Source organism: Pteropus medius, unplaced genomic scaffold (assembly GCF_902729225.1).
Source record: "Pteropus medius unplaced genomic scaffold, Ma_sr-lr_union100, whole genome shotgun sequence".
Taxonomy (NCBI): domain Eukaryota; kingdom Metazoa; phylum Chordata; class Mammalia; order Chiroptera; family Pteropodidae; genus Pteropus; species Pteropus medius.
In genome coordinates, this window is record NW_024346062.1 from 1,052,054 (window position 1) to 1,340,411 (window position 288,358).

Genomic DNA, 288,358 nt, shown 5'->3' on the forward strand with positions numbered 1-288,358 from the left:
GATTACATGTTTATATGTTATAAGCTTATGAACACAATTTTATAATTATCGCTTTATGTAACTGTCTTTTAATCCAGATAGGAGAAAAAGAGTTACAAACAAAAATACACTTATATGATTTTAAGATATTTATCTATAGCTACCTTTACTGGTGCTCTTTATTTTTTCAGGTGACTTCAAGTTATTGTCTAGAGCCTTTTGCTTTCAGCATGGACTCCCTTTAATATTTCTTGTAGGGTAAGCCTACTAATGAGAAATTTGCCATTTGTTTTTTTTTTTTTTTAAATTGGTAATGTCTGAATTTCTTCTTGTTTTTGAATACCAGTTTTATTGAAAACAGAATTCTTGGTTGACAGTCTTTTTCTTTCAGCACTTTGAATATGTTATCTCACTGCCTCTGGTCTTCATAGTTTCCAATGAGAAGTCAGTTGTAAATTTTACTGAGTAGTCCTTATACTTGTAAGTCATATTTTCTGCTGCTTTCAGGATTCTCTCATTGTCTTTGGCTTTCAACAGTTTGCCTATGATGCGTCTAAGTTTGGATCCCTTTGCGTTCATCCTTCGTTGCGCATCTTGGATGTGTAGATTGTCTTTCATCAAAATTGGTTAGTTCAGGGGCATTATTTCTTTCTGCCTTCTTCATTCTTTCTTTTCCTTCTGAGACTTTCATTATACATATGTTGGTATGCTTTATGATGTCCTGAAGTTCTCTTAAAATCTGTTCATTTTTCTTCAGTCTTTTTTCTTTCTATTCTTCAGGCTGGATAATCTCAATTGACTAATTCATTCTTCACAATTTACTGATTCATTCTTCTGCCAGCTCAAGTTTGCTTTTGAACCCCTTGAGCATGATTAATAAACTTTATTTTATTAAAAATATTAATATATATACCATATAAGCAGTAAATACTCACTTTTTTTTTTACATTGCCATGAAATATTTACAAAAAATGGATCATATTTTAGGCCAGAAAAATATTGCAAAGGGTATAATTTATATTGGCTACATCCTTAGATCACAAAATCCAGTAAAAACTAACCACTTTGAAATTTAAAAACACTCTCCTAAATAACTATTGTGCCCAAAAAATAAAATGGGGAAAAAAGATCATTTGGACATTAATAATAATGAGAATATCACACTTAAAACACCTGGGAGTAGTTTCTATATTTAGAAGACAAATTGTAGGCATAAATAATTTTATCACTGAAAAAAATTTAAATAAAAACTAAGCATCCACCTCAAGAATCTGGAACATAATTGTAAAATAAACTTAAAGAAATATGATTAATAAAAATCATAGACATTAGTGAACTAGGAAAAAAGGAAAACAATGTATAAATCCCAAAATACAGTTTTTAAATAGTTATATTATATTTTACATTTTTGGTTTTCAAGATGGTCCTTTAAAAAGATTTAAAAAATAGGTGTATTTTGGTCAAAACAGGTCTTTCATAGACAAACTAGGCCACATCTGAGGCCTTACATTAGCTATAGTATTATAATTTCTTTTTTAATATTCATCAGTTTCTACTTTATAATATTCTCATTTTATTCTCACATATGTTGTTTGAATAATTCATACAATATCAACGTGCCTGTATTTTCAGCCATTTCTAAAGTGTAGATATGTTTACAAGCATTTCTATAGCACAATAAATGAAATATTGTTGGGAAATAAGTACCGTTTGAAATAGAAAAACATAAACAAGTTTCTCACCACAGCTTGGGTTTCTGGACTTCGGACTCTGTATAAACTAATTGACCTCTGGACAACTAAATCACTAGAGAATTCAACCAGGCAAGACTCAGATGGGCTATTTACACACCAGTGTAATTGGTGCCTCAGGGAAACTGTTGAAACTAAAAAATCATTTGGGATAGTGGTGAGCTGTTTCTTCTCTCGGACACTAGAATTTGTCCTTGAACCTGGAACCTGCCTTCTCTTTGTTCTGATGTGGCTACTTTGGTGAAGTTTTAAAATCATTTTGTTGCAAACAAGTACCTGACCGCTGTTCTTATAGACACATTGAACCAAATGTAGATGTTTCTGATTGAGATTTTAAATTTTGTTTAGCAATCTAAATTATCAGTCTTTCTAGAATGAGGCCACTACAGAGTTAAGAGGAGGGAAAATTCTTTCTACTAATACAAGAAGAATTGTTTTTGAGAGACAAGTGACTTTTTATTCAGATATTTCTTTACAGGAAATCATGAGACTAGGACCTTGCCAGGAGGGACACAAAGGTCTAATTTCTTCTTTTCTGCATACTGAAAGAGAAACTATGATGTGGAGCTGCACTGGATTGTTGCAACCTACCATGTACTGGATAGTTAATGCCTCACATGTGATGCCATTTGTAACTAAATGAGCCAGAGTTTGGGAACTGTACTGTCAACTACTTGTTTATTTGCTTAGGCTGGAGGGGCCAAAGAATCTCTGAGGGTGAGAGTGGGGAAATGTCTCCTGAAGAAAATGGTAGCCCCATTGTCAGTTTCCTGGAGAAAGAAGAATAAAAGTGGCTTTGGATTAGAGGACGGGAGGACTTCATTCCCTTTCTCGGTTGGTAGTAGTGGAACCTGACTTTGGTTAAGGAGGACATGATAAAGATACATAACCATGAATAATAAGATGACATTGACTACTCATGACATACTGAGGGCTAAAGAGGGAAATGGCTGCAGAGGATGCTTAATGCAAGGTAATGGCTGATTGACTCTAGAACCAATATCTAAATTTCCATTTTATATTTTTTCTTTTGTGTGTTCTAATTCTCCTTTAATATTTTCAAGTCTTCAGTAAAATTTTAAGTGCTATAGTCCAGTGTTATCCATGTTGTGGGAAATTAGGAATGGGCCTGTGTTTATAGCTGAAATAGAGTATTGTGGGAATGTGAATTTTGCCCCATTCTGCCCTCTCGCCTGAAGTCAGGTTGGTGGTAGTTGTCCAAAAACTGAATAGACACCCTGGCTGAGTAGAGTATTTGTCACATGCCAGTGGATGCTATTACCAATGTGAGACAACTTCCCCACCAACATTCCTAAGGGAGGAAATTGGTTAGTGGATGGGACATAGTCTGATATTATATAGATAGGACTGACTATCTAGCAAGTAGATATTTTAGTTATAGTTGGTCATATAGAAAGAGTTGTTCATGCCAGCTAGATTAACTTAGCAATTAAGTTGTAGCAGCTTGTGGAGTTTTATAACTACCAAAGAAAATTTGATTGAAGAAATAAATTATCCATGGTTAATAGTTAATTATAAAATAGTGCGATCATCACCTTCTCAAAAATGCCTATTATTGAGCAGAATATAAGAACAGAAAATTAAGTTTATATCTAATGAAAATCAGATTTAAAATGAATGCAATCTGTTTCCCATATGATTTTTCACCCCCGTAATCTCTTTGACAGAATTAGAGAGACATGTTAACCATCAAGACATGGAGACAAAGGTTTATATGTGTTTTTTTAAAAATTTTCAATTACAGTTGACATTCTATAATATTATATTAGCTTCAGGTATATAGCACAGTGGTTAGATATTTATATGACTTATGAACTTAGCCCCCTGATAAGTCTAGTACCTACCTGACACCATACATAGTTAGAAATGTTTATATGTTAAAAACAGATGTTGTTTGGCATGTCTTTATTTATGGCCAAAGATACAAATTCCTTTTGTTTTCTATGAAAATTCTAGAGCATTCAAGATTGTTGATAACCCAGTGTTTTCCATGATTTTTTTTTTTTGTCATGTCAGGATTCCTATTATTTATCTTAAACACATGCTGAGGGGATTACTCGCTTACTACATAGCACTGTGGAAAACTTAGATTGATTTACAAAGTCCTGTAGTGCTTTAAAATCACAAACATTAAAAAATATCTAACTGAAGATGGGCAATAAAGAGAGACGTGCACATACCATAATATATACATATGTGTGTGTGTGTATATATATATACATACATGTATATGTTCGTGTTCAGCTTTTTGTCACAAAAATGCTGCAGTTCAGTTTTTCTCTCTCTATATAAAATTTATATATATAAAAATATATATAAATTTTGATAATTAAAGATTCTATTTTGATTGGTAGAATATTACAGCTTGTTTAGACATAATCGTAAATTGTACATGCATCCATCCAACCATCTCTCCATCCATAAAATCATTTAGCTTCTACCTTGTGTCAGATTCTGTGCTATGTATCAAAGATGTGAAAATAATCAAGGTCTGCCCCTGAAGGTCTGCCCCTGAGGGATATATAGTCGAGAGGGGGACAGAGATGTGTTACTAGGTGTGATAGATGCCATTGGTGCCTCAAGTTACATTTCTTTGGGCACTCTTGGCTTGACCTGTGGTAGACAGTAACTCTCTGTGTGTGTGTGTGTGTGTGTGTGTGTTTATAATTAATATCACACAACCAATGGGGGACAGGAATTGGTAGATAAATGCCTCTGGCTCCCCTTTCCGCGAATAACAATTATAAGGAACATTTTACATTGTTCATCAGAGGATCCCCACTGGGATTTGAGCCCTAATTACTCACAATTGTAAACTGCTTAAAATTCCTTCTTTATTGGCTTTCTCTATTTACCTGTCTGTCCGTTTTTCCCTTTCTCTCACTCTGGCTTCCTAGGAACACCATCCAAATACACTGCTTTGTATTTGTATCCAAGTTCCTTGTCACTTTCGCACAATGTTCTGCTTTGAGCAGAACCCAGTTTTTGTATTACCAATACAATTTCTATAGTTGATAAAGATATAGGCAGAGTTTTCTTGTTGTACAGAGGATGGAGCAATTAATTTCTTGGGTTAGAGTTGCCAGGAAAGACTATAGGTATTGCAGGAGCCAAAGAAATGGAGAAATTTGAAATTGATAGCTGAAAGATAAGTTTCTTCAATTTCTTTAACAATAGCTCTATGTGGGAATATTTAGTCCTGGGATGATATAATAGAGGCTAATTTCTCCTGTTATCTGAGTGAGTTCATATGCCCGAGCTCTTATGGTTTTTTGGGAGGGGTCAATGATGAGATGAATTGGAGCAAATGTCCAGTCCTCTGACTAAGCAGTTTTTAGAACAAAGAATAGGAACTGAGTCTATGCTTTGATCTTTGAAACTATCCCTTGATCAAGAGGATGCTTTGAGGTAGGAGAATGTCGACATTCTCCTACAATGTCGACATTCCAGGCTTGGTCCAGGAATAACGGTTGGGATGAAAGGACAGTTTGCTTGCAACACTGCATGGTGGCTTTCTACTGTATTGTAACCAAGCTCCCAGGGGAAGGTGTGCCAGGTTCTATGAGAGAGGGGCTGTTTAAAATTTAAAAGAGGTAAAAAGGAAAAGTTGTGATTCATCAAAGCATTATAAAAAACTAAAACCATGAGAACCTCCCTGTGGAAGGCCCGTACCCCAGCAGAATCCATTGCCTTGGCTAAGATTCCAGGAGAGTATGAGGTTTGAGCAGGTCCATAATGGTGTTAATGGGAGGTACAATGTCCTCCCTCAGCTTCAGAGCCTAAAAGCATGCCAAGAGGCAGACAGAATCATCAAAGTTCCTGAGGTCACAAATGGAGGGAAACCAACAGTGGCGGCTGCCCCATGGACTGGTAAGATAAGAGGAAGTTATGCAGTAGGGATGGGCGAGAGGTCTGGTTCTCAGACCCAGAGACTATGGATATAGTTATCCACATCCTTGTCACTGTTTCTTCCCAGTCATTTGGTAGTTGGACACTGGGTTACAATGGCATACTTAATCAACAAGATTATAGCACTTCTCTTTAAAAAAAAAAAACCATGAAATTCTCTCCTTGGGCAATATAGTAAAGCCTAATGTAGAACACAATGACAAACAATACAAAACTCCAGATATGAAGCCTTTATTTCTCATAATAATTCTTAAAACAACTTTCAGATTCTTATCTCCCAAAAGTATGTCATATATGAGAACATGTCTGTTGAGCCTCCAGCATCTCAGTACCTGACATATGCCAGACATTCACGACATTTTAGCTATCTCTCTTCTTTCCTGTAAGGAAGCGAATAGCCATTCTGAATAAATCTGACTTCTTCTTAAAAATTCTCAGCATTAAAAAGGAAAAATTTGAAAGTAAACCTTTTTTTCTTTAAAATAATCAGGTTTGGGGTATTTCCTTGGGGAGATCAGAAAATGGGTTAGATTGCTGATTATCTCTTCTCTTACAAGAGTCCCCTGAAGATTCATGCATAATTTGCAATTTAAGAATCGTAAACTGTTCTTACTTTGAAGACTTTTGTGAAATTACATAGATGTTGGGTAATATCAAGTATGATTATATAATTTATGGTTCATGAAAAAAATCAGTTTTCTGAAATTGTACCTAGATAAAAATAACAGTATTCTGCCTTCTGTCTCTTCACACATAGCATCCAATATAGTCATAGGAATGTAATACTTATTTTACTACACTTATATATTACTGTATATTATATATTTATATATTTTACTGTTACTATATAATTTACTTTGTATATTACACTATATATGTATATATAATATAGTATGTTATATTCTATGTAATTTACTATATAATTTATATGTTTTACTATAATACTATTTTACTTTTTTATTTGTATAGTATTTTAAATATTATCACTGACAAATGCTTCTTTTATAGTTAGGTATACATACATATGTATATGTATATAATGTACATGTGTGTGCCATAATGTTTTTGTTTTGCAAAATAAAGGTAATTTCACAATAATGTTCTTATGCAGACTCTTCTGGAAAATAAAATGAGCTCTACAGTTAGTTCTTGCATCTCACTGGCCCATACTATTTGAAATTCTTCCATGGTCTTTCTATGAAGTCAATGTTTAGAATTCAGAATTTCAGTCCAGAAGATTTTATCATAGTAGCTGGACAATTCTGTTTGTATTGACTAATGAATTGGTTTCTCTTAATCTCATATTTGGGCTTACTCTGGCTAAAGATGTTATGTGGCAATTCCTTTTATATGCAAAGAAATCTTAATAGTAAACACAATTATTTCTTGAGTGCCTTCTTTAAGCAGAATGCTGTGCTAAGCTCTGTAAATAATATAAAGATGAAATTTCTCCCTGCCTTCAGAAGCTCATGCCATGGAGAGACAGATACATTCATTCATTCCTAATACTGTGTATTGCCATGTAACTTTATACCCATAGGAAATGGTATATCATGAATTCTATAACAAAGATTCAAATTATTTTAGATACTATGGGAGAGACAAATTTGGATTGGAGATAGCCAGTAAGGGTTTATTCAGGACATGTTATTTGAAATTGGCAATGAAAGATCGATTGGACTTTGACAAGTAGAAATTGAGTGGGAGAAGGACATTCTGGTAGAAAGGTCTATATATGTGTATCTAAAGTCACAGGTAAACTGAGATTCAAAATATATATTTATTTATGTTATGTTTGTTGTGTTCCTGTACTATAGAATACTTTAACCCAATGAATCATAAAAGAATGCTACTATGATGCAATTATTTGAATGCCGCGCAGACCATTCAGTCTCTTCACTAGCATATAATCACATGGGAAAAGGTGATTAATTTAGATAGTTGGTTGGGCTGGAGTTGGCTTAGGTGGTGAGCTTGGAAGATAGCTGAATAGTGGATGGTGGTGTGGATCTGTCTTACAGTTCTGTATGTCAGATGTCCAGCGTGATTCTCATTAAGCTAAAATCAAGGCATCAGCAGGGCTGGGTACCTTTTTGGAGGCTCTAGGGGAGAATCATTTCCTTGGTCATTTAGGTTGTTAGCAGAATTCAGTTCCTCACAGCTGTAAAATTGATGTCTCCATTTCCTTGCTGGCTGTGAGCTGAGGGCTGTTTTCAGCTTCTAGAAGCAACTCATATGCATTGGCCCATGAATCCCCTTCCTCCATCTTAAAAGCTAGAATCTCTTCTGCTATCTACTATTAAGAACTCATGTGATTCCATTGGGTCCACCTGGATAATCTAGATTAATCTTTCTGTCTCAAAATCCTCAACCTTAATCATATTTGCAAAGTCCCTTTTGTCAAGTAAGGTAACATATTCACAAGTCTCAGGATTAGAGTGTGGACAGTCTGGGGGGACCATTATTTGGCCTTCCACACAGTGCCCTCATTTTCTCTGATACCTCCTGAAGGTGTAGCCAGTGGCAGAATAGAGGCCACATATGCTCCAATTGAGGTGTCATGGGTATCAGTAGCAACAGTCACAGCAGCAAACCTGGACTCTTGGTCCACTGAGAGAGATGATGGATTTCAATTCTAGCTCATCGTGAATCTAGAGTCCAATGAACCTTTTGAGGTAAGAAATGTAAATTTCTAGACATTTTCTCAATATTTACTAGCTCTGTGCTAGCCAGTATGGAAAACATGGAATTCAGTCTACAGTCCCTGCCCAGTAAATTCACAAACTGAATTTGTCAAAATGAGAGAGAAGCAGCATGATAACAGTTTGAGGCATGCCCTGGGTGGAAGGCAGCAAAGAGAGTTAGGGAAAGATGAGCTACTACCAAAAATGAATAGATGTTAGAGCTGTCCAAAGAACCTGAGATATCACTTATTCATGTTCTAGACCTTTTAGGAAGTTTCTTAGGAATAGACCCTACCCTTATATCTAGTTCCCTGCTTTCTCCCTGACATCTGAAACATTGTTTACCACTCAGTGGGTGTTCGATAAATACTTGTTGACTATGTAGAAACTCCGGTCAGAGAGGTGAATTGATGTGATCAAGGTGACACAGATGGTTTATAGTAGAGCTAGAGCTAGAAGCCAGTTTTGATTCTTCATTCTATCAAATTTGGGAGGGAGCTCCTGGGAAATGAACCACTTCAACAAACGAAGCCTCCTGCATGCTTTCTTTCCACCTTGCACATTGCTTTTCTTTTTCTTATATGAAATGTTACTAACCAAATCTATCAATTTAATGTCTGAAACTTGAGTCAAGAGACCTGAGTTCTGAGAGCCAGAGGAGAGAAAGAGCAATTAGGGAAATCATTTTATAAACTATATAAATGTCTAACCAATGTACTGTATACTTGAAACTAATAAGAGACCTGAGTTCTGTTCTTAGTTCCTCCATTCATTTTCTTCATGATTGAGGCAAATTACTTATACCTGTCCAAACTCAATTTTTAATCTGTCATGAGAGAGGCTAAGGTTCCTTTCAGCTCTTATGTCTTGATTTTACATTTCATGAAAGCTAATGAATTAATAAGTTTACCCATGAACCTTATGTCTGAATATCTTTATATCAGTGTTCAAGTATGGTCAGAACATCACCTCTATCAGAATCACCTGGGGTCCTTTAAGTATGCTGATTTTGCACGTGTTAAAAACAATGAATTAGATGCATAGTTGTTGATTTGAAGGGATCTCTATCAGGCCATGTTTCCCAACCCTTTTCACCTCTATAGTTATGGTACCCATAAAAAGTAATTACATTTATGTGGTTTACTGGGGCAAGAAACCTTAGACAGTCTCTTTGCCAATGCACATCTCACAGAGAAACTCTGCCATAGGTATCACTGAATGAGAAAAACAAATTGCAGAAAAATATATTCATGATCCCATTTTTCTCAACACAATGCCAAGAATCTGTACAACCGTATGTCTTCATGAATATGTATTGTACATTTATATATGATTATGTGAGCATTATGCGAGTGTAGACTTACAATATAAGAACATTGAAAGGAACATACCAGGTTGTTAATGTAGGGGAAGTGAAAAGGGAAGACAAAGGCTAAAATTTTTTTTAAAAGTGAAAATACCATATATATGCTATGAATCTACTTATGCATTTATGTAAAAGAATGTATTCGTATATAGACATTAAAAAATAAAATATAAAATGCAGACTCAGGGCCTCTATCTTAGATCCCTTAAAGCGGAATCTCAGGGATAGGAAATGTGGAGAGGTGGGTACTTGCATTATTAACGAGTATTCCAAGTGATTCTGAAACAATGAAATCTGTAAATTTTTGCATTAAGTGCTAACGTCATTATCTATAAACTCAGCATATTTGGAAATTTCCTTGCTGCAATGCAGGCTCAGCTGATCCTCATTGTCTTGGAACATAGTAGATGCATAATAAATAGCTGCTGATTATATGGGTCATTTGGAAGGCAGGTGGAGGGAGTGAGGGCCAAAGTGGTGAGACAAACAGATCTGCTGGGCAAGTTCAAATCAAGCAGAGATGAGGAAAAAGCACTTAAGAACAATGGGCAGGGCCCTCTTGCCATTTTCAGAGAGTCAACAAATGTTAGGCACTGAATACGTGCAGGACATTTTTCTATATTATTTACTTCTTAAATAACCCTTTAAAGACCCAGAGAGGTAAAGTGAATACCATATGTAGTATAATTGGGATTTGAACCCTACACATTTTGAGCACTAAGCAATTAACCAGACGCCAGGCAGCTGCTGAGGATAAGGATGATGAGCACAATAGATTTTTTTTTTTATTTATAATCTTGCAGCTCTGCCAAGACCATCCACGTTTGTTGTCACTTATTAGTTTACACTCCTAGTTGGCTGCCCAGAAGTAGCTTTTGTCATATACCCTAACCTGGATCCTGCGAAATAGAGATTACAGCAAAATCTTATTTTTATTCATCATCTCTAGCTAGTGTTTTCAGAGCAGGGAGAAAACATTTCCCAGCTGACTGCATAGTACAAGCCTCCAAAAGGCCAAGGCGACTAACTCGAGTTCCTTCCAATTCTTAGCCACCTACCAAGTGAAAATACTTCTGGTTCTTTGTAGCGTCATCTGCTGAGTGCTTTTTTCTTAGAGCAGAAGGAAGGTGAAAATGGAAAAGAGATGCCCTCAGTTCAGGGGTGAGGCAACGAATGGTACAATAAATTCCTTATGCATACCCATTTTTCAGTAATCTCATCCCTGGCGTTGGGGAGTGAATTGGAAAAAATCAGAGGTATATATTTTGCACCCAAATGCTGGAAAGTAAACAAAAACGGAATCTTTTCGTAGTGCACTAACATTAACTTAATCTCTGGACTTGTGCCCACCATCGTTTCCGGAGAAGTAGCCATTTTGCAGATTCCGGAGGATGGATCAGGGGCCGGACCCTGGTACTGAATCTTATCTCTTTCCCGAACCTCCGCGGAGCGAGTCACGATCGGTAGCTAAGGCTGGTTTCCGTGATTTGGCAGCAACCTAGAGTCGGAGGGACGGGAAGACGAGAGCCTGGGATTCCCAGGTAGGGGTCAAAGGTGAGCAAAATTTCTCAGCAAGGGCTGGGCCCCTCTAGACTTTATCTTGGGCTACTCGAGCGGAATATCTTGGTTCTCCGCCCCATCCCCGTTTCCCCCTCTGGTGCCGGAAGCGTGGTTAAATAGCCACTCCCTCCCCAGGTGTGCAGCCTGCATTCCAGGCTGCCTTCCAAACCTGGAGCAGTGGTGGTAGTGGGGTTCTTTCTTGCCCACAAAATACCACCTCTTCCGCAAGTCACGTTCGTCCACAGCAGCGAATTTTAAATCGCTGGTAATACCATTAAGTCTACACTGACGCGCTCCTGGTCAAGATGCGGAATCTCAGTTTGCCTCACAGGACGTAGGACGAATCACGCCGTTCTCCGCTCCCGGCTCCCTCCGCCCTTAGTCCCTGTTCGGTCGTAGTCAAAGCCCGGAGTGCTGGATCCAGGCCCAGAGGAACGAACGGAAAACGGGAGCAGCGCGGCCGGCCGGCAGCCCGTCGCACCGGGCATGCTCAGTGGCGCGGCCGGCTGGGTGGCCCGGCGAGCTGCACCCGGATCTGCTCGGCGGCAGCGGCGGCGGCGACGTGAGCGCGCAGGGGGGCGGCGGCCTCGCCTCGTCTCCCTTTCTGCGCCTGGGTCGGCTGAGTGACGCCAAGCGCAACAGAGATGTCGGATTTCGACAGTAACCCGTTTGCCGACCCGGATCTCAACAACCCTTTCAAGGTGAGCGTTGTCCCCAGCATCCTCCGCCGCCGCGACGCGTCGTTGTTTATGAAAACAGACAAGTTCCTTTGCGCCCACTGTGCCTGCCCCTTGGCTTCTCTCGGTCGCCTCGACGGGGGCTCGGTGCCGCAGCACCCCTTCTGCCGGTCGCGCTCCAGGCCCCGCGTCACTCGCTTGGGGGTCGGAGCGGAACCTCTACGGCTGTGTCCCGCCGCCCCTCCCCACATCCCCGACTGACGAGGGTCTGACGAGGGAGTGGGCCCGCGCGCCAGGAGGGTTCCTGGCCCGCCTCTCGGGAACGGGGAGAGTGAGAGTCCTGGGCAGATGGAGTTGTCACCTGCCAAGCAAGTGTAGCCGGCCTGGCCGGGACCAGGAGGTGGTGATGGGGGCTCGCCCTCGGGAGGGGTTGTCATGGGGACCTGAGGCGGCGGCGAAGGGCCGCATGGGGTGATGGCAGAGGTGTGGAGAGGCGAGGGCACCGAGTACGCTCCAATTAAAGAAAAGATTGTTTTTATTTGTAAAACTTGTGTTGCGCCCAAATGCCACCAGTGACACTGCCATCCCCCTCCCTACCATAAAGCTAAGGTTGAGGGTCTGAGACCAAAGTTGAAAGTAAGCACACCTGGAAAAGAACAATGCACCTTCCTACTTAACTGCTCTTAGTGGGTAAACGACGGGATATTTTCCAAGCTCCTGTTGGGTCGCTGGTTCTCTGGGCTGTATGAGGATACCATTTCCTACCTGAGCTTTTTTCCTTTTCGGAGTCTGCCTTATCAACCCCAGCTTCGGAAGGGCTTGGCATAGGAAGGAGCGGGCATGGGAAGGAGACTAAGAAGTTCATTATCTGCGCTTAAATTAGCTCAACATCTAAATAAATATCTCTTTAAAAGTACTCCATGCTTCTTAATGAGCGCAGCTGCTTAGCACGTGAAAGTTGTTTCAAAATGGTTGAAGTTAGTTGTTTGTCAATTTCTCCTGGTTATGTGCATAGTAACTTTAATTTGTAGTCACAAAATAGCAACTTTAATTTGTCACACAAGTATCACTTCTGGCTTGTTGAGTTTACATCTCTTTTTACTCCTGGTTTGATCTCTTATTAATCCTGGAAGAGGAAAATTATCCCTGTTCTAATTATTCGCCTAATAATTTCACGGAAGATTATGTTAAATAATCCTGGTTATTATTGACAACTTTATAAATGTGGAATAGACCCAATCACTATTCTTTTGCCTCTGATGTCACTTAGGAAAATTCTATATAACTGGCCTGGAACATTCAGGTTTTTACAGATGATATGGTGGCACTTAAAGGAGAGTCCCGCCCACCCCCCCCCAGAAGTTTAGTATTTAGAATTCTATCATTTCATGTTATGGAAAATCAGATTATTCTTAAATTATACTTGATAACTTGCCAAATGGGTGTTACTTTAAAATATTTTAAATGTATAACATTGGGAACCTATTAGCTTTCTCTAGTTCAGATAATTGATTCTGTTTATTTAGCATCTGACAGTTTGGCTATTCTATTTGGTCATTCCATTTCGTGGCTCATTTTATATAGCTGGTTCTCTTGTTAGTGCATGACATTGTTTTCTTAGCCCAGACTGCTCTTTTGTGACATTTGATGTTGCCATGACACTTTTCTCTTCTGCCATACATAAGGTTGCTGAAGTAATTCTAAACCCAAAAGTAATTTTAAACATTCATTCATTGTGGCATAAAATTATAAACCTTTGTTCTTCATAAGTGGATGTACTCAGAGGATAATGATTATTCAAGTTCATAAAATATTTCAAGGGATAAGTAATTTAGGCCTAAAGAAGACTTGGTTGTACACATGTTTCTGTTTATGGTCTTTACCTGTTTTTGGTGACAATCACAGCACTGTGTATCTGACCCTTTATCTTTCCATTCGTGTCCAGCTGCCCTTCCTCTTCTCAAAGTAAAGCTTTACATTTATAGCATATTCTTCCTTTCTTTTTACTTTAGCCTTCTCTGTAAATGCAATTTTTGGAATAGCATTTCCGGCCCTCTCTACTTAAATGTAAAAAGTTCCTAGATTCATCTTTGAGTTATGATCATTTTTCCTTTCAAATATGTTTTTATTTTTAATATTAGAAAATAAAGTTTATATTTTCAAAATATATGATATTTCACAATTTGGCAACCACCTAATTTCTTCTTGATTAAAAACTATTTGATTTGCTTTTTCAGCTTTTTAACGTTTCACTTTTAGGAACATTTTTGCTAACATCTTCATTTGAGTCATGTCATGAAAATGATTTCTGAGGATAAAATCTTTAGATAATGTGACTACAATGGTTTACTTGATTTTATTAGCTGTTATAAAGTTATTTGCTGGATTCAATTCATTTTTTGAGCTCCTGTTGTATTCTAGTGGTTCTGGTAAGGTCAGTGAATGAGTTTATGGCATTTGAATAGTTTTCATTGTGCATTAAAAAACTTGGAATAACTGAAAATGTGTAGTAATCTGAAAGAAAATAGATTATTATACAGACGTTTGATAATCCACTCTTGACTTGTTATAAAGTAGTTTTAAAGCTAGAGAGGAAAACATTTTCTACATAGTCAACATGTATTCATTGAATAATTGCTCTGTGTCCCCTGTTCTTCTGTTCAGTTATTCATTCAACAGATATTGAAGAAAAAGCTATCCTTAAGGATATTAGCTTAATATGGAGATAAGCATGCTTGGAAAGTGAAGTAAAAGAGAGTTTAATATCGAGCAGAAATAAGTAATAAAGGCTCTGTAAGTCACTGTAAGAGTGTGGAATGAATACAGCGTGTTCAAAAGGGAATAATAAGTGGTCAGAAAATCTTCATGCCTTCTAATTTGCTAATCAAGTGGGTTAGAAAATTCATTTTGGAAATGACATTTAATGTAATTTTTAAAATAGAATCAAATTTTCAAAGCTGGAAAAGGAAAATCTTAAAATGTATTTAGTTATATCTCATTCTATGGATGAAAAAAGCCCAGAGATATATTTTACATTTGACAACCATCCTAATTTCTTCTTGATTAAAAACTGTTTGACTTCTATTGCTAACTTGCTCATTGATTGTCTTAGATCTAGGTGAAGGTAGTGCAGAATTGGCATTAGAACTTAGATCTGATTCCTAGTCCACTGCTTGTGGCACTGTGTTTGGTTGTATTTTTGACACCAAAATTCTTGTTTTATATTTGAAACTTGGACTTGAGGCTTTCGTGAGGAACAGCAGAGGGTGGTATTTAAAAATTTTAACTCAAGAGTTTTTTTTAAAAAAAAACCCAAACGAACCCTGCATTTAATCCTGGCTTTGTCACTAACCAGTCGTGAGACCTGGGAGAGTTACGTACCCTCTCTAAACCTCGGTTTGCTATTCTGTAAAATAGGATAATGGTGCCTTCTCCATAGGATTATTAATAGGGTTAGATGAACATACATTTAGCATGTAACAAGTGCTCAATGCATGGTGGCTTTAACTAGTTTTTAAAAAGTAGTATTAATAGTAATTCAAGAAATTGTATTTAATTATAGCTGCATTATTAGCTTTACCATTTATTAGCTTACTAATTTGGTAAAGTTCATGTTCCTTTTGAATCTTCTAGAGTGCTAGTAGTAGCTTTTTGGCAGGTCATGGTTGAGGAATCCTGGCCAAAAATGATTAAGTGGTTTGCCGTAAGTCAGTCTACTAGACTAGATCCAGGTTGTCTGAATTATAATGCTTGCACAATGTCCATTTTGTTTTGGCCTCAAAAATTAATTCTCTAAATCATCTTTTAAAAATGGCCTACAACTCAGCATTTTCATTGTGTTATCCTTTAAGTTACAGTAATTTTGGTGGTATCCTAGGAGTTTAGTTGAAGTTGAAAATTGAAAATATTGTCATTAAAAAGTGACCCATAATTTAAGGATGTTACCCGTTTTGTTTTCACGTAGTTAGTTGATGTCGCTCTTTCCTTATCCATTTAAAATTTAAGATTGGACATTGAATAGTACTAGGAAAGAATTTTGAGGATTTCTTCTGTGATAGTTTAACGTTTCAGACTTTATCTTGCAACATTAATCTGGACATAGCGATAGTAGTTTATGGTCTATGGTGTTTTGCATGCATGTCGACTACATGAGTTCCCACTCTTTTTTACTCAGACTGATATTTTGAAAAAGCATGTATTGAGCTGCTGATTATATTTCATCAAATTAAAATACATCATTATTTACCACTGTCTCAGTTATCTGTTGCTGTATAACAATCACAAAATGTAGTGGCTTAAGACAGTAATTATTTGCTTACCGTTCTGTTATTTGACTGAGACTTAGCTGGACAGTTTGGTTTTGAATGCTATTGCTGAAGTCACTCATGTGACTTCAATCAGCTGGCAGCTTGACTGGGGCTGCATGGTTTAAGATGTCACTCAGGTATCTGGCAATTACCTGGGGCTGTTGGTGGGGGCAGCAATGGGTTCTCTTTCATGTGCTCCCTCTACTAGTAATATCCTAGGCATTTTATATAGCGGCAGCAGTGTTCCAAGAGGGCAAGAGCAAAGCTGCAAGCTTTCTTGATTCATTTTACTTCTGCTACATTGTTAGTCAAAACTAGCCACAAAGCCAGCTCAGATTCAAAAAAAGGAGTGGAAAGGATTAGATTCTACTTTTTGATGGGAGGAAATGTGTCTCTTGATAAAGACCTTGGAACTGAAAAGATACACCTAGCATCAAATGGTGAGACTGGTACAGGATAACCTCAATACATGCTCCCATTCAAATAGAGGAGAAACGGAAGTCATGTAGCAATTGTTGGTCCATAGCAAGTCTGAAATCCAGCCAGGCTTATATTGTCAGGGTCCCCTACTTTGGGAGCAATGTGTGTTCCTTGATTAGGTTCCAGTTCTACCTGGAAATCTTTCCCTAATCTATTACTTTCTTCTGCTTTTGTCTTCATCCTCTGAGAAGTCCTTTTTCTCTGTAAGAAAGGACCCCTGTTTACTGCCAAGTAGCATTTTCGGTCTGCTTCCTACCCATTCAAAGTTGGGAGCCCAGAGCCTCTTTTCATTTTGAAGTGTCTCTGTTCCTTTTAGTTCAAGCTGGTATAACACTCATAACAGTTTCTTGTTTGTTTTGTCAGGGTTCAAACTATACCTTAAAACACATCCATAATTTTTTTTTTTTCTTGAGATAGTATTCTTTATGTAGGGTAGAGTGTCAGGTGGTATGCATCAACACTTAAGATATTTAGAAAACCTTTTGTCCTTTGGCTAATGAAAGCTCTCAGGCAGGTACACAGGGAGGCTGCTAGTGTGGGTGGGGTACCTCTTGCAAGAGCTACATGACAGCTAGTATTTGAACATGGTTTTATTTTTGGTCCCATGATTTTAACAATAATCATAATTGACATGATGGTGATCATGAGAAACTTTGGAAGTTTTTTTGCTGATAGTACCCCCCAAAAAGGTTTTTTGGAATACAATTAATATTTAGTAGTGCTGAATGTAGATTCAGGTAACTTATTGGATATGTTTTTAATATGAATCACCAGTGTGACATAGTTCCTGAAAAATATATATTGGATTAATGAAATTAGTGACCAGTTGCTAAAAATGAATCTACAATATTCTGTTCTTATCTACCTCATGGGTATTGTCTTCAGTTCTAAGTTCATATTTAAAGAGTGATTTGAACAAAGTAGGATGTGTCCAGAGGAGAAGTCAGAATAGTCATGGGTCTGGAATCAAGTCTTAAGAAGAATAAGTTTAAATTACTCTGGGTTTTGTCTACTGAAGCCTAAACGGAAGTATGAGATACTCAGATATTTTAAGGGTTTTTAGTTGGTTGAGTGAATAAAACTATTACGGCTTCAAAGAAGAAAACATTTAAGGATAATTGGCATTTTACATGAAGATAGATTTTTTTTCCTAACAAAGATTTAAAGATATTTATTAGAATAGCTTGACAATGCTTTTTTGGTATGGAGTTGCCCAGCACTTGAAGGAATTTAAGTAGAATTTGGATGACCTGTTAGAGATGCCGAGGTAGAGATTTTTGTGTCTCAATTTTTTCTACTTTGAAACTCTGTAATTGTTATATTTTTGTACCTCTATGAACCTTATTGTCTGCATAAACTCTCATCTTTCGACCTATTGGATATTGTCATTGAGTCTGATCATCTCAGCTAGCGAGGCAGCTTTGTGTTCTAGGGGCTTGCTATGCTCTGAGCCTCAGCTTCTGCTGAGGGAGCAGCCCTAAGTGCTTGCTTACACAGAGGTGATTGTGTCCTTCGTTGTGTGACCCTTGTCACCCTGGCCTCAGCTGACTGATTTTACCAAAGGTACCTGGCCCAAGAGAGCCAGTTTCTGAGCTGAGCAGGAGCACATATGATTGCTTAGTCCAAAAATTTTGCTCTAACAGGAACAGATAGTTAATGCACCATCTTTCTCGGGAAAGTGAACAAAAAGCACAGAGAACGTCAGGTAGTTGTAGTGCGAATAACCATGGAAAGACATGAGGACAGCCAGATGATCTTAATCACAAAACATCGAGTTGGAATTATCTGGCCTGGGCTTCACAGGTTTATTTTCTAGAATTCCTGTCTGTTGTCAGAGCTGCTGTTGAACTACAAGAGATGTTGCCATTTCTTAATTCCAATCTCTGAAACCTGACATCTGTATTTGTGTATATCTTTGAAATACCCTTTCCCAACATTTGAGGTGATCCGAGTCTTTTCTTTCAACCAGAATTGTCAAAAGGTAAATAAGAAGTAACATTTCTTGCCAAAACCATAACGGAATTAAACCTGTATTTAGTTTTTGCTGACAGAGTAATGCAAATACAAACACTATGGAATGTTTTTAAATCACAAGGGAGAAAATTTCTCATTTCCGATAGGTATGGGAAATTAAAGACGATGTGGAGATTGGATGGATTTGACTTTGTACCAAGCCTTAACCACATTTATTCCGTTTTATTTGTTCCTACTGAGGCAGCCTGTACTGTCCTATAGCTTCTGACTTTACTTGGTAGACCATTGTGGAGCCCCTGTTCCCTTTCTCTGTGCAAGAACTGCCACAAGAAGTCTTTGTGACCTGTACACAGAGAGCAGTCCAATAATCTCAATATTTGGCTTGGAGTGCTTTTAAGAATTAGTAATGCTAGGTCATCAATTGATGGACATTTGGGTTGTTTCTACCTTTTGACTATTATGAATAATGCTGCTATATACAGTTGTGCACAGGTTTTTATTTGAACACTTATTTTAAGTTCTCTTGGGTATATACGTAGGAGTGGAATTGCTAGGTCATATGGTAACTCTGTTGAGTCATTTGAGGAGCTGTTAGACTTTTCCAAAGTGGCTGTACCGCTTTATATTCTTGCCTATGGTATATGAGGGTTCTACTTCCTCTACAGCCTTGTTAACACTTGTTATTATCTGTTTTTGATTCTAGCCATAGTAGTGGGTGCAAAGTATCTCATTGGGTTTTGATTTGCATTCTCTTGATGGCTATCTGATATAGAATATATTTTTATGTGCTTATTGCCTTTTTGCATATCTTCTTTGGAGAAGTGTCTACTCAGATCCTTTGACTATTTTTAAATTGTTTTTTTTTTTTTTATTGCGTTGTAAGAGATTTTTATATATTCTAAGTACAAGTCCTTTATCCAGGTATATGATTTACAAATATTTTCTTCTATTCATCAGTTGTCTTTTTACTTTCCATTAATGTCCTTTGAAACACAAAAGTTTTCATTTTGATTAAGTCCAAATTATCTACATTTGTGGCTTATATTTTTATATTATATCTAAGAATTCTTTGCCAAATCCGAGATAATGAAGATTTAGTCCTATGTTTTTGCCTAAGAGTTTTATAGTTTTAGCACTTACACTTAGGTTTATGATTAATTTTAAGTTAATTTTTGTTTATGGTGTGAAGGTTGTACTTCATTTTTTTTAATTTCAATATAAGCTTTATTCTTAGTGAAATAAAATTTCCCCCTTATATTGAAACACAAGGAAATATCTAATGCATTTTAGAATAGCATATTCATGTGTTATTTACAGGGGTCATGCAGGATGGTGGGAGGTTGCTAGGTTGCTCCTTCTGAGTTAATGAGGCACTTTAGCATTCTCCATTTACAGGAGATGTTTTTAATTGTTGGAAAGTTCATGTTTTAATATAAGGCAAATTAAAAAGATCATATTTCCAAAATTAAAATACAAATTATACCTCCCAAAATAAAATTAAAACAGATTAACCAATCAGTTTTTATAACTTTTGGAAACATTTTGCCTGAGACTTTCATAGTCTTTTCTTGATGAGCTGTTAGGAACCAGAAATGAATATGCTTGTCGATGCCTTAACTCTCATGCTTTTAATATATTGATGTATCTTACTCTACTTCTCTAAGAAGGGTGTCTAAGTAACACAGTCTTGATGTCGCTTCTTCTGTATATCCTTAATTATAGGATTTCTGTTAGCTAGACTTCAGCTGATTCTCAGTGTTGGCTGTTCTGTTAGTTGTAGTTTTGATGTAGTTGTGAGAGGTAGCAAGCACAGCATTTACCTACTCTGCCATCTTGACTGGAACCCTGAACTTCATCTTTTTGTATGCAGATATCCAGTTGTTCCAACACCATTTGTTGAACAAACCGTTCTTTCCCCTTGAATGATCTTGGCACCCTTGTCGAAAATCTCTGTACTCTTTCTTAATCTATTTCTTGAAAAATAAATGGATATTTTATCTAAAAAGCCCTTTGTATTTCATGCAGAATGACTCCAAATACCTGATGATTATCCCTAGAGTATATATTAGCTTGCCCAGCTTTCAAAATTGCCAGAGCTAGTATTGCATCTACTTCTAAATCTCTGCTTGCTTCAAGACTTTTTTAAGCAGGATAATAATGGGATTTACACTTATTTTTAGAGTGTAATTTTGAACACACTCTGAATATTACCAACTTAATTCTTTTCCTTAAAAGAAACAGTTTCATTTATTTTCAAAAATATAAATGACTTACTGAATATTTTTTGCATATACACAAAAATGTTGGAACTTCTTAAACTAATAAAGGAAGGAAATAAGTGTATATTATAAAGTGTGCATTTTGAGTATTGCGAGATCAAACATTGAGTATTGGTGACATCAAACTAGGAGGAAGGGATTTGTGATCGTTATACACTGATACATTGTTATACACTGTGATACATAGTTATACACTGATACACTGATAGTTATACATTTTAATTTGTTAATGGAAGAAAAATCAGACTTGAATGCAGGCGACTTAGTATATGTAGCTATTAAAGGTTTTTTTTAAATCACAGTAAAAATGTTTCATATTGTAGAAAAATTATGTATACAAATACTAGAAGTTTCCACTTTAACCAAGAGATATAAGTAATGCTAGAGTTGTATACATGCTGTTGGCAGCCATTTTACCTGTGGGAATCCTATAATGGTGGTTAGAATCCTCACATGGTGATTTAGAATATAAATGGAAAGTGGTGGGAAATGAAAGTGGGAAGTGATAGGGAAAAAGCAGTTAGGAATATTGGCCAGTCATGACCAGGGGCTGGTATACTAATGTAATTTTACCACCATTTAGCAATTTTCCTAGAACTGCTGATGCTTGTTTTAGGTTGACTTAGTCTTGTGGTTTTGTTTATGACCTAGCCATAAATAAAATGGCATCTCAGTCATAAATTTAAGTGAATTGCTTGGAAATACGTAGCATATTGTAAAAATGCATTAATGTAATCCCCGAACTAAAAAGAAATATATTACATGCTTTTTCTATTTAATTAAAAGGTTTTGTTTGTTTGTTTGTTTGTTTGTTTTTTAAATAGAAATGTTTATATTTAAATCTCAGGGGAACTTCACCAGAGTTGAGTTCACCAAGAAAATGTTCTGTGAATTGTATATATTGTTGACAAACATTTCTGTGTTCTTAGCCTGGTGGTAAGGGGATTAGAGGAAGGAATATTTGAAATTTGCAGAGGTTTGTCTTCCGTCAGTACAGGGTAGTAGATTAAAGGAACCAGGCCACTTAGGTTTGCTTCTCCACCTCCTAGCTAGGTGACCTTAGGCAGATTACTTAATTTTTCTGCCTTCAGTATTTAGTTGTGTGTTTTTTGTTTTTGTTTTTTACATTTCTTTTAGTTCCAGGAGTTTTTCTTTTGAATCAAGACAAAGATGGAAGCTCTTAAAATAACAGATAAAGGAAATAAATAATGGTGCAAGATTCTTTGGTTGCAACATGTGATTATTTATTCTCTTCCTTTATTTCATCCCTCAATTGCCTATATTTCCTAAGGCAGACTCTAATTTTTATTAACTTTTAAACTTTTGGTATTAACAGAAATAGTAACAAAAACAAAACACACAAATTACTGGTTGTCTTACAAAGCTTAAGATTTCGAAGCTGTTATATATCACAACTTGCACTGAGGGTAATAATGAGAGCTCATTTTATTTTTATGACAAATCACCTTGTGGTATAAGTTTTATTTAAATGTTGGAAAGTTGTACACTGGATTTTTTAATGTTGGTGATTTTTGAAAAAGACGTAGTGTTTTTTTAAATTATATTTGAGTTTAACAGTTTTTAAAGTTAGGATTACTTTTCAAAATCATGGGATGGTAGCAGGAGATGAATCTGTGGACTTAAAACTGGAATTCTGAACATTTCCCCTCCATGGATGTGGCGTTGTAGAAAGTGCTCGGATTTGGTGGTGCTGTGATTTAAGCACTGGCCTGGGGAGCCTAACCACCAAGTTAACAAGAGGAGGTTATTTAGCCATAATTCTTTTCATAAGAAAATGTTCTATGAACTATACGTTTATTCTCAAGTGGAAAAACTACATTTAAACATTGAGTGCCTGTACTATGAACAAAACATTAAGACCTTTTAAAATTTCACAAATCTGCCACATTTAGTGGTAATTGTTATGGTATTTCAGTATTTAATACATTAAAGAAGAATGACAAAACCCATTAATTTTGATGGTGAACGACTAGGTATGATAAAACAATTTTTTTTTTTTTGCAAAAATCTCTTGACCATTTACTAAAAATAAGAGAGATTTATGTGAGCAGACCCTGCTGTTCTCTCATCTCTAGGATGTCATTTCAGTGGCTCATTAGTGGTCAGATGTGATTGAACTCATGGGTCAGGTGAACGGACATATGACCAAATATTTTCCTGTTCTACATGGTCAACCTTTTTTATGTCTGTAGACTTAAGTGCATTAATATTGGGGCACCTAGTTCTGTTACCTAGTTTCTCAAATTTTCAGAAGAAATTTTGGTGATTTAGTATTATAGGATGTTAAAGTATCCAATTTGCAGGTATTCATACTCAAGTGTCAATGTAGTTCCGGATTGCTAATCTCCCTACCTCATCCCTCCTTACTTTTTTCCTAGTGAGCATTTCTCTTTATTTAATGAGGGCAGTGAGTGATTCGGTATTTAGATTTTGAAGATGTGGATTTATAGCTGATTGGCAACATTTATACCAAGAAATATTACACCTGATTATCTTTTCTTTAAATAATTTTGAGATGTAATTCATATACCATACAGTTCACCCATTTAAAGGTTATGATTAAGTGGGTTATAGTATGTGTATCCACAGTCTTATAATCATCACTACTATCAATTTCAGAACATTTTCATCACTCCAAAAAGAAACTTCATATCCTTTAGCAGTCATTCTCCATTTCCTTCTAACTCCTCCAGCCCTAGGTAGCCACTAACATCCTTTTTGGACATTTCATATAAATAGAATTACACAGTATGTGGTCTTTTATGATTGGCAGCTTTCATGTAGCATAATGTATTCAAGGTTCATCCATATTGTAACATGTATCAGGACTACATTTCTTTTTATTGCCAAATAATATTCCATTGCATGGAAATACTACATTTTATTTTTCCATTCATCAGTTGATATAAATTTGGGTTATTTCCACTTTTTTGGCTGTTAGGAATAATGTTACTATGTATGTTAGTATATAAGTTTTTGTGTGAACATATGCCTTTTTCTCTTGGCTGTATACCTAGGAGTGGAATTGCCAGGTCATATGGTAACTGCCAAACTGTTTTTCCAAAAATGGCTGTACCATTTTACATTCCCATCAGCACAGTATGAGAATTCTAGTTTTTTCACATCCTTGCCAATACTTGTTTGATTTTTTGATTATAGCTACTCTAGTAGGTGTGAGGTGGTATCTCATTATAGTTTTGATTTGCATTTCCCTGATGGCTAATGATGTTCAGCATCTTTTCATGTATGTCTTACTGGCTGTTTGTATATTTTCTTTCGAGAAATGTCTTTTCAAATCCTTTGCCCATTTTTAAATTTGTAAAAATTTGCAAAAATTTTCTCCAATTCTGTGGGTTGTCGTTAATTTCTTGATGGCGTACTTATAGCAGGAAAGTTTAATTTTGATGAAATCCAATTATTTTTTTCTTGTGCTTTTACTGTCATATCTAAGAAGCTGTTGCCTAATCCAAGGTCATGAAGATTTACTGTTTTCTTTTAAGAGTTTTAATAGTTTTAGTGCATACATTTAGAGCTTTGATTCATTTTGAATTAATTTTTGTATATGGTCATAGATACTGGTTGTTTGTATAAAGTTACTTTATTTTTAAAATATTAGAATTTACTATAGATGCAAGACATTTTGGTACTATCTAAATGTTCAATTCTTTATCCTATTGATTGCTTTAAGAAGTAATTTGGTTTCTTGCCACTGCTCTACCTTTATGCATGTTATCTTTTTTTGACTGACTTTTGTGTAGTTCATGTAGCTCAAATATGGTGCCACGTAGTACAATGTGCAATTTGGAATAGCAGGACCATCTAATTCTTTTGCCAATGAGCTAATTTCTATTGTTTTGGTTAGATGATTAATATGACTTTGGATCTAATGGAATAATTTGAAAAATAAGCAAAGCATATTCTCGGTCTTTATCAACCATTATTTTTAAACTGGACAGTTTGCCAGTTAAATAAAGTCTTTGTACTTACTTAAAATTTTTTTTTTTTTTTTACTTTTTATTTTTATTTTTTTTATTCTCTTTTTTCCCCCTATCTCCTCCTTCCCCCTCTTCACCCTCTGGTAACCACTAGTCCATTGTCCATGTCCGTGAGTCTCTGTTTGTTTGTCCTGTTCATTTGTTGCTTTTAGTTTTATATCCTACATATGAAATTTTTTGTGTAATTGCTGTGATTGTATTAGAGCTTAAAGAGCTTCAGACTCAGTTGTCTTCAAGAGATTACCATTGAAGATGGAACAATAGTGTATTATTTATTTAGCTAAATTATGGAGCTCTGAAAGTGAATTAGACACTGATAGTCACTAGGAATACAAAGATAAAGAAGAGAAGTCCTTGATGTCAAAGAATCCACATTTCATTTGGGAGACATAATGTGCATAAAGTGCTTTGATGCTAAAGAAACAGAACAGCATATTTTTCAGATTGCCAGAGAAAAACTTCCTGAGAAGGTGATGCCTGAGTTGTCTTAAAGGAAAAAGAGGAATTGGTCAGTATTGTGGTCTCATTTCCCCTAAATGCAGAGTCTGAGATGCAGAAAGCTTATGTATTATTATAGTTCACCTCCCTCATTTTGTAGCTGGGGAAATTCGGACACAGAGGTTAATATTTCCAAGTTTACTCAGGAACTACAGAACTTTGGACTAAACCATTCCATGCAATGGTTTTAATAAGGATAATGTGGGATGATTTCTCATAGCTGCTAAAAGTGCTACTGACAATATAAAATAAAAGAACAAAGAAAGTACTGGACCTCTTAATTTCGTTTTTATGTGGTCTAAGAAACTAGAATTTCTTGCTTTCAATATGATTTAAGTCCCTTACATAGATCATTAACTATTTGGAGTAAATTTTCCCCAAATTATATTGAGAAATTTTGCTTTGTTTCCAAAGAATTCTTTAGAATGTAGAGTGTAATAGATAATGAAATAATTATTTTTTGGCACTTATTGTTAGTGTTAACATGGACAAATAGTGTAACTTAAAGTATGTTTTGTTAGCTTTTAAGTTGCACTTGTAAGATAAATCTGCCTGGGTGTGATTGCTTCAGTTTCTAATTTACTAAGGACATATTTGGGTCCATCAAAATTAGTTTGTGAGCCTCTTAGGTTTGAGTAAGATGTTCATGATGCTTGCAATAAAAATGAATATCAATTTTTCAAAATTATGATTTAATGAGTAATTCTTAATTATTAAGCACTGTTATAATGAGTTATAAAGGTTTTGTTAAAATACATGTTTTAGAGTTGCTGAGGTTTTTAATGGCTTCTCAAAGTTCCTTTTTTTTTTTTTTTAATAATTGGGGCATTTGGAAAATGTTCTTCTCCAGGTAAGTGAAATTCTCAGCATTTATTAAATTCTTATGATTTTAGTAGCCCTGAGAAGTATAGAGTAGGACAGAATTTTAACTGTTTGAAACCAGAGCCTCTCGTAGCCCTTAGCTTGGGTCTTCTCTTGTTTAATCAAGTTACCTGGTCTAGTGTATAAAATTGATTGGATTGAGCAGAGCTATTGAGGATATTTTGTTTTGTGGAGGGGTGCAGTGTTTAATTCAGCCTTTTTTTTTTCTTTTTGAGGAAATACTGTTTTAAACATAGATTTGTATTCTTTACTACATTTTCTTCTAACAGCTTGGTCTGTGGGGTCAGATTTTAATTTTGATCATGTCACTTGGGCAAATTACTTAAATTTCTCTGAAGTTTAAAGCAGTGGAAGAAAAGATCTAAGTCAGAATCTAAGTAAAGAATCTAAGTCATAGGGCTGTTCTGAGGATTACACGAGATAAAGATTCTTGTATAGTGCTAAACTAGGTGAATTCTTTCTCTTTGAATCTGTCTTTGTTTCTGCCTTCTTCAATTTCCCATAGGCATCCTTGAGAAAATTGTAAATATGCATTTTCTTCTGAATGTTTTAATATTCAAATTATTGTCTTCAGGTATCTCATGTGAAAAAGTGTTAGGAAGGTGAAAAAGTATGGTGAAAGTCTGCTGCTGTGCTGTATGAACACATTGGATTGGGAAGCTTCTGGTCAGGTCTCTTGTTATCTTTTGTACTTTTGAAAAACTTAGGGGACATTTAGCTTAGTCTGAGTTTTTTGTTTTTTGCTAACACAATTGAATTTGCCCAAGTGGTTGAAAGTGAAATTAGAAGCCAGTCTTGAAAAAAATCGTAATGCCTAGGTCAGCAATGTCCAGTGGAAATATACTTTGTGCCATATATATAATTAAAGATTTTCTAGTAGCCATATGAAAAAACCCCCGGTGAAATTAAATTTAATAATGTATTTTATTTTACTCCCCAAGTGAAAATATCTTGTTAACACATAATCAACATAAAACTTGAGATACTTTACATTGTTTTGTGCTAGATCTTTGAAATCAGAAACATGGTGTGTTTTGCACTTTCAGCACATTTCAGTTTTGACTAGTTGCATTTCAAGAGCTACATGTGGCTAGCTGCCACCATATTATATAGACAGGTCTAGATGAAGACATTGTGTTATAACAGTAGATAACTTTTGCACTGTAAGCTGTGTGTGATAAAAGAATGTCAATACTTACTGCTGGTTTAAAGTTTGTCTTTATTCCTTAGCAGTCACTTATGTAGACGGTGAGACTTTACCCGTCTTTGCAATCCCTATCCCATAAATCTCACCAGTTATTCATCATCCATTCCCTAATTTTTGTAACATTTCAAAGGCCTAAAATATGTTCTTTGATTATTGAGAGCATAAAACAAACAATATACACTCGTTCTTCTCAATTAAATCTGTAGGTGTGACATGAGTAGTTTCGTATTTTGAGAAGCTCATTCTGGTTCATCGTGAATAGATTGCGGGGAAAGGGTCAGAAGATGGGAAGGAGACCAGTAAGAAGGCTATTGCAGTTTACATGTGAGACATACTAGCAGCTTGATCTGGAGTGGTGGAGGGGAGGGGAAGGTGGAAAAGTGGACAGAAAGAAGGGCGAGAGAGGGGGTTGGTAGTAGCTTGAGCGTGATGTATGGTTGAAGGAATGTTTTCGTTTTTCTTTGTGTGCATTTTAAAGATAACAGACTTGTAATGTAGGTGTGAGGTATCCTGTTGAGAAGAAGCAGTTGAAAAGAGAGAAGAATAACCGATAGGGTAATCCTGAGAAAATACAGGAAGAGATGAAATTTAGATATGGATAAAGGTTTTTTCCCAACTAGGTTTTATTAAGTTGGCTTACACTTTGAACTGTAGGGACTGTCTAACACTAAGAAAAATAAAGGATAAATTAAAGACAAGTTATATTTGTATTATCCTCCCTCATTTTTTAAATCAGAATGGGAAGAAAACGAAGTTGAAACTAGAGTTTAATTAAGCAGTGATTTAACAGTTTTGGATCAGTAAGTGTGTTGGGGATCAGTATGTATACTAGGGAGCAGTAAATGTTCATATTTACTAAAATCTTTCTTACAGCAGATTTTATTTAAATGTGGTTAATGGCGGTTAACTTTGGCAAAGAATATCGGTTTCACCTGTTTTGGTTTTAGGCATGAAGAGTGCTCAGGTTACCTCAGGTGATGGAGGTTTATTGTAAGGATTCTTGTGGGAGGAAAGGAAGCCCATCACCGTTGGGCTCTGCAATTGTCATGCAACAGTCTCTGGGAGCTAACAAATTGTCCCCTCAATTGTCACCCTCCTGCCTTTCATCTCCCTTGTGCCAAGCAGTGGAAGCTGTTTTCATGTGAAATCAATACGTATAAAACAGATAAAAATTGATTCAAGTGAAGATTAGGGGGTTGATCTCTGACACCCTCTTTTCCCTTTTCTGCCCACTCACACTTCCTCCTTTTTGCTTCACACTGAGGCTCTTCTGAGGATCTGCAGAACAGTGTGAGAACTCATACACCAAGTCATTCCTCACTAACTAGAATAGCAGTAACTCTGTGGGCCCTGTTTTCACTTTGGTGACTTATTGGCAATTATAATTACTATTCTCCTCAGATGCTGTACCTACTGCTCCCTTTTCTGGTCACTTTCTTATGACTTAGCGTCTGTCTTTCTGCTATGTCTAGTGTCAGGTTCTGCTGCTGCTATCAGTCTTTGTCTCATATTCAAGCACTTCAAGAAATGGGATCTAATTGGATTGATTAGTCATTATCCAATATAGAGTCACTTCTATTGGGGTCTGCCAGGCTTTTTTGTGTCCACTTCTAAAAATGGCTGCATTTGGCACAGATACCAATTGCTCATTTTTTCACATGCAGCTAAGGTAATAGGGTCACATGACACAAAGGTTGTGTAAAAAACTGCCTCTGGTTGCTTTCCTCAGAAGGTGGCTCTGGGTGTTGATTGGCTTTTTCATTCTGTGAGATGTCCTATACTTACTTAATATCTCAGTTAATCATAAATGGAGAGGTTATTGGTGGTAATGATAACAGCCTCAGCTATCACTGAGTATTTTCCATATACAGGAACTTTATTAAGTATCTTGCATGTAGTAGTTCATGAGCTGTATGATACATTTTATTGATGAAGATACTGAGTCATGTCGAAATATGAAGTACTTTGTTCAGCTTACAGCTATTCATTAGTGGAACTGGGATTTGGATACAAGTAGTCAGCTTTCCAAACAGTAAAGGCTTACAATGAATGTATAGCATAACATTTTAGAGCTGCAAGTGATTGGGGCCATCATTTATCACGTTTCCCCTATTTTAGAGATGAGAAAATTAAGAGTTTGGGTGATTTGCCTAAGGTCACAGACTAGACATTTTCAGGAACCCAGAGTTCCTAATTCCTAGACCATACTCTTTCTACTACTCAACAAATACCTAAGGCCTAAGACATACAAGGTTTTGAGTCTAAATCTCGAAATTCCAACCCATTGTTAGCAGATATAGTAAGTTAGTAGGATATAAAGTTGTACACAATCATCCATGTGGGCTTTGTGTTATTAGATTACTGTTTGCCTCGAAGATGGTATATATACAGAGAATAAGAAGCAAGAGACTGAGGTTGATTTCCCACCAGAATTGTTTATTGAATTAATCTCATCATGTCTAACTGAAGGTGACAGTACTTTCTACCAGTTGGAATCTTCCTGTGAGGTTATATGTGGTAGCAATTGAGTAATGTCCAATTTAATGCATGGTGGAGGAAATCAGTTGACATACAGTGAAAGTGCACTATGGTAGAGGGTTTGGTAAAGAAACTTGGATTAAAGATATAAAAAAGCTGATTATGCTAGATATAAAATTTTTACTTATTCTCTTTTTTAAAAAAAAAACATTTTTGTAATGCATCTTGGCTTTTAATGAACTAGGACTGTGAAGTTAAGTGGCTTACTAAAGCCTTTGCAGAATAGCCTTGGATTAACTAAATAACATGAAGATAGAACTTTGTGCACAAACTAATCCAAATAGGATATTTAAATTCTAAAGAATGTCTTTACTTGCTTCTTGAATGTTAATAATATACAGGAGCCTAGCATATTCCTCTAAGTCAATAAAATAAGACTTTCTCAGAATGTTTTCCTTGTTAAAAATGCAAATTCTCAGGCACCATCCCAGACATCAGGGTACATTTACAGTGGTGCTCAGCAGTCTGGGTTTTAACCAGGTGCTTCAGGTGATTCCAGTGTGTGCTAAGTTTGAGAACCGCTGCCATAGGAGCAACCAAGTTATCAGTTAAAACAATTTCATCTTGATTATGTTGAGCAGGAAGCACAATATTTTCCTGTCAAAGTTTTGGAATCATTAGTAAACATTCAGCTCAACCACTGTTTTCTTGGTAAAGTTGTGATTGTGGTAAACTTTAGTATATTTTATGGGAAGAGTATATATAGGCATTGCAAAATCATGGCTTCATATTTTGTTTCAGAAATATACTGACTGACCTTGAGGAACTTTCTTGACCTTCTTAAAGCCATAGCTTTTTTCTCTGAAAAATGAAACAATACTGTCCACCAGGGAGGATTGGAAATAATATAAATAAGTGCTGGATACTTAATAGGAATTAAAAGATCATTATTAATATTCGGCTTTCTTGTTTTCTCCGTTTAGATACTACAGCTTCCTTAACTCTATATTTATTAAAACTGATTTGAAAAGTTAATTATGTGGTAATTCAGAGATCATTTCTTTATCTACCTAAACCATTCTTGACATATCTCGTACATATTGTGTTGCTTCATCACCTAATAGTACATTAGAAGAAATTCCAGACCAACTAGATACAGACTTATTTCACTTGAGACAATGATTTTGTCAAAGTGCCAGTTAACTGTCAGCCTGGATTAAACTTTTCTAAAATCTGGAAGGAAACAAGTGTGTTTTAGTTATTGTAGTCAAAAGTAGAAAATTGAAAGGATGATTTCATTCTGGGTCTCTTCGGAATTAAGTTAGACCTTACATAGGATTTATTTTAATTTTATTTTATATAGGATTTTTAAAAAAGAGAATGTAATGTGAATTTTAGGACACTTGGTGATTGAATATGCATATTTATAAAATGAGAGTTGGACTCATTGGACTCAGTGTACTTCCGTAGCATTGAGAGAATAATGATGGCATGTTGGCTAAGCGGGATTCATCCTTCTGCATCTACATTTTGCTCCTCCTTTTTTTCTTTTTGAATTAATTTTCTTCTATAATTATGAAAAAACATTTTCATGGTTCCAATGAAGTACTATAAAACAAGGTACATTTAGAGGTCTAGCTTCCAAGTCTATGCTCTCTTCTCCCTGTTCTCTTCCTCTCCCTATGGTAATCATTAGTCTTTGTTTAATTTTTCCTTTTTTAAAATATAAGTAAACACAAACACTTTGATTTTTATTTTCCTTCGTGGATAAAAGGTAACAGCTTATTTACACTGTTCTTTTTCACTCCATGGCAGTGTATACACCTCCTTTACAACTGCGTAATACTCAGCTGCATAGTACTTCATCGTGTAAATGTACTGTTTATTCAGACATCTTCTATAGATAGACATTTAGTTTGCTTCCATTCTTTTGCTATTACAAATAGTATTTTGCCAGTATATCTTTTGGAATATATTTCTGGAAGTGAGATTGTGGGCAGAGTATTAATGCAGACACAGTTTTGCTAGCTATTGCCAACTTTCCCTCCATGGACGTTGTAACAATTTCTGTTCTCGTTAGTACTGTATGAGAATCCTTGTTTCCTTACAACTTTGTCAATAGAGTATGTCAGACTTTTGGATTTTTGCTGATTTGATAGTCAAGAAATAATTATATTGGTGTAGTCTTAACTAGTAGTTTTCTTGTGAGATTAAACATCTTTTCACTTCCATGTTTTGAATTACCATATTTATGCTCATTTCTTAAGGAGGATTTCTTGGTTATTACTGCTGCTACTATCTAAAGAATTACTCTCTGCTTTTTTCCCCCCAGCCCCAGGGGTTGTATTAATCACTCAAGAAACAGCATAACCAGGCATGCACGATTAAATTAAAAGGACCTATTTACCTATTTCTTGTATTCAAAGAAGTCACAATTCAATTTGTGAAAAAGGTTTTCATGAAGATCATCATGGTTCAGTGAAATAAATGCTAATGAGATAAATGCCAAGCTCTGGGAGGACTGATCCTGGGATGGAGTGACTTGAGTACCTGGAAGATACAGAGATCCTTGGTTAGCATATGAGGTAGGCTTTGGATTAAGTCTTTAAGGAAGAGGGAGGAGATTGCTAGGCTGACCCTGCCTGGAAGAGTATTCCTGCTAGAGGAAGGAATGCCACATATGGTGTGTGAGGACTCACAGGTCACCCAGCTTGGTGAGCATTGATTTTGCAGCTGGACCATCTAGACTTGCTTAGTCTCCATTTGTTGACCCTAAACCCACTTCTAAAGTAAGTTAACCATAGCAATGCCAGATGAAAAATTTTATTAAAACATTCATATTTCTATTTTCTTAATTTTCCTCTTGTGACACACATTCCCTCATGATCATATTTCTGCTCCTTATATTTTCAGTAAACTTGGGAGAGAACCCTGGGAAATAGTGATTTCATTCCTTCTCATTTTATTGTTGAGCAAGCCTAGAGCCTTTATTTTTTGTCTGTGCGGACTTTTATCCTTACTACTTGCTTTTTGCTGAGTTCGAGGTTCTTTATGCAGTAGCTTGTTTCATTTGGCTAAGGCAGAAGAAGGATCTGGCAAGGTGAAGGTGGTTGTGAGAAAGTTAATGAGGTTAGAAAGGTAGGCAGGCACTAGGCTAGATGGTCAGAGCCTTTTATTTCGAAGAATTTGCACTTTATCTTCTATTTAGTGGAGAGCCTCTAAGAAGTCCGGAATGGGTAGGGATAGATGATAGGAGTTAGAGGAGGGAAATGACAAAGTTAGTTATTCATTTTTGAAAGATACCTTTGATGACTATTGAGGAAGATGGATTGGAGAAGGTACTGAATAGACAGAGAGCATTGGTCCCCAGACTAGCAGCAGCAGCATCACCTGAGAACTTGTTAGAAATACAGATTCCCAGGCCTTACCCGAAACCTATTGAATCAGAAACTTTGGGGATGAGGCACAGCAATCTGTGTTTTATTTGATTCTGATGCATGTCAAAGTTTGAAACTAGGGATATCAGGGCCAAAAAGGTTACATTACAATTTGCAAATACTTTTCACATTATGTTGTTGATTTTTGTCGAGATGTTTATTAAGTTTTTTTTATATTCACAAGAGAGATTGAATACGTATCTAGGATTTTGTGATTTAGTTATTTATATGAAAGCCTAATATTAACAGATTGGAAAAGCTGAGATAGTGTGATGACATACTTGGGAAAGGGGAGACAGTCTAAGATCATGTGGAAAAATATTGGAGTAGAATAAAACAAGTAAGAGGTACTTAATCTTGAATGCTCTAAATGTTGCTTTTGCATGACATTAATTTGTAATGTGGTACTTAAATCTGCAGTAAGGAAAACTGAAGATATTAAAAAGGTGAACATGAACTCTTTGTGGAGCCTAAAGGAAAGGATGGTGGGTTTACCCAAGATTTGCTAAGATGCTCTTGTGCAATCAGTTCCACAGCTATTAAGAGGTGGTCTGCTTTCTCTACTTTCAGTCTTTATATAGCAACTGATTTGCATCTAACCCAGTTTTCATTTGTTTTTCTTTGAGGATGTTAGGGCTGTGGGTTTAAATTTCAACTTTGTTGGAATGAGACTGAGTAAATCTAATAATCTTCATTTTCCTCCGTTAGCTTTGCTGGGTGACCAAAAGTACAGATAAAGCAAACACTTTGTAAATAGAGGATAAGTAATCTTTTTTCTCTTTTGAATTCTATTCCAGGACCCATCAGTTACACAAGTGACAAGAACTGCCCCACCAGGACTCGATGAATATAACCCATTCTCAGATTCTAGAACAGTAAGGCCTTTTGAAATCGGACTATTTTTAAATGTTAACAGTAAAATTAAATAAGAATTGTATATCAATTATGGTTTCTTTTAGTTGGTTAAACTTATGTAAAATGAACTGTTAGTGTTTTATTTGGAATTTAGCAAATTAATTTTTTTAAAATAGGAAGGAATATCAGTAGTAATTGAAAATTACCTTGATGGTCCTACTGTAATACTGCAAATTTTCTTTTATACCACACAAATTAAATTGCTAATAATTCCTCTAATATGTAAATCTTACTTTGTTAATTTACATAGGAGAGAGAAGTGTTTTTTGGTGTGTATGTTGTCTTCATGGTAATATGGGGTGATATTTTCTTACTCTGAGAGACCTATGTATAGAACTGTACGTGAATATTTGTGTGATTGTCATTTGGATTAGGTTATATTCTGAATAGTACCAGCATTCTGCTTTAATAGACTAGAACCTCTAGAACTTTACCTAGCGTGGGAACATATTCTTCTCTTCAAAATTTAGTCTTGAATTATAAACATAGGAGTATGAGGAAAAAAAAATCCTTGTAAATAGGGGTTCTCTATCTTAGATGTGTATTAGAAGCACCAGGGGAGCTTTATTACACTATCCACTAGGACCCTAATCTCTTATAGTTGGGTACTTTTTTGTTTGTTTTTGTTTTAGCTCTTGTGATGGTTTTACTGTGAACCAGTTTTGAGAACTGTTGAGGTAGGTTCTGTTGAGAAATTTCTCTGGCAAATGATTTTGTCTCCTGTGTTTGAGTCTTTAGCTTATGTATCATACTCATGAGGTCCCTAATTTTAAACATCGTTTGCTCCTGAAATGTTAGTCATCGTCTTAAAGATATTGAAGTTCTTCAACTATATGCTCGGATGGTATATATCAGTGTAATAATCTTTACTTGAACACCTCTTCCTGTTGTATGTTTTTCATAGTATGTTTTTCATAGTCTAGGAAATATTCGAAAAGGTTATGTAGCTTTTTGCTTGGAAATTTCTTCAAGGTGTATTAAATTAACTTTATTTTCGGAAGAGCTTTGTACGAAGTAAAAGCATACAGCCGTGAGAAAAGATGAAATACTGCCATGTGCGAAAACATGAATCTTGAGATTATCAGGCTACACAAAATAAGTCAGACAGAAAAAGTTGAGAACCATGTGATTTCATTTATGTGCGGGATATAAAACTGAAAGCAACAAACAAGGCAAGCAGAAACTCAGGCACAGACAACAGTTTAGTGACTACCAGAGGGAAAAGGGAGAGGTAGGAAAGGGTGAAGAGTGTTAAATATATGGTGATGGAAGGAGATTTGATTCTGAGTGGTAAATATCCAATGCAATATACAAATGATGTGTTATAGAATTGTCCACTTGAAACCTATATAATTTTATTAACCAGTGTCACCCCAATAAATTTTAAAAAGTGGAAAAAAAGGAGAATGAACTATTGTGGTTCAAAAAAATAAGAATGAACTTTTAAATTTCACTTTGTTATTTCAAAGCCCTCATTTAGCACCCTTTACTTGTGTGTAGCAACGGCAGCCCAGGCTGGGATCACTAAAGTATTTATTGAAAAAGTAAATTTCAGATTGGATCATGTGAAATAAATGGACTAATTTTGACATTTAAAATGGCAGTTTCATCTGGGGAGGGAGTGGAAATGGGAACAAGACTTTAAAGTTTGCTGGTAAAGAATAGAAGAGGTTTTCATATAACTTCTAAAAAGATTTTACTATCAACAAACATGTTTAACCTTTTGACAGGAGCAGCTTTAGATTATTTTTATCAGTGATAGCAGTATTTTTTTTATCAAGTTGTCTATGCCATGTACTTGTATTATAATAACATTCAAAACGGATATTTTAAATTTTCATTTTACTGATAAAGAATCTGAGACAAAGGTCATCCAGCTTGGAAGTGGCAAACTGGTTCACTAACACATCTGTTTTCTGTCGAAGTTTTGCCTTTTTCCATTTTGCTAGTCTTATCTTTAGAGATAGATGCCTAAGTAATAGAGGATATAGTCCTTGTATATGAAAAATTTCTTACCTAATTGAGATTTTAAGAAAACAAATAAGATATACCCAAGAAAAATAAAATGTAAAAATAGAAATTATGGTCCTTAATGTTGAGATTCTATAATCAAGGAAAGTTTTCCAAAAGAGTAGTGTTAAGTAAGTAGTTAGGCAATAAACAGAGAGAAGCCACTTTACGATGGAACAGTGATACGCATCAGAACCAGAAAAACTGCGAGAGCACTTACGCATTTTCCACTGAACTTTTTACATGATGAAAAGCACAGTTGAACTAATAAAAAATTAAAAATTCCATTGTTCTTTATATGTATGGTTTGAGAAATTTGTCCTTTTTGTAATGACTGTGAATATTGTCTAAAACAGATTAGGTGTACTTGGATAATTGATTTAAGTAGTATGTTAGAACTTGGTTTAAATATTATTTTAGTTGATTGGTGGTATTCATATTTGTCTTAGAAAAGTTTTTGTGAAAATGAACATTCTGGATTGTTGCATAAGGGTGTGGTGAACTACTTGAGGTCAAATAAGATCCTTCTGCAAAATGAATGTATAAAACTTTGCTAAGATGTCTTGTTCTTTTTTTAAACTAGGTTTCTTTTTATATTTAGTTTTGTTCAAACGGATACTGTAGGGTATTAAGAAAGGCAACAATTAAATATTTGAATAATTTTAATAATTTACATATTAATTCACTCTGTATTATAAATTCAGAGAAAAGAGTTGTCACAGGACACCTTATAGTATAGATTAAGTCGGTCTGTTGGCAGTATAATGGAAGACTATCAAACACTTGAGATGTGGCTGGTCTGAATTGAGATATACTATACAAATGGAAGGTAGTCTTGAGTTATGAAATAATTTTTTTGTTTGAACTCAAAATGCATTTCCCCACTGAAATTATGTTGAGCATAGTAGGCAGGTTCCCAAGCCTACCCTTTAAAATTGAATGCATTAATTACTAGGATTATTTTATCTCTGAGAATTGGGTATGTATCAGTGGAGACTTTTAAAGTAGGTAATAGTTGAAAATGCCTATTGCAATTTGATTTTCACTAGTTTCAGCCACTAGTGATGGCATTCATGGCTGCGGGTAGGATTTCTTCTGCTGGGTATTGAAGTATAGGGATGGGGACACCTATGTGTGTGGAGGAAGTGTGGCACTGCTGGTATAAATCCGCAGTGATATTTCTCAGGGCTTTAGTTTACTGTCCTTCTTTTTCCTTCAGAAATAGGCTGCCTGGTTCCTTTTCTGTTCTGCTAGTTGTTGCCATATATGATTTCTATCATATATACAGAAGAACCATTTCTTCATATGTACAATAGGATCTGTACCTCCTGACAGAAAGAACCAACAGAAGACAATTTGAAGTACTGGTATGCCCACGTGGTCATTTCTGGCCATAAGGGACATAGATAAGTGATTTATGTAAGAACTGCCTCTAAGATGATTCAGAACATGAAGTAGACTGAGAGTCATAGGCTTGTATTCTAATCTGGGCCCTGCCACTAATTAGTTGGTAACTTTAAGCAAACCATCTAATCTCTTTGGACTTTTTTTTTTTTTAATGTGTAACAGTGGAGGCGGAGAGGCTAATGTTGGGTGAAATAATTTCTAACATCAGTTTTTCTTTTGAAAATGGGTAAAACTTTTAGCTCTAGGGGCTGACTGGATATAAATGTATTTAGTAGTTTATCTCTTATACTGTAAAAGCATTTTCTGTACTGTAATGCTGTGTGTCTTTTTTATTGCTGTGAATTTTTTTTTTTCTTTCCCCTTTGTGTCTTACTGTCTTGGCTTTCTTGGAGCTCATTATCTGTCCTTTCTGGAATCAATCTTCTTCATTTCTGTTCTCATTTAATGGTAACTAGCGCCTTCTGCCCTCCTAGTGTCATTGGCTAGAAATACCCAAGTCCTCTTTGGCTCAGACAGCGTCCCTTTTTTTTTTTTTTATCTAATCAGTTGCCACATCCTGTCATTTATACTACAGGAGATATTACCTGTCCTTTTCATTCCTGTTAACCTGTCTTAATCCAGGTACTTCGGTGAAATAATACAATGGCCTATTTACTTACCTTTTTTGCACTGCGCCTAGAATTTTCCTAAAGCAGAGGTCAGATTAGGTCAGCTCTCCTTAGAAATGTGTACATTGATTATGCATTGCCTATTTAGTAGTGTGGCATGTGAGGCCCTCCATGATTTGACATCAGACTGTCTTTTTTTTTTTTTTTTTTTAATTTTTTTATGGTGACATTGGTTAACATAATCCAGTAAGTTTCAGCTGTACATTTTAACAGTAAGGCATATATATATATATTTATATTATGTGCTTAGACTGTTTTTTTTTTTAAATTAATAGACTTTATTTTTTAGAGTAGTGTAGGTTTGCAGAAAAACTGAGAGAGCCCCCATATACTATCCCCTTAGATTATCTTTTAAGTTTTGTCCTCTAACGTGCCATTTGCTCTAGCCAAAGTCATCTACTGACTTCGCGGTCATAATGCCTGGCTCCCCTTACTTATCCTGACGTCCTTCAGTGGGTCACGATGAACTTTTCATGCGAGATATATTCATTTTCTCTTGCTGTGTAACAAATCACTATGAATTCAGCATCTTGAAAAACACACATTTATTATTTCACTTTCTGTAGTTCAGGAGTCTGGGCACAGCTTAACTAGGTCATTAAGGTTTCACAAGGCTGTGATCGAGGTGTTATTTGAACTGCATTTTCATCTAGAGGCTGGATTGGGGAAGAATCTGCTTCCAAGCTCATTCAGGTTATTGTCAGAATTAATGTTCTTGTGATTGTATGACTGAGGGCCCTGGCTTTTTGTGGGCATTTAGCTGGAGACTACCCTAAGGTTATAGATGCCATCCAGTTCCTAAAATCACATAGTTCCTTGCCACGTGACCTCCTCCAACATTGCCACTTATTTCATCAAGTCTGCAGAATGTCTCTCTACTCTGCTCAGATGAAATCTTATATTATGTAACACGATCAAGGGAATGACATGCCATCACTTAAACTATATTTCGTTGGTTAGAAACATGTCGTGGGCCTGCATTCACTTGAGAGAGTATTCTATAAGGATGTGAACGCCAGGAGGGGGAGAATCACTGAAGTTCACCTTAGAACTTCACTGGAATAGACAGCACATTAGGATTAAGAATGCGTTATTTTATATCTCTGTACACCCCACTGGAATAGATGGCACATTAGGATTAAGAATGTGTTATTTCATATCTCTTCACACTCAAAAGAGTCAAAGTGGAGCCCCAGAACACCTATCTCTTCCTACCCTCAACACTTGTCAAAGTTTGTCAGGATTAATTTGATTATGTCCTTGATTCCTGTTTATTTCAGTCTCCATAAGAAGCCCCAGACTCCCAGGGCACTTCTTATCTGGATTTTAATCCTCATGGTGTTCTGCACATTCCTTATTCTGTACTCTTCTATTTCCTTAATTTCTGAATCCTTCCAATGTGCTGTCTGGAAGTCACAGTCCATTTTTATTAAAATCTCCTATATCTTTATCCTTTTTTAATGAATATTTTGTCTTTTGCTCTGTAGAAACTGTCCTTTCTGCAGGGATACTTTCCCTTACAACCGTCTCAAAAACTACTTTTTCTCTCACAGTTCTTAGACAACTGGGCATAAAGGCAGGGTAGATGTCCTATTTGTTATTGCTGCTTCCAGACATTCTTCCTCCCTCCTGTCTTAAAAATATTTTTTGAATCTCATGTCATCAGATTATATTTGGGTACCAGCACTCTTTGTGGCTGTGATCCCTGAATTACTACTGCTTATTTCTCCTTTTAAAATTTTCCTAATTGTGATTGTTGGTTCACCATTACTTTCTAACACTACTCCTACTTTGAAATCTTAGTGGTGGTCTTGCCTCTTAGTGCCTTGACCTCATTTCTTCCATTGATTTTTGCCTTCCATGTCATCTCAAGTCAGTCACTTCCCTGGTCATATCCTAGACGCATTATAGTTGCTTACTTAACTCTTCCATAATCTTAATGTCACATATTTTTTTAGTCATTCCTCTAGTTCCTCAATTTCAACACATCTTTAAACTCTACCAGGACCTCTGTTTGTCAATCTTACCAACCACTGCCCTTTATCCACCTCTTATCTTCTTTCAGCTTAAATTCCACATTCAGTCATTGTAATCACTCCCTTGAATGTACCCTCAACTCCCTTGCCTTCCCCTCTCCCCTTTACTTTGACATAATTCCTTGGCTAAAACCCAAGTGCTGGTTAAATAGAACTCTGTCTAGTCTCTGCCCATACCCTAGCAGCTAAATATGGCTAGAGAAACCACGCTGAAGGGTCTCACTTTCAGTTCATGACCAGCTCTGAATTGTACAGAATAGTCTAGTCATTTAGTTGACCACTCTCTTCTTCCTCTCTCATCTTTAAAATCTCTTCCCCTAATCTCACTCTCAGCTGATGACCTTGCGTATTTCATTAAGAAAATTAAATCAATCAATAGAGAACATCCACAGACTCCCATCAGCACATCCGCCTACATACCAGCATTTATATTGTAACCATATACTCTGCTTTTTTGCCTGCTATTTATAGATGAACTATCTGTGCTCGTGTCTAAAGCCGTTCCCTCTATTTGTGCACTAGATGCTGAACCCTCTCACTCTAAGAACTTTGCTAAATCGCCCCCTCCTACATCATTAGTTTTTTCACTTTCTACAGGATCATTCATATTATAAAAACATGTTTTCTCTCATATTAGAAAAAGATTACAAAAATTTATTCATGTATTTTAGCTTTATTTAGATATAGTTAATATACCATACACTCATTCGACGTGTACAATTCAGTGGTATTAGTGTAGTCATAGTTATATAACCATTACCAAGTTCTAATTTTAGAATATTTTCGTTCCTCCCACTCCCAAATAAAACTCTGCACCCTTTAGCAGTCACTTCACATTTCCCCTCCCTCTCCAGCCCCAGGCAGCTATTAATTTACTTTTTGTCTCTATAGATTTGCTTATTCTGGAAATTTCATATAAATGGAATCATACGATACGTGATCTTTTGTGTCTGCTTTCTTTCACTTAGCATAATGTTCAAGGTTCATCTGTATTGTGGCATGTATCAATACCTCATTCCTTTTTATTGATTTTTATACCACATTTTATCCATTCATCAGTTGATGGGCATTTAGGTTGTTTCCAGGGTTTGGTTGCTATGATCATTTGCATACTATTTTTTGTGTGTGGATGTATGTTTTCATTTCTTTTGGATATATATCCAGGACTGGAATTTCAGGGATATATGGTAACTGAGTTTAATATTTTGAGGTGCTACCAGACTGTTTTCGAAGAGGCTGCACCATTTTACATTCCCATCAGCAGTGTGTAAGGGTTCTAGTTTCTCCACATTTGTTATTGTCTTATAGCTGTCCTAGAGAATGTGAAGCTCCTTGTGTTTTTGATTTGCATTTCCCTAATGGCTAATGATGTTGAACATTTTTTTCATGTTGTTATTGCTCATTTGTGCATCATCTTTGGAGAAATGTTCAGATCCTTTAACCATTTTTAAATTGGGCTGTTTTTAAAATAGGGAATTGTAATGGTTTGTTGTATATTCTAGATATAGGTCTCTTACCAAGTATGTGATTTGAAAATATTTTCTCCCATTCCGTGGGATGTCTTTTCCCTTCTTGGTGGTGGTCTTTGATGCACGTAAGTTTCAAATTTTGATGTAAAATTTATCTATTTTTTCTTTGGTTTTCTATGTTTTGTCTTAGTGTCATGTCTAAGAAATCATTTCCCAACTTCAGGCTATAAAGACTTACCTGTTTTCTTCTATGAGATGTATAGTTTTAGTGCGTACATTTAGGTTTATGATCCATTTTGAGTTAATTTTGGTATAATGTTTGAGATAAATGTTCATTCCTTTGCATGTGGATATCCACTTGTTCCGGCACTGTTTGTCGAAAAGACTGTTCTTTCCCATTGGATTATATTGACACTTGTTGAAAATCAATTGATGATAAATATAAGGGTTTATTTTGGGACTCTAAATTCTGTCGTGTTGGTCTGTATGACTATCCTCATGCCAGTACCACACTGTCTTGATTACTGTAACTGTAACAAAACTTTATCTTAACCTCGTTTCCCTTCTAGTGCATTTCTGGAATACCCTTCCTGGAAAAACTTTCTCTGCTTCCTGTTGCTGCAGACTTCCTCTGAAGAGTTGTCTACTTTTTTTTCCCCTTTAGTCCTTTCTCCTAAAAGAAACTTCAATAAGGGTTTTGCTTTCAACACTTTACCAAAATGCACTCATAAAGGTAGTCAGTGACTTCCGCATTGCTAAATCCAATGATAAATTTTCAGTCTTAGCCGTACTCCATCATCAGCACTGACACTTGATCACTGTCTCATTTTTAGAACACATTGTTCATTTGGCTTTCAGAGAACTTGAATTTTTTCTTCTCAGTTTCTTTTGCTGTTTCTCCTATCCCTTTACCCCCAGAGTTGGAGTGCACCAGGAGCTAGGCTTTGCTTCTCTTCTCTATGCTCACTCAAATGGTGATTACATCCAGTTTTATAGCTTTAAATACCATGTACATACTGATGACTCCCAAATTTACATCTTCAGCACAGACTTCTGCTCTGAACCCTGAACTGATATAGTCAACTGCCTACTAGGCATATCTACCTGGCTGTCTTAGAAATTGCAAATTCAACATGTTGAAAACAATTGAGTCCCCTACTCATAAACCTGCTCATTTTCAGTTTTTCTTATCTCTGTCCTACTGGTTGCTTAGGCCAAAATCTTGGTGGTGTTTCACTATTTCCATTTCCTTATATCTCTCATCATTTTGTCAGGAAATCCTGTTGGCTCTGCCTTAAAAATACATGCGGAACAGACCCCTTATCTACATAGCCACCATTGGCTTGAGCTGTGATCATTCCTTGCCTGGATTACTGCAGTGGTGGTTTCCTAACTACTCTCCCTCCTTCTACCTTTTTCAGTCTATTTTTGACTTGGCAGCCAGGGTGAGCTCTTAAAAAGAAAAGTCGAGCATTTTAGTGTTCTGCCTAGAACTCTTCATTAGCTTTTAATTTTCTTCAGACTAAAACCAAGAGTCCTTAAAATAGCCTATAGTCTGGTCCCTAATAGCTCTCTGATCTTTATCTCCTTACACTCTTTCCCTCATGTATTCCTATCCAGCACTGGTCTTCTTCATATATGCCAGGCATTCTTACTTTGCACTGGCTATTCCCTCTGCCTAAGATGATCCTTATATCTGCAAGATACCCCAAATATCTGCAAGGCTGACTTCTTCACTTCTGTAAAGTCTTTGTTTAAATATTGGCTTCCTTAACCACCTCCGTAAAACGATCCCCACTCCACTTTTTCTCAGGACCCCTTCACCCTGTTCTTGTTATTCCATAAAAATTACAGCTTTCTAAGATACTCTATAGTGTATTTGTTATATGTATTTTCTTCCATTGTTAGAATGTAAGCTCTGTGAAGGTAGGGATGTTTACCTGTTTTGTACATTAATGTATCCCAAGTGTCTGTAACTGTTTGTGTTATATTGTGGTTGATCAATAAATGCTTGAGGAATGTATGAATAAATATGTATGGTTTTGCTTCTGTTCCTTTATGTGCCTTTCTCTACTTGGAAACTCCCATCCTCGCATATCCCTTCTTTTTTCCTATTATGCACTGCCTCCCCCAATTATTCTAATCTTTAAAAAAAGTCTTGTTTAAAAATGGTTATCTATTCTGATAAAATTATTTCTATTTGTCCTGATTCTAACATTAGTGTATTTAATTTTCACCACCCTTTGTGACAAAGGAATCTGTGTTAGGCAGAGCCACAGTCAGTTCTTGTTTGCTCAGAGACTTCGTTGATGAAAGCTGCAGAAAGTTTTAGGTTTCTTTTGGCAGTGTCACCATTAGGATAGGACAGTGGTTTATAGAAGCTCTGAACTTGGTTGCCGTAGAGGGGAGTTCTCAAATTTCAAGGTGTTTAAGAATCACCCTGGGGAGCACACTAAAAATTAGAGCTTGTTCAAAATGCAAATCCTTTCTCTTCAGTCCCTAAGTTTTTGAATCAGTGTGTCCACAGTCAGAGTCAGCATTTTCAATAAACACTAGCAGTTCCTGAGGTAGGCGATCTAAGAACATGTTAGGAAAATTGCTTTTAGACTCTGACTATACTTAAGAACTTTATTGGTTCACAGATGGAAAAGAAGGGGTAGGAAGAAACAAGGAGAAATTTTCTTAAATAGGAATTTAGAATATGGAAGGAGAACATATATTTGTTTATACATGGGAAAGACAACTTGCAGACATCCCATGCCTTGAAAGGATCTTTATTTTATTTTATTTTTATTATGGTGACATTGGTTAATGAAATCCAGTAAGTTTTAGGTGTACAATTCAACAGTAAGACACACACACACACACACTGCATTGTGTGTTCACCTCTCATAGTTAGATTTCTTTCTGTCACTACATATTTGACCTCTTTTATCCCATCTACCTCCCTCCTGACCCCTACCCTTTGGTAACCACTAGTTTGTCGTCCCATGTCCATGAGTCTCTGCTTGTTTGTCCTGTTCGTTTAGGGATCTTAAATATTCAATCATTTATTTAATAATGAAACATCTTTGGAATTTCCAGTGCATAGTTCACTATGTTATAAAATAGTCCATCCACTGTTTTATTACCATGATTGTTATGATGTTCTTAATTCTGCTGAGCCAAAATATGTATCTTCCTATAATTTTTATTTAGTAGTTCTAGTTGAGTGCTCCAGAGCCACACAGAATAAGCAAACATAGTAAGGTAATTTGTGTTATAATATAAAAGAACTAGAAACAACCTAAATGTCCATTGATGGATGAATGGATAAAGAAAATGTGTGTGTGTATATATCTACGCATATATACACACACACACACACACACACACACACACATATAAGTATACACACAGTGGAATATTATTCAGCCATAAAAAAGAAGGAAATGTTGCTATTTGTGAGAACATGGATGGCATTATGCTAAGGGAAATAAGTCAGACAGAAAGACAAATTCCTTATCTCACTTATATGTGGAATCTTAAGCAAACAAAAAAACAATCCAGCTCATAGATAAATGAAGATTGGTGGTTGCCAGAGGCAGAGAGTGGAAGACGGGGGCGGGGGCGTGTCAAAAGATACAAACATCCAATTATAAAATAAGGGGATATAATATATAGCATGGTGCCTATAGTTAATAATATCGTATATTTAAAAGTTGCTAAAAGAGTAGATCTTAAAAGTTCTTGTCACAAGAAAAATTTTGTATCTATGTATGGGTAATGGATGTTAAGTAGACTTACTGTGGTGATCATTTTGCAATATATACAGATATTGAAGTCATTATATGGCACACCTGAAACTAATATAATATGTCAATTATACTTCAATAAAAAGTTAATAAAAGGAATTATAACTCCTTTACTTTCAGAGATATATTTTAAAATAGTCTTTTTCTAACTTGTGAAATTTTATCCACCATGGGAGCAAGATATACAGCCTTGCTGTGCTAGACTTTTTTATTCTGCCCCCAAGGTCGCTTTACTACTATTCTCCTGCCTTGTCTCAGTATTTTTCTGTAATCATCTCTGCACCTTCTGCCTTTCTTAATACTTAAGGTTTTCCCCAGGGTCTGTCAGTGCAGACACAGTTTCAAGGTTGTCAGAAGGAAAAGAACATATCTTACTTTGATACATCCATTGCCCTAGAGTGTCTTCCTTTTTCTACAGATAAGTTGACTTTCCTTTTATATCTGGAGTTTTGATGAAAGTGAAATGAAGATGTTATACTCAGAGTATACAGTGAGGCAGAAAGATATTTCTTCTTGCATCTCAGATTTTCCTTCTTTTATCATTTTTCTTATTCCTGAAGTAGAAATTCCTTTAGTGGGGGTCTGTTGGTAGTAACTCTTTCAATATTTTTCATTCTTTATCACTTTGGTTCTCAGAAGGTAGCCTCATTGGACTTGAGTTCCACGTTGACAGTCACTTTCATCAGTTGGGCTTCCACTGTTGCTGTTGAGAAGTTAGCTCTTAGTCTTACTGACATTTCCTTTTTTCTTGCTGTTTTTAAGATCTCTTGTTCTTAGCGTTTGCTCTTTCACTGTGACATGTCTAGGTGTTACTTTATTTTAATTTGGTGGGTTTTAGAGTTTTGAACCGGAGGATTCGTGTCCTCACATTCTGTTTAAATATTGTCTTCCTCATTCTCTCTGTTCTCTCCCTCTGGGACTCTTAGTTTTTTAGACCTTCTCACTCTATTGTCATCTCTCTCAACCTCTCATTTTCCTTTTTGTTCTCTCTTCCACATTCTGTGCAGTTTCTTCAGACCTACTTCTATTTTTCGTAATTATCTTTTCCTCTTTATGTAGTCTTCTCTTTGACTTGTCTATTAAATTTAAAATTTTGATTATTACAGTTTTCATTTCTAGAAGTTCTGTTTTAAGATGATGTTTGGTCAGTTCTGATAGTCTCTAGTTGTTGAGTCATACTTTTATTACCCTCTTTTATTTCTTTATTAAACATTTTATTATTTTTTTGGAAATATCCATTTTTATATTTTGTATCTGATAATTACAATATTGTGAGTCTTATTTTGTAGTTTGTATGTCTGTGGGCTTGCTCTTATAGTGGCTTGTTTCCTTCTGTTTAAATCATGAACCAAAGTTTCTTGGAGCTTTATCTGTGAAAATTCTCTGAAGCCTGGTTTTAAGTTTGTTCCTCTACTTTTGCCTGGTACCTAAGGTCACTACCAACTTGGGATCCATTGAAATGAAAATTTCAGCTTGGATTATTTTGTCTATATATGGGTAATATGAAAGTATGCAAGTTTGGTAAGTTTTTGATTAGGAATTCTCAGGGAAGATTTCTGTTTTTTTTTTTATTTTGCTTCTTTATCCAAAGTTAAGAGGAGGACAAACAAGTATTCCTACTGTTTCTTTCTGCGAAGCTGTTTTTTCCTTATCCACTGAGAATGTTGCTTTTTAGGGAGACCTGGCTTTGTGGAGGGATCTCAGATTGATTTTACCTTGCATTGTTTCCCAAGTTTTGTCTCTGGTTTATTAAGCCCCAGTGATTTTGTGAATGGCATGGCATCAGGGTTCTTCTTTGTTTGGATTTGCAGTTTTTCCTACATCTGGCATCCCAGGATTTCGTCCTCTTAGTTATGTATTTAAAATATTATATAACTAAAATTTGATCTGACATTTTTAGGTGCCGTGTATGGGGAGAGGGTTCTCTACATATATGTGGTCTGCTGTGTTGCCTGAAACGGGAATCTTGAGTGGATTGTTGTATTAATTTTCTTTTTACTCATATGTGCAGAAGTGAAAAGTTGGAAAAGAATTAGGGGTCATCATCAGAATAGGTCTTTAATAATTTTGGCAAGAGCTGTACTTGTCTTGAGGTGGCGAATTACATATGTTGTGGTTGAAGAAAATACTGGGCCACAGAGCCGACAGGGATCCAGTGAATGTCTACAAATTTGAAGAAATTATCAGGATAACAGCTATCAGTGCTCTTAGAGATTTGTACTTAAATACTTCCTGTTACTGCTATACCACAGGCAACTGTGACCTCAGATATATCAAATTACTAGTTCTAACCCAGCCTTCATCCTTACCTACTAATTTATTGTAGTTAATACCTCATTTGTTACTTAAAACAGTAAACAGTAAAGAATTTATAGTAAGGTTTCAGCTGGGTGAATACTTGGGTAATTTCTTCTATGCTTTTCCTGAAGTATGCTGCCAAACTAACTTTGGCAGGCATTTTATTTGGTCATTGTTTTGTCATCACTACATATTAAACCAAGAGATTGAGACTTTAGGACTGTGCTTTTTTAGTTGGAGAATAGTTAGGACTGATTAGCTTCAGTGTTTCTGCCTATTCATATGATATATTGGGGTGGAACAGAGAATTTATAATTCTTTGGGTAACAAAAGATTATAGTGGAGATAGAAAAATACAAGAAAAAGCGTTTAACCCCACTATCCAGAAATAATCCCTATTAACATTTTGATATATTTTAATTATATTTTAAATAAAAAATTGGGATTACTGTATATATACAGTTTTGTTTTATAGCTGGCTTTTGTCATTTATTGGTACAAGCATTCTCCATTTCATTAAATATTTTTCAGAACTTTTAAATAGGTGCATGCTATGTTCTACGGATGTGTCATAATTTAAACATTTTCCTATTGGGCAATTGAGTTATTTCTAACTTTTTGCTTTTATAAATAATGCTAGCGAACATTCTTAGCATACACACATTTGTGCATCTCTTGGATTATTTCCTTTTGATATTTTAAAAGGCTGTTTATGGGTCAGAGGGTTTAAATACTTTTGTGGCTTTTACATGTAATGCCAAATTGTATTCCAGGATTATTATATGAACTAGGCTATATTATATGAACTAGGTCTCACTCTCAGTGTATGAGAATACCCATTTTACCACAACTTTTCCAAAATGTGATGATGATTTTATGGTAATAATCATTTAAAAATGATTAGGTGAAATGTGCATTTTTTTTTATTATTATTAATGAGGTTGACTTTTTTATGCGTTTATTTTCCTTTTGTGTTTCTTTTATAAGTTGCCTGTTAAATTTTTTAAAATGTGTTTTCCCCCAGTAACATGTTCATCTATTTCTTATTGAAATGTACATATGAAATGTATTAAATAATTGTTTTATATATTGCTAATTATTATTTGGATTGTTGCCTTTAAGTCTTGCTTATGAAATATTTTATTATCAAAGTGTAGCATTAGAAGTAGCACCCAGATTGAAGAATAGAGAAATTAATGAGCTTGAGAAAACAGGGATAGAGAGCTTAAGCAGGTTTTGCCACACATTTGACTGTGAGAAGGTAGGAGAGGAAGAGAGGCAGTTCTCGGCATTTTGCTTTGTGTTAATATTATGCCTTTTGAAAGAAGTTAAAGTTGGATCTCTATGTTGTGTAATTTGCCCTTTTCTTAATCTTTGTAGCCTCCACCAGGCAATGTGAAAATGCCTAATGTACCCAGTACCCAACCAGCAATAATGAAGCCAACAGAGGAACATCCAGCTTATACACAGATTGCAAAGGTTAGTTCTGTTACGTGTGTAAATTAATATTGGAAATTACTATATCAGTATCATTTACAATACTAATATCATTTCAGATGAAAATAATTCTTTATATGTTACATTCCTTATTTAATTTTTAACTTACTTTTGAATCTGGATTAGCTTCCTTGTCAACTCTATAGTGCTCATTCTTCTTTTGCGGCTTATAACATTTACTTTATTCCGTTATTAGCAGTTACTGAATTCATATATTATCTTGGCGTACAATTTGTATAGAGAAATTTTTATTGCCTTTGGTCTCACTTTTTAAAGCATGATACCATTACAGTAGCAATGATTGAATAATATTACTGGAAGAGTTATAATGGGTAAGCAAGGGACAGTGATAGGAAAAGAAGGTGGACAAAATATGAGAAAGGGAGATGAATGGGATGCCTAGTATCACATAAAGATAGATGGAGTTATAAACCAGAATTTCTTAGCCATATCCTTCTTTCACTTCATAATTTTATAAAATACAAGATATTATATATTCTTGCATTGGAAACCTTATGTACCATTTAACCCAATTCATAAGAGCCAATTCAGTTCCCCTTTTCTTTTTCTGTTTTCTTCAACTCTTCCTTTTGTCTCTGTTCACTCATTTAGGCACTGAGGTCACCTTAATTTTATTTTCCCAATTACCTTAAGACTCTGACTACTCTTAGAATTTGTTTTAGCCCTAATGTGCCCAACATTCCCACTGAGGGTTTTCATAACCAAAAAACCAAAATGGGAGCAAGTATCTCCATAATATTTTCTGAAACTGTAATTTTTAGTGAATTCCTGTATTTTGGAAGAACATTTGAAATAGGTTTCCAACATAGTAGAGAGAGAAGCAGGATATAGTGTATCAATGTTATAATACTTTATACTTATGACAACCTAGTCACTTATTATTTTTTGTTCAGGAACATGCCTTGGCCCAAGCTGAACTTCTCAAGCGCCAGGAGGAACTAGAAAGAAAAGCAGCAGAACTAGATCGTCGAGAACGAGAAATGCAAAACCTCAGTCAACATGGTAGTATCCAAAGAAGTTTGAAATGAAAATAACTTAAACACTTTAAGTTATACCTGCACTAGCTTTAGGTCATTTGATTTGTGGATAAAACTCTGTCCTGTTTTCCTATTCTAGCAAGGAGTTCAGACACAGCAGATTTCCTAGTTGATACTGTATAGCTCTTTGATCTTTGTGATTTGCATAGTCTTTTGATAGATTAGAACAGCGTTAGCCTTATCACACAGAAAGTGAATGTGACTATGATAATTTTGGTTTATTCTAAGGCCAGGAGCCTTTGATTATGCACTTGAGCAGTCTTTGGGTCTAATGAGGCTTGATGAGTAAATGGGAGTGTGCCCTACATTTTACTGACTCTTCTGGTTTATTCAGCGCTGTTTTAAGTTATCTTCCTCTGTTCTAACAAGTATATTGTATCTGTCAAAGCATGTTAAAAAAAATGTCTGTGGTCACTCTAGGAAGCCTGGGGTATTTTGATGATGCCAAAGAAAGAGAGAAATGCTGAATTCATTATTTGCTATGAAATCTATTCAGGCTATGACTTCCAGAGGCCACTTCAAGGGAGTATTTTAAGGAAAGCTATGAGTCTCTGGGTAAAAAGTCATTGTTAATATGTCTGGATGTTGATGGATGACAGGTCTAAGACAACAATAATAAATGATCTGTTTCTTGCATATCTTAGAATGTGTAAGCTGGGGGCCTCCTGAGGATACGTTTATCCTGGGCCATTTTCTTGTTTGCGACATCAGAGACAGCATCTCTAAAAGAAACTAAAGGTTTAATTGAGATCAGTGTTTCCGAAATACCTGTATCTAAAATCTGTCCTATTTCCTTAGTGTTGACTCATACAGGTTATTTCTATGAGACATACTTGAATGAAGGTTGTAACGAAGAGTGGGAAATTAAGAATTAGATTTGCTATATGTTATACAGTGAATCCTCAGTACAATTATTTGAAGGGTGATATAGTTATTATTTTCACTTTTCACATGTAGAAACAAAGTCTTCAGGAGGTTAAGTAAGTTGCCCAAAGCCTCTAGACAATAATTGGCTAGGCATTTCTGTTTCAGAGCCTTGCTTTTTACTGTTGTGCTCTGCTGCTTGTCAAATGAGCATGAGACGTATGAGAAATGCATGAACTACATACAATTTGAAAAGAATGATAAACAGTGGAGATATGTTGGGGAGAATCAGAAATAGGTCATGCTTCTTTCTTTCCACTATGAAAAATTTCCTGGTGTATAAAATGTATGTAAAATCTGATGTTTAAAAGTTGTGGGATTGTAATATCTAAAATGAGAAAATGGCCTTTAGTTGCTATTTTTACCCTCAGTTTTTAATGTTTGATTAATTTTAGTTTTTTATTTACCTCTCACCCCATAACCCTGGTCTCTTCCCCAAGCCCTATTTTCAGTCTTATTTCTTTAGACATATTTTTTTTCTCTCATAGTTTAAATTTGTTTTTCCTCTAGGTTTTTGAAGGCAGTTTAAGTCCTTAGCTCCTTTTCATGATTCTTTTATGTCTTCTTATAGTTTTTTATAGTTTTCTTACATGTGTCTTTTGGGTATTATTTTTTTGAGACTTTGAGATTGCCAAATCTGATACTTTGGTGTTGGTTAATCGTGTTTACTTCATGGAGTTAACAGTAGAAAACTCGAAAGATTCAGAAGCTGGGTCTTCCCTTGCCAAATGGGTTAGGAAATAGATTTAACTTGTTTGAGGAAGAAATCGTAGAGATTTAAAAACTGCATGGCCTTCATGTGAGAGCCAGACTCTTGAGACTTTGAAATAAATTTGTTTTTAGGGCAGAGTCACAGGGTAAGTTCTTGTGTTCTTTTTTTTTTTCCTTGTTTTAATTGTATATAATTATAATTGGCTCCTGCTAAAATTACATGATATGCCACTGGAAAATTATTTTACCAACTAATGTTTTCTAAAGTGATTCTGGGAAAAATTTTGAAAGACATAAAGCTTGGCTTTCAAAGTTTTCAAGAAATGTAGAGATATAGTGTTATATTTGTAAGACACCTATTAAAAGAATAGATGTTTTTATTTATTATGAAACTAAAAAAAAAAAAGCACATATTTGTTCTAATATAAATAACCTTTTTTTTTTCTTTTTAATTTGCAGGCAGAAAAAATAATTGGCCACCTCTTCCTGGCAGTTTTCCTGTGGGACCTTGTTTCTATCAGGATTTTTCTGTAGACATTCCTGTAGAATTCCAAAAGACAGTAAAGATTATGTACTACTTGTGGATGTGTGAGTATAGAATAAATTATATATTTGTTTAACAAAATTTGTATTTTATTGTTAATCTACCTTGCATTGGAACTCATGTTAAGGATAGTATTGTTAACTGGTCTTTTCCTATAGATCTTTTAATTTTCGGAGTGAAACATATCCTATTTTGGTACTTCAAAATTGTATTATATATGACATTCTAAGTTCTTAGCTATGGAAAACCAGTATATTGAGAATTGGCATTCTTTAGAGGAAAGGACTTCTCTGTCACAGAAGTAGAATTTTGCAACAATTCTTTTTCCTCGAAAAATCTTATCTAGGCAATATTTGCTCTGAAAAAATTATGTATACCATTTTATGCAAATGAAGGTCATTAAAATTTTTATTAAAGCATTATGACTATTTAAAAGGAACATGAAATATTGTAATAATATAAACTAATTTTTTTACAGCTTTGAGCACAATTTACACTTCATTTTCAAGTGGGCATGAATAGTTTTATTATTGAAAGTAATATAAGATGTTTTATTGAATAGGACGTTAGGACATACATTTTAGGCTGTGATGCTCACATTGCTTTGAGTATAATTACAACTCATGGAATACTAAAAATGTCAAGCTGTTAACAGTTTGCTGTATTTACACAAATTCCAATTTATTCTCTATTTCATTTTTATTCCAAACAGGAATCTCAGCCCCTTTTAATATCACTATGTCAGTAAGAGAGGTAGCTGTCACAACTTCTCACCTGCACAACCTCTGAGTTAATGAACAGTTTGTAGAGTGCATTGTTGATGAAAGAAATTGTGTGTGTTTTTACTGTGAGATTAGGGAGCCTTTTTTCCCGCCTCTAAATATATAAGATAATTTTCTTCAAAATCTTTTGGAAGCATTCTTTACACATGTGAAGTTGTTCTGGAATGTGAGAAGTGATTTCTTATGGATAATACATTTTAACTTTTAGTTTCTTCTTGAGATTTTATCGTTGATTTCATACCTTTTGCTGAATCCCCAGTGTCAGTAGTATATATTTTTTCTATTAAAGGATTTGATTCCATCCATGTGTGTACTTGCTAATCAACTCATATTTTATTTAATATAATATATGCATATATATATAATAATTTTTAATGGGCAGAAATTGGCTTAGCATTTTAGGTTTAATTTCTTTGACTTAGTGAAAAACATATTTTTGATGGGGGAAATAGGGGTTGGAAGAAAATTCAATAAGGAATTTAGTAAAAAGAGATTGAATTGGGAAGATGATTAATTTCAACTGAGTGATTAACAGCTTTACCAATGCTGATTGTTTTAAAATAGATCTGTTTTGTCGTAAAAATGTAAAGCCTTCCGAGGTTTTTGGAAATAACATAGTTGGCTATAGTTTTTCTTAATCCTGTTCAGTTGGCAGAATCTGTTAAGTGTATTCAAAGAAGGCTCAAGATTCTAGTTACGGTTTTGATTTAAGAAGCATTTCCTGGAACAAATGCTTCTTCAAAAATTATTTCTCATTAATGTTGAAATTTGAGTTAAAATGTTCTGAACATTTAAATCTTTAGGCAGAGTATTAATTTTCTCTCTCTCAATCTTTTGAATTCTGTTTTTAACAGAACTACTTTTATTTTGAGGCAATAGATTTTGAGTAAATTTATTAATAAGCTAGCTTTTATGAGAGTTAGAAATACTAATGGAGAGGTCTAGTACCAGTAATGTCTCTAAATTTCATAGAATATAAATTATTTAAATAGGGTATTTTCAGGAATTGTCAACCTGTTAAATTTGGAGTTGACTAATGCTTTCACACTGTAATGATAATTATGATAGAGAACATTTATTGCGAATTTACTTTGTGCAAGGCACAGTGCTAATCACTTTATATACATTGTATTATTAGATTGTAACCACAGTGTGAAATAGGTACTACACTATCTAGTTTTATAGAGAAACTAAAGCTGAGAGAATTTGAGTAATTTATCCAAGATTACACAGCAAGTAAGGTTGGAGTTGGATAGCTTGACTCCAGAGCTCAGAGTCTAGACTTCCATGTCATACTATCACAGAGTACCAAAATGAGGAAGTAGTTTACATTTTTAAACTCAAATATGATGAAGATAAACTTTTAAAGATACCTTACTCGAAACAGATAATTTACTCGATAAAGGAACTGAAGCAATTAGAAATAGCACTGTGAAGTAAATCTTAACCTCTTTGAGTGTACTTTAGAATTTAAACAAAGAATGAAAGCAAGCTAGTTACGTTAAAGACCATTTAGTGAAGAAGATAATATACTATTATAAAGCTGTTTGTTAGGTGTCTGTATAGTAATGCAGAGCTTACCAAGAAGAGTATTGTAGTGAAAGTTGCAAATTTAGGTATACTAATACCAGATTTGAGTGCTTAATAACACAAATTAAAAATTTTATATGAAGAGGAGTCATTCATCTTTCAAATCAGGTTAACAAAATGGCTTAAATATTTCATTAGTGTCATGCCTGTACTTGGAATCCAGCAAGTAGATTGGAATTGGACTGAAGTTAGCAATATAGAATCATGCATTAGTGTCATGCCTGTACTTGGAATCCAGCAAGTAGATTGGAATTGGACTGAAGTTAGCAATATAGAATCATGCATTTTATATTATCTTGCTTTTCTGTGTGTTTTGGTCCCAGTATAAGTGGATTGATTGTTTAGTAAGTAGGCCTAAACATTTTACTCTTCATTGGGGTACAAATAAATGACTATTGGTTACTGTGAAAACATTAAAAAAAACTTTTAATAGATTACACGAAATTAAATTGATATTTTTATCTATACCTAGAAGAATTATTGTGAACTTTAATATACACATATATTCTCTTTCTTTCCTTAAGCAGGTTAGTAGATTAAGCTTTTAAAATGATCTCTTAAAGCTGAAATTTGAGTTAGAATGTTCTGAACATTTAAATTTTGTTTAGTTAGATGCCATTTAATATTACAGAGTAATACTTTTCTGTCTTACAACCTTTTGAATTCTGTTTTTAAGTCTGTACCAGAACTACTTTTATTTCGGGGCAATAGATTTTGAGTTAATTTATTAGTAAGCTAGTTTTTATGAGAGTTAGAAATCCTAATGGAAATAAAGTAGTAAGAGTCATTCTTGTGTAATAGAATGGAATGGAATTTTAAAGCTGGAAGAGTTCCTGCTGACAAATTGAAACATACAGAGGCTGATTAGCTTAGTAGTATTATATCACGATAACCTAGGTGTTTTCCTCTGTAGCTTTTTCCCATATTCTAAAGATTGTGTATTTATCTAGTTGTTAATGAGAGCAAAGTAGATGAGGCATCCTAGAATGTGTGTTTTTGACCTGTTTCATTATTTTATTTGATTAATAATTTAAAGAGATTTTTAAAGTTTATTTTAATATATGTTGAGGTTTTTTAAAATTCAGATTCACTAGGTTTTCCATTTGTTTTTTTGTTTTTAGGCAAAGCACAGAAACAATTTTTATTAGTGTTTTTCACTCAACATTATATTTTAAGCATTTTTATATTTCTACATTTATTTTTAATTGAAGTAGTAGTTGGTATATTTTTATTGTATTGATAATTTACATTGAAAATTATTTTAATTTTTGAAAGAATTTATTTCCTATAATAAATTTGGCCTGCGAATAAATTTTCGAAAGCCCTTTTAAAAGTAATTATAATGGATAAATGTGGTTCTTTAGGATCATAATGTAGTTAGATGTTACTCTGACTTTCATTTTTGGTCTGTTAGGGAAAGTAATTATTAATAACATATAAAGAGTTTGCCAAGATCTGTTTGTGTTAACTAAAGAAAGGTCTGCCATAGGAGCTGAAATGCATCATAGTAGTGTACTTTTTTTTTTTTTTAAATAAGTTTAATCTTCTATCAAAATCCCAGGACTTTAAAAAATTGGACAACTCAAGATGAATTAATAATCCTCATAGATTGAGTATATAGTCAGTGGAAATTTCTGCTGTACTAATATTTTAGTCTATTTTAATTAATTTTATTGCTTAAAAATGTTGTAATGAAACTGTACAGGGCACTTCTCTGGTTTTCTCTTCTGTGTGTAGTCTGCTCTGGGAGAAGTCTTCAGCCCCACTCTGTAAAAGTATGGTTCTGAGTGTAGGATCTTTTTCCTCCCAAGTCCTGGTTCTTCTTTTCCTGGCAGGCACTACTTCTCTTCTTGGGCCTTGGATCCAGAGACATATCACATGTTTCTTTCTCAGGGAAGACCTTAAGGTAGTGCTTCTCTGGTTGAGCTGTGTAATTACTCATTAGAAGAGGGCCAAAAGAATTTTTGCCAGTGTATGTATTAGGACTCCTTTTCCTGTTATTACTGTTTTCAAATCAACTGTGTAAGAAACAGGAATGTTTTGAAAAATGGGTAGAATACATTTGCTCTTATGAAGTAATTTTTCATTTATAATTTTTGTTGAATTAACTTATAAATTGAATGTAAATGTTTCTTTTTCTATTTTGTTTTTTGATTCCACAGTCCACGCTGTAACACTGTTTCTAAATATCTTCGGATGCTTGGCTTGGTTTTGTGTTGATCCTACACGAGGGGTTGATTTTGGATTGAGTATCCTGTGGTTCTTGCTTTTTACTCCTTGTTCATTTGTCTGTTGGTACAGACCACTTTACGGAGCTTTCAGGTAAAATGTGTGTACATTAAAATATGCTCTTTAAACTCTGTAAATAATTTGTGGTACATCTTAAAGGGAAAATTGATGCATTTTCATTTTCAAACTTTTTTCTTGTATAACATACCTTCACAAAAGGACATGTATAACATGCCCGTGTATTTATTAGGTTTTGTAAATCATAAAATCTCATTCATTTCTCCTACTTGAGAAAATGAATGAAAAATGAAAAGTCTTAAGTCTTAATATTTGTAAAAGATTTTATTCCATATGATACAATTGACTTTAAGGAAAATTTTATTCATTGCCCCTTTCAAAAAAAGTCATAAGTGATGATTATAACCTAAATCTTAAATGAACCTAGGTAAGGTAAATTTACATGTGATGTTTAAAATGAATCACTTTCACCTAGCAATTTGGCAGTTATTTTCTCTGTGTGTTCATTTTTGGTTTTTCAAAAGATGGCAATATTTAAACTATTTAGACAATAAGATTAAATATAATACCTTGCATGGTATATTTTAATCAGTAGTTAAGATTAACATTTTCTAAATGCATGTTCTATGGGATATTAATAGCTGTTGTGGAAAAAGAGGTTTATATGCTTAAGTTTGGGAATAGCTGGATAATAAAATTAAGCAAGCTTCTTCATTTTAGAATTTCTTAGACTCTTTAAGAGCCTAGTATGCTTTGCGATTTGACCATGAAACCATTATTTTTTTGTGTGCGCAGAATACCTTTTTGGACTATTGCTTTAAGAAATAAACATTGGGAAATGTTGATTTAGAAGATAGCCTTGTTTGAGTCCATGTCTTCAATCATTTATCAACTCATTTTTATTTGAGTAAACTAATTTATGAATAATAAAACTTGTTCAGCTCTCATGAACGAGAAGCGGCATTACTAGGAAATAGTTTCTTTCATTAGCTGGAATGTGTATCACTCCTTTCTCCCCCCCCCCCAATGGGATTAGTAACCCAGATATGTAAACAGATGGAGAGAAAAAAAAAGGGGGGGGAGAAGAGTAGCATATTTGGAGAGAAAAAGTATTCAACAGAAAGCTAAATTGGGTAGAAATAGAATGAAGAGTAGAAAATCGATGGGAAGAGAGAGAATGAGGAAAGAACCTTTGGATACACTGGAATATGGAAGATTGGTTATCAAGGAATGGAATGAAGTTGCCCTGTAGATGTGGGTTGGGGAGGAATTAAAAGGACCTATTTACCCCTTGCATGATCCAGGGAGAGAGTTACAGCTGTTCTTTCTCTTGTTATCTAAGCCTGGCTCACAAGGTTTTTCAATTTTTAATCTTTTGGCATCTGGCCTCTGCTTGCCTACTTTCATCACATTACCAGTATATCTGGAATGATGGTGGTGGATATGGGGATGTCTGTGAGAGTTTAAAAGTGACCTGCGACAAGAGACTTTGGATTTTAAACCTTCTATGACTAATGTAGCTAAAACAAATTATTAAAAGCCAGCTTTTTGCCTTTTATTACTTGAAGTCACTCCTTTTATTCCCTTTCTTTGCGATGAAAATAAAAATGATTTGTGGAGCATTTTTACTTTTGGCATTATTAATCTGTGGGCTAAGTTCTTAGCTGCATCTCAGCCTTTTAGAGTATATCATAAATATGTTAATTATCTGGGTTTCACTGTTTAGAGCAGAATGGAGAGGAAAAATTATGGGGAAAATTGAAATTAAAATATTTGAAATCATTGATGTACCTTCTCAGTGTGCAACTTCGGGATTTTCTTCATCCAGATTGCTATGTGTTTGAGTCTGTTAACTCTCTTTGAAAGTAAAGTTTGTTAGCCATTTATTGACACATTTTGCTCTTAAATATGAAACACTCAAACCAGATACGTTGGATATGATTATATTAAGTATAGAGTTTTAAATAGACTTATTCATTTAAGTGCTTTATATGAGATCAATTTTGACAGATTACTGCCTTTGAGAAAGGGCAGAGTCAGGATATGCAAGTGTTTTATATTCTGTTTTAAGACTGATGACGAAATGAAACACAAGCATCTGCACATAGCTTTGTAAGTCAGTAGAAAATGGGTAATTAAAATTTTTTAGGCTAGGCTCACATATTTTTGAAAAGAAATTGTTATTGAAAACATTTAATTTCTATTAATCAGACCCTTGAGTGAAGCTAAAGTGCTTTTTAAAAGTTTTTCAAGTTTTGTTTTTCTCTGGCTAATGATGTATTTGCCTCTTCTGACATAAAATTATGTGAACAGCTACTGCAAATATTATTTCCAGGTTTCCCTATAAGTGAGGAAGAGAGTAGTTAGCAATAAGAACAACATGGCAGGGATTGCTTTTAGAATAAAGCAGTCATTGCAAACATATAAGCTAGAGGGGACATTAGATTTGAGAATGTGATCAGTTTTTTTTTTTTTAGTTTCCCAGAGAATTTTTTCCTTGTAGATGTGTAATAATTCCAAGTTTCTAGATTAGCTGTTAGCTTCCTGCTAAAAATAACTAAAGGGCATATCAGGAAGTCTTTATTCTAGAATGATCCATTCTTTGTTGTCCCTTAGTTAGAGTTGCATTTTTAATTGACATATGTAGTTTATCTGGGTTTTTTTTTACTCATAGTCTAAAAGTCAATACATTTAGTATCTTAAAAAATTCCTTTTTAAAGGTTAACAATTAACCTTGTTATCAAGAACTTGTAATTTGCTTAGTAAATAAAATGATGGCCAAGTAAGCCATTTTTTACATTAACTCTAACCTGAGAAGAAAAATATAATTGTTTTAACTGAATTATAAAATACATTTAGATTGAGTTAAAGAATTTGATAATAGCCTTAAAACTCATTGAAAAATTTAAATCTACATTTAACTGATTATATTCAATAATTGTATATAAGTCATACTGATAATTACATATAATGATTTTTAAATGTGGTAAAGGTAGACTCTATTTAGGCATAATCATTTTTAAATTAGTTATTATATGCATGAGAAGTTGGTTTTCTATTGTCATCTGAGTTTCTGTTTTATTTCATTTGCAAGTTCATTATTGAATTCACTTGATTCTTTTAGAGAGAGATTATTATTAGAAAAATTATGATTGCAAAGCAGTTGAAAATATGAAGTACCCTAATGCTAAATTAATTGAACTCATTGAACACTTGGTAGTATACTAGGCTGGAGATAAAATGAAAACATGGGATTTGCCCTCTAGAAATGTGTAATATAAATTATTTAAATGTAGGCATTTCTGAAACTTTGGCTAGTAGAATTCTTATATAACAATTGGATGATATTCAAACACTTCAAAAATGTTTGAATTCCAAAGGAATTTAATGTTGGTATCATACTTAGTAATATGTCTCTAAATATAAGATCAGTTATTTTCAAGTTAGTCTCATCTTTGATTTACCTTTTTGAAGATTTAAGCTTTTAATATTTTTTCTCCAAAATCAGAGGAAAAAAAATAGCTTTTACTGGGACCATCAGAACATCAGAATGTTCATGGAAAAGATGGTTTTCAAACTGTATAAGATACTGTTATATATGAATATGATGTCTTCTTTAGTTTTCAACCAAGAGCGTTCTTTACTGATATATTTAAAGGATACTGCCCTCCATAAGGTAGTTCCATTGCCTGAATCTGAAGGAGAATTATGTAGAGAAGTTTCAAGTGTATATGCTTTTAAAAGTTTATTAGATATCAGAATTAAGCTTGGAGTTATCACTTTGTTATTTACATGTTTTTAAAAATGGTAACTGTGTTCTTAATTTTATGCTTCCACAAATCATTAAGCATTATGTAAATACTCTAAAATGTTAGGTAATTATTAGTAAGGAAATGTGTTGTTGAATAAATATAACTATTAAAAACATACTGAGAAAGGGTTAGAATTCTGGCATCCCCACTTAAGAGTTGTGTGCTCCTAAGAAAATGCAGTAAAACCTCTCAATGCCTCAGTTTGTTGAGTGTAAACTAGGGATAATATTTGCAGAGTTGGTAAGAGGATTAGAGATAATATATGCAAAATATTTGGCTTTATAGGTAGCCAACAGATGGCAGCTGGAATTAATGTTCTACTTTTTTTGTTAGGTTTTATTATTTACTTTGGATGATCTATAAAACTGTTATTTGTTATATTATTTTTTGCTGCTTTTAGTTCACTGTCCTTGGTGCCCCAATCTGAACTAGAGGAAATTATAATTTATACTAAAGCATATGTAGGTCCTACGTATTGCCAGGTACAAATAAACTTTAAAAATCTAGTCTTCTAATAGGATTTTTTGGGGAATCTATGTTTAATTACTGCTATATATAGATTTATGTCTACTGTCTTTCTGTCTATATTTACTACTTACTATATAAAATATATCTGTTATATACTTTTTCTCTTTGCCTTCTTTAGATTAATAAAGTATTATATTTTTTATATATTTTACTGTTTTCTCTTTATTTTAGTATAAGTCTGCTTGGCAATGAATTCTCTCAGATTTTATTTTACTGAAAACATTTTCATTTCACCTTCATTTTTTTTCAACTTGAGGAATAACTGACAAATAATATTGTAATACATTTAAAGTATACAACATGATGACTTGATACATGTATACATTGTGAGAAGATTCCCACAATCAGATTAATTAACACATGCATCACCTCACATATTTACCTTTGTTATTAAGAATGCAAGATCTACTCTCTTAGCAAATTTCAGTTATGCTATATGATATTATCAACTATAGCCACTATGCTCTATATAAGATTCTTAGAAATTATATCTTATAACTGAAAGTTTGTATCCTCTTACCGGCTTCTCTCCATTTCCCCCAACTGCCACCCAGTCCCTTGGTTTGAGGAAGCTCTCTTATATTTTCAATTTGTTGCAAGTTTTTATTGTGAATGATGTTGGACTTCTTCAGATGCTTTTTCTGTATTTATTGAGATAATTATGTGGTTTTGCCCCTTTATTAATAAAGTAAGTTATATTGATTGATTTTCAGATATTGAATCAACTGTTGATGTAAGAAATGTCCAACCCTGTAGAGAATTTTTGTAAATTTATTTGAGCCAAACTGACGACATTTGCAAGGGAGCAAGATCTCAAATGCAGCTTATTTTATACATTAGAATCAAAGGAGAAGAGGTTAAAAGGTGCTTGAAATCTATTGGTGATAGATTAAGGAGGGCGAGAGAAAGCATTGCAGGGAAATCTCTAGGATTGGATAAAAGGCAAAATGTAGAAACACATACTTTTTATACGTTGGTGGGTACAAGATAGTTAATAATTAACATTGATAGCACCTTAGGATATTCAGGGAACAAGATAACAATTCTGTGGTCTCATGCTCTGGTGGTCTTGTGCTCTGGTGCCAGCAGTTTTGCCTTCAAGAAATAGGAAAATTACTCTGACATTTCCAAGGTATGTTATCGTAGACGCATGAGAAAAATGGACAGATTGACCTTTGTGAAGGAAGCTATAGGCCTGGAATGTGCCTACCTACCATGACCTGCCTAATTAGAAATTATGATCAGACCATCCTATGTGGTTACTTTCAGCCACTGAGCTTGCCAGGTCCGCCAGGTCGCCCCCCTGAACTTGTCAGATTTATTTCATAGCTCCCTTTTCATTCACACAGCCTTGCATTTGTGAGATGAATCCCATTTGGTCACGTAAGTCTCCTCTAAGAGCTGCAGTGAAGGTGCTGATTTTCATGGCGTATTACACTGGCTAAAATGTCTTGCCAAGAGAGTTATGGGGAAGGGAGCAGTTCCAGGTGAGAATGCTAACAGACTCATGTCGTTCTTATCCAAAGTTCAGTAGTTTTCATGAATAAATGTTTCACAGTTTGTTTATGCATTTGGTCAGAGCATTGAAATGGTTTATTTTGAATTTTGTCCAGCTATCGCGCGCACACGCGCGCGTGTGTGTGTGTATGTGTGTGGAGAGTGTTTGTTGACTTCACTCTCATGCTGGAAGTAAATTTCGATTTCTTGATTTTTAAGTTACAGGTGTTTTCCACTGATTTCTTGCTAGGCTTGATGAAGTTTCAACCTTTCTATAGCATGTGTGGTCCTCCTTTTACCTCAACGCATAAACCCTTTGTCCCTCCAGTCTTTCCATTACATGTAACAATTTTAGGTTAATAACCAGTGTTCCTTGTTACTACTCTGTAAATAGTATTTATATCTGGACTTTTTAGCATACTGTTTACATTTTGTTTTTTATACAACTACAGTTACTACAGTAAATAGTTGCTGTGTTTTGGTCTCTTCATTTTACAAACACACATGAACACACACTCTCCTGATTCTTTCTATATTCTCTGTCATAATTGAAAAACTATCGTTAAATATGTTAGGCGATCTGGTTTGTGTTTTTTTTTTTCCATTGAGCCATCTCTATTAGAGTCCTCAGTCATCCCTCATTGAACTGTTTGGTTTCTATGTTATTGTGACATTTTCTTCCTCTTCTGTGTTAAATTCCTATACCAGAATCTCATTTCTTCTTCCTTTTTTGTTTTATTTACTCTATCCTTTTTGGTATAGCACATTTTCTAGTAGATTGCTGAGAAACCAATGTAAAAGAGGTTTCTCTTTTTCTAGAGTCTTAGCACATCTGGAAATGCTTATTTTTTTACCACACATTTAACTTACAGGTCGGAAATTATAGCCCTCAATATTTTGAAAGCATCATTCTCTTGGCTTTTAGCTTCAAGTATTAATGTTGAGAAATCTGATGCCATTCTGATTCTTAATCTTTAATGGGGGTCATTTTTTTCCTTTTCTGGGAACATTTTAAGACTGTCTATCCTTGGTGTTTGAAAATTAATGAAAATGGGTCCTGGTGAAGGTAAAGTTTTCATTTATTACAAGCTGATTACTCTGAACATTTTTAATCTGGAGACTTAGGTCCTTAAATTCTAGGAAAATATATTGTATTGTTTCTGTGATTACTTCTTCCTTTCTGTTCTCTTTGTGTTTTTAGTAAAACTCTTTATTAGATATTGGAACAGTTGAGAAAATCTAATATTTTTCTCATATTTTCTATCCTTTTGTTTTATTCTGCTTTCTAGGAAATTTCCAGAACTTATTTTCTGAGAATCAGGATGACATTAGTCTTTTGAGGAGCAACACTGAAAGCTAGAAGACAATCAAGTAGTGCTTCAATTGAAAGGAAATATACCTTCTAATTTAGAATTCTGTAGTCAAGCTATCAAATAGTCATAGTAGAGACATTATAGACAACAGAATTTCAAAAAATATGCCTTTTCTGTATTTCTCAGGACTCTACTAGAATAGATGATGAGTTGTGCTGAAATGAGGGAGTAAACCAAGAATAAGGAAAACATGGGATCCAGAAAACAGGAACTCGATAACACAAGAGAGAGGTCCAGCTTATTCCCAGGATAATATTGAAGTGAGAGCTCAAGATAAGTAGGTAGCCACCCCCAGAGCTCTATCAGTTTAAATGTGAGCAAGTTAGAGGATTTTAAGAGAAACAGCTTCACAGGAAGATAAAATTGTTAATATTCTTAATTAGTTTGAATATGTTAAGAACAGATTTATACCAGTTAAGGAGAGGTTAGTGATCAGTTACTGATGAGCACATGTAAAGAATAACAATAAAAGACAGTTGCTAACTCCAAGGAAATCTAAAATGGCTGTGCAGGATGGGAAACCTAACTATAGTGTACTTCATATGTCTCAGCTGTTAGTAACATTTACATAGTCACTTACATAATAAGTGAGCAGTACTACTAATCTAACCAAAATTATAACTCATTTGGAAGATGGGGGAAATAAAGTATCCATGTACAAGGTGGGGGTGGAAGTGGAGAAGAATTTAAAGGAAACTAAATCCTTATTTCTAGAATAGTAAGTCACTAATGTTCAAATGAAGAATCAAGAATTAGCAGTGTAAGCATGCTACTCAAGGTTATGGTGAAAAGTACCCAAATACGTAATCAGTTAAGAGTTAAAAATAGTTATGTCTGGGGAATGATGGTGGTGGAAGAGTTGGAGTGTTGGAAAATGACTTTTTCAAGACAACTATGTAGAACTACTTGACTCTTTAAATTATTACACATATAACTATATAAAAAGTAAAACTTAAAATATATATTATGAAGCAAATAGGAGGTTCTTTGAGTGCAAGCAGGACTTCTGACCAGCCTTCATAAGATAGGATGATGTGGCAGGACCATTCCATTGGTGGGCTCTTTGTGTCAGTAGGTTTTTTTCTCCTGGGATGGTTTATTTCCCTCAGAAACAAATGTTTCAGAGTAATGTCTTTTACTCTCCCACATGGGATTAATCTGGCTGCTGGTGTTCTCAAGAGTTGAGTGAAGACAGGAGACTGAGCATCATCTTATCATTTAGACAACGAATGTTCACTTAATTTCCTATTTTCAGTATGATTATGCTTGTCTAGTTCTAGCATCCTGGTTTTGGAATTCCTTTGTTCAGTTTCTCCAGAAAGTATGTGTCCAGTTTTCTGCCTAGCTTATAAAATGACATTTTCTCTATAGGAATGGGGACCAAGGATTTGGGGGTAAAATTACTTATATAGACTTTCAACCAGTCTGTTTTCACCCCGGCCTGCATGTGTTTCTTTATAATTTTTGCAGAAGTAGCTGTGTTTCTTTATAATTTTTGACCTTTTCTAAAGTTTTGCAGAAGTAGCTGTGTTTCTTTATAATTTTTGACCTTTTCTAAAGTTTAGTCAGTTTGAAACAATTTGCTTAATTTTCTTTGTGATTTCAATTTTCTTTGTTGAATCACTTACTACTTGCTCATCTCCTTTTTAGCTTACAAAATTTTGTTACCATCATCTCTCTGTTTTTGTTCCTGTAGTTTCATATGTAAAAAAAAGATTGTCATTTTAGTGGTATTTTGGGAGGTAGTAGAGGTAAACTTCTATGTTAAACCCATTAGGTTGAACTGGACAGCCAGGTATATTTTATTTATTTTTACTTTTTGTTAATAAATTTTACTTTTTATAGCAGTTTTAGGTTCACAACAAAATTGAGAAGGTATAAAGATTTCCTATATGCCCCTTGCCCCTACACATGTATTGCTTCCTCTTTTATAAGCATCCCCACTAGAGTGGTAACTTTTGTTCCAATTAATGAAACTACATTGACACCTTATTATCACCCAAAGACCATATTTTATATTAGGGTTCACTCTTGTTTTACATTTTAGAGGTTTGGACAAATATAATGACATGTATCCACTACCATTATAATTTCATAGAGTGGTTTCACTGCCTTAAAAATCATCTGTGCTCTGCCTGTTCATCCTTCTCTCGCCCTAACCTCTGGCAACTACTGATCTTTTTATAGTCTCCATAGTTTAGCCTTTTCCACAATTTCATATAGTTGGAATCATACATTAAATAGCCTTTTCAAATTGCCTTTTTTCACTTAGTAATGTATGTTTGTTTCCTCTGTGCCATTTCATGGCTTGATAACTCATTTCTTTTTAGTATTACATAATCCATTGGCTGGATGTAACAGTTTATTCATTCATTCAGCTACTGAGAACATCTTGGTTGCTTCTGTGTTTTTGGCAATTATGAATAAAGCTGCTATCAGCATCTGTGTGCAGGTTTTTGCATGGACATAAGTTTTTAGCTTTTTTGAGTAAAGAAATCTATCAAGCTGGGAAGAACTGACATCTTGACAATATTGACTCCTATCCATAAACATGAAATATCACTCCATTTATTTCCTTGAGTTATATCATTAGTTTTGTTATGTGCTACTGAATCAGTCCAACTCCTGGTGGCCCTATGAATGAGTGATGTTCACAGTGTCTTGTCCCCAGCAGCCCTGCTCAGCTCCTGTAGACTCATGCCCATGTCTTCTTTTACGAAGTTGATTCATCACATATTTGATCTTCCTCTTTTCTTGCAGTCTTGTTTCCCGGTAATATTGTCTTTTCCAAAGAACCTTGCCTTCTCATAATGTGCCTGAAGTAGAAGAGTTTTGTTGATTGCTTCATGTTGATCTTGTACATATTTTGTTAAGATGTGCCTAAGTGTTTTTTCATTTTTGGGGTGGTATTGTGCTTTTAATTTCAAATTCCACTTGTTCATTGCTGCTGTATAGCAAAGCAATTGATTTTTTTAAACATTAACTTTGTACCCTGCAACTTTGTTATATTCGCTTGCTAGTTCCAGGAGGTTTTGTTTTTTTTTGTTTTGATTTTGTTTTTTGGCCAAGTCTTTTGGATTTTCTACATAGACAATCATGTCATCTGTGAACAAAGACAGTTTTATTACTGCTTTTCCTATCTTTATACTTTTTATTTCCTTTTCTTGTCTTACTGCATTAGCTTGGACTTATAGTACGATGTTGAAAAGCTGTGGTGTAAGGGATTGTACTTGCCTTGTTCCTGATCTTAGACGGAAAGCTTCTAGTTTCTCACCCTTAAATACGATGCTAGTTATAGAATTTTTAAATATTCATTATCAACTTGAGGAAGTTTTCCTTCTATTCTTAGTTTACTGAGAGTTTATATCATGAATGGGCTATGGATTTTGTCAAATGCTTTTTCTGCATCTGTTAATTCCTAGAGATTACAATACAAATTTACAACTAATCCACATCCACTTCTAAATAACATGATACCACATCTTGGGTAGCATGAGTACCTTCTAATGTAAAATAAGCCTAATTCCTCCCTCTTTTCATTTTCATCATTGTTGCCATTTACTTCACATATATGTAAGCTTATACACACACATATACACACACATAAGCATATATAATCAAATACAGTGTTGATAATTTGAACAGACTTAGATTTAGAATAAAAAATAGTTTGTATTACTTTTGTTTATTCCTTCTTTGATTCTCTTCCTTTCTTTACGTAGATCCAAGTTTATGACCTGTATTTTCCTTTTCTCTAAAGAACTTCTTTTAACATTTCTTGTAAGGCAGATCTACTGGCAACAAATTCTTCTCAATTTTTGTTTGAGAAAGTCTTTTTTTTCTCCTTCACTATTGAAGAATAATTGTGCTGGGTTCAGAATTCTAGGTTGGTGGTGTTCCCCTGAGCAATAAATATTCTACTATACTCTCTGCTTGCATGATTTCTGAAGAAATGTCAGATGTAATTTTTATCTTTGCTCCTCTATAGTTAAAGGTCCCCCCCACCACTGCTGTTCTGTCTTCTTTCTGGATTTTTTCTTTTATCTTTGATTTTCTGTGGTTCGAATATGATTTGCCTAGGTATAGTCCTGTTTGGTGTTTTCTGACCTTCCTGGATCTGTTTTTTGGTATCTGACATTAATTTGGGGGGAGAATCTTGTCATTATTGTTTCTAACATTTCTTCTGTTCCTTTCTCTCATTCTTCTTCTGCTAGTCTTGCTATGCAAATATTACACCTTTTGTATTTGTCCTACAGTCCTTGGATATTTTTTTCCAGTTTTTTTCTCTTTGCTTTTAAGTTTTGAAGGTTGCTGTTGAGATATCCTCAAGCTCAAGAGTCTTTCGTCACCATGTCCAATCTACTAACAAGCCCATCAAAGACAGTCTTCATTTACAGTGTTTTTAATCTCTAGCATTGGTTTGGTTCTTTCTTAGAATTTCCATACCTCCGCTTATATTACTGATCTGTTTTTGCATGCTATTTATATAGCCCTTAGCATATTAATCAGTCATAGTTGTAAATCTCTAGTTTGATAGTCCCAACATTCCAGCTATATTTGACTCTGGTTCTTATGCTTGCTCTGTCTCTTCACACTGTTTTGTTTTGTTTTGCATTTTAGTATGCCTTGTAGTTTTTACTTGTGCCTGTGACTTTGGACTGTGAAATTCAGTGCTTCTCAGTCCCTGCTCTTCCTTAGATAGGGCAGGAGAGCTAGAGTGAGAGTTTGGTATTTCCCTTTCCCCATGTAGCTGTTAACCTAAGAATAGAAGGCCAGAGTGAGGCAACAAGCATTTGAGATGAAAAAAGAATAGATTCAGGAAGCACTGATTCAGGCGGAAGTCCAATAAGTGTTCTGATTAGTAGACAAAATCAAGGGGTACTTATGAGAAAGGGAAGAGGAACAATTACATCAATTGAAGGAAGGCATTTCTATTGGTGCAGGTAGGCTAACACAGTGACACTAATTCTAAACAATGTTTACAATTTTCAGTCTGGTAGTCATAATATCTTTTCTTGTTATCTTTGCAAATAGTTCTTTGGGACACAGTGTTGTTTTGGGCCTAGTCCACAGGTTAGTTTGTCCTGTTTTAACATTTCAAAGGTTTGATGCATATATGTGCAAGGAGGTTTCTCTGGATGGCAGCTCTAACTTCATTTTAAAGTGACTCCGTTTATATTATTTTTTACATCTAACCCCAGCATACTAGGCTTTTGCTAATTAGTTTCTCCTGATGGCAGACCTTGTTAAGAATAGAGTGGTCTTCATTTCCAAGTAGTTCTTTTTTCCCTCTTCCTGCTGGAAGCATGAGGGAATTTCTCTCCAATATTCACTGTAAGAACTAGGTGGAGCTGTTGGTGGTAAAACTCACAAATGTGTGGGGCTTCCCCTCTGCGTAGGTCTCCTTGGCGTTTTTAACTCAGAGTTGTCCACTCTGAGCCTCTAGCAATTCGTCAATTATAGTTCAGATTTTTCTACTGTGGCACTGGTTTCTAGGAGGTTTCTGCTCATGAGTTTTTGTTCTGGTAAGTTTTAATTATGTATTCACCTGTCTGTCTCTCCAGTTTTGGTGGGAGGGTAGGGGCCAGGTTGAAGAGAGGATATTTTTGTTGTTCTCGTTCTACCTCTTTCTCAGGCAGGCTGTGTCTCTGGGATGGGGTGGTCCAGCCTTGGTGATCCTGCCCCTCCCTCTCTGTAAAGTTTCTGTAGTACTCTGGGCCAAGACATACTCTTGACCCTCCTCTACTGTTAGAAGGTTTTTTACTGCACCCTTTCCCCAGCACTGGCTCTTTACCTGTCCCTGAGGAAGATAATGTTTGCCTATCCTCCCTTCCCATCTACTTCAGGCTTTTGTTTTGAGGGAAGTTCGGAAAATTTACAGGTACTGCTGCTCCCTTCCTTCAGTTTTGTACCTAGAGTGAGGCCTGCCTCCAGGCTTTCTTCTGAGCACATGGTGAGGTTTTTGGAGCAGAGCCTGTGAGTGAGTGTGAATTCCCCTTGTGCTTTTGGCTCTTAAGAGTTCTGTACTCACACTCTAACCAGCTTTCAGCCTTCACTAATAAGCTTTTGCTGAATTCTTCTTTCCTGCTTGTATGTCATTCAGTGTCTGTTCCAGGTAAACAAGTGATGGTCTATTGTCTGTCCTTGAGTTTTTGGGTTGGTTGGTTGCCATTTGATAGTTTGAAGTACAGTTATGATTTTGCTGTTTTGTTCTTAGGGTTGAGAGTAGTGTGCTCTTTCCAGTTTTCGGTATCCTAAGCAAAAGCCTTTCCCCAACTACCTTTTTGTTTTAATTTGAGAGAGAGGGGAAAGTTCCTTAGACATGAGACTTATTCCTTTGGTCTTTCTCTTTTTTTATGCAAAGAAGTTATAAGGCTCCTCAGTTTTTCTTTTCACCATTTATAAATGTTTTTTCTTGCATTTCATTGTTACTTTTAATAAGCTATTATTTTTAAGGCAGACTTTTTTTTTTGGAAGATATCCTGTTGTGCTATTTGGCACAATTTGCACTTCCGAATAAATCAGTACTGTCTTAAAGACTAGCTGAGATGTAGAGGAGACATTGGCTTTGGGGTTTAAAAATTTCTAGCACTTAACAATATTCGAGATTTGCAGTAAATACAGAAAAAATATAAGGTACATGAGACAAATGTTTTAAAAATATTTTTTGATGAGTGAGTTCTAGATTCTTTGTGTATTCCCTTGGCTTGTTATTTTGCACACACCTGACGTTAAAAGGAAATACAAATAAACTGAGTAGCCTTGTCCCTAGAACAGCAAAAGTAGGTATGTAAGAAACATTTGTATATGGTGTAGCTATGAGTATTTTGGGTGTAGAACAGAGCAGAATGATACACATTTATGGAAATACAAGTAAATATAAGTAATGTAGAGATTATAAATATTTAGGATAAATATTTTCAGTATGCGTATGTATATACACTATTGATGGAAATAATTATAAATGTCTTATGATTATTTCTCTTATCATTAGCATGCTCTTTAGCTATTAACCAAATAAAAACAAGTTCTGAGTTTAGCTTTTGAACAGCAAACAAGAAGAAACTGTATATTGCACGTGGTAAGATGATGATGCAAGGAAAGAGTTCTCTATTTTTTTCTGCAAGTCACAATCTAAGGTGGAAGCAAAGTGATTTAAACTAATATAATTTAGAGGATCATAACCTTTTAGTAAGAAATTCAAGATGAATTAGTATTGGTGATAAAGTCAAAGTTTTTAGTTTATTAAATAAAAGTTGTTTTGGGTAATACTCCATGAAATAATACTGTCTTTTCCTATGGCATTTTACTATAAGAAAGAAGTAGGACATACTTATTGACTTGACCTACAATATGAAGTTAAGATGGTTGATTTAGAATTTAAGTATATAGATGAAGATTTAAAATCTCCCTTATATAAGAAACATTATATTGAGCATTCAGGATTAATTTAATTTAGATAGTGGTAATTCTTGGACAAGATAGAATTGAAAATAATATCCTAGAGATAGTTTTATCACATGGTTAAAAACATTAGCTTTACAGATACACAGATAAGTCTCAACATTTTTGTTACCAACTCTGTATATTTAGATCACTTAACTTCTCTGAATCTGTTTATTCATCAGTAAAATGGAGTTAATATTAGTGCCTACCTCATGAGAGTATTGTAAGCATTAAATGGATAATGCATGTGTTTGTCATGGTCCCTGGCACATATGTTTAACAAATGTTAGCTATTATTATAAAACATAGAGTCAGTTAAGTATAGAGGACCCAGAGCTTGAATCTAGGTTGTGGTATATTTTTTGAATTGTCCAAGTTTAAAATTACATTGCATGCAAACTTATGCTCTTCTGCTTTTGGCAAAACATAGATGGGAATGAGTAGAAGACAAGTCTAGGGTCTCTTCCATCCCAGTCCTATGTTTTTTCATTTACACTAGTCTAGTGAGTGGTTCTTAATAGTTTTTACATTATAATTTGAATCTAAAATTTTTGAGTCCTCTTCCAAAGAAAAATACACATGTGCAAAATTTTATGCACATAGGTGGATTCATGGTGCTGCCTTTTAAAGCCTATCTATGGAGCCCGTGTTCTTGGAGAAAGAATTTATTTCAGCACAAAATTTATTAGAAGGAAAATGGGATAGGTTTAAATAATCTTGCATCCTGAATTAACTAAGTCAAGGAAAACAGCCATACTTCATAGATCCCTTTTTATTCTAATGCCTTTACATCATCAAGAATTTTATGTATCACTTGGTTCTAGCAGTAGTAATGAAGTTACCAGCCATGTCCCAGAAATTTTCAAGATCTTATCAAAAGCCAGATATCATCTCTGTAGGCAGAGTATTAATTCTGTGAGCAAAATAGTTACCAACAAGTAACATTTATTGTTTGCTTACTGTGTGCCTGCACATCTCCTGCTGAGCACTTTATATGTATTATTTCATTCATATAAAAGCAGATTCCACTGTTGTTCCCATTTCGCAAATAGGAAATCTCAGATTTAGGCTTAGATTTTGCTTGAAGTTATACAACTTTATGTGGGAGAATCTAGATTCAAACTCAAGTCTGTCTCTAAAGCTACATGCTCTGAACTACTACACTGAGTTACCAAAGGTAAAATGTTTATTAGTATTTTAGTGAAGTCGTGCTTCCTTATGTCTTGTTAAAAGTAAAGTTTCTGTTAGCTCTTTTGAAATAACGAAATACCTTCTTTTCTTTGCTTCCCTAAACTGTAATTGTAGTAATATCTCTGATAGTGATATGTTATGTGAAAATAAACTTTATAAGATTATACAAGTTTATTTTCTGAGATTTATTATGATAGTTTGGTGGATTTTTTTTTTTTAAATTAAAGATCTACTGTAACTTAGCAGTATATTATTTGAAGACATAAAACCAAAAACAACTGGCTTATTTGAGATCCTGTTTTCCAGTTAGGCTTTGATCTGGAAGAGCTAAGATGTTATTCATTCATTCATTCAGGGAAAACAGATTACTTAGGTAGAGTTTTTATGAATAAATATTCAATTTCATAAATACTTCATTTGAAACCGAGGTAGGTTACAATTTAAAAAGACATAGTTTAAATCAGTTGAGAGTGTTTTTCTAACAATATTGCTACTCTTCTTTGACTTAAAAATGGCTGTGTACAAGCCAGGTTATATAAACGATCTACTTCCTAATCTGTTCCTGTATGTAAGACTCACCATCTTTGGTTCTGGATGCCAGTGGAAATTCTTTTATATCTCCTGATGATGTTTTTTTCTCCTGGACCTTTTTTGATTTTGGCTCAGCCTACAGCCTGGCACCTGGGAGTCTTCTGGCCCTTTCAGAGCTCCTCAGCTTTTCCTTGATCCCCCTCAAGCATCTTAAATGAACTTGATATTTATGCGATGATCGTATTGCTCGTTTAATTTACACTTTACAGGGTTTTCCACTATTTGATATATGGGAACTTATTTATACTTAATATGCTTTTTAGCACTGTGACTAGCTCAGTTTTTTGCATTTAAATTCTTAATAAATTTTAGGATTTTGGCAGAGAATGCAACCCCATAGTGTAAAATTGTTTTCACAAGAGAGTTAGATTTTACTTTTAAAATCATTTTGATATAAATAACTCTGTTCACTGACTACTTCTATAGTTAAAAATGAGACAACCTTTTTAAAATTTGAATTTGACTGATTTTGCATTTGTACAGATTAGATAATCCAGATAGTTAAGTAAATGCTGGTATATGGAGTTTATATCTCAGATAGATTTGAAGTGTTTTAAAACAGTTATTTATATTAGCATGGTAAGTGTACAATGAAATGAATTTTACCATCTCCTTGTCCGGAAACAGAAAAGGTCTATTGAGAAAGATATTTAGCTTGCTTATAGAGTAAAGTTTGACAAAGTGTGTTTCAAAGACTTTGAGGTTTCCATTTGATCAATTTATAATCTAACTGTACAATTATGCATACTAACAATGCATATAGAAGAGAAAGGCAGTTCTTCCCTTTGTATTTGAAAGCAATATTTCAGAAATATTTTCTTTTAAGTAGGACTGCTTAATTTTTAAAAACATATTCTGTACCTTCTAATAGATTTCTCAGCTGGAAGTTGTTTTTAGGCAGTTTCGGTTTCTAGACTGTATCTGTGAGTTTGGAACTAAGTAGAAAGGTCCTTCGTAGGTAGTAGCTGTTGTGAAGCCTCTAGACATTATGTATGAGGTCCTTATTCAGAGTGTAACACATAAAGTTTTAATGATGTTGATATTCTATTTTCTCTGTACACAAATAATAAAGTAAAAACTTTAGCAAGTAAAAAGAATATTAAGTTTAGTCTTTCTTCTCCACCAAAGGGACAGGGAAATAGAAATGTAATTTAGAAGTATCTACTTCAAAACAATAAGAAAATTGAGTATTAAAAGTGATGTTCTTTTACCTAGTGAGCCTGGAGAGAGGAAGCAGACATGAGGTTTCTATTAATAAAAATAGCATTTTAGATTGTGGACTTTGTTGTCATTGATTATTTTTTATGATAATTTTTCTAAATTTGATGGTCGTTAAGTAATACCAATTTTGTTGTAATATGTTACTGTTAGAATTACTATATAAGGTGATACCATTTGATCTAAATCTGACCAATTTAGAGAACATTATTTATGAACCATTAAAATCTGCTTTTTTGAGTTTCGGAGAAATGGCTGATTCTAGAGCTGGGACAGGGAAACTATGAGATGAATGTACAACAAGTGCTTAAGTAAACAAGTTCTAAAAGGCTAAAGCTGAACAAATTTGAGCAACAAAATAATTATAGTGTTTAATTTTAACCCAGAGAGTAAAATAATTATCCATGAATCTATACTGCTGAAAAACAAATAATAAATGGAGCTGAAGAGACAAATCTTCCTTACAGGAGACTTCCAAATAGTAAATGTGGATTCTACTCTTTCTAGGAGGTAGAACTTAATTGTTCTCTGTTTGAGTGTGAGGTGGACCTAGTGACTCATCTTACAAGCTGAGTATATGTTTGCCAGGCAGAGAAGAGGACTGTGTTAGGCATTCTAGGCAGAGTATAAATAAAGGCATTGAGATAGCAAGACACGTTCCTCCAGTTTAGAGTAGCTGTAGCAGGGGTTGTACGTATATATCATGATGAGGTTTATATGTTGTGTTACATTATTTGGACTTCTTCCTATGGTCAGTGGTTTTCAAACATTAAAAGATAAAAGAATCATCTAGGGAGTGTTCCAGTAGAAAAAGTTTTACAATATGACGTAAAGGAGGCGGATCTCGAATTAAGAGACTGAGAATCAGTTTATAGCAGAGAAGTGACAAGTGAGCAGTATTGCGGAAGCCAAAGCCAAAGAGTGTCTAAGAAAGATATTCAGTGTCAAATGCCACAAGAAGAAGTAAAGAGAGGCTTGAGAAATTTGGTTTGGAAATTGATTGCCTGTGACTTTGATGTACCTCTGGAGGGGAATATGTGAGGAGAAGTCAAGTTACAGTGGATGAGTGAATGAGAAGAGGGAAGTAGAGGAAATCAGTATTATAACTTCAAAACTTGTATTATTGATGGGAAGGAAGGAGATAGAGGAAGTAGAAGTTTTAGCAGTGGAGACAGGGTTAAAGGAGGGCTCTTTGAAGATGAGAAAGATTTGTATGTGTTTATACGCTGAAGAGTAGAACCTAGTGAAAGAGGTGAAGACAAGGGGAGAAGATCAGTAACAACTGAAGTATGATGCTCCAGAGGACCTAGAACAATGGAGTAAAAATTTCTTATGCAAATGTTTTGAAAAGAGAGATGCTGCCTCTTCACAGATAAGCAGTAAGGAGGGTTCATGGTATATATAAACTTAGTCATTGTAGGGAGTAGGTAGTTGAAGAGGTCTATTTATATGGCTTCCATTTTTATCCCTGATGAAGGAAATAGTTTTATGCTGAGATTGAGTAAGTTAAAATGTTAAGGGCCTTGAAAAATGTGTTTTGGAGGTTGGAATAGTCACTGTGATGAACAGAAAATGGAGTAAAATGGAGTAAAATCTTGCCAAACAGATCAAATCCAACAATATGTTAAAATGATACTATGTCATAATCAAGTGGGTAGAGCTTATCCCAGGAATTCAAGGTTGGTTTAACATTAGAAAATTAGTGTAATTTACCATATTACAAACTAAAATAGAAAAACTGTATGGTCATCTTAATTGGTGTAGAAAAAGCATTTGACAGAATCCCACAATCACTTTTCATGATAAAAACACTCAGTAAACTTGGAATAAAAGAAGCCTTTGTCAACTTGATAATAGGCATCTTTGACAAACTATAACAGCTGACTACATACTTAATGGTGAAGGACAAAGCTTTCTGCCTGTGATCAAGAAAAGATAAGGATCTTCATTCTTACCTCTTCTCTTCAATATTGTAGTGGAAGTCCTGGCCAGTATAAACAGGCAAGAAAAAGAAATAAAAGTCTTCTACAATAGAAAGGAAGAAGTTAAACTTTACTTACAAATCACATGATAACTGTGTAGAAAATATAAATGGAGAGAGCCTTCCATCCACCTCTCCATCTCTCAAATGCATCTGTAGATGTAATGCAATTCAAATAAAAATCCCAGCAGGTGGTTTTATAGAAATATCAAGGTGATTCTAAGGAAATATGTGTTCATATGAAGACTCATACATGAATGCTTATAGCAGCTTTATAATAGTAAAAAAACTAGAAACATTTTAAATGTCTGTCATAGGTGAATGAATAAGACTGGTGTGTATACAATAGAATACTACCCAGCAAAGAAAAGGAATGAACTTTTTGATGCTTGCAACAATGAGTGCATCTCGAAATAATTGTGTCGTGTGGAAGAAAGCAGACAAGAAAAAATATATACTGTATGATTCTATTTATATAAAACTCAAATATTGAAACTAGTGACAGAAAGCAGTGGTTGGGGAGGGGAGGGAGGGATTACTCACATGGACAAGGAAACTCGGGATATAGTTCTTCTTTTCATTGGAAAAGGTTCATGGGTATATGTCAAACTATAAAATTGTATATTTTAAATATTTTCAGTTAATTGTAAATTATAACTCAGTGAAGCTATTTAATAAAAAATAAATAAAAGGAAAACAAGTTTTTTGCCAAGATGTTTTGTGATGCAGTTGGAAATTGAAAGGACAGAGTGAAGTTGGAATAATAACTATCATGTAGCATTTGGATAAAGGGTCCACATACATTATTATGTTAGTATTGTAATTTCAAGCTTCAGGTAGTGGGCACTGGTATTTTAAAAAATATTTTTATTTTTTTATTGCTTGAGTGTCAGTCTTCATGTGAATGTAAAGATATTTGAGAAAAATGACATTTTCCCTTTCTTCCCCTCCCCGCTTTATTTTTTAAAAGGAGTGACAGTTCATTCAGATTTTTTGTATTCTTCTTCGTCTATATTTGTCAGTTTGCTGTACATGTACTACAGGCTGCAGGATTTCACAACTGGGGCAACTGGTAAGTTATTTACTCTAGTTAATCTATTCATCTAGTATCTATATAATTTTTGGCTTCCTAAAACTAGTTAACAGAAAAGTCAGATTAGCAAAAGTAAACAAAAGTAAAAATTGCATTTTTTACTATTTAAACATTTTTAAGGCATAAATAACTTTTGGACAAACCATTCTGTTTGAAAATTGTTCCCATTTTTAACAGCACATTATATCTAGTTTAAATAAGGTGTGTCTGTAATGAGCACTAAGAGGAAGAGTAAAAGAGGAGACTGAGGAGTGATCAGATAGTAGGAGGGCCAAGGATCATGGAAGGGAGAGACCAAAATTCAAAGATTTTAAGGAAAAGGGCGCCTATTGTGTGTAAAGCACTATTTTAGGTATCCAAACATGTTTTCATATACACACGCAGGTACAGGGACATATGTCTTTGAAAAGCGAAATCACTGTATACACATATATACATGTATCTTTAAATAATAGAATCATTCTCAGATGGCAGAATGGTCACTCAGTTGGGGGTCTTCAGAAACGGAGACTATTTGAATCCAGGCTAGCAGGTAATTGCAGATTTATATTTCGCTTTATACATTCTGGAGCAAACATTCCTTGAATGAAATGGCAGGTGGAAGAGTACATATCTCTAAAATTATTCCTCTCTTCCTCTTATAACTGAGTGGCATACAGTTGAATTCTTGTAAGCTAAAAGCACATACAAGGCAACTTTGCCTCACTGTGTATATAAACTAAAATGAGCCCGTAATTGGAGTGTATTAAGGACTTAACATTTAGTATGCTACCACTGAATTGGCAATCAGACAACTGTCGGTAGCTTTGCAGATCTAATGGACATATAGACATGCAGAGCATTTACATAGACGTTTCAAATCAGTTATCGAAAAAAGTAGCTTTTGTTATCTTTTTAAATAGTGTTTAGTCTTTGGCATTTGAGGGAAAGGAAGTGTTTTAAATGTTTAGTTAAAAAATTACACTGCTTATGTTACAGCACAAGTTTTTTATTCATATGAAATTGAAGTAATTTCTTTTGCTTTTTAGTGCAAACGTAAAAAAAAGTGTTAAAAATTGAACTTAACAGTGTATGTAGTGATGAAATAGCACAGGAGTCTGCTAGTGAGGGGTGTATACCGGACAACCTGTTTTAAGGTAGACCTCATGTAAATGAGCAGATTTTTAAAAAGTGGTTACCAGAGGGAAGGAGTGGGGAGTGAGGAGGTCAATAGGGATAAAGCGGGTCAAATATTTGGTAGTGGAAGGAAATTTAATTTTGGATGGTGAACACACAATGCAATATACACATGATGTATTATTGAATTGTACACAAAACCTATTTGATTTTATTAACCAATGTCACCCCAAAATTTTAGTGATAAAAATATCTAATAAAATAAAATCTAATAAATAAAAAATAGCCATAAAGAAATTAAACTGTTTCAGATAATTGTAGATTTACATACCATTATAAGAAATAATGCAGAGACATCCCAGGTACCCTTTACCCAGTGTTTCCCATTGGTAACATTTTGCAAAACTATGCTATAATATCAAAACCAAGATCTTGACATTGATACAGTGAAGATGAGGAACATTTCCATTACTAAAGCATCCCTCATGTTGCTCTTTTATAGCCACATTCACTTCCATCCTGCCCTCATTCTCTCCTCAGCTCCAGCAATCACTAATCTGTCATCATCTGTTATTTTGTGGTTTCAAGAATACTATAAAAATGGAATCATATAGTGTGTAACTTTTGGCTTTTTTCATTCAGCGTAGTTCTCCGGAGATTCATCCAGGTTGTCTTGTGTATTAGTAGTTTGTTCCTTTTTATTCCTGAGCAGTGTTTCATAGTATGGATGTACCACAATTTGTTTAACCACTTACCAGTTAAAGGACTCTGGAGTTTCTGGTTTGGGGCTATTATGAATAAAGCTGAACATTTGTGAACAAGCTTTTGTGTGAACATGAGTTTTCATTTCTCTGTGATAAATAGCCAAGATTATAATTGCTGGTTCTTATGGAAGTTGTTTGTTTATTGTTTTTTTAAAGAAACTGACAGCCAGCCTGTTTTTTAAAATGGCTGTACCATTTTTACATTCTCACCAACAATATATTAGTGATTCAGCCTCCACATCCTCATCGTCATTTGGTGGTGTCACTCTTTTTATTTTAGCCATCCTGATAGGTGTGTAGTCATATCTAATTGAGGTTTTAATTTGTATTTTCCTAAAGACTCATGATGTTGAACATCTTTTCATGTGCTTATTTGCCATCCTTCTATCCTGTTGGTGAAATGTCTCTTCATGTCTTTTGCCCGTTTTCTAATTGAAAAGTTTTTTTTAACTGTTGAGCTTTGAAAGTTTTTTATATGTTCTGGATTCTAACTGTTGGCTCTATGGTTTTCTTCCACAATTAAGCAGAGGTTAAAATAAACTTTAAGAGAAAGTGATAATGAACTCATAGGCTTAAAAAATACAAAATCTGTTGGTACACACTTAAGGCTGGAGTTTGGTGTTTGAGTTTGAATTCAGATTGTGCCATTTATTAGCTCCGTGACCTTGGGCAAGTACTGAATATTACTGTGACTCAGTTCCTCATCTGTACAATAGAGATTAAAAACAGCATTATCTTATGGGACAGTGAGAATTAAATGAGTTAACACATAAAGAACTTGAACTCTTAAGAGCTGAATATGTGTTACTCGTTATGTTATTTTTTAAAAGTGTGCGTTGATTTATTTACCTAATTATACTTTCCTTTTATTACTTTCTAGTGGTTGGATTTCATCCCTTACTGGCCTCAACAAAAGTATTCCTGTTGGAATCATGATGATAATCATAGCAGCACTTTTCACAGCATCAGCGGTCATCTCACTAGTTATGTTTAAAAAGGTAAGTGACATTTTGTCTGTAAATGATTATAGTGAAACTCATGCTCAATTCTCATTTTCCCATTTTGCTCTTACTTCAGTGTAACCTCAAGCCATTTTGATACTCTTCTTGTGCAAGTTTGCTCTCCAAGGATTACTTTTTACAATTAAAAGTTATAATAGACAAATTTTTGAAAATTGCATCACATTTTTAAATTCCTGTAAAAAGGAATTATTTTAAAATCCTGTTAAATGAAGGCTTTTTTCATGAATTGAAGAATCAGCCTCATTTTAAAAATTTAGATTATTTTTATACAGTGCGATTTCTTTTTTTAATTATTAAACATATTAACCCGATTAATAAATAGAAGTAAAACTGTTGTGTGGTATGTGCATTTTATTTGTATTTAAAATTTAAAGACTAAATTATTTATCGAACAATGTAAAGTGAGCTGGTGTCAGGGTCAGGCTGGGTTATGACATGAATTTTGTTTTTAGTGACTACCTAATTATCTATACTTTTTCCTAGAGAATTCCCATGGCTGTTTTCTCAACCTTAAAAGAAAATCATTACATAGAGTGGAAGAGAAAGCAGTGCTTTTATTTGTTTATATAAAGTTTAACTGTGGCTTGGATATATATTTTTGATATTCTGTATGTGCTTAAACATGACATAGAAACCCTGGGAATAACACCTATGTTTTAAAACGATAAAGACTTTTTGGTGGGTCTCACTTTAAAGAAAATAAGTCCTTACAACATTTTTTTCTTTATTTTTTTCTGTCTTATAGCTTGAGAATATGTACAAGGAATACGTAGAAATAACTGTACCGTATATTTAAGGACACTTCACGCTCTTGAAATATTTTACTTGTACATTTGCCTTTTGTTCTCAACTTTGTAGGCTAAACTGTTTTTCTGTCCCAATTTTGCTACTCATTTTCCCTTATAAACACTTTTACTTTTCTGAACTACACACACATACAATTGAAATCAGCTTTCTAAAGTTACTAAATCCTGTGGTCTTTTCAGTCTTCCTACTCCTCAAACTCTACAACCTTCTACACTACAGGTGGCTCCTTCTGTTCCTCAGTCTTCGTAATTGTGTTGATTCTCCTGCCTCTGAAGCTATTCTTTCTCTTTCATTTCTTTGTCCAGCTTATAAGTAAAGGTCATCTTAAATGCAGTCAGCTCTTTGCTTTTTGTGCTGTGCAGTCTTTTTCCTTGGGAATTTCAACCTCCCTCATTGTTTCAGCTTTTTCTACCTGCATGACCTAGAATCTTGGAGTTAGAAGATATAATGCTTTGCATAAACATTTGGTTGCATCTTCAGGTGACTGTTTACATCTCCAGTTGATTGGTATCATCAGCTCACAGTAATGCATCATAAACTCTTCATTTTCTTCTCAACTAGCCCTCCTTCCAGAAGTTCTGAATCAGATTCAAAAGCATTTATTAAGACTACATATTGTATGATTCCATTTACATGAAATGTCCAAAATAGGCAAACCTACTGAGACAGAAAATAGATTAGTGGTTGTCTATGGCTGGGGTAGGGTGGAGAGGGGCTGCCAGTGGGTTCAGAATTTCTTTTTTGGGGTGTTGAAAATGTTCTGAAAATCAGTTGTATGGATGATATATTCACAACACTATTAATATACTAAAAACCATTGAATTGTACACTTTAAAAGGGTAAATTGTACAGTATACAAATGTTAAGCTTTTTTTTTAGAGGAACATTTGTTAAGTACCTACTATAAATGACGTGGTACTAAGTACTTCCTCAAATGAGTCCATTTAACATTTGTGTCAGCACTTTCACTACTTCTGTAAGTACTTTCATTACTTTTTTAGTCACTTTCCTAGATACTTTTTTTTTAAACTATCTTTCCATCCTTCTCTTCCTTTTCATTCCCAACCTCAGCTAATCCAGAATCTTTTTACAAGTCAGTCACACCCTGACCCCACTTTCTTCACTCCATTTTATGTGTTGTTACTGTATTGATCTGAAAAAAAACCATACAAACCCAGCGCTGAAGATTTTTGAAGTGGACATGGGGTGGGGAATGGGATCGTGGTGATTGTGGGAAATAGGGCTAGTTCCTTTCACATCCTGGACCCACACTTTCTGCTCTAGTCAAACTGTACTACTCATTTTCTTTACGTCATGTACATTCCTTTGTCCCAGTTTTTGTTCATGCTGTGCCTCTTCTAGGTTGCTTTATCTTCTCTGCCAGTTGAAGACCTACTAGTGTTCTTTTAGGACCTTGCTCAAATCTTCCTACCTCTTACCCCATGTCTTAGGTATTATGTCATCCTTTATTTTCTTGGGAAACTTGCTGTCTATATTATTCACTGTGGGACTTGAGCATAAACCAATTTATATACTGTGTAGTGCACATATTCTGGGTACCCAGTTTAAGCTCTCCAGTATAAACATGTCTCTTAGTATTGGAATTCAATGAGAAGAGCAAGAGCTTTGGAACCATATAACTCATGGTGAAATTCGGGCACCTTCACATACAGCTGTGTGAACTGAGACAGGCTCTGTAACCACTCAGGTTCAGTGTCTTCACCTGTACTCCAAGGTCCGTGAGAGCAGGGACCTAGTCTGTGTGCTTTCAAGTTGTATTCCTCACTTCTAAAACAGTAACTGGCAGTGATTGGCATGTGATAGGCACTCAGATATATGTTGAATGAATAAAGGAATGAGAATAACTACTTTCATAGGATTGATGTGAGGATTAAATGAAACAATGAATGTAAATTGCATAGCACAGGGCCTCAGTTAACATTAATTTTCTTTTCTGGTCTTTTTAGTTTCTTTATAATTTTATATTCAGGGTCTGGTTTGGTGTATACTTTTGTTTAGTAAGTGCCTGTATTAGTGTTCCATCAGAGAAACAGAATGGAATGAAGAGATTTATTGAAAAGAATTGGCTTATGTGGGTGCGGGGGCTGGCTAGGTTAGTCTGAAACCCATAAGGCAAGCGATCAGGAAGCATTGGAAACTCTCAAGCAGAAGCTGAACTGCAGTCCGCAGATGGGATTTCTTCTTCCTCAGAGAAACCTGAGTTCTGTTATTAAGGCCTTTTAACTAATTGGATCAGGCCTACCCAGATCATTCAGGATACTTCTTAAAATGAACTAGTTATAGATGCTAATCACATATATAAAATATCTTCACAGCAAGACCTAGATTAGCGTTTGATTGCTAACTGGAGACTGTAGCCTAGCCAAATAAACCTGACCATTATAATATCTCTTCAGAAATTCCTTTATTATTCCAGATGGATCACTGAGGGCGCTTTATAAAACTAGAAATGTAATAAGTTTAGAGTACAGTAGACAGTTTTGTGGTATATCGCAGATTCCATTCTTTTGTTAAACAACCATCGAAGAGCATGTATTACATGCCAGGTACTGCACTATAAGCTCAAGGAGCTAACATTTTGTTGTGGAAGGAGAAACAAATGAATGGGCATCACAGTCCATTGCTTTAGTAGCTATTATAGGGGCAAGTATAGGGAGCACACAGGAGGGACAGCTAACCAAGTTTTGGAGATCTTTTTTAGTAGTAAGGTCATTTTGCATTGTCTTGGGGTGAGGTATGATGAACAGGAGTTGACTAAGTAAGGGAATGAGGGTGAAGGGAGAAGATAAGTAGTACCAGGCAGCAGGGTTGCCACGTTCATGTCTAGTTGCTGGGAATAACATGGCATATTCGAGGAATTGAAAGTAACTCAGAATGCATGGGAAATAAACTTGGTGCTTGAGTCTCACAGGGAGAAAGTGGGCTGTTGGTGGTGGTAGACAGGTGAAGATGAGACTGAACACCTTAGTGTAGTATATCCTGTAGGGTCTTATAAACTAGGAAACCTTGTTAAGAAGTTGGGATCTTCTCCACAGAGTGGTAGTGAGCCATAGAAGAGGTTCAAAGAGGAGAGTAGCTGAATTGATCCAATTTGAACTTTAGAAAGACTTCCATAAAAGATCTGAGATATGTGGGGCAGGAGTGTGGTACTTGGAGAAATTAAGACTGAGAGATAAGCAAGAAGCTGCTTAGTAACTGTAGTAGTCTAAACTAAGAAAGTGACAGTATAAAGTAACTGTAGTAAGGGAAAATGAGCAGGTAGCAATTGATTCGACTTGGTCCTGAGAGTGGGGGATGAGGAAATCTCAAGGATGACACCCAGGTTTTTAGATGGTGGGTCATTCAGGAAGAGAGTACAGGAAGAAGAACAGATTTGGGCATCAGGATGTTTTGAACTTTGAATGTGGAGAGTTTAAAATACTGGTGGGACATTAAGGTATAAACATTTGGTAGGCTTTTGGATATATAAGTTGGGAACAAAGAAAAGAGCTTTAGGCTGGAGTTTTAGACGTGGGAAGTATTGAGTTCTTGATGAAAATGAAGCCCAGAAAGTGGATATGGAGTGAGAAGAGGGCCTAGGGTCAAACACTCCTAACATTTAAGAATCTACTGAGGGAAGAAAGAGGAAGGAGTTTTAACCAGCAGCGGTGGTGGTGGGGAATATGTGGCACAGATGATTAATAGAGTCAGGGTGTGGAGGGAGTGTCTGTTCCACAGCTGCTATGTGACTGGCTGCTGTGTGCAGCACTCTAAAGTCTTTGACATGCAGGCCCTTGCCCCCTCTGGGTGCACAGTCCTTCAGGATCCCGTCCATGAAAGGAAAAATTTAGAGTTGTGCTTGTTGTGTGCCAGGCATTCAAAAGAAACATGACTGCTTCCCAAATAAAAGCACTGATAGGAAAATTGTGCAGCGTACTCTATTTTGGTTGACTTTTTTTTTTTTACTTCATAGTTAAAGATTTACCAGTTACCTCTTTCTATATGTGTTCATTGTCTGTCAGTGCTGTACAAGTTCTTAAACTTTTCAGAATCTCATATTCTTTATCTGTGAAATAGGAATTTAGATGAGATGTTTTTCTGTACGATTTTATGAAGTACAATAAATGGGGATAATATAAGCTAAAATGCAATTTGAGTCAGCTTTTCTATTGTAATGGCATTGATTTCTCTTTGATAGAAATTGAGATTCAATAAAAACATCTGACTTTTCTTTTTTTTCCCCACACTTGCTCAAAACTGGATTTATTTTTATTTTTATTTTTTTATTTTTAATCCTTTGGGAGTCTGTAGCCATAGTTTATAACCGCTAGGGGTCAGGCTCTTCATAAACAGTTATGCCCTCTAAAAGTTATCTGTGCACATTATTTTGACTGTAAAATTGTGACTTTTTAGGCTATTCTGTGTCTCCATCCCCAGCTAAACGTGCTCCATGGCATATGTTTATTTCAATTACAGTAAATACAATTTTGAGGATTTTGTTGGGATTCTGAAGTCTTGCATAATTGGAATAGGTAATCCTTGGTGTGTACAGCTCCCAGTAGGAGCTCTATGGTAATTTAACTTTGTTCCCACCACTCCCCCAGCCTCATCTTAAAATCCAAATTTAAAATAATTAAAATGCAATAATATATTTTTCTTAAAACTCTTAATAGTTCAATTCTTTCTTTTCACAGATTTCTTAAATTTTCTCTCAGATTATTTCTAAATGGTGTTTTTATAAAAAGATATTTCTATAGTAAACTATTTGAATTGAATAATAGTTTGGGGCTGAAGGGGAAGTAGTATAAATGGTTCAAATAATAATAAATAAATGAATCACAGGAGGCTGTATCTGAGGGGAATCCAAGATTTCCCCCTTTTTTTAGCTAGTATAAGAGCTAGAATAACTTAGTATGGAAGGGATAAATAGATAATTTGTATTCCTTTTGGGACCTAGTTTTGAATGATTATTCCATGAAATTTAAAAATTGTTCTTAGACTTTTGTCTATGGGTTTGTAAAATAATTATTAATAGTTGGCATTTTGGAAGAATTTTAGAAAAAGATTATTTCACCTCTTAAAAAAGTTTCCTTAAGTATTTAAAAAAATTTTTTTGTATTCCAAGATAGTTATTCTGTAAATACTCTTGTGTGTGGGTGTAGAATTTGACTGTTCAATCCAAAGTAATGATAAGTCTCATTTATTAAATCAGTATATTACAGTAAATGCTTTGTGACAATATTCTATTATTATGTAAAGGGATCATCTTCTTAGATTAAAAGTGACTTTCACTTTCTTTGAAAGCATTGTTATTGTTCACCCCTCCCCCTGCCCAGCTTTATTTTGGATCTGAGATAGAATGCTGATGATTTTACTCTACCGGCTTTCTGTAGTCACAAATAGGCATGCCGTATCCCTCTGAGCAGGTCGTTTACATCCTGTCCTTAGCTGGTACTCTTAGTATGTTCATTTTTTTTTGATTGCTCCATATTTTTATTTTGTTATCCTTTTCTATAAGTACTAGGCTAGTTACTTAATACATTCCAAATCTAGGTTAATATAACTAAACTATTATATATTTACCTAGGCATCTTCAAATTTGGCAGGTCTGCTTGTATTTATAATGCTGTACATATGATATTTTCATCTAAATCATCTTTATGTGTGTATTTTTAACAGCTTCACCGAGATAATTCATATATGCAATTTATTCATTTAAAGTATACAAGTCAGTGGTTTTTGATATATTTCATTATTAATCTTTTAAAATTATGGCAAATATACATATAACATAAAATTTGCATTTTAATCATTTTAGGTGTACGATTCAGTGGCATTAATTGTATTCACAGTGTTGTGTAACTGTCAACACTGTCTATTTCCACAACTTCATCACCCCAAGTAGAAACTCTGCAGTCAATAGTAGTTACTCTCCATTCCCCTTCTCCAGCCCCTGGTGGTCTCTAATCTACTTTCTGTCTCAGTGAGTCTGCTAATTCTGGAATCATACAGTATTTTTCTTTTGTGTCTGACTTATTTCACTTAGCATAAAGTTTTCAAGGTTCATCCATGTTGTGGTATGAATCGGAATTTCCTTTTTATGGCTGAATAATATTACACTGCATGTATAGACTACATTGTGTTATTAGTCTTTTGAATAGACACTTGGGTTGTTTCCTCCTTTTGGCTAGTGTGAATAATGCCACTATGATGAATACTGGTAGACAAGTATTTGTTGGAGCCTCTGCTTTCAATCTTTTGGGTATATACATAGGAGTGGAATTGCTTGGTGGTCATATGGTAATTGTATGTTTAGCTTTTTGAAGAACCACCAAACTGTTGTCCGCAGTGGCTGCGCTGTTTTACGTTTCCTCCAATAATGTACAAGGGTTCCAGTTTCTCCACATTTTTGTCAACACTTGTTATTTACCATTTTTCTGATCATAGCTATCCTAGTAGGTCTGAAGTAGTAACTTCACTTTTTAAAAAATTAACCTCAGATAATTGCAACCTAAACATTTTACTTTGTAACAGATATAGTTTGCTAGAGCAGTATTGTACTTATTTGGTAACTTTAAAAAAAATAATGAGGATAATTTGGGGCCATTTGTTTAATTCCTAGCAGACAAAGAAACAATTTTTCAGTGGCTTCTACCACAGGTTACTATGTCTTTTAGGGAATGTAACAATGAGTGGATATTAGCTTATCTTCTCAAGGAACTAAAAACCTTTGGGGTATAAGACTGGTAGGTAAACCTTTCAGAAGAAGCAGGACAATATGCATCCCTAAAAGATGTACAAAGATTTGGAGGTGCTCTCAACAGAAAGAGCCACAGTTAGTTCAGGCAGAAAGAGGACAGCAGTATTTGAGATAAACCTTAAAGGATGAGTGGGATTTCAATAGTGTGAAACTAGAGTGGTAATTTAAGAGGTTACAGAAGGGGTATCTGACCCAGATCTATGGGCAGGAGAGTACATAGAGGGTTTCTAGGAAATGATTAATTGAAAAATTTAGGCTTAGGGATTCACAAGTTTATTGAAATCTCAAAACAAGAATAAAAATGTCAAAAACTCACTTGTTTGTATTTCTTCAACTTTTAAAAAAAGTTAAAATAATTTTGGTAAGACAGGGATCGTCTATTAATAAAAGCATGAATTCTTGACATGGTATCTGTAAGCTTTAATGGAACTGTATGTGTGGATTATTTTGATTAAGCAAAGTACCATAGTTCTTTGCTTCCTATAGTATACAATTGTGTGTCATGTGTCACCCCAGTGTACGCTAAGATCATTTTGAAGATACGTTAAGGAAACAGGATTCCCTTCTGGGGTGGCATCTTGGCTGTGATAATTCTGCAGAGATTTAAACATTAATTTTAATCTTTTTTAGTGTAACACATGTACGTAATTATCATTTGATTCTTAGGAGAACTCCTAAGAATTAGAACTCCTGATTCTTAGGAGACAGGGCAACAAATATTCTTGTTTTATGGGAAATAAACTTGAGTGGCGACCAGCCAGCTGGAGAGTAGTAGAATCAGTAGATAACAAACCTAGTGATCTTTCTGCGATACGCCTAGAACTAAATATTTAGGTTAATGCAGTTCTCATAAGTAGAAGAGATAACAAGTATTTAAGTTGTTTCTTTAAATTACAGTAATTTATCTTAAAACTTTGTTCCTGATTTCATAAGGAATATGAATTATCAATAGATACCACTGTGAAACATAGCAGGGAAATGATAAGCTTTTTGCATTGTTGATTCATATAATTAGCCTATCATTTTGCTGGAGCACTGAAATAATCACCCATTTCACATGGATGCAGTGGGTTTAATACAGTATTTGAGCACTGGGCACTGAATATTATGTAGTCTTTTCCCTCTAGGTGGCTCTCTGAGTCTATGTAGATGTAAACTGTTGAGAAGTGTGTGCTATTCCTACCTTATTTTGTCTCTGCTCTGCTGGGATGTGAATTTCATTTTAAGTAATTAAACTATGAAGCCCATAAATATAACACAACAGGCACTCAATACAAATTAGAAAAGGAAATAAAGCAAATTATAACAGATATTTATTTATTACATGCCCATAAACATGGGAAAGGGGAAGAGAGAGACAAGTGGACCTGTAATTACATTGCTCTGATGGTCTAGTAAGTAAAGGAGGCTTATTAGATTTTTAGAATGCACTTCATTTTCTAGAATCTAATCGTATGTACTCATTGTGGGATAATTTTCTTGAACGTAAGAGAAGTGATTTATCTGTATCTTTAATGTTCCATAGAAAATTTGGTTTTGAAAAGGGAATAAATATAATTACTTTTATACTTATGATAGAGCTATGGTTAGTAGAAGAAAAAAAACTTTTAGAGTTTGCCAGTTTATGTGCTTATCAGTTCTCTCTTTTTCTCCCTAACTCTTTTACACTTGGATCCATGGTAATATGGCATTTGCTCACACCATTGTATCAGAAGAACTCAGAACTGTCTGGCTATTTTTATCTTTTACCCTGACAGCTCTTCATTCCTTAGCATGCTTTCTTCCCTTGACATCTGAGAAGGTCCCTGTTTTTTCCCATTCCTTTCCTAATCATTTCTTCTTGTGGGTACCTCTTAAATATTAGTGTTTTAAATAGGCTTTGGTATTTGATTCTCTTTCTAATTTGTGCGGTCTCCATGGACAGTTTCATTTATATCAGAGTTGCAGGTACCATTTATGTGTCAGTGGTTTCCAAGTCTATGTCTCTGGCCCATTCCTTTCCTGAGTTGCAAACCATATCTTCACCTGCCTGCTGTCGCAGGCCTAGAGTAGGTATTTAGTAAACATTTGTGGAATGTATGAATATTTAGAACTTAACCCAGCATCTCTTTTCCCTGCTAAACTAGCCTATCCTCCCTATCTTTGAAATGACTTTCCAGTATCCAAGCTTGACTTGAATGTCTTTGATTCATTCTGCATTCTACTTTTCCTTATTCCTCGTTTACTCCATAATTACCAGTTTCTACCAGGTTTGGGAAAAGGACTGACTTGGGTGCACTGCCCTCATTCTGCAAACCTGCTCTGATTGCATGCCAGTCAGGCTTCTAATTTAGACCTAATCATAGTGCAGTGTCTTCCCTCCCCCCAAGTTTGTAGGCATATAATAAATATTTGTTCTAATTTGCTTTATTTTCTTCCTCAAATTTGTATTGAGTGGCCAATGTTATATATATAGATGCACTTCATAGTTTATGCATCTTAATACATATACTAATAGAGTATTTTTGAACCTTACTCATGAAAATGCAGTATGGACAGACAGTTTACAGAAGTGTTTCTTTGTAGATCCTTTATAAGTGACCATACACAAAAGGTTAAATGGTATACAGAGTGGATAGCAGAAGGAATAGTGCTTTGTACATTAAATAATAAGATCATTTGATTATAATTATGATCGGTGCTATATATGTAGCTAACACAAAAATAGATAAGATATTTAATTTGTCTAGGGTAGTAAATGTATTAACATTAGAATGTCTCTTGTTAAATCACTTTCTTATAATGCAGTAATATCTTAATTAACTAATTAGGTACAGCAGAAAACATAGCTTTTTACATTTGGTTAAATTCTTTAAATTATTTTTCATTTGGCATAGGCATAATTATCTCTTCTGCATTGGGGATGAAAAGGATAAACCTGTGTTAAGAAAACATTTAAATATAGTATGTGCCAGTGTGGTACCTAATGTTCTCGATCTTGGGACTCATGCTTAGAATTTTAGTCATTTTGTCTCTGGGTAATGTTGAGGTTGATTGAAGAGCTGCTGAAAAAGTGTCAGTGACCACTTATCTTCTCCCACTTTATTATGCCTCTGTAGGTACATGGACTATATCGCACAACAGGTGCTAGTTTTGAGAAGGCCCAACAGGAGTTTGCAACAGGTGTGATGTCCAACAAAACCGTCCAGACTGCAGCTGCAAATGCAGCTTCAACTGCAGCAACTAGTGCAGCTCAGAATGCTTTCAAGGGTAACCAAATTTAGAGAATCTTCAAACAATACACTGTTACCTTTTGACTGTACTTTTTTCTCCAGTTACTGTATTCTATAAATATTTTTATGTTCAAAACACGCAGTAAACACAGCATGTATGTTTCCAATTCACTTATGCATGGGCAAAAACAGAAAAACTTCCTTGTCTTATTATTTACCTAACAGTTTCTTAATATTTTAGTGCCCCCTGCAGAAAAAAAATATTACATGCTAAATAAATATTCTCCATATTTTTGGGGGATGAATGTTCAAATTATTTCAGTGGTGAGACTGAAATTAATATGGTACTTATGATTAAAAATGCATTTAGTACTAGTTACAGTCATTCTTTGAAGAATCTTAGATTTAAAGATTATACATTGGAACAGTAAAGTGATGCTTCATTCCTTTTTCCTTATTTATATTGACATAAATAGGCCATCAGAGACTTATGGACGTTTAAATTGGCTTGCTTTTTAGCAGTTTCAGTCACCAGTGAAGAGCCTATGTGCATTTCGTAGTAGATAATGTAAATTTTATCTTTTTACCTTCTTTTTTTAGAGTAGTTGATAGTTTGATATCAATCTCTGATCTTGCATGGGCACCATATTTCTGAAATTAAAAAAAAATTAGTATTTTGGGTTCTGCACTGCTTATGGTTATAAGTTTGGGGAGTTGTTTATAGAATCATAGAGGATTTTCTGTAATCGTTTCTTTTAAATAAAAATTTATCGGATGCAGTACAAGAATATAATTTGCAGTGCATTATCCAAAAGAAAAGGTAGATAATTGATGGAATAGAAAGTAGTGATAATACCTTTTTAAAATTTTTTTCAGTATTCATATCATAGTAAAATATTACCGTATGGAATCTTTGGTATATTCTCGTGGCTACTCTTTTTAATTGAACTGAGATTGTGTTTGGCAGCTCTTTTGGGGGGTGGTGTATGTATAATTTTTAACAGAGGTATTAAAGTCTGGCCTAACTCCTTGTCCAAAAAGAACATACAGTATTTAAGGGATTTTTCTTTTAGCCGCTCATCTCTAATGGCATTAAAAATAAAAAGATCCTGGCATTTTACAAATACTTGAATCCCTAATGCACCTCAGTCTTTCAATTTTAGAGACAGACTGAATCCATTAAAATTTTTCAGCAATAGAAAAAATAAAAGATTTAACTTGCACCAAGTAAGAAAATATACAGTTGAATGCATTAATTATGAATATAATAACATTAAAATTGTTACTGTGCAGCACAGGAGTTCATTCTTATCGTTCTTATAGTGTATTTGGGTTGAAAGTTTGAATCATTTTTAATATTGATTAAATGACTAAAAGACATTTGTAAGGTGATGATACTGTGTTTTGGAAGTCATTAGCTATTTTAAGATTGCAGAATCATAGGTAGTGATTTATTCAACTTGACTTTAAGTAAGGATAGTCAATTGGATTATATTATTTGAGACTGCAAATCCTTTAAACAAAAAAATCAGATGGGCACCAATGGTTAAATCACTTTCATTTTTCTCTCTAAATCTGGAGTTAAAATGAGTTTCATTCTGGGGGTGGGATGGTGAATTATCACTATTTATGAAAGAAGCTTTGCACGATAGTGATACTTAGTAATGCTAATCTCTTCAGATGGTGTTTACATTTGATTTATTTGGGACTTCAGTATTGAAGTATATACTTGTATTTCTTTTATTTTGATGAAAATAGGATTTAGAATATGAGTTTAAAGCTCTTTATGAATATTTCTGACTAGTGATAATCTCCACCTACTTTCTCAATCAAATAAGCCAGTTCAAGTTTTTCAGAATCTATCTTACTGAAAATCTGTTTCATCAGTTTGCTGTATTGAGTATAGATTTAAAAAACATTCAAAACATTAACCACAAAATAAATATAAGAACACTTATGTCCATCATTAATTTATATCTCAAGTCCATTTTTGTATTTCTTGAAAGTACAAATGAAAGATATAGCATAGAGACTTTAAAAAAAATTCTGAGGTTCTTTCAAGAATTTCTGTATTCCGTAGAAATCCCGAAAGGTAGCACTGTTAAATACCGAAGAATAATTACAACCAACAGTACCTTTTTTTTATGTGGCTGGGGAAAATGTTATAAAATCCAGTTATTTGGGTTAATACAAGCTTGTGAAAGAAAATTGTTTTTTAAAAACAAATGTGCATTAAAATGATGGCAATGCTTCTGGTTTAATAAGATATAGGGGTTTTAAATTCCTATATTTTTATTCTTTTAATAATTAGTAAAATGTCATGTTTTCATTCAGCAAAAGATTGGCATTTGTTCATGTTTTATATTTAATATTAACATTACCCAGAATCAGAATCATGAAATGGTCTCGACATTGTAAGCATCCATGTCATTTTTCAGTTTGCAATATTAAGTTGTGGCTGTTTTATTTCAAACTGATGTTCGAACACTGGAAAATCATTGCTCAGTGATTTGTAATTTGGGACTTGGATTATTTATCTAGGGATGTTTGTATATTTTGTCAATGAGTAATACTGCGCTGTCATCATGGTGACTGTCATAGTTCTATATAAGTGCTCTCCATCTGTCTCTCTAATGTTGCATGTTTTCAGTGGTTTGGAAGTTTTGTATATTTATTGTATTAACACAGAGTGTCATAAAATAAAATACTGTTTACTGGATGTTTGTTTGTATAATTTTAAACACTATTTTAGCACTTCAGAGGCAGAAATTATCCTGAGAGTTTAATATATATAAAATTTCACATTTGATTTAAAAAAGAAAATCTGTATAATTCTATCATGTGCTAAACAAAATATATAAAAGACTTAGTTAAAAACTCTCAGCAACATTAAATGACAATTTTTCTGTTGGATTAGACCTTTGTAGGTAGTGGAACATGAGCTTCACTCATATTAAATATTTTGACCACTTTAAGGTCAAAATACACAGACTGTCTAGAAGTTAGATTCAAAATGGAAAATGTGTTTTGCAGCTCAGATTTTTTCCTACTAGTTTAAAATGGATGCCTCTTTACTAGTATTGTATTGATTCGATTGAACTTGTGTTCTGTTCTCTAACATCGCTACTTAATGCTGTTTTATGTATTGATGAAAGTACCTGGCTGTGTATTGTTGGATTTTTCACTTGGTTATTTAAAGAGGATGTAAAACTATAATCTAAAATAATGGTCATGGTGAATCTTATTTTGAAAAATACATAAAAATGAGTTTGGATTGTCATTGGATGTAACTCCTATAAATCGTGTTGAGATAATGTATGGTTTGCATATTAGAGGGAATTTATGTTAAATTTATTAGTTGTTGCTGTAAATCATTTGTAGTAGCATAATACTTTTACAATTATTGCGATATCGTTTTCTGAAAACACCGACATTAGCATTTAATTTTATCCATATTGGTAAAATCTGCATTTAGACTGTTCATGTTCAGAACTTGTTACATTTTTGTGAATATTTTCCTTTTAGAATTACCATGACTGTTTAAATACCATTTCACTGTATCTCCTTCCATTTTTTCTTTAAGGAAATGTTTAGAGGAATTTATTGGTTCCATGTGATTAAGACCTTTAAGGGTGAAATAAAAGTGGTTAATGTAGAAATAATTGAAGATGGTTAAAAATAAAAGAATACCTATTTCATAGATTGCCAAGTACCATAGTATAAATTTATTTAGAGTAGAATAATATATTTTCAAACATTAGAATTGGTTTAAATACTTGTTTATTAAACTAAAATTGTATCTCAATGGTTAAATATTATGGAGAGTGAAGTATTTCACTAGAATTAGGGTACATTTTACAAAATATCCTGCTTTTTGTATTGGTGGGTATTATTATGGACTTTATCACAGAATATAGAGAGCTAGAAAGAAATCTATAGAAATTTCTAAGCCAGGCATTGCCACTAATCTGTCTTAAGTAGATATCTTTAATTTAAAGATTCTAGGAAAATAGGAAAAGACTCTTCTCCAGTGTTCATACCCTTTCTGTGGGTTCCATATTTACAATTTAACTTTGTGGTTTTGGTCGGACAAAACTTAACCTATAGAATTTTCATTTGAAAATACTGTTTGTGTTTTCAAATGGCAAGGGACATGGGAGTCACTGTATAGCAATGCAATGAATGTTAAATTTTATGTTTATCAGAATCTTGATTTGTTTTCAGCTCATATTTTTCTGGGCTTGGCATGGCTGATGATGTAGCTAAAACCATCTTGCCACTAAAACTCTTTGTTTTCTTTAATAAGGACAGAAAATAATTAATCCTCTTTTACTTAGTAATGTTTCATATACTTATGTCAAATTATTCTGAGTATTATCTTCTCTATACTTAAATAGTCCTAATTCGTAGAATTATAGCACGCAGACTTTATTTTTTTTTAACTCTTTAGGTGTTTTCATCACTTAGATACAATCTTAGAATTCTCCAGAACTTTTATAATATTTTGTGGGCCAGTGATCCTCAAGATAAATCATGGTTGTAGTAGTTATTACTGTTGGCAGTTTGTAATATTCTTTAGGTGTTTGAGCGCCAGGAAAAAAAAATGCCAAAAATCACTGTCTTTTATCTGGTGATCACAGTAACTACAATATTAGAGTCACCTACATAAAAACTGAGTCCATTGGGCATACACATCCCTCAAACTAATTTTTTCTAGTATGAAAGTAATATATACCTGTGTAGAACTGAAAAATATGGAAATGATAAATGAGAATATATATAATTCTGTCATATCTAGGGATATCTAATGTTTTATTGGATTTGTTTGCTATTTTTCTACACGTGTATTTTATAGAGTTAAGGAATATAAACTGTAGAATTTTAAAATCTTATTCCCCCCCCACTTAGCATTATATCATAATGACTTGACAGTTTAGCTGTTAAGATTAACTTTTAATTTTTAAAATTAATATACTTTAATATAACTTAGAGAAAATATAAGCAAAAGAAGATCAAGTTGCTCCCAATTTTACAAACCTATAAGTAACTACTATTAACATTTGGTTTATATCTTTAACTTTCTAGGAAGGCAACTTTTTTCTAAAATGAAAAAAAGATTTTTCTCTTTTTCCTTGTAATAGATCCTTTAGGGCATCATTTCTTTGGGCCCATGAAGACCACATTGGTACTAGATGTTATGTAGCCATAGTGGACTCATGCTCGACTCATTAAATTTTTATCCTGAATGTAGATTTATACAGAACTATACTGTTGCAGAATTGGAACATATGGGTAGCTATATTCTGCCATGAGGGAAGGAGTCACCAAAAAGCTGAACAAGACATGTAGGATGTAGAAAAGATCTTAATAGCTTTCCATTTCCTATATGGGGCCCGACTGCTCACCCATATTTCATCCCATTATCCTATTAATATTCTTACTCTTTTTTCTCCCTGAGCTTCTTTGAATTGGTTTCCTGTTACTGTCAACTGGAGAATTTTAACATACAAAGGTTTGTAATCTTTTTCAATTATATGTTGAACTTTTTTCTTATTGCTGAATATATTTCTATAACGTTTAGTAGCTACCTTTATATACATATGTCATAAATTATTTTTCAAAGTCCTGTTCTCTCAGGTTCTGATTTTTAATTTTTTTAAATAAATATCAAGAAATATATTGTTGCTAAATTTGGGGGCACAGGCTTTTTTTCTTTCCTTAGAACAAGTTGCTGGGTCAAAGCATAAGCATATTTTTAAGACCTTTGATGTGCATTGCCAAACTGCTCTCCAGACAATTCTATCAATTTATGCCTCCATCAGCAGCGTACAAAAAGGCCTCTTTATCCATATTCTGCCAGCATTGGATGTCCCTTTCCTAAAAAGTCTTTCCCACCAGTAGGTTTTGACAAGTAATCAGGAGGTTTGCTTTCTGAGCATTCTGGTTCCCCATAATGGGCTTGCTTAACACGACCTGTTTATTTTTTGTTTTTGCCAACTAGGAGTGACCATATATCCTGCATCCACAGAGAATTCTTCCACTTCCTGAAAGCCCGAAGCTAAAGGTGATTAGTACAGGATGGAAAAAGAAACAATGACCTTAGGTAGCCAATCCATTGAGCCTCCCTTGGTAAAATTAGATTGGTTTTAACAACAGGTTATGCTATTCTTCTTGAATTTTTAGAACAACTCTTAATTTTTAAGATCAGTCCTAAATGGTAGTCTGGGTGGACAAGATTCTCTAATTTTCTTCTAATTTTGACTTATTGAAGACTTACTATATATCAGAGACTATACTAAATGCTTTACATATATCACTTAATCCTCATACCAAATCTATGATGTCATTTCTGTTGTCCCCATTTTTATAGAGAAGTAGGAAATTATCCCGGTCACTCATTGAGTGGTAGTGAAGGGCTAAGGATGGGCAGTTAGATCCATGTCCCCTGACTCCTGCCACATGTGGGGCTGCTTTTGCCACATGCTGCCACCTCTCTCCAATTCTGTTTTTTTTCTGTCCTTCCACATTTCCAGTAATTCATATCCATCTTTTAGGGACAATGGATCCTAGAAATAAAATCAAGAAAAATTACAACATGTATTTTTGATGTCTCAAGACCAAGGCCTTGCTCCACAACATGTGGGTGAGTACCTACAGTTTGCTCTTCAGCAGTGTTAACTTACTAATAAATAGTCTTTGGATTTTGTGTGTGTGTTTGAAGAAACTTTAGATGAAGACAAAGCCTTATTTATCAGGTTAACTATGAAGAAAATATGCCTCCTAGGTAATCATAGATGCTTATCCTGGATGAGGGATTAGTTGTAATAAGAAGAAAAACTCAAACTGTCATTCGTTTTACCACTGTCATATACCTGATGAGTTTTTAGTGTCTGTTTCCAGGATTAAGTGAATTGCAACACATGGTGTCATCTTTGAAAGTATGAAAAATTACCAGGTCTTTCTTAGAAAGGAAGGAAAGATCAGTGTTTTCATCAGTTGTCATCTTATAGTATGATCTTTTTGGAGTTATACTTGGAAATTATTCTAAGAGTTAAATCCATAGAGATGGTGTCCCCTGGGGTTCATATTGGCTACCTTCTCACTCTATACATTCAAGATTGAAAGAAACTACAGCTGTTCGAGAATATAGACTTTGGTGTCAAATCATTTGAGCCTTGGCTTTGCCACTTATTAGCTTTTTAACTTGGGACAAATTACTTAATCTCAGGGTACTTAGTGACAGTTGATTTACCTATAAAATGAGGATGATAGTTTCTATTCATAGGGTTTTGATGAATAAATGAATTATATGAAGTGTTTAGCACAGTACCTACACATAGAAAGTGCACAATAATTAAAAACTCTTATTGTCTGCACTTGTGTATTGATAACTTCCAAATTTCTGTCTCCAACCTGGTCTTCTCTCCACAGTATATTCCTAGCTGCAATCAGGACCTCGCCATTGGCACCCTAAGCCAAACCTTCCTACCTTCCCTGTCTCTGCTTCTCTTAGCTTCCCGATCTTGGTGGTGGCATCACTTTCCATCCTGTGCCCATATCAAATACCTGAAAGTCATCCTGGACTCTTTCCTCTCCTCCCTCAACTGCTTCTAATCAGTCACCAGGCTGTCCATTCTTTCTCCCTAATGTCTGATTCATCTCATTGTCTTCACTATCACCTGCCTTAACTTAGGCTTTCTTCTCTAGAGAATAGACCATAATGGTTTCCCCAGAACATAGGCAGTTGGAGGACTGCTTGCTTGCAGGTGTTAAGACTTTTTTAGGCTGTTTGGCTACAAAAAGCTGCAATTATCTACATGTTTTTTGATTGATTTTTCTTTCCCTTGTGGTTTTGCTACTTCCTCTTATTTATTTATGCTTTTATCTACATCCTGTATACCTAAGCAAAATGAGCAGTTCATGTCTTAAAGACTTATTTTGCAGAACTCTTCAGGGTGAGGAGGAAGCTGCAAGGAAGAAGATAGTAGTAGGGACAGCAGTAGGATGGCTCAGCCAAATGACTCAGCAGCTGATAAAGCTTCTGAAATAAAGACAATTATTGGTTCTTGCTGCTATGAAGAGTGGGCTAAAAGTTTGCTTTGATGCTGTTATTCTTTAGTGGCAGAGGTGATAAAGATACTAAATTACTGAAACTACTGAAATAACCCACTTAAAGGGAATGTCCAAGATAAGACTGTTTTTAAGTGGTTGTATGTTAAGCAGAGACTTTGAGAGCTAGGAATAAGCTGAATGTGATGTGTTCCAGGAATAGTAATCATGGAAAGTTTACCTAGTAGCAGAATTGCCAAGTAAAAACTAAGGATGAAATGGGAAGCACACGTGACGGTTCCCCAGCCTCTGCTGAAATTTAAAGCCAGGGTCCTTTAGCTGTTATTACATCTTTCTCAAGAGTTAACCCTCTTGTGGGTTAACTCTTGAGAAAGATGTAATAACAGCTAAAAAAAAAACCCCCAAAAACCAAAAAACCAAAAAACCAAATTTTCTAATTTGCTTGGCTTATTTAGATCATAATGTTTGGAAATTTTTTCTTTAGTGATTTGGATAATTTTGTCAGTTTTTAATTTTGATTTCTATTAGAAACCTGGCAGGTATGTTTCGAAATCAAAGCATAAATGTAGTTTCAGCTGTCACAGGCTCCAGATCAGGAAAAGAAATAGCCATTTTTGTTTATTCTATCAGATAAGTGCTTCGTGGAATATGGAGAGTTGAGTAAAAGTTTATGAAAAGGGTCGATAGTGTCATCTTTGCGTTTATAAATTAGAATTCTGCTTCTAGATGAGGCTTTTTATGGGCAGGATTACCATCAGGAAATTTGGATGAGGAACTGCTCTACAATTGGCTTTTAATTCTGGATTTTTGTTGGAAGAGCAGAATGTGCCCTTCAGTTTTTTTTCTTTGTCATTATACATACTTCCTTGTGTGTGTGTGTATATATATGTATAAATATGTATGGGTATATATTTGTATTTCTTTGTAAAACCTTTTTAAATGCTTCCAAGCATTTTAATATTTCTTAATTTTACTTTAAGATAGCTGTACTTGAGTTTTTCTTTTTATAACTATGTTGATGCTTTTCCAAGGAAGAAATATATACAATGCTTATCTTGAAGTTCAAGCTAACCTAAGGTGGGATATGTTGCTGGTGAAAAGAATAGTTAAAATACCTGAATATCTTTTATCCTGTGGTCAGTGTTACCTATACGTTAGTGTTTAAAATAAAATTTGACTGATAGGTCTTTTCTTAATCAAATTATACACATCATATTGAAACCAATATACTTAGATTTGAACGAATTCAAATAAGTTTGCAAAATCTGGTTTAATTCAGATCTGGGGAGAGGAGGGGAGCACATTGTTAAAATACATAGGCACAGGAACTTAATCAATGCTAGACAAACAATGTATTAGTTTACAATATAATAGGATAACCACAAATTTGAAGGCTCAAGTTGAGTCCATTGGGAGTAAATACAATTTTATATTTGGCTCAAGTGGCTGTTGAAGGAGTTTCACCACAGTCTCAGAAGAAATCCCAGTTGTGCCTTTAACTCTTTTGGCCCTCGGGAGTCACTGCTGCCCAAATACAAACGCAGGCCAGGGATTTCCAGTGGCCAACATGTTATTGCACAAAGAGGTCTGTTCTAAGCCAGACTCTCATGGCTAAGAAGGTGTAAGATCAGCTCTTAGTGGTCTAGCATTAACATGGTCTACCAAAGCATGTTAAGAAATAGCTCCTTAGTGATTATGTACCAGCTACTAGTTATCACACTAACAGAAAAGGCAACAGGGCAGCTTCACATTTCACATGAAAGACTAGCATTAACTGGGCCTGGCTTGCTGGCTTAACTTTCACATAAAACTAGTGATTATTTTAATTTAGACCCAGAAAAAAAAATTTATACCAGTCTTTTCTTCACATAGGTTTGTGTAGCATTAAAATTGTTTTGGGTTAATGACTAGGCCATGAAGGCAAAAATGTTTAACTCTTCCTTTGCCAAAACAGAAACAACCCTGTTCTGACTCCTGTCCAGTTTCCAAAAAAACAAAACATACATACACCTTTGTTATTGCACATCTTTCACACAGACTTGTGTATGTATAATATATATATTTTTTAAATATGCTACACATAAAAAGACTATGGCACTTTACAGAATACATGTTTAACAAAGATCATTACACCACAGATGTTTGAAAACTATACAAAAACCCTTACACGATTAATGTAACATTGTTGAATTAGCACACAGGTTTAAAGAATCCACAGAATCCAAGGCAAATATTTCTGCCTTCTTAGAGTTCCTTGAGAAGCCCAGCCCATCACAAAACTTTTAAGCACAAATGCAAGCAAAAATAAATAAGACTTTTCTGGTAGTAGTAATGGTCCAAGTATATTAGATTTTTAGACTGAGGCAATTAGGTGATTAATAGAAATTTATTAGAAAAATAGATGTGGGTCAATAATCAGTCTAATTATTTTTAACATACTTCTAACATATTCCTCATATATTCAGTGGTTTTTAAACAGCTTCTGCAGTTGGGTCTAGACTAACATGATTTTGGATGTTCCATTCATCTCACCCGAAGCCTCGTAATGCACTAAAGGTTAAAAGGCCCAACATTACCTCTTATTCTTTACTACAGAAATTCCATCTCTGCTCTGCTTACTCAGTGTTTAAGTAGTTTTTAGTGGTTTGGGGTTTTGTGTGTATATGTGCTTTTTTTGGTCTTCTGTTGCATTCAGAATAGTGAAGTAAACAGTGTCAAGTGACTTCTGTTCAAGAGAAGTCACTTTTTCACTTGTGACTTGTTATCTAGGGACACTCACCACCTTAGCAAAGACAGGCAGTAAAGATGATGGATTGCTCAGAGGATCCTCTGGGCTTATGACTTGTCTGTAAGGAGAGTGAGAGTTTAAAATTGGTGTTAGAAAATGGGTTCTCTATCTTTTGTACAGAAAAGAGTGAATCTTCTGACACATTTAAGAAAAAAAATGTTTTTATCAAGAGTTGCCTGATGAAGCGAATTTTTTTTTTTTTTTAAATGAAAATTATTGCCAGGGCTTAAAGTAGTTGCTGTGGTGGCATCAGGACTTAGTTAGAGCATATAAATGCCTAGTCAGGTATAGGAGCTTCATCCAGTGGCTGCCAAAATCTTTGTCAAGAATAGAGTTAGTGTCTCCCGAGTGCTTACACAAGGCTGCTATTAGTATATGCATTTACTCTTTCTCTTTTCAAAGAAAGAAAGTCATAGGATTTACATTTTGCTTGTTCTGAACTTTGGTCTAAGAATGGTGAACTCATTAAGGCCTGGTTCCACACCCTTGCCCCTCCTGCCCTTAGCTCTTAATCTATACGATAAGATGGTTTCTGGTATAGGCCAAAGGCCGGAATGGAGTAAAACTTGAGTTGGTCCATTCCATTTATATGTAAAGCAATTAGTTGTTCTGCACCAAGGCAAGGCATGGTTTTAGACTCACTGCTTTAAGATGATTCACTGCGGCAAGGTTGTAAAATCTGAATCAGGTGGCACTTAACAAACAATACCATGCCCAAACAAGGTACGTAATTTGTTAAATTTTCAAAACAAAGCAAGCCCTCAAGTGAGCAGATTCATAAACCCATAGACACTGAATCCTTCCAGAAATCTGGCAACTCCACTCCAGTTGCTTATGTTGCTATGGAGTGTTTATCATTCTCCAGTTCTGAGCTCAAGGCAAATACTAGACTAGGTTTTTTCTGGCCACGTTGATCATTCCAAAGTAAATTTGAAGTGATGGTTAATACCATTTTCCTGAACCAATGATATTGGTAATTTATAGAAACTTGATTAAAAGCCCTTGAACCCTTTTTAACAATGGTAGTCAATTCTTTTTGAAAACAGGTATAGGCAGATGCCATGAGCTAGCTCTTTTTTTGCATTCACTTTCCTACTCTATGCTTTCCTGGGAATGAAGCCTTTGATGCAACTCACCAGTTGCAGCAATTTCATGTTATTTCAGTATCAACACCAGTAACTAGAAAAACTCAAGCCCCGTGATTAGCTTTTTTTTTTTTTTTATGCACAGAATGGCATTTTGCTGCTGTTGGGGTTGGAAATATAGCTGACTACAGCATGGTTACCAAACAAACAGTGGGAAAAGGTCTCCCCACAAGTGCTGAGATTCTGGCAAGTTCTCTCAGTGAACATGTGAATGAGGCACAGCTGGCTTGGAGACCTCTCTGTCCCTGGAATGAGGAAACAGTGAGATTTCTTTTGGCAGTCAAAGCCCAGTTCCAATGCAAGGAGAAAAACGTGATCTCAAGTGGAAGCAGAATGAATTTTTCTCCACTAGCAGGAGACACATTTTATTCTCAGGATCCTATCCTTATTCTTTGAGTGGCAGTTCAGTTGATTCACCTTATCCTGGAATTCAGCCTAGAATTAAATTCCACAATAGGATTCCCCACTGCCCGCTTTGGTGTGCTGAGCAAGAGACAGTATCTTGCTCTGCCCTTTAGCATACACCCTATGCCCAGTAAGAGTGCAGTCTTCGTTTTAGTCTCCAGTTGAGACAACTTGAAAGAACTAGGAGCAAACAGTAACATCAACCCCCAGACCTCATTCTGAGGCAGAAATGCTCACAGGCCTGCAACCTTGTGGTAGAAACACAACTCAGAACAACCAGCAAACCTGGCTAACAGTCTCTTCTGTTACAAGAGAAATGCTGTTTAATAGTTTAGATCAATATCCTTCACTGAGCCTTGGGGGAGATGCAGTGTAGCTGAACTTGTTAACTACACGTCTGTTTATGTACTATTTTCATGTTCTCTCTCTCTCGATTTGCATTGTGGTCCTCATGTGCAGTCACTCTGCTTAGCTAGATGTTGCCTCTCATTGGTACTGTTAAGGCTCCAGGCTGTGGAATGTGGCTTTTGTAGGTAAAGGCTAGTTCTTTACTTGACTCAAACAACAAAACCAGAGGTGGACTGTTTCACAAGGAAGAAAATGGCATTTTTGTCTCTTCCAAATTAAAGGAGGCAGATAAGGTTTTTCCCCTCTTCGATTTCTTCCTGAACTTTGTCACTGGAGGTTGCAATTTCTGCTTGTGCAGAAAAGATGGCACAGATGAAGGTGAGGACTGTTCCACCGATGGCAGTATAAAAGGCCCAGCCCAAGGAGCAGTCTCCAGGTTTGTAGGCCGATGCGTAGTGTCCACAGTAGGCAATGGCCTTCTGGCAGCCCCAGCCAGCAGGGTAGAGTATCAAACCAAGGATAAGGAACAGGCCTGTAGGGTAGAAGAGAAAAGAGGTGAAAACTCCCATGGCTCCATAATGTAAAGTGAGTACCTGTACAGATGGTGTAATTGTTACCTGATTGCCTGCTTTGGGTTATGGAATCCGTTCTGCAATAGCAAGTGTTAGGGACTGTTTCATACAACTAACCTGACCTGATCAAGATACATCATCACTTTATTAGAAATATTTTTAGCTGCTTTTGTACATGTTGAAATGTGTACTCACGAATAAATTCTCTTCTAGAAAAGCAAATTAACTTCTTACTGAGGTGAACATTTCCCTTCTGGCCTAAGGCTGAGGTCGGCATACTAAAGCCACGTAAATGTGGCCTTGTTTTTGTAAATATCTTATTGGAAATCAGCTAGGCCCATTTGTTTATGGAGTGCCTATAGCTGCTCTTGTACTGGAATAGCACAGAAAGTAGTTGCTACAGATCCTATGGCCTGCCGAATCTGAAATAGTTACTATGTGGCCTTTTGCAGAAAGAGTTTGCCAACATTTGCAAACTTCATAAGAATTTTTTGTCTGAAGGCTGTTAAGTGAACTCGGCCTTGGGTAGACACTAATAAGATGTTTCCATTTCACTGACCCCACTGCCCTGTCATACTTAACGTCTGTCTTTCTATTCTTTACAGCTTTACTGCCCACTGTGTAATTGAGTTATTTTTCCAGCCAGCCTGGTGAGTGAGGAGCTCCTCCGGGGCCAGAACTAAGGTAAGTGAGGCACAGAATGCTAGGAGACAGTCACTTTTCGGTATCCACCCTTTACTTGCGGGAACCTGAGAGCGAGTTGCTTGCCTTGCCTTGCCTTAGTCCTGGCCCCAGCCAGCCGCACAGCAGAGCTACTTATGGGGAAGTCCGGAACCTGAAATGACAAAGGCAACTAAGGGCCCCCAAATCTTACCTAAGAAAACTTTTTGTAGAAAGGATGCTGCAAGGGGACGGAGTCATTCTATGTGGCATAAAAAAGAACGTTTTCTCTCAAATATGACACCTATGTAATCAGGATTGCTAATTCATAACCCTAAAGACCTGTTTTTTAAAGACTATAGAATAGCATTTCTATCTTCATAAATCTTGGCTTAATTTTTTCTTACTGTTACTAAAATTCTCCAGGTTTACTATCTCAGGGCTTTCAAATCATTTAAAGCAACTTGCCCACAAAAAGAACATGTGATAGTATTAGGTTTGAAAGATCAGATCAGAGACAGTATTTGAAACTACAAATCATAACTTTCATAGAGCTGTCTTCATCTTGTGATGGCATGTTCTCACCAAGCCTGACAGTTCACTACTATAGTGGGTTTTGGGGTTTGATTGTCCCTACTTTTCCCAAGTTAATCCCATTGTTCTACTCTAGCAGAGGTAGAATGGAAGAAATCTGTTCATATGCTCATTTTCTGAAGAATGATGTATCACAAAAGCAGCTTTGTAACTCTGCAGCCCTCTATTCCTCTAGAGGCAGTGGAGTGCTGGGAGCAGAGAGGCAGTGATGTGTAGCTGGGGAAATACTAACCAATGTTGGGAAGCATAAGTGAAAGGAGCAGCAGACCGAGGCATCGTGGAGAGATGCTATTAGAAATGACTAAGAGCATAGAGTAATTCTCCCAAAGATAAGGCAGCCAGTGGAGAATGTGTTGGTACTCTGGAATATGCAAGGTCTTGAACCAGCAATCTTGGTTTGGGAGTGTGGAGTCAATTCAAAGGCTAGAAATCACATAGTTAGAAAAGCCCCTATAGCTAGTGTGAGCTAGAACACAAACCAGCAAGATAATGGACCACAGCAAAGACTCACTAAATTAAGAGGTGGGTCAGTTAAGAGCTCAGAATTGGGAGTAAGACATGTCTGAATCCAAGTTCTGCCGTCTCTGAGCTGGGTAACCTTAGAAAAGTCTCCTAACCTAAGTATGATTCCTCACCTGTAAAATGGGCTAATACTTAACTCAACGTGGTTGTGAGTATTGAAGTCTATAAAGAGTACTTTCTGTATCCATAATAGCAGCAATAATGACACTGGGACAGAAGACTAGCACCTGACAATAGTTTAAAGCCGTTCACAGACCCTTCCCATACGTAAGCACAAGCCGTTTAAAGTTTACCAGTTATGAATAAGCAGGTCAGCTTATTTTTGTGGGTATATTTTGAAAGGTGTAATAATTTGGGGAGAGGAGAACCCAGGCTACAATTTAGTACCCTTGAAAGAATAACCATCTGCATCTGAACAGATCTTACTCATCAGGGGGAGAGCTAAAAATTGAGCTAATTTTTATATTTCCAAGGCCTATGATAAATCCCAATTAATCCCCACCTTGTTTCCCAGGAAATCTCACCCACAGTGCATGGAGCCTTGTTGTTCTCCCTCAGGTGCTAAGTTAACTGCCCTGGGAATCATGAGGCACCATCGCTGGGGTTTATATAAGGATTCGGAGGTTCTTTCTGGCATATAGCCACTGCTGCCAAACTCTAGTGCAGGCCCTAGGCAAGGGGGCATGAGCTGCTCTTCTCTTCAAAAGACCAGTGTTTGTGTTTGAATGGTGGCTCTAATTAAATATTAACTGCATTGTTTGTATTACATGGCTTAAACAAGCCCAGTAAGTGAAAGTAATGCATTTCATTATGATAGGGACAGAAAGCATGGAGTTTGTTGTCACATAGCACCTCTGCTACCCTGTGCTAGGCTCACAAAGTATCTGAATTTGGTTGTCTTATCTTCTAGGAAGTACACTAAGTTTAAAATAAATAATATAATCTTTATTTTAATATCAGACCCCTTTTCACAGCACAGCCAAGAACATTCACTCCATTACACCTCTCTAGCTATCTTAGGTGCTCCCTTTCCTTATAGCTCAAAGTTTCAGAAGTGCTTTAGGCCACCTTAAAATCTAGTGGCTGCTACTGGCCAATTTGTGAATGACAGTAGGGAGACTTATTGTATAAGGGTGCCATGCTTATGAGTCTGTCAAAATCCTCAGCTTGAATATTTATAAGCCCACAGGGCATTCTGTGTGGGAGGATAATAAAAATTGGGCTGTGGTATGTCTCCAAGAGGGATGTGTGCTGAAACCACATGCTCCCAGCCCGGGAAGCTAGCCTAGACAAACACAAGAGTACCTTATCTGAATTCTCAGCGGGTCAGGGGGAGGAAGTTGCCACTGTCTACCTTGCCCTGGCTGGTAGGCCTTTCCTCCCAGCACTCATCAGAGTTGTCATCAGCATGGTTAATGCCATGAAAATGCAAGACCTATATCTAAGAAAAAGAAAAGAATGGGCCTTCAGGTATGCAAAAATTAAACTCACACTTTTCATCTTTCTGGGTATTTATAAAAAGGCTCTTCTACCAAAAGAATTCCAGATAGTTTAGTGATTTGGGTGGCCCTCTCTGGTGACTGCCACACTTAGGCCTAGGTCCTGACTCGCCACTGTTCTTGGGGCCCAGAGCAGTGTCTGAGCAGTGGTTCCTGGGCCCTTGTAAGTATCCCTTAGGTAAGTATCCCTTAGCGAAGCACAAACATCATCAGAACAGATTCTTCTGCTTCCTAGTAAAAATTACTGAGAAATAGCACATAAAGGTTTCCCATCTCTCAGGGTAAAATCAAGCTTCCTTTCCCTGGCCTTCAAGGCCCCACGTGACCCAGCTCCTTATTACCTGTCTGAACTCACCTCTACCTTTCATACTCTTGTTCTCTCTGCTCCAGCCACACTGGCCAACTGGCTTTTCCTTGGACACATCAGGCATGCTTGGGTCTTTGCACTTGCTATTCCTCTCACCTGCAGTGCTCTCCTACCACATAGCTTTCAGGTCATCTTCAAATGCCACCTTCTCAGTGAGACCTTCCATTCCAGTCTATTTAAAATTTCAATCACCTACTTCTCCCCCACTTGCTATCCCCCTTGCTTGCATTATTATGTCTTTTTAGCGCTTATTGCTAATATGTGACCTTTTTTTAACCTAAGAAATGGCCATTTCACTTGGTTCAACCTACTGTTTTTACTTATTTTGATTGTTCATCCACCTCCATCCTAGACTAAGTTCCACAGGGGCAGGGATTTTTGTTTATCTGATTTACTACTATAAAGCTAGTGTTTAGAATAGTGCCTGGCACATAGTAGGCACTTAATAAAACTTAAATGTCAATATAATTTGTTTTGTAATATTTCTAAACCATAGTGCCCCTGGGGAAAAACGGTAAAATAACTCTGACAGAGGCCGATCAGTAAGAATGAAATGTGCCAGCAGGAAAGGAAATGGAGACTCTTGGTTGGCTGACTTATCCTGTTACACTGTCCTGTTCTAGGCCTGAAAATCCCATGGTTTAGAAGCAAAGTTGTGCCCCAAATGGGTTTGATGACACCAGCTAATGAGACAAAATTAAAGTCCATGACTTAAGAAAATAGGCAAGAGAATATAATATAGCAAGATATACCAAGTCTACCACCAACTGGGCATGGTTTTTCTGGTCTTCAATTTGGAGTATCCAGGGACTATCAGCTTGGTTGTGGCTTATATCCAGAAGCCAAATGGGAGGTGAGGTGTGCTCTGGATTGAGTTTCACACAAGAGTCAAACAAGAAAATGGTCTGCTCTCCCTTTGCAGCTATTAAAAAGGCAATTCCTGAAGTTAGGCTAACCTATAGTGGTCTCTGAGGACTTTCTATCGCCTTACCTTAATGCATTATTGTTTTGGTGTATGTTTTGTGGTGGGTGATAGAGAACGGAAAAGACCAGGCCAGTGGGCATTCACTTTTCTTTGACTGGCATCTCTCCCTGGTATCTGGCTCAGCATAATAGGCCCAGCTGGGAAGAGGAGGAAAAGCAGAGAGAATGATACTGGCCGGTATCCAAAGAAAATAGCTACCACTGAAAGAAACCATAAGTAACTCAGATGGCTGGTAACCTCTGTCATGGCTCGATTTGATAGGATGGAACCATTTTCCACAACCTTAAAAGATATCTTTATCCTTCTGCCCTTTCTCTTGCTAACAGCCTCCTGATTCACTGTACCAAGAGGATTAGATGCTAGCATCCCACCATGGGGTCACCTGAGGGATGACTCAACCTTATCTGAGGAGAAAAAAAAGTAAGTGAAACGAAACTGATGGTTAGTTATTTGGACTACCCTACAGATGCCTCCACAGACTGGAAACGGAGCCCTGAGGCCCACCATACAGTGCTGGCTCCCATGATCGGCTGGGCACCAGCTATTAGATTGCAACACCTACCACGCCCCCCTGCTAGTTTAGTAATATTTTCCACTACCTGAAACTAACTTTCAGACTCAACCCTGGATTCTCAGCAGTTCTACCTTGCTGCACAGGAATTTTCAGAGTCTCTATGGGCAACCTAAACATGTGGTTTGGGTTTAACTTAAATAATTAGAGTCCATGAGCTGTGTCCCATCATTGCTTTTCCAGGGCCAAAAACATAGAGGATGCTAAAAAAAAAAATGAAATAAACCAATCTTCCTGCTTTCTGATCAACATTCAGCACTAACTGTGATTATTAGACCAGCCACAAAATATAAGTCTTAGGCAGTTTTCTTGCTACTGACCTGGAATCAAACAATGTGATATCAAATACAAGTTTCAATCAAATCTCTTAGGTGACAAGAAAAACATCTCCATAATCCAGCCAAGCCCCCAGTTTTGGAAAGATGAGGCATTGCTAAATACATTAATATTTTACTTGGTCTGAAGATGACCGGCTCAAGCTTTAAGATTATGGGATGCTAGGAATGGGGGAGCCGACTCTGCACCACAGCTTTTCAGTTTGTGAAGGAAGTGAGCAAAGGCTACAGTCCTACCCTCCAGATCAGTCACAAATCACCACACTTTCACAACCTGCTGCTGGCCAAGAGAATGGACTCAAAATTTTTTGTGTGTGTGGATACAGAAAAAGGCCATTGTTCCTGGTCTGAAAAGTGTAAAAAGTAAAGGCTGGCTCCTTTATATAGAATAACAAGCAAGTATTTGGACATCACACTTCTTCAGACAGACTTCTAGACTAAATAGTAAAGACTAACTAGACCTTGATTTGCAAAGGAAATTTACTAAGGACAGGAAGAAAACAAGGCCATCTGTTGCTGCTACCAGCAGCCTGTGGAGAAGCCCCGGTGAGAGGGGCACAGTACTTCGCCTCCACGGGATTATAACCAAGGAGCTCATTCCAAAGCTATGAAATATCCTATTTCTGGAGTGAGTTTACAGCAGACAGTTGATAGTAGGTTTAGTATCTTTTGATAAATTTGGACTCCAACAGAGGAGTGTCCACTGAGAGTACCCCAGGTGCTTTTCCTGGCACCTGGCACAGTAATGAGTAGCCATGACAGGGGCAGAAGAGTGGGATGGTGGCCGGGTTACAGAGGCTTTAAATACTTTCAGGCCAGTGATATTCAAGGAATCTGGTCACACTACACACATCACCATTCAGTGAACAAGGGGCTGTTATTCATGTGGACTCCCTGGGCACTCATCCATCTAGACATATCTCCCCTCATCCCAATTCCAATGTCACCTCTATGTGAAGCATTTGTCAGAATGTTATTCTCTGCGCGCTCCCACTGCCCTGTGCCCATCCTTCTTTAGCTCTTTACCGCATTATTATTTTTATTTATTTAACAACTATTTACTGAGTTTCCTACTAAGTGCTAGGCATTATTCTTAGCCCTGAGGATGTAGCAGGACTGAGTCCCTTGAGGACAAAAAAGTTGTATTCTCTTGGTATATGTCACAGTTTTGTCTTAGCATTTACTATAAACCTCGTGAGTGTGTCACAGTTAACCTTGGGTAGGAAAGGTCAAGAGTTCAACTTATTTCTGGCTTTGAAACAGCCACTGACTGACTCACTTAGGAACACAGACTATCAAACATCTATTCTCCTTTCAACATATCTCTGAAAAAATGGGGGAAAAAAATCACCCTATGCTGTTTATCCCCATCAGGCCCACCCTGTGACTCAGGTTTGGGATATGGGCCGAGCTAAGCCTGAGGTCCAATTTTGTTTACCTTGCTCAGTTCGCTGCAGCATAATGCCAGGAGGCTGCCCCTGCTACCAACCCCTCTACCCCTCATCCCCTTGCCATAGGCAGCTCTCTAATGGGAAACAAGGTACATCAGGCAAGAGAGTGACTGGCTTTCTGTATCCCATCCTCATTCTGGGACAAGTATGGGACAGGATTACTGGGGGATGATAGTTTCAATCCACAAGTTCAAAAAAGCACTGAGGGTATTGGGTTAAAGGTAAAAATAGACAGGACAGTCTTTCTTGCGTGAATTTTAGGATATCTGCCAGTGAGTGTTCTGCCTCCAGGTGGGAAGGAAACCTATCGCTTTTCCTTCTCAGCATCCTTTGCTGTTTTTCCTTACCTTCCCAATCTCTACACACCCAAGTGCCCAGGCTCAATCCTTGTCTTCTTCTCTACATTCTCCTTACCAGTCATACTTAGCCCCATGGCTTTAAATATTACCTCTCGGCTGACATCTCCTGAATTTTGATCTCCAGCTCAACTCCAGATTTGCATATCCAACTGCTTACTTGATCTCCACTTGGATGTCTAACAAAGTACTTGAAAATTATGTCCCAATCTAATTCCTGATTCCCACTCCCCACTTTAAAACTTGGACCTCATCTCAGCAAATGGCAGTTCAATTCTTATACCCGCTAAGGTCAAAAACTTAAAATCATCTTTAACTCTTCTCTCTCAGAGTCCTCATTACTCTATTAGCAAATCTACTGGCCTTCATTCTAGCTGTTCACTTTGCCTGGAAGCTCTTCCTCGATTGCCCACACAGCAACTCCTTGATCTCCTTCAAGTCTTTGGTTAAATCTCTTCTCATTGAATCTTACCCTGACTTCCCTATTCAATATTACAGCTTTCCGCATTATCGCCCCAGCATACTCAGCCTCTCTTACTGTGGGCTATACCTTTTTGTCCCATCACCCATCACTTTTTAATATACTATGTAATTTACTCATTTGGTTTACTGTCTTTCTCCACCAGCTGAATGTAAACTCCATGAGGATAGAGAACTTTGTGCAGTTTATTCTTTATGTATCCCAATTGACTAAAACAGTATCTGTCATGCAACAAAGTGTTCAATAAATATTTGTTGAATGAATGAAAAGCTAGAGTACTGTAAAATAGATTTACACTTTTCAATGAAGTGAATGTGGAAAGTTCTTGCCAAGTATTTTAAATGGTTGGAGGAAATTTTTCATCTGATAACATGAATCACAGGGATTGGCAAATTTTGGCTACAGAACACCAACCACACTTACTAATAAAACACACATAGGGCCCAGACCATGGGACTGGCCTTTTACTTTGACCACAAGCACTAAAAACTTTCTGGCTACAGGAAATGGCTGTTTGTTGGGAGATCACACAGAAAAAAGTCGTAAGTCAATTAAATATAATAAGTTTTCAGTTTTCTAGAGATCACCCTTAGTTTAGCCTCAAAACTCTGGTTCGAACTATGCCTGACTGCCTGCGGAGAGCTGAAAAGTCAGGCTGTGGCTGACTTATGGGAACTGCCCAGGAAAATGGCAGAAGGGTACAAGGGGAAGTGAAGATGAGCCATGGCAGTTTCCAGAAGAGGTAACGGTGGTGTCTAGAAGCAGTGTGAGCCTGGAGAATGGGAAAACCAACAGAAGGTGCCAGCACTGAAGGCAGAGAATGTAGAACTGCTCTACAGCCCAGAAAATACCCGCTATCAGAAGCCTTGAGGGCAATGTCACAGATCAGTCTCTGGTGTGTGTGGTGGGGGAGGAGAGCAGGAAGATGTTTCTCTGCTTCCAGCAGAGGAAAAACATGTTTAGTTATTCACCTCTAAGTCTAGGACTGTCATGTGGCACAATAGTTGATGTACAGAGTGTTATACGACCTTATGCAAGCTAGTTAACATTTATCTGTATGCTTACCTCTCTTCTCTAAAGTTTTATTTTTCCCAAAATCGTCTTTCATGCTGAGACTTGGAAGTCATTTTGGCAGTCTCTAATAGCTATTTGTCAGTCAACTGTTGTTAGGTAGGGACATTTTCTATTTTACAATACCCCAAGGCAAACTGTCAGATATTATTAATTGAATTTGTCATCAAGCTATTCTTTTCCAAGATCATGGTGTGAACCTGTACAATTCTCATGTGCAGGGACTTTGGAGACACTATGTAGTGATAATTCTCAGTTGCCAGGACAGGGCTAAACTAGGTTCTGTTTTTTTTTGTTTTTGTTTTTTTAAAAAAGAAGAGCTGCAACTTAGAATTTCATGGGTAAACAGTTTAAATAAAAATTGCATGTAAATGGTAAACCAGCTATCTGGAAAACTATCCAGAACAATGGCAGCTAAATAGACAGACAGACAGATAGATAGATAGATAGATAGATAGATAGATAGATAGATAGATAGATAAATTGTGTGTGTGTGAATGAATGAATGAATGAATGAATGAATAAATGTTTTACCATGACATAATACACATTTGTCCCATAATAAAATAGCATTGATTTCAAGGCCTCCTAGATGCCTCAAAGCATGTACTTTTGGCTCATATGAACTCCCATTCGATGGTAAACCTGTTGACAGGGGTAAGGAGTGTGTTCCCTATCCCTTGGTTTCTGTGTCTCCATCCCAAATCCATACTTAGTGCCCATGACACACTATACATACTGTGTTGATGACCAACTTCACATGTCATTTCTGATTCCCATTTCCTTTCTAGTCTTCAGTCTCTGGAAGAACCTTTAGAAAAGTCTTCTATGGTAAAAATGGTAGATTCCAAGTAAAGATGACATGAAGTTGAAGCAATAAACACCTTCCTCCAATTTTATACCTCCACAAGTAATCCTTTAACTAAAGCTGGAAGTTTGTGCAGGTGATTAGAACCTTTAATGATCATACCAATATTATTATAACAGCAGCAGTGGCTAACGCTTATGAGTGCTACAATGTGCCAGGCTTTGACTAAGCACTTTAAATATAACTCATTCAGTCCCTGTAACAGTCTTATGAGGTTGGTTCTAGTAATATCGTCATTTGAGAGGAGGAAACTGAGGTACAGAGGGATTAAGTAAGGTTACAAAGCAAATCATTAGTGGAGCTGGGACTGAAATCCAGGCAATAAGGCTCCAGACTCCCCTCCTGAGTCATCATACTAGACTGCTGCTTTATTATAAACCAGAGACTGTCTAGTTTCTAAGACAGAAGTGTTTGTCCAGCTGAAGAGGGAAGATTGATATGTACTCAAAAGCTGGCTTCCTTATACCTATGACAGGTTAGAGAGCAGATGAAGAATATTGAGGGAGAAAACCACAGAAGTGCTGTGAGGGGATGATGGGGAGGGGAAGGCTGCACCAAAATAAAGGGTCATCTATTGTCAGGCAGGTTGATTTGCTAACATTACAGCAAGACAACAAGAAAATAAAGAAGTTCCATCCCGACCTTCTCTTTCATAACAATCTAAGTGTCACCGGCCTACTTATTACAATATAGATGCCACTTTGGAATTGCTGCCCTGGGCCAAAGCAACTTCTACAGAGAAAACTTAGAGAACAAGTCCTCTTCTGCAGGATGTGGAACACTTGTAGGAGCAGAAAACAAGATAAAGCACAAAACCCATCAAACCAGAGGAAAAATATGTAAGCCATATAATCCGCTTATATTTTAGTCTTTGCCCTGAGATTCTGTATGCGTTGGAACCATCTGAAATTGCACATCCACCTAGAACACTAATGCCATCCACAAAAAAAACACATCCTGTGCCCTCTCCAGGACAGACATCTGTAGCCAATTAGACAAAATCCAGCACTGAGAACATTCTCAGACAACCCCAAAATTACATACCTCCTCCAGCAGGTCAGGCTGTTGTTTAGCCATCTCGCTTCCTCCAAGTAGCCTTTCTTAATTCATAGAACAGAGCTGATGATCTTTCCTGACCTTCTCCTACCCCTGAATCTTTGAGCCACTACTCGTACATGGTAGGTTTGAGTTAATCCTGTGTTTACAGATCTCTGCTTGTCCAAATGTCCACATGCAGGGGATGCTGCTCTCAATCTTAGAGCGTCCGGTGCTCATGAAATCCTGCTTATGACAACTGCAGATGCCAGAATAGTGGCCCCCAGGCCTCTTCCTCCTCTCACCCAAGGAGAGCCCTAGTCCCCTGCCTCCCAAGCCCCAAGGCTGATGAGCAATGATAGTCCAGCCTGTTTGACTTTTCCATTTGCCAGGATGGGCCACTGGCCTCAGTACCAAAATTCAGTTAGCCATTCAGAGTCAGGGATATTGGAACAGTACTTATAGAGTCATGTAAAATATTATAACATGAATCAAAGATTTCTGCCCAAGAATCACCACCTTTAGTTAATCTATACCTTTGGAATCACTTTGCCCCATTAAAGGTTTTCAATTTTTTAATGAAATTTATCCTACAAAGCCCAAACAGAATTTGGCTTTAGTGATTGCCAGTTCTTAAAATGATTCTTACTGGTTTTTCATATGATGGCTCCATGAATTATTTATGTTCTGTCTGGGAGGGCAGACTCCATGTCAGAATCGAGACCAGTATTTGCTAACTCTTTTACTCTCTTCCAGACACCTAGGAACTTAACAGCTGTGCTAACACAGATTCATCAGCATAGCACAGCTCATGTTTCTGTTAGTGAACAGACATTTACTGAGCACCTATTATGTCTGTAGCAGGCCCCATTCTGACCACTAGAGATAAAACTGGGAAAGACAGAACCCATATCCCCTCATATATTTTAGAACAGGGTCCTCAACTCCCGGGACATGGACTGGTACTAGTCTGTGGCCTGTTAGGAACCGGTCTGCGCAGTAGGAGGTGAGTGGAGGGCCAGTGAGTGAAGCTTCATCTGTATTTGCAGCTGCTCTCCAGCGCTAACATCATCGCCTCAGCTCTACCTCAGATCATTAAGCATTAGAGTCTCATAGGAGCACTGGTCCCTGGTGCCATAAAGGTTAGGGACCACTGCTCTAAAACAGTGGTTCCCACACTTCTGGATTTTATACACTAGTACAAGAGCCAGAAAAATTATTGAGAGGTCGATATTTTTATTTTGCTAATACAAGGACACTGAAAATAACCATTATCTCATCATCATCATATCAAACGATATTTTAAACACAAAAAAGGTAAAGGCTGTACTCTAAGAAAAAAAGGACAGTTCTTTAAAATGAATACATTTAGCTCTATGAAATCTTACTATATTGCCCTTATCTTTCTAGTTTCTGCTGTGGACTGGTGGAAACCTTAGCACAGTGTGGACCTGCACTCACTCAAAGGCAGTAACTATTGGGAGAGCAACTACTGAGAGGCCCCTCGGGGCGGGGGTTGTGGAAGGCGCCTCTGTTAGGATGGGGACCACTTTGTCAGAATCCTGTGTATGGCACAAGTAACAGGGTAGCATAAGGAGGCTCGCTCTGAGTTCTCTGTCTCTTTGGAGTCCAGAATCTGAACTTGTTCTCATTACGCCTCATTTTAAAGTTTCAAGAGTTTATGGCCAAGCTAGACTGGGCCCAGCTTTGACATTTAATAACTACTTTGGGAGCCAGATCAGGAACTGGAGGTCAGAGGGTTCACTGGTAATGAAAAGGGTTTTCAGCTGACGACTACAGTGTCTTTGTAGAGCAGATTATATCTACATGTCAGCTTAGTACATGATCAATGATATCAGAGGTTTTGAACCAGCAAGATCTTTTGAGGGGAAAGAGGAAAGGTGAAGGATAAAGTATCAATAATTTTTTTTTAAATGCCTGTATGAAAGCTCATGTCATCTCTCTGGAAGATGACATGTCTTTTCAGCTCTCCTAAAAACACTCCCATGGAATTATAATTGGCAAGAAAAGTACTCTTCCAGGGTGGGGGCTGGAGAGCAGATGACAGAGCAACATAAAGAGAATGCTTTGGAAGACAATCAGAGCATAGTTGTCCTAAAAAGGCCTTAAGTCCAAGGCCCTGAGAGGAAGCTTCTGTTACAATTACTCAGAATTAAGGATCATCAATTTAGAATTGTCAGATGCCCTTAGAATATGTGGAGAAACAATCTATAAGAAAGATGCACTTCTCTCTTATAGAAGCCTAAGTCTCAGCAGTAATTCACGTTTATAGGCAAATTACTTCACTGGCAGTTTCTTCAGCCTTAACTCCTGTTAAAATGCATCCCAACAAATTAATTTAGCCAGATTATTCTTTCCCATGAGTTCATGATAAAGCTGTACTTCACATTTCAAGTGAGAGGCTGTTTCCTAAACTGTTTACATACAACTGGGAGAAATTTATGAAATACATTCTTGATATATTATTCATCTGAAATGGAGGATGAAGAAAGTGCTCCTGTCTGACTATAACCAAAATAAATTGATAATTCAAAATAAACTGCCAAAATAAGTAAAATGAAGTATATAGCAGAGTAAAAGACATGTTAAAGAAATTTAGTCATTGAGCTATAAAATTTGCAGGATGATAAGTAAATTTCTTGCTTGCTAAGTAAGGTCTTAGGGTCCAGATAATGTTAAATAATTCCCACAATGTGTCATCTTTTCAACATGAGGTCCCTGAGGTTGGCCTTGAAACACTGAACATTATAACCACCGTGCATTTTGGTTTGAAATTTTTAATACTGGTTTCATTTTTTCCAAATGTGTATTTTAGATTTTGTCTGTACTGGGTGCTATCTTTAAAAAAGAAAAAAAGATTGCTGACCATTTACTAAACCTACTGGGAAGATTGTATACAGTAACTGAACTCATGCATATGGCTGCCTTTGCACACAGTTCTTCATAGGGGATGCAGATTACTTCTGAAGTAGCGTCACCGCTTAGAATACCACCATTGCATTGGGCTCTTAAAATGGAGTGCCTGAACTGCTTGCATAAATATTCAGAGCCATACTTAAGTGATTATTTGTTAATGGAATCTGAACACAGACTATCCATGGCTCCATGATAATTTATGCTACAATTAAGTGGTTTCCATGGCAAACTACTTTCCACATTTTATTTGCATATCAATTGCTATATCTGAATTTTAAGAGAGTTTGCAGTTTTCTTCTAGATCTTCCAACTAATTCTTTAAAAATAGATCCCAGTTCCTAGATTTACTTAAATTAATGCCTGCTTGATCCATGCTTTTAGGCAGTAGTTTTTCACCTAATTACAGGTTGAGTTCTTTGTTCTCTTTATATCTGATGATACATATATTTTTTGCTTCTCTAGGGTATAGTTTATAAAACAATGACTCTAATATGGCTTAGGAGTGGAAACTCAAGAAACTGTAGACCTGAGTCTACAGGTCTTTGCACTTTGTAGGCAACCAATAAAAACACCTTGAATTGAAATTTAATTCTGGCCGCCTTATAACATTTCTGCTTTCTTTAGTTTTTACCACAGGATTACTAAAAGTCGACGAATTAGTAAATGTGTCATAGTGGTGTTCTTACACTGATCTGTTATAACTGACTTCTGGCGGAGGCATTATCTGTCTGGAGAGGCAGAAATCAAGAGCCTCCTTTTGACAGCCAGAAGCTTCCCGTGCCTCCTTCTAAGAAGGAAAAGCAGGGGATGCTCCCTCCACTTTTCTCATGCTTTTCTTTGATGATATTTTGAAAGTGGGCGACCAAGGTCACGCTACCTTCTCAGAGAAAGCCAGGAGGACTTCTCAGGTGTAAATTTAGGGGGCAAAGTCTCTGTGAAAGTAGGAATCTTTTCTCATTTCTTTATGCTTTCCAAGCCTCTCTTCTTGCTCCTCTCCCTCCACAATGCCTGATTTGGTCTTTTTGGTCTGGGAATGAATGCGTAGGGCATGGGAAAAATCGAAATGGATGCTGGGATCAGACTGAGTTGTGGTTACCTTCCTGATGCTAAGGTTATTTTTCATCCTGTGAAAAACAGCAGTTAGAGTACCAAGTCCTAGATAGTAATCATGGTATATTTCATATGCCTCTCTCTCCTTCGACTTGCACTCCTATTTATGACAGACCAATTCCACAAGCAGTAAAGGCAAACCCTCCACTCTTCTCTCTCAGATTCTTCCTCTTTTATTCCTTTCCCTTTCCCTTCTTTTTTTTGTATTGTCCTCCTGCATCCTCTGTCATTGCTCACTTCCAAGAAAAAGCTGAGTCCGCACGCACCAGCCCTTGACCCGCCACAGCAGACAGCAATTCCCATGAGCACACCCTCTACCCCAGCCCAGCAGAGGCACAGTTCAGCCCCACAGTAATCTATCAGGTCAGACTGGTGGAAGAGCTTGCTGAGGCAATCCTGCTGGATTGAGATGGATGTGGACAGATAGAGGGCTACAGGGAGTAGAGAGTGTGAGAGCTAACCAGACACAAAGAAGCGAGCGAACATATGAAGGACTGGAAGGCAGCAGGCAGCCAAGCCCGGCATCTCATGTGCTCGTTCAACTCACGGCATCCCCAGTGGAATAGTCCAAGCCAGCATAAGTGAGCCAAATCCTGAGCTCATTTTAATGGCTTCTGTCCCAAACCTGAGTCACTGGGGATTCCACGGACTTCTAAGAGAGCCCTTCATGCATTTCCAGAAACAAACTGCATGATGCCGTCATGGAAAACCTGGATCTTTGCATTCTACGGTTTCACTATGGATTACATCCAGGTCACAACCTAAGGAAGACAGCTGGCAAAAACCACCCTGCTGGCCGATCACCCAGCTTTTGTAATGAATCCCAGAGGGCTGTGAACCGATGTGTGTTTCTGGCTCTGCCAAGCCCTGGACAAGTCTTCATCTAGTGAAGACCAATCAGCCTGTGATTTATTCTGCAAGGGGAGTCTGAGAAGCCACCTGCAATCAAGACTCAGCTGCTAGAAGCTGCCTCCAGAAGGGAAAGGGATGGAGAACGTACATGTCAGTGGGAAGAGGAGTGAAAGGAAGAAGTTCTTTGTTTTCCTGTCAATTCAACTGCTAGCTTCCACTTAAAAAAGAAAAAAAAAAAAATGCTCCGAGGAAACCCACAGTCCCACCAAAGTCACAGGACTGCTCTATACTCTCCACCTCTAGCACAGGCAGGCTTTTAAGGGGCCAGGGAATAGCACTGTATTATGTTTGATTTCAATAGAACAACGTCAACTCTAAAGACTATAAAAGATACTCCTATTCCTTAGAATGAAGCAATTCTAGGAAACATAAAAAATATCCTAAAACCTGCCAAGAAAGCAGAAATACTTTAATAGTCACATAGCTACCAGTTATTATTTACTATAGCACTGTGCTTAAGCCTGTCTCTTATAGTATCTAATTTAATCCTCAAAACAACTCCGGGGCATATATGTACTATTATTATACTCATTTTACAAATGAGAAAACTGGCTTAGAGAAGTGAGGTCAGTTGGTCAACATTTCACAGCCACTTTAAGGTGAGGACTGGTCCAGGGCCAGGTGAGGCTTGAACTCTAATTGCTACTGAACACCGAGGACATCTGTGTACAAGTGCTTAGGAAATGTCAGCTGGGTGCCCACCATTAGGCTAGGCCTTGAAGGCAAGTCCTGCTACCTGGGTTAACTTAATAGTCAAGAGTTGTATTTTATTATTTTTTTTTTAGTTGCCAGATTTTGAGATTTCCAGTGAGGTAGCAGATTCACACCCAACTTCTAAAATCAAAATATCAAGATTTTGATGATTTATGTTATACTTTTTATAGACAATGAAGGCTATACAAGCCTGTGGCCTGTTCATTCTTTAAAATTAGGTGTAGTAAAGGAATATGCTTACAGTATCTTATAATTTTTCATTCACTTGCATTTTACAAAAATGTCATTTTTGCCAAAATGAAAGTTGTCAGAATAAACACAGTCTGAATATATTTCCAAAGACTATCCTTCTGTTGCTCTGGCAACAGCCTCTTTTCTCACCATCTGTTTCAGTGTCGAATAGATCCAGCCAGGCAGGGTTGATAGAAAGGGGGCATGGGGAGAGAAAAGACTGATGTTCACAGCTGCAACAAGTTCTTGGCTGAGGCTGGGGCTGACCAGATGCTCTTACAGACTGGCCAAGAGGAGAGAAAGCGAGTCAGCTGCTTCAAACACATACACTTTCTCAACCATAGGTCCAAGGACCATGACTGCCATTTATGTTGGCTTGAATTGCCTGGTGTACACCTCTAATAGGGAAGAAAGAGACCACTGAGCATCCCTTACAGATCACTTTCCCTACCCCCACTACGAGGGAGTCGGCTGACTGATGCTTAGTTCTTTCCCAGGATTTCTTCTCAGAGGAATGGCTGTTCAGTTGGAAGGAGAAAAGCAACCACTTCTTCCCTGTATTTCAGTGCTTACATTTAGATCAGTGTGCCCCAGAGATAGTCTTACTATACAAGAATCTCTGCCTCCTGCCAATTTAAAATTTTGAGTAATTTCAGACTTGTATGCTATAAGTATTCATGGGGAACAAAAATGATGGGAGCAGGGAGAAAGTTAAGATTTTTTTTTATAAACTCTAAACTTTGAGGAGACATGCGGCCAACAGACTAACACCCAGAGGTGTGCTGCTACTTCCTTCTCCTCAACCCTTCTTCCCAGAGGCCTGATGCCAAGAGAGAGGGGAGGGGAGGGAGAGAAAGGGAGAGGAGGAGGGAAGAGAAAGTCAGGAATAACTCACTGGAGTGTATGAATAATACCAAAGATACGTACTAATCTTTGTGTCGAAACGAATGTTCTTGCCATTTATGTGAAATAGCAAATAGCAGCATCAAAAGATTTGTTGGGCTAATCCACATTCTTAGAGATTGAATCTACTGGACTAAACATCTTATTAAAAACTGTATACAAATCATATTTAAGACTAAAGGGTATGTATCTACAGGTTGCTTCGGCACGACTGTAAAAGACAGGTTGTGGTATTACAGCCCAAGATGTCCCACCCCTTACTTTAAATAGCCACTGATTTGCTAGAAGACACTAAGTTTCTCAAGATGAAAAGAATTCCTAGGGACGACAAACCAGGAATTTCACCTGCATACAAGTGTATTGATAAAACTCATAATAAAGGCATGAAATCATTAAGGATGAGCAAATGCAGCATAGTAAGGGAAATCTGCCTCTCTGGTCAACCAGAGTTCTTCATTGGGACTAACAAATTGCGTGTGCTGGCTTTCACTCATCTGCACGTTCATTGTGACTTTTCCAAAAGCCTTTGGTAACATTTCTCAGCAAAAGTTTGAAGACGCACGTGCTCGAGGCACGGTGTGTCTGAGGGGTATCAAGTCGGGTAATCTTTCTGACCAGATGAATGGGCACGACACCCATCATATTTATCATTTCCAGGAGGTGTCATGCCAAGCTGAAGGGGGTAAACTTCAGAATTGAATCTTAAAGGGGACTGTGAGCTTCACAGAATCAAAAATCTAAGATTAAAAAAACTAAGGTAAAGTCATGCTTTCTAATCTCTCTATTTTTCAGAAGAGGAATGCCAAGGTCCAGAGAGATGGTGTTTTTATCTCAAGTGAAACTGCAAGTTAGGAGCAAAGCTGAAAATTAGAATCCTGGCCTCCCAAATTCCGTGAGTGCCTGTGGGTGCCTGGGTCACCCATGATATGGCTGATCCTAGCAGAGAAAGAAACGAGGGTCCTGAGATTTATCAGAAGTATAACACTCATGCAAACACAGCAGGATGGTAGAGCAGGTCCTTCTGTGATTTCTCTGGGCCTGTTATCTGCCTCCCAACACATATATACCACGCCCCCACCCCCCAAACATTTGAGGAACAAAAAAATTAACTTGTCAGCTGTTGGGAGGGGGATGTTGTTTGATCTGTTATTTGGAAGCTAGCTTCCCTGCTGAGCTCAAGAGTTTGCTATAAGGCAGACTCCGAGTGAATGCATTTTGGCTGTTTCTTTACAGGTCTGGACACCGGGCTCAGTGCTTATCTTCAGTGCATGCAGGTTTAGGGCTTGCTGAGGGATGAGTCACTTGTGCTCTCCAGTTAGGGTTATAGGTGGATTAATGTTTCTCCTGTTAAGAGTTCAGATTAATAAATACCTTGATTGTAATTGTTTAAGTAGTTAATTTTTTTCCTGAAAATCAAAGCGAGTCTATTCCTGTACTTTCTTGAGGATGTCTTTACTCTGCTATGTGTCTATTTTGCTGTCTGGTATAAGACCCTTGAGCCTAGACAGATGCCCTTTTGGTTCAGGGTCCACCTTTCAAACCTAAATGGGAAAGTCTATGAAAGAACTGATGGCCTTGGAAGTTTTCTTGCAGCTCACAGCTTCTCCTCTCCATCACTGTAAAGAGCTCATACTTCTCTTTCCAGATTTCTAACCAGCTCATTAGTGAGACATTCCCAGAAAGTGGAAGGGTTAGTTTGTATTTTCTGATCTGAGTACACAGAACATTCTCTCAGGCTCCAGGAGACAAACAATTTAAACCAGAACGTTATTAAACACAGAGCAGCTGATACTAATTCCTTCCCAGCTTGCTTCTTCCCCTCCCTAAGCTGAAATCATCCTGCGGCTGGAGATGGGGCTGGGAGTGGGTGGCAGGACTGGCTTACTGGGTCTGAATGAACACCCGCACTCATTCCTTCGCACAGACTGCTTGCCTCAGGTGAGACCTGACTCCTCAGTGGATGCACTACATGCAAAGCATGCTTTTAATTTAATGGGAAAAGCAAAGAGTAAGAGTAGTTACTCCAACAAAACCCAAGAACTTTGAACCCCAGGAAATAAGCAATGGAGAGGAACGTGTGAGAGCAGAAACACACTCCTCTCCATTACGGGAGAGTGAAACAGGGAAAACGGAGTGGTGAGGGCAGCGCGCTCCTCTTGCTGAGAACATACCTTCGCAAAGCCAACCTTAGCAGGCAGAAGGTGGTCTTCAAAACCCTCAGTAAAGGAGTAAATATCTGCGCGCTGCACACGCAGAGCCCATCCCGCTCTCAGGCCCCTTCCCTCCCATGTACACTTACCTGCAATTCCTTGCAACAGCCCGCAGACGTTGAAAATACTTTTCTTCATGATGCTCTGCACACACATGGTGAAGACGGACACCAAGGCCACCATGCAGAGGATGAAGATGCCCACGGCTAAGAAGATCGCAGTGGCCTGCCAGAAGCCGCTGGCAATCTCCCCGAAGTTCTCAGCGTAGGGCCCGCAAAGCGTCTCCCGCGGGACATGCTGCACCCCGGGGTTGCGGATGCAGCGGGCATAGATGCCCAGGGTGGGGTGGTAGGGCTCCGAGGGGCCGCTGCTGGGCTCATCGGGCTCCACGCTGCCGCGAGTCTTGGCTTTTCCAATCAACCAGTCTGCGCTCATGAAGGCAATGAGCTCTGCAAAGGCCACTACAATACTCAGGAGAGTCCAGAGCATCGAGCGACAGGTGACAATGACATGACACATATTGATGTTCAAGGCGGAAAAAGAGGAGTCCACGGAGTTAATAAAAAAAACAAGCCGGTGGGGAAGGAAGCTCAGGAGGCTTCAGAAGGAAGTCGCTGCTGCTCGGGGTACTCACTCCCACAGCCAGGGGCTCCTTTCTCCCAGCCTCTGGCGGCGCCGTCCTGGGCTGTCATGCTGCCATGTCGGAGCTCCGGAGCGCAGCTGCCAGCCTCACCTACGGGAGAGAAGGGCGGAGGCGGTCAGCAGCGCCAGGCCCCGCCCCTGCAGCGCGGCCGCCTCCGCCGCCGGCAAACTTGCTGGTCCCCCAAACCCAACAGCCTGACTCCCTGCGCTCTCACAGCCCACCCTTCCTGCCCAGACTGCCACTCCGGTCCCCACAGAACCTCGCTAGAGCAGACCCTGGTCCCTAGCCAGCACGTGGCCATTCTTAGCCCTTTTGCTGCTTTTCTTTGTTTCTAGTTCTCCTTTCCCAGACTCTCAAAACGGGCTGTGGTGCTTACCCTTATCTCTAGACAGCATGACAGAGGCAAGGGGCCAATGCCAGTCCTTGCACCCACCCGCGGGGCACCCTGCTGTATAAGAGCTCTGGCTCTATCATCTTTTTGAAAGTCAAACAGCACAGGGATCCTGACAGATCTAGATATTAGTGGCAGTGAACCACCAACAGCTTTTTTAAAGTTTACAGGACTCTTTGCCTGCTGTTTTGATACTAGACCAGCTAAGTTTTGAAAAATTTGCACCAAAAGTTTTGCTTAACAGTAGAGAGTAGCAACATCAAATTTTATTGCCTAGGAATCAGATTACTAGCCGACGTAAGAATATTTGCTTCACAGGTAAATGAAAATATAAAAAGCAATGTTATCAAAACAATAAAACATTGTTACCCAAACTTATTTTTCATACATTCCTCAGAAGGTGATTTTTAGACAAAATAAACTACACTAAAACTCAAGAAGAGGAGGGAAAAAAGCTCAAATTCATGACTTAGTCACTCGTGGAAGTTATTCAAAAATGACCATCGAAATAAGTATCATTACCACTGAGTGGACTTGTTGACAACAGACACTTGCCTATAAAGAATGCATCCCTTGAACTGTCCTCATTAATCACATGTGCCTCTGCCTGGGCTTCCATTCACCCCTGGTCTGGAACTCAACATGCTCATTGTTCCCACTCTCACAAGGACTCATTCTGTTCCCAAGGACAAATGGCTTCATTACCAGAGGGCTTTGCTGTAACGTCTTAAACCTCCTTCAGAGGGGCCTGAACCCTGAAACAGGGCCCCCAGTACTTGTCGGCAGCCCCATTTTCTGCCCTCTCCCCAAGGTCAGGAAGAATTGCACAGCTCACATCTGATATCTGGGCACGCATGGCTCTGTTCTGAATGATTAGATTGTATTAACCTAGGTCTTGTCAATTCCCTAAGAACTACAAAGAACCCATGGCAGCGGGGTGGGGCAAGGAGTTATCAAAGATGGAGGGAAGTGAGGAAATAAGGAAACCCAGTGTCCAAGTTTCTACACCATGCTGCTGACATCCTAGTGAGAGGTGACTGTTTGTCTCATAAAACACAACACGTTAAAAAAACCCTCATACTACCGTAGTTATACAAGGTGGTGTTTTGTGAAATTAGCATATTACTAGGAACACAGGCTCTTAATAACTGTCAGGGTGTGTGTAATGAGGCTGCGTGGAACACTGCGGAGGGCAGAGGTGGTATGTTCCACTGCAAGAGTTTTGGAATCCACCAAGTCTAAGTTCCAAATCCAGCTGCACCACTGAGCGACCACGTGACTTCTCAGAGCTGCAGCTTCCTCGGCTTTCAGCTTCCTCATCTACCACAGTAAGGGTACCCGGCCTTACAGTATCGTGACGAACATGCAGGAACCTGTTAAAGTACTTCGCTCAGTGTGCGGCATAGTAAATATTCAATAAATACCAACTCCTTTCCCTCAGAGGCTTCTCCCTGACATGGATGACACTGGTCAGACAGCAGTTGAACTGATGGAGTTGCTCAATAGATAACAGAAACTTGGCCATTACATGCAGAAAAAGATTAAGCACAGGCTATTTCGAGATGGATGAGGTCACTGGTGGTGTCTAAGCTTCCCTGGTGGGCTTTCAGGGCGGGGTCCTGGTCTGACTTCCTGTTTCCCCACTGTCTGGCCCAGCTGCCAAACTCAACTGTGGAAAATAAATTAACATTAGGCCAGAAGTATAACCCACTCTCACTCACTCATTCTTACCCCCTCCCCAAATATTACCAAATGGAAATGCCTTCTGAAGGAAAACTTACCAATACAAAAGAGCTTTGAAGGAGATTATAATGAAAACAGCCATTCTGAATGAGAACGAGAAAATACGGAGGCCTGGAGGCTAGAAAAGCTGCACCCACCCTCCAGGCTCACAAACACTCTGACCCAACTGTTAGAGAGCCCAGCCTGTTAGGAGAAAATGAGGCTTCAACAAAGTCTTCCAATTTGATTAGAAAACTAATTTATTGTTATGCCCAGCTGATCTCCATCCCTGCTCTTCTGCCGTTTAATGGCAATTTTTCAATGTGAATATAAAACCTCTACATATTTTTCCTCTTGCAGAACCTTGGGACTCTACTACCCTCTCAGGTGACCTGGATCTTATTGGATGTGCCAAGTGTCCACTGTGCTGGTCAGCAGGCTCTGCTCTAAGTCAGAAATGCAATTCGGTTGCAACTTCTGAAGAGCAAGAATGCGAAACTCCAGAAGGAAAGATGGCACATTCAGGCTTAGCAAAATGGTCCATGGCAAATTTAAGGCAGGATGATTTAGGGACCCACATAGTTAAGATTAGAAAATATAGTTCCCTGTCTATTTGGGCTAAAACAATCCCCCATCCACTGCACCAGATTCTCATGTCCATGCCTGAGTGGCTAGAATGGGGCCTTTATTCTTCTCTGTTTGAAATGGGAAATAAGAGGCTTTGGTCTCCCCAGCAAGCTGCTAATTACTACTATAAGAGGAATAGCCAGGATGCACAAAGCTGACAAAAACTGAGGACCCAAGAAAAATCCTCAGGGAAAACCTGGAAATGCAGCAGGGGGCTCTTTAGTGGTGTGTGCTCTGTAAAGTGTCCCAGTTTGGCCATGTCCCACGTGCAGGGATGCCTGCTGAGACAACATCTGCATCAAAGGGGAAATAGATCCTGTATATAGATCTTGTTAACCACAGGGATTTGGGCACAGAGCTCCTCACTCAGCACGGTACCCACTGCTATTCACTGTAATCTCTGCTTCTCCAAAGTTCACTTAATAAAACCAGGCCCTCACTGACATTCCATATAAAAGTCTTCTATCCACAGGCCACTCAATACATTTCCCCTCCAGGACACTTGATTGTTGTGGATAATCCGGAAGACCCTCTGACTGTCAGCAAATGATGCTATGATTGGCATAAAGATTCTCATAGTCAAGCCTCTTAGAAAGAAATTTAAAAAAAAAAAAATGCTGTAGAAATCTAGAGTAATCCTATAGTCAGAATACAGATGAATGGTTGGTCCGTGGGGTTGGTCATTTACATGCTCTCCACAGATCCCTGATATTTAAGGAAGGGTGAAGGTGCTGCACAGAGTTGGACCGGATTAGCAACTTCACCTTTCCCTATCTTTGGCAGCTTCCTGCTGTCAGTGAGAAAGGAAGAAAGGGCATGTCAGGCAGAGCCACCCAGTGCCAGCTGGCTAGGAGATTCCATAACAGAAACCCAGGAGCCAAGTTCACATCTACCTAGAAAGGTGGAGGCAAACTGAACGGACTTGAATCAAAGCTGCATCAAAAGCCAATACTGTCCACCATTACAATAGCTGCAAAGCCCACGAATGAGGCCATGACAAACACAGTTCTGAAGAACACTACTTTGCTTACTCACCTGGGTTCTGTTTTTCAATGTTATGAAAATTTGCAAACATACATAAAAGTTTAAAATAGACAATGAACACCCAGATTGAATATCTGTTAGCATTTTGCCATATTTGTTCTGTTGCTCTATGGTATACTCACTCACACTAATACCCATACACAGACTTTCCCCACCCACCCCCTCTGGACTGTTCGAAGATGAGTCGCAGATGTCTTGACATTTCACCTCTAAATATTTTAGCATACACCTCCTAAAAGTAAGGACATTTTCCTACATAACCACAATAAAATGAGCACACCCAAGAAAACTGACAGTAATTCCCTTATATCCAAAGCCTAGTCCACACTCAGATTTCCCTACCTTGCCCCATTCTTTATAGCTGTTTTCTTGAGACGGTGACTCAATCAAGGCTCATGCATTGCATTTAATTATGTCTTTAGTTTCTTTTAGTCGAAAACAGTCCTTCCAACCCCAACCTACTCCCACCCTGCCCACATTTTCCCCCTTCGCGCTGACTTTTTTCGAAGCTACCAGGCCGGTTGTCCTATAGGACATCCAACAATGTGGATTTGTCTATTTCCTCATGAGGCCATTTAAAATTGTTCGCTGTCCTCTATGTTATAGAAACTGGAGGTTAAATCTAAAGGCTAAGTTAGATCCAGCTTAAATATTTTGGGTGAGAATTCTTGGTAGATGATGCTATGTAATTTCTATTGCATCATATTTGGGAGGAATGTGACTGGGGCTGCACCTCAGAATAATTTTACACATACAGATACATGTATACATATGCTGCGTGTGCATGCGTGTGTAGAGGAGGGGAGAAACACACAGAACATGCACAGGGTCTTCTCTGGTCCTAAAGAATCCTAATTATGAGGAAGTGGCTAGGAGGCTGTTTTCTGAAGAGCTCTATGGGTGAATTCTGATGCCACCATTGAGAAGCCCTGTTCTGAGAGATGCCACCCCTAGAAGCTAAAGGAGTCCTTTACCAAACAGATTTTACTTCTAAGAAAGGTTTGCTGTTTCTTTGAAATAGAACATTCTATATATAACTCATGAAAACGCACAAAGACCAGCAGACCTAGGGAGAGAGCTACATCTTCAAGAGAGATGGCCCTTCCTGGGATGATTTACTCGAACCAAGGGAAGGCAGATTATCATGGTAAGGAAAAATTTGTGTAACAAGAAGGAAGGGCCATCCCTCCTCTAACTTCAGAGCCCTCCCTTTCAGAAAGACCAACCTGGGTTGCTGATGCTTCTCTCTAGTCTTGCTCTCTACCTCAGCCAGTCTGGAGGGAGCATTAGGCACTGGGCAACGCCATGTTGGCAAAAGGGCACTAACCAGTGCAAACTGGGATGGAGTGTTTTAAGAGCTCTGTAAACAGACCTGGGATCTAATCTCAGCTCTGCCACTAAACAGTTGTGAGTCCTTAGGCTATTAATATTTAACCTCTGCCAGCCTCAGTTTCCTCATCTGCAAAATAAAGCTAACGGCATCTTCCTCACAAAGGGCTGCCATGGGGATTAAAGGAGAAAGTGTATATAAAACAATCTGCATAGCTTCCAATTCATTGTGCTCAACATACATTAGCTATTATAAATCATTATCACATGATCAGCTTAAAATATTTGTGGTTCAGTGACCCCAAAACATTAACTCCTATTGTTAATAATAAATTTACTACATTGACCTATGTGGCTCAAATAATCAATACACTTCTTAGAAGAATGTATTTTGCTTCTCTGTCACTGGCAGACCCTTGGCGGATACCTATACCTATTTTCATTATCTCCGTCTCCCTCAGATATATATACGAGTCACACAAAGGTGCCTTAATGTACCTCCATCCCATGTCTTATGGAATGATAAGAGCATTAGGTGGGAGACCGTATGTGCTTCTGCTTTCCAAACATTGGAAAGACCCTCTAGAGTACTGCTGCTTAAAGTGTGGTCCCTGGACCACCCCCCATCCCCTGGCAGGGGGACACCTAAGCCTCTGTTTAAAAAAGCATAAGTTCCTGGTCCCCACACACTGAATCAAACTTTCTGGAGGTATTGCCAGAAACTGCATTCAAAGTTGCCAGGAGATTCAAAGTGACCTCTGAGAGTCAGGAGGAAGGAAGCCTCGCATTCTGAGAGACTGGCCTGCCACAGTAGTTCCTCGGTGCTGGGGAGGGAGAGACCCAAGAGAGGAGGCGAGGACTGTGGCCCAGCTCCTTAGGACAGAGCCAGACCACCTGTCCTTGGCACAGCTCCCGGAGCTACGTAAGTCACAGGGACCAGTGATTCTGCAGGGAAACCAGCTGTTCCTCCAGCTCATGTGTCGTCCAACAATCTTTGCAGGGCATGAAGGAGCCCCAGACACTCAGGACCTTCTCTTCAGAGCACAGAAGTAGCTTTAGAACTGCAGGGGCAGGGCTGGTACTGAAAGCTCAGCACCTTGCACGACTTTTTCAAAAAATCATCTACCAAAGTAGGTTTTGCAAACTCTCATTTGCCCTGGCCGCTCCCTAAAATATAGGGACTACGGAAATGCAGACATCTTGGCCATATTCAAGAAGAGGGTCCACATGCGGTAATTGTTACATTGTTCTTTGAGCTACAGTCTCAACATGCTCAACACCTCCTGCTTATTGCCAACATCCTCTCCTCGATCCTGGTGATAAACCCCTCCATCCCACCCCTGACTCTCCCCGGAAAACTCTCATGCTGTGGTTCTCAACCAGGGGTCACTTTGTTCCTCCCCCCGACCCCTCCTAGGGGACATCTGGCAATGTCTGGAGACATTCTGGGATGCCACGTCTTGGGGAAGTGGGGTGTGGGGCTACTGGTATCTACTGGTTAGAGGCCGAGGCGGCTGCTCACCTGCTGTGCCCAGCCAGCCCCCAACGACAAAGCATTGTCAGCAGCTTCAAGGGTGAGAACCTTGCTATGGAGGCTTCCTGCAGAGGGCAGTTTTTACATGTGTCAGTACAACTTAAAACAGACTTCTAAAACCTTTACATTTTAACAAGGTCTATTCTACTCAATAAGTCAATGAATGTCCTGGATGGACATTCATAGTATTTATTAAGGTAAATACATTTTTAGTTGTTTTCCTGAATTTTTTCTTAAGGTCCATGGTAATCTATATGTCCAAGATAGCAGGCTGCCAGGATGTAGAATCCAACTTGTCAAAGCTGACAGGACCTTCACCCTGCCTCTCCTGGGGTCTCAGCAGTTTCTGTGGATCACAGACTGAAGTCGGCTTTTGTTTTCAGCAATCTCTATTCTGGGAATGGCAAAAAGGGGCTCCCTGGTTATTAAGACTGGGAGTTCATTTGCTGTTAACTTTCTTTACCTCTACCTGAGGGTCTTTGACTGTGCCTCACAAAACTGCAAGTTTGGCCACATGGCCTTTATTTCTCTCACATCCCCTCCCCCAGAGTTGGACTAGCCACTCAGGACATGCTCAGGTGGCCTTGGCCACTCCAACTATCAGGGAAACTCAAGGAACTTACCAAGGTGACCTACATAATTTCAGGCATTCTGGCTACTACCTGACCCCAGCTCAGCTCTCCGCCCCCTCCTCCCCGCCGCCCCACGGCAGCAAAGGCCCCGCTCTCCAGACCTGAACGAGCCTTTTCTCTGGGCCTGGAGAACCCGGGGAGCTCCTGCTCATTGTCAAGTTTGTTCTTTAATTCACTGGTCCTGGCCAGTCATATATTTCTTTCTTGATACCTATTCCAACTCCTCCTATATCCAATCAATCTGCTTTCTGGGCACCTTTTCTGGAGGGCTCATTTTTACACTCCCATCCTGAGGCAACAGGAGCCAGAGAGCAGGTCCCCTTGTCTGGCCCTATTTTCTAAATACTAAGCCATTCTTTAAAATTTCTCAAGCCCACTTACACATAACTTTTTTCCTTTTACAAATGTCGTCATCTAAAAATCCCTAGTAGGCAAGTCTTTCTTTTCGTATCTTTGTTTCTGTCGGACAAGAGGGACTGAAGAAAGAACTTCCAAGGTAGATGCTAAAGTTTGATTTAGCTCAGGTCCTATGAGCCAGAGGCAAGATGCCTGGGTCCTACACATATTGTGACCAAAAATTTTTTTCCCTTTATTTAAATGGAATAAGAACTCAAAGAGTTGCCTTTTAATGTCATGGTTTTATATAATTTTAAATAAGTTATTTTTTACATTCATAATGAATCCTTTGACTCAGGCAAAATATAAGTCACAGTGAGCTTCATTAGTCTTTTCAGGATCCATAAGAAAGCAGAGTTTCAATGGAGAAAAGAAAGGGTGGAAAACAAAGAACTTATACATAAAAATCAAGATACGTAATTTCCTTCTCTCTGAACTCCTTGGTGTCATGGAGGGGAGATTCCAAATGCCCTGTTGAAGTGACTCAACTCTGGGAATAAATAACCCTCAGAGGATGGGCTCTGGCTCATCTAAGTGGACAGCTGGGCAGCCTCTCTCAGCGCTGGGGAGCACTGATGTTCATTCTTACGGCAACTGCAGGCTTTCTAGTCTCTTCTATACAGAGGCAGAAAGAATAACTGCCTGTTCACAAGATACAATGCCATGAGTCAGGTTCCCTTCTAACGGCTTAAGAAAGCCCAAACATGATAAATGGAGAGGATTATGCCAACTGTTATTTCTGAGTCTCTCGCAAACCCATAAAACACCCCAAACCCCAAGAATCAACTAGAACAAGAATCCCTTCCTGACTAGAAGCTTCTGAGAAAGCTCTTGTGACGACTGTATTATTCTTTCAAATATTCTCTCCTTGGAGGAGGGTTATATTTTCCGCCACATTGACACTAGGCCTGACCACGGGACTTGCTTCAGCCAATACAATGTAACAGAAGTGACATGTGCAACTTCTGAGAAGAGCTTCTGAGCTAATGCTTTGTTGTCCAGCTCTCTTCCTTCTCCCATGAAATCAGAGAAATCCCAGAGACCTCTTCATCGGCCAACGTACCTGGGCACAGCTGACCCTCGATGAAGCAGAGGCACAGCTGACCCTCGATGGATATGCAGTGTGAGCGAAAACCAAACCTCTGTTGTTGCCAATGCTGAGATTTTAGGGTCACAGCACTACCTGCTTCAAGGACTAGAGCTCCCGGGGCAGTGAGAGGGCCTGCCCATCCTCTCTTTGGTGTCGTGTTAAATTCAATTTCACCATCCCCTACCATATACACGGCAAGGGAACTTATTAAAATTAAACGATAATCAAAGCCATCTAGTGACGCACATTAAAGCTTGGCAACTATCTCAGAAGCATTCACTGTACAATTCAACAAGGTAAGTTTCTATCATACAGATTTTGCTCGCGTAATATATTTATTTTAGGGTCCGTAAATGCAAGTACTACAAAAGAAGAAAAATTCTCCTTTGAGTAAATGAGACTATCAGAAGTGACTCTGAAAGTGGCGGCCTGAATAATCGCTTCCCACACCAGGCACTTCCCTGGGGTCTGTTACCGAACAGTCCTGACTCACTTGCAGCTGCCTTTCTCTGCTTCTGTTTCTTCCACCCCTGGGGTAGCTCTAGCCACCAGTTAGGATGCAACTAGGAAGTCTGCTTCTACCAAGTACAGGAAGAGAGCTGTGAGCTTTATTTGACGTTATTTTAAATTAAGTATTGCCTCCTATTGAACCAAGTCCTTTAAAAAAAAAAAACAAGATGGTATTATTTTATAAACTCACTAATTAGTACTAAACAAAAGTGTTAGTTAATCTGGAACTAGTCACGGGTACTTTAAAAATGGCAAAAAGAAAAAAAAGTTTTTCTTTCCTCTCACCTCCCTGGCCCTGAAAACCTGACCCCATTAATGCTACTGGCAGAAGAAAACAGGAGTGGTTAATGTTTAAGCTGGACCTTAGGACCAAGGTTCCAAGCAGCCATTAACGAGGTGACACGTGTGAGCAGCAGAAACCTCATCTTAGAGTGGCCAGGGCGACAGGCCAGCTGCGTGACTCACAGAGAAGGGGAATTCCCAACTGCCAGCAAAACTCCAGCCCAAGAACTTCCTGGAGGGCATAGGGCAGGCACGGCTCACAGCAGCGACCTTCGCCTAGGATCCCATTAAAACAGACACTCCAAGCACATCACAAAGGTACCAGCCACCATTAGATTTGTTTGCAAAGCCCTCAGCAGAGTGATACATTTCTAATTATCCGCTATATTATCCATGAACTGGGCCTAATAATGGAGGCCCATATCCTTAAAAACCAAGAGCCTAATCTGAGATTTACCCAGGGATCAAGACAATGCTAGTCATTGCTCACATTTTTTTTTTTAAAACTTCTATATTCTCACTGAGGTCACTTCTGTTTCTAGCCAATACTGCTAAGTAGAAGTAGCATTACAGTAAGTGTTTGAACAATTTAAACTAAAGGGCCAAAGTCTATTGTAAGCTATATTCATATTTCTAAGAGCATCGCTGAAATGTTCAAGCTCACTGGGTTTTATTTGTTTAACTTTACTCATATTGATGCCAGCTTTTCACAACTAAAGATAAACCTGCAGCCCTATAGTCTGAACCACCCTGTCCTGTGTATCCACAGTACACATTTCCTGAAAGTCTAAGGCTTTATGTATCAAACACACAAGCAATAAAGAATAAAATGTACAAGGTGGATGTTCACAAACATGGCCTTTTATAACGTTATTTATGTATTGAAAACTCTTATCTGCCTCGTGCCTTATTTTGCTCATATATTTAAGACCCATGAATTACTGTGTAATCAGGACTGCACACACAGACATATATCCACATAGACATATTTATAATGTTAGGTTTTTTGAATATCTAATAAATCATCAAGACAGATTTGTACCCTACATCTATACCTAGTTCATTAAGCACTGTCCATCTCAGTGATTCACAGGGCCAGAGATCAAGCATCAAGCTACCCAGTGGTTTTCAGCTCTCCCTAATGAGAATGCCAAATTCAAAATCGTAGACAGGTTCAAAAGTTTCTTCATCTATTGACTAGAGGAATTCCCCCAGATAGCGAGGATTCAAACCGGGTTTTGAAAACAGATAAGCTTAGGTGTCGCTCCCAAAGGGATACACACTCTTTGAGGAAAAGCAAATTCAACATACAAAATTGCCAGTAATTTCAGGTACTTGCAAATTCAGAACAGTCCTTAAATGCAGGCAACAGCCTTGGCCTGCATCATTAGGACTGCCCTAATGATTCGGGAATGTCACAGGAGGGAGGAGGCCGCCCAGTGAGCTTTCCTCAATGCAGCCTAGATGAAGTCGGGGCAGACTCAAAGTTCAAGATGTTCTGGAAGGCTGAACCCCTGTACTTGTTCATGACCCAATACTCTCTTTCTGGAAACAGAGATTTATTGTTACAGCTTCTAACAATAGTGAGGCATAGAGAACAGACATAAAGTTCAACTGGATGTCTCGCAAGAAGTGCGTATGTGTCAGAAGACCAAGCCACTTAAAAACAAAAATGAAGGCACTGGAAAGGCTGGGAGAAGAAATGGCTTTAGGTTCTCTTCTTTCAGAAGAGACACCCTCAAACCCATTCCCCAGCTTCTCAGCTGTCAGGGCTACTAAACAAGTTGGGCAAAGAGGAAGACTGTCCTGATTTATGACATCCAGTGCTGTGAACTTCAAGAGCCGCAGCAGGCTCCTGCCACCATCCTCCCCAGCATGCACCAGGCCAAAGTGGGGTACTAGGCAAGAGAATCTGGTGGATCAATGAAGGGGAAAAAATAGACTGTGTTTTGGTTAGGTAATAAAAAGGAAGGTCCCTAGGGTGCTGACACATTTCTCTGAGGTGGTTAGAACTAACAGACTTCATTACAGCAAACCACTTCCCACAGCCCTGATTACTGCAAACCTCATAAGAAGACACCCACATATGGGAGAGAAAGTCTTTTTCTCTGCATCTCAAGTGCCAAACTCCCCCATGAGTAGGGTGGCTGACAATTCTGGGTCCCAGCATAAAATATGGGCCAGACGATGTTTTGGGGAAGGTCTCTCAGGCTTACCCACAGGATAAGGGGGAACTCAACAGCCACCCTCTGCAGGTTGCTACAACACCCACTGCTCCACCCTTCAGGACCTGTGAGCTCATCCAGAAACGCAGCATGGGGGAGTGATTCATTCTGGAGCCAGACTGTCTGGATTTGAATCCTGGTTCTACCATTTCCTAGGGCACAGATGTGCCTCTGTACCTCAGTCCCTGTGTCTGTAAAATGGTGTACTAATAGAGTCGGCCACATAGGTTGTTGTGAAGATCAATTAAGCTAAAATATATAAGCTTAGAACAGTGCTTGGCACATGGTAAGTACTCCATGCATGTAGACCACCCTTCCTGGAACAGGGTCCAGCCTCTTGCCCCACGTCAACACAGCCGCTTCTGAGGTCACACCTCCTGCATTCATTCTGCCATTTAGAACTTCCTGCTCTAGGGCCCATCTGGCATGTGGGTAATTAGTCTCACTTTGAAATACCAATTTCCTTCGTGTCAAAGGAGTCCTGTAGTAGCAGAAAGAATATAAAATGGAGCAAGAATCTATTTTGGTGCTATCACCCTGCTAAACTGTTAACTAGCTCTTATCTTTGGACAATGAACTTCACTTCCCTGAATGAGGGTGATCAAAGTATCTACCACACAAGGTGTTACAGGATTCCAAAATCAGTGCATAGGTATAAATGTAAGTACTCAATAGGTGGCAGGAATTATTACTATTATTTTCATAGTGGTTAACATTTATTTTTCTGTTCTTGAAAGGCTGTCTCTACATGGCCACACACACACAAAATCACCTTCTAGTATCAGTAACTCTCTACAGACTGAAGTTTGTCATGTGGCAAAGTCATAGGTGGCAAAAGAAAACACCAGATAAGAAGCAGGGAAAACATGGGTTCTCGGGTAACTGGCATGTGACCATGCGTTGCTCCCTTAACTATTCAGGCTTCGAATGTCTCAGGTACAAGGTGAGAGGGGAGGATCTGCAGATAAGCACTGTTACTTTCAGCTCCCAAAGTCAGTCATTTCAGGCACATGACCACCTTTTATCACCTTCCCCCAGACCAGGGGCTCCTATTGGAGCAAGTGGCTCTCCAGGATCTATGCCTCTGTTTGGATGGGAGGCGGGGATACTCGGTAGGTTATGAGGAATGCCAAGTACAGAGGCAGAAGAGAAGGTCACGTCTGATCACAGAGCTAAGTAGACCAGGGGCTGGGGGACTGCCCTTGGGTCCAGGGCCATGGTCAAAAGACCTGGACTAGACTGGCTCCATCTTCTCATCTTTTTTTTTTTTTAAACTGGGGTGGAGAACCCACTGCTAACCTTTCATTTCCAGCTCCATAGTGTCCCTCATTTCTTGGAAACAGAGTAGAGCGATCCCCACTCTAGTCTTTGGGCTCACAGTTAAAAATGAGGCTCCCTCTTTCCCTAGTCAGAGATGGACCCGGCAATTGAACCCTTACTCAGCTCTGAAAAGCTATTGGTCATAAAAAGCGTCCTTTTCTGAAATTTAATTTTGCTTCCTGTTCTAAACAAGTAAAATGCTTCATTGTGAAGAATGTCATAGCCATACACCAGAGAACATGGTAAAATACAAAATTTTAATCTTTTAGCGAAGGGTGCCAGCTGATAACAAATGTGTCTTAGTATGAGTTCTCCAGTTAGAGAAGGCAGCAGCACGAGAGGCTCCTTTTCAAGTGCTTTAATTTCAGGCAAGAGTCACAAGTCATATTCCTTTTATTTCAAAACATAAACCGTATGAAACTGGCCTATAAAATTAATGTTTGCTGCTGTTTATTCTCTGTTCCTTGGTGAATTATTAAAGTCGAGCAGTGCGATTCTCTCATCTGTTATAAATGGCCCCAGAAGGCTGATTTGCATCTATCCAGGGACACTTATTTCTGATAAGTACTCCTATTAACGATCTAATAAAATGTCTTGTTTTGTTATGATCAACCAAATGATTCAAATGATGCTTAAAAATTCAACACTCCGACTCAATAGCCTGGTGATGAAGTTGCTGAACTGACATTAAAGTGATTTTCACTTTTATTTGGCATTATCAGTAAGATCATGGCTGGATTAAAAAAGTTCTATTTAAAATTTTTAGTCCGAATTCTGTCAAAGGCAGTGTTTTTACCGAGGTTCAATAAAATTGATCTGATTACAATGATAATCACAGATAGCAAAAGCCAAGGTATAAGAGGTTTTGGTAAGGCAAATTATTTGGCTGTCAACCACATGCATCCTAAATTGGCAGGCAGGCATGGACTCTGATAGTAAAGCTAACTAAACTAGGAGAACAACACTCACAAACATGCCCAGTTTCACTCCACCTAACTTCCTGACCTTCTTCCCAAACTGCCTTTTTAGTGGAGGTGGCCATTCATAAAAGCGAGGGCTAAACTGTATTAGGCCTCTGCGACAGGGGCAGAAATCAAAACGCAGAATTTCAAAGGCTGGCTACGTGTAGGTGGGTAATAAGTTGATAAATGAGTTGTGCCCACACACAGAATCACCTCCCACCCCTGCCAAGAAACTAAGGGCCCAGATGTTTAAAAGGACGGAAGCTATGAATTTCTGAGGTAATGGGTGAATTTCTGAGGTAATGGGTGAAACTGCACCAATTCTGCAAAAATAGCTTATTGTTCCCAGGACCCCAAATATTTGATGTCTTGATTTTTCTTCTTTTTGTCTTGTCAAATCTCACCCTTCTTGGAAAGTAATGCCCATTACTATCTGCTAAAACTAAAGCACTTAAAAAGGAGTCTCAGATTGCCAGCTTCCTAACTGGAGAATTCCTACTAACATGCATTTGTTGATCCGTTTATTATGGTGATAGCAACAGCCAACTTTTAACTGGACTAAGCTTTGAAGTTCTAAAAAGGAAAGGCCAGCCAGGTGCCCTCTAGGAGCTAACACCGTGGTCAAGACTTGACTGTTCAAGTAGACCAATCTCCTGGGTAATGGGAGTGGAGAGGATGGGAAGGGAGGAGACACAAAGATGCTCTTACTGCCTCAAGAAACTGCCATTAATTAAGGCTGGAATCAGAAAGCACGCAGACACAATCAAGTCCAAGGCCACTGAGGTATATGACGAGTCACTGAGAAGTGGGTTTGCTGGCAGCGTGGGGCAGTGTGGGAAGGGGAGAAAACCATGATAAGGTTTTATCAGGAATACAATAACTATGAAGTAAATCAATTGTTAATTCATCAAATGGGAGAGTAGCGATTGAGGGGGGGGCACTGAAATTTTTCTGCTTCTTTTTGTGCAAGATGGTTGCACGAAAACACTTCTTTAAAGAAGGCTAAAGGGCTGTATCATGCTGACACTGCTTATGTTCCGAGCAAAATTGAAGTGGATGACATCCTCATGTTTGTGTGTGTATTAGCAGAAATGTTGGATGAAAGGGTGAGTGATATTTAATCCAGGCAGAGCTGCTAGCTATTTAGTATGATAAATTTTAATAGGAGAATGAAAATTAACTTTATGTTCTAACAGCCCCCTTACCCATTCAAATTCACTTTTTAACTTATAGGATTACTTGTACATTTGGATTACTTTCCAAATGATTTCAAGTAGCTAGGATGACCTTTAAGTGAGTCTGGGTTTTTGGTCCAAATTCTGTTTGTCCAAGAAAAACCCCAAGGACACGTTGCGTTTCAGTATACTGTTCTAGAGCTCCGTATCCTCTAGTCCTAAAAACTGGTGCGAGTGGAATCCATTATCATTTAAAGAGGCAGTCTCATTTAATAGAATAAACATGTATTAATCTGGCTCAGGGAAAAAATAAATGACCACGCTAGGGGAAGAACCTGTGAGTTTAAAGTGTGATCCCCAAAAGGAATTTGCAACCCTTTTTGCAATCTCTCCCTTCCCATTATGATGAGGGACCCCTACAAAATTATAAGCATAAAAATGACAAAAATCAGATCTGCATTTTAGGAAAAAAAGTCGTCTGTAGGCTACCCTGCGAGATTTAGGCAAGTAACAGGAAAGAATAAATCTACCCTGAGTGTGTCTGTTGCATGTGCACCTTGCACGCGTGCATGCAGAGGCACGAACAGACTCTGCAGGGAGCTGTTCACTGGGGCAGCTGAGCCCCAGATCCAGCCAGCGGATTGCTGCCAGTAGCATGCGACAGGCAGGAAAGAGGGCACAGCTGGAAGGTCGGGAAGGCCAGTTAAGATCCTGCAGTGATCCATGTGAGACGGGAAAGGGCCAAAACTGCTGCAGTGGAGGGACAGGTTTCAGAACTGTTCAGGAGAGTAACAGGCTGTGGAGGTTGTTGGGAAGGACACAGATTTCTGCGCAACTACTTGAAGTTTCCGTTCCCCGGAGTAAGAATATGGGAGAACAGACGTATTGGGTGAGACCATGAGTCTAGTCTAGGTCAAGAAGGCCTCGAGGTCTCTGTGGATGTCCACGGGGCGCTCGGGGCCTGGGAAGCTCCCAGCACAGGGAATGCCAGGGCTGTGACTGAGATCTCTCGAGGTGAGGGTGTGCGGTAAGGCAGGAGGACCGGGGTGTACTTGGGGATCCGAGAAAACCGCTGAAGAGACCAAGGAGCAGGCCCAGGGGGAAGAAAGAGGAGGCCAAGTGTCCTAGAAGGCAAGGACGAGGGAAGACTGAAAGGGGTGGCTGTGGTCAGCAGAGACCAGGGACCAACACTGCCATTTGCGTCCAACAAAACAAACAATTTATCCTAAAATACAGTAAGGAGATCACTGACCAGGAACTAAATTCAGTTTCACTGTGGTCTGAGATAACAATTCAGAATGTTCTGCCTTGCATTTTAGCTAGATTCTCAATTTTTTGGCCCCTTGCATTTCATTAAAAGCAAAAAAAAAAAAAAGTCCCAAGGATACTTTAGCTGAGGAGTCATTACAATAAACAGGCACTTAGCACAAGGTCAAGCTGAGGAAGAATGTGAACAATACAGCTCTGGAGATGCTGCTGAGGGCATGAGGAGTAGGGCTGGAGGGAAGGAAACGGCTGGACAATGCACAGATGTCTACCGTTTTTCCCTGCCAGGAGTTCAGACAAACAGGAAGACCTTAAACTTCTCCAACTGGGGACGCTTGGTTTTGCCTGATGAGCAGAGGGGCTGAGCACATGACTGGAACAGAAAACAGAAGGTTGTAATTAAGGCTGCTAGAACTGTTCCGCACAGAACCTACATGCAGCCTCCTTTGCACAGAAACTCGAGCTGGCTTACCCTGTGCCCAGACCTTGCTCCTTCAGCCAAGGGCCCTTTCCCCTGGGGCTGGTCCATGGACACAGAACACAGTCCATGGGGCATATGAGCTGCACTCATTCATGGGACCCAAACAGGGCGAAGACACCAAATTTCACAACTTAAATCTTCCTGCTGACATCTAGCAGAATTTACGTGTATGAAGCCGCTAGGTGGGATCCAAAGAACGATGCTATAATTATCCAGATGAAACTCTGTTCTAACAACCACATCACAACGGAGGTCTAAGAATTGTTAGAAATCATTTGAACGTCAAAAGTTAAGAATTTCACGAAATGTTTTCTCCTTGTAAAGAGTTACAAGGAGAGTTACATTTCTCCTTGTAAAGTATTTGCTCCCTATGGAGTAATTTTAAAATAATTTCTAAACTATGCAAACAAGAAGTATTTCTTGAAGTAACTAAAGTTGCAGAACATCTCCTGGATCGTACCCCTTAACTGTTCAGCATAAATGCTCTCCTATATATCTACTGCAGGGTTTCTAAAACTCAGCTCTTTTAACAGGTGGGGCCAGATAATTCTTTGTTATGGGTTCTTGTCCTGTAAGTTGTAGGATGTTTAGCAAGGATCCGTAGCCTCTTCGCATTATTTGCCAGTAGTGCACTCTAAAAAAATACCTTTGGATACTGAAAAATGCCCCTAGGGAACAATTCTGCTCTAGAAGGTACCTACTTGTGGTTAAGGTACAGGATCTAGACTGAGATGAGGTTCAAGTCCTGGCTATGGCACACACTAGTAGAATAAAGTTTGGTAAGCGACTAACCTCCCTCCTTATGCCTCAATTTCTCTAGCTATAAATAGGGGTGAAACTACCTATGTCATTGGATTGATGAATGAAAAAATACATGTAAAATGCTTTTGCTCAGAGCCTGGCACATAGTAAGCACTTCGTATGGTAATATAAATGGTTAAAGAAGGAAGTTGTTGACCCATGACCTTGGAAGACAGAATTGAGTAGGTCATTCATTCATTTGGCCGTCTGCTAAGAACAAACCGCTCACGTAGCTCATGTCCAAACAGTCTGCACCAGGGCACTTATGGCTACTATGCTAGAAACACAACCACGTATTAATACTAATCTTGATGGAAATCAAGTTGCTTTAATCCCTTTTGGGATGAAAGGGGTGTAGGAATAAAAGGTAAAAAAATGAAATGAAAAAATAGCTACAGACCAAATAGAAATATCCTGTCACAAAGAAGAAAAGGTAAAAATTCACGCCTCTTAAAAATTACCTGGGCCACAAACTAAAATAAATGTGGTGAATTTGGGGGAAGGGTACCATGGTAAGAGTTGGTGAATACCTACTCAGTTAAAGATGACCACTGGAAGGGGAAGGGGACAGTCCTAAGATGGATGATACAGCAAGGAGGAAAAGTAATACAGGCAGACATCAAAGTAGCAGAAAGATGTGAGTACTGAAGACTCTCTCTGGCCAAGGGCTGTCTTACAGCTTGTTCTGTTAATGCAGTTGAGTCTGCTGAAGCAGCGGCAGAGCCACCGAGGGCATCCCCAGAGTCTACTACCTTTGAGGCAAACAATTAGGAGCCTCAGACCAGATCTCTCCCACTAGCTGTTTCCTGGCCTGTCAGTGGGACTGGCAGGATTTTACACGGCTCAGTGGGAAACCGTGCCACAGTGCGAAAAGCCACCCTCTCAGCCTCCTCCGCCAGCCTCTGTAGCCCTGAGCCCGCCTTCACCACCTCTCCACACACAGGAAACAGAACAACCACCTGTCCCGCACCCGGGGTTAGATACAGTCAGTGACTTTATCCAGTAGCTGAAGTCCGGAATAAGCTGTTTAAAACAATCACCTGACTCACAGAGAATGTAACACTGAATTGGATATCTCTCCTAATTAGCCATTCAAAAACACAACCGAGTCTTTGTGAGACAAAGCCTGGAAATATTTAATGAAATACTCTCTTCATTGTCTTTTTTTGAACCACATTTTACTTATATCTCAATAATACGCAGCTGTCTTTCGTCGTTTAAATAAAACATATTTTTCTTTTCTCATTAAAGTAAAATAAATAACCCAGAATAGTCGTAGGCTTGTCCCCAGCATTTAAGTCCGCACACATTAACATTCAACAATGTACCCACACATCTATAATCTTCTGAGCCCAAGTCTGGTCCACACAAACACCCAGTGGAGGAGAGTGATTTTTTATTTTTTTTGATCCTGATATGCTATTATGATGTTGTCAGTTGAATGCACTCTAAGAACCAAATGAGGAAAACAAGACAACCCTCCATTCTTTCCTGAAGGAAGGCCACACCACGCCCTCCACTTGACCCCAACATCAAATCAAAGATATCACATGGCATTTACATTCTAGAATAATTTTTACAAGATAAAAAACTTCCACAGCACAGCTTAGAAAGTAAAATATTTGACATAAATGAAGTATCTAACAGGTAGCAGAAGTTAGAAATTTGAAAAATGGGCCGCAAATATATAGTTGACTTAAAATATCCTAATCTTAAACCATTTTGAAAACTCCAGAAAGTTGAATGCTAGCCTCACTTTGTCAGAATTAATTTGAGGAACGCTTCGTCCCGCTTGAAGGAGGACTGGACTTCCCCAGCCAACATTTTGTCAAGTCACCGTTTCCACAGTCTGTTCCTGTCAGTGCTCCTCTGAGTGACTAAGTATTCCTCTCCCACCTTGGCTGGGAGGACACACATGGGGCGAAACACCTTGGAGACAGAAAAACAAACGCACTCAGTTACTATGTTTTTAACTAAGTTCTGTCTGGCAATCAGGAAGCAAGACTGAAGATCAACCTTCAGGGAAGCTCTTAATGTTATTATTTTTTCCAAAAGTTCAACTGAGGAGTCACGGAGAGCTTAGCGTAAAGAAGACCAACAAATGGCAGCGTGACTTGTGGACTGCCTCCTGGGAGGCAGAGTCCACCCGCACCACTTGGGATAATTTTTAATTCAAAAGGATCAGAAATTTGGATTGGCTTCCTGTCTCATTATTTCGCCTGACCCTCGTGTTCATAAATTTTATATTTTTTATATTTTACAAACTCCCTTGCCTAACATCCAATACTCATCCATGTCTATGTTTCATTTCTCTTGTTTTCTCAGGTCTGAAAATCTTTATTTTTATTTATTTTTTTTTTTTGAAACTGACACCTGCTAGGACTTCTCATTGATTATAATCGATCCCTGAACCACTGTTCTAAGACCGGATATTTCTTTAGGGTAATTGTGCTCCCAGAAACAGAAAATCCTGAACTGTTTAAACCAATGCATTTCCGGTGGGCACTGAACCACAGAACTATCTGCTGTGGACTTCTGAGTTAAAATACACCTAAGAGAGAGATATCATTGTCCTAATTCAACCTTGTTCGCACACTCCCACCTTTATACTTTCAGATTGCCCTCTACTGTGTTCTTGCCAATCTACTGCCATGTTTGTGCATTTGGTGCAGAGTGCGTTTGTGCAGCAGTTACAGCGATGGTGCTAATGAGAGGTCTTCCCAAAGCGGCAGGCAGCGTGGGACTGTGTACCAGGCCTGCACTGCTGTTGGACACCCTCACAGCTTTCAGGGTGGTGCTATTTCCTTGTTTCATAGATGCTAAATAAATGCTGACAACCAAGATACTTCTATTTTAACCAGTCTACTGCTAACAAATTTTGAAAAACCGCCTTTAAAAAACACACTTCTATCAAACAGCCAAATGTTAACTGGCAGAACCCTGTAAAAGGCAAGCACCTTCATACCTTAAAAGTAAAAGTTTACCCTGGCCTATAGCAGGTATATTCAAGAACTGAAAAGCACTTTTACTAGTGACTTCATTTTACTGTCATAGCATACCTATGAAAGGTTGAAAAGGACTGATAAAGTTTAATACTTTTCCCTAAAGCATGAAGGCACAGATTGCCTCTGCCAAGTGTTTTGCAGTCTGCAGGCAACGGGGCTTAGTTTTAGATGGAGCCAGGCCATGCAGCAAGGCTGGCACAGAGCTGGATGGTAAAACGCTCACAGCTTTAAAAACAGAAAGCATTACACGAGGAGACCGATGAAAGGATTTGTGAAACAAATCACTGAATTTTCGCAATACTATAGAGTCTCAACAAGGAAATCATCTGACAGACTGAATCATGAATTTGTGCAATGCAAGAATTTATAAAAGCATCAAGGTTATGAATCATCGCCACAAACTATTTTTCAACATCTTGTAAAAACCAGCCTGACTGTAGCAACTCTTTCAAAAGCATCTGTCTTTTTGCTTTAGGTATTGACTCATTTAACAATTTGTGAAAATAATTTATTAAATCTACCTGAAGATTAAATTTCTGGAAACCAGAGGAAGAAAGGGGGAAATTAACACTAATGTTTCCACTCAGATGATTCTGGTGTCAGTTCGCTATTATGAAATCTATTTTACTGTTCTTCCAAATAATGAGGCACAAATCCAGGAAGGACATGGATTAGACACGTTTCCCTGATGGCGAGCAGGAGTTCAGATGCCAGACTGAATGCCCTCTTCCGTGCTGCGTGATGACAGGTGCGCACACTGAGTCAAGCCAGTGGTGCCAAACGAGGCATGGTCTGGCATAGACTGGGCAGTACATCAGCTGACGTCAGAGACACAGCTCCTATTCTCTCCTTCATCGAGCCCATCTGCATCCCTACCAATGGGCCAATAGACTGAAACCCTCTGCTTCCTAGGGACACTCTGGATTCACTGCTCGACTGCAGAAAAAATTAACTTAGGTCTAACTCAGCGCTGTCATCTTTCAAAAACCAAGATTTTAAAAGACATTTCACATTCCTGGTATTGCTCCCCCACAGAAAAGAGTACCACTCCTTTATAAAGATATATTGTGAGTACTGAATGTAAAGCCTTAACTATATATTTTTAAACAAATGAAGCTTTGTTCTATTAGGTATGACAGTAATTCAAACCATATGAACAAAGTGTTGCCTGGTGACATTCTTTAGAGGATGTGTGGCAAATATATATGAGAATAAATCAGAATGAACGATCAGTATTGTTTTGTCAGTATGCTGTTTACATTGGGAGAGCACAGGGTGGGAGGTGTCAGAAGCCATGGGAAAGGTAAGTAAAAAGCATAACTTTTCAATCTCCTCGAACAAAGGAAATCGCAGGAAAATGCCCTCTCTGGCTGGAAAGATGTCAGTGCTAGAACTAAAGGCTCGTATTCCAAGGTCAGAGCCCCCTTTCCAGCAGAAGAAAAGAAAAGAAAAAGTGTCATTTACATTTCTCCCTGCTTGTATGGGTTGTTAAGTAATAAGCCATGTGCCAAAACCCTAATCTACAGGATCAGCTCTGAAAAGAGGAAGAGAACTCTGCCAAGCATTTATCAACACCTAAAATTGTTTCTTTTCATTCCCCGAACTAAAGCTGTTTTATTAAATATTTTAAACCTGAGGTTCACTACTCCCCTCCAAACCTGTAGGCACTGCCTCAGATTTTGGCATTGCCTCAGATTTTAGGCCATTGCTCTAAGCAAGAAAGCAGAGAGCGGGTGGGGGTGCCAGAGAGACAATTAGAACAACCAGAGTCTCGACCCGCGAGCATTCCCCAGCCCTTAGAGGTGCAGACACCCAAGCTCCAGCTATTCCAGCTGTAAGCCTCAGCAGGGCTGCTCTTCACACAGCCTTTCTGCACAACCCTGGAGAGCAGCACCTCAGATGGCATCCTAGGAGGAAGAAGCTGGTGATGCTTGCTGGATGCTGGTGGAGGGAGAGGAGGACAATGATGCTGGATGCCATGCCCGGAGCGGTACAAGTTGGGAGCTGTCTGGGGACCAGATACCCTGGCTTCAGAATACCCTGGAGTCCCGCACTAGAGGGAAAGCAGGACTCTCAGGGGCCAGAGGCTACAAGAACAGGCAAGAGTAGCTTCCCAGGCCTGGACCCAGCTGTGTGCTCAGGGCCATAAAGAGGAGCAGGAAGTCAGTGGGACACTGGGAGTCAGCCTGGTGCACAGAAGGGAGTGCTGTTCCTCTGCCAGCACTGTGAGTGTGTCCCCGGGCAGGTTGCTCTGCTCTTCCAGGGCCTCCGCTGGCCCTTTCACACATAAGGCAGTTAGAAAGTGAATTGTCAGGGGACATTCACAGCTCCAGCGTCTGTGACTCAACGACTAACTGTGCTCACCCATCCCTGTACTACATTTTGACTGTTGGGTTTTCTTTTCTTGACCATCCTTTGGATTCAAAGCAAAACAGGAACCCAAAGGCAGAACCGCAGATGTGGGCTCACATTACTGAAGTGGGGAGCAATGGCCTAAGCTTTGGCTCCCAAGACCTCGCCAAAGCCCAGGGCCTCCCCTGCCCTGGCAGGCCTTCGCCATCCCCCGCTCTGCTCTCACAAAACTCGTCCCTGCCAACTTGATGTGAGGTAGAGGCTGAGACGAGGCCCAGGGATTTCACAGAGAGGAACAGTGCCAAAATCACACAGCCACTTCAACTTAAGCCTTTCAAATCTTAGAATATATATTTTTTGCCTTCTACTGTAAGTCCATTACAAAAATGTAAAAGCTTTAATGGCATTTTGTTTCAATTTGAACAAGTTTACTAGAACGTAAGAAAAAAAAAATCAACATCTTAGGAGTAAAAGAAAAACACCCGTTTCTAGTGTCCCAGGGACTGTTCCCATGGCATTTTAGTTCTTTGTGTTCCACAAAAGGAAATGAGGTTTCACCTGAATCCTGGGATATACCACAGCGTAAGACATAAAGGAATGGTGTTGCCAGAGAAGGTGGTTTTGCCAAGGAATCAGAGAGAGAGCTCTGAACCGAATGCCACATTTAGCATCCACGGGCACGAGGGCCCTCGCTTTCCACCCAGGTCTCACTCACCCTGAGCAAATCACTGGGGGAAACAGAGATAAAGACAATCCTCAGAAAACCCATCTGCACCCCTCTAGTGCAGAGATCCTGTTTTCACATCTCAGTCCCCACTCCCCCGCACCTCTCATTTCCCCAGGGCTTGCTAAAAGGAGACGGAGATACTGTCCACAGTGGCCAGTGTAGGGGGGTGGGGATTAAGAAGAACAAAGGCATAGGGCCCCCTTCCCCACCAGAGCTACCCAGAGGTGGCTCAGTCGGGAGAGGGAAGGGGCCAGGAGAGAAAATGCATCCACAAGGGCACCCCCCCCTCCCCGCCCCCACAGCCCTTCTGTCCAGGCCCCAGCTCTGCCTGCCGGCTCCCAACCCCGCCCACTCTGCTGATGCGTTCCAGGCCCTGAGCCGGCACAGGAAGTGGGGAGGCGGAGTCCTTGCTCCCCTGCCAAGTCCGGCTGGGGTGCCTCTGGAACTCCCCTACCCTAACCATAGACATATCAGACTGCTGCCCGCTGGACTCTGTTACTGTAGTACCTCACCCCGGGGCTTCTCCACAGACCTGACCACACCATTTCCACATGGTGATGGGCTCCGTATTCCGACACAAATTGATACCGGTGTCTGGAATACAACCAAAATCACAAGCTGGAGCCTACTGGTCTCAGAACTTTAGTAATCAAACTGCTCATACCCTTGGGAGGGTCTTAGGCATTCTTCCTCAGGGAAGCGAGAGTCGATCAAAAGACCCATGAAAAGGGAGCTCACTGGGCTTCCTTCTGTCAAGATCGCCCGGTCGCGGCTTCCACTGCCAGACTTCACTCCAGTTTCTGAGGCGCCCGTGCCAAGAACAGATTAATGCCACAGACTGAATACAGCCCTGGAGATCAAACATGATCACGTGGAGAGTGGGGGAAGCCAACAACATGTGGGATGAACTCGCACGGTGGTGGGGGAGGACACCATGATTCCAGCAGAATTCGGCCACAGCCCTGCAGTAGAGGCTGATGCCACTACTGACCAGACAAACCAGTTAGCCAAATGCTCCCCCGCTCCCGCAAAATTCCCCCTAGGGAAAAGTTTTTCAAAGAGACGGCGGAGTGCAGTTTTCTCCCTTCTAGAAGAAACCTCAAAAGCTGATAGAGCCAGTATCAGTTTTTTCCTTATCTCTCCCAAATAGGACCTGTCATACTGGTTCTCTGAGACCAGAGAAGAAATCAGGCCTCTCAGGGAATGGGTGTAGCCCTCCCACTGGGCAAACTACGTACATACTCATGAAAGTTTTAAATGATCAAAATGACTTTTACCTCACAGCTTTAACGTCTGGGCTATTCTTTCACCCTTACTATTTTGGTAGTCTGCTCTGTTATTTTAGAATAGTGTTAGTTATCAATTGCACAAAGTCGTGTTTTACTGAATTAGTCATTATATCTACAATGTTCAGAGTCTACACAACCATCTGCATTTTTACCAGCAAAATTCTAATACGCAATACTCATAATATTAAAGTGTCGCCGCCACCGCCACCGTGCACGGAAAATATCAACAGGATGACGAGAAATTGCTGCCATAGCACTTGCCTTTTTTCAGCTTAAGCCAAACACAAGGTACAAATAGAGTGGGGTTACTCCCCTCTCTGTGTGCCTTCACCTTTCCTCAGAGTACTGAAGATCACAGAGGACTTTGTCACTCAGTGTGCTCCCTGGACCAGCAGTATGCACATCACCTGGAAACTTGTTAGAAATTCAGAATCTCAGGCCCCAGCCAGAGCTCCTGAACCGGAATCTGCAGTTAGCATTCACAGGCATGGTAACGTTTAAGAAGCACTGCTCTAAGACCTTTGTCTTCCCAACCCCCTTCACTCCCCCATCCTACTAGCACATATACTTTGGCCTCAGATCTGAGATCAGCCTCCAAAGGCCACTGAAGCTTTCTCCAAGAGGCCACGTTGCCACGGCAACCCTCCTCTGGCTGGCTGCACCCTGGGCTAGTTGGCCTCTTCTGTTGACCTGCCCAGGATGGTTAGAAACATGAGAGGCGTTGTGTCCCCCAAAAATGTTTATTCATGAGGAAAAAAAAATCTATTTTTAGGTTTCAACTGCCAAGGCATACTGGCTCACCCAGTCCCTCTCCTCCCACTTGCCCAATTAGAAAGATCATATTGTTTCCTGGCATACAATTCCAAGGGCATTGAACACAGGCAGGGGACCTGGAGAGGGCTCCAAGAACAGCGCTTAGTGAATGGAAACAAGATGATTTCTACTCAAAGCAATTTCCTCAGCACCCACCCTTTCCTCCTACCATGGAACCCATGCTGAAGGGACGCCAAGGCCACGTGGAAGTAACAGAACACCGACATATGCAAGACATATTTTTCTATCCTCAAAACACAGCAGAAAGACGGGAGAGCCAACCAGTTAACTCTCCCTTTATCCCACCCAAGTTGAAAACTTAATAGTCTAACCCCAATTTCCTAGATCATAGAAGAATCCAAGTTTTTCTTATACGGAGGAGTGTGCATAAGAAGGATGTAAAATTCAAAAATGTCTGAAATAGCTGTGTTCTCAAATTTGACTTTTTAGGAAGACCCTGGAAAGGACCATAAACGCACGATTTACCTTATTATCTTGGTGTATTGAACGGAGGGCAAATGTGTCAGGCCATTTCCCTTTTCCTTGCTCACAGTAGATGGCACTAATTCATCACAGTGCATTTCCCAACCAAGCCTAGATGCTGCCTTAGAATCCTTCTCAACAGAGGCCCAGTCCTGCAGAATCTGACTCCAACCCAGAACTCCTGAATCAGGTTGTGCATTTGAACAAGACTCCAGTTCACTGAAGTTTGCACACGGAAGTTTGAGAAACTGTACCTTATGTGGGTCCCCAAGGTGGAATGAACTTGCTACCCCTGGTCTATTGTCTTGGGGTTTCTAAACCCTACATCCCCATTTTTATTCCAACTCCTCCAGAGGTTTCAAACTAGAGGCCTATATACAATAGATGACCCATTAAATTTTTTTAAACATTAGTAGCAAACATTCAAAGGTTGTAAGACAATGTTAAAATCCAGATTTGTGTCTTTTCTTGGGGGGAAAAATTAGTATACCTGGCAATACTGGGCCTACTTTTCCATATGACAATAGGTGGTGATTAAAGCTAAGGAGCAGCTGCTTTCTAAAGACAGGGCATAGAGTCTCCAATTTATCCCGTTCGCCATTCCTCCCTATCGCATTTCAGCAGTCTGTTTTATCACTTCTTGCTATTCACCCGAATATATAACTATACCATAGTAGACTATAATTCTTTCCAAAATCAACAAGAACAGTTGCCCATGACACCATCACCTTCACAGTCAACTCTTCACTAATGCTGAAGGTAAGCGACCATACCTGCGTTGGCAGCTTCCCTTTCCCCCATGTGATTCCTGTGCTGGAGAGAAGAGTGCTTGCAGTGTGAGCTGCTTTTTCATCTAGTCTGTCCTGTTTGAGATCCTCGGGTTGCCTAAGGTTTGCAACCACACACCATATATCCCTTCTATTGTCTGTGCCTAACACCAAACACACACCAGAAAGCACAATCCTTAAGAGCGTGAGCCCTAAGTCTGCAACGGAGTTCAAATTCCTAGCTCTGCCACTCAATAGGTACGTGATGATACTAAGCCAGCCACTAATCCCCTTGAGCCTGTGTCTTCATCTGTGAGACTAGGAGGAACACTTAACTCAGTCCTCCACTGAGTTACTGTGAAAAACAAAACTATGAAGTACTTAGCACAGTGCCTAGCATACACATGCACTCAATAAAGATGGTTACTGCTATTATTATACACAGTCAGTGCTTAAAAAATTCACTGATTTCCCACTTCCCTGAGAAACAGAGCTTTCAGACCTCTGCACTGTCACCTACGGTACGGAATGATGCATCGCAGTCCACGGGGCTGGTCTCTGGACAGGCTGCCCACACCGGTGTCCAGGGATGTGGGCTGGTGGGATGGAGACCTAAAACCACACGGCCACGCTTGGCATTCTCCTTATTCCCACTCACAATTCTACACAGACCAGCCAAACTTTCTGCTTTTTTAAAAAGTTATTAGCATTTCCATATGCCTTTCTTTGAAGTTAATAAGACATATTTTTAAATTCCATTCCAACCCACACAAATCTTTCCCTTCTCTGATCTCATACTGCACTTGGTCAGGACCACACAGTTTAGAATTTAGTGCTCTCTCAATATTTCATATAGGCCTATGACTCTCCTGAACAATTCTAAGTAGCCTCTAAAGGTGATTAGCACAGTGTGTGGCCAACACAGTGTTTCCTTCTTTCAGGCAAAGCAGACCTTTTTCTTTTTTCCTTTTTTTTTTTTTTTTTTTTTTTACCAGAAAAGTGCTAAGCAATGTAATAAACAATAATACATGCCATGCCCATCAAGATGCATTCCCTTGTGTGCTAAACTATGAAATGGAACTATTCCAGTTTTCTTTGGTAATGTTTGAACCATACCCAGCAAAACAAATGAAAAGGGATTGAATTGGGTCACTGTCTTGTTTCCTTAAAAAGGGACCAGTGATGATCCTTGTGTTGCAGCATTTTATCTGTCAACACTGCAAAACTGACAGAAGAAACATGTGTCTTTCCAAAAATAATGGTTTCCATTCGAGTTTGTTCTTTCAGTTCTAAACTATCAGTCACTAATTTCAACAGGCCATAGACCCTGGCCTCGGCTGTCCGTTTTAGGAACCTTGATAGCCTCACATTCGCAGCCTTTAGAAAGCAGAGGGCCTGGTGTTCACCAGCAGAAATTGGCTGGGAGAACCACGCTGGCCATTTCCAGTCTCCCTGAGATGAGTGAGCAGAGGTATTTGGGATCAATCCTGGAACCTGTTGTCTATGACGTGTATTCAAAGAATCCTGTAGCTGCTGCCTCTCCATAAGCAGCTTCAATTCATAAGTGGCGAATTAAAGCAGCTATGAAATTCACTGTTTTAATAGCAGCCCTGGACAACAGCTCTTCCTGCATGGGGCAGACAACGGTCTCATTGAAGTGGCTCTCTGGGGCTAATCTGGAATGATCTGCTTGTCTGAACAAACCAGAGCCCCGATGGGAAGCTGCTACCTTGCTATGGGAACATAGAGTTGTTATCTCACATTCCTGGCCTTTAGCAACAAGGAAACCCCAATTTCTTTGGTGAGGGAACTATGCTGACCTCTAGCACTGCCAGATGTAATCGTGGAAGTGTTTAAAGCAGAGCCTAAGGTCTCCAAGAAGACAAATGACAAGAATGTTAGAATTAAGAACAGTGAGCAAGAAAATCCCTTACCTCCCATTAAGAGGAAGTGTGCCCCCTAATTAACTGTTTGCTATATCACCAGTGAGTTGCAGCCCCACCTCCCCAATCATCCGTCGCCCCACTTCACCCCAGAGCTGTATGGTAGTACTGCTCTCAGCACAGACGCTGCTTGGAAAGAAGTTGTCTAATAGACCTCTCAGTTGGCCGGTAGTGAAGGTAGGAGAGATGAAACATCTGGGAAACTAGAGAGAGGGGGAGAATCTGGGGAGAGCATCCTCCAGGCATTTATCGATAACAAAATATGAACTGATCCACGGCCCAAAGGCCTTGGGAGCACTTCCTCTGAAGCTTCTCGCCCACTCCTGAAGTACTCTGAGCATAGCAGCCATGAGACCTAGGCACTGCTGAAGGAGGTTACAGAGCTCATATTTCCAATGTGATTGCTGCTTGTAGAAGCCACTTCACATTTACTGCCATGTGGACAACATAAAGGCAGCCATGGCCTGTCACACTCTGTGGCAGGCTCACGGCTGAGCCAGTCACGAAATCCTCAGGGAAGGAGGTGGGGGTCCCTTTCATAAACTCTTACAGTGAAGTGTGTGACCAGCTTGGCACCTGATAAATCAGTTACTGAAACAGGTCCTGGCCTTCCGGTGACTGGGGATCCAATAACACTCAAAAGGGGGGAACATAAAAAATAAACCCATAAAATAATACTCTGCTGCAAAACCCACACAAAAGAACTTTCAGTTCAGACTTGCATAGCGGGGAAATGGTAATAATTAAAGCAGCCACTGAGTATCTGCCTGCCTACTTAGGTGAAGGCAGCCATTAGCTTGTGCCCACCTAGCTTACAGACAGCAGAAACCAGAAACTGGAACTGCTGAGGTTAACTTAAAAAACAAACAAACAAACAAACAAACACCTCCATTTAAAAAATATATTTCTGTAGTAGAAAAAACATTAGAATGCTTCAAGTTTGAGTCATGACAAGAGTCCACTTTAAGATGGAAGCCATATGTAATTCTAGACTCCTTAAATTATAGAAATTTAATAGCTCTATGACCTTTGGATTTGTCTTTTAGAAAAAACCATTGTAGTTAAGCTTTCATCCAAGTACCTTCACATCCCTTCGGAAATAAATTATCCAGCATTGCGAGAGGGCTCTGATTTGCCATCAGGAAAAGAAACATTGACAATCTCTCAGGGGCCTCACATTACCCGAGCATGTGTTCCCCCCTTGGGTCCCCCGAGAGGCTCAGGTTGTGGAATGGGAACCGCTGCTGGGGAACGGGAAGACCCTGGCAGGGGGATGATCACACAGCACTTACAGAGCCGCCAAACCCACTTGCTCTTGTCCCCCTGGAAGGGCACTTGTGAGTTGCTTCTTGGGACTTCCAGGAATTGGCCTGCTGCAGCCACTCTGTTTGGGAGGCACTGAACACAGACAAACCTCTCCCAGCTACTCTCAGAGTTCTGGCCAAGTGGATTTCCTGCCTGTGCCCACCTCAATGCTGTTGCCTCTTCACCTCCACATGTCCACCTCCTGCCTGTCCTTCAAGGTCAAGCTTGAATGCCACCTCTTTCATGCAAACTTTTCCTTTTAGAGTATTTCCCCCACTGAGTCAGGTGTGGTCTTTACCCGTGTCCTTTCACACTGGCACTGGACTTTCTACAGCCATGGTGATTTAAGAGCATGTCTCTCCTCCCTTATTAGACGGTCCATGCACTCCTTGAGATCCAAATATTCATCTGAGTCACCGTCACATCCCCACTGGGCTGCACACAGCACCTGTGCAATAACTGCTTATGGGAATCTCCCTGGAGCTCCACCCCTGACCGCAGGGAGGCACCAAGTGTCCACAAAACTCCCGGGGGCAGGTACTGGGGGGTGGCCTCCCGTCCTTCCTGCTGAGGCTCTTTGGGTTTCCCATCTTCTCTGCTGGCCCTCTGAGAGGGCAGACCATGGCAGAATGGTCATGCTCTCAGCCCTGTTCCTGAGAAACAATCCTCGGACCCCAAGCCTGGCCTCTTGGGTGCAGGGGGATAAGGTGAAGAGCCTTGGCCTTCCTGTGCAGGCCCCAGCAGTACAGGGAGCCCAGGGAGGCATGGCAGGGCTGAAGAAAAAGTCTTCCCACAGCCAGTCATGTCACCTTCAGGTACACACGGCTGAGGACTGAAGGAGACAGGGAGATCTGTACAACTAGGACAAATTATCCAGAGGACTGGGGCAAGACATAAAGGCACTGGTATACGAGAACCGAAGGCAGAGAATGCGACAGGAGGCGGGTAGGAGGAGTCTGCCAAGGTTTTAACTGGCTCTTGTAATTGCAGGTGAGGATGCTGGAGGCAGATCCACCTCCAGTGGGTAGGGCCAGCGGGCAGGGCTGGCTGCAAGCACTCTCTTCCCGGCTGGGCTGAGAGCTAAGCATGACCCGGGTGGCTGAGGAAAATCACTGACCACCCACCCACCTGTGCCAGGGTAGCAATGAAGAGAAGCTCGACTAGCCAGGGGAGGGCCTCCTGGTCAGTTCTCTGAGCAACAACTTGGGTGGCTCTTTTCCAGGCAGAGTGCAATTACCTCACTTCAAGACCCCAGGCTGTGAGCTCCAAGCCCAGACTGTTACAGACAAGAAACTCCATGAAGGCAGGGACTGCATCTCCCCGACTCAACACCATTTCCCTGTACAGCATCTGATGCATAGCTGGTGACCAATAACTACCTGTTGAGTGACACTTCAGAGGGTAAAACAGAGCTCAGATCTTTGGTTGGAATCATCAGATGTAGCTCATTTTGAACACAATGTACAAAGAGCAAATCAGTCTCTCCATTCCTGGATTTATATAGTAAGGGACAGGGCTGGCATATAAGAAAATCTCTAAATCAAAACTGAACATTGCTTTCTTATAGGGCTGCCATTTTTACAGGGAAAAATTAGCCAGGAAAACCTCAGTTGTGATTGTAGTCAACAGGATGAGCATCTACTTGTTTGAATTCTGAAGTCATTGATTTGTGCAGTGAGAATCCACAGCTTTTCTGACTACGGCAGTTTTAAGGCGACATTTTCTGGTGAGGCCACCTTGGTTGGGAATACCAGGCCAATGGCAGAAAAAGGTGCCAGTAAATCCCAGGCATTTTCTTGCATGTGTGCACACATACACAAAACAAAACAGAACACAAAAACACAACCGCTGAAAAGACGATTTCAGCAGGCATTTAACTACATCTCGGTCTGCTTTTCAGTAACTGGGTCACAATCTGAACTTTTCTTCCTCGCCTTTTCTTTTCTAAAAGAAAACATTCCCTCACCAAAATATGGAATTCATTTGCATTGTAATCCCAAGTGGAGAGCGGACTCATTTCCTCTTGATCTGTGTTTCACTTACTCCCACTCACTCTTGTTTCTCATGGACAATGAATGGAAACACTCCCCTGTAGGAATTTCAATGAAGACAAAACCGCCCTCTGAGACAGATGTTTTGGAAACCAAGCTGCCTGTCACTGTGAGGCAAATCACACACTCTTACAGGCATTCGGGTCCAAACTGCGCAGTGCTTCCACATGTCCATCTCTAATATGACCTGTAAGATCTTAAATATCTGTTATATCAGATAAATATCTGTAACTCAGCAACTTTTTCTCCATGTCCCCTTTTACCAACACATTTTCGTCAGCAGGCCCTATCTCAGCAAAGTCATCATCATCTGCTACAGAATCAAGAATGGGATTTCTCGAGCATGTCTCCGTAAAGATCTAGTATAGTCAAATTGTTCAATAAAATTGTCACTTTCAGGAAGTGAGCTAGGCACTTGGGAAAAGAAAGAAAGTTAACTTTTATAAGCCACTAGGGCAGTGTTCATAAATTTATGCTAGGCGAATGGGGCCCTTGTGGCTTGAAAGAATTATTGCACAATACCTCCTAAGCACCTACATAAGTTCATGTTTCTCCCTGAGGGCCTTACTTGCTCCACGAGAGAAATGCACCACAAGTTTTAGTCTTGTTTAAAATTGGTGTGATGCATGGAGGCAGATCATTTAAGCCACCTGGATGTGCTGTGAAATAGTTTCTCAAACAGTTCCAACTTTTCCAAATGCACCTATAAAAACAAAGTTAAATTCACTCTTTAGGGGACTTATTTTGCTCCAACAGAGTCAACTGACCGGAAAGAAGTTTCAGCAGAACCTAACACACTCACTCTAACAATCTGGTTATTGGCAAGAATAACGACTAAGTTCACACACACTTGGAAGGGCATGAACTGAGTCAAGAGCAGACCCTCAAAGAGAGACCCCTTGTTGTCCAGCCTTTGCTAAGACCATGATACAGAGGATGAGTTGAAGAACCTAAGATACGATCTGAGAAAAACACCCAACATTTAAAAACTTAAAACCTTTGCAGAGGTTATTCCCATCTGCCTTAGCAATGGGCTTCAAGAGTTCTATTTTCTACTGCACCAATAAAACTCTGGAGTGACTCTGTGAGCCATTAAATCCAGGCGCACACACACTTCCAGAGCTGCACATGCCTGCTTAGTGTTAGTACACACTGTTGAGGTTACACTATTGGCTCCTTTTCTCTACATTCTTTTTTCTATCAATGAGAATCATTTACATGTAACACTAAATTTCAACTCTACATGGAGCAGTCTTTGAGTGGAATGACCATAAACTTGTAACTATGATAAGAAAGACATTTTCTCAAACTAGGTATTGTTAGGGACTCTTCTCACCAAAACCATTAGGTTACACACACACACACAGAGAGAGAGAGAGAGAGAGAGAAAGAGAGAGAAAAAGAGAGAAAGAGAGAGAAAGAGAGAGACATGAAAATAAAATTAAGAGATTAACAGAGAGAGGCAATATAGAACATTTAAGGACATAAATTCTAGGGACCTATCCCCAGCTCCATCACTTTATCAGCTGTGTGACGCTGGGCAAATTACTCAATCTCAGAGCCTTAGTCTCCCCATGTGTGAAATGGGGATAAGAGAACATATGCTTCCTAGCACAGATGGTGTACCTGAGGCACAATGGCCAACTAATGGAAAGCTCTCAATAAATGGTTGCCTTTATCACGTGATTCTTACTAACCTCGGCTCCAGGACTAGCTGATGCTTGCTTAGAAACAACACAATCTGGCAGAGTCACCTGCACATATGACCAGAATTGGCCTCTTGTTTACCTTGCCACTTAGAGGTCACAGTCTGCATGTTCTGTTTATAGTGACTAAGAGTTTCCTGATGACACAGTAGTTATACCAAAACATCTATTTGTTCAGTTCTTTGCTTTTTGCTGCTTCCAAATGTCTGTGGATTGATCTATGTGGATCTCAGAAATGTAATCGTTAGTTGCTTGGCTAAAGAGGCTTCTCTGTGTGTTTGTTTTTACTAGAAGTCAGTTCTCTAAACCTGCGGTTTGCAAACTTTCTTTCTGAGCATGGAACACTATCAAATAGAATCTGACAAGTGACTCCAGTTCTGTATATGAAACAGATAAAAGCTGAGCTGATTACAAAATAGAGTTGACAAGAGCCACCTTGCTCCCACCACCACCATCACCCCCAGATAACCCTTAAAACGCCCCCTGGGAACCATATAACTCTGTGGAACATGCTCAAGAAACACTGATCTAAATGGCTCTTCCAGTTTGGACCACATGGCCTGAACTGGAGTCTTGTCGGTAAGCTCCTGCGTTTCATCTCCCAGCTCATCAGTAATGACAGTCAGAGACCCATGGTCCTTTGCTCGCTAAACTTTCCTAACATGGCTGTGGTCTGTGTAGATACACAGACACTTATTTTCTTTGTTTTACTGAGTTACAGCAACTCTCCAAAAGAAATGCTCCAGGACCACAGAGTTTACATGGCTGTGCCCGCCAGTAAGTACGATGCATGATATCATGACTGGCTTCTGGAGGAGCCACGTCCCATTTACAGTCTTTTGCCCTGATTAGGGCATGACATATAAACCAAGGTCAATCCAATCTAGCAAAGCGTCAAAAGAATTTTCAAAGAATTTCAATGATGATGCCATTCTTGCAGTATAATACGCAGTCCTTACAGTGCTTGTGAAGTACTGGCATAGTTTCCACACATAAAATGTGACAGAGACAAAAAATTAGAGAGAAATTCAGACTAGGGGATTGGAAAACTGAAGCAGCTGGGGAAAGTCATCGCCTCAAAGCCCCAAGACTAGGAAGCAGGCCCCTCCTCCTGTTTAACTGCTGCTCAGCGAGAGCGTCGCATAGACTCAACTGTGGGAAGGCAAGAGGTGGAAGGGAGCTTGTTCAGGGTGGTCTGAGGGAGATCGGCCAGGAGGGATGGAGCTGGAGCCAACCAATGAAAGATCCCAACCAATCGTGAGGAAAATATTTCCTCCACAGAAAAAGCCATTTCATCTCCCATGGGACCGGCTGGAAGACTCCCAGCCTGAGTCATTTGGAAACAGATTTTACAAAGCGCCAGTTTCCCAGGGGAGGGATCTGGCCATGACGAAGGAAGAGGCTTCGTGACCATATGGGTCTTTTCCAGCTCCAACTCCCAAGATTTTTGAAACCTTCTGCTTCTTCCCAACTCCCCGTGGCCAGCCTGGCCAAAGCATGACTGTCAGGATCCGCTGGTCTGAGCATTTTAAGGCCTGGGTGTAGCTACTGATGTGGCTCTGCCTGAGGCCTCCCGGCTTCGAACAAGAGCCTGCAGTCTCAGCATCCGCGTAAACAGCCCCACCTGGCCTTGGGGCACTGAGGACACGGTGGGTACAGTATCCAAGGACCCGTGCTGCCAGGCCCAGGCACTCAGCAATCCCGCCTTGGCGAGGGAGGCACCGCCCAAAGCCTCTTACATTTACACATCTCACCAGGGGCCTGCTGAAAACGTATCCCTTTTGACATCTGCTAATCAGATTTGCTCTCAGGAACCAGGAATAATTAAACCTGCACTATGACGGAAACACTGGCAAGGTCTCACATCTCCACAGCTGGCCGGTGAGTGGAGCAGATGGGCTATATCCGAAGCTGTGTCTGCTTAAATCTATTTATTAAGCTGAAAGAATGAGCCCTAAGTGGCACTGGTCACCTTCAGAGATAGTTGTCAGACAGCCCTTGGGAAAATGTCACTGAGCACAGGTGGGAGGGCTCTGACTTCTCCGTCAGCTTCTCTCACATTTGCGAGGCAGCATGAGCAGGACGGGCACTGGATCACCCGTACTGTGACTAGGTGCCGTTTTCTGGTGCTGTTACTCACATGCCAAACGCATTATGTTCTTGTTAACTAGTCACCCGACTCAGGTTTCTGGAAAATCTCTGTCCATAGATTTAGTTTTAGGCCAGAAAAGCCTCACAGAAAGTATCTGGTTAGATAAACAATCTTATTTTTTATGTCTTATTTCAAATTTTTTGTTGAGTGCTACTGTTTATGTTAGTATATCCATTAACTATTGTTGTGTAACAAAGCTCAAAATTTAGCTTAAATTTAAATTAAATTAAATTAAAATTTGGCTTAAAACAACCATTTATTCTTTCTCGTGATTCCATGTCTTGGCTGGCCAGCTCCTCTGCCGGCTCTGCCTAGGCTCAGGCACCCACTGCTCTCAGTTGGGTCAGCTGTGCTGGAAGGCCAGTGAAGTCTTTATTCACGTCTGGCAGTTAACGCTCTGAGCCGAATGGCGCACTGGGGCTCCCGCCATAGACTTCTCATCCCTTTGTAGGCTACACCAGGTTCCTGGAGGTCTCAGCAGAGTTCCAAAAGGGCAAAAGCAGAAGCTGACAGACCTCTTGAGGGCTAGGCTCTGGAACTCACACCATACTTGTGCCACATCTATTACTCTAAGCAAGTCAGAAGGCCAACCCAGATTTCAAGGGGTAGGGAAGTAAGGCTCCAGTCCTGGATGAGAAGAGCTAAAAGGATGTGTGACCATTTTAAATCTACCACATGCCAGCATCTCCCCAGCTGTATCAGAGGGACATGAGTTCCAGGAGATGATGGTCTTAGGTACTCTCTGATCAAAGTGGTCCTAGGACAAATGCTGAATTCTATATCCCATCCTTGAAGAAAGACTGCACACATTAGCATGTCGGTCTCTGAGAAGTCCCACAATAAAAATAAATCTTGTTTAACTTTGTTCACTAATGAATAAATAAGTTTAGAAGACCACTTTCCTGGAACACCATTTTGGAAAGCTTGGTCATGAATCCTGGATTTTTGGAATAATTCTAGTTTAGCAATACTTTGTCTTGATGTCTTATGAAATGTCCCAGAAATGTCACATATATTCCCAAATATCTTCTACTATGTGGAAGTAGCATGTAATTCTGTGAGTCCTGAGGTTATAAAAGTAAAAGTCACCATAGTTCTCTCTCAAATCATTAGATATGAAGAAACTTCCACTCAAAATCATCTTGATTAGTCCTAGAAACCTTTCCTAAAAGTTACATGCACAAAATTTTGACGTCTTTTCTTCAGATATAATATTTTTGAGCATTGACATTGGTCTTGATTACTACAGAATGCACATTAAGATTCACTCTGACTAAAATCAAGTTTAAAAATTCAGTGAAAATAACAATAGCAGAGTAGGAGGCCAAAGGCTATTCTTCCACAAGGGGCTGACTAAAGAACTCCTCTACTTCTTACCAGCTTATTGACCAAATCTGTACCTCCCCATAAATTTGTACCCTCCCAGACAATTTTCTGCTCAATGAGAAAGAAAGAGATTGTCCACCCCCAAAACCGGGTCCTTTATTGGAAGCTTTTGATTCAAATAGTGAGTAAAGATTCATGAGGGCTGGGCCAAGTCAAATCAAGGTTTGGTGTTGTTAACAAAGAGAGGACTCTCAAGACCAAGAACAGTGATAGTAGCCTTCTCAAGTTCAAGGCCCAGACCTCCATCACAGTCCCTAAACGTGGAGAAGAGTGCCAGTTACGGTGAAGGCACACTGCAATATTGGATGCTAAATACAAAGTTGAAAAAATATTCTATTTACTATTGTATTTATTTTCTCTTGTATTGGGAAGAGTGACAGACCATGGGTACACAGGGATGATCTATACGTCTGATTACTGGAACAATTTCTTAGAATTGGTTGTTCCTACATTCATTTCACTAAGGGACAGCGATTCCCCCAAAGATATACAGCAATCAGTAGCCAATTTACTAAATCGGACTCAAGATATCTTAACATTTCTCTTTGGCATCAAATACTTTTAAGTTTTTATTTTATGCTGTGAAGTCATCAGGAAAACATCTCCTAGAAAAGCCTGAATGCTTCAGTCTTCAAAGGATGGAATAAAAGTGAATCTACAGAGGAATGGGGAATTCCATGGGAAAAAAACACTCCATGAGTGATAAAAAGAGGAAGTAGAAACTCCTGAGGGAGAAAGAATCATGAGGACTCTAGTCAGTCTCAGAAGTAAACAAGGTGACTGCTTGGAGAAGTTCTACAGCATTGCCACTTGGAGAGCCTTTTTGAGAGGATGACCTATGTGTGATTTTGAATTTAAGGAGCAAGGGGTCAGTCTCAGATTTGTTGAGATAGTAATTGGACTGATGTTTTTGGGGTTCCTAGAGATGTGTCTAGGGGTTGCTTTTAGCTCCTGCTCCTAATCCACCCTGAGAAATAGAGCCCCAGGACCTGGATATCACATTGAATTTTCTTTCCTTCTACCAAGGCAGCTACTCCATCCGAAACAAAAGATGAACATGAAAACTAAAGGGATTTAGCTGCTTACTGGAATATGGGGGCAGGGGACGGGGCAGGGGTGGGGGGCTGATGCCAACTTATTACTTTGTTCCCCTTCTCAGTGTAGGTACTGAAGGATGCTAAGAGCAGATGTGTCCCTCAAGCATGGTGGCCAAAAGCACTGACACATTAGTGCTGTGAGACAACCAGTGCAGAGAAGGGAAGGAATTAGAAAAAAATAAGCACAATTAATTCTATATGCTATTAAATATAGCTAGATATTTCCAGAAAAGTAGAACACTTGGGGCTTGTAGGAGTAGTAGAAAACACATGGTAAATAGAGGATAAGTAATATATTTTAGGATACTGATCACCTGCATGAAGCATGTCAATTTCCTCTTCAACAAGGCATCCACAGGCCGTACAGATGACTAATCATCCACCTAGCATGATATATCGGTTCCACCATCAAAAGGCTACATTTCTGTGACACTGAACCCTACATAGGTTCTACAAGCTCCGTTTACCATCTTGCACCTAAATTGTTTCTATATTGGACATGAGCCGCTAGAAATGGTTAAGCCATAAATGGTATCCACTTTTTGACATTAGTATGAGAGAGACATAAAGACAGGATAAGCTGGTTTCTCTTGCCAGCCTTTACAACCTCACTACACCTTGTACTTCAATCACATCAAACCACTCATGGCTCCCTGACCTCACTGTACTTCCAGGCCCCCTTGTCTTTGCCCACACTCATCTCCACCTAAACTGCTATTCTCCTCCTTAATCCCTTAGTGAAACTTAGTCATCTTTAAGGCCCAACTCAAATGTCACAGCTCTGGGATGCCTTCTCCAGTGATAGAAATAATTGCTCCTTCCTCTGTCTTTAATATAAACAGCTTACCACAGTGGAAGAGACTTCTCTGCTAGTCTCTCATGGCTGGGTTGGGGGCTCTTTAAGGACAGGGACACTCTCCTGATCTTTGTTGCCAGCATCACACAATACGTCTGAATGATTAGATATCTGAGAGCTTCAAGATCTTACCCTTTCATCTTCTAAATGACACCAAGCACAGTCAACAGAATATTAAGACACATTTTCCATGTTAAGATATGTCATCGACATTTGCTTAAGAATAACAGAAAGGAATAATATATATAAATGGATGTATGTATAACAGAGACTAATTCTTTTTAAGGTTCACCAACAGTACTGGATTCCACCTTCTTTCCTTCCCCAGGAATTTCCCAAAGTAATGAAGGTGGCTTTGTTCAGACTTGGCTGGCCACAGATTTCCGTCAGATTTTTGTTTTCTTCCATATCTGGGTGCATGGAAAAAATATCGTAATTTCCTTCTGTGGACCTAGTTATAATTCTGTAGGCTGATTAGCACTGAGGAAACCTAAACCCTACAAGGAGCCTAGCAATCCAGTTGTTCCATTTGTTACTTTTATGGCCTTACCAAGGCACAAAATGTCATTTTAGGGACAACATCTAGACAGAGATTCCCCCTACCTCTTCCCTTTCCTGTTTCAGGATCAGTGGTATCAAATTCTCGATATCTCTTAAATTCACTCCAACATCTATCAGCCACTGATTTAAGTACATTCTACTAACAATCTCTGCATGTGCTCTGTACCTGACCATCTGAGGTCGTCTCTCTCAAGTAAACTTGTCTATCAGTGTTAAAAAAGTTAAAGCAGTGCCCTTGGCAGGTCCTCTTGGTGTCCACTTGTATCCCCTCGGCTCCCCATTTCCACACGTGCTTACAGCAAGCACCCAGGACTCCACTTGAAGGACCTCAACCTGAAGGAGCAGACCTTAAGAGCTGGCCTCAAAAGCAGCCATCAATGACAGATGTAAGTTGGAAGAGACATAGCCCAGCCTGCTAGCCCCATAGAAGGGACGAATCTGAAGGCTGTTTCCTAAAATTCACCAGGGATTCAGCAACCTGCTTTCCTCTTCTCTCTATTTTACATCCCTATTCCCTTAATGCTTTCTAGGATTACCTCTCAAATAACCTACTTATGCTTGAAGCCTTGTCACAAGATCTATTTGGGGGAATCCAATCTAAGAGAAGTACTAACAATGAAACAACTCGATACTGATAAGGGAAGGCAGACCCACGGGGACACCTATATTCAGGTGTAGTAAATATTCATAGTAAATAAACTACGATCATGCATATTCGTGCTGAAGAACCTTTTCGTGCCATAGTCATAATGAGCCTGACAGTCTCAGGAAGCAAACTGAGCTGTCTTAAATCTCTGGGAGTTAGTATGTTATATGTGTTCTAAAAACAGATTGGATTTCACTGGCTGTTTCCAACTTCCATGATATTAAATTTCCTTTTCTTCTTCCCAGCACCATATTTCCAATAACCCCTGAAAAAACGTACCCCTGGGGAGGGATATTTTGTATCCTAATAAAGTCTTTCAATCCTTAGGAGACAATTCACCATATTTTCATTCTCAAAAATATTAATTTTACTCCCTCAAAGAATCTTATGAAAATATTTGTATTTCTTCCTGAGTTCCCTGGGAGGTAAAGTTGAAAAGCTGGCTAATAAAGGATAATTCCAATATTACAAAAAACAATACATATTGCAATATGGAAATAATTAAGACCCAAAGAAAAAATGTCAAGCCCTCAAATCAAAAGCCCTTTAACTAGAAAGTAATGTCTCAGGGCTCCCATTTGACTAACACGCATTAGACATTATTCAAGGTGTACTTTGTTTTAAACCAAGCAAGTGGGTGAAGAATTCAAATGTCTATAAAAAGTAAATTAATGGATAAAGATTCACTTCATACAAAGAATTTGTAAATAGTCCAATAAAATACCATGCTCTATAAAATGTCGATTTCAATTTATTTGAGAGAAAACTAATTTATTTTTTAACACCGTATCTAATTGGGAAAACATCACTCATTCATTATTCATTCATTTAGGAAATGAAGCCTGGACTAAGGAAGGAGGAACAGGGACGCGATGAAGGGATATGAAAGAGGTAGAACTGATAGGACTTCATATAACCGGTGGGATGTGGGCAATAAAGGAAAGGGGTTTTAAGATGCTGCCCAGGTGTCTGGCTTGGTAGATGGAATGGAGGTCTTTCTTTTACTAGGAGAGAGAACCCAGGCCACAACGCCAGTTGGGGAGGAGGAACAGGTTCATTTGGGGGCACACTGCATTAAAAGTGCCAATGAGACACCAAGGAAAGATCCCCAACAGGCATTTGGGGCTGCAGCCTGGAAGAGGTTCGGTCTAAAGAGGTCTGACCTGTGGGTGGCAGCTGAAATCCTGGAGTGGGTTAGATAATTCGGAGAATGCAAGGAGATGAAGGAGAGAAGGAGAGTCGAGGACTACCTGGAAACAATGATTAAGGGGTAGGAAAGTCAAGTCAGCCAAGCAGTCTGTGAAGAAACATTAGGAGAAGAGAAGCAGGTAAGAACCACTTCATGGGGTCAACGAGCATTTTATTGCCAACATGTGTTATTAGTATTCTGTGACTAGGAGTTATACCGTGTCTGCCCTGGACAGGTAGAAAGGAAACAGAAGTATCAGGGCAAGATGCAGGACAAGGACAGGGCTGCTCACCAGCAGAGCTGACTTTTCAGATGCTGACTGTCACAACCAAGAAGCCACATTAGAACCTGCAAGAGTGTTCTCTTTGACACGTCCACACCTGATTTTCCCTTCAAATATAGGACAATTTTGTATGCAATTAACTATTACTGAGAATACGTACAAAGTTATGCATCCCAATAACCTTTTCAGGAAAATAGGACAAGATCATAAATATCACAACTGCCAAAAGTGACAATTACACTTGAAGGGATGAACATGAACAATTGCAAAGGAGGAAATACAAATGGCCATTCTATTTATGAAAAACATTCAATTTCATCAGTAATAAGAACAGTAAAAATTAAAATGAGATGCCATTCTCACTTCCCAAACTGGCAAAGACTTAAAGATCCACTGATTCTTAGGGTGCAATAAAACAAAAACTCTCTTTTATTGCCCATGGGAATCCAACTTTCCTGGATATACAATATTTTAAAAACAACAGATGTTTGTAAAAAGATATTTTGAGTTTACAATTAATGGCTTAGAAAAATCAGAAAACAGCTCAAATGTCAAAAACAGAAGAATGGTTAAAATGATTTAAATATATACCATAAGATAGAATATTCAACTACTGAAATTTTTTTTAACAAAGGGCATTTAATGACATGGGGACATGTTTATATTAGGCAAACAAGTAATTGTATATAAAGTTACATACAGAGTAAGAGCTCAACTATGTGAGGAAAAGAATGTACAAAAGGAGATAGTCTTAGGAATGTGGCCACTAGACAGGCAGTGGTAACTCCTAAAGGGACTGATTTTTTTTTTCCCTGCATGCTTATACTTTTCTGTATGAATATGGATTATTTGGATAATTGGGAGAAAAATACATGTCGACATCTGGTAATTCTAGTCCAGCCATAATCTTAAGTATGTAGGGGCTGTTGCTTGGCTTCAAGAGCCTACTAAGTGTTCAAAGACACTAGAGAAGACTGAAGAATGACCTTTGGACAGGTGAAAAATCATCTTTGCTTTGAGATATGCAGATATAAATATGCAAGCATAACACAGACTATCACAGCAGCTAAAGAAAAGTATAACTCACGGGAGTTTGCCCCAGTGGCTTCCCCAACAATTACTCTCTTATCTGACAATTTCTAGGATAGACTTAAATATACCTTATGTGAGGTATAAATGGCCAATAAAACTAGCTGCCCTGACCTTGAATAATGATGAGAAGTCCATGAAAGCAATTGACCACCACCCCAGGTTGACTGTGTCTTTCCAATCCATAGCTACTCCGTGAATATAAGGAAAAAAATGGATTGAACTTCAACTGAATCAGGAATGCAGTTTGAAAATGAAGCAAGAAAAGTGGTGGAGAGGAACCAGCTCTTTCGGATTAGTCACACCAGATTTCTAAAGTGGGTTTTCAGTCATATTTGCCTTCATTACATGAAAGGGATGACCTAAGCTGTGAGTTAATGACAGGAAGTGTCTATTTCCTAACATGACTTGGCTGTGGGTGTAGAATAATTTGTATCAAAATCAAGTACATTTCCAAGTCTATCTGAGCTTGCCAGATAGAAAGAATAAAAGCCACTAATTAGGAGTTTTTTCACAGGCTGTTCTGGGCTGGTAACATAGGTACAGAGATTGGGAACCAACCTTATCTTTACAGGTTGCCTGACACCCTAGCCCTATACTATATGGTAAGTGGCAACCAGTGGTTTGCCCCCAGCATGAGAGTACAAGAAAGGGAAAAGTTACACAAACTTTATTTTGGTTCTTGAGTTAATCCAAAATGGAATGTAGATTAAATCGATATTTAATTCAAAAGATGTCTATTTCTGCTAGGAAGTCATGACGAAGTTTCAAAGAGCAGATCAGGTCTTGACGGGGTCAAGATCCCAGAACTTCAGAGCTATACTACTGCCTTTTTGAGTGGTAAGCAGAGATTGCCATGGTTTGGCATGGGAAACAGTAAAAAAGGATACCAAATAAAATGTATACAATTACTACTTACCTATATTAACAAGCTTCATATAAAAGCATAAGTACATTTTACAATAAGGGTGACACCTCTATACCATCCCAGTGTATATTCATTCAGCTGAGGTCAGTTTATCTCCCTTTCAAAGAGCAATTTAAAAAGCGGATCACTAAAGAAAAAAGCTTTCTACGTTAAGAATCATGCTCATTTCTTCATGTAGACAGAATGACAAGAGGAGTACCAACTAGTACTCCAAATCTACCTGCTGGAGGATTTGTGTATAGCCTTTTTCATAGACTGGCATTTGATCAAAACCAAACTGTAAGGTTACTGATGGGAGATCCAGAACATCCTTGCAGGCTCATCCCATTGAATGGAGGACCTGAATTCCCTGTGGAATAATCCATTAGGCAGAGGACCAGAATTCACAGGAAGATGGGCACTCTGGCCACATCAGCACCCAGAAAAGTTCCAAACAGGGAAGCATACTTTCTTCTTAATGTCTGGTTTGACCTCCTCTCCCCAAAACAAATGATTTTTCCTACTTCTCAAAAGAATGAAGGCCACCACATGAGAATTCTCTTAACATCTAATCCTTGTATTTTAAGCTTCCCTGTAGCAATCTCGTCCTTCCTCTGCCTCGAAGCTGCCCCAGCTTGTGTCCAAAGCTAGTCCTATGGGCACCTGCCCCCAAGACTGTGCTTCATTGGTTAGCTGCAGCCCTGCCCACCCTGCCCTCCCATGACTCCCTCTCAGCCCTCATCATTTCTTGCCAGTGACACCTTCCTACCTGGTCTCCTGGCCTCTGGTCAGTGGTGCCTTCTTAATGTTCAACTTCACTTCTCTGCTTAAAAGAGCTGCCAAGGTTTCCCAAATTATAAATGGGTCATACACCCAAAACACCTTTACAAACTGGAAGTTATACTTAGGCCCACATTCACTTCTCCATTTGCCTGTTTCCTAGGCACATAACATGTGTCAGGCACTGTGTTGGGCAACCTATAATGTGTTTGAAATAGAGTTCTCTTCAGAGAATGTTACAGAATCAGCTGTACAGCCTAACCATCGTTTACCCTCCATCTATTCAACCGATATTCACCGAGCACCTACCATGCATCAGACATTGTACTGGGCACAGAGGATGTAACAAAAGACTCGGACCATCCCTTGAGAAGTTTACAGTCTACCAAGGAAAGCAACTTTTCATAGAAAGAGAGCACAGCACCCCTGCTGGGGAGAATCCTCAGGACCCTTCTGTTAGACACAGGTCTAGCCAGAATTTATCAGAAAAAAGACGAGCTGTCAACATTCAAATAACAAAAGAGTAAAAGGAGGCTCAGAGGCAGAGCCGTTCCTCCATTCTGTGTCCAGTGCTCTTTCCAAGATACCTGGAATCGGGGAACCAGGCAGGGTGTACTCACTGTCTATCATGTACCACACACATTGCCATCTTTGCCTCTCTCGATCTTCCAAACCGCTTTAGGAGGAAGAGATAAAGAAATGTGCCGAGGGCACGCAGACAATTCGCACCAGAGTTGGGAGCCCAACCCGGATCTGTGTCCAACAGAGGCAGGGCCTCAGCCAAAGACTGCCTGACTCCAAAGGCTCTCTCCAAACAACAACCCTCCTTGCTCGAGAAACCTTCCAAGTTGATACAGTGTGAATGACTATATATAATAAAGTTAGGTCAGATGTCTTCATAATTCAGACGCTGTTAATTCAGAATGACCGTTCTTACACTCTCTGACTTGGTAAAGTTTTATTGTATTTGTATAAGATGAATTCACGATTTAAAAAATTTTTTAAAAGACACCAAGAAGGCCGATTTTACCTGGTTAAATCTTCAGAGAGGGGGATTTCAAGGATGAACATGACTTAGCTTCCAGACTCACTGGCAGAATGGAATAGCTTTTCCCCAGAGCTGGATAAACAGGCAAGGCTGGCAGCGATCCAGGGTGACAACTCACAGTGGAGAACTAAATCTTCATTGGACTACATTGGAAATATGGAGCCACTTAACTCAGGGGTGAACACGTGACTCCTTACATAAGAGGCAAGATGGCAATCAATCCTGTTTCCACTCAGGTAGACACAGCCTCTGAGTGGAAATACATACATCTCTCACCAGCAGAGACCTGTCTCTGCTGAGACTATTTCTCTTGTAGAACTGTGTGAGTAGAAAACAGGCCTCACTACCAACCCTAATGTCACCTGGCTGATGGGGATCTGAAATTCTGAACCCGAACAACACATGGCAGAGTGTTGTTATTAGCTGAATTTTATACCGGTTTATGAACATCTGGTTCAGAAGTCACGTGCAATAAATCCCTTATCTTTAACATATAGGAAAAGGTATATTCTTTCTCTAAGTCTTTATGAATAGAGAATTAGTTTCTCCTACCCCCATTATATGAATAAGGAGTAGATATTTAAAGATTATCAGTTTGAGAAGGTGCCAATGATTAGCCTTCTCAGGACACCCACCTGCCTTGGGTCGGCTCTGGCTTTCCCATGGGAAAGAAAGAACTGTGCTCAAACAATTTCATAACTCACAAGTGTTTGCAGTTCCCATTAAAAAAAAAAAAAGTGTCCTAATCTAACCCAAGCAGTAGTTGTCAGAAAAATTTAATAACACTGAGAATTCAACAGTTCAATCTATGACATTATGAGCAATTTTCCCTTCTTTAGAATCTGTAAGCTAAAAAGATCACCTTTCCACAAAAGAGATGATATGGTATTAGTTGGTTCCATATCTCTACAAAGTGCTGGCTACCCTGGCCTGACCCACGTTCTCAAGTTCATAACAAGGACTTTATAGGACCAGGTTGAACAAGCCTCTCTCCCTTTTGAAAAGCACAGTTGGATCAAAGTCTTTGAGGACATTTAACTTTTGATTGCCTTAATTTTTTTGAATGCATACTCAACTCCTATTATTGTTCCTAATATTTTCCAAAAGTGACCTTAATATATTAAAATCTATAGAGTTAATCATAAGTCACCTATTAGTCAACTGTTTTCAACTTTTATTTAGGCAATTATTTCCTCTACCTGAGCTTTCACCGAGTAATAAAACTGGGTCATTTGATTTGGCCATCTCTACTTCTCTTTCAGAAAGAAATGATAACAAACAGTAAAATGGTCCACAGAGCAGCTCAAAAGGAAAGACAGCTAAGCTCATTATAAAGAGCTCTGAAAATTATCTATATAAATGGTACCAGAATAATTTCAGAATTAAAGCATGGAAATTATAGCCCTAAATTTTATACTATTTATGAAACTTTACAGTGTCCTTTACAACCTTCATGTATGCTCATCAAGTGGTGTTTCTTCTCCCCCAGAAAAAAAACCTAGTGTTTATCATTCAGGGACCCAAAGTGTGAAACACTGCTCTTCTTTCAAGGAAGTTGCTACCCACCTGAAAAATTTTTTACAAAGAATCACTGACAACAAGGATATCTAGTTTCATTTACTTACCTATTGCACCTGCAGGAATGCTAGGAAGTTTCAATGAACAACTTCAGAAAAACGTCACCTAGAGAAACAAATTGAACAAAACGTTAGATTGAAAAAAAAACACATGAAGAAAACTTACCACGCAATTTTACATCTCATTAAAATATGTGATATTTCAAATATTGGTTTCCAAGCAGCATATAGTTCAACTTGCATTAGGACTTAGCTATCAGAAACACTGATGCACCAGCACAGGTTCCAAATCACTGAAGAACCACAAAAAAATAAAAAGGCAGTGGGGGGCGGGGTGCAACCCAAGAACACACTCCTTACGACATCTTCTTCTTTCCTCTCACAAAAAGACCAACTTGTGTCCTTCAGGGCACTTGATAAATAATCATAAAGGCTCAAATAATCCAGAAACAAATTAAGGAATGAGATATGAAATTGTGAATGAGGAAGCTACCCTGGCAGCACTTTATATCTTTCAGTTAGTTGGTTAACTTTTTTTTAAAGCTAAATTCACAAGGATGTCAAGGACTGGAAAAATTTTTTAAAAAAAGAAAAAAGGTTCATTAAAACTCTAACATAATAAACAGAGGAATCAAGAGGTAAGACTTCATTTAATGATTAGTTTATTCAGAAATCAAATATTCCTTTTGGTGTTCTCAAAGTTTTCAGGTAACCTTAGAAAATTATAAACCTCTTAATACAGTCACAAAACAGAGAATGCCAAAAGGTCTGTTCAGCATTGCTTTGACATATTCAAAAGAAAATGAAACAAATTTCTCATATATTATCATTTATTGAAAATCTATTGTGCACCCAGGACTTATGGCATCAAATTACAACCTTTCCAGCCAAGTAGTATGTCCACTGACATACTCATAAGGTCCTTTGTTATAACACTATAGGGAAGTGTTATAAGATTTTTTTAATAGTTCTTTGTAAGTTAATTATTAGCCAAATTCCAAGCATTTCCCACAATTCTATTGTATTCCTTTGTGGATTGTCAGGGGAAGTCATGATCAGTATTTTTATCTGGAAATGGCCTCTGTGAAATAAGTCACTAGGATTATTATGAATGAGTCTGTTATAAATGAAGTTCTTGATCAACAGTTCATTATCTCTAAAAGTTAAATGGGTCACTAAAATACTTGAACTAGCACAGTACAAAAATCAAAGATAACATTTAAAAAATTTCTTTTGTTACATACAACACAAACAAAGCTCTGAACAATTAAGACAGATCTCAAGACCCAAATAGAAACAGAGAAGGCTGGGGCGAATGCTGATGCCCACCTAACACTTTCCAAACTAACACTGATGGTTAAAAAACACTTCATAGAATACATAAATTTGGCTTAAACTCTGAAGAAGGTATTTGGGAATAAGTTTTCAGTATCATGATGGAGCTTTTCTAACAACAAAGTCTCATCTTGTAAAACCACCAAAGCGATCAAAAAGATAAAACATGCCAATTCTGTTATTGGGTTTGGTCAGTAAATAGGGTGTTATAGTTATTTTTATTAAAAAAAAAATACTATTTCAAAAAAATGTAGACTAAAAATATACTGTCATAGAAAATAAATATACTAAGTCACAAGAAAATAGTTATTAGGCATTAACTGTCAAGCACTGTTCCATGTATGTGATAAGAATTAACCCGCTGACTTCTCACGAAAACCCTGTAGTACTAACTAGTGTTTCCCTCACGTTAAAGAAGTAAACACAGAGATATTTTTTAAATTTTCCAAAAATTAGATGGCTGCAAGAACTGAATATTTCAATTCATATACATTATCCTATTTAATCCTAACAACTATTTAATACAGGCAGTGCAAAAAATTTTAGCCTCATTTTAAATTTGAGGGAAACAAATTCTAGAGTAAAGGCCAACTTCCCAAAGTCACACTGCGAGACAGCAACAGGGTCAAGAGTGGAACCCAGCGCATCTGACTCTAAGGGTCATGCTACTTTTCTTATTTGCTTGTTTTTTTGCTATAAATTCTGTTAATCAATATGTAACTCAATGTAGACTGCGTTCTGCCTTTAATCTCTGAGAGACACCTCAGGGACCTCCCGTGGGCTGCGGTGCCTATAAGAACATCCCATTCAAGTGCCGCACACACAAAGGTGTTATCATGCTGCCCTCTCATCGTTTTTCCATTTCTCTGTGTGTACTTAATGTTCTTCCCTTACTGGTTACTAAACACACAGGACCTTATAAAAATTAGAAATATTTGCCTTTATCGTTTACCATACTTTTGTCTTCATTTTTATAGATTAGTAGTCTACTTGGCCATTTAAATTTATAGCCCAGTAAATGGAGGCATTGTTTATTCTCACAAGAACCGTATTCCAAATAAAATGAAAACCACTTAGTTTTGCACATTGAGTTAAAAATGTCCACTTCCCATTCATTTCCATTTGAGTCTCATACCCTCTGGTCCACTTCCGGAGATCTGGAGGAGAAACAATAGCCGCCTGTGGTGCCTGAGCACAGCGCCCACGTGATAGGCACCAGCTCTTATTTATTGAACTGAATTGCCAAAAACGAGAAGCAGCGTTCTACGACTCCTCTCTGTTATAAATGTCTATGACTTGAAATGTATTGATTTGAATTGCTTCATGTTACTCTGTAAAACTAGAACCAAGAAGTGTAAATTATCTTGGAAATTATATGAATAAATTTCAGCTTAACTAAAGAATGTCATATTAAAGAGAGTTGCTCCCCCAGTGATCTAAGTTGCTGCCTCTGGGGTAGGTTAAGAGGCAGGTGCTCATGATCACAGAAGCCATAGAAGGGGGAAGTCTTGATAACTGCCCTTGACACTCTAACACAGAGTGTCCTTCCATGAACCCTGCAATAGTTCACTACCTCTGTAGTCCCCAACCTTTTTAGCATCAGAGACCAGTGCTCCTATGAGAATCTAATGCCTAATGATCTGAGGTGGAGCTGAGGCAGTGATGCTAGTGCTGGGGAGTGGCTGCAAATACAGATGAAGCTTCACTCTCTGGCCCACTGCTCACCTCCTGCTGTGCAGCCTGGTTCCTATCAGGCCACAGACCAGTACTCAGTCAGTAGCCTGGGAGTTGGAGACCCCTATACTACTCCCGTCTTTGGTGGGAATGGGGGGTTCCCATGGCAGATCACTGAGTAATATCCATAACACTTTCCAACTCATTTTCTCATTTGACCCACACTATGAGTAGAACGGTAGCTAGAGTGGGGGTGGGAGCAGACACATCATTTATTATTTCCATTTTACTGACTAGGAATTTGAATAACTTAAGTGGAATCACAATTAGTAAATGCTAGAATCTGGACTCCAACCTAGGACTTCTGACTACTAAATCCAGGGTATTTTCAGCTAGGCAATATTGCAATGACCAAGACATGATCCTTTTTAATCACCACACTTATTCATCAAGAACAGGGGCAAGGGTGAGCCCCAAAGCCTTGAAGCATGGAAATGAATACCATGGGAGATGAACTAAAAGCAAAATATGGTAAGAGCCCTATTCCTCTCACAAACCACCTCTTCTACCTAAGAACTACTCTATTTCTGGTAGACACTTTCTAAGGCTCTGCTTACATGAGTCAACTGAAGGAATAATTGTCCAAATTCTGCTTTACTATGCTCCGCTGATACAATAATTGCTTGGGGAAACTGGTTCATGTTTTAAGGGGAGTTGATGGCAGCATAATAAACACAAAGAGCACTGTCCCATTTCTGCATTTAAAGCATAAATTGCTCATAGCATAAGCTGGTAGTTTTTTAAAAAAATGTCAATGAAAAGCACTGACTCTATTCTGACAACAGGTCCAAGATAGCCTTACACTTGAGTCTGACAACAAGAGTTTAACAGAAATGGGTCAGCCACTGAAAGACTGCTGAACCTTGCAAGATTTTCAAGGAAAGAAGAGAGTGTCAAATTTCATGAAACTGTCTACCAAGCGGAGAGAGTGGCAAGCTGCCAAAGGCTGGACTGTGTGAACTCATGTGAAATGCTGGGAACCTGAACCTCTATAATGCCTGCCCTGCCACTCAGCCACAGAGTGAATGACAGAAGTTCAAGTTTCCAGAGACCTCACAGACTATGCGCCAAATGTTAAACACAAAAACTTCCTTTTACTCTCAAGGAAAAAGAAACTACTTGATTCAAAAATCGCGGCAACATGGAGTTGTTAAAAGGTAAGTTTGTAAAATATCTGGGTACAACAGACCAATGTGCCAGCAACAAGTCATACTCAATTATAGTGCATTTGAACACATCAGGTTTGTGCATCAAAACAGCTCTTGTTATATACACATAACCAGGACCACATTTATTCATATGATTATTAGCATTTTCCCAGATATCTATTGGATCAGAAGCTCCTTGAGAACAAAACAAATTCTAGCTTATTCCTCTCTGTATCTCTTGCACTTAACATGGTGCCTAGCACCGAATGGACATTTCATAAATGTTTGCTGACTAAACAACTGATGATTGCATCGGGATAGTTTGAAATGGCAAGATATGAGGGAGAGAGACACACCAGACTAACAGGATGGAGAAAATAGAGCAGAGAGGATAGCAAGAATTCCAGAGTGAGGAGAAAGCACAAGAGACAAATGATGAATCTGCAGGCATAGAAGGAGCCTGGGGTGTGATGGTCACACTGTCCATGCAGAGGTACTCCTCAGTGAGTGTGTTTTCAAAATGCCAGTGTCTGGACCAACCTCCGTGAACTCCTGGAATGGCCTTTAGAGTATGGGTGACAGGGGCAAGTATGTATCATTAAAGATGCAAAATTCAGAGAATTCTGGAGAAAGCCTCCTCCAGACAATAAATGGTCTTAATTCTCTTGCTTTTTAAAAAACCCTGAATATAGTTATCTGATCATTTTGTAAGACAAAAACTGTTGTGAATGTTGCCGAGCACCAGAAAAGTATAAGCCTCATCAAATACCTCCAATCAACTTGTTTGAGAATAGGTCATTTAAGCTTGGCAGACACAGGCTGCTACAGGCAAGAGGTGAGTGCTGCATAGCCCGGGAGTGTGCCGAGGCAAACAGGCAGCCACGACTAACTTGGACTGGATGTGCTGACAAGCTTTTTCTCTGTTTGACATCTCTTAGCAATCTGCAGCCCAAATCTGGGCATAAGCTTTAAGTAGTAACAGACCAATGTTTCTGAAAAACAGATGCCAAAATTAAAACTGGAAAGAAAGTCTACTCATTAAAGATTTCCAAACAGGGTAATATAGACACACACAGGCTAGAACACATATACCAGTAGGTAGAGGCCCTGATCCTGGGTTGGCCATCACTGATAAACCCTTTGAAGTCCAGGAAGGAGCCTGTCTGACCTGCAGAATGCTTCCCAAAGAATCTTGTATATTGTCACCTTCACACAGATGAAGCTTGTTGAGGGGCAGAGCTGTTACGCCACCAAGACAGAACAACTCATTTCAATTTTGGAAATGCCTTTTAAGAATTTGCCTGAAAATGAAGGAAAGAAACCAGAGAAAAAGAGTCTGCATCTAAGCAAGGCCGGCTCTAGAGCCAAAGTGGAGAGTTTGCTTTTGGAGGCCTGGCTCCCCTACCTAAAACATTAACTGTTTTCATCATCTTACATATGCATAAAAACATTTATCTGTGCATTATTTTATCCACCCCAGTCAAAATACATCGATTGGGCACCTAGTCCCTTCCAGGCACCAGGGAGACTCGTTGTTTGCTTCTCCCAAGGAAAGGCTGCTCTCGGTGCCCCTGCTCAGCGGTCCCTGCCTCAGAGCCCTGTCACGTGACCTCTCCCTCTTCCCACCTCTACTTCTGGGAGCCATGGGAGCCATCACTGCTTACACCAACACACGGCAGGGGCACTGCTCTCCTCTGGGCGATCTGTATCTTCAGTTCCAGTCTAAGTAACCAAAGGCTTTGGCTTTCCTAAAACTTTGACATTAGTGATCAGGTAGCAGGATTTTGGTAAAGCAGAGCCAAAGAAAGGGATCTTCAATTATACCACGCAGAGCCCAGGAGGCCTGTGTCATCTAAATGAGGACAGCTTCTCAATGAATTTTGGAGGAATAAATGACTGTAAACACTAACTGCATGAGAACAGTATGATTAAGTATTTACTACTTTCAGGAAAAAACATTTTGAGAAATTTGTAAAAAAAAAAAAATCTGTATCACTGCAAAACATGAACCTTTAATAAAATATTTTCATAAAGCTTATGACAGTGCTAAGTCTTGCTCAGTAATGTTCAATATAATTTATCAATAAAAATAAATCCTGAAAAATGCCTTGGCTATGATAGTGAGGCCTGCTTAGTACATCCTCTACGCTACACAGAAAACAAAAGCATAGCAATCACGCAATCGCCTTCCCAGGAGGGGTGGGGGGAGGCGGGGTACTTAATCCTGAAATCTTCTAGAACAACGCTGCTTACCTAAACAGAGAAATATACAAACACACCACAAACAGAATGGATTAGTATTAAATAAAAACTATTATACTTAACAAATCTTATCACTGAATTACTGTATTTACAAAATCTTCCAAATAAAACTTAAAGTGAGGGTGGGAGTGGGTGATAAGCTGCCCCGACGAATTAGAGAAAATGAAGGCAAATACACTAAAACCAAAATAATGCCGAAGCTGTGTATGGAAAAAGCCAGAGCCTCCGGAGATGACAGTCCCGGCAGCACATTCGTGCCCTTCCTAATGAGTGCCCAGACCAAGGCTGACCCCCAGAGCTCACACTCTTCCATTTAGGGGAGCCTGCCCATCTGTCAAGTCACCTCCATCCTCGCCCTGGGTCAGAAACAGAGGCCGAGACCCGCCTTCCCTCCATCAAGCTTTCAGGCATCACAGCAAGGTCCCGTCTTGGTGGCATGACACGGGCAAAGTTTTTTTCAAAACATAAATGATTGATCTTCTAGCCAAGATGGTAGAGGCTTCTGTAACACCTCTCAAAAACAGACCCCTGCTGTCACTGTCTTTATCATCAGAAAAGGACAAAAGATAATGAGGATGAGGGAAGGGGCACTCTCAGGGAGGCAGGTGGGACGGAGAGAAAGGTAGAAAAACCTAAGGTTCTTTCTCTCATCTTCCCTTCCCCAGGGACAGCATTCAAAGTTGGATTAATGGAAGTTGTCCTCTTAGAACACACCTGTTCCCAGCTCAGTTGTCCTGGGTTTCATTTTACCTCTCCCAATCAAAAGTCACAGTGCCGTGCTCCCTCCCCCTTCTGAGGGCTGCTTTGACCCTAACTCTAATGCTGTGTCCTCCAAAGCACAGCGTTTGCCTCTATATCCTCCCAACTCCGTACATGAATCTGCTCAAAACCCAACTCAAGTGCCATCTTTTGTGAAGCCTTCTCGAAACTTACTCTTGCCTTGGCCCTCTTCCCATCACTCCCTTCTCTGAGCTCATGCAGAGCTCTGGGCATGGCTCTATGTCACACCCAGTTCACTGGGTAATAATGATTCCCAGTTCCATCCATCTGCTGACTAATATTTAAAAAGTGTTACTTGAGCAACATTCAAAAATGGCCATGACTCAATCCTTTACTAGGAAGGACTAACAAAAGGGTAAGGCAGGTCCTCCTCAAATCACAGATATTCATATGGCTTGTTCCCTCACTTCATTCAAGTCTGTTCAAATATCACCACCTCTTTCCCTGACTGCTCTAGCTTAAAAAAAAAAAAAAAAAAAAAAGCATGACACACTTCCTCTCCGTCTCTAGCACCATCTGCTATCCTTACCTTGCTTTATTTTCCTCTACACCTCTCACTACTGCCTAATAGCATCTATATAGATAGGTGGATAGACAAATAGACATATCTAGAAACTGATGTTTTCATTGTTTGCCCATTAGCATGTAAGCTTCATTAAGGCAAAGCCTTTAATATGTTTTAGTCTGTGCTGTACAGACCCTTAATATCTGGAATGACACCTGAGACAGTGAGTTTACAGTATCAGTTGATGAACACATATGTGGGAAGATGATTATGTCTTGACTAAGATGGGAGACCCAGGGGAAAAAGATCAGGTGAGGGTAGAAAGAACATTTTTCTCATAGAGACTAAGTTTGAAGTACCTAGTTGGGCAAGCAGGTAGGGGAGATTCCAGCAGACAACTGGTCAGGAACCTAGGAAACGAATTAAGATCAGGCAATACAGTTTGGGAAGTTATCAGCATGTAGGAGGTGATTGAAGCCACAGGTAAGGGTGAGACTGCCCCAGAAAAGCATGTCAAGTGAGTAAAGGAAGAGCTGGCTACTGTATAGTAAAAAAAATAGTGGTATCCTCCTCATAGAGATGTGGATAGGACTAAAGGAATGAGTGCACTGAAATATCTGATCTCCTATCTCTATAAGGCTTAGCCAAATTACTCTAGACAGCAGGAGCTCAACAAATGCTTGTTGTATACATGAACACCTTTTAAGGCTAAGAGAGACCATTTTTAGTGCCATCTTATCCTCACAGCATTTAGGCACAGCATGGATTCAAGAATTGTATGTTTAGATAAGGCTGTGTTTTTCTTTTGTAGGACTGAGTACTCCAGTTTGATTAGAGATGAAGAGATACTTCAGCATTATCTACAGTGTGAAATAATGCTATATAACTTTTTATTATCTAGTGGGGGAAAGAAAACAGACAGGTACACAATTACTCAGAATGGGGTATAAAAGGAAAAAAACTCATTCCCACAACATCCATGAACATGAATGTCTACAATGGCACAAGCTCTGCAGTTACAGATTTAAACCTAAATCCACAAAAAGAAAAACTTCCTGGCACAGACTAAAAAGTAGTGACAAATGTGGCATTTGAATTAAATTCAAAGGATGAGTTAAATGTAAATGTACAATTTCAAGACAGGAAAAAAAAATCCACTGGTTGGCTTAGGCGGTTCGCTTTTAAGTTAGTGACTAACTGCAGCTTAACTAAAAATAACCACCTGAAGTCAATGATGGGGAAACCAATGTTACCATGAGTGTCTCAGAAGAGTTAGTCAAGGAAGTGAAGGCCCACACTAACACCTGTCAACCACCGAACCACTGGGTTAAGCATCTACTGTAAGTGCTGCTGCAGAAGGTCCTTCCCTTGGGGGGGTGGGGGTGGGGGTGGGCCACAGGGAGAACCTTGGAGTTGCCAGGCCAGGGCAGAGGAGGAAGTGACAGAGTTCTTCCCCAGCCACAATTAGAGTGTCACTGCTTTTATCTTTTATTTTTCCATATTAGAATTCCACTGAAAATTTTGTTTGAAGAAAGCACTCACTGTTAAACAATGTGGAAGCCACTGGCCTGGGACATATTAATTCTGGGGATGAAAATCAACAAAAATTTTAAAATTCTAATTTTGATACCCATTTTTGCAATTGGATCAAGAGTATCTTGATGGTGATCGCCTTGACAACTCCGGGTTGGTGGGTGCAGAGATGAAGAGGTGTATAAATTTTCTCATTCTGTAATGTTTGACTTTTGGATAATAAAAGTGAATACTTTTCTCATCAAAAAAATGTTAGAGATACTTTAATTCAGATTACCTTTTTTCCACAGAAAACAAATTGTAACTACTATATCTAATTGCTTCCCTGGGCAATGACAAAATCCTACTGAGGCCTCAGACATTACTGCATTTATGCTAAGGAACAAAAGAAAATGTGCTATGTTTAGTTAGCAGTAAAAATATACTTATATAGAACCATCCTCTAGGAGAACTGTGTACATTGGAATTATGTTGTTTTTTTCCAAACAACTTTCATAAGATTCTTGTATGCTACTCTGTTACAGATGAAAAGCAAACATTTCAAGTTTTAATCATAAAATGGTGGTTATGATTAATCATAAAATGGTAGTTGAAAAGAGAACAATGGACTTTAAGGAGTTAAAACAGAAGTAGATTTTAATGCCAGCCCTTCTCCCAATTTCCAAAAAAGAGGAGAATACATTCACGTCAAGAACTATGGAGCATTATTTCAATAATCTCTATTCTAACTCGGCATTGGCAGTTTTGTCTTTGGACGGGGGAGACTCACAAACAGCAGGCACTGAGACTCCAGCTCACAAAGAGTATTTCAGATTTTTCCTTGCAGCTGTTAGAGATGAGATGCCAAGGCCTCTGCTACCAGGACAAACGCCCTGCTAGGTCCCAGGAGGAAAAGCTGAGTTCAGATATCCTTCCACACTCTCTAACCTTCCCTGTGACTCAGGGCACACATGTGAGAGGCAGTTGGTCAAGGTTAAAAGTACAGTCTGGCCCAAGAGCCCCTGCCCAGCTAACTGACCCAGAGAGCGACTGAACCTTGACCTAGCCTCACCTCCCCCCACCCCGTTCTCTAACCAAATGTGTTAACTAGCTGCAGATTCTTGAACTGTGCCTCAGACGCATTTCCAAACTAATGCACACAGAAAATTTGATAGAGCATAATTTTCTCCAGTGAGGGAAAATTGTTTTATTTATTAATAGCTGACCACTTACCAACAAACTTGACTACAATCAATGGTAAACAACCCACAATTGGTTTAAATCCCTTTCTCCACAAGATTCTTCTGTATTAGAGGGTTACAGATGTCTCGCTGAAATCTCCGGAAAATATTTTCCTCAGAGACAATTCTGCTGATGCATTCATTGGCTTTGGTTCCCGAGCTTTCCTTTGCATGAACTAAAGACTATTCATGCTAGAATCAGACTAGTCTTCCTCATGCCAGACCTTCTGCGCTCTCTGTGCATATCCCTCAGTCGCCGAACGTTTCAACGTTTCACTCCCCAGCGCTCTCTGTGTATAACTCAGAACTGCTAATTGTCACAGCGGGAAGGACCTCAGAGGTGATCTGGTGCGAAGCCATCATTTCATCAAAGAGGGAACCCGAGTCCAGAGAAGTGAAGGGACAAAAAAGTCTTGGTGGTGAAGCTGGTGACTCTTCCTCCTAAACCTGTGTTCATGCCCAGGAGGGGCTTAAAAACCAGGTTCCTCCGGCCCCCGCCCCCCGGTGCCCAGATGCGCCTCGGGAACCACGGGGCAGGGGGTGGCGGAGAGGCAACCCCCCAGAACAGCTGCAGTTTATCTGTTTCATATATTAGGGTTAAAGACAAGATTTCACTTGAAAGAAAGGGTTTCACTGTAAATAAACATCTTGAAAACCACCACATGGCAGAACTAACTTCAAATAAAAAGAAAGTTAAAAGAGAGAACTAAAAATATAGGGTCTTATTTTAATGAATGTATCTTTTTTTTAAATGAAACAATGAAAGAAAACAGCACTAAAACCAAATGTTATAACTCAGAGTTCCCTCTTTTATTTTTGCCTGCCCAGAAAAATAAAACTAAAAAACGCAAAGAGAAAAAAAATAAAAGATAATATATTTTAATTTCTAGGTCCCTGGGAAAGTCTTAAGTCCATATTGCACTGACTGAACAATTTGGAGAAACAGAGTCACAGAGGACAACTTCCTGATTTAAACTCCTAAGATAAATCTTAGGAATGGAAGAAAGAAGAGTTTTCATAAATTACCTGTACAGAAAAAAAAAAAGGGCAAGACTCCCAATTATACCTTTTCCTTTCCTGTCCACTGAGCACCTGTAATGGCTTTCAATTTCTTCCTTTCCTTAAATAAAGGTCCTTCTTACAGGTGCTCACAAGTCCCTGAACTATGTCTCTTTAAGGTCAGTAGGAGAGAGGGAAACTGGCTTGTCACTATGTGGTAATTCTAAAGCTGGATGCAATTTGCAGAAGTAGACAGCTCTAGGGACACTGGGAATTGAACAAGTCACCAAGAACTATGTTCACTGTGGTTTGACATTCCACAAAGAACCTTTTCTTTGACTTTTTAATTTTTGTCATTCTAGACTCATATCCTGGAGCCAGATGATTTTAAAATCGTGCTTCAGACAATTTTCTTAACTTTCTAAAGTTAATAGCTTCCAATGACATTGAACCAAACAATCTCGTTGCACTTTAGAGATCATTTAAATCCAGCAAACTTGATCATTCAGTAATGCAAACGTTCTTTACAGGAAATGCCCCCACACTAAGTACAGTTCTTTGGGGAGTTTGCTAATATGATCAATTAAGTCAGCTCTGTCTAAGCCAAGTGTCCTATTAGTGCTATCCTCTGAAAAGACTGTCATCTTCTAAAACGACAACTCCTCTTACTTCTCCCTTCCTTCTCACTCCTAAATTTCCATAGGCAACATTAGCATACAATGCAAAAGAGAAACAGCCATTTCTAGGCATGGTGAACTCAACACATTTTTAAGAAGTCAAAAGATAATGTAACAACGTACTGATTTTCCTTAGGCTCTAAGGCTAAGTGAATATTAATGAGTTGTTTTATAAACTTGAAACTCTACGAGAGATCTCCACTGACTTAAGTGGCCTAATTTTCATGTTCTACTTTTGAAGATTTCCAAGGCAAAAATTCCACAGTTGCCACTGGTAGCTTGACTTGTGGTTTAACTTATTTCAGAATAAAGGGAACTGTTTCTCTCAACTTTTTAGAAAAGTTAACAAGAGCTTAATTCTTTTTAAAAGATGTCATTTGAACCCTGAAACTGGTTAACTGGAACAACGGAAAAGTGAACAACCAAAAACAAGGCTATTGGCTAAACGACGGTCATCAGAAATGTGCCTGGCTTACCAAGGAGGGTTATGCTGCTCTCTCCGCCCAGATGAGTCTGCGAACACCATGGGCGTCTGCATTAATGACTCAAGTTCACTAGTTTAAAATGACTCCATAGCTCCTGGAAGGAAAGTAGCTCCTGCACAATGAAGTATTTCCTAGTCACTGGGGAAAATCTTTCCCAAGCCTTCCACACTTACCAAATGACTGGAAAAAAAATTATTTTTTGGTGTCCTTTTCCTTTTCTGTTTTTCTAGATTCCCCTTAGTGATATCATACTCAGATTTCCTAATTTTTTTTTTTTTTAAGGTGAACTTTCTACTGAGCAACACTCCTTGAAACAAGTCTTCTGGAGATTTTGCCCTTGGCCTCCTGGAATTTTTCAAGGAAACTCGAAAGAGATGTTTACCTGACCCCAAATGTTAACCTAATGAAAACTCTGTTTTTAATTCATTGAACTCTTCTCTTTCTCTTTGTCATGCCCTCTGGGAAAGAAAGACAAGTACAGCTGTTGGCTTGACCTCAACTGGCAAACACCAAGATAATCGAGTTCTAGTAGTTTCTCAAGAACTTGGATAGCATCACAAAGATATTAATTATGCTCCCTTTTCTGGCATGGTCCTTTGCACTTCACCTTTTTAGAGGATCAACGTAAAGGAAGGAAATGCCAGCATATTATCTTTGTGACAAAAACAAGATGTCAATCATGGGAAGAATAAAGGAATATTATGGGTTTTTCAAAAGCAATGAGAGAGCAGGAAAAAAAAAAAAAACACACACAACTATGTACCAAGGAACACAGAGAAGGAGTGAAACCGTTTTTGCCAATTAAAGAGCCCAAATGAGGCTGAGTCCAAGCTTTCTCTGGCAGGGGGCATAGGGGGAGTTTTGGAATTGGGCACCTACCATCAGGGTTTAGTTGATTTCTTTTTCTTGCAAGAAGGAAGGTTCCTGGTATGAAGGCTCTGGCAATTCCATTTCGAAGTCACATTTACCTATGTTTAGGAATGGCCTGGGCTATTGCTACACGTACACACACAGCTGGGTCGTAAGTATTTTAGGGGCTTCTATCTCCTGGGGACAAGTACTTTCCTCTACCAAGAAATCAAGGGGTGAGATGAATGGCTTCACTTTACTGCCAATTTTAATCTGGGAAATGTCTTCTAGGAATCATTTAGGTATAAGGCTTCTGATACCATTCCACTCTACTCCATCTCCAACTCTAGGTTCCCAGTGGCATGCTCGCTCCTGGCTATCCATCCTGTAACAAGGCAAAACTACCACGAGATCCATCAACAACACACATGAACACTTGGAGCTCAGAGACTCCAGGTCTGGCTGCCTAGAAGTACCATCCAACAGCAGGGAGAGTGCCTATTCAGAAACAGCTATGTTTCAAGCAGACTCTTTGGAGAAGGCATGCTTGGTACAATAGTGAGGATTAACTCAAACCTCAGTACAAAAGTGTAGGTTATTTTCTCCACCTTTTTTAATCTGACTCTGCAAAAGAAAGATGAAAACTGCAAATAGACCCTCACATGGTCTATGAAGTGCCCTTAGTTCAGTGACGTTGTTATTGCTTACAGTCAGGCCATTTCCCTGAGCCAAGAGTCTAACCAGCAAAACCAACTGGAGCCATGGCTAAAATATTCTGATTTCAGGACTGACTCAAGTAGAAAGATGCATCTATCGAAATGCCCACCCGTGTGTATAATTTTCACTTGCTAAATGGATTGATTGATTTGTAGGACTCTTGAAAATTTGCTCTTTGGAATCTCATTTAACAAGAGATACTTTTCATTTACATTCCACCTTGTTATAGCCAATCAAGGACTTTAACAGGGATCTTTAGGTGACGGAAAAGACCAAGCAAGTCAGTGGAGATGTGTGAGAATGGTGATGGAAGAGGAATTGACACATTAGCAGTAACAGGAAATAGGCAAATAAATAACTAAATAAAGGTTTTCAACCTTTTTCTTTATATTCATCCAGTTGCTCAGACTGGCCATTTCTTTAAACCTGGGCCACTTTGCATAACTGGAACCCTAGAATTAAAATAGGGGAACTTACTGTGTTCCTATTCCATGCAAATTTTCATTAAGTTTAATAGCAATGGCTTAGTCGGTTTTTTGTTTTGTTGTGAAAGGAGCTATAGCTTTAAAAAATTTTTTTTCTAGATGCTAAATACAGGATCTTTAGTCTTAGTTTACAATGAAACTTCTGGCCTAAATGACAATTCTGAGCTCTCCACAAGCAGCTGATTAGAAGGATGTTATAAATGGAGATGGCATTCTAAGCCCAAGATTTCAGTTGGGGAGGGAAGGAAGAGCTGAACAGAATTTTCATAAAATTTAGATTAACATCAAAAAAGTTGGAACAGAACCCTCCAATATTCTTTCAGTTTCCCAAAAGTACAAGAGGAAGAAAAGACAACCGGGATGAAAAACTCAAGAAAGGTAAGGATAAGAGCGGTAACATTTGCTGCAAAGTACCTCTTATTGACAATAAAAATGAGGGAACCGGTGTGACACCAGCTTTGGGGTTTCTTGTGGGCCCACCTCTACCTGTTTCTGGGAAATGAGATGATACTTACTCATTCCTATTAAGTGGTACAGGAGGACATAAAGCATTTGGTTCTGCTTGGTACAAAAATGCTCCACAAACCTTTAAAGGGTGAATTAAAAGATTATCTCTGCAAAGGGACTATGAGTGTCACTGGCCTTAAGAAGGTGAGAGCCAGCATGAGCTGTAGGCCCAGCTGTCTCCACTGCTTGATGAAGTAAAAGAATCTTGAAAGTTTCAACTCTGGTACATTGAATGAATAGGAAACAAATGATGAGAGAGGTTCAAAAGCTGTTATTCCTGGAAAACAGCCCCCAGGGAAGCTATTGTGGGTGGGTATAGTATGGAAGGGTCAAGGGTGGGTGTTCAGTCTGGACACATCCCTGCCATGCATGCGTCCAATGAGAGAGAATCTTCCAAAACTAAACCCTCGAGTAACAGTGATCACCATCATCCTCATCATCATGATGAATTGACCGAGTCTTTGTGAGGTGCCAGGCACTCTTCTAAGCACTTAACATTGATTTCCTTGGAACACTCACAACAATTATATGAGAGAGGCTATTAACTCCATTTTACAGATGGGGACACTGGGAGTGGAGGCGGAATGGAGAAATATTTTGCCCAAGGTCATACAACCATCAGTAGCAGAGACCCTTCTCATACCACCTGCCGGTGGTCTAAGAGGCCATGGAATCTCAGAGCTTACAGTGGAATGATAAGGCCATTTGTAAACGGTGCTTTCATCTCTCTACAGGACTCAAGGAGGAGGAACGACGCCAACTCTGGAGTTCAAATTCTTGGGTTTAAGTACCAGCATCACTATTTGCAGTTAGGAGATATAACGACCCAAGGATGGTCAACAGCTGTCTATTTCATTCTTTCCCTTAAGCAAGTTCCTTGAACCTCTAAGAGCTTTCTCCCAGGCTACCTCACAGGCAGCTGTGAGGATTGAGACGATTTATAATAATAAAGCGGTACACAAACACTGATTGTTGTTATTTGGTGTTATCCCGTTTGATTTTCATGTTGTCTCATTTGCATCAGAATGCCACCCATCTGGTTTTCCAGAAGCACTCTGTAGAATACCGAGCAGTAGCGTCATTTCACAAAGGCAGAAACTGAAGGCCAACACATGGAGCGTCACACAGCTGGCGTGCCCCAGGCTCCTCATCCTCTGCTCTCTCCACCATCTTTTGCCCCAGTTACCACAAAACCACAACATGCTCCAACAACAAAGTCTGGGGAGAGGCCTCCCCCGCAGTCAGCATGTTTAAGTGTCCCATCGGTGATCCCACGCAAGCCTGGCACTGTTCCCACTCCTCTCCCCCACGTAGGAGGTATGAACATTAAACAGCTGCAAAAACTTCCAGATTTCATAGGAAAAAAAAGTTTATCCTTAAATTCTGCCCCACTACTTAATTTAGGATCCTCTGTTTATTAATATAAGCTGTGTTTTCTAACAACTATTTAAAAAGGCATTTCAATATAACAAAAACTAGAATATTCTTTTTATGTATACCAACATGTAAAATGTTCTTTTTGTTTTTGTTGCGTAATGATTTTTAAACTCAGTAAGCCTATTTCTTTACTGGAGATTGGGAGAAACCTAGTAACTGTTGCTTCAAAAAGAACTGTTATAACTATTACTATCCTTTCAATCTTGTCCTTCATTTTTAGTAATAAAATAAAGGTATTGCTTACAGTCATTAAAGTCCTTGCCATATGAATTATGAAAAACAGATTAAACAAAGCAAGCCTGAATACCTTGAATTTTGCTAACAATATTAAAATGTCTGTTGCACAGCCAATTAAAGTTGGTCATAGAGACTCATATTTTCCACAATCTATCTGCTGGCATGGTTGATGCTTGTTGGCAAAGAAGCCAATTACAGCCTTCTTACTAAATAGGACAAATGATGACAATGTTAGACACTGCAAACTAACTCAGTATGGAAGAATTTCACTACTTTTAAAGGCTTGTGGGCCAAGAATAAATGAAACAACAGAAAAAGACCACCAGAAAATGCTGACATCTTCAATCTCTGCTTTTGTCTCTCCATCCCACACCTCCTTGACACAGCGACTCAGGCCTGAATCCTAAATACTCTCTGTCCACATGTAAGCCATTATAAGTAACTGTGCTTGAAATTTAATTTCACATCTGCTCTTGTACAGCCTTTGGACATCTTATGAGTTTCTCTGACAACTGTTTGCAAAGGCCATAATCACAGGCATCTGTAACTGGATCCTGAGCTACAGGGCAAAACACCACATAATTCCAAGAGGCTTTGGGTCCAACCTTATTTGGTTTGTCTCTCTCACTTTCTTTAAAATTACACTGAGCCTTCAATTTGCAGAGAGAGCTGATTAGCGCCGGAAAAAGGCGGCCAAGGTCCTCTGTGTCATCCTCACCACACAGGCCCCGGCAAATCCTTATCATCTCCATTCTGGTTGTGGCCTCACCGGAACCTTTAGAAAGAGGCCTCATGGCTGTGGCAGGAGACAATCTGGGCTCATGGACAGTGAGGGTCCCTTTGCCAGCTATGTCCCCCGCCCCCCGGTGGATTCAGAATCCCCCAAGGAGGAAGAGGATGCACCTTGGCTCCAAGTGGACCAGCGAGTAGATGCCTCAGTCCTTCTCCAACTCTTTCACTTGAGTAGCTCAAACTGTTTGGCTCTGGGGCTGGAGCTGCCCTTTCTAATTAAAGTTGGCCACTGGCATAGCATGTGATCTTGAACAACATGACTAACTTCCTGGTGTCTGTTCTATATTTTAAAAATTATCAGCATCCATTTCTTAAAAGGACTCCTATATTGTTCTATCTTTCATTCTGTAAACACGAGAATCGGGGGCAGAGGCAGGGTGGTGAGGGAGGCGGGGTAGTTCTTGTACCAGTTTGGCCACATACTGATTCAGGAACCTGGGCAAGCCATCTCCCTTCTGGAAACCTCAGTTTTCTTTTCCAATTTCTAGCCATCTCCTATTTTCTCCTTATGAGGAACAAATCTAACGAGGAACACAGAAGTCTTCCTCAAAGAATGAAGTGCCATAAAACCTAGGTATTATTATTACTGTCATCTTCATCTTCTTCAAAAGTTCCATTCTGAGAGTTAAGAGCTCTGAAGCCAGATTGGCAGGGTTAACTCAAGTTATTTAACTATTCTAGCCTCAAGTTACTCATCTCTAAAGTGGGGATAAAATGACAGCAGCTAACGCAGAATTGTGAGAAAGCACTTAAGACAAACAATATATGGTACCTAATATTAATCACTAATTATACTATAATTAGATCCTGTAAACCTTGCTTTCTTTATTTCATCAGACACCTTTCAAAATAAGTTACCTTTTTCAAGGTATTCAACTTTGGTGTACTAAGAGGAGGGACCAACAATTTTTGTTACTTATCCCATCATTTAATGCTGCCAACCAACATGTACAGTATTTTATTATCCCCTTTTTATGTAAAGTTCAGAATGGTCAAGTGGCCATTAGGTGGCAGCTAGGATTTAAAGTCAGGTCTGAATGACCCAGACTATGCTTTCCATTGTATTGTTTCCATACAGATCGAAATGGAAGGAAAATAAAGTGTTCCCTAAAAATGTTAGGAAGTCATCTAATTTACACAGTGTGGTTCAAAGTCTATTGCAAAAAAACAGCTTTCGATTGGGACTTAATCTGTCAAGAATCAGCTCAAATGGCTCCTACTCTTCACCTCTTTCCCCTACCCCTCCTTAACCTGCACCCCTATGAGCAGTTAAAGGGCCCCAGAATTAAATGTGTCCTTGCAGGGTGTCACTGCAGAATATGATTTGTGTAGTACACAAGACCACACCTTACAAACAACATTTTATAAATCTATGTAATTAGAAAGACATCCAACTAAAACATTTATATCATTATGAAACTTGACTTGTCTATGAAATGCTTACATCGTTATACAAATGCTCCCACTTTCACACATGGCTGTACTATAGTGAGCACCTCATTATAGTTCACTTTTGTGGAGAGGAGGGCGGGGCACAGTCCAGGAAGACCCAATCAGTAATAACAATGAAAATGGGTAATCGTTTTAAATGTATGCTGTAATGAAAGGTTACCTTTATAAATCTTTTAATTTTCTTTTGACAAGTACCTGACAAGACAGCAGATACAAACTTAAAGGTGTTAACTCATTCGTACATAAATAAAACAAAATCCAAGTTCTTCATAAAGTAGCTAGAGCCTCAAAGTCAATTTACCTTGCCTCTTGATTTTTTATTCTTACTATTTATTATTCATTTTTTTCTTCTCACTTTGTACATTTTTACAACTAACAAATACTCCAAGTAAAGCTTCTATCAAAGAAAATTTGGAAAGCGTTATTCGATTTTTCCCCCAATTTTAAATTCGGTCTTCCTCCTGGAAAGGTCGAGAATCACTGAGGCATACAATTGCTGGACAACTGTTTTAAAAACATCTATGAGGTTTACTCTTGGATTGAATAAAGATCAATACACTTTTGTTATCAAGAGTATTTTACATGGATAAGTTTTTACTTTATTAAACATTCATACAAAACCTAGAAATAGTTACATCCATACTGGAGCAGTTAGTTTTACCAAAATTACGTGGAACATCAGGTCAAAATACTCCCAGAAGAATTTTTTACAAATGTGTCATGCAGATTATGCCTCATGTAACCACAGGCTTATAGCTAAGGAGGTTTCCAATTCTATTTTTGATTCTATTTAGGGATCTTTGTTTGACTCTTTATACCTGTGGCTTTGTGACACTTCTGTTTACTAGTACCATTAACCAAGTATTTCTTGATGCTAACCTGGTAACACATTTAATGCAGTGGCTTGTGCCAAAAGGGGAGAAATCTCATTTACCATATGGACAGACCCCCTACAGAAGTAAAACACTTATGACTTAGTATGTATGTGTAAGTTTACAGAAGAGAATTAAGATGAGGACATAGCCACTAAGTGACCAGCGTGTCTGTTCCCATGACCAAGCAACAGATGAAATGCAAAGAACAAGGGAAAGTGGTTGACCTCCAGAGCCCTAACATTTTTCCCTCTGCAGCTTTTGAAACAGTTTATAGTTCCTTTATCTTTATTAGGACATTTTCCTCATTAAATTAATGAGTCACTAAACAAAAGGCTTACTAAAATGTTTACATTTGGGAATAAACTATCTGTTAAGGCTCTAGCAGAAGAGACAAGTCATAATTTGCCATTGCTTTTCAATGAAATCATCTGGGAAAAGCGAGGCGGAATAGCTGGGATAAAAACATAGGATGACAATGTAAAATTCAAAGTAAATCATGAGACCAATGCAAACAAAATGGCTGCGAACCTTTCCCCTGTAATAATTTTTTTTTTTTTTTGCCCTGTAATCTTTACCATCATCTCTACCCTCCTACTTTTATGAAGCGCTTTCTTTTTGACAACTATCAAACAAGACATTCTTTTGGAAAAGTTCACATTGTTAAAACCAAGTATTGTGTAAGGTAAGTGAGGGGAGTAGAAGTCACTGGAAACCTCGTGTTGTGACGACAAAAGGAACAAAACGGAATCTTGTTGGTTGATGTAACAAAAAATAAATGGGCATATTTAGAACATGCACAGAAAAAAATAAAAGGGCAACATGTACATTCATGAGATTTTTCTTATGTTTCCGTCTGGGCCCAGGCAACAGGCGTGAACACGTGGTGGACGGGCTCTGAGAGGCTAATCCCTAACTGAATTCCAGGCTGAGCGCCAGCACGGGAGAGCTGTGAAGCATGTGCCGTGGACTATATCTGGGCAGTTTCTAGAAAGAAATGGTTCCCTTCCAACCATTTCCATGTGATGGTCTTTTCACAATGGTTAAGAACACATTATTGAATTAGCACATAGTACAATATCCTTTTTTAACGAGCAACACAGACCTACAAGTTAGAGGTCAAAGGAAGTTACACGTGTGTCACTATAATTCCAGTCAAGGAACTCTGGAAAAGACCAGAAGTACCCAGAGATGGCAAGGCGTTCTGTCCCAACAGCTCAGGAAAGACAGTGCATCCCCACCCCCACCCCGCCTGAAGGAGCGGGAGAAGGGAGCCTCTACAAGTCTGCAGCAAATTCTGTCGAGGGCACTCGGATAGCTCTACAAAGTAAGAGCTAGCCTGGGTTTGTCTCCTGCGTGGCTTCTGTTTCTCAAGGTAAGCTGCATAAGTTCTCTACTCTGAGGGAAGAAAGGAGTTCTTTTTCCCTTTCTCTCTACCGAAGCTTCACAATTATGTTCCAAACTGACCCTTTTTGAACATCTTTTGTTTTCTTCATTTCTACATTAAGTTTTGCCTGATCATTCCTCAATTGAGCAAAAAACCCAGGGACATATAAACAGACACTTGGCTGAATTACTCCTGGTGATCGAGGTGGTTGTTCTGAATTTCAAAAAAGATTCAAAGCTGTACAAACAAAGGTTCCTTTACACAACCAGTCAAAACAGAATCTACTCCCAGATCCCTAATGTCTCATTAGAACAAAAACCAATGGGCAGTACACCCATGCTCAACATAGCAGCATTAATCACAATAGCCAACAGGTGGAAGCAACAGACGAGGAGATAAACAAAATGTGGCATATACGTACAATGGGATATTGTTCAGCCTTAAAAAGGAAATCCTGACACATGCTACAGTATGGATGAACCTTAAAGATATTATGCTAATATCTGAAATAAGCCAGCCACAAAAAGACAAATATTGTATGATTCCACTCTTATGAGGTACCTACAGTAACCAAATACATCAAGACAGAAAGCAGGTTGGTGGCCAGGGGCTGGAGGGAGGGGACCATAGGGAGTTACTGTTTAATGGGTACAAGATTTCAGTTTTGCAAGATGGAAGAGTTCTGCAGATGGATGGTGGTGATGGTTGCACAAAAATGCAAATGTACTTAGTGGCACCGAAGTGTACGATTTAAAATGTCAACATGGTTGATTTTATGTTATGTGTATTTTACAATTAAAAACAAAACAAAAACCAACAAGCAGTTTCCACACACGGTTTTGGCAGTTTGTGCATAATCCCTGTCACTGGTGGGGAGCAGTCACTGCACAGAAGGGCTAGGTCACTACCAGCTTCTGACATTCGCACAGGGGCTGAAGGAGACGCCGCAGGAGCTGGGCCATGGCTCCGCACAGGGAACCCTGTTCCCAGGGAGCAGCGTCTGCATCAGGAACACTCGGCCCACTTCACTTCCTCGTGAGAATCAGAGAGACGTTTGCTGCCCCGAAGCGGGATGGGCAATAAGACCCCCAGTTTCTCTGAATTAAGGGTAAGAGCTAAAGTCAAGAGCCCAGGTGGCGAGATCCCTGGGGATGCATTGCCACCCTGCAGTTTTATTGGTGAAGAAGACAGGGCCTGAGACCTTAAAGGCACCAGCTGCCTCCCCCAGTTACCTCGTGCTTCATACTCATGACTATTGTATGACTCCCATGACCCTATAATTTTTATGATAAAAAGCTTTTTTTAAAAATCTGCTCTACAAGGTCCTCACAGACTCGGTCCTTGCCCCAGATCATAATTCATGATATCCCATTGTGGCTATACTAGCTGAGACACATGGACAACAGGCTGGGGTACTAAATCAACATTTGAATGGATGATGATATATTTACAGCACATGTGATAGAAGTTGAGGGCACACCCATTTTGGGGAAGAGAGACAACCAGACTGGAGATTGGAAAGACCAAGCATGTATAGAAAAACCTGAGAGTCACACACACTGTCTAGAGGGTAAAGATGGGACCAGGTGTCTGAGAAGGCCTCTCTCACAAACCGGCAGCTCATGACCTTCCTGACTCTGAAGCATTCCCACGAGCTGACCCAGGGCATCCTGCTTGGTGAGGTAAGAAAGAGCAGATGGAGAGAGATCTTATTCCCATCAGTCTTCAAGAGAATATACAATAGCAAACACTTGCATAGTGCTTATTATGAGCCATTCTCCTAACACTTTTGCAGATATGAATGTATTTAAGCCTCAGAACCACAGTCACTGTCTTATCCACTGATGGAAAAAACAAGACATAAAAAGGTTAAGGAACTTCTCCAAGGTTTCAGAGCTGGTAAGTGTGGGAGCCAAGCAGTCGTCCTTGCTCTTAAACATTATGCTATCCTGCGTCTCTGAAAGAACAGCTATTTATATATCATTAGACAAGCAGAGAGACTAAAGGTATGTTCAGCACTATGTAGCAGGGTAGCTCTGCCCACCTTGTTTTTAGGCGGAGAAGCAGTAGAGCTTTGTGTAGAGATATCCTCCAAGTCAGGCCAACAAGGGTAAGATATCGGCTCTTACTTACTAGCTGTGTAGTCTTGGGCATGTTAACCTGAGTATTAGCTATTCACAGCATCTGTAATATATGCTGTCTAGTATATCTGCTAGGATTAAGTAGAGCCCCTGGCATATACTCAGGTGATAGAAGCTACTATTCACTCAACTGAAAGCTCTCAAAACAAGCATCTGATACACAGTCAGACCTAACAATCAAAATTCTATAATAAAGTCTAAACTGTCATGCAACAGTCAATTCATACCCACAACACTAGAACTCTTGAACAGTTCCTTTACCACTGTTTGGGGAGGGATTTTGATAATTTTTCCTAAGTGTTCCCCTGGGATAGTTAAGAACCAAGACACGAGAAAACAGAAAAAAAGACAAAAACCAAAGGTCAGTACACCCATGTGTTAACAAGTTAGCAGAATGTTTTACTTAAAAACATAACGCAAAAGTTAATTTTAAAAATAACATTTTACAAGTCTTTGATTCTAGAAAACCAAATACTCCATAATTACTAAATCACATAGAGAAAAGAGACAGTCTCCGATGACCAAAGAAAGAACAGAAATTACACATCACATGTCAAACTTCAGAGAGAAAACATCTGATGAGGTTAACTTTCTGAATGGGCACAAGCTCTGTGTTCCTTCCCGCCCCCCTCAGAATGGAGACTGGTGACTGGCCTTTGGCTGGCCTATCCTCAGGGTGGACAGCTCTCAGTGACCAGAGAGCAAACTTTGTATCCAGCTTGCTCTGAACTCACATTCGAGAATGCAAAAATAATCGGCAATGCCATCTACACATGCACTGATAGACATTTTCCAGGGCTCTTTCAAACCAGGATCTAAGGTAAAACAACAAGCTAGGCAAGCCATGTGCAGACACCCCACCTCCTGTCAGGACGCAGGGATTCTTCTTCCTGAAGACAGAATATATTTTTACAACAGGCTTTTCTATTTTCTTTACAGATCGCTTCAACTATAACAGCACAAACTAAACATCTGAAATAATGAGTCACCTACTGGCTTGAATCCGAAGCACCAGGTCAAACGCAGTTTAAGCCACGTCAGTGCTTAAAGGCAACTCTAGTTCAGCGAGGGGACAGATTTCTGCCACCCGCAGTTGGCACACCCTTTCTATGATAGTGAACAATGTCTCAAGAACAAGAGGTATGACGAGCAGTCCTGGCTGTCCCAGGTGGCATCAGGAGAACCTATGGCACTCCTTTCTGAAATTGTACCTCTTTAGAGGGAATTCCAGACAAGGAAAAGCCAGAAAAGACACCCAAACTTATAGCATTTTTTTCTTATAAGCATTTCTGCACAAGGTAGTCTGAGAGAAATGGGCATTTAAATGAACAATAATGGTATTAAGTAATATTAGTTTGACACGTAGATTTAAGTTAAATTTATTCTTCATTATATTAGATAATAAAATAAAACATTTTTTCATCAATCTGGGGGGAAAATGTGGCACTCTGAATTTTCCAGCTATTCTGGCCTGAATTGAAGAAATGGGTTACAAGAGTTATAATAAATTATAAGCAACTTCATGTGACATCCAAATTTTCCTCCTTTATAATATTATAATGTCTACAATTAAAGCCAAATATTATTTGATATTGAAAACACGCATAGCTACAAGATTACTTCACAAGAAAGAATGAGAACAGGTTCTCATCCCAAAAGGCTGGATTTCAGGACACAGCCTGTTGGAGATAACCTAGCTCAGCATGGGAGATAAGCTGCCGCCTCAGCAGGGGAGATAAGAAGCCGCCTGAAGGGGAACTTTTCAGAGATATTTTAACTCTGTCGAATCAATAAGTGAAGCAGAAAGACATGAAAGACTGAACATTTGAATAAAGTAGCCCTGGGATGGAAAAGTTTCTCGAGTATATTTTATGAGTCTCAGAGTGCCGTTTTCCTTTAGCATAAATCAGTCTTATTGCTTCTAAAATATACCTGAAAAGTGAGAAAGGGAAGCACAGTAAAAATGACTGCACTCTTTGTGATTCTTATCACTACAATTCTGGGTGAAAGTGTCACTCACTGTCTGCAACTGTCTCCTACAGCTGTGTGCCAACTATCTAAACGTCAGGCCCCCCCAGGACCCAACCATTTAGAACCCAGCTAGAAAGCCAGAGGAAATGCCGAGCAGGGAAATGCTGTCCAAGACCAGCAGGCCACATTCTGATGCCGGTAGACAATAATTTATAAACATCCAGGAAAGACAAAGTCCTCCTTTTATGATAATGTTGATAGTCTCTTTTGCTCTCAAGTTTTTGCCCTCTCCCCATTAAAACCCCAAAATTAAGTGACTCTAAGTTATCCATGTTTCACATTCTATAAATTCATATAAAACCAAAATTCAAGCATTTAAAAGAAAATTCAATTTGTAAGTACTGACTACATAAATTACAAATACTTAACATACCAAACATGACCACTTTGTAAGCAAAGCAAATTGCCAAGCCTGGTTCTCAGCCCTTGTTCCATAACAGAATCACCTGTGGGACCTGGAAAACTCATAGAAGATCCAGTACCATCCCCTAGAAATCAGGTGGGCCTGGGGTGGAGTGAAAACAGCCCAAGGCGTGGAGCCAGGAGATGAACTTTCTAAGCTTAGCTTTTGACTTCCTGTGTGGCCTCCTGATACATCACATCTCTTCCCTGTGTTTCCTACATTCTAAAATGGGAGCACTGTATCAAATAGTAACATTCTAACCTAACATATATAAATCTTTTTAATTTTCTCCCAGTCTCAAAGTTTTTCCCATCTAGAAAACTTACATGTCTTGGTACAAGAGAGAAACAAGGAAAAGTAGACAACAATGTACCAAGTGCATCTCAGGGGATACAAGCAGACTGATTGATTTAAAAGATAAAAAGATTTGCATGAGAGAGTGAGGAACTGGCAGGGTAGATTAGGGAAGAATGGGTATTAGAGGAAAGTCAGGAAATTCTAAGACTGAATCCTTTTTATTTTTTTTCTTTCCTCTTTTAAGGAACAGGACAAAAGAAAATTTGGGAAGGAGAAGTAAGAGACAATAAGTAAATTCAATGCATTCAATGAACATTTGTCAAATGTATATTATGCTATATTGTAGGAGAAGGGGTTTCAGTGAAGAGTAACATGGCCCCTAAACTCAAGGGATTTGTGGTGGAATTCGTTGGTTCTTAAACTTCACATGCATTAGTATTGCCAGGCATCTTGTTAAAAAATACAGATGCCTGGGTTCCATCCACTCATCCCAAATGTAATGAATCAGAATTTCAAGGAGGCAGAGTCTAGAAATGTTTCCATTGCTCACTCAAATTTGACAACAGCAAACTAACAATGGAAGCCAACTTTGGGATAAAGCAAATTTGACTTAGTTATAGAAAAACAAATATAGGTTAAGACCAAGGTTCCCAACACTACATGCCAAGGTGCCCTGGAGAGCCACAGTGAACCCACAGGAGGGTGGAGGGGTATTTCAATTTTTCAAAGAAGACATAGTGAAGTATACAACTAGTTCAAGTTAATTCAGACTGCATTCCATTCCATTTGATGACATCATATCTTTGTGAATTTTTTTTTTTTTGCAATCACTATGATAAAAGCCAAGTATATTCAAAAAACAATGTGAGCTTGAAATGAGGGTGGAAGTGTCCAATCTAATTCTAAGGTTTGACTGCCCAATGGGTAGATACATCTCTCTAGTAAACAGGAGTGGTTATTTAAGAATAAAATAAATTTTAAAATTTTATTAAGAGAAAAACATTTTTTTAAAACTTTATGTTACTTTTTAAAACAGCAAGTAAGTTGTTAGGAGAAATAACAACTGTTAAATATTTCCTTGGCAAAAATTATCAAGACACCTAGAGCACCATGAACAGCGATAATTTAGGAACTTCTGGGTCAAGGAAACCTTACGATTAGATTCTTTTCACAGACAACAATTTAATTCACTTGATTAAAACAGATCTGCCTCCTGTTACATTCTGGTAGAGAAAGCATTCTAGAGGAATTCCAGAATAGCACCTTTTCAAGAGTTCTCAAATGAGAACAATGGATAACCTCATGAATTAGCCAATAATCTCGTGAATTCTTTTCTTCCATGTTATATTTCAAATAACATTCCAAAGGGAAAAAAAAATGTATCTTGGTTTCATGGTAAGCATTATCACATTTGTGCAAAGGCTTCCAACAGGAGAGAGGCTTGTTTATCTGACAAAATTTGAACACAGAGTAATTTCAGTAAACTCACTTGTCCAGTTATCCCTGGCTTTTCAAGCAACTAGTCAACCAGTCATAAGAAATGCAGAGCTAATTGTTTAAAGGCACTGTACTGATATCCAGCCCTTTGGGAGGCACAGCAGGAATTCTTGTTACATCATTCCTCTGTCCTGCCAGGTATTATGAATTTTATGAGTTTTATTTCCTCAATGTGATTTTTAGATTTTGGGACTTCCATGATTCCTAAAGATAAACTTTCCAAGATTAAAAAGCCAAGGGTAAACCCTCCTCCTAGCAAGCAGAATTTCATTAAGAACAGACCATATCTCCTACCAGTTCAATGATTAAATGAATAACAAACACCAAGGCTCATTGCCTAGCCTTGGGATCCTGTCATGTTGTGACTTGGTACAGATAATGGCACAGGTGAGCACAATGGGAGACGGGCGTGTGCATGTAAAACCGCTTCAGCCATTCTGAATGCTTCTCATCCCTTAAATCTGGGATTTTTCAGATTGTCCCCCAAATTATTGGCAATTTCGGGAGTTCTCTTTAGAAAATGCCTTTAAAAATAGAATTTTTGAAGTGACTGTTCAGAGTCAAGTCTCTGACTAAAAGAAAATTTTAACTGATCCAGCAAATCTTAATTGTGACTTTCAGCAATTAATCTCTTGGATTAATAATGAGCAAACAAACTTCAGAAAGAGCTGCTTCCTAGGGAAACAAAGGAGATCAAATTAAGGGAGCTTTTTCACGTGCGAAAATTATTTTGAAAGACAAGTTGAGAGCACTGCGCCTCCTAAATTTCTAAATAGTTTTGAAAATTTTAAGGTGAGGTTTTTCATTTTAAGATGAACCTTTCAAATCAAAAAATTCAGATATATTCTTGTCAAGTGAGCAAACTAGATACCAATTCTAACCAAAGCCCTCTTATTTCATGTTAACTCTCACACTATACAGCCATATTGAAGTTTCAGAGTAACAGGTAAATCAGTAAACGCTTTGTTTGGAATTGGAGATGGTGAAAAGAGAAAAGCTAAAATTACAACCTGGGATCAAAAGGTAATTTCTCTACCTTCTGAGTTTCAAACAATCAATCATAAACCTTTTGGAGAGAAAAAATGAATAACGAATGCAAGCAGACAATATACTTAGCCCCTCAGAGAGATTCTACTAACGAAATATTATGAAGTTGGCAACTAAAATAAATATTCTGGCTGAGAAAACACTTTCTACAAGGGAACATAAATAGACGACCAGGGCAACGCTCTCTTTTAGCCTATGTCTGAACTCACATCAGCTGCTTAAAAAAAGAAAAGATGAACCGAAACTCCATAAACACCAGACAGTAAAAGGGAATCCCATTTAAATCCTCCCAACACTTAACCAGCATGTTTGCCATTTGTCAGAGCCTACAGGCCAGGGAGGCACTCAAGTCTGAAAGATCAAGTAACACCAGGCAGGGAAACCTCAGAGAAAAAACTGTGAAAATACAATTAAGTAGAACAACAACTACCATTTGGTCTGGTGATGAAAGGAGAAATGAGATGTCACTGAGGATAATAAATATTTGGACCCTTGACTTCTTTGTGAGGATAAGGTAACAGAACAAATGCCTTTTCTTGAAGGGGTGATTTGCTTTGCCTTGAGATTTAAGCTGAGATGGTTCTACCACGTTCACCAAACCACCACTGAGAATGCAGGTCCCGGAGCAGAAGGTCCCAAGAGTATAGAGTCATGGCTCATTCCCGGGAGTCCTCTGCCCAGGACAAGTGCCTACTAACAATGCAAATTAGCCTCAGGTTTGTCTATGAATTAAGATTCATAGTGAAGGGCCTTGTGAATTAGGCCAATTCTCCAACGGGGAGGTGTTTGCTCTTTCAGAACAAACAGATAAAGACTTAATCTAATTAGAGTATCGACATCTCTATGTAGCAAACTTATACCAACAGTGAATTCAACAGCACTGAAGGAAAAAATAAAGCAAAACAACCCAAACTTTCCCAACCCCTCACACACATTCCTCAGGGCGAGGCTGAAGGACTGAGGAGGGGGCAGGATGCTACTTCTCCCATCCTTCAGTCTCCTCACAAAAAAGTAATTTTCCTGAGAGCCTCAGTTCATCCAGCAGTGGAAACACAGGTGTAAATAGTCACCACATTCCTTGTTAAATATGGCAGAATGACTGTAAATGTACATTCAATATGAAGGCGTAAATGGGTGGGGAAGTTTAACTCCTTAAAACCAAAAAATTAAAAACCATTTAAAAAATATGCTTATGTGACAAACACACACACAGTTTAGACTCTTCCCCTAAAAATACTAATGAAATATGGTAGGAGATTTAAAAGAAGTCCCACTGAAATTTCTAGAAAAGGAAGGCATATCTGATACACACTCTGGAGAATGACAAATCATTGATCCAAAAATACGCACATGGTTAAAAGGTATAATAACAGCAATGATGAAAGGAATAGAAAAGGAAAAAAAAAAAGGCCCCAATGATTCTAACATTTCTTTGACTTTTTAAAATTAGATAGTTGTAAGGTAGATTCCTTTCCACTTATGTAACAGAGTGAAAGGTGCAACATTTTCTTTCAAATCAAACAATTTAGAATTATTATCAATCAGCTTCTCTAAAGGCATTTTATTCAAGTTAAAGAAATACCAGATTGAAAGAAACATATCCTTCTCAAATTCTCCTTTTTATCCAAACAAAAAGCATGGTACCAGAAAAGAAAGGTGTAAGTTTGCTCTATAGAGATGGCTGAAACTCTTATTAGAGTTAGTCCTTCTTTCTTTGTTCTTTAAGAACATACATCTGCCTGTGGGGGAATCTTCAGTCACAGAGACCTTTCACCACCAATAGTAGTTCGTACACAAACCCGAGGATGAGCCAAATTGTGAGAACTTACCTCCAGCAGAAGAGCACTGACCCAGACTTCAGTGAACACACCCAAGAAGACTCTGAGAGCCCAGGGCCCTGCGAAACAACTTGCCAAGGCTGCATAACCTCTAGCCCAGAGGTCCACCGCCACAGGCCCTGCAGCCAGAGCAAACTCCAGCAGTGCTCACCCATTGAGCACTGAATGTGAGCCAGGCCTGTGTCAATTAATCGCTTTACAGCACGTTATTTCACTTAAACCTCACCACCGCCCACAATGAAGCAGGTGCATTTTATGAAGATGGAAACTGAGGCTCAGCAGGGTGAAGTAACGGATTGGAAGCCATGCCTGGCTAAGTCCACAGCCTGTGCTCTTAATAGCTACACTGAACTAATTTACTGATTAGCTGACAAGCGAGCATAGTCTCGATTTTGGTATCTGAAAAATACTGTTCTCTTACCAGTAAAAAGGTCTCAAACCTCAGACAATTCCTTTTCCTTCCAGCCATTTCTTTCTTCCTCATTATATCTCCTCAGAGGGCCCTTGAAGCAAATGAGAAGTAGCAATATGGAATAGGAGCTACAAGAGTTCAAACCCTTCATCATGCACTTCTGTTTGGGGAAAGATATCCCTAAGAAGGGATCCCAACAGGGAGAAAGCAATCTGCTTAAAGATGTTTGCCGCAGAATTATTTATGCCAGCCTCAAATTGGAGAGAGTTCAAATGCCCTAATATGGGGCTAGTTGAACACATTATAATATATAAAATGATGAAATACTAAATGGGCTATTCAAAATTAGCAGAATGTGGTTAATGCAGCTATATGGAATATAAAATTACAATAATGCTAAATATTTTCAATGCAACAGTATGTACCCACCACTTAAAACCATAAAATAGTCTCACAAGGATACAGAACCCAAATTTCAGAACCCAAATCAGAGAGATATGGGAATTCAATCTGCTATAGTTTATTGTTATGGTGGTTGTAAAGCTGCCGAGAAAGTACAAACTGTAAGAAGTCAAAACAGACCGATAATAGCTTGCTATGTGATCAAAGAAACATGTATTCATGCCAACGTTACATGCACACTCCGATCACTAAAATTAATTTCTTAATATGTGTTATTAAAATACTGGTCTGCTCTGTAGCTTCTTGAAGGCTGGCTTTAAAATAAAGTTAGCAGTACCCCTGTGGAGAGTACTGAGGTATGAGGTTCTATACCAGAGCTGCTCAGGAAACATTCCTTTCATCCTTTTTGTTTATTCTATTCCCTGCATTTATGAACTCTGTAAATCCCTTCTACTTAAACCATAGCACTAAAACACTAGGATTAAAGACGTAAATTTTCTAACAGAATGCACTTAATGTCTGAGCAATATATTTAGTTTTGTATTTTAGTAATTTGCTAAATGAGCTTGTACAAAATAATGTGTCTGAAAACTCATCTTTAAAAATGTGTTTTATCAGAAAACGTGACAGGAGGTTTCTACTTCTTCTGGCAAGAAAAGGTTATCCAGCCCCACTGCCGACTTTGTGTGTGTTAATGGACTGCTGAAGCCAACTGACAGAAGCCATGATTGCCTAGGGTTTAAATTATGTTTTAAACATTATCAGGAAGAGTTGTTTAATGAAAAGTATTTCAATTAACTGTTGATTAGCTGACAAAATCAGACATTCTACAGGCCATCCAGGCCATCAATGCAACTTCAAAAACTGGTAGGGATTAGGAGCAAGACAAGCACTGATGCATCGCCCAGCCTCTGAACAGGATGACGTGTGTCTGGAAAATAGATGGCATTGATAGGGGCACCCACCATTCCAAGAACCCGTTTCACAGGCCACTTCTCTGAGCCATAGGCTGTCGATCCTTCCACCATCCCTCAAAATACTCACCAGAATTTTTTGGCTCCTTTATGTCATCATTACTACTACCATGACCACAGCAACACTCAAACTGAATAGAATTCAGACAGGTCACATGACAACATTCCTGGCTTCTACAACAAGCAAAATCACAGAAAAGTCAGTGCCTTTATGCTTCTACTTTAAAGTATCAATTTTAACTAAATCATTCTTACTGACCCACTTTCTCCTCTGAGCTGTCATAGACTTAACTCTGGAACTAAGACACCACAACCTGTAGATTAGTTATCTTTGGATTAATGAGTGCTAAATTTTTGAATTCCCCAGAATTTAATATAGTCCAAAGATTAATCATTTCTACATAGAACTGTCAGCAGACAATATTAATGACCTTACATTTATAATCCTTCCAAAGCTTTCACATTTTCTATTTAACCCACACAACCCCAACATAAAGTGAAATTTCTTCAGTCAGAGACATTCAATCACATATTTTACAAAATGAACATCTCCAATATGAGCTCTGATGAACAAAAAAATTAAACGGGTGTCACCAGCAAAAATTCTGCCCTAAAATGCATAATTTGATTCAACTCGACTGATATTTACCAAGTGCTCACTCTGCCCTATGCAATGGGCAGAGTGAGGCTTCCTTAGGGGAACAAAAACTAATAAAATCAAAAAATTTAATAATGGTACATATGCCACTAAACAGTTAAAAGAAAAAACTGGTTCATGAAATCCAAAAGTCTGGAGATCACTGATTTGAGAGATTTTATTGCACTTTTACTTTCCTTATGCCTAAGTGACCATCTGGTTTCAGATGAGCATCTCTAGAAGCAGCATTAACTTTTTTATACCACAAGGGACTAGGCCGTGAATTATTGCTCAGGGCTATTTAATGTACAAGACAGAAATTTATTAAATAGCAATGAAGCAGTAATTACTAAATGGTTCCCCAGTGGCTCAAAGAGTCAGTAATTAACTACCACTTACTACATTAAGGTTGTGAGTTATTAAATTACACCATAGGAACAGTTCATTAAATGGTACCTTAGTGTCCTGAAAGAGTCATTTCCATACAACCCATCATGAGCAAACTTAGACACTGGGGGACTCTAGCTGTTTACTGGAAAACAACATGAGTTGTCACACAGTAGCCCACTCCAGCCTGTAACCCCTGCGTTCGGCTGAATGGCTGAGGAAGCACTTAATTCAATGTGCCCCACCTCGGAATTCTTCTGCGTTCTGATTCGCCCTGCAGGCTGAGTACTGGGTGTGATAAGACAGCAGCCTCTACTAAGTCTATCACAGTCCTATCTCTTTTACCAACCCATACCCAAAGCTGTGGTGTATCTTCTCCCATAGGTTTATATTTTGCCATTCTGATGTTAACAAAGGATTTACAAATAACTTATGATCTAATCACAATTGAAATTTGCAATATTTATTCCAACCTCCTCCAAAATGTCTTTGTTGTACATCCTAGTTACTCCCTTCCTCTTCGTTCCCACCTCTCATTCCCATTTTATTCCTCACTAGCCTCTTCACTAGCCATGCCTTCCCTCCAGTTAGTGACCCAGTCTTTTAAGTCAAAATTCAACATGAAAAGTCATCTACTCCTGAAGGATTTATCTGATGAGGAGACATTTAAAAACTCTCCAAAAGTACTTTAAAAGTCATCTGTTCAAATTACAAATAAGTTTTTTTTTAAAAGTTGGTGTTGTCTTTTCCCCTGAGCTAAAGGTGCCTACGCCTTGCTATTGAAATAATCTCAACAGACAAAGTCTATGTTTCATAGATCTGTGTAATGCCCAAAGGGAGCACATAATGAACTTGAAATATTAAATCACTCTGGGCAGTAAAAGAACACACACTAAAAAAGCTTTTTAAGAAGATACATGATATCCTTATTAGATGAACTCAAGAAAGTGTAAAAGAAAGATAAACAATTAACCAATGAACTAGTAAAAAGTTTCAGGTGACACAAGGGGATGGGCAAATGACATCAAGGAGATGCAGTTCAAAGAGGTGGAACGACAGGTCATTAATCACATGGATCTAGGAAAACTCTCACAGACTGAAACGAACAGAGAAAACACTCTAGAAGAAACCAGAGACAGTCATGAAAGCAAGTGCTTCTTTAGTAGAAATGCTAATATACTCACCTGAAGGTATTATCACCAAATAAGAACTCAAGTTATTTTTAAAACTCCCTATCAAATTACAAAACAGTATTTGCTACTTTTACTGTCAAAAAGATTTCTTTAGCAAAGTTTTAGGAGTAATATGAAAATATGGAGCATGACAGAGCATCCAAAATGAAGACTGAAAAGGGGCACTATTTTAATTGCATAACCTCTGGTATGATGATTACTAAAAATAAAAGTCAAAAAAAATGAAAAATAAAAAAGACTGCATACTAAAATAATGTAAGGGAAAATCCATACAGGATATGCACTGTTGGTTTTTTTAACCGCTGAAGCTACAAAATCAATCATTAAACCTGTCCTCAATTAGTTATTCAAAGTCTATTTGCCAAGAAAAAAAAAGTAGCTAAAAAGTTTGGGAAATGTAATCATTTAAAATACATTAGAGAACAACATTAAATAACGTCTACAAGAGGCTTTCCTTCATTGTGGAATAATAAAAAATGGTTCGACCTTTCTGCATGTAGTTTGTCAACCTGCATGAAAATCCAAAATAGTTATACTCTGACTCAGTAGTTTTAATCAATTTACCCTATGAGATAATTAGACAAGCACAGTACAAGGACGTTTAATGGAGCATTATTCATAACAGGGAAAATATTTCATCTATAAGAAATTAGTTAAATAAATCACAGCACATTCACAAAATGGAATATTCTTCAGATATTAAGAAGGAGTCTAAATTTATTGAAACAGAAAGACTACCACAATCCATTGTGAAGAAAAAAATAAAACAATGCCTTATATGATCTCATGTATCTAAGTTGTAAATGTGTATATGTGCGTAATGACCATTAAAAATATGGGCAATAATTATCTTTAGTGCAGCTCAGATTCAGCTAAGGTTTTATTGCTTAGTTATTGCAAAAAAAAAAAAAAAGTTTATGAATTGCTACAAGCCATCAAATAAATGGAAGGAGGTATAAATTCTTCCAAGGCACTAGTTCTTAAAACCAAATAAAACATGCCAGTGTTCATCAAGCAAAGGATAACAGTCCCTGCAATAGAGAACTGACAGTAGATTGGGCCAAAGCACAGGTAGCTCTAAACTGTGTGGTCTGGCTCCAAGGACAGTACAGAGCAGGGCAAGGTCAATGTGGGCTGAGGCATTGAAGGAAGACTTTCAAAGTAGAACTCAGCCTGGGCCTTGAACTCTGTCACTTGTCAGTCCCTACACCCTGAAAGAGTAAGAATCACCATCTGACTCTGGCCCATGAGGCTTCTGGACTCTCTTCTTAATAATTGACATACCAACCTGAGGAGGTAGTGCTGACCTAAGCCCCCATCCCCAGGATGACTGGGGTCAAGAGCTTTTCAGGGAAAACAGACCCAAGTGAAGGCCTGGCTGAGGCAGGAGCTTGGTGGTTAAGAACCGGAAATGAAGGTTTCAGGGCTAGAGCATAATGAGCTGGGGCTGGTGAAGCAGCAATACTAAATCACACTGGTACTGATGTGTCTTGACAAATAATTTGAATTTTATCTCTTGTGCAACAAGAAAGGATTAGACAATTTTAAGCAAGGAGTGAATGTAGTCTACTTTGCAGTTTAATTTACATTTTTACCAGCCCTGTCAGCTGCTGTATGTATATTGAATCGTGTGGGAGCTCAAACTTTAAGCTTTACTGAAAATCTATTGTTAAAACTCAGAATGTACTGAGGCCACAAAGCAGAGTCTTTTTCTAATTCCATTTTCCCCACATGTGGTACAGACAAGCTGTTAGCATGCATGACGACGCTGCCACGCCTGACATATGTCTCACCTGCCTTTTACACACACACACACACACACACAATAACACAGGAGGTGCTTCATTCTTTAAAAACCCTATAGTAAGGTGCTCCTTTCTAGGAAGTATATTTCTTTCTGAAACAAGAAAACAACAATTTTTATTTTTTAGAGCTTTTCTTCCAAAAAAAGAATAGTAAGAAAAAATATGTTCTTTTATAATAAAGGACTGTGCTTTCCACTAGACATTTTGTTACAAATTAATGCAAAGTCGGCTATTCATTGACAATGGAGTACTGCCTACTATCTACTTACTATTCAGACTCTGATACTGTGAAAACATTTCCTCTCAGATTAAAGAGATTTTTTTTTAACTAGTTGAGTAATGTTATGGAAATATAAAAATCACCTCAGTCGTTTGCATAGATTTCTCTTTAGAAATTAAAAATAGAAAAATAGCCAATAAGGCAAATAGTAGCAACGTATGATTTGTGATCTTTTAGAAATGGAAGGCACTGTATAATCATTCCTCCAAAACTCTGAAAATATTACTACTATTTATCTAGTGCCTTCTGCTAAGCAGTTAAAGTGCTTTACAAATATCGTCCTCATAATAACCCCATAAAGAGAGAAGAGTTTGCTATAAAAGTTCATTGGGCGTGAAAACTTGGCTCAGTTATTCAACGGCTTGATCCAAAAGCAATTATTAAAATTAATTTTTAACAGCAACAAAAATAATTTGGCTTAAAGAGTAAACTAATAAGCAGTCAACTACTTACCCATGGCACATTTCCTCTGCACAAAGGCTACCCACCGTTCCTTGCCCCCGTGCCCAGAATTACTTCTAAGAAACCGGCTCCTGTAAAATCACGATGGCTCAGAAGCCTGGTGCCAGAGGCTGAATCAAAAGCATTGGACTCTATTTTATAGCAGCACACAGTCCTACATTTAAAGTGCCCTTAAGACTGGCACCAAAAGAGCTGGGGAGGTAGTGATTTCCTAATGAATTAAGGCTGAGCAAAGAGCCATCTTTGGTGATGCATGTAGGATGGTCCACTAATTGCTCGATGACAGACACATTTATCCCAGGCTCTTCTCCCCAGTGAGATCCACCACTTGCACACTTGGCAATCCTGAGGTCCTCCTGGCAGATAAAGTAGAGAAAAGTTGGGGTGGCTCCATGGAGCAGCATAAAAGCTGATGCATTTGCTGGTATAAAGAAGCCCTTTTCCAGGTTCTAAGGAGCAGAGGCCAGAGGAACGAGGGAAAGTACATGAAATCTACTACTTGGAGGTCTTGTGTCCTTTGCCAGCCATCAACCTCCCTCCGGGGCTATTTCTCTCTTTAGCCATGAGTAAGTTTCCTGGATGAGAAACAAAACAGCATAAAAGCAGTTGGTTCTATAAGCCAACGAGAGACTTGGAACGTGGACTTGGTCTTCCTGGTTCTTAAATTCATGATTATCCCATGTACACTAACTAAGGTGACTAGAAGTGACTAGGCAAAGAGACCCTCCCATCCTTTTTGCAACATGGTATGGTGAGAAAAGAAGTCACATCCCTGCTTTGCCACCTACTAGTGTTATTTTCACAAGTTACTTATACTCATTGAGCCTCTATTGCCTCACCTGTAAAATGATGTCAAACTTCTATTATCAGTGATTTACATTCTTTTGAACCTTACTCAGGTTCAAATTTTTATATCCATTCAAAATAGACTACCCATGTCTATTTCATACTAAGAAAGGCCAGGGTAGTGATTTAAAACAGGCTTTGAGTCCAGCAGATCAGTGGTCCAAAATCCAGTTCTACTATTTATTGGTTCTAGGCTCTTGGGGAAGTTGTCAAACCTGTGACTCAGTTTCATCAGGTACAAAATGAGAATGTTAATATCACCATTAAAGGATTTCTGGGCGGAGTAAATAGCTGTCTCTATAAGGCAGCCCTGGTCAGGATCCTCCTGGGGGGGATTAGGAGGCCACTTAATAACAATACTTCCTTCCCTGGTCACCGGAGAATGCCCTACAATACTTGAAGACCAGACCTTAGAAATAATGCCTGCTGACCGATGTTGACTTGCATACCAAGACAGTGTTTGAAACAACATAACAGGATTTAGCTCTAAGTTTTAAAAGCCTTTGTGGTTAAAATCTGCCTAGACGGTCCTGGCCCTGGGTCTGGTCTGCTCTCCCCCACACTGGCCTGGTTTGCCTGGTCACTTGGCAAAGAATCAAGACCATTTCTAGCCGGCCCCCTAAGAAGCAGGGTCCAACAGACGAATGCTACTCGAACAAGTCTACCCACCTCTACGATTAGGGAGTCTCTTCTCATCCCCACTAGGTCTCACGAGGGTGGGAGAAGTCGAGAAAGCTCATTTTTACCCACACTCTGAGCATCTGAGCCTCTGGGTAAAGCCCACTCATTTTAAGGAAAAGAATCAAATTTCTAGCTCTAGAATTAGAAAGGCAGCTCTAAATCAGACTATCATTAAGTGCTTTTCGCAGTATCTAGCACACAAATATAGTTTCTATTGCAAGACTCTACCCATTTCAAGTCTCTAAGAAATATTCTAAAATCGTTTTGCTTCATTTGAACTTGAAATTGTGGTAAACCCTGTACTGGCTTTGTAAATATCAAGAGAGTCAATATAGCTCATGTTTAGAAAAAGAAAAAGAAAAAAAAAGACTAAAAGATTTAAGAATAGGGAGAAGGCCTTGGGATCCTTTAGAATATTTTATAAGAAGTAACTGCTGAGTACTTCAAATATGCCAAGTAATGCTCTAACCTATTTGACCATCACAAAAACCTATGAGGTATTATTAACCCCAGTTTACAGATGAGGTGAACTAAAGAAAAGAGACTTTAACTTGCCAAAGAACACCCAGCTGGTAAATGTTAGAGCTGGTTTCAAACCCAGGCAGTCTGACTCCAAAGCCTGGTCTTTCAACCACCCAACTTACTGTACTAGCTGGTTTTATCTTAGCTAGTCACTGTTTGTAAATCAAAGTTCAAGGCTCTTTCTTCACCGTTAAAATTGCATAAAGGCCTTTGACTTCCATCTCCAATTAGAGCATGACCGCTTGAGGAGTGATTCCCGTGTAGGCATTCAGGGTTCGAGGTCCCTATTCCCTGAAAGCCCTAGGGCAGACCAATCCCCCTCCCAGATACAAACAACCCTGGTACGTGGGGGAGGGTGAGGAGAGGACAGTGGTCAGCCCTGCCCCAGTTGAGAAGCATGAAACAGAAAAGGAAATCAATAGGACATCAAGAAAATTTAAACGAATATCTGTTAGAAAGCAAAGGCAGATTAAGAACAACCAAAAAAAGAGACAAAGGGAAAACACACGCCAGATATCCTCCGTTTTCCTGCATCAAACCCTGCATTATTAAACTCGTAATCAGACTAAAAAGAATCCAAATTTTTGAAAAGTCATCAGGACTCAGCAACTAATAGGAAACTGTTTTCTAAAAACAAATCCATATATGGTAGGCATTCTTGATCTGTTCTTTCATAAACTCTAAACCCCAGATTTCAAATTATGTTAGGCCTTGCCAGAGGATCTTCAATTTACATATGAGCCCTCTTGATGTAAGCATGGTGAGAAGCTCTTTATTGAGCCTAATCTAAAAGACTCATATTGTCCCCCTCCCCTCAAAAAATCAAATTTGGATTCAAAACCTGATGCTACAAATAATAAGAACCTATATTCTGACACAAGGGGATCACTCATTTAGCTCTAAAATTATAAATAACCAAGAAGGTCAAACTGATGGATACGTAAAAATTACAACACCTGCGCTCCTTCTCCAGCCTGCTCTCTCTTCTCCACCATTTGATGGGCCCCTAGTCTGGAGAGACCATCCAAAGGTAACTCCTCTAGACGGCCACACAGAGTTTGCCTTTGCAAAGCTGCTGCTAGGACATGGGATTTGAAGCACCCAGTGGAGCTCATGTTTTTAAGATTGGGAACACTTACAAAAAGCCACACGATCTCCCCCACCACCAACTCATCCACTCCTCCTCCGTTCTGCACTCTGCTCCCCTCTTCCCATTCTCCGGTCCCCTTGGCAAATCCAGACCTCTTTTCTCAGGTTTCCTTTGTAACCACCCTGACTATGGATTGCTTCTGACGGCATTTTATAAAAAAAAATCACAAAGTCAGAAAGTGATGTTAGCAAGAACTGCAAGGCAGTCACATCCAGATTTCAGAACCATGCCAACAGATGCTCAGCTTCCCTAATCCCTGGTCTGCGTCTGGACATATTCCACAGAGAAATGGAAAGGATGCTGAAAGGGACACAATGGTGAACTTTGCAGCTCACCCAAAGGAAGTATGGTTTTCACTGGCTGTCCCTCACAGCCTCTCTTGCAATACTACAGCCAACAGTTCCTGATACTGGACTGCCTCTTCTCACTGACATTAGCATTAACAGTGATATCCTGGACGTCCATACCCCCGACAACCTGGACTTTTCTATACGTTGGCACCAATCTGCAAAAAGGCCCACCTGCCTCAACTCAGGAGTAATAACCCCTGCCTGTGGGTTGTTAGTTCTAATCTTCCTGAAGCAAGCATTCTTCTGGGAGAACGCATTAGGCGAGCCTCAAAATACAAAATGTCACAAGTCTCTTCTAGTGATGGTCATTATGTTACTTCTAGGCTTTTAAAAAAAGGGCCAGTAACTTCATATTTACAAGGACAATATTAGTTCTCTTGTAAGAAAGACATAAGTTCAAATAATTATATATTCTTCCTCCCCAGTAAGCTCAGTTTAAGGGACAGTCTTTCTGTCTGCTCACAAGCACACAGATTTGCATCTATAAACCCAAAGATTCAAGTTTTACACCCTATACTTTTACGTTGTTCACTTCCAGTAAACACACTTCCTAGAATGTCTACAACTCCAGCACTGGATTTAGAACAAACTGATCTAATTTTGTAAGAAAAACTGAAAAGGTCTTTCAAACTGGGTACTCCCGAGGGGGTCCAAAGAGCTGCCAGGGGACAAAAACCTGGGACGAGGCACCAGATGAAGGCAAGGGCTCTGACTCTTATCTTCACATTAAACGAGAGCGACTTCGTTTTTATTTGCCTAATAGTTGTTATTAAGCAATGCTTATTAAAATTAAAATATTTGTTCACAGTTTAGTAGACTGTGCCAGACAGGCATTAAAGTCAGCAGAGTGAGGCAAAATATGTGCACGGTGATGATTACCCTTAAAAAGTTTTCAGGAAGGCAGCAAACCATCTCTCAAGAAGTTTCTAGAACAAGTTTTTTTAGTAGAGCATTCGACAAAGTGGTTGATTTATTTTTTCAGGGGTCATTTAAAACAGTTTTTTGTGGTGTCACATTTTGTGGGACAGGAATTTGAGCAAGGCACAGCTGGGTGATGCTTCTGTTTCACGTGGCAATGGCAGAGGCCATGAGGTAGCATTCAGTAGGTAGGTGGGCTAGTCTGGACGATCCAAGGTGGTTTCGTCCACATGTCAGTGGGGATGGCTGGAAGGCTGGGTTCAGCTGAGACTGTCCGCTGGGGCACCTGCCGTGGTGGCCATAAGGCAGACTTCTTAAGTGGCAGCTCAGGGCTTGAAGAACAGTGTTTCCAAGAACAAGGTGGAGACTGCATGGCCTTTTAGGACCCACCCTTGGAAGCCATACGATGACACTTTCTGCCATACTCCACTGGTCAAAGTGGTGACAAGCGCACCCAGATTCAAATTGTTTTAAAATCCAGAACCTCCCCCGCTATATTGAATATAAAATAATTCAAACACTCTGATGACAATAATCTGTGCTGAGCCTTGAACATATACACTCAGAATTGCCTGTTTCAGGACACTGGGTCTGAGAAAAAGGAACTCGAGTGACAGCTTTTCAGAAAATTGGTCAAAAACAGACCCGTGGTATTATCCAGACTCAGTAAACAGGTTTAGAAATTTGGGGTTTAGAAATCGGCCATGAATCCCACTATTATCAAGAAACTCTGAACTGACAAGGCAAGAATTTATGTAAATGGACTGATCACCGTTCTTTATATGTCTCTGGCCCTTAGAAACTTCTATGACAGATTTCACTGAAGCGTAAATCTCTAACACTTTAAAACTCTCTGTCTCTGAGTTCTCCCTTACAATTCACACTCGCTACGCCTCACGGTATTTTTCTTTTATTTACTCAGTCATACTCAGTAAGGCAAGATGATGTAAAGAGGACCTTGAACTAAGATCACCAGAGGGAAAGAGAGATTGACAAGCACCTCATCTCACTCTAAGGCAGTAGTTCTCAGCCAAAGTGATTTTGCCCTTCCCCCTTCCCCTCTTCCCCAGACTCCAGAGCACGTGAGGCAATGTGTGGAGTTATTCTGGACCAACACAACTGGGGGAGGGGAGTTCTACTGGCATCTAGTCAGTGGAAGCCAGCCAGGGATGCTGCTAAACATCCTGCGATGCCCATGACAGCCCCCAACAAAGAATTATTCGGTGCAAAATGTCAATAGTTCCAAGGTTGAGAAATCCTGCTCTAAGGCACACACTCTAATTGAGCAGACTGTGAGGCAGCTCCACATTATTTTCACTGGTGTTTCTCTCTCCATATTTTTATACATGCGTATAGTTGAATTTCTATGAATTAAACGCACATATGCTACGGCTCCCCTGGAATAATATCTCATATTTTAAAAGAGTTCTCCTAAAAGTCTGAGAATCGTAATTCTCATCACGAAACCATTTACTCTCTAACTGAAGAGTCACTTTTAATTTAGACTACCCAGTGACATCGGTAACACTCAAGACAAACAGAAAACCAAACTTCAAAGGATTCAGTACTCAGTGGCTCCCACATGCTCTGGTCTTTAGTTTCTTACAATAGTGAGCTAGAATGTTTACGCATGGTGCAAGCAAACCCAGAGTTACGGATCTGCTCCTTCAGTGCAGGCCCCGCCACCTGTCATCTCCCAGCAGGAGGACAATAGCAGCAGTGACACAGACATGGCCTCCTCTGACCAAACACACTCCCTCGGACGTCTGCCTCCCGTCCCTAGGACAGCACAGATACCTGCCCGCAGTGTCCCATGGAGTTACTTTCTTCCCTGAAGGAATGCTCTCACGTGCCCTGCTGTTTGTGGCAGTCATACATTGGTGTATACTTACAAACCAAAAGCTGTCGACTTACCAGACAGAAAACACCATTTATAAACTCTTACATTCACCTTGGGGCAACTCCTGATAGTCATTTTTATTGGGTCTCTTCCACCACAAATTTGTAAAGCTATTTCCTATTTCTAACATTAACTGTGATTTTCCTCTTTAAACAAGTTTTCAATGACACCAATACATGGCACATAAAACCACAATTCCCTCAGTGAAATAAATTATATTGCTGGGTTAGTGCAAAGGACTGTTAGCTGGCCAGGCCCATTAATGGTGTGTGATGTGTTGCCATTCTCCCAGGACAAACATAAACACTTTCCACACATTTTTTTTGGCTTTGCATCCCCTTTTCCAACTAAGATATTACCCCAGGAGGTAGAATATAGCTGTCCCACAGAGCAGATAGCTACGGAGGATGGCAGATGGCCCTCACTTGGTCAGCATTCCTTCCAAGAGATGCATACTCTAACAAATCTGATCACAGGGCTAATGTAATTTTTAAGAGACTATTAATTTTACCTCATGTCAAAATAAACACTCTAGAACTCTTTTGATCCTAAAGGCAAAGGAAGTCCTGGGAAACGCCAGTTTACAGAAAGTGTCTGCTACAGATAAAGGTCCGCGGCAAGCTTTGATATGGAAAGAGATGCCTGAAAACAAGATCAACTACAAAAACGTTTTGAGCACCTCGGGCTGAGGGGGCAACAATTCAGGAGAAACTTTCACAAGTTATTAAATTACTTAAAGCCCACTCGCTCCTATTTTAATAGTGGTGATAACTACCACTTCTCTGTCCCAGGTATGCCTGCCTTACATAGGTTCCCTCATTTCATATCATAACCCTTCTACAAAGTGGGTAGTTATGCTCATCTCCACTTCACATCTGAGGCAAGTAAGCCCTAGAGAGGTTAGTAACTTGCCTGCGGTCATAGATCCTGAGAGTGTGGAGCAGGACTGGAACCCAGGTCTGCCTCACTCGAGGCTGAGTCTTCCACACCACAGCTTCTGCTAAAACATTGAGAGAATTCATTCCCCCTGTGGCAAAATGGGGCTGGGAGGGGATCTCCCAAACACTCCTGTCTCCAAAGAGCCTGATCTATAGCTCTCTAACATTTGTTAATTGGTTAAAATACTTAAACAGCCTGCCAAACAAAACTCAATCCTGTGTATTTAATCATGAACATTTTTAGGCCACAGAATACGCATGTGCTTTAGCTTCAGGGTGAGCTGGGCTGCCTAAAGGTACGACTGGGCTCCAGAAAGGACCAGGAGGAATGAATGGAGACATCCCCAGAGCCTGGCCCGAATGGAGGAGGGACATGGTCCTCTCATGAAGACTCTACTGTTCAGGCCTTGCAAACAGGAGGTGATTAAACCAGAGTAGTGATAAGAGATTTAATCCTGGTTCTGGGGAAAGAGCAAAGCAGGGGAGGAAGTCATCTAGAGAAAACACAGAAAGTATATATGGAAGAAAAGATAGAAGGGGACGAGACACATCAAAGATTTCTCCGATTTGTGTTGTAAAAACAGGAGCAAGATGCTTGCAAAATAACCACAAACTTTGATTCTTATACTCCCACTCCCTGTTCTCCCACGTGTAAAACTGTACTTACATGATTTATACTTTATTTGGGGAATAATTAATGAATGAATAATATTCCACTTTGCAATAAGAAAATCATTAATGTGAACCAATCTTCTAACATATTAAATTTTTATAGCAAGTTGGAATCTTCTGAATAACAGAATTCCATCACATTTCAGTTTTTAATTTTGTAAACATGAACACCATTATATAAGTCTCCATTAACATTTTTCTGCCACTGTAGTTAGTCTCCCATAGATTGCTTAAAAAAAAAACTACTGAATTGAAACTGTCACATGTAATAAGTAAATAAATAAACAAAGAGTATGCCTCCATCAAGAAACAATGTGAAATACTTTTCCACTAAAAGGTTTGCTTTCTAAATTACCCTTCATAAAAGTTCAAGGCCCATAGCCAGAAAGTCACTTTCACCTTACTTTTGTTTGTACTTTCAAGCATCCTGAAGAGAATAATCAGGTTCTCCCCACATGTAAACAAATTTAAGAAAATAGGTTTTCCAATTTGCTGTTCTTATGAACAGATATGTATTCTTAAAAATTGAATTTGTTTTTCATTTGCATGGTTTCGCACACAGGATATTTTAGGTTCAAGTAAAATATTTACTATCCACTTCCAAAGTGCTGTGCTAACAAGGTACAACCAGACAGGCTCACAAGTAATGACTTCAGTGCAAAGAACAGCTGCCAGGGGAAGTTCAAACACCAGACCATGAGGGCTTTACCCCAAAAATCACTTCCCAAGGCCTGATTTTCTCCAAAAACAAAGTAGTGATCAATGCCACTGTATAAGATTAAGTTTGCTCTTTTTCTTCAAGCTCTAATAATCTAGCCAACAATGATCATTCTTCTTGCTGCTCTGGAGTCTGGTCAGAGCCACCTCTGGTCTGCAGAATGCCTCCCAACTTTAGCTCAATAAGTTCTGTGATCTTTAATACAGAGCAGAAGCCAACAACCCAGCTGATTCTTTCTGTAGTCGTCAATCAGGGTTAGACTACAACTTGCCTTATGCCCCACCAGGAGATTGGATGTCTGCTGCATATTTCCTGGAGAGAAGCAAGGAGATAGAATATAAAGAAGTCAGATTCAGCAGAAGTCAGGTGAACCAGTGAAAAGGAATGTTGGAGATGTACAGCTTTCCAGAAGGAACTGGATTCTCTCCTCTTACGGTGGCACAAATATTCCACATGAAAGTGGTCACTGACCAAGGGTTCCAGAGGAAGCACACTCATCCCTGGTCATCAAGGCCATGTGGTGAAGCCTTGAAGGTCAATTTAAAGAGAAACACACATCACTTACCAGGCTGAGTGATGGGTAGATGGACCAGACGGGGTGAAGGAACCCCACCAAGCAGCAAGCAATGACATCTCTTTACTCAGTGTTTGTGAATATAAATGAAATTTCTTGACCTTAAAAATTCTCTTTGGCAACTTTTCATCTTGAATCAATCTTCTGTAACTATTCTAAATTTTAAAATTCCCTTGTAATAGTGAATCGTGTGTGTGTGTGTGTGTGTGTGAATTAACTGGGAAATTAAATAGGGAGATAAATGAACAGCAATGCTTTACCTTACCTGCCTAAAAGCAGCAGTGGGGCTGACCACTGTGGGTTTCTACGCACAGCATACTGCACGACCTGGTTTACTTGGTTGAGGCCAATGACAGCAGGGCTGCAATTTTCAAAATGAGGCTGGCAGTGGTGGAGACCCTGATTTACTGGCTAATGGTGTCCATCGGTAGAGAACTGAGTCCTTCTGCTCTCTCTACAGTGCTAACATATATCCCGACCTCTCAGTCACAGCCACAGCATTTTGTACACATAGGCACCTCCACATATAGCCTGAAAGTTTGATGAGCTTCAAGTAGCATGTCCCTCTGAAAAGGAGACAAAGGGCCAAAGAAGAAGGGTGGGCCATTGGGAGAGGGGCAAACACAAGTGTCCATTTGTTCCACAGTGGTCTTGGTTCTTTTAGGGAGGCTGAGTGATTGGGGCCATCCTCTCTCCACAGCCCGACTCTAGGGGCACCACTGACAGACTACAACGTGGCAGTCATGCCTCCCACCCACACCCCAACCCTGAGAAAGCCTGTCTTCCCCAGCAACTTTAAGGAATCGGTTTAATCTTGCTATGTCTCAATTTTAATTTTCTGATCTCTAGGTAATCAAAAGAAAGCCACAGTTATGTAAAAGCCACTTGACATCACTTCTTATAGACTTTTCAGCATATAAAACTATCTCGAAGATCATTCGACTAGGAGTCAGAAGTCATATCTACATTTACGTCATTCATTATCTAAGAAGTGCACATTAAGCACCTAATACATGCTAGGGACCAAAGGCATGAAGGTGAATAAACAAGACAGACAAGGGCCCCTGCCCTCATGGGATTTTAGTCAAGTCATTTAGTGTCTTTAACTGAAATTAAAGGGCTTGGCCAAGAAGCCTTTTCGAGTCTCTCCCACCTCTCCTCTTCTCCTCTCTGCTTTGGTGCCAAGAGGAGAATAAAGCATTCTGGAATGTTCTGCTTCCCTGAACAGATGCTATTTTTACTCCACGTACATATAGCTCAAGCTGCAGACGTGTGACTTATCTTCATTCTGCCAAGCATAAACCACTTATTTTCATCCCGGAGTTTATTAGACTAAGTGGAGCCCTAATCTAGAAGGCCCACTGGCATGCACATCTCAGGCACCTTGGCACAGGGACCCTCAACAGCCTCATTCCTTCCACATGGAGGAAATCTGGTTCCTTCAGATCAAAACTACAGAAAAACAGCAGCAAGGCTGCCAAGGCTTCCTTACATATTGCCCACGTTTGTTTATTTCTTCTTCATCAACTCACATCATTTCTGACACTGCACTTCGACTTCCTAGACACAGCCATAGAGAAAAGCTTTTAAGAGGCACTGAAGTATAGCCACCTTCTGATTAGCCCCGGTAACGAAGGAAAGGAACAGCAAGAGGACTCTTGCCTCTGAGCACGGCAGGGCAAAGATTCCTGTACAGGATATGGAGAAGCATTAGCGAAACAAGTGAAAATCTGCCCCACAATTCCCCTCAGATAACATTTCAGGAAAACACTTGGCTGGACTTTTACCTTCTGGGAGTTCCCAAGGGCCCAGCATCCACCAGAAAGGGAGACGTCTACGGTCTCCATTATCCACTTGTAGGGGGAAATATCAGCTTCTGAATCAATGGGAGGAATAGATTTTTATAACAACTGTACAAACTGAAGCTATGATTAAATGCACTTAAAGGTGGTTAAGGTTTTTAGTAGCACATCTTAATAGAAGTTTTTTTTTTTTTTTTCAGAGCTAAGTTCACAAATATTAAGTAGAAATGTATATAGTATAGAGGGGAAAACTGGAGACTAGAAAGAAATCAGACATGAGATAGTAAGAATGTGAATGAAGATGGACATGGAAAAGGCTGGGCCCAGAGATAAACGAGCGAGAGGCAGTGATGTAGACAACGGATGCCTCTCACTTTTCTGATCAGAGGCACAGGTACTCCAGTTACTCGACACTGTGCTTATGACTGTTTCAGGCATACAAACAGCCCTTTCCACCTGCCCCTCTCCAGTCAACCCTAACTCTCACCTCCCTCGCCCTGCCCATCTCCATGCCTTTACTCCTTTCAGAAGAAAAGCAAGCTGCCTTGGGGAATGGTGCCAGCTGCTGGCTGGTACAGAGAACTATCTATTCAACACACTTTTCTCTCCCTTCTCTTAGAGGACTCTTTATCATTTACTTCCTCCTCCTCCTCTTTCTTCTTTTTCTTCTAATTACTATCAGAGACAGCTTAATTTGAAAGTTACAAGTCTAGACATAGAATCCCAGATCCACCTCTCTTCCCTACCCAGAGACCTAGGGCAGGTGACATGACCTCTCACTGACTGCCTCACTCGCTCCCTTCTCTGTAAACGTGAATAGAAATACCTGCCTCTCCAGCAAAGTTTTTATGATGTAGCAGCAATGAACTTACACTGTGAACAGAACAGCACCCATCAAATAGAAGGCGTAACCCTCACCTTTCTGCTAACCCCCTCACATGATTTAACACTCTGAACACTGCTCAGCTCTAAGGAACTTGATGACCATGATACTCCAAATAAATCACATCAACAACAGATGACTGGCAAGTCTTCCTCAGAAACAAAAGACACCATCCCAACTCTAACCGAGCCCTCTTGTCTCGCAGATTTATTTTCAGTGTGAATGCCATGTTCCTGAGTAGCTGGAAGAGTGGTATGTCAGGACCTATATTAACCATTTTAAGCTGCTAACTCTCACATAGGGCAGGAGAAACTCCACGTGTCTGACAACAGTGCCCTCAGTGATTCCTGTGCCTCCTCAAGCCCTTCCTGCTGCTACAGAAATCTCACTCTAGGTTTACCAGGAGGGAAAAATGGCCAGCCTCTCTTAGGCAGCTGTGTCCCCAAATGCCATCTTACTGTGATAAAGATCTCAAAGCAGCTAATGAAATTATCTCCTTTGCCTTTTATTCCTCAGTAACAACCACAAAATTAGATGAAATGGCCCCCTGCTCCTCTAATTTAAGGCCTATTTTATTACCTTCAACCCTAATTCTCTCTTTTAAACGGATATGAGACCCCGAAGACCCACAGGCCAACCGGATTAGTAATTGCAGGCTTCTTCCTCCTGGCCAGTTCCCCAGAGGGCGCTTCTCCTTCCCCAGGGTGGGGTCACAATCAGTTCAATCTTCATGCTTCAGAGACATCCCCTTTGAACAAGATCAAATGTTTCTCCGCCCCTGCCTGGTGCTCTGCTCAAGGGAGCAGCAGCTCCTTCTCACTCGGAGCATGAATGTCATCTCAGCCAGAAAGGCGAAGGCAAAAGGAAGAGGTCACTTGTTAATTGTCTACCAGACTAAAACCAGGCCCACACAAACCAGCACCTTGGGAGGGCTAGTCACCCCCATGAAACGTTAAGAGCACTTTGAACCTAGGAACAAGGAGAATGAGAACTATTTACTTCAGCCTGCTGGGCTGCAATGGGAGCTTCGGCTGTTTGTTTTCTTTTTCAGATTGTAGCCATAAAGGGTAGCAGGATTTCTCTGCAGCAATCCCAGGCAGACAGATAAAGACCAGGCGAGGTGAGCACTCCTGCTTGCCCATTGGGAAATAAAGGGAAGGAAAGATAAGCATCAATGGGGTCTGTATAGACGGAGCCAGCCAAGGCCTCCTCTAGCTTTGAAAAAGGAACCTGAGAGAACAGAATTCTGGAAGCCTCAGAGATAGCTCCATGTAAGAAATGCTGTAGAGAAAAAAAGGAATCATTTAAAATGCTAGGTATTTACTTTATTATTAAAAGAAAGGGAAGAGGAAATTTTTTCACCCTCTTTTGCTTATTTGGAAAAGTTTCTTTTATTAACTAGCCATGCAAAGGCTGAGTCCTTCCAACTCAGGTCCATAATCGGAAAAAGATGCTAAGAAACAGGAATAGTCATTTCTTAACAGAAAAAGGACATGAGAATGATCAAAACAATACCTTCAGTCCTTTCTTAAAGCAAAAGTTTAAGATATTACATTTAAAACCAGCTTTTCCTGGAAACAAGAACTTATAAGTTTTCTTTAAATCAACAACAAAACCCCTGTAGTGGATAAGACAAACCAGTCAGCAAATCACAGCTGACAAGCGACCTGATCAAAGTAAAAAGTGGTTCCTAAATTATGCACTGACTGTGCTCTGGAAATGAAGAAAAGCACAGTTTTTCCAGAGATGCCAATACCTGGGTGCAGCTTTACAATGAAACTTGAAAGCTTATTTTGGAGAATTTGCTTCTTCTTTAAGATAAAGGTTTTATCTGGAAAAACAACAACAACAACAACAACAAAGACACCTGAGAGGAGATGTGCCCTTTACTTGCGTGTCTCTGTCACCAGCTGCAGTCTAGGTTCTCAGGCATTTCAGCAATAAAGGAAATCGCCAGTTGGAGACCAGTATGTTAATGACACTGGAGTCTGAGACCAGCAGACTAGTTTGCTATGTCCGCTAGTTGCCTTTGCTCTGATTGCTCTCAAATGTTTACCCTGACACAAGGGACCCATGCTGGACAGTGTCTTTGAATCAAAGCCAAAGCTCCAAAACAGCTATATTACATACACACACACACACACACACACACACACACACACATACACACACACACACACACATCCTGATATACAAGCTCTACTGCTGAGGCGCTAGCAGACCCATCTTTAGAAACAGTAAACTTTGCATTGAATGAAAGAAGAGCACCATATCAGAAGTCCAAAATACAGTTGAGAAGCTCTCAGGAAATTCAGGCACTGTATCGCTTCTTCGACTTTCTAATTAGGGTGATGTGGGGTAGTCAAGACTAGGGAGCTCTGTGACATGTGCCTGAGTGCACACTTGTGTGTGAGAGCCGGTGTGGAGGGGCACCAGCTCGGTATCTTGATGGCTTGACCTATCTCAGTTTTTTCTAATCTGATTACAACTGTATTCTAAAACAAGAGGCATCCTGAGAATCAGATCGCTCCTGCAAGCTCAGCAAGTTGCTAATTATGAATTGGTAAGCACACCCCTTGTGTTCAGTAGTGTGAAGATCAGACACACACCACCACACTGCATTCAGCTTCAGCACAGATGGTGCAACACACGATATTTGGTAATACCTCATGTTCCAAAACCTACTAAAAAGCTAAAACCCACTCACATTTTAACACCTGAGCTTTCAAACTGTCATTTATTTTCTTAGTTTATTTTTCAAGTATGATAGACAAACGGGATTCCATGGAGACTGGAAATTCCTGGGCAAAACTGAAGTCTTCACTCTACCCAAGCCCTAAGAAACTTTACGAACATGAATAGGGTTAGCTAAGAGTCAAATTTCTTGTACTGCTTTCACTAAACTCTCCTTCAAGCAGGTACATGACTGGGGCTCAGCACCAGGTAGAAGAAATCATGATAATGTGACTGCTTCTAAGTGGCACCTGTTGGTTGGTACTACTACTAGGCTGTAGAAAGCACATGCAGACACCAGAAGACAACTTCTTCCTCTTTGCTTTAGTGCTGCACACACCCAAACAAAGCAACTGGAAAGGTTGAACAATGAGCAGTGTTAATGTAGAAGCAGGATAAGAAAGCAAGAGCAAAAATCCTAGGCCACTTTCTCCTATGCGAAAGTGGTCTATAGTTCAATTTAAGTACCCCACACCCCATGCGGCTTCCATGAACTCAGCCACCACCAGTTCCTGAAAGGACCCAGGCCCCATTCTGGCTTCAATGTTCAGGTGAAAACCACCCTGGTTGCTATTTCCAACCCACAAAATGGCAGTGAGCTAATCAGTATGCCTCTCACAGAACCCAGTGTACTAAGAAGTATAGAGAGTCCCTTTTTTCCACATCCTCACCAACACTTTTTGTTTTTTGATTTATTGATGATAGCCATTCTGATAGTATGAGGTTATATCTCATCGTGGTTTTAATTTGCATTTCTGAGGTTTAGTGGCCTTGAGCATTTTTTCTTATGTCTATTGATCATCACAATTTCCTCGTTGGAGAAATATCTATTCAGGCACTTCTGGGTATTTATCCAAAGAAAACCAAAACAATAATTCATAAAGATCTATGCACCCCTATGTTCATGGCAGCGCTATTCACAGTAGCCAAAATATGGCAGCATCCTAAATGCCCATCAACAGACGATTGGATAAAGAAGTTATGGTTCATATATACAATGGAATATTACTCAGCCTTTAAAAAAAAATGAAATCCTACCATTTGCAATGACATAGATGGACCTAGAGATTGTACTGAGTGAAATAAGTCAGACAGAGAAAGATAAATACCATATGATTTCACTTATTGGCAGAATCTAAGGAATAAAAAGAACTAACCGAAAACAGACTCGCAAATATAGAGGACAATCTGGTGACAGCCAGAGGGAAGGGGAGTTAGGGAGCTGGGAGAAAGCGATGAGGGGTTAAAGAAGTACAAATTAGTAGTTGATAGATGGTCATGAGGATGGGGGATGGGGAGCACAGCATAGGGAATATAGTCAACAGTAATGGGATGGCTATGTAGAGAGCCAGAGGGAAGATAGAGTAATCGAAGGGATTGTTTTCATAAACTGTATAAATGTCTAACCAATGTACCATATACTTGAAACTAATAATAAATAAAATTAAAATGCTTAAAAAAAAGAAGTATGGGGAAACTGAAATGCACTGATGTAATTTTTATTAAAATTATTTAAACCTAAATTGTTTAAATATTTTTATTCCTCTGAGTTGTTAATTGAGAAAGTCTATTGCTTGCTCTCTTACTGCCTAGACATTTAGATATATGCTCAATCCAAGAGGCTGGCTGCTCTTGGCTGCAGGTTGTCATTAATACATTACTGCTCCATGACCTAGCATCACTTACTACTCAAGAGGAAGACAATAACACATAAACTCCTGACTTAGCCTTTTCAATAGGGGTAAGAATCTGAACTCCTACTGACTTAATATATGATGGTAAATTCTCAATTACACATGATAATGTGAGCAAACAGCCATGCAATTAATCCAAAAAGGCATTCTACAAATCATTTCACTGGTTTAGGAAAAGATTTTTTTGTCTGCCATAGTTTAGTTTATTAGGGCATTTTTTTTTTCTAACACTAACATTCATTCATTTATTGAAGCCAGCAACTAGGCTAGGTAGAAGATGGCAGCAAAAAGAATTCACAGATTAGAAGAAAAATACGTGCGTAAACAATTAAACCAAGCTTACCATGGCAAGTGCAGTGTGCTGTGTGAGCAGAGAAGCCGTGATTCGTTCCGCTGGGAAGCTGGGGAAAGGCCATACTCTGAATAGCCTCTCATTCAGAAAGTCTGATAAGTGAAATTTGGGCTGGGTCTTACATGAGGAAAAAAATTCTAAATCGGCAACTCAAATGGAAGGGAGAAGGCTGCCCAGCAAAAAGGTAAAGTGTTGGGTAATGAGAAGGTGGCAATGCCCAGGAGAAAGCCAGCCAGGTAAACATCTTCACCTGATAACTCTCCTGAGGGGCAGGGGACCATTTTACACCTTTCTTAAAGAAGAAAAATTTAAGGATCTTTTTAATGAATGAGAACTTTAGGTGGTTGTCAGCGGGCATCGTCACGGCTTGAGTTTTCCCACAGCCTACCTGAGCATGAGCAGTCCAGGAAACAACCCCTTACCTGTATGAAGAGCTCCTTAACGAGATGCAAAACCACAGGCCAGCTGTGAACTCAAGAGTCTGCTTCCCAGTTTACCTGAAAAACAATAGGAAAGGGCCATTTTTATTAACTTGGAATATCCAGTCTTTTGACAGTCCCAGGAGACCTGCAGACCATGCCTCAGGCTTCTTGGTCTCAGAGCAGAAAACCTGGCCAGCATCACGTGGCCAGCGGATTGCATCAAAGAGAACTGGGTGAGAATCCTAGTGTTATAACTCAGCAGCAGGGTACTGTAAGCCAGGTCCTTAACCTACCTGTGCCTCAGTTTCCTACCCTGCAATAGCTACCTTACAGAATGAGTAAGAAGGCCTTCTATACACCAGAAACTATGTGAAACCTGAGTTGCATGACTGTGACAGGTTCCCTGCTCTCAGGGAGCTGACAGTCGACAGAGACAGAGAAGTAAACAGGTGGTAATCGTGACCTTGATGTAGCTGATAGAAGCTGAAATGAGGAAAATACAAGGTGACAGAGAGACTCCTCAGAGGCACCAGCTGATATCAGAAAAGTTAAAGGAAGCTCTCCAAAGTACATGATGGCTAAGCTGGGGTCCGACAAACCAGAGTTGGTCAGACTAAGAGTGCAAGCAAAGATCATGCCAGGCAGAGGTAACAGCAAAATGGGATACCCTGGAAGCAAGAAGAGCATAGCAAGTTCACGAATGAACGGAATATTTCAGAGGCCAATAGGGAGACTGGCAATTGACAAAGCTGCAGAGATGGGCAATCAAAAAAAGGCCGTGCAGCCATTTTAGGAGGCTCTGAATTTTATCTTAAGGCCAACAGCAAGCCCGCGAAGGGTCTTAGGTAAGAGAGCGGCATAGTTCAGAAAGATTTCTGCAACACCAGAGAGAAGAAGGGATTGGAAGGAAGCAATGAAAGCCATCTCAGCTACCCTAAAGGCCACATCCCTGGTTTCTGTGGAGAGGACCAAGAGAGAAGACCCTACGGTAAGAAGACAGAGCTAGGGCTCCTCTGGCACTCCAGCAAGCCACTGCTTCTGAACCACAGGTTCCTCCACCATGAGGCGATTCCCCCCATGCAGACATCCCATCAGAAGCAGAGTCTGCCTCTCCCAACACAGCATCCAGAAGGTGGAGGAGTGCCTGGGTATCACAGTGGTCCTCCAAGTGTGGTCTCCAGTCCATAGCAGCATCAACATCACCTGGGAATGTGTTGGAAATGCAAATTCTTGGCCCATCCTGAAACTAGTGACTCAAAATCTCTGGAAGTGGGTCCAGCAATGTGCTTTAACAAGCCCTCTAGGTGATTCCAATGCTCCCTAAAGGCAGTAGCACTAAATGGGGGCAGTGCCAGTACTGGGGGGCAGCTGGGGGTGGCAGAGTGCTGAGTGCAGAGCTGGCCCAGCCTGATAACCGAACAGATCAGGGCCTCACATACTATAGGGCCTGCGATGTCTATTTCTGTTTAAAAGGAAATACACAAAGGGGTTTTATGAATGCTTGGAACTGTTCCTAGCCCTGCGGACCCTGGGGTGGAGCGTACCGGCCCACCTCCAGGTAGGGATGTGGTGCTACGGGAGGATTTCATTCCCCCAAGACACACCATGTCCTCCTCTGCAACCCTCATTTGTTTCAGGACAGGCAAAGGAAGCTCCCGCTTCAGGAAAGTGGACACACGCTTCTCCTTTTAGACAGTTTCTCCTCCCCCCTAGACACAGAATCTCACCACTCCAGAAAAGAAACAGTGAGACCATCCGGAAAGCTCTGCATGTTTTATCAGAGGGTCAAGTTTCCTTCTAGAGTGTGGAACAAACTCTGTGGTTATAGAGATAACGACACCCGACACCCGGGAGCCATAAAGTGATTCAGGACTGAGAAAAGCTCAGGTCAGTTGCCTCTTTCTTTAAATATCTATCTTCTCTCTAAAAGAAAGGTAAAATAATCCTTCCCTCTCCCCCTGAAAAAGCATATTTCTGTAAAGAGCAGGCAAATTCTCACATACTTGCTTACATTTACATAGTTCTTGCTTTTTTTAAAAAAAAAGGGGGTAAAAGGGGTTCAAAACAAAAAGTGTTCAGATCAACAGATGATGGTGATACATTGAATATCCCAACCACACTCAGCTTCCAAGGTGTGCCCCTCTTGCCCATGCCACAGTGAGGGTGGCTTAGCTGCAAGACCTCTAATAGGTCACAGAACCGTGTGCTGTCCAGGGGCAGTGAGATCCCACCCTCCCAGCACACAAGCTATGCATCAGAAATCCCTACTACCTTTCCTGCATGGCTATGCATTGCATATGTACTGCACACTCCAGTTTTCCAACCTTCTCACTTGCCCCTGTGTGCTGTGTCCACCCCTCTAAGGGCCTTTCACACATCCCACATGGCCTATTTGTCCTGCACTCCACACCTTGCTAACCACATTGAAGATAATGGCTGTTCTACCATCTCCCCAACCAGACTGACTGTAAGCTCCCTGAGGTGCCTAATAAGCATGCGTTGAATAAATAACTGAATGCACAGACGTACAGGCTCATCTAGAATAAGAATTTCAGGCCTGGATGCCAACCCCTCACATTCTCTAGCACAAAACAGGTACAGTGTGGCCTACAGCCACAGAGCTAATGGTCACACCTGAAGAGGCAGTATAAGTGGTTCTCAATGCTTTCTGACACTCTGAGGCTGTATTTACAACTTTCCTGGGTACCTATACTCAATGGTTATTATCCCTTGAAGACAAAAACATTTCATTTGTGATAAGAATGGATTCACTTTTTGTGTGTTTGAGACTGTATCCAGAAGCATGGAAGAACATCTTGTGAATCTTAGAATGTAGGGCACCAAGCCCAATCTAAGGGCAAAACAGGGACTCTAGGGAAAGCGGAAACAAGAAAAGGCTGTGAGCGGGAGAATGGGTCAGTCTTCTCAGTAAAAGTTCCAAGCGTTCTGGTCCCTGGGATGTACTCACGTATAATGTCTCTATTGGTTCGGGCATACTCAGGCAGCAGAGGCATAAAGAAGTTCCCTGCCCATCTCCATGCTGTTCTGAAAACACACAGTACCACTCAAACAACCACTGGCTTTGGCAGTACAGTGTCCAAGTTCATTTTGCCAGCCAGGAGCTGAGAACTCCTGGAAAATGTGAATATTTTTTATAGATATGAGAGAGAAGCATACACTAAAGCATACTTTCTAGGTGGCATGGGGTCTTGGAAATCAAGCCCTTCTCCTCAAAGCTGTCTAGGAAAAGCCCCTCGGTGGAGGAGGGAAGGTTTCCGCTGCTGGCCAAGCTGACCTGTTAAGCGGGTACAGAAACTGGGTCATTATCTGAGCTCTCTCAAAATTAAATTTAAAAAAGAGCAAAATAATCCTAAGTACAATTATGTTGTTTAACCTTACTATCATATGTAGATCACCTGGCTTTTCATTACAACTAGTCAAGTATATGTGGAATAGCCATATTAGACAGAATTATGAAAGATGCATCATCAAGGATATTAAAGTCCCTATTACACACACAACACACACATGCACACATCAAGTAAACGAGAATCAGTTTTGCCTAGTGCCCTCCCAGGTATCCTGGGCTCCTCATGAGCTGCCCTAGATACCAGATGCCACCAGTGGCCCTATGTGGCCCTGCACCCAGCCCTACTCACCTACGGTGCCCTTACTTCACCTCACAAAAGTCACACCCTTAGCTAGCTGATCTTGAGAAGCATTTAACAAAATTATTCCTGTTAAGGTATAAATAACGAATGTATTGCCTATTCAATGGATGCTTACATGTTGAGTAAGAGATTTAAAGAGAAACGTGTCACCACTCAAATTCCCCTAATGGCAGAATTTTAGGGACAAAAGTCAGTGAAGTCCATCTTTTGGGTAAGGAGCACTTTCTAGAGCCCTCCAATGCCATCACACTAATCATTTCCCACCTCATCTGTTTCATAAGCTGAATCCTGCATTTGTAGAAATGGAGGTCAATGTTGATACGATAATGTGGAAAGTCCAACTCCTCAATCTGTATATTCACCTGAATCAGAACCAAACTGCCTGTGGAGAGTAAGGGGCCCCTTGCCCCTTTCTGGTCAGCATTTACTTATGAAGGGGACATGCATTATCGCCAGTGTCTGAACCAAAGTAGGAGAGGGAGTGGGAAAAGTTGGACTCAAGACATCCTTAAGACCGCTGCAGAGGCCCAAAACTTATAGCCCAATATTTCAAAAAATGCCTAAAAGCACTTCATAATCAGTGTCTGCAAAATCTTCCTAAAAATAACAGCATCAGAACTGACTTCTTACTCTATTGACAAAGGACTCTCTGATTTGGTCCCATCCAAGATAAGAGCCTCTCTGTAAGAATGAAAGCATATGTCAAGATAAAAACGGAAGTGGAGCCAATGGGATGGAAGCCAGCCTTCCGAACCAAGTACCCAAGAGGCCATGAAAGGAACAGTGAAAGCACCCCTCAGACACCATCAGTACCACAGGTTCAGGAGAGGGGTTTCTAAATCAATGTTTCTCTACACTGGTTTTTCTAAAACCTGCCTTAAGAACCATCTAGATACTTTGTTTAAAAAATACAGATTCCCAGGACCCATTCCTGGCCTATAAAGTCAAAACTCCATGGGTGGGGTCTGAGAATGTCTCTGTCTAGCCAGCACATTCTCATTGTCTGACCCAGCAGAATGTCAGACAGGTTTCAGAAATAATGCTCCAAATGAAACAATAGGTTAACTTTTTAAAACTTTGTAATCACATAACTTCAAAGTCATAGGGTATATGAGAAAATGCAGCCTTAATTGGAGGAAGTTAGAGTCTCCCTTATCTAGTTAGAATTATGGAATATAATCAACATGTAATGTGGAAATCAATGTAACTAAAATTTAGCAAAACAAAAACTCTCCCTTTTGCTTAATCCCTCCTGGAAGACTCTCAGTAACCTCCCTCCCTGCCCTAAGGACTGAAGGTGATCTCTGTACAGCTGCTCTTGATGGCTGGTACAGGCTTGAATGGAAGGGACAGGGCTGAGAGCCCTCCGTCTCATCCCAATAGAGAGCAGCCTAAAGTAACAGGCAACCAATGCAAGTCAGATCCCACAGGTGCCCTTCTGGTTTCAGCCTTCAGCTAACTGTTTCTAGTTTTATCCACATCATGTTTTATGTGCGGCCCTGCTACTCCAAAGTGTGGTCTACAGAACCAGCAGCATCAACGCCGGGGGAGCTTGTTAGAAATGCTGAACCCCAGGCTTCAACCAGGCAAGTTGAGGCAAAATCCGCACTTTCACAAGATTCTAGGTAATTCTTGTGTACATTCGAGTTTGAGGAGCCCTGCTTTAAAGCATGGAGAATGCCAATGTGAGACTTTACCCTCACCTGTGGAACAACCAAGTCATCGGCCCACCCACTTACAGTCCAGACCCCAAGAGGCCTTGTTCCCTCATACTCTTTACTCACATCTTGCCAGTCTTCATTTGTTTTGAGGCCAAATCACCATCAGCACATCCCAACTACAATCCAAAGCCCAACTCTCAGGGAGTTAAAAGGAGGCAGTAAGTACTAATTATCTCTTACATTCTCATCTGGCTCTTAAGTCTGCCTCCCTGAGAAGGCAGGAGTATGGACCTGTGACCACAAACCAGGAGAGACAATTCAAAGTCACACAATACTATGGAATACTGGCTTTCCTGGTCCCAGCACAACGTTAATGAGGTAGAGGTCACGGGTATGATTAGCTTCCTCTGTATCTTGGCACAGACTCCCACCCTCTGCCCTCTGGCCACCTATACTGGCTGATGTACCCTTGGTTACTAAGAGGACTTGGAGGAAGACAAGGGGAGGCTGAACAGAGAATCACCAGCAGACAATCTGAATGGATGATGAGCTGAACATACTGAACAGCATGCAGCCGAGAGGGATAGCCGACACGACAGATGACTGGGTCAGAATTCAACATTATCTATATAGGCTAACAGCCTACCAGAATGAGAAAGCTGATCAAACACACATATATAATCTAGAAGAAATCTATACTGACAGCAATTCTTGTTTTAAAATGTTTAAATATTTTAAAAAACATGTAAGTTATATTGACTACATAGTTGCTGAGAAAGCTAACATACTCTTAGGGTCCATAAGTCTAGTTTCCAGACCAAGGGGAACAGTGGTATCCTGGTAGCACAGCTAATCCCACTATCTAAACAGTCCCCTGGGCACCTGTCCACACAGGTGTATACACAATCTGTCACATCTTTTCATCACCACCACCATTTGGGTCCTCATGACTCAGTATGGCCGCTACACCTGGCTACAGCCCTTTCTGACTTCGGATTATAGTTTAAACATTCCATACATCAGCTTAGCTCCCTTTGATGATGCCCTTTCTTTAATAATAATCAAAAAAAGAACTATATACCTAAGCACGAAGTAGAAAAAACACATAAACACACAAGACAACCTAAGTATACTCATTTACCAAAAGGATTCAGATCAAAAATGACCTACGGCCACCTGTTTGAGCCAGCACACTATGCTACACATTACAGCATGAATCCACGCAGAATCAGTAATTAGGTCAGTAAATTATAAGCTTCTACTACAGAAGAACCCTACTCTAAGAATGAGTAAACGACAGAGTAAATATTTGTTTAGACATTCTTCTCCATGCAGAATCATCTTCTAGGAAAAGCCATTTAAAAAAAAAAAGATGTGATTTTAGATTATTTTTAAAATTGTGAGTCATGTTTTTCTTAAGTGTACATTTCTTATACAAATGGTAGTCATTTATAAAAAAAAAAAGAAAAAAGAAAAGGCTGCTTACTAGTAAATTTGTAGTTTCAAGACTATCCAGTCTTTTGCTTTTAATTTGGAAATTTTGATCCCTATGGGCAAGAGAAACAAGTTTAAAATTTTTAAGAGGTTAATTTGTCCTGAATAAGTGTGTACCATGTACCATTCACCATGTACCAGGTACCATGTACCATGTACCATGTACCATGTACCATTTAAGATTAAGTGAGGCTACTATCTATGCAGTCACAGCCATCCTGAAACAACTGGCTAACTGCCTCAAAACTGGAAAACAACATGTGAAATTCAGCCCAACTGCAGCCTGCCCCAGGAGAAAGGAAGCTTGAACTCCAGGTGCCCCTGACAACACAGCTCAGTGTGGAAAGAAAGAAAATGCTGAACAATAGAATCAGTAGAGGAAAAAGAGCCCCTCTAATTTTCCGGGCACATGGGGAGGTTGCTGCCAAAAGAATATTTCAGATCTTACTGCTGGTCCTACTGAACACTGCAACAATTTTTAAAAGAAGAAACTCACATGTCAGTATAGTACATTTTTAATTCCATACTTATCAATCAGATTTAATTCAGTACTTATTAATCAGACAGATGTTTATACATATATAGAAATGAAATACCTTTTAGATCAGTTACAATGTTTATGAAAATATATAAAATGTACCCACAAATAAGAGTGAGTTCTTCCCTGCTGTTTGAAGGAAGCTGCCCCATTCTGGCTTTGGGTCACAGCACCCAGTCCTGATTCCATTTTTCTAGCCTTCACGTATTAGTTATGTTTATAACAAACAAGAATTTCAATTTATTTTTGAAGACAGAGATCTGTTTCACAATAGATATACCACAGATGTTAGAAGATATACAATGTTGTGGCCAAAACTGCTGATAGTTTTATACCAAAACAAACAAAACCAAACCCAACTGTGCTGTTCTGATTTTAAAAGTAAGATGCTACTTACAGAAAAATCTGAAAAACAAAAATTAAAAAAAAAAAAAAAAAAAGTAACCTGTAACCCCACTAGCCCAAGATAACCAGTTAAAATTTTAGTCTACATCCTTCCAGTCTGTCTGTGGCCACCAGCTTTCCCTTCAGTGGTACCCCCAATTAAGCAGGCATGGGTGAGGTGCGGCATTATTGCTGGTTACACAGACTGACAATGATTGATAATCCCCATGGGCCTTCCCCTAAACCTACAGCAATATAAGGAATAATGGTTGTGCACAAATCAAATAGCATGCCTGCAATTCAACAAGCATCCATTGGGGTCTACTTTGCACCCTTTTATTTATTCCACAAATGAATGAAATTCAAATTAACAGCAATAGCCCTGGAGGGCCTTCAAAAGAGAAGGCCAATAAGCCTTGCCCTTGTGGACATGAAAACAAAAGTTAGTCCTCCTAATACAAGTTCTCAAGGTGACTACATATTCAGTTCTGGGTAAGAGCCCTCTCCCTGGCTTGCAAATGGTGGCCTTCTCCCTGTGTCTTCATATACAGGCCAGGAGAACCCTGACCACCCTCCTAAGGTAGAAAAATTAATATTGGAGAGAAAGGGTTGTTGAACAGTTGTAGATTAAGACCTGGGAACCACAAACATATGTGCAGATGTCACCAGCAATCCAGGAGTCTCTGTGAGTCTGTACACTTTTAAGATCAGAGAGATTCAATCCACAACAGAACGTTTTTCTTCTTTTTTTTTTTAAGGCAAGGCAATCTTTGGTTGATCTTGTCAGCTTACAATTTCTTATTTTTTTCTTTTTTACGCCTACAGCACCTGGTCTTCCAAGGTGATCTCCCATCCAAGTACTAACCAGGCCCGACCCTGCTTAGCTTCCGAGATCAGACAGGATCGGGCTTGTTCAGGGCAGCATGGCTGTAGACCACAACAAAATGTTCTTAGTTCCACAAAGAGGGAGTGCTTTAAAAAGCCACACATTTACTGTTATAACACCCTAGCTTCATACATCAGCCTGGGCTGCAAATCCTTACTGTATTACCCTTACACAGCCCAAAGCCAGGCAACCTGGTTATACCTTGAACTATTCTCTGTAAGTTAAGAAGAGATAAGAATTGCTTTTACTGCTAATGTCATCTCAGTATGTATTAAACATTGTTTGTTATGAACCAGCCAAAACCCTCAATATTCTTCATTCAAATACTATAACTGGGTACAGAGTTCAGTACCTATTATTTTAGAAACCACATGAAGAGTTGGAAAAGTTAATTTGGGTGCATTGTCCCAAATGGAACCTCAAAAGTTCACCCCATGTAAACAAGTTTTATTTCATTTTGACTGATATATTTTTAAATAGTATCTATAATACCACTTAATACATGTGTTATTGAAACCAGAACAAACCCACAGGAGGAAAAGCCAAAATACAATGAGGTTCTCCTTTCTACCTGTCAAGTCTTAAAGTCAAAGCTGGATGTTTCTCTTGACCTAGCTGGTGGTATTACGGTTAAACTAAGAAAACATGCAGATAGCATACCTCATTAGCTATGCCCAGTATTTTGTGGATACACACAAAACTAATTTATATTCTCAGCAAGTGAAGGTCATCTTACATTTCCTTAAAGATAATATATACCTGTATATTAGTCAGCTTGGGCTGCTATAAGAAAATACCAGAGACTGAGAGACATAAACAACAGACATTTATTTTCACTGTTCTGGAGGCTGAAAGTCCAAGATTATGGTGCTATCAGATTTGGTTCCTGGCGAATTCCTGGCTTGTCGATGGCCGCCTGCTCATTGTGGCAGAGAGAGAGAATGCTCTGGTCTCTCTTCCTCTTCTTAGGAGGACACTAATCCCATCAAGAGGGCTTTGCCCTCATGACTTCATCTAAATCTAATCACCTCCCAAAGGTCCCACCTCCAAATACTATCATGGGGGACTAGGCCCTCAACACAAGAACTTTGGACATTCTGTTCATAACGTATGTGTGTTAGGGGGGTATCAATTTTATCAGTTATACATCCTAACTTTTAAATACGTTCAGAACCATTCCATATACATTCTCCTTTAACCATCTCAGCTCAAAATAATATAAATAGATCTCACCAAGTCTGCAACATAACACCAGTAAGTATCTGGTCATTTGAGGCTAAGGTTAGGGGCTTGATTATCCCCAGTTAGGCCTGCTGAAAGGGTTGAAAGAGAAAATTTCAGTTACAAGGACACAGATTAATTACTCTCACTCTGAGCACAATTTAGTAACCTGACCAGGCAACCACTTGCCACTACTGCAAAAATAATTCTGTTTTTCATCTCTAGCTCCAGAACTCTCCTCCTACATGTGTATCCAACTCTCTGCTGGATCTCTCTGTCTGTCTGTCTGTCTGCCCGTCTCTCTCTCTGGGAGCCTCATGATTCAGTTTTGGATTCAGTTGAACTCATTACTCCTCACCATCTCCTGCAAACTGAGGTTCCCCATAGCTGCTTACCTCAGTCGACGGTGCCATGACCCACACCAGTCACCCTGGACTCCCTCCGGTAAAGTGCCCATCCCCGGGAGATGACTGAGAAAATGTGGTCAGTCTCTCCAGGACTCTCCCCCACTCCCTCACCAAGTGCCCTCAGGATTCCTGCACTAGCCTCCCAGCTCACCTTCTGCCCCTGCCCCTTGACCTTCTTGTCACCCAGCCCCCCTAGTGGTTACCAAGTTCTTTCTAAAGCACAATATGATCATGTCATTCTCCTGCAAATTATCCATCTTCCACACAGCTTTCGACATGAAGATCAGACTCCCCAGCTCAGCGCCCAAACCCCTACACTCTCAGATACTGCACAACCTTGCCTCCAGTCCAAGCAACTACTGTTAGTGCCCTTTTCAAGCATTCCAGACTCCAAATGTATGCATTATGATTGCATTGCTGTCATTTTAAAAGTAATGAAAAAGAAAAAAAACAAAACTACAGAGGTGCAAGAGGAACCAAGTATCCACCCTTTCCTTTACTCTTTAAGTCACATCTTCTACAGCAAGAGTCAAGTGTTATAAGTGCCAGACCAGACGCTTCCCAGGACACAAACTGGGTTTTATAATCCAATGATCAGATCTGACCTTTGATTTCTTCTTTGCCTTGCTAAGACAGAGAAGTCTTCCCTCTGAGAAAATTGCTGGGTTTTTTTGTTTTCTTTTGTTTTCTTCCACAGCATGTTGGCTTGTGGTTCTGCCCCACCAGAGCTCAAACTGGGCGCATACTTTTATAAAGCACAGAAAGAGGCCCCCTCTTCTCCCTTATCTCTATAGAGGACCCATAGGACTGACTGTCCACTGCCACCACTTTCAGCCAGATTATTTCCTTCTGATCAGGCTGGCTTGTGGAAGAGAAGCACACCTGGCATGCTGATTTTCCAGTGCAGGCTCTTTTGAATCAAAAAGGGAGCTTGCACGGTTTGCAGAGGTCCTTCGCACACAGGGCTTGCTTCTCCACCTACAAGGTGAGCTCTGTGAGAGGAGAGGCCTGCTCTTGGTTCTTGCTGTGTTACCAAAGCCCAGAACAGAGCCTGGCCTATGGGAGAGGCGCCATAGGTATTTGCTGAATGACATGATAAAAAAAAAAAAAAAAAAAAGGGTGATTGAGCAAACAAATAGACATTCTTCCCCAATTAGAAAGACAATATACGGCATAGTTCCCCAGCTAAAAAAATACTGTTTTCCTAAGAATGCCTTTTGTTCACTCTGCTCTTACGTACAACCTTTGTAAAAACTGAGCAATGTATCATTAATCTCAAGAGATACTTTAAAGTTGCTTTTTGGAATAAATTCTAGAGATTAGATATATACTTACTATTTGTATCTTTCTAAGAGCAGTAAGCACTGAGTAAAACATTGCTTTTAGAATTCCCAAGACAGGCACTCACCATGTCTACCAATAGTTTCCTTATTTTTCCTCAAATACAATTTGGATATGTACTTTGGTGAGACCTGGAACCAGCCATTGCAAGGGGGAGTGAGGCCTGGACTTGTAAGCCACACCTGTGCTCCAGCCTTCGGATCCACACAGGCCTGCACTGTATATTGCCTAGAACTGGAGTCCCAGAAAAGGCTCACAAGAATGGGCCAAAAGCATGCAGCCTGCAAATTCTAGAAAGACCAAATGTTTTGGGGTGTGGACTGCCGGGCTATGGGTACAGCCTCAACTCGGGGTCTGCCGTAAGCAGCCATTACCCACTTTAAAATTACTTAGCCTTGCATTCCACCACTTAGAATGGCACTGCTTTTTCCTGGGCATTTGAAATACTTGACAACCATCATTAACGTTTTCTGAGCATTTACTTAGCCCCAGACACACCACCCTAAGTGCTATACAAAAGCAATTACAGTTATTCTGCAAAGTGATTATTTGAATTGAACTCTTATCACCACCATTTTACAGACACAGAAACCAAGGGTGAGAGAAATTAAATAACTTGTCGAAGGTTGAGATAGTGACACCTCCGGGAATTAATTCAACAGCCTTGGGTCTCCTATTTTTGGTCTTCGACTTTGTCGATTATTTGCAATAACTAAATTGAGAAGCTGTATACATTGTTCATTAAAAAAAAAAATGTACTTTTCTATATGTTGTTTTTCTATCTTCTACCCTGCTCAAACATTATAGGCAGTAAAATCTCTTTCATTCATAAGTCCACACATCTCCGTAGGCAGGTGCCATCAATTTTGAGGTAATCCACATGGATTAACAGTATACATCTCTTTTTCCAGAAGGCATCACTTTGCACTCATTCACAAAGATCCTTTTTTCTTATATAGACAAATTACTGGTTCATGTTTCATGACTGAAATTATATTCAAGAATGTTCATTTGCAGTGTAATTATTCTTCCTAATTGGACTGGTCTGAAGACAAATGATTTCCACTCCACACCCCCATTATCTCCAGCAACACATAATATCTTCTTTCTGAAATAAAATATTTGCTGCACCCTTTGCAAACCACAACCAGCCACACTACCTGCTCTCTGTGTGACCACCCAGGAAAAATAGTATTATAACATAAGGCTTCTGGTAGTACTTCAAACCTCTTAAACATTATTTCATCAGAATCAGATTTCCGACATAGATTAATAACAATCCTATCACAGTATGACAGGAAAAAAAGAAATGAAAATCTTAGGTTTTATTTCTTTTCTCCATATTGAAAATATTTAATCTCCCTCATTTCTTTTCCCTCTTTGAAACATTTAATCTTTTCATACCTTTTCTCTAAAACATTTCATTTCCCCACCAGCATGTGTTCCCTATCTCTTAAATTTGAAAGAAGTCGTTTCAAAGAGGACCAATAGGAAAGAATCAATAAAACACAGAAAAAGCAAAACCAAAGAAATTAACGTCTGATCGTCACTTAAACCTGGAGGGGGTGGAGCTCTCCCACGAGTGGGTGAAGCAAAAGCAATGAGCAGAGGAGAAAAATCCCTTCAAACTCGGTTACTCCGGTTTAACTCCCAGGACGAGGTTCTAACAGCTCCCCCTACCCCCACACCTCTCCTCCCTCTGGCTCCAACACACACTCGTCTATAGGGGCCGCTTTGAGATTTCAAACAGTTCTACTTTCACATGTGGGTCACTGATAGCAACCTATATGCATGCACACAATCACAGTAGAGAAAACGGGAAATACAGGAAATCGGGTGGGAGCGAGGATGGCGGGCGGCGTGCAAAGGAGGTAAGCCTTCGTCTCTACTCCCATTTACTCCCACTGAAACAGCTCATTGACGCTCCTGAAACTCACGCCCCTCCTGAAATAAGAGAAATGCCGAACGGGGTTGAAAAAATCTCTTTTGCGTTTCTGGGTTCAAAGAACACTAGACCGCTGAGTGGAAGGGAAAAGAAGAAAAACTTTGTGCCTAAAAACATTCAGAAACACACACAGAATCTCCTCTCCTGTCCTTCATCCCGTCCCATGGGCTCAACTCACTCCATCCTAGATGTGGTCTTCCCCATTCCACGCCCACCTCCTTCAGCCCGCACCCCAGATCACTGCACTGCCCACAAAAATGCAGCCCAGATCAGAGAAGCAGCTGACGTCTATGGCCGGCGTGCCCCACACGCCACAGACCAGGCCCCGCGGGAGTGACCATGGGGCGGCCCCCCAGAGGCTGTACCAGGCGCACGGAGCTGCACCCAAGACCTGCGCGCCGCCGTGCCCGCGGGCGCCGCGGGTCCAAGCCCGCCAGCGGCGGCGGGAGAGCTGGGCTCGCGCCGGCTCCCGAGCAAATCGCTCTTCCAGGCACAACTTTTTTCCACGTCTGCTGCCGGCTGCCGGGGCAGGGAGAGCAGAAGTAGCCGTTCCCTCACGTTCCCAGCGTCCATCACCCGTCCCGCTGCACCTCCCCGGCCCGGTCCTCTTCCCTTCCCGCAGGCTCGGTGGGCGCGGGAGCGGAGTTCCCGCGCCAGCCGCCCTGCACGCAGCCAGGTCTCCGCCAGCGGCGACGGTTCCGCCAGCACCCGCGCGAGTGTCCCCCGCGGCCCCACCTGGCTGGGGCTGCAGGCTTTCCCTCCCGCAGCGCGCGCGGGGTCCGGCGGCTCCAACTCACCCGCCCCGGCTCGGCGTCTCCGAGCCCGCAGCCTTCCCCAAGCCGGGGCTTCCCGTTACGCCTCCTCGCAGCCACCTCTCTCGGGTCCGCGGGCAGCTCCGGGGAGGAGGAGGAGGGAGGAGTGAGGAGAGGAGGGGGCGAGGGAAGGGAAGGGAGTGGGTCCACGGGTGGGGGAGGAGGAGCAGGCGAGGCGAAAGCGCCGACCTGGGCCGCCGAGGGGCTAGTACGGAGGGAGGAGAAAGAGGGGCGGGGGCAGAGAAAGAAAGAGGCCGCCGAGCCTCCCCGCCCAAGACCCGGCCCCGCGCCGCTGCCCAGTCACCATCGCCGCCTGCGTCCGGCTCTGGGGCCGGGCGTCCGGGGGGAGGGGTCGGGGCCCCGGGCTCTCCCGGCGCGGGGCGGGGCGCGGGCGGGGGGCAGACGAGGCCCGGCCTCCGGAGGGGAGTGTCCTGCGGGGCCCGGGAGGGTGTAGGGGAAAGGGGATCCCCGGGAGGAGGGGCGGAGGCCCGGGAGCCTGGGAGTGGGTCACTGCGACCGCCCGGCGGCGACGGCGCCTCCCGGAGTCCTCGAGGGTCCCCAGAGCCGCGCCGGGGAACCTCCGGGGACAGTTTCATAAAATCGTCTCAGGAGCGCCGAGAGCGTGCACAGCCCACCCCGGGAGGCGGGCAGCGGCGAAGTCGGAGTCAGGGTGAGAGGCTGGACTCCGGCCGAGAGCGGGCCCCGGAGCGCCCGGGGCACTTCCCCAGGCCAGGGCCTCAGGGGAAGAACGTCCGTCGGGTGGTCCCGGGGAATCCAAAGCGGGAGAGTGGGCTGGGGCTGCCTGCTGCCCCATCCTCACCTTCCTCTACCAGAGAGGAGGCTCCGGGCATCCGTGCTCCGTGAGTCTCTGGGTGAAGAAACTCAATGCAAACAGTCACAAAGAATATTCGTAAATAGATTGCTTGGGGTACTGAAACATCTTCCTCTGCATTTAAAATACTGTCGGGATGAATTTCGAAGGCGCTTTAGCGGACAGTCTGAAAGGCATCCTTGCCCTGAGAGGGCACTCTCTAACGTCCCACTACCACTCCCACGATGGGAGCAAAGATCACAGAATAAAATGGCCATGAATCAACGTGACAATATGCCTTGTGATTTAAATGGCTGTCCAGCATTTAGCCAAGCAACCCCTTCTTGTGTTTTCTTCCTGTCTAATTTGCTCTTGTCCCCAACTTCTCAACCTATATGGACACCTTTATCCATCCAGTCGCCTGAGCTCATATCCCAGCAGTCAATTTGAAACCTCTCTCCTCCATTGCAAAAGCTGCTCCCATTGATTCTTCATTTTTAAGGTCTTTCCAGTTGCCCGGCCTTTTCACAACCACCTTACTGATTCTCAGTGTTCAGAGACTTCATAGCTTCATTGGCCTCCTCCTTGGTTTCCCGCTCTGGCATCCATCTGCACATAGTTCTAGAACACGGCTCAGGCAGCAGGCCACTTTCTGTTCTAGAAGCAGTCTGGGGTACTCTGACACAGAAAATTCTGTATTACTGAAAAACTTTTCTATTCAAAACCATCCACTTGTCGGTTCCCTGGAGCCTAGCGCTCTGGCCAACCCAGTATCCTCCTCTCCCTCCAGAACGTTCCATACTGTATTCATGTGGGAGTTGTTGATGTTCTTGCCAGAACGAGAATGTTCTCTTCCATTTTCTCCCACAGCCAAATCCTGCTTATCTTTATTGAAAATGAAGTCTGTAGTACATTTCTTCTATAAAAGGATGTGTGTGTTCTTCCCATTTTTGAAATCATACACTAGAAATAACAGGCTTATGGGAAAAAATAGGGTTAGGAACCAACGACTCAAAATCTATGTAACATTGCAACTAGAGCACTAACAGAAACAGCAACCATTCCAAAAAACATACCAGCAGAGTTTATGAGCCATGTTAATTCCTAATTAATATTACAGTAAATATAAATATAGAACTTTACTTTTATAAAAAAGTAAAGGTAACTGATGAAGAGATTAGAAGTAGAATTGTTTGAGGCTGCTGCGTTAGGAATATAAGTACAAAATGTACAAATAAGAAGTGAATTCTCCCCTCCCAGAAAGCCCTTCCTTACTGAGCTCATGGCCAAACCAATCCAAGATAAAGTTAGAGCTCATGGCCAAACCAATCCAAGATAAAGAACAGAGGGTGACTGGGCATCAGGCATAGCACAGCACTGTGTGTTCTCCACAGCTTACGTTCTGTTGTGTTTTGCTTGCAGCTGCTGTTACTTGGTGGTGTAGAGTTTGAGGTGCTGAGAACAACTGCATGTGAACCAACACAACCACTTCATTTTACTAATATCCCTTTCCTACATATCAATCACGGATGAGTTCATCTGTGTTACATGTTCTCATTACAGAAACATGCTGGTAACAGAGCAGACTGTACTTAATTCTATGCTTAGAAAAGTATTCTGTACTTCATTTCACACATCTATTGAGCATTTACTGTATGCCAGGGACTGGTGTAGGCACTTGGGATATATGGGTGAACAAAGAGAAAAACAAAAATGTCTGTCCTCATGGACTGTGGGTACTTAACAGGGCATCACAGATAGTCTGTATTATTTGGTGGTATTATACGTTTCATACATATGTAACTTGAATTGATGCCTCATGCATATTTAATCTCTTTGGGGGCTAGAGTTGAGCCTTATATCTTTATATCTTTCACAATGTCTGACAGTAAATACTTACTGGCAAATGTAAATTAGGGAGTTTACACTCATTTATACTCCGTGCAATTTAATTCATAGGAAACCACCTGGGAAACAAAGTTTTCTCAGAACCATGTTTGTTGCTATGTGGGCTAAAATCAAAGCAAGTATCTCAGATGGATCATTTGGATCTAAACAATAGATAAATTACACTGAATAGGAAGCAAGACATTAAGGACAGGAAAGGAAGGGAGAATAGAGAAGGAGAGAGATGCTAAATGATATAGTTCAAGAAGAAAGTACCTGCTAAATTCTCTGGAAAGGCAAGCTTGGGGACAAAAGGATAATAACAAGGAACTTCGGATATTGTGAATGCTGCTTCTATCTTGTGCTTCAGCCGCATTTTCAAGAAACACTTACTTAAAAGGCATAAGTGAGGAGGAAATTATAAGAAATGAAAGGGAACCTGCCAAGTTTGGTCAAATGACAAGGAAGCCTTGGAAGAGATTAATTATGAGCCACTGGATAGGTCATAAGGTAAAATTACTGTGCTGCCTGGCTAAAATGCTGTGCTTCTGAACTTACTTGCCTGTGCAGATCACTCAGTCCTCTGAACATTATACTCCACCTGGTATAACTTACATCAACAGGGCTAAATATTTTTTCACATGTGAACACTTTGTTTACTATTCTGAGTGTGAATCTGCTTAGAATTTAAGCAAAATATGCATTTAAAACATATGATATGTTTTCATGATTGTCAGCATACCAAATATTGATTAGTTTTGCTTATTCATCTTCATAAAAACCTACCTCTTAAATCCACTGCCTTCTCCCCAATTTTGAAAGATTAATATTTCCTTAAACTATGATCACAGAATTTCAGTGCTAGAAACAAACTTGGAAATCAATGTCTTTTGAAAATCACATAAAAAAATAAACAATTTAAACTGAGAATTTTTTCAAGGAAACTAGCAAAATTGCAGTTCACCATTTGGGGTTCCTGTGAAAAATCAGTCTCTTGAAATTATCATTCTGCATTTTTAGTCCATGGATCTAATTGTACAAAGGAGCCATCTAAAAGTATAAGAATCCATTTTCCTTGACAAGTACATGCTAAGAAATGGCAATTTTGAGCACAAAAACTTGAAGAGCTCTACTGATTAAAAAGGGCTCTAGGGATTAAAAATCCCTATGTGAGACAGAAGCCATCTTATGGACTACAGAAATGGCCTGGCTAAAGTCTCAATTTCTGCTTCCAAAGGTGAAAATGAAGCCTGTAACAATTAAAGAAATTTCTCTGTTTTTTTTTTTTTTTTACTGGAAGTCCATTAACAAGGTGCTAGTCTATCTGATGAATGAGGATAGCTAAATGTCTCTAAGAACAAATATTACAAGTGCTAATACGCACAAAGGATTTTCCAATAACCACATAATGGGAGGGCATTAGGACCGAGTCAGATACCCAGAGCCATGAGCTTCTAATGAAGAAAATGTCAATGATCTATAGAAAAGACTGCCTTTTTCCTCGTGCATCTATTAAAGACACCGTTATTTCTCCATTCTGGAGCCTCAAAATATACTCTGGCTTAGTCATGAAAGAAGTAAGTGCACAGAACTGTGGGTATTTGCTTTCTTCTGATGAAAGCTGGCCCCTTTTATCTTCCAGCCACAGTCTCTTGGCCTTTCTTTCTTCTATAAATGAAGCAATAGTTTTAATTCACCACTGACTTCTTCTAAAGAAATAGTCTGCTTTTCTGCCTGTAGTTCCCAAACTAGACTCTGGTGACTCTGGTTAAACTCAAACCAAGAAGGTGCTTCGTTCATTTCCTTCTATTATGTCACCACTACCATAAACAAATCCATCTGGCCCTCATCCAACTGAGCTTACCCCTGAAGTGAGGTGGAAATTTCCATACAGTGAGAATGTTTTACTGCAACATTATAAGTTGCATGCAAATTTTGCAACATTCTTAGGTGCTCGACACATAAATGGAAAATTCAATTCACTGAATCTTTATTCACTCCAAGTCTTCACCTGCAGACATTTTCCTGGATTACAAAACTTTCTCAGAAGAAGTACAATATACGAAGAAGCTTGGCGAATTAACTGTCTTAATGGTATTCATGTCAGGCATAAAACCACCCAGAAAAAGCCTGCTTTAGCCCTTTATAACAACAATGCTGTGCATCTTGTCCCTGACTTGTGCTTTCAGGAGCTTTATCTTTTCTATTATAAATTGTGTGGCTCTCAAAACCTCTAAGAGGTAAAGTTTCACTATTACTCTCACTAGAATGAAATTTGGAAAATACTCAGCATGATTCAATAGCAATGCTAAATGAGAATTTAAGGACATAACTGCTGTTCTTTTGCATCATGAAGAGGATACCTGTACCTAATCTGGCCCAGACTGAAAAACCTAGTCTCCAATCTGAATGCCTTGCCTATGAAGAATGTTTTTTCTTTTACTCTCTCTTCCAGTCCTCTTCCTGGAAATAAGAAGCACAAACATGTATATCTCTAAGACTAGCAATTCTTGGGCACCGTATTTTCACATAGTGCTAGAAGGAGAAGATATATTATTTTCTATTGATAATAAAAATACTGAGTAATATTGTAACATGTATTCTGCCTACTTCCAAATGGCCCTGGGATAACTTGTTATTTAAAATAACAGAAGAAGGTAAGAGATCCTCTTCCCAGGGTCCTGGTTTATCATCGGTGAGCATTAAATTTAGCTCTGGGCTTCCCAGAGTCAAGGCAAGAATGACATACAATGAATAATATAGTTCTCATGATCTGGTAAAAGAATCATAGTTGTTTTTCAAGTTAGGCAAACTTTTTCCTGGCACTAACTTCTAAGAGGAATTGAATCATGGAAATCATTACATAAGAAACACTGGACAATCTAAACTTCTAGGTGCAGCATCTTCACTGAGAGAAAGCAATAAACTCTTGCCCTGCCGAGCAGAGAGGGTAAAAAGTTAACAAGAGATGACAGAATTGTCTAGACTGTGTTTCTGTCATGGCTGAAACTGTGTTATCTAAACTTAACTTCTACCCAGACTCTGGGACCCGGAGGATACTCTCTGTGCCCTCAATTAAGAGAAGAAAAATAAAGAAGCCTTGTCTTAACCAAATTGTGAGAAAAAAAAAAAAAGCCATTTCTTCATTGACTTCACAAATGTTTTTCAATTCTAAATCTCCTATTATTTCTCAAAAAAACTCATTTGTCAGCTATGACTTTTGTTTATTTCAGAACAACTTTGGGAAGGTTTTCAATGAAAATAAGAATTAAAGACGGGTCCAATCCACAATTGAGATTAGTTCTAGCTTTTTCTCCCAACAGAATGGCATTGTGCTACGCAAATTATACAAAATAATGCTCAATCACTTTTGAGGTCATATATGTGAGAATAACATAAGCCATGAAATTAAAATGAATTATAAAACTAGTTTTTATTGTTGAAGAGTGATTTCCTTCACTACCTTGTGAAATTTTGCTTTTAGATAGCTCTCAAAATAATTACAAGTGCCTCTTTAATTTTCTGGAGTGTCATGAGAAAAATGTTTGATGTTAATGAATTCAAGTCCCTCAACTGCTTTTGGATGTAGTTTGTGCTAACTAGATGTATAATAAGTAAAGCTCCTAGTTATGACAAGACCATGGGCTCTGGATTTCTAGGGAGTGTATACGAATCCCACCATTAATTTAAGTGATTTTAGACAAGTTACTTACCCTCTCCAAACTTTAGTTTCCTTGCCTTTAAATGAAGATAATACTGTCTATCACAGTGGGGTTATTATGACTCGTCCATGGTTGTTATTACAATGTATGTGAAGGTGTCTACTTTAATGACTAACATATAATGATTTGTGTACAATAAATGTTTATTTCTTCACCTTGACATCCATATTCCTGCAAAAAGAATTATCTCCCAGTTCAAAAAGACCACTCTTCCAATTTGCCAATTACGTAGCTTTCCTATAATGGTTTTATTTGTTTGTTTGTTTGTTTGTTTGTTTAATGATATGGGAATCAAAACACTGTGGTACTGGTGTAAGGATAGACATAGAGATCAATGGAGTAAAATTAATAGTCCACAAGTAAACTCTCACACTTATAGTCAACAGATTTTCAACAAAAGTACCAAGACATTTCAATGCAAAAGGAATAGTTTTTTCAACAAATGGTACCGGGACAACTGGATATACACATTCAAAAGAATGACTTTTGAACCCCTACTTCATACCACACACACAAAAAATTAGCTCAAAATGAATCATATACCTAAATGTAAGAACTAAAACTATAAAACTCTTAGAAGAACACATAGAAATAAATCTTTATGACTCTGATTTGGGCAATAATTTCTCAGATATGACACCAAAATCACAAGCAAACCCAGAAACCATAAATTGTCCTTCATAAAAATGAAAAGCTTTGTGTGACAGAAGAACACCGTCAAGAAATGGGGGACTACAAAATGGGTTAAAATATTTGCAAAACTTGTATCCGACAAGGTACTTGTATCCAGAATACATAAAGAATTCTGGCAAGTCAATAATAAAAAAACAGCCCAATTCAAAAAATGGGCAAATGATAGGTATTTTTCTAAAGAATTCTATGAAAGGCCAATAAGTACCTGAAAAGATGCTCAACATCATTAGTAATCATAAAAATGCAAATAGAACCACACTACAAATACAACCAGTATATGAAATAAAGAAGACATAATAACAGGTGTTAATAAGGATGTGGAGAAATTAAAACCTTCATACATTGCTGGTGGAATTGTAAGCGGTGAAGCTACTTTGAGAAATAGTTTGACAGTTCCTCAAAAGGTGAAACACAGAATTACCTTATGACCCAGAAATTCCTCTCTTGATATATACTGAAGAGAAATAAAACCCTGTCTACACAAAAACCTATGCACAAATGTTCAAGTTTGTTTATAATAGCCCAAAAGTGAAAACTCAAATATCCATCAACTGATGAATGGACGAACAAAAACTGGCATATACATTCATTTACTTATTCAGCCATAAAAAAGAATGAAGTACTGACACATGCTGCAACATGGATGAACTTTGTAAACATCATGCTAAGTGAAAGAAGCCAGTAACAGAAGACCACATATTGCATGATTCCGTTTATATACAATGCCTAAAATATGCAAATCGATAGAGATAGAAAATAGATTAGCAGTTGCCTAGGGCTAGGGTGGAGGTTGCGGGTAAGAGGAAGTGAAGAGTAACTGCTAATGGGTATGGATTTCTGGGGGTCAGGGGAGGGGGGAGAGCAACAAAAATATTCTAAAATTAGGTTGTGGTGATGGTTGCACAACTCTGTTAATATACTAAAAATCACTGAACTATATACTTGAAATAAGTGAATTTTATGGTACGTGAAATATACTTCACTTAAAAAAGAAATTAAGAAAAATGATAGGAGAAATGGTTGTTCTATCAACAGCTAGGAATAATTTTCGAAAAAATTTGCTAAACCCTTACTGTGTATAAGGGGGATACGAAGACGACTAAGCATGGACTCCATTCTCAAAAAGCCTAAAATCTAGTGGATGGATGCAGTTCAATGAAGATCAATCCATATTTTGATTGCCAGTAGGACCAGAATTAAATAAATAGCTGTGATACATAGCATTCATATAATACATGATGCTGAGCATTGTACTTAGCTTAGGGACATTAAGTTTGCAGGCCCCGGTATTCTACAGGCACCCATTTTGGAATGAGAGAGAAGATCTAGGTAAAAGTGGCAAAGATAAAAGCAGGTGCCACTGGAGCCCATCAACACTGATAAGGAGTGGTGGAAGGGGAAAGTATTAGAGAAGGCCCTCTGGCAGTTATGACATTGTTTTCAGAGGTAGGTAGGAATTCACAAGGTGAAAGGTAGACAATCCACTCAGACAAAGGAAACTGCATGCACAAAGGCCCAAGAAGCACCAGAAAGAACATGGCAGAAGAACACATGGAGGAGAAAAGTGAGAGATAAGAAGAAATTGACTGGGGGGTGAGGTGGTGGGGGTGGATATTAGTGGGACCACCAGAGATCCTATGAGTCACATTAAGAAATTCAAATCAAGGTCCCCAGGACGCCATTGAAAATTTTAAATCTCAGGAATGACTGGATCTTGTCTTAGAAAGATTGCTCTGGCTACTATGTGAGGAGATGGATTGAAAGAAGGTAAGACCAGAAACGAGAGACCTATCTTCCAGAGAGCGGGAATGAGGACCTAGGTTGCTGGTGGCAGTGGGCTTGCAGCACCAACTGAGTGGTCAGTGAATGCAAGGAGGTCAAGGATGACCTCCAGGTTTCTAGGCTGGATAATGCAAGGCAGGTTGTGTAAGCCACAGAGGCAGCAAACATTGGACAAGTGACCAGTTTCCAGTGGTGGCATGGTGAATGTGACATAGCCCTCAAATTAATTGAAAGGGCCAGAGGCCACAGACATGCAAAACTGGAGCTTCTCTTCTGGAAACTTGAAAGGCCAATGTCAAAATCTTCCCTTTGCCACCACATTGTGGAGTTGGGCCTGGCTATAACTTCTTTGGTATCCAAGACAAGGAGAGGCCTTCAGGCACTGGAAGATACCAACTTCTGTCTCACTCACTCGAACTACACAAACATTAGATAGTGTTGATAAATCTAGGCATACTGAAAGCTTTCCAGCTAAATGAAAAACAGGCTGTGGGAAACACTCTTCCAAGGGATTTCACAATCCAGGTACTGAAGGAGGCTGGGAGACTCTCTTTAGAAGTTTTATCCAGGTTGGGTTGAATCAAATATTGTTGTCATTTATTATGGGGACAAGTGAAATCTACCAGTGGCCTGGATCGGTATTCTTGGTAGGCATCACCTCACTAACTAGTTCAACAACTTAATAACAAGTAAAAAGAAATGTTCCCCTTTTGAGTCATTCTTTTGCAATTATGCAAAATACTACTCTGGAAACCTTTATAATATTGTAAACCAGAAAAAGCCCTCAAATCCTAATGGAATTATTGATTCTCAAATCAAAATAAAGCTTCTGTGCAACTCTTAATGCATTTATTGATTGCTGATGGGATCAAAATTAACATGGAAAAAATAATCGATAAACACATCCTAAAAATAAAGTTACATCGGAAACCTTCTCTGTGTCTTCTAATGTGGGATACTGTCAATGCAAAAGAAACATGAACTTTCTTTGACCTACTGGAAAGTACCTACTTAAACATAGATAAAGGACAATATGATACGCCTATTCAAAAATAAGCAATTATTTACAGTGCATTTTAACCTCAGAGACCTCAAAAGGCAAGTAACATGTTTACTGATAACACAAAAGGAATTCAGGAGAAACATTTCAAATTTAGAAAACAAATTGTTAAATCTTTCTTATTCTTTGTCTAAAACTGGCTGTGGTCCAGAAGTATAGCTTCTCTTTCTCTTGGCCCAGAATCTCCAGAAAGCTTCCAAGCTCATGACATTGTAAGCAAAGGAAATTTGCCAATGCCCGAAAGTAGCCATGCCTGCTAACTTTTTAATCTAAGTGATTGTGCATTTACTGTGTTCATCAAGGAGCTAGCTTGTGAAATCATTTTGAGAAAAAGTATTTATTTCTCTCACTTCTCAACATTGCAAAATAAAGCTATTTAATAATGCCTGTTCATATGTATAAATTGAATTTTGATGACTTCACAATTTGATTATATTTTTTAAACCCCAAATCTCACAAGTCTTTATGGAAATTATTAGTAATAGTTTACAGTATTTTACAAAGTACAAACTGCAGCTCTGGTGGTTCAATTATTATCTCAGGCCCTTTCAGATAGTGGTGGAGTGAGAGAACCACACATTGGTTTCTTGTCTCACAGTTTATTTTTCAAGCCCTAGGTAAGACCATGATTTAATTGCTGGCCATTTTTTTAATAAAGTAACCTAACCAAACACTCTATAAGGCAGATAGTGAGTAAATGCTTTTAAAATATTCATTTCTGGGTTTCATTTTATTTATTTCTTGAGAGAACTTAAGTTAGAATATATCCCCCGTCAAGATAAACTCATTATGAAATAATTTGTTAAGTGGGAAGTTCTCGCTTACTCTTCAGTTGATATCTCATGACCAATTTACAGGCAACTCTCAAGTGAAAGGGTAAGTTTGACCTCCACCTCATACCTCATAGAACTTTTAATTCAAAATGCATTAAAGATGTAAATCTAAGAGCCATAACTATAAAACTCTTAGAAGAAAATCATAAGCTTAGATTTGGCAATGGATTCTTAGATATGTCACCCAAAAGAAACAGAAGAATCGCTAATTTATATTTCATTGAAATTTAAAACATTTGCACATCAAAGGACACTTCGAAAAAAGTAAAAAAGATAGCCAATAGAATGGGAGAAAATATTCACAAATTATATATCTGAGAAGGGTCTAGTATCTGGGACATATAAAGAGTTCTTAAAACTCAATAACAAAAAGATAAAGAACCCAATTGAAAATGGGCAAAGGATCTGAATAAACATTTCTCCAAAGATATACAAATGACCAATAATAAAATGTTCAACTTCATGAGTTATTAGGAAAATGCAAATAAAAAACATAATGAGATACCACTTCACACCCACTAAGATGACTGTAATTTAAAAAAAGGGAAACGATATGGAGAAATTGGAACTCTCATACATTGCTGATGGTAATGTAAAATGATGCATTCTTTGGAAAACAGTTTGGCATTTACTCAAAAAGTTAAACATAGGGTTAAAACATGATCAAACAATTTTGCTTCAAAGTATATACTCAAGAGAACTGAAAACAGGTGTTCAAACAAAAAGTGTACATGTCTATAACAGCTTTTATTGTGAGTGGAAAAGTGGAAACAAACCAAATGTCCAAGCCAAAAGTGGTATGTCCATTCAATAGAATATTATTAAGCCACAAAAAGGAATGAAATTCTGATACATGCTACCATACAGATATTAAAAACATGCTAAGTGAAAGAAGCCAGATGCCAAAGATCACATATCATATGAGTCCATGTATATGAGATGTTCAGAATAGGTAAATCTATAGAGACAGAAAGCAGATTAATGGTCGCTTGGGGCTGGGGTTGGGGGGCAATGGTGAATGACTGCTCATAGGTATGAGACCTCTTTTTGGGGTGATGAAAATGTTCTCAAATTAGATAGTAGTGATGTACACTACTATCTAATGTACAACCGCATGAATGTACTGGAAGCCATGGAATCATAAACTTTAAGTTAGCTAAAATAGTGAATTTCACTTTATGTGAATTTTTTTCTCAATTAAAAAAAAAAAATCTTTTCAAAACCAGAAAGTGATTAGTGAGAAGAGTAACATCATTTTATAATTTTGCAAATCTCTTTTATGGATGACTTAGAAGAGAGTTGGAAGTTTGTATTTGCTTCTGCATTCAAGCTGTTGCATTATTGTTAGGTTGTAGTAAATAAAAAATTCATCCTCATATAGATATATAGTTGAGAAAAAGATTTTAACAGTCTTTCTAGATAATTATGCATGTTCTTTTCTGATATGACATCAAAATTCAACAAGTGGTAGTTTTTAAGAGGTTAGTTATAATGTGGAATCTGAAAACCAAACCAATTAACTTTTTGTATTCTATTATATTAAAATTCATTGGTTTATCTTGCAGAAGTAAAAAAAAATAGGAGACTGAAAGGTGGTAAGGGTTCTTTTGTATGTATGTAACACTGATTTAATTTCTATAAAGAAAACACGGAAAAGGATAATTATTATGTTCAGGTTATTAATGATTAGCAATGGAGTTGTTCAGCTTTAAGGAACATCCTATGTTGAGTGACAAAGAGAGATGTACTGTCCATCCACAAATATTGTTCTCTTCTATATGCCAAGAATTTGGCTGGGTGATAGGAGCAGAATGCAGAAAGGAGATGGTAGGAAGTACACAACATAAACCTCTGCCTACTTCAAACGTTTGTCCAGCCAGGCTGGGTCAGGGCTGCTTTCCCAGGATGGGGAGTGGTGGTAGAGAGAAAACTTCACAGCCCAGCCAGCCACCAACAGAACGCAGACATCTTAGAGCAAGCCTGAGAGGCCTGTGTCATTGTGCCACAGGCACAGTAGGTGCTCAAAAATCCTTGTTGAACTATACTGAATTAGGAAAAAACGTAAGCCAGTGGAAAGATTTTTCTTTATTGTTGCTTGAGTTAAAAAATTAAAAAGGGCTTTTCCGAAAAACTGTAAGTTTGCTCGTTTCATTATTCTTATGCATCTCTTTATATCATTGAGATTATATTATAGATAGCTCTGTAGCTTTCTTTTTTCACTTAACATCATGACCTAAGCACTCCTTTAGGTTAGTAAAAATCCATCTGCTCCAATTTTAAATCCTTTCCCTCTACGTAAGGCCTATTTCTGTACTCACTAGTGACCAACCCAGAGCATACATTCCACTAGAGAATTCTCAGTTTTCATGGATCTCTGTTAAGAGCCCCAATACTTCAATAATCATTTTTTAAAAACACCTCAATTGTCTATCACACCATGTGTCCTGCATTGCCCTTTAACAGTGTCTTCTGTCACCAGACTGAGAAGGCCAACACAGGCCACCCAGAGTAAGGAAGACCCGGGACTCCAGTGGTGAAGCACCTAGACCACTTGTCAGGTTCAAACCCAGCCATGCCATGTAACAGTGATTTCAGAGAAGTGATTTAATCTCTTTGTGCTTCAGTTTCCTCTTATGTAATAGGAGGAAAATGATAACAGTAATTGTTCCTATCATGCAGGACTATTATGAGTGGGCACATGTAGAGTGCTTATAACAATGCTTGGGGGCCGGGTGAGTTGGGGAGATGTTAAGAGTGAGAACTTGCAACCAATATATAAATAAGGCCCAGAGATCTAACGCGCAGCATAGCGATTATAGGCAACAATAATATATCATAAACTTCAAAGTGGCTAAGAGACCAGATCTTAATTGTTCCCACCATAGAAATGATAATCATGTGATGTAACAGAGGTGTTAGCTAACACTATGGTGGAATCATGTTGCAATACATAAACGTATGCCAATTATATCAAAATCAAAATAAAAACAATGCCTGACAGATAATAAATGCTCGATGCATGTTAGCTGGCATCATTATTAATTGGAATCAGATGGCCTTGGGTTGGAAGCCCCTGTTTTCCCCTTACCCTCAAATGTCAGCGGGCACCCTGTTTAGCCTCTCAGTGCTTTGGTTTCCTCCCCTCTAAAGTCGGTATTATAACAGCTATCTCACAGTGTTGTAAGGGTTGACATGTACATGTGCTCAATGCCACTTGCTCACAGCGGGCACACAGGAAATAGTTGTTATGTCTCAGGCTCCTGTTATAAGCTGCCAACACCAAGTGTTCAGCAAACTAAGGGGAAAGGTTTGGGGCCAGAGGATTTTCAGGGCAGGAAGGGAGGTATAGGTGCTGGCATTTGGGTGGCTTCTTTCTTAGGGTCCACAGACCATTGAGTGAAGAGTCCTCAGAGTTCTCACTGCCCGAGATCCACATATCGAGATGAGAGGGCCCCTGTGGGCCAGCAGACTGAGTTTTCTTAATTTGTTTCTAATCAAATATTCTGGCTGGAGGACTTTTCCAGCTGTGGAAGGGTGGAAATGTTTCAATGAATGTGTACAGAAAGATCTAGTTCCTCTGTTTAAAAAATATCTATCGTTTGTGAAATCACAGAAATGGAAGGGTTTATGATGAAACAGGCACCCTAGGTGGTTCCCAAACAAAAGGCTTCTTTGTAGAGTTTTCTTTGGGTGATTTTTCAAAGGCTCCTGCCTGCCTGGCCTGCCCCAGGAAAGTTCTTCAGAGTGTGGGACTCTGGTGGGAGAACAGGAAGTTCTCAACAGACAGGGTCCCTGGCAGGTGGTCCTTCCCTGCCCCTTTTACTGCGGCACAGCACGTGTGCTTGGCCATTTTAAAGTGTCTACCTACTTTGGGAATTACATAAGGGAATAAAAGGAACCAATTCAAATGTCAGTCGCAGTCCAGTGTTCAAGTAACTCATGAATGACTAAAACGTGACTCAAGAAGTTTGTCTTTCTGAGATGGGTCTGCTTCTTCCCTCTCCAATATCTTGATTCCTCTTCCAGCTCCATCTTGGAGCAGCTCCTTTTCTGTATTTCACCTTTCTTTCGGCCCCCTAGCCAAGTCTAGGATCTCTCCTTTAATATTTTTGGATCTTGAAGTTATCTGCCTGGATCAGAGGGCAGGCAGCATCTCTCTAGTAGAAAGCTGTCTCCCCAAGCCCCTGAAATGCAGCTTGTAGCCCCTCTGCATTATCATAGTCTTTCCCCTCACCTTTCCCCACTTCTGAGAACCCCATTCTTGGTTAACCTGGACAGAACTGGGCTCCTTAGCAATTCTGCTATGCCCTGCCCTCAGGCAGCTTACTCTTACTTGTGGATATAAAGTGTTGAAGAATTTACTGTTGCAGAATTTACATCCTGCCTTGGATCCCAGCATTGGTTTTCTTCCCTTGCATTTTCCATATCTATTTTTTGGCCACACCTGTCCCTCCAGCCTGGGATAAATAATTGGTAAATATTTACAAAGATCACTGTGGGCAAGGCACTGTGCTAGCAGCCTGAGGTTAGAAGGTAATAAGACTTGGCTTCATAGTCAAAGAGCTTCTGAGCTAATGTAGGGCCATTACAAGGCTGTGAGTGTCGGGGTCCATTGGGGGTACTGATAATGGCAAGCAGGAAGGACTTTTTTCCCTGGCATGGTCAGGAAAGGCTTCCCAGGGGAGGTGGGATTTGAATTGAGCACTAAAGGATGAGGCAGGCCAGTGGTTCTCAATGCATTTGAGAGAAATATATGAGTTGTGCTCTCCCCACAGAGATGTGATACCTAGGTCTATGGTGGGGTCTAGCTGCTGAATTCTTTTTCTGTTTTGAACATGTCATGAGTGACCAAGGCAAGTGACTAGTGTTGAGAATTGTTGGTATTAGCCAGGCAGAGAGAAGGAGGAAGGCATTTCAGATGGAGGAAACAGCTGTAACCAAAAAGGAAAGGTAGGAAAGCACGAGCTTTTATTTCAAGAAAGGCAGGCAAGAAATAGACTAATTTAGCTTGTAGATATTAGTGCTTGAAAGGCAGCTCAGAAGTTTAGATTCTATACTTTACCTAATGGGGAGCCACTGGTGGTGTTTGAGGTGTTCTAAGGGATACAAAACTATTTCTGCCTAGAACTAGCTCTTTCCTCAGACTTGGAGGAGGTACACTACTTTCCTGTGCCTGAATGTGCTGGTTCTGGTCTCTTTTGCAAATTGCAAGTGAAGCTAAAACTAGATGTCACTTAAAACCTGCCCCAGAATGATTGTCAGTGGTTATGCCCATTGTTTCATTTCCATATCTTTTAAAAGACAACCATAAAAATGAGTCTGAGGCTACATTTCCCAAGATTTAAATTGTCTGATCACATCTATGGAGAGGTAGTTAGTTTTCACAGAAATATAGGTAAAGGCGTTGAAAGAAAAAAAGAAGGGAATGATGTAAGAGATAGAGCAAAGGAAGAACTATAAGACTGTTGTCTAATAGGATTGGGAATCAGGCAGTCAGGACAGTGCAGGAGGAATTCTTAAGGAAAATAGAGATTTTTGATTTATAGAGCAGCTGCCTTCAAAGACCCAAAAGCTGTCACAATGTAGAAGCATTAGCCTTGTTGTATGTATTGGTAAGTTTCCTATAGAAGTAATGGGATGGAAGCATTCAAATAAATCATGGAGGCTAAGATATAGGATTGTAGGATTCCAGGTTCTATTAAGTGTTTAAACATATCAGTCATTACCGTCAGCAAAAGGCTATTTATAACATAGGACTCTAACAGCACTGCTTATAATGATGATATCTCTCATTTATATAAGGTGAGGCATTAAATTTATTTTATACTGCACAAAACCTAGTATGATTTTGGCCTGTAGTAGTTGCTGATGAAAAATATTAATTAGGGCCTCTTACTTACTTCTTTTAACCTAGTGCCCCAAATGAGCAAATATATTATTCAAAAGAAAATGCATGTTATACTTACAGAACATAATCTTTTCCCCCTGAAAATTAAAGGTCTCTTTTTCAAGTGTTGTTTACTCTCTCTAGAATCAACGAAACCCCCAGGGACAAGTTAGATGCCTGACAACATGTATGAGCTCTGCCCAGACACCTGACAAATAAGACCTTCAAGAGATAAAAGGCATAATTAAAAAATATAGGAAAGGGTAGCTTGATCGCTACTCTACTAAAATATATGTAGAATTCTCATTAGGAGAATGCTGAGCAGAAGTTCTTCATCATTATTAAGAAAAAGTAGTCTTAAATTTAAGAATAATGTCAAGGATGACCCGCAGGAGGATGTCATAAAAGATTTTCTGTGTAAAGCTCTGAATAATGTAATTCTCTTCTTTGAAGTTGGTGGGTCTCTATGGGTTGCACCTTAGTCCATTAATACTGCTCTTTATACCTATGCTAGACCATGAGCACCATGAGAGCAGGTACATTATCGTTACTGCTTCTATGACTGTCATCACTGTACCCAGGAGCAAGCACAGTGCCTGGCTCATGGTAGGCACTCACTCAACATTTGATTAAAGAAAAGATGGAAAAATTTAATTACCTACTGCCTGAGAGTATTGCATATCTTATTTTTTATTCATGAAAGTAAAGAAGTAGCCAGAAAGAAAACCACCAGCACCACCAATCCCCCCACATACTATACAATTTGGCAAATGAAGAAGAATCTTGGATCACAGTGAAGAGCTAGGAGGAGGTAATTGCATAGATTTGGAAAAGGACCAGAAATGTTCAGGCAGATCCTGAGTTCAGCCTGTACAAGATTAGAGCAATAAATTGAGTGTATTTATCATTTCAATGAACAACAAATGGGAATCTGAGATAAGTTGACACTGAAACTCACTTAAACTTTGTACTTACAGAATGAACACTTGAAAATGGCCTCAAAGTCACATTTCCTTTCAACTTTTCACATTATTACTCAAGATGTGGTGGGCCTGAAATATAACACTGGTGTGACGACTGTGCCAAAAGGCAAGCATGGTAGACACACTTTCTTTCTGGTTGTAGGTTTCAGAGGACCACCTATTTTTAAAAATGGGAAATATCTAAAAGGAAATTTTCTAAAAAGCTAAGAGAGGTTGGTAGAAAAAAAAGCAAAAGTGAAAAACAATATAATATTTGAGAAAAGAAAAGAACATTAAGGACAAGCAAAGGGAAAGCAAGCCCGAGTGTGAATGAAGATTCTAGGACCTTAGAAGAGGAGGACCTTTGAAGTTCTATCTACAGAAATAGTAAAAACAGAACCACAGAACAGGGCTTTGGGAAGTCTTGAAATTTAGAGATATATCACATCCAAGTCTTATAAATACAGCATGGTGCTTTGTCTTTACATTGTGACAGTGATCCAGATTTCCTAAGAATCTCTTCTCTCAAGGACAAATACAACCTCCAAATAGGCACAACCCAATTGTAAATATGACTTAGAAAGCTGTACATGAGTTAAATGGTCATAGCCCACTCTGTCATCCCCACCCCCATGGAAGTCCTTCTTCTACCAACTCCAGATGGCAGCCAAACTAAACGCTACAGATGGCAAGCTTGTATAATAACTTTTCCTCTTTCTTCCTCACCACTTCCTTCATCTCCTCAATTTTAATCTTGAGTCCTTTTTTACTTCCATTTCCACCATTCATAGGACATTGATTTTACCTCAGGCAATTTATTTTTCATACAAACTTAATGAATATAATAAGACACCAGCATTGTTAGTCTCTAAAGAACTTGTACCAGTCCAGAAAGTCCCTCCAGAATTTCCACAAAAATCTCTATTGATTCAACCATAAATAAATACCATTAATTTTTCTATTAAAATTTTTCGTCTTGTTTAAATGCAGATGTGTTACTTTCTAATCCTCTTCATTCCTGTTATATTTTAGCTAACTTTTAAATGAAATACATTTCTGAGAATTGATCCTGGCATACAGACAGAGCCTGGTGACATGGCGAGCCAAGGCAGAGGCACTTCATCTGCTTTGCCTCAGTGTGCACCAGTGTTTCAAGCCTAGCCCATCATGGCCTCCCCATTCATGTTCCCAAGGTATTGTTTCTCAGTGGCTCTGTTCAAACTCTTGACAATCCAAATGTTATAGCCCTGTCATGGCTTTACTTCTCTGGGGTGAGAGGGCTTGAACTCTGGCACTCTATCCTTGTTCTAACAGTTGTGAACCGGCGGGGCTGGGAGAGGTGGTAGGTTCTCTAAGGAGGGTATATGAATGGAAAGGAAGCAGTTAGCATCACGTCTATAATCTGATACTGTCTCCCACTCTATCATGGTCCATATGGGTAACAACTAAATTCTTGTTTCTTTTTGCCTCAGGCTCTTAACCTTAATAATGTATGCAATTATCTACCAAACAAATTCTGTGAGAATTAGTGTTTGATTTTCCAACCTCTGGTTATTCATTCTATAAAAAGACAGACTCTGGGAATACCTTATGGGTTAAGTCCTTTCAAGTTTACACAGTACAAAGGATCTTGGTTTGAAGACAGCAAAGTCCTATGGGTAGTGACTTCTAAGAGGCTCCAGGAAAATGTTCAAAATGGTGAGGGTTGTGTGTCCCTCTTTGGGACACATCTCCCATCTCCTGACGGTTACCGCAATGACTCCATTTGCACAGTTCTTTATAGTTGACCAGCATTTTGACATGGATCACCTCATATGCTCACAGACACCCTGAGAGGGCCTCATTACCATTGTCTTCCTCATTTTAAATTTCAAGACATGGCAGTGGGGAGGGGGTAAGTAGATGAGGTAAAAGAGGTCAAATATGTGGTGACAGAAAGAAATCTAACAATGGGCAGTGAACACACAAAACAGTATATGTGACTTATTGTTGAATTGTACACTCGAAACTTATTGGATTTTGTAAATCAATGTCGCCATAATAAATTAAAAAATAATTATAAAAAATAAATAAAATAAAATAAAATATAAAGTTCAAGACACTGGGGCTCATTCAATTAATATTATAAAGAATATATGTGTCAGGCTTAGTAGAGATATAACCATGAACAACACATGGTCTTTACCTGCGGGGTGGCCTTACCTTCATAACAGGGCCAATGACCCAAAAATGGAAAAGCTTTCTGCAACAGGTGCTACCTGATTTTTATAAGACCAGGCTAGTAAGGTAACAAGAGCTACCAGAAGAACATTCTAGGTCCCCAACAGATCCTTATTTGACCTCTTAAGGAAGAGATCCATCAACTCAAATGAATTTCTAATGGTGAGATTTCAGACCTTATAACAAAGTGAAAAGAGGTACTCGGGCGGGCAACATGCGGGATAGTTTGGGCTCAGAGATGTCATCCTATAGTCCCCAGATTGGATGTGCCTCCTTGTGGGGAGCCTAGACAAGCCTCCAGGGTACTTTTCAGATTCGGCTTGTCTGACAACAGTAGCCTCCCCTTCAGAGGCAGAGCACAGAGTAACTCTCCTTGACGCTTCTCCTCATGAAAAAAATATACGTGTAGGTCACATATACCATGTAGAGGGCGGCTCTTCCTGAAGTGACAACCAGGAAAATGATGTCAAATCTTTTCAACCGCAGAAATGTAGTCTACTAAATTCAAGCACCCAGAAGTGCTACTATCAACTTTTTGTGGTCAGAGGATCAATCTAGAACAACTTTCCCTTGCTTCTTTCAATCTCCCTAAAAAAGAAATAGTCTCAGTTCCTTCTATGTCCTCTCAGAGGTGCAAAGGCAGCTAATTTCCCCAAGCAGCAAAGGAATCTCTAGAATTTTGCCCCAGGAGACTAATCCAATATCTCCAGGCATTGTCAAGCAATGCCTTCGATTTTTCTCTCAGTTAGACACAATAGAAAATTTGAATTATTTTGAGGAAAAATAAAACATCACTCTTAGCCATGCTAACCCTCCTTTAAAAAAACATCTGGGATAGCAATATGTGTGAGATAAGTGTAAAATAATTTTCAAAGATACCATTCCTAGAAATAGTACAGAACTGCTTCCTTATGTGGCCTGTGTGGTGGTCAGGGGTCTGCAGGCTGTCCTGGATCCAGGCCTAGGAAGTGACTCAGATGTGGCAAAGAAGCCACGTTGTTGAAGAATATCCTGGGGCTGAATTTGGAAATGGCACATATTTGATAATGATATAAATTCTGGTCTTGTGCACATATTGTTTTACAAAATCCAGGCATGAGATCATTTTGGCCTGAATGTTTTCTCTGAGGGTTTCTCGCAGACACAGTTATCTGAATTGAGTTAGACCAGGGGAAAGGCATTTTGGGGATTATCTGATTGTACATGTGCACATTTAAACATTTCTCAGGTCAAAAACCAAAGGTTTTCTAGAGGGCCCAAAGAGGAGGAGCCCACAGATCTCTAATCATGTCATCTTTTTCTACCACTTAGTGGAGAAGAACTAAAATGCTTTCTCCGAATCCACAAATGATAAGATAGAACAGCTATTGCTGTTCTCTCAGGCAACATTTATTTGATTAAATGGGTGGGTATTTTGTTTGTTTGGAATTTTGTTTGTTTTAGACTATTCAGAAAAAAGAAGAGCCTCTGATATTGCTCAGGTTTTTTCTGTGTGTGTTTTCAGTGTATTTTACTGGTTTTCTTACATTGCTCATAGTTTTAAGTAGGATTTTCTATCACAAGTGAGATGTCATAATATTAGCTTTCGATATATTGTACTACATCTTTCCAGAGAGAATGGTTTGACTGACCACATCACACCATTGCACTTGCGTCAGAATCACCCTGGGGAATCCAGTTAAATTGAAGATTCCTGGGCTCTACCCTTATTCATTAGGCCTGGATGCTGCCCAGGACCATGCAGGTGTTTCTTTGGCCCACTACTGGATACACAATCTACAGATTGACAGATAAAGTGGTCATTTTCTCACTCTCCTACATCTTTGGCTTGATTCTGCTCAGAATTTTTTTTTTTAAATATAATAGCTTTCTAAGACTGAAATGTTAGCATTCATCAGAAAAGTAAGAAATATTTTGGCCTATTAACAATGGGAAACACTGAAGGGAAAGTAAAAACCTGACCGCCTGCCTAGTCATCAGTTTCTTGAGTAGAGAAAAGCAGGTATCCTAAAGTGGCGGCCCCCAAACTTTTTGACACCAGGGACCCGTGCTCCTGTGAGAATCTAACGCCTGATGATCTGAGGTGGAGCTGAGGTGATGATGCTAGTGCTGGGGAGTGGCTACAAATACAGATGACGCTTTGCTTGCTGGTCTGCCCCTCACCTCCTGCCACGTGGCCCTGTTCCTAACAGGCCATGGACTGGTACCAGTCCGCGGCCTGGAGCTTGGGGACTCCTGTCCTAAAGGCAGGCCTGAAGGGCAGCAGGGGATGGAAGCCTGTGAGGGAGGCCAGGCAGAGCAAGTTTTAGCTTTCATCTGCAAAATGTTCAAAGCCAACTCTGCAATAAAGAGGCTTGCTTATGGGGAGAGACTCTGAAATTGAGTATTTTTAATTAAGGAGAAAGATATGAACAAATTTCATGAAATTTTGAAAGTATGGATAGGGAAAGAATGTGTACCCCAACATTTAGAACACTAGAAATTTGGAATACCCACTGAAGTGTGAAAATATTTTAGGTGTATATAAAAACTATAGTGAATAACACTTAAGGTATTCATTATCCTAAGAGATATGGCAAGTTGGAGATATAAATAAATTTAAGAAATATTAAGAAGTTTAGGGATTATAGACCTATGTCAGTTTATTAAGAAAATTAGTAATATTTGAAATACATGCCCCAGTTTTGAGGTTGAGTTCCTTGGAGAACATTTGGGATATTCCAGCAATTTTCCTTGAAGAAGGGGGGCAGTCACAGATCAAAATATGATATTTCTAGAGTTTTCATGTCCTTAGCTCTTTGGAGTATATATTTGTTATTTGACATCAGCCATTTAGCAGGACCTAAATTTTAATTCTCTTTCTCTTGCTTATTAGCTCTGAAATGTCGGGTAAGTTATTTTACCTTTCTGGGCCTCAGTTTCCTCATCTGGAAAATTGATATATATATATATATATATATATATATATATATATATATATATATATATATATTAAATTTAGCTTCCTTACTAAATAAAGTCAAAGCATTTATCATAAATTTAATATCATAAATATTAAAAATACAGCTTAATTCATTTATTCCTGAGTTTTAAAAAACAATTTATGATAAATGCTTTGACTTTATTTAGTAAGGAAGCAACTTATATATATATATATATATATATATATATATATATATATATATATAATACTTATCACAGAATTATTATGAGAGTGAAATATGGTCATGTGAAAGTGACTGTCGCAGGTGGATGGGTGCTCAATTAATGCTTCTGGATCATCACATTTTAGGCTGAGTTCTGAGTGAACCATGTGTTCTCTATGTCTGGCCACACATATTAATTTCGGTTCACACAGTAAATATCAGAATGTTCCCACTAAAAATACATGGAAAAAAAATAATGGGTGAATATATTTATCCAGTAATAAATTAAAAATACAGCTTAATTCATTTATTCCTGAGTTTTAAAAACAATTTATGATAAATGCTTTGACTTTATTTAGTAAGGAAGCAACTTAATAAATAAGAGATGCTAAATATCTACATTTCAGAATCCACATCAGCTAGATAAGGCTGAGGGGTCCTATTTGGTAGTTGAGGTGGAGTTAGAATTCTCCCACAAGACTGGTAGGACCAAACCCTGAAGATCCAGGCCCTGAGGAAAGAATATGACTTAGAAGCTTAGGCGGACTGCCTGGCAGTGCTCATAAATTATGAAAGGCACAATTAATTCTTTTCCATTCTGAATACATATAACCTTTCTGTTCTCAAATGCAATTTTGTACTTTATATTCTGTTCCCCCACATGGTTCCAATAGAGAATTAAATAATTTCTATTTCTATTGAGACTTTCCTGGTGCTATCAAAAATGCCATTGTGTAAACAGTTTTTTCATGCCACTAATAGGCTCTCAAAAGAGATTGCAAGTGGCATGTTCAAACTTATGTGCATCTAAGTAAGCAACATAAAGCAGACAAGTAAATGCATACACAGACAAAAGCTTCTCATATAGCTACTAAAATATGGTAGTGAATTCAGTTTGTTAACCTACTGCAAGGTGTGAAAGGTATCATGTGTGTCCTTTTTTACACTGAAGGTACATGAGCGCTGGTTTGGGACATATGTGGTAGCTTTCTTTGGTATCAATTTCTTACATTTTTTACTTTAAAATCATTTTGTTGCAATTTTTTTCCCAACTGTCAGTTCATTTTTTCCTATGTAACATTAGAAAAAGGAAATTTTTTTTAAAAGATCATTATCTAATAATTTCTAACTAAATCATCTCTTCTGAAAGTTTTTTCCTAAAACTTTCAATAGTGGTAACTATTTCTGTAACACTACAGTTTATAATATTCAGTTTTTCCTTCAATCTTCACATCATACTTGTGAGAGAGGCAAGGCAAGCATTAATACCCGTTTCACAGATCAGGAAACTGAGGTCAGAAAGTTTAGAGAAGACATAAAAAGACCTACTGGTTATTCATTCCAAAAAACTACAAATACCTTATTTCAATGACAAAACCTCCTTTTCGGCTTCCTGTGGCTTTCCTGAATTCTAAATTATTACCCAAAAGAAACCCCGATGAAGTAAAATATATTGTACGTGTTCTCCTATGATTAAACCCTACTGCAATAAATACTGTCCCAAAGATGGTAATTGGAATAAGAGTATTTTATATTAATCATTTATGATGTACCAGGTTCTGTATTAAGTGCTTTATGTGTTTTATCTCATTTAATCCTCAGAACATCCCTACGGGGAGAGAAACTGTTATCTCCATTTTACAAACAAAGGAAATAGGCTTGCATAAATCTAATGATTTCTCCAGAGTTACAGAAGCAATATTGTTGAATCTAATAATGGACCCAGCTCAATCCGACTCCAGGCCCAGCATACTTCAGCAGTGCTTTACGCAAAGCTAATCTCTGTCCCTGCTGATGACGCAAAATAAAAGTGTTTGTATTTTGGTCTACAATGAATTGTCTTTATCAAAACACGTATATTGCACTACACTGCTGGTACTAATGCAAAATGGTACAGTCACTTTGAAAAGCAGTTGATCAATTTCTTATAAAGGTAAACATACACTTAGCACATGAAGCAGTAATCTAGGTATTTACTCAAGAGAAATGAAAACATTTGTCTGTACCAATACCTGAATATTCATAGCAGCATTACTTGTAATAGCCCTAAACTGGAAACAACCCCAAAGTCTATTAACTGGTGAACTGATTAACTGTGGTACATCCATATGATGGAATACTACTCAGCAAGAGAAAGAAAACCTACTGATAGATGCAACAGTGTTAGATGAAGCTTAAAAGCATTATATTAAGTAAAAGAAGCCAAACACAAAAAGCTATGCTATATTATAAATTATGTGATTCATTCAATGGAATTCTACAAAATTTAAAATTATAATGACAAAACAAATCAGCGTTTGCTATGGGCTGGGAAGGGCAAAGGAAGACTAAAAAGGTGATCAGGGAACAGTTTGAGATAATGGAAATACTCTGCATCTTGATTGTTGTAGTGGTTACATAAGTTTATACATTTGTCAAAACTCATCCAACGTTCTACTTAAAAAAAGGGTGAGTTTTAGTGTATGTAAATTATACCGCAGCTAGTCTGACTTAAAAACAAATCTAGTATGAAAAATAGGCCTCAGCCTCTGTCCTTGCTGCTGTCCAAAGGTATTTGATTATGAGTTGTTGTCACAGCACTCTTGTTTACTCATAAAGTAGAAATTACCTTTCAACTTCCCTCACCCCTTGGGAAAATACTACAACTCTCTTCATCTGTTCTCAAATTTCCATCCGTTCCCCTCAGGGAAGAACCAGTGTTGCAGCTGAAGGCCTTCTGCTGCAGATTTCGCTTTTACTTGGGGTGGTCAGCCTTATTGTTCTGTCCTCCATAATGTGTCCTCCCACATTATGGAGGACAATCCACTTTACTCAAAGTCTACCAATTTAAATGTTAATCTCAGCAAAAAATATCCTTACAGAAACAATCAGAATAATATTGAACCATGTATCCCGACACCATGGCCCAGCCAAGCTGACACATAAAGTTAACCATCAACTATCTTTATTCAGCTCTGTTTCTCCTCTAATTTTTTAAGAAAAGGAATGGAATTTCAGGAAATGAACTCCTCAAAACTGTGTTTTCCGGAGTTGGCTCATGATGAGAGAACACTTTGGAGATCCCAGTCCCCTCACCTGCAGATTCTGATTAAGAAGGTCTGGGGTGGGGTCCAGGACTCTGTAGTTTAAACCAGCTCCCTATGGGATTAGGCAAATTTGGGCAACAGCATCATAAAATAATCTACTCAAAACCAAGGAACTGGGCTATCTGGTGGGATTTTTATGAGCCTTTGCTCAATGTGAATCCTATCATTTGAAGCTGCTTTAATGGCAGACAACAAAGTCTATTTAAGAACTCTTTATTAAGCAATTAGTCCCACCTAGGACTCAGCTGGTCTCCTCCTGAAGGAAGTCCATTGGGCATGGTGTAACTGCAGAGGCTGACGTATTAGATGCTGCCAGCTTATACAGGCCCATCTTGGCCCTTTGCAAAGGTGGGTTTGGTGCAGAGTCAGAGCTGTTCTCTGGCAACAGCTTCCAATCACACACTGAAGAGACACAGTGTGTGCCCTCCTACAAGGCTGAACGAGGGTCCTGCAGTGCCACAGGCAGGAAAAGAACTTAGAAACCGAAGGGAGAAGTACACTTAATACCTCTAAAACAGACATTGGTCTTTTTCTCCTGCTCTCTCTTTTAAGAAAGCTTTAGCCTGGAGTGAAAAGGACATCAGATAAATATCTTAAAATAGCTGAAGAGTGCTCATGTGGAAATGAGTTTGGCTTTTCCCTCTCTGCTCCGAAGAGTCAGAAATAGCCTCAGTGGGTGGAAGCTAGAGGTGGGGGGGCAGGTATATGGGCTTGATAAAAAGAAGAATAGGAAGAAAGATCGAGGAGTTACAGCCAGATAGGCAGCTGTTCACTGGCTGGCCCTGCCACTCGCTAGCTGTGGGATCTTGGGCAAGCAGTTAATCTCTCTGAGTTTTCTGAATTGCAAAATGGGAATAATAGCACTTCTAGGACTGTGATGAGGATTAAACGAGATGCTTATAAAGCTCTTAGCAGAGAGCCCACGACTGGTGCCAAATAAGCTGTAGATGACAAATATAAGAGAGTTAAAGCTCTGAAAGGAGAAGAGGTTGCCTCAAGAGGAGTAAACTTCCAACACCAGAGGTGCACAAACACAGTCTCAACCTTCCTTTACGGCGGTGAAGGAACATGATGGGAGTGGGGGTGCTCAGCATTGCATGAGTGGTTGGATTGGACAACTTTTGAAGTCCTTTTTACCCTGAGCAATTTCATGGCTCTTAGGAGAGGTAGAGAATGTAATTTTGTGCTTGCAAAAAGATTTGCTCTTTTGCTTTTAGTGAAACCGTTTATTCTCTCTGGGCAGTCGCCCCTTAGCCTTTGCGTTTAATAATCTGAAGGCTTATAATTTGGATTTCTACTGGGAAGTTATGACATTACACAATGATTACCAATGATTACTCTTATTCATCCTTAATACCAAAGCTTAGAACACGAATCACAAAACAAACTGATGGTAGAGTACATTCCCAAATAGAAAACAAAATAACTGAACTGGAGCCTTGACTGTCATGCACACAGTGTAAAAAACACTGTGGTACAACCAGGACAATTAAGGAAACAGTATTTTCAGAGTGTCATGGGATGCTGGATACCTATGAAAAATCGGAACCGGAACTTCAATTTTCCCTAAATGTGTCATAAGAATGCCTAAATATTCTCAAGAATTGGAATAAAGGTAAAGGGAAATTACTATGATCTTCCTGTAAGTGCAATGAAAATTCATGTTGAGGATTTTCAATTAAACATGGTGTATTAAAAATATGCATTTCTATCTCTTCTTGTCTGCAGGAGCACCAATAAAGACACATTAAAAAATATATATGCAGTCCAAAGAAAAGACAGCAGCTACTTAGAGGTTTAAAAGTTTTGGAAGAAGTGGATATAGGAGCAGTGATTGATATAGCAGAGCTGAGAAAGCTGAAAATTAAGTACTGGAAGAGAGACACACCAGTGAGGGGCAAGCCAATTCACACTAGAGAACCATGGAAAGTCTCGGGAATTGAAGTGTTAGATGTTATGGAAGATGTAGGTTAATTATAGAAATAAAAACTGAAGGCTAGTTGAAAGTTATATAAAGAAAATTAAACATTTCATGTCTTTCCCCCTCTCCCACACAGCAAGTAACTAGCTCCCTCCTCCTCCTCCTCCCCCCAGCTTGGAAATGAGATATTTATTCTTTGGAAAATTTGAACACAATAAATTCCCCATTCTAGGTTATCAGAAAATTGTAGATCCTAGGGGAGGAGGGGAGGAAGATGGGAGAAGATTGAAAATAGAGAAGTTGAGTAAAACTCTTGATACTAAATGGAGAGTCCCTTAGCTCCTTTTCCTCATAGCTTTAAGAACAAAAATAGTCAGGATTCCAAAAAAAAGTTTTTCAGATTTGGACCCTTTAAAAGGCCAGCTTACCACTTGATCTCTTTAGAGCAGAGTCTACCACTTAACAAGTCCCATCTGTACACCTTTCACTGATCTCTATGATATCTCATTCTTAATTTTGACCAGGCAACTAAGGATCACCAGATATTTGAGGAAAACCTCCAATGTTTGAGAGAATAAAACATACAAGAACAAAAAAGAGCTTGGAGGAAATCAAAATAATACAGAAAATAGGACTAGGGGAAAAAAAAAAAACCTCTGACACCCTCAAAGAAATGGGAGAAGATATTTTATCTATGAAACAAGAACTGGATAGTATGAAGGAATAGAGAATAGAAAAAAATTTCTTGAAAATTTAAGTCAAGATAGCTGAAATTAAACATTCAATGGAAAAATTGGAAGAAAAAAATCTCTTCCAGAGTTGTTGAAAAAAAGATTAAAAATAGGCAATAGGGGAGAAAAGATAAAAATGTTAGAAAGTTAAGAAAGTTCACAGCTGACTAACAGAGGTTTAAGGAAAAGGGAACAGAAAAACTTGAATGAAAAAATGATCAAATATGTAATATAAGAAATATCTCAGTGTATGACATTATTCTACTGATTGAACATGCCAATTGTGTGTCCAACCTAATGAATAAAAAATGTTCACCAAATCACATCATTTTAAATTACAATGGGAATTACATTGGGAATAAAGACCCTAAAAGTTTTCAGAGAGAAAATGTAAAGAAAAAAGTGAGAATACAAGGAGTGGGAAACAGAATGATATTAGATTTATTATTAGCAATATCAGAATCTAGAAGACAATAGCAGTGCCGTCAAAATTATAAATCGAAAGGATGTGGAATTCTATATCCAACCAAACTATCAAGTATGATATAAAATAATGACATTTTAAGACATTCTGGGTCTCAAAACTTTACATTCTAAGTGCCCTAAGGAACCTCTGGGAATGTGCTCCACCAAAATGAGGGAGTAAAACAAGAATGAGAAGATAAGGATTCAGAAAACAAGATATGTGCGGACCTGGAAAGGAGTTGCTTGAGCTCATTTAGGAAATGACTTTTGCTCAACTGAAAGACAGTTGCTAGCTGAGAGCTCCTTTGAGATAGGCCGCAGCTTTTGAGCCAAGGTCACAGTTTTCTTGGGGTGGCCCTTAGTCAACAACCGAGCAAGGTGGTGATAAAAGGACCTGGCAATTTCTACCCCTGTGGGACCTCTCACAAGAACACTGTTTGCACTGGCACTCCTCATTGGGCTGGTAAAGTTGTTGTCAGGTTTGCTACAGTCTGATAACTCACTTGTCCGATTCTGCTCTTCCCTTTCCTTGTATAGGTATTACTCCTCAATAAATCTCTTGCACTCCTACCTTTGTCTTAGTGTCTCCTTCTCAAAGAATCCAATGGGTACAGGACCTAACACAAGAGAGAAGAGTAGCCCTAGAAAGATGGTTGTTGAGCGGGCCCGAGGAGTAACCAGCCTGGATTAGTATAGAAAGCCTTCAGGCTCCCAGAAGGTAACTTCTGGGCTAAAAACAAACAAACAAATTCACCCCCAAACTAATCAGATAATATGATAGATTTAACAATGTGGAAAATGTTTTAGGTGGAATTTTATAGTTCTGTGGGAGAGTCTAGGAAGATTTAGGGACAAGTGCACTTGTGTGCCACTTAACAGATATGTCCTGAGAAATGCCTTGTTAGGTGATTTTGTCACTGTGTGAACATCATAGAGGGTACTCACACAAACCTAGATGGTACAGCCTACTACACACCTAGGCTATATGGGACAGCCTATTGCTCCTGGGCTACAAGCCTATACAGCATGATACTGTATTAAAACAACATAAGATTAAATCAAGCACAAGAGATGATGATGTAATCAAGAGATAGATGAGGCTGCTGCCAGCATAACTTGGCATACAGCAAACTTTTTTTAATAAGTAGGGGAACACTCTAAAATAATGATAAAAGTATAGTAAATACATAAACTAGTCACATAGTCATTTATTACCATTATCAAGTAGCAGGTGCAGTACATAATTGTATGTGCTATACTTTTATATGACTGGCAGTACAGTAGGTTTGTTTACATCAGCATCACTACAGACACGTGAGCGATGCATTGCACTATGACATTACAATGGCTATGATATCACTCGGCGATAGGAATTTTTCAGCTCTATTATAATCTTAGGGGACCACGGTTGTATAAGCAGTCTGTTGTAGACTGAAACATCATTGTGCAGGCGTGACTGTTTACACAAGACTAAGAAAAAGGAAAGTCAAATAACTACAGTTAAGGCAAAAGTTGTAAAAGACTTGAAATATAATCAACCAACACTTTAGCTTGGCTAAGAACATAAAAATATAAAAAATAAATATCAACTTAATTTTACAAGTTTGTGATACTGTATTGGGGGAGGGGGAACAGGAATGGTAATGAAAGAAAGTTAAATCTCCATTCCACCATTGGTTAGAAAGTCAACAGATCATGTTGCTATGTCTAAAATAGATATGTCTGTAATAGAAGAATGAGTACAGCAAATGGCAGGAGAAACCGCCAAAAAGTGTTAAAAATTGTTGCCTCTGGAGAATAGGATTGAAGTGGGAGATGGAGGGGTGCTGTTATCCTTCACAAGTCTTATAATACAATTGGACTTTAACCTTGTGCATGTAGATAAAAAATAAATAAATGAATGAATTTACAAAAAGAAAGAAAACTCATAGGCAGGAAGTGGAAACCTCATCAATAGGCATTGGTTCCCAGTGGGTATCTGCAGAAATACCAAGAGAAGAATGGTGGGAAGAGTGTCAGCCTGAAATGGTAGGCCCAGTGCCATCCCCAGTGTAGTGTAAGGGCTGCAAGGTCCCTACTACCGAAAGTCTGTGACTCTGTGTAATACACCGTGGCAAAAGTCCCCGATTAGTAAGTCCTTCCTCCATTAACTCTACCCCTTAGTTTATCAAAGTTGGAATTTCTTGGCCTGTCCCGAAGATGTTATTGATGCTGGAATTTACTTATTGGAAGAGAAGAGAAAAACAAAGAATTATAGTTGATCAGCTGGCTAGGAAATATGCAAATATGATAATAAAATAAGAAGAGGAAATACATAAAATTCAGCGGGCTGCTTTTGTCAGAAAATATTTTTAACCTGATGCTCAGTGGTCAGTGTCTGTGATAAAGGGCACCGAGGCAGGCTTGGCCAGAGATTTAAAAGCAGGCTGCAGAGGAGGAAAGTTCCAGCAGATCAGGATAAAAAAGAAATCCTGTGTTTGCTTCTCATACTGATGAACAGATTGTCGTAGAAAGATTAGAAGGATGCTTGCTTAAGATAAGGCATAGTGAAAGGAGCCAGAGTATACATAAACACAGCAGACAGGGAGAAACAAGTGAAGGCATCTTAGACGATGGCCCTCAGAAGAAATAGATTACACAGGGAGACCAGGTACTGGGTGATGAAGCTGAACAACTGTAGGTGCTTTGTTTGGAGCTTATTCTATTTTGAAGGGTGATTTGGGGAAAACTGACAGAGATATTAGCACAAAAGTTAGGTTTTGTGAGTTGGAGTGGGAGGTATAAAAAAACACAGCCTTTAACTTTTTCATTTATTTTTTCTTTTAAAAACTTTAAATTTCTTTTACCTTTAGTTTTGTGAATTTAATTATAGGGTCATAAGAAATTGTAAGGATAGAATAAAGAGGTCCCATGTATGTTACCCAATTTCCCTCATTCGATACATCTTAGGTTACTACAGTATACTATCAGGACCTTGAAAACCACATTGATAAAATTTGTGTATATAGTTCTATTCCATTTTATCACATGCAGATTCATGGAACCACTGCCACGATCAAGACACTGAATGTTCCATCACTACAAAGATCTCCCTCTTGCTACCTATTTATGGTCATACTCACTAACCCTCTCCCGCCACCATCCCTCATCCCTTACAACCAAAAGTATGTTCTCTGTCTCTATAATTTTGTCATTTTGAGAATATAATATGAATGGATTCACACAATATGTGACCTTTTATGACTAGGTTTTTTCACTCAGCATAATGTCTTTGAGGTCCATCCGAATCTTCGCATGTATCAATAATTAAACACAATAATATGTTTAACCAGTAACCTCTTGAGGAACATTTTGGTTGTTTCCAATTTTTAGCTATTGCAAATAAAGCTGCTATGAACATTGTGTCTAGGTTTTACGTATGCATTTCTCTGGATAAATTCCTTGGAGTGCAATTGCTGCTTTGTATAATAAGAGTATATGAGTCTGGTTAAGACACTGCTGTACTATTTTCCAGAGTGGCTGTACCATTTTACATTCCCACCAACAATGTATGAAATATCGAATATCTCCACATTCTCTTCAGCAGTTGGTATGGTTTTATTTCTTTTTAAAATATCAGTAACTTCCTGCTATCTTCCCTTTTTTCTCTTTAAATAAAAAAGTCAATATTCCATAAAGGGGTATGTGTGTGTGTGTGTGTGTGTGTGTGTGTGTACTATTTAAGTTCGAACAATAATAATAAGACAAACTTCTATTAACACACCACCCAATTGAAAAACTAGAGTATTACCAAAACCAGTTCCACCTCTCTGGTTCTCAAGAGAGTAACTCTTTCGAAAGAGTAACCACACTGCTGGCAGTGTAAACCAGTTCTCTGTGGGGGAAAAAGCTCTGATTTACAACGCTTGTCGATTTCTGTGATGTAAATACTCCCACATGACTGATTTCAAGCTATCAAGATGAAGTAACTGACTGTGGAGCTGGGGAGAGATGTGCAGGATCAGCTCTTTCAAGACCGTGCAAGCCTGTCCCAGCACCACTGATCCTGAATTTAGTATTTATTCAGCCTAGTGGTGGACAGAAAAATGGACCCCTCAAGATATCCTAATTCCTGGAGCCTGTGAATGTTACCTTACATGGCAAAGACTTTACAGATGTGATTAAATGAAGGAGTTTGAGATGTGGGGATTATTTTGGATTATCCAAGTGGCCCTAAATACAATCTTAAGCGTTTTTTATACAATGAAAGCAGAAACAGATTTGACAAGGAAGAGGAGAAAGCAATGTGACCATGGAGGCAGACATTGGGGTGATGTAGTCAAGGAATGGTGGCAGCTATAAGAAGCTGAAAGAAGCAAGAAACTAATTCTTCCCTAGGACCTCGGAGGAAGCATAGCCCTGCCGACACCTTGATCTTAGCCCTGTCAAACTGATTTCAGACTTCTGGCCTTCAGAACTCTGAGAGAATAATAATCTGTTATTTTAAGCCACGGAATTTGTGGTAATTTGTTAGAGCAGCCACAGGAAATGAATACACATACACAGTGTTTTACACGTGTACTACTAAAATATCTAATTCATTTAGCTAGATTTTATCTTTATAAAATTGCCATATTATTAAATATGTTAGGTAGATAATCACTTTTTGTTTTTGCTGTGTTCTGGCTAGGTGGAATTCCTCACCAGGCTCTGGAGAGAAAGGCTGCTCAATCACTCACAAATAGGAGTTTGTAGCATAAAGACTGGGGATTACTTTTTTCACTCCACATTATTTCTAAGACTTATCCATTTTACTGCATCACTGTAATTCATTTACTTCCACTGCTGGGAAATATTCCATTATGTACTTATCCACTCTCAGTAGGAATTTGGTAGGTATCCTTTATCAAATTAAAGATGACTTTTATTTTTCCCTCTGAACTGAGTTTATACCCAGGATATCATGTTTCCTACGTTCTTTCACTTCAAATATTGGGCGAGATAAAAATTGTGAAAGATGACAAGTTGATGAATGTTATAAGATTATGGGATTCCAGATACTCCACCAAGAGTTAATGTGAGTCACCTCACCAACAGGGATGCAGAGCTGGGTAAGGTAAATTGGGGTAAGGTGTGGGCAGGGTCTCTCCTCAGCCACCTGCAGATATGCTCCACCACAGCAGAGAGAATGCCGTCTCTGCTGCACACTCACCCCATCCCCACCCTGCTCACTACTGTGAGTACAAAGAGTCAGGGTGGATTTGGTTGAGGAAGAGGCAGATATGGCTAGAAGGCCAGCCCAGGACACAGAGACTCACCAAACGTGAGAATGACCATTAGATGAAAACCAAGAATAAGATGACCTCGAAAAGATTTCTGACTTCTAGTTGGACACAGGATCCTTCCTTCCCCTGAACATCCAGGAAGATAAAAGGCATGAATGAATCTGAGTGAACCAAGGATGACTCAGCCTGGGATGAAATGGGTAAATGTTTGTGAGACATTCTGTCGTTCTCCTTTTGAAAGTTTGCCCTGGACAGTGTCTTGCTTGACTAGCAGGTGAATCAGCTCACAAGTCTGTGAGTCATAATCCCAGCTCTCACTATTCAGTCACCCATTTCTTCACCACTCACCATCTATATGCCTTCTTTCCTCAGTTGCCATTAAAACTATCCCTTTTAATGAGAATCATATAATTTATTGCTGATTTCAGGGAGACATATTTTGCACCAAAGCCCAAGCAATTGAAAATCAAATTTTCACATTAATACTCTTTCAGATTTTCACCTAGGAATTGCTGCGTCAAAGGGCAGGTGCATTTCTTATTCTAATATATTACCTTTATCTTGGAGCTTCATCATACTTTAGTCCATGAGTCCCTAAGCATTTCCTATGGAGGAACAGTTCCTTATTTCTCCAGAGGCAGAGCCACTGATAGGGAAGACCTTAGTAATGGGGGACACTTGGCTGGGCAGGTCAGCCTGGCAGGATCCAGAGGAGCCAGCAGCAAACATTTTAGACAGCTCCTGGGCAAAGGCCTTCTTATGGTCATCCTCATGGCACCATCTCTGGGCTCATCCTTCACTGTCATCCTTCCTATATATTTACAGGCAATTTTCAACTGATTAGCATCTAGTCTTGCAGCCTGAAGATGACTTAAATTTTTTCCTTGGCTATTTTCCACTGCTTGCCCTTTGGCCACGACTTTCACATGTGCTATACTCCAGAAAGTGGATAAAAATCTGGGGGATGATTTGTGAGGCATAAAGGTAAAAAGATAAGGCCGCCTTTGCAAAACACATTATCCTAGACATTCTAGAATAGTCTGTATGCTACAATCTCCTATTTATGAGTTATTCAGCAGCCTTTCTCTCCAGAGCCTGGTGAGGAAATCCACTAGCCAGAGCACACCAAGACTACATTCAGATCTCCTGATTCTCCACCCAAAGTTCCATTATACCATATCCTATTTTTTTAGAGGTGAAATTTAAGACACATTTGCCATCAGTGGTCCAGCAAGACATTCAACAGGTTGCTCCTGGCTCTTGCTGTCACTAATGGGCAGATGATAACTGAAGATCTTTGTCAACAACTGTCAGTAGTCTTTATTTCCCTAATCATAGACTGAGACAATAAATTCATTTGCAAGGCAATGTCTAATGCCTTCAGTAGCAACACTAAGACTGGCTGTGTCACCAAAAGCTTCTAATATTTCTAGATCCATTCAAAATCAATGGCTGTCTTTGCAAAGTACTAAGGCAAACATCAAACCATCCAAAATCAATAAAGAAGAATGATGGACAGGGAAATAGGACTGGATAGTACAAAGGATAAAGAAATAACAAAGCCAAAGGTTATGAAGTGATTGCTTTCTAATTTGTTTTTATAGAAAGGAAAAGAATCGGATGAAAAATTGGCAAGTCACAGAGTGAAAAAGTCAGAAATGTTTTACATTCTAAGGTTTTGCCACACACTGTCTTGCACAATGTTGGAGGAAGCGAGGTTGAAATGGAGAGTATTTTCACAAGTCTGAGCCAGCCAGGAAGCCAGGGGAAAATACTCTTAAATTTAGGAAAATTACAGGCCTGCTATTTGACATTAGTTGGAGAAAAACATCAAACCTCAGAACTTATTCTGAGAACTTGAACAAGAGAAGCACTTCGAGCCCTGCATTTGGTCCAGGGGAGGGTGGGTCCCTCTAGGAAATACTGTTGGGGGAGGTCTGTAGGGAAGCCCCTGCCAAAGGTGGATGGATTAAAGGGGCTCGCATTTATGTAAACCATCTTCTAAATGTGCATAGAGAATACAAGCAGAGAGAACCTGACTCAGGTGTGGGGCCTGGGAAAAATACATGAGCTAGGCTGGAGTCAGATCTCCCCCTTAGGTATGGGCCCAGCAACATGGTTAAATTAAGAATAAACAAGCTTACTATTTAGAAAAAGAAGAGTGATGAGAGCATGAGCTTTACTGGATAGTAAAACATGTTATCAAAATATATAAATAGTCATAAAGTTCAACGAAACAGACCTGAAAGTCCATTTATAGATCCAAATAAAACAGAAATTTAGTATAGATACAGTCAGTTGGCATGTCAAATCAGCAGGGAAAAAAAGTCTCATTTTAGAAATGATATTAGGGCAACTGAGTAGTCATTCAAACAAAGATAAGTAAATTATAATTAAAAGACTTTTAAAAATTATATAATTACTAGAAGAAACATGAGATTTTTATATTTTTAACTTAGGAGCATAGAAGGCCTAAGTATGATAAAATCTTTGAAACCATAAAAGAGAAGGTAGACTACATGAAAAGAAAAAGATTTCTGCATGGCAGCGCCTCAGCACAAGCAAAATTTAAAAAAAGAAAAAACAAACAGCGGGGTGGAGGGGAATTACAGTTTAAAATACAAGAAAAAGGATAAAATCCTTTAATATATGAAAGCTCCTACAAATTATTAAGAAAAAGGCTGATGATCCATGCTTACTCTTATTCATAATATGAGAAAGGCAAATTAAAACTATAATAAAATATTATTTTTACTTATTAGAATGACAAAGATAAAAAATGTTAATGGAGCAACAGGCCCTCTGCTGCTGCTAATGCTGCTGCTGGTGTAAATTTGTTCAACTCATTGGAAGGCAGTTTGGAAAACACCTATCCACATTATAATTGCATAAACCCTGAGATCCAGAAATTTCACTCTTAGGGCTTAACATACAGATATTCCTGAATGTGTATGAAATAAAGCATGTGTAACAATGTTCTTTATAGTATTATTCGCAATAGGAAAAGACTGAAAACCTGAATGTCTATCGATAGGGGGATGGATAAAGAAATTTTATAACATTCAGTCAATGGAAAACAATTCAGCATTAAAAGAATGAGACAGCTCTATGTATACAGAAATGGAATGGTCTCTAAGATATATTTTTAAGTAAAAAACATTAAGGAGCAAAGTAGTATGTGTGTATGTATAGACTATATACACATATACACTGCTCCCAGGAGGAGTGATACTTTGCAGGCTCAGGGTTATCCCTGCCACACTCCAAAATTCCATACTGAAACCCCTTTAAGAGCACTGCTACTCTTAGCTATAGTTCTCTTAGAAGCAGAATCTGAGACAAAGGCTTATGTCAGCTGGTTTACTCGGAGTGACCCAAGGAGGAAGAGTGGAAAACAAGGGAAGTAAAACTGGAAAGAAAGGAAAGCCAACGGAAGAATGCCATGTATAACAATGCTTGCCTCCTCCCACTCCTATTAAAATTCAGTATTACACATCATCTCTGTTCTTCAATATTTTGATAAGTATGTCCTTTCTGGGTAATTCTGGATTTTTATTTTGAATGAAGTTGTAATCTTTTCCTCATGTTTTAAAATTGTTGTTCTGTCTGTGATTTTTTTTTTTTTTTTGTCCTTTGCTCATTTATTATTAGATCGTTTAGTTTTTTTAAAAAATGTCTTCAACCATTTTCATAGTCACTCTTACACATTACTGGTGGTCTAAACATTGATACAACATTTCTAGACAGCCTTTTTCAATGCGTGTCAAGAACTTTAAAAATGTTTTCAGCTACTACTAAAAAGTCTCTATGAAAAACTGAAGTTAGGACACCGGAAAGAGTAGGTTTTAAGACCTTGGCTTGAGAGTCTGGGTAATGTAGGATGGACTTTTCATGATCATTTCCTCCTCATTTATTTTTGTATTTTTGTTGTTATTTTTGTGAATGATGGTTCAGGGTGTTAAATATTTTAAGGCTTTATCTGGTCAAAACTATTGGCTTTGGAAAGTCTTTGCCCCACCAGAAGTCAGAAATTTTTCATTCTTATCTTCTCCTCTTTGTTTTTTCCCCCCAAAACTTGATATTTTAAAAACATTTAACTCCTACACACCTATAGAACTTCTAACATAAAATATATATATATATATATATATAACAATACCAAATGCTGGAGAGGACATGGAGAAACTAGATCTCTTGTAAATTGCTGGTAGGAATGTTTAATGGTAAAATCACTCTGAAAAACAGTTTGGTAGTTTCTTATATAACTAAACATTACCATACAACCCAACAGTTGCATTCTTAGTCATTATCCTGGAGAAATAAAAATTTACGTTTCCACAAAAAACTATACACGAATATACATAGCAGATTCATTTATAACAGCAAGATACCAAAAATAGCCTGAATGGCAGTTGGCGAATAGCTGAACCAAACTGAGGTGCATTCATATAACAGAATAAATATTACTCTGCCATGAAAAGAAATGAACTATTGATACATGCGACTAGATGGACCTCAAGGGCAATGTTCATGTGGAAAAGGAAAATATCAGGAAGTTACTTACTGTATGATCCCAATTATATGTGACATTTTCAAAATGAAAAAAACTATAAGATGGAGAGCAGATTAGTGGTCATCAGTGGACAGGAATGGTGGCAGGCAGGAGGAGAGGAGCATGGGGGCGTGGAATGATTGGAGATGAGCGAGAACATAAAGAGGCATCATGGAGTTCTTTTGTTGTGATGAAACAAACATACACTGGTAATTTCATAGTTTATTTTTTAGAAGGGCACATAAGAGACTGGTAGCAGTGGGATGGCTGAGATGGAGACTTACTCTTCACCATCTAACAACCTTTTGTAACCTTGACTTTTGTTCCATAAACATGTATTACCTATTCAAAAAAATATAAAGTAATTTTGAAATCAAACTTTTTGAATGATATAAGACTTGAATGTCATGACCGCGTATGGGAAGAGTAAATGTGTCTTGTTCACAGTGGTGGTTACACAAATCTATTCATGGGGTAAAATTACATAGAACTACACACACATATGTATACACACAAATGCAGGTTTAAAATGGTGGAACTGCGTACAATCTGTCTGGTATAACAGTAACTTCAGCAGGTACATGTAGAAGGTGAAACACTGGGTTACGTGGCAGCTATGACACTTGAATAAAATGGGGTAAGGGAAATTACAAAGATTGGGGAGCTGGTTCAATTTGATCTCTTTTGAAGTTTTGAAAAGCAAATGACTCAGGTTTCAAATGACTATCAACTGAAGGTATGATGTGAAAGCCAGAAGGTCTCCAGCAGTAGCAGGGGAGAATGTGCTCAAAATTGGATCTAATTATAAGAGTGTCAGAGCTGCAAAGGAAGTTAATTCATAGCTTCAACAAATCTCTTGTGTCAAAGTCAGAGTAAGGAAAAGGGTAAGATCCTGAAATTTGATTTGGGGATATTTGGATGGAAGAACTGAGTAGTAGGAACCCTTGTACCTCTCTGAACCATCTCCCCCAACTAGAGGAGAGCCGACTCCCCTTGCCTGGAGACTGTGCTAAAGCTTCACGTGATATCTGTATTCCTCAGGATTTCCCTGCCTTCGCTTTATTAACTCCAGACAATAACAAAGATGAGGTCTCGGCACAGTCTGAGAAACACAGTTCCTTCTCCAGGGATAAAAACTGTACACACCAAAGACATTGTAGGACTTGGTTAATATATACCAGTAGGAACCAAGGATCACATGAGCGTACGGGTCATAAAGTAATCTGGGGTGGAGTGGGGTGGAGATGGGTTGGCAAGAGCAGAACAGAAAGCTGGATGGGGGAGGATTTATTGACATAAGAGCCCTTTCCCATGATTCGACCATCAGAGAAAGGATACCTAGGACTCATCCTAATATACTACTGGGATAGTTCCTTGAAGTTTGGCTCAAACAATGGCCACAGGAAATAAGATGGAAATGCTGCAATTGCCTTAGCATCGTGTTGATGAAACGGTCAGAAAGCACAGACATATGGGGATGTTAGAATAGCTTTATTTTGCAAGACCATAAGAGCCTTCCTGTCTTCAGGAAGGCAGAGAGAATGTTCCCTTCACTAAGGCAATAGGGGTACATGTGAGGGAGATACTGGCATAGAGGAGTTTGATGGTGACTGTCTTAAGTAGAGACCAGGGTTGATAGTAGGAGACGCTGTCATGGAAACAGCCTCCCTAGTATTAATGGAAATGACAGAATTCTGAAATGATGGAGACTAGAGGGTAGCAGTTAACCATCAGAGCAAAGAAGAACAGAATTAATATAGGGGCAGCAAGGCCGGGGCAGCAATCAAGGTGCTTTGACCAATGGGGGTGAGGGTGGGGGATCTATGGTAATGGTTAATAGATCATGGTGTTCCTAGGAGCAAGATATATGGACAGCCTGCCAGGACTTGTCAAGAATCATGAAGGGTCTGAGATTTTTGCCCTAATTGTAAAGTAACAAGTTAGCTTGCATAATTTCATGGATGCTGGCAGAAGACATGGGACTCCGGGGGCAGAGACAAAGAATTTTGTTTCTCACAGCACAACTAGCAGCACGAGCTCAATATCTGCATTGCTCCCCTACCCCCCAAGTCCCACAGGGGCAATATGGAAGGACACAAGTGAATACTGTACATACAGTGTCTTTGTGTCACAATTGATAAATCCCGAGCTTAGGAGAACTTGAATATTTTATAATGAGCAGAAGTCTGCCTGGCTTTTGCTCTGGAAGAAGACATCTGCTCTTTGCTCTCTAATGGGAGCCACTCTATCTTCCAAGGCTATTTGCTATATAAACATACTTGAAGATATAATTAGGACCAAATGACAGTTTATGCTGATAAGACATAAACAGGAGAGACCTTTGGAGAATTATCTCTCAACACTTGCCTAAAAAACCAAAACCAAACAAAGAAAAAATAACTTTGGTAAATACTTTTTGTTACAAACAATCCAACAAAGGGATCTTCCACTGGATCGTTCATGGGGACAAAGATCTGGCTTTGTTCGTTGTAACCCATCACTATATTGGGGTTGCTATCATGGGAGTTTATCTTTTCTACGGAGTGAACTTAATGCCAGTTGGGACCAGGATGAGGGAGGGAGGTGTTTGCAACACTCCCTGAATCCAGCACCTTTGCCATGTCACTCTATAGTTCTTCTCACTAAAGAGACAGTCTGTTTCCCTACTCCTTGAATCTGGGCTTGGCTATGTGACTTACTTTGGTTAATAGGATGTTGGTTAGCAACATCTCACAAACAGGATTGAAGAGCCTGAATGACTCCACTCCCTCCCTCCTGTTCCTCTTCCATGCCACGAGAACATGTCTGGGCTAGCCAGCTCAAGGATAAGCAGTATGTGCAACTGGGTTCAGTCACCTCAGTCACCCAGCCAACAGCTAGCCAGCTCCTAGATATGTGAGGCACCCCAGCAGAGCTGCCTAACTGACCACCCCAGACACTCAAGCAAAAAAAAAAAAGGTCAGCATTACATGTCATTCAGGTTTTGTGGTTGTTTATTATGCAGAATTATTGTGGTAAGAGATAACTGACACTGTAAGGTAGACATATAAGGATGAAAATTACTTTTAACAGAAAGATGTGATTACATTAAGGAGTCTGTTGCTCTTCTTGTTTCTATAACTGGACAGTTGGCACCTGGATAGAAGAATGGTGGAGTTTCACAACAACAACAACATATACTAGCCCCATATGTCTAATCTAGGAGGACTAGGCTGGAACAGAGCTGTACCTCACCTGCTACCTGAGGGATGACTGTACTGATCAGAAGGGAGTGGGTGGTGTGGAGCCTGGATAACAGAGCCAGTAAGCAAGACGATGCCGTCTTTATTCGAAGCCATTCTAGGAAGAACCTGGCCTCAGAGCAAGCATTCTGAGGGCCACAGCCTTCTCCAGGCCTCCGTGGGACCCCCAGGGGGCTGGTCCTGATCCCCTGGCTTCCTTCATTCCTACGTGATGGAAAATACACCCTCTTTCCTTATATTTGCCGCTTCTGGCCATTTGGTCAAGCACCTCATTTGGTTCTCCCTGACCTAGAAACTCGGGCAAGCCCTTTTGGCAAAGGGCCTGGGGGATTGTCTTGGCCTTTCTCCAGGACTTTGCTGAGATTTTGTGCCATAAAGCAGCTTGCAGTGATTAACTCAGCCTCAAGCTCCTCTTTCCCCAAATGGGGAAGAAATCTCCTGTTTGGAGACACAAGTTTGCTGGCATCCCGAGTAAGTTATGCTATAGGGACAGCTGGAGAGGGGGAGCATTTGATACAGGGTGGGCCTTAGAAACTCAGTGGAGCACAGAAAACTTGAGCCCCTTCAGAACTGCTCCAATCTGTGACTAGTGTCTCACTCTAGCAGAAACAGATTATGACTTCCTCTAGACCCTGGTGGACACTGAAGGGATTTGGGCAAGTCCATATTTCCTGTAAATACTATTTGCATGGACAGGAGCTAAAGAAACAGTCTGTCTGGTAGCCATGATCATGCGAACTCAGTCCTTGGTTTTCACCCCCTCAGCCAGGGGATGTAGAAGGGGTGCCTTTTCTTCTTCTAGCACCAAAACCCCTTCAGACCCACAGCAGCCCTGCTGGGACCCTGACACTAATACAGATCTTGCCATTGGCAGCACCATATCTATCTCCAGCTCTAGCTGGACATTCTCAGTTTCCAGCAGAGCCGTGGCAGCTAAGCAGACACTTGCTTTTAAATCTCCATTGCAGTTCACCTTGGGTCCCACTTGGAGCCCTTTGGCAAAGCTCAGGAGTTGCCCTCACCATCAAGAGTTCAGCAGGGCCCTGCCCCGGGTATAAACAGGAAATCTTAAGATTCTAGGAGGCAACTTCTTCAAGCAGTAAAGGCTCTTAACAAGCTCTTCGGTAAAAGACACTGAACCGGAAAAGTAAACTTTCACAGAGGGGAGGCTGCTTAACGGAGTTGACCAGTCATTAATACCAACCCTCCCGCTTTAATGATTTGCACAGATGACCTGGAAAGGAAAAATAAAAGGCTTTCCAAAGAGGTGCAGAGCAGCGGAATTCGGGGAAGTGGAGCCCACAATAGGAAACGCCAAGTAATTACTGAAGGGAATGGAAGAGAAAGGAGTCCCACTAGAACTCCAGGAGCTGAAAAGGAAACTAAAACTTATAAGAAAAATTGAACAAAAGAATACCAAACAAATGAAAAACAAGTCCATCTCTTATAGGAAAGAATCACAGACAGACGAGAAAGGCCAAATGGGTGTTGTTAGTAGGTGATTTCCCAGTGCCAACACCCAAGAAACAGCTGCGGGAACAAAGATAAACAGGATGCTAGTGTGAACTGGAAGATGATATAATATTATAGGAAGTGCTGTTATTCCTATATAAGGTTTAGATGAAAATCGCAGTGCACCGCTTTACTATCTTGGAAAAGGCTGACACGTTTTCAATCTTTCTCCCATGTAGAGACTTCATAAAATGTCCCTTTAAAAAAGTCGTATCTGTCACATTTGAAAATGTACCACGCACACAAAAAATATATCTGCAAAGAAACAAATACCTTTACAACTTTGAAATATGGAGCTGCAGTCTCTCCAATGCCAGATTTTCTGTTTGATAATAAATTAGAAACTTTGGGGAAAATATTTCTTCTTTTAGGTCACAATAATAGCAGCCACAAAAATAACAGTTGTTACTCTTATTTGTTCGTACATTTTAGAAACAGAGAGAGGGCTAAGTCCCGCCCCAGTTTGTGACATTTGAGAGGAGTTTGTGACATTTACTGTATGCTAAGCACTGTTTTCTATGGTTTACCTATATTAACTCTTTTCATTCTAACACCAATTGTATGAAGTAGCTACTATTTTTATTCTTTACAGATGTAGAAAACGAAAGCACAGAGAGATTAAGTGATTTGCTCAAGGTCACACAACTAATAAGTAGTGGAGCTAAGAAAGTAGTAACTAGTGAAGCAGGGATTCGAACTCAGGTGGCCCAGTTTCAGAGTCCGAGCTTTTGAACGCTAAACTGGGATGCTAGCAAGAACACCCCTGAAACACACAGAAGAACTTGTATCTAACAGCAGAGATTTGACTTGAGATGACTTTGGGTGAACCATCAGATTATAAGCTAGGCTGAATCATGGAGTTCATTTAATTTTAGAGGATCCCATTTTATCATAAAATCTAAAGAGTCAACTGTTCCAAGTTTTGTTTTCTCTAAAGTTATCTTCCTTCTGAGACGGGAAGGATCCCCAGTGTAGGTGTACTTCCTTTCGGGAACAAGAGAGTGACTTCCATGAGTCACAATTAAATCAGTTATTTCTATATCAACTGTGAAGGTGCCATCATTATGTAAGACTAAATAAGACTTTGGGGAAAAAAAAAACTGGGCCATAGAATCACAAGTATAGGGCAATAATTTTAATCCTTTCAATCCTCCTCTCTCCTTTTTGGTTTTAAAATATGTATTTCAGTTAAAGAACACGTTCTAGACCAAAGATTGTCAATGAACTGGCAATGAGTCAAGTTTACTTCTAACCCCATTTTGTTGAACTCCTCAGAGCCTCTAGTCTCTAAGGAGACCCCAGCCCACCCCAGGGCTCATCTAGAAACACAGGTCTCAAGGGAGCCAGTCTTAAAATGGGTTTAGTGTGAACATTTTCGCCTTGTAAACTTAAACCCAGAAACGAAACAGAAAACGGCATGTTTGTGTGATTTCCGTCATGTCAGAAAGAAACAAAATCTGATGACCACCCACCCAACAGAGTTAAGGAAAATGAAAGTTATAGTTTTGAAAACATTAAAATGTTTACTGGAACCCTTATCCCATGCATTAAATAATCACTGGCCACAAAAGACAATTCAAAGTTACTATTTCCCTAAGTCCTACAACTACAACCTAAATTCTCTAGATGGTAATTGTGATGTGTGTGAATATCTTTGATCAGTTTTGTAAATCTCTTAAACATCTGAAAAGCAATCTTAGTTAAATGTGATTGTGTGTTAAGAAGTAGTGCTTAACTGCTCAAGAAATTTTGCCCTAATGCCCTTTCCCCCAGCCTTCTCTGCAAGATCCTTTGCAATCCTTTAGGGAAAATGGATTTCTGTTGGTGGTTACTTTTATTTTTTTCAAACTATACAAGTGCTAATGGGGATTTGCTGGTTGCTTGTTTAAAGAACTTCGTGAAGGCATTTTAAAGTGTCTTTACAGGCCTGGTGCCCAGTGCTTTTTTTTCCACACTTGTGGGGAGAGTGAGAGCTAATACCAACAGATAACAAGGGAGCAAAAATGTAACGTATATTTACTAATATCAACAGCATTTTCTGAATGTGGTTTATTTTGAAACTAAAGGGCCTTTGTTTTACACAGAAGAGGAGCAGATAATTTAACCACCATAGAAATCAGTTTCTAAATGATTTATAAAATGAAATTTTATTCTATTAATAGGTTTTATATCCTCATTGTAGAAAATATTAAAAATACAAAAAGCATAAAGAAAACAACATCATTCATAATCCCACCTCCAAGAAAGGGGAAAAAAATCAACATTTTGTCTCGCATCTTTTCTATACCTACACACACGAGCATTTTTTAAATCTGTATGGAGGGCGGAGGGCAGGGACAATTTTTTGTCAGTGTTCTTGCCATAAGGTTCTGAGACTCTCTCTCTCTCCAAGGTTGGCCT

The 288,358-nt window shown here is 39.0% G+C and overlaps 2 protein-coding genes, 1 long non-coding RNA gene and 1 pseudogene across 4 annotated transcripts; 2 read left to right on the top strand and 2 right to left on the bottom strand.

The window, feature by feature from the left end:
* Positions 1–11,823: 11,823 nt before the first annotated feature.
* Positions 11,824–95,578, top strand: SCAMP1 (secretory carrier membrane protein 1). 2 transcript variants are annotated; one of them, XM_039874891.1, is made up of 9 exons: positions 11,824–11,971; positions 34,303–34,380; positions 49,483–49,581; positions 50,514–50,622; positions 52,752–52,880; positions 57,371–57,530; positions 78,063–78,164; positions 80,946–81,063; positions 91,753–95,578. In XM_039874891.1, the coding sequence occupies exons 1-9, from the start codon at positions 11,915–11,917 to the stop codon at positions 91,915–91,917; spliced, it is 1,017 nt and encodes a 338-aa protein (XP_039730825.1). In that variant the 5' UTR covers positions 11,824–11,914; the 3' UTR covers positions 91,918–95,578. The 2 variants fall into 2 exon arrangements, with proteins under 2 accessions (XP_039730825.1, XP_039730827.1); XM_039874893.1 differs by lacking the exon at positions 34,303–34,380 and having other exon boundaries at positions 11,854–11,971; positions 91,753–92,182.
* Positions 95,579–101,187: 5,609 nt separating this feature from the next.
* LHFPL2 (LHFPL tetraspan subfamily member 2) lies at positions 101,188–242,495 on the bottom strand. Its single transcript, XM_039874894.1, has 5 exons — positions 242,168–242,495; positions 227,823–227,897; positions 173,497–173,554; positions 125,096–125,739; positions 101,188–105,154 (listed from the first exon to the last, which is right to left on the bottom strand). Exons 4-5 carry the CDS (start codon positions 125,523–125,525, stop codon positions 104,898–104,900), a joined length of 687 nt encoding a protein of 228 aa, XP_039730828.1. The 5' UTR covers positions 125,526–125,739; positions 173,497–173,554; positions 227,823–227,897; positions 242,168–242,495; the 3' UTR covers positions 101,188–104,897.
* On the top strand, positions 105,153–124,178 carry LOC120612464 (uncharacterized). The gene is made up of 3 exons (XR_005655448.1): positions 105,153–105,878; positions 110,148–110,241; positions 123,589–124,178. It is a non-coding gene; the product is annotated as an uncharacterized LOC120612464 (long non-coding RNA).
* On the bottom strand, positions 236,387–236,505 carry LOC120612665 (uncharacterized; annotated as a pseudogene).
* Positions 242,496–288,358: the final 45,863 nt, after the last annotated feature.

What these genes read in the sequence shown, in the direction of transcription:
- SCAMP1 (XM_039874891.1), top strand. Translation starts at nt 11,915, where the DNA reads ATGTCGGATTTCGACAGTAACCCGTTTGCCGACCCGGATCTCAACAAC. An exon ending in ATCTCAACAACCCTTTCAAG is followed by an intron (nt 11,972 to 34,302) that starts GTGAGCGTTGTC and finishes ATTCTATTCCAG; the next exon opens with GACCCATCAGTTACACAAGT. An exon ending in TATGTACTACTTGTGGATGT is followed by an intron (nt 52,881 to 57,370) that starts GTGAGTATAGAA and finishes TTGATTCCACAG; the next exon opens with TCCACGCTGTAACACTGTTT.
- LHFPL2 (XM_039874894.1), bottom strand. Translation starts at nt 125,525, where the DNA reads ATGTGTCATGTCATTGTCACCTGTCGCTCGATGCTCTGGACTCTCCTG. An exon ending in GCTGTTGCAAGGAATTGCAG is followed by an intron (nt 105,155 to 125,095) that starts GTAAGTGTACAT and finishes TCTACCCTACAG; the next exon opens with GCCTGTTCCTTATCCTTGGT.